Here is a 247,192-nt window from a genome sequence, read left to right on the forward strand (position 1 = left end):
CTCTATTACATTGTTGACAATAAATATCAAATATCAAAATGATATTGAAATGTTGAAATATCAAAAATCATACCTTTGTATTGTAGCAAAGTAAATCCCTTCTTTCCAGAGTGATTGTGAATTGTGACTCCAGGTTGACAAAAAAGTAAATGTAACACAAAATGTAAATATTAGCTCTTAATTATTTTAATTGTTTTAAGGGATAAAAAAATTAGCTTTCCAGAGATAAAGCTGCTTGGGGTATGTGTGCAGTGTTCATTTCCTGTTATCTATAAATGTATTTAAGTGTAAATACTCACAAAGAACATCTATTCATTCAATTAATATTTACTAATTTTCCACAATGTGTCAGGTACTGTTTTAGGTTTTGGAACATTTGAGGATCCTTAAAGGGGAGATGACTCCCAATGTGGCCATAGAGACACTGTTAGCTCAGCTATTGTTAGAAAGTGACAGCATACTGATTATGCCTCTTAATAAAGGATTTTATGTGTCACTAAACCCTGGAACATGCTGTTTCTTTCAGTTCTCTTTCTCTACTATTGCGCAACTTATGTCTAATAAATATCAATTTAGACACCAATCTGCCGAGTGCTTTTTGAACAGAAATACCGTATCTCAAGAAATTCTATAGAGAACAAAGAAAACAAACAGGAGGAACTTATCAAATAAATAAACCAAGAAGATATCCTAGAACCAAAGGTCACAAGTCCCCTGATAAAGGACTGAGTGGCCAGCAGATTAAACAAGAAAAAGGCCTACAACACACAGTGTCATGCATGGGGGAAGGGAGGAGAGAAAACTCTAAGAACTTTCAGAGAAAAAAAATAGAAGGTCAAAAATTAAAATCACATCTCACTTCTTGAGACTAACACTGGAAGCTAGAAGACAGTGTGGCATGATGTGTTAAAAATCCTCAAGGAAAATATTTCTAATCTAGAGTTCTATACATAGTCATACTATCAATGAAGCATCCAGTTGAGACTAAAGACAATTTCAGACATATAAAATGTCTGAAATCTGAAAAACTTTGCATTCTTTCTCAGGAGGCTACCACCAAAAAAGAGAGAATAAGGGGGGGGGGGATACTCATTGATAAAGAGAAAAGCAAAAAGAAGACAAAGGGCCTAGGAACTAGGAGATCCACCGTAGGAGAGAGGTGAATGCAATTTTCAAATTGATAATGAAGACAACTGCATGATGACAGCTGTACAGGAGGACAACAATACAAAAGGTAAACAGATGGGGGATTCCAAGAGGCACAAAAATGGGAAATCATAGCTTTTCTGATGGGTTTGAACATTTTAAGATAGCCATTCACAATAAATATTATTAAGTGACCAGCTTGAGCCACAAACTATTCTCATTGAGCTTTCATTCTAGCGGAGGGCATACGATAATAAGCATAATAAACAAATAAGTTCTATATTAGAAGGCAATAAAAGCTATATAAAAAAGAAAAAGTAAAGCATGGTAAGGAGGGTTAAAATTGCTCTAGGTAGGGAGGGGGATAAGATGTGCATTATGATATAAAACAGGGTGGTGAGGACAGACTTCATTGGAAAGTGATATTTTACCCAAGACCCGGGGAAATTAGGGAATTAGTCATGTGGCTATCTGGCAGAAGAAATTTCCAGGCAGAGGGAATAGTCAGTGGGGTGGAGAAATGTGAGAGGGAGAGATGCAGGAGCAGCAGTAGAAAATGACCTGTATCAGAGAGATACTGGTTGGGGCACATGTCACGCAGGGCCTTGCAGATCACTGTAATAACTGTCTTTCTTTGAGGAAAATAGGGACCCACTGGAGGAGTGAAATGATTGCTTTACATTTTTTAAATTTATTTTTAAGGTAGACGTGGAACTTTTTTATTTTTATTTTTTGTCTTTTCACATCTTTATTTGTAATTTCCTCAAGCATGACATCTCTTACTACAGTGTTTATTTTAAATTTTATTTTTCAATTAAAGGTGGCATTCAATATTATTTTAAATTAGTTTCAGATGTACAGCATAGTGGTTAGACATTTATATAATTTATGAAGTGATCCCCCTGATAATACTAGTACCCATCTGGCACCATAACATCATTATTACAATATTACTGACTATGTTCCCTAAGCTGTACTTTACATCCATGACTATTTTGTAATTAGATTGGTTTATATATTTGTAAATTAACATTTATTGGGGTGACATTTTAAAAGGATAACTCTGGCTGCCATATAAAGAGACTATTGGCAGATAAGGATAGAAATAGGGAGATAACAAGGAGGCAACTAGATTGCCTAGTAATTGCATAATAAGGAGACACTTATCCCAATTATTCAGGCAAGGATGTTGGCAGTATAAACTACAGAGGTACATCTGTTGAAAGGTTGAAAGAGGAATCAGTAACAGACACATAGAAAACCAAGTAAAGTTTTAAAATGAGCCAGTTATTAACTATAGGAAAAACAGAAATGGTATAAGAAAGAAACGGTACTTATAGTAGTTCATGTGGTTCAGTTGTGAATGTTTCTATAGTCATAATCATGTAAACGCAAAATGTTAACTTACCCAAATATCATCCTTTGGCTGTATTGGGAGGGTGTGTGATGAGAGTATGGCTAATTTCCCTAACATCGAGAGTTCCTACATCATTTTTTTAAAAATCAACCCAATAAGAAAATGTGCAAAGGATATAAACAGTTGAACAGAAAAAGGGGGAAAAAGGAGAAATGGGTCTTAAATTTGTAAAAACAAGTTCAACTTTCCTCAAAAAGAAGACTGAAAAATGAAATAAAGGAAAATTGAAACTACACTGAGATGTCACGTTTCTCCTAATCTGAGTGGCTAAGACGCAGATATCCCTCTTCGAAGGTCTTGTTGTCCCCGCTGTCCCAGCTGCTGGAAGCTCTGTCAGCCAACAATCTTCAACAGTCAGCCCTTCCAAGTTTTGCCTCAACTGCAGAGTTGCCTCACCTAGGGTCAATGTCTTCCTGGGGCTGCCCACATCCAGTGACTGATGGAGGAGGGGTATAAAGGCCCAGCCATTTCCACCCAATGTGGGCTGATTCTGATGGGTCATTTAAGCTCCACAGCTTCCCTATTGGGTTAGCTGAGGCGGCAAGGGGCTCCTCAAAGCTCAGCTTCTCCTTCTGCTCCATCCCACTTCCTTCTTTCCACAGCTGTTGAACCCAAGGGCAGGACCTAATAAACATCCTGAACTCCAAATTTCTGTCCCTGAATCTGCTCCCCAGAAAACCTATCCTATGAAACTTCTGACCCACAACTTCATTTCTAGGAATTCACTCCACAGATTACTCACACAAGCAAAATGATGTGTATTCATAGCAGATTATTTGCAAAAGCAAAAATTGGAAACAGCCTAAATGTCTGATTAATTAGGTATTCCATGGTATAGACATGCCCAATTAAATACAGGCATGGCTATACCATGGAATACCATGAAGTTATATAAAATATTAAGGAAGCCCTTTATTTAATTACATGAAATATCTTCAAAGTGTGTGTGTATTTGTATATTATGAAGGATACATAAAAACTATATTAATGTCATTTGTTGCCTTGTGATTTGGGTGTCTCAGAGGCAGAGGTAGAAAGGAGATTTTTTTATAGTATAAATCTTTGTGCTTTTTCCATTTTAAACCACATGGATGTGTTACATAATGATTAGAAACAATTTTTATTTGTTGAATTACTTGACTTTTAAAACTGCATATAAAAAAAACTATATATGCACAACTTTGGTAAAATAAAAATTAAATTTAAAAAGACTTACCTGTTAAGTAAGAAATAAAAGAACAAATTGTGCAGAATGATTCCCATTTTTTAAAAGCTGTACACACATACAGATAGACACATTGGTACGGCATGGAAAAAAGTCTAGAAGGACACAAAAATTTAACAGTAGTTATCTTTGTGGGTAACATTAGAGTGGAGAGGAGAACTTATTTTTTTATTTCACGTTTCTCAATTGTTTGAATTTAAGGGCACGCATACGTTTGTAATTAGAAAATAATGTTTAAAAATTGTGAGACATACTAAAACAATAAAAAAACCCACCTCGGGCTTAACCAATTATTTTAGAGGAAAGTTTAGATGATGCTTATGGGAAATAGAAAAGCTAATTATCTAAAATAATTTGAGGAAATGAGTAAGTCTACTCACTTTGCTTTTTCTCCTTCATTTAACCTTGATGCATCTGAATAACTGGATCAATTAATCAATTTCTTAAAACATCTAGAATGGGATAGTGGGAAAAGATCGAAAGCAGTAAACAGGATTTTGTGTTAATCCAGGAGAAAGACAGCACCAGTAGTAGAGAAGTGAGATTGAAATAAATGGATAATTTTTAAAATTTAGGAAGAAATAATCAACAGAACTTCCTTATTTCATGGTGTGAATGGTTATTAGGAAGGGACAAGAGTCAGATGACCCTCAAGTTTCCAGCTTGTAGGGCTGACTGAACTGTGATGTTATTCCCTGAGAGAAGGAGAGGAACCTTGTGTTACCTTGTCAGTTATGCTAAAACAGTGGTTCTACACACAGGGGGAGAAAAAAATCTAGAATCAGAGTTTAGTTGCAAATATAAAAAATTCCTGCAACTGGAGTTAGGAAATTTTTTGGCCTTTTGTAAATCCAGCTGCTTTTCTTGATAGCATACAATAAACTAAAATCATAAAAGATACCATCTGACTAATAATAATAGAGGAAATAAAATGACTAAATAAATTAAAAGGTTCTTGATGAATGTTCTAGCCCATTTTGGAATGAAGTCTGAGAGACAGAAATTGGAGAGCCCTTCACTTAAAAAAAAAAAAAAAAAAGAATTATAGAAGAATTGAAAGACCATGATAGAAAACTCCTGAATATTATTTATGCAAGTTCGCCTATTTTTAACATTTTGCTGCATTTGCTTTATCATTCTCTCCCTAGATACTTTTATTTACTTTTCTGAACCATTTCAGAATAGATTGCATACATTATGTCCCTTTAGTTTTTCATACATTAGTGTGTATTTACTAAGAAAAAAAATATTCCTTTATTTTTAAATCTCATCATTCTCTGGGTAGAACATTCTCTTTTTTTATCTGATTTTGAGAGAGAGAGAAAGAGAGAGAGAAACGTCAATTTGTTGTTCCACTTATTTATGCATCATTGGTTGATTCTTGTATGTGCCCTGATGGGACTGAACCCTCAACCTCGGCATATCAGGACAATGCGCTAATCAACTGAGCTACCCAGCCAAGGAAAAGAGATTCCTTTATATAATCATCACACAGTTATCAAATGTGGGAGCTATTTTATCTAACCTATGGTCCATATTCCAATTTTGTCAATTGTTCCAACGAATCTCTTAAAGCAACCCCCCCATACAAGTTCCAGTTTATGATCATGTATCAACTGCAGTTGTCAAGTCTCTTTAGTCTTTTTTAATATGGAACTGTTACTTCCTCAGCTTTTTGTTGTTGTTGTCTTTCATGTCTGTTAGTTAATAGACTGTTCCTCAATGTGGGTTTGGTTGATATTTCTTCATGATTTAATCCCAGTGATATTACATTCTTCTTGGGGGACTACATCAGGAACACACGATCGCTGATCAAAGTGTTCCTAGTTTCTCCACCACATGGTTACTATTTTCCTCTTCCAACAAATAGTACACAATCTATGGGGAGATACTTTGAAAACATGAAAATATGCCGCTTCTCATCAATATCCCCCCCTAGATTTATAATCTCATCTTTTCCATAAGAGTTGAAAATGTTTTTCCAACTCCACCACTCTGTATTTACCTATCAGTGGGCTATCTCTTTTAAGGAATAGCTTTCCCTTTCCTCCCGTACCTCTCTCTTTTTTTAAAATATATCTTTATTGATTTCAGAGAGAGGAAAGGAGAGGGAGAGTGAGAGACAGAAACATCAATGATGAGAGAGTCATTGATTGAGCCCACAACCTGGGCATGTGCCCTGACCGGGAATCGAACCCCGATCGCCTGGATCCCAGGTCGACGCTCAACCACTGAGCCACACCCGGCCAGGCCCTCTCTTTCTTTAGTACAGAATAATGGTTTCTTATTTTATTCAATGAATGCTAATCCATTAGTGTTCTTATTTTGATACTCTGGCTATCCCAGATATGGCTAATGAGAGACCCTTCAAGCTGACTCCAGTTGACATGCCTCCATTTCATTTTCTGAGCGCTTCCTTATTTCTGGCACGACAAGGTGGGCCAGGTCATCTTGCATCCTCCTGCTCTAGTCCTGAAATCAGCTTTTTCCCCAATAAGCCCAGATTCCTTTTCATGGGGAAAGGTATTTAGAAATCAAGATCTGGGCAGGGAGTCTTTAATTTTGAAGCTACATTCAATCACAAAATCAAGAGAAATGAATATACACCAATTTTAAAAATCATCATATTTATGGCTGATTTAGCTCTTCCCCCCTTTTCCCTTATGGTAAGAAGAAAGGAAACTTTAAGCTTGTTTTTTTCTTTTCTTATTTACTTGAATATAATGAATAATGGCTACAATTATTAGCAAAGAACACCCACTGCAACACCCACTGGATCATAAGTCTCTAGGTTGCTACTCATCATATAATACATCCTCAAAAGAAATTTGTGATGGAAGATTCCACAGGTTTGGAAATACTATAACATAATCTGTGGAACCCTGAAGATAAATATAATGAAACACAGGGCATCTCATTGAATTCATTGTAAAGAAATTGAATCAAAGCTCTACAAAATAACACTTCTTGCAGTCATATGCTTGTTGAAAAGATGTCTTGTTTTTTCCAGTGGTGTAGTGTATTGGAAACTGCTGTGGTAACATCTCACATTATTATTTTTATGTGATAAGGGCAGATGTACTATAAAATGTTTGAAATAAGTACATCCATTTCTATTTTAACTGAATGAAATTAAATATGTACTCTTTCTCCTGATAACACAGATCTTTCAACAATGATATACGTTTGGAATACTGAAGATGAAATAAAGAAATATTTTACGTGTGATAGTACTAGGGGCAAAGACCAAATCCATTTCTTTGTTCCATGTGGTTAATATTCATTCCCAAATCCATTATTACATGGGAATCACCTGGGTCACTTTTTAAAATCCAAATCAAATGTCTGAGCACCACCCTGGTCCTCTTAAACAGTATATCTCACAGTCTAGGGATCTGTATTTTTAAAATCTCCCCAGATAATTCTGAAACATTGGGTCATCAAACTAATTTGGGAATTATTGAACATGGCAAAAAATACATTTATATAAGTCTCTTTATATATATAAGTTGCTCAAGGGCAGGAATTGTACTTAAAATTTTTATAAGCCCAGGACCTATTATGAGCCTTGCACATATATATAATAGGCATTGAATATATACATACTTATGAAAAGAATTTTGACTTCAAATTTAATTGGAGCCTTCATACTAGTTTGTACAGGGGATATAAGCCCACTTTAGTGTTATTATATATTCATGTGACAGGATCCACCTTGTACAGCAGCCTGAAAGACAAAAGTAATTGAATTGGTAGACTGATTTCTAATGCAGAATGTAGTTGTGTTTAGTTATGACCCTGAATTCTGCTAACTTACTCTATGCTCCTGAAATATAAAGAATACTCACATTTATAAGATCGGTCTAGTCTATAAATTGTCTCTGTCTTGTTCCACTTTCTACTAAATGTTCTACTTGATGCCAAAATGGTTAGACAAAAAGTCCCATAGTGGGTAACATTTGTATGGTTTAAGGCAGTGGTTCTTAACGTGTGGTCCAAGGACTCCTGGGGGTTCCTGAAACCCTTTCCAGTGATGCAAAGGTCAAGACTGTTTTCTAAACAAGAATAAGCTGTTATTTGCCTTTACCACTCCCATTCTCTGAGTGTACAGTGGAGTTTTCCAAGGCTACCTGATGGGTGATACTAGAACAAATTAATGAAGAAAAGATATAATAGACATTACAGAAATTTATAAGCATGTAAAACCATGCTGTTCTTTTATTTTTTGGAAACTATAGTTATTATTCATAAAAATATGTTATTTATGTCAACATAATGGATTCATTATTTTTTTAATGGCTAAATAAATTTAAAAATTTTATTAAACAATTTCAGTTTTGCCAGGCCGGGCGTAGTTCAGAGGTTGAGAACTGACCTAGGATCCAGGAGATCACGGTTCGATTTCCGGTCAGGGCACATGCCTGGGTTGTGGGCTCGATCCCCAGTCCAGGGCGTGCAGGAGGCAGCCGATCAATGACTCTCTCATCATTAATGTTTCTATCCCTCTCTCCCTCTCTTTTCCTCTCTCTGAAATCAATAAAGATATATTTAAAAAACAAAACAATTTCAGTTTTAGTTTGTAAGTATTTATAGGTATAGCACACATAAACAAAAGTTGTTTGGAATAGTCCTTGATAGTTTTTAAAGGGTTCCTGAGACCAGAAAGTTTGAGAACCAGTGATTTATGTTTTTACATGTTATTTAATAATTAGCTCAAATGGTTATTTAGTTTTAGACAGACAAATATTGCCTAAAATCAGGGTTGAATTTCACCAATTCTTAAAAATTGATTTTTCTCCAGACTTCTATATTGATAATTTAACTTTGTTCCTTGTTTTGAGAAACAGTTGACTCAGCCACTACTTCAGGTTCCATGAGTCTCCAAAGTGTTCCATAATAACCTATGACACAATTTAAAATTTCCGTCATCAGAGTTAATGAACATGCTGCCTGGGAAGGATACCATGCTAAGTGCCTACTAATAAATGGGGAAGGATTGAACAGATTTCTCATTTAACACAGAACAGGCTCTCAATGGAAAGAGACACAGAAAAGGTATATTTTGATAGCTGAGAAGCAAATCAGCCGAAATTTCTAACTCCCAAAGCAGGCAGATCCAGGGGACAATGGATGGAAGAATCCTGCTTAAGAGTGCGGACCTTGGTGTCCTTCAGGTCAGGCGTGTCCCAGCCACATCCAGCATTTACTGCATTCCTGGGGGCTTAGCCTGCTTCCCCGCCTCATGCAATTAAATAAAAACAGTACCCACACATAGGGTGGTTGTAAGCAACAGGGGGTTGGATGTAAAGGGCTAGCACAGGGACACAATTTGTTGTTCTTAGAGGGGAGGGGCGGCCCTCTGAGAAGAAATGGAGAGAACAGTTGTTTTGCTTACTTCCCGATTTGCCTCATAGTTCTGTCTGTCTTCTTCCGTTTCCATAGTTGTAGCCTTTTCTACAGCTCTGCTAAGGAAATTCTTCAGGATTTTTAAATTTGAAAGTCCTCTCTTAATAAAAATATTTTCATTATATTTCCACAGCGAGAGGATCCTTCTCCATCCTCACTTCTCATAGCCACTTTGGAGAAAAACATATCAGTAGCTTAGAGGCTAAGCTCTCCAATATATCAGTTTGCAAAGAGAACACCTGAAAAGCCCATACAGTAGAGGAAACGGTGAGGCTTCTAAATTGAAAAATACTTCAAGGTCAGGAAATACGGAAATCTTTACCAGAAGCCTAAACGCAGTTCAAAAGAGACAATTCTCAACTCACTGTGGTCAGTTTTTTCTTTTCACTGACTCCTTTTTGCTTAGCCAACACGTAAACGGGTCCCGAGGCGCTGGCAGGGGACACTGTACCCCGACCGCTTAGACTCCTGTCAACTCGCGTTTGGGTGGCAGGGGCGACTCTGGAGAAAAGCCGCGGAGCCTTCCCGCCCAAACACTGAGGGGGTGGGGCCGGGGCCGGGGCCGGGGCGGGGCCAGACTGGGCGGGGCGGGGCGGGGCCTCGGGGGCTGGCGGGTTGTTTCCCTGTCCCCCGCCCCAACCACGCCCCTCTCCGTGCCCCGCCCACACGCATTTCGCCACGATCCCGGCAGGCCCAGCGGCTAGGGGAGTCACCTGAAGGTGGGCGGCGGTGTGGCTCGTCTCCGCTGTTTCTCCGTCTCTATGGTTTTCAGCCGAGGGAGGTTTTGACGCAGAGGCGGCTGGCGCTTCAGCGCGGACCGACGGGTGAGTGCTGCGCTCTGAAGGGTGCGAAGAGACAGCCATTATTTACGGGAGGCAAAATGGAAGGGGGTGCAAAACAGCTTTAGGGACCTGATTTCCGGGGCGGCCGTTTGTCTGGCGACTCCTGGGATCAGGCGACTTCTCTGGTCTTGGGGCGGGGGATAGCTGTCCCTGCTGCGCCCCGCTTAGGGGCTTGAGAGGAGTCCGCAGTCTTTCCTGCGTCCAGTCCTCCGCTTTTCTTCACTTCACCCCGTCCCTTCTCCCCGTCCCGGGAGAACTTCTCCCGGTGCCGAGGTCCGAGCCGCTGGCTTCTCTTGGGCGCCGACGTTGGTCTCGCCGCGCGCGCGCGAGCGACCCGGGGACCCGGGGAGACCCGAGTGGTTCCGCTGGCGTCTGTGGGTGTGGTTGGAAGTTTACAGTTAGATCTCTGGTGAGGAGAAGGCTCGGTCACCGAAACGAAGCAAGTGGAAAGCCAGTGGGGACCCGAAGGAGCAAAGCAAAGTGCCGGCTCCTTGGGCTGTTGGGCGGTGACCTCCCCCTGCGCCTTCCCGTTCACCGGCCGCCGCCAGCGCGCTTCGCACCCTCCCACCCTCGGCCCCCGACGGTGGGAGTTTCCGGAGCGAGCCGGGGGTCCGCGGCTCCGAGCGTGTTGGCGGGAGAGCTGAAAACGGGCTGTCCGTTAAGTTGCCGTCTCTGGGACCTTCACGCTTACGGTTTCTTTGCCTTCTCTTTTAGATGCCTGCTCTGTGTTGTAGGTATTTGAACTGTAAGTAGAGGGAGCGTTTTATAGCTAAGGGACTAGAGTAAAAAGTTTCTCTCTGCCTGCGGTACCTGGACAGACCCGTCTCCTTTCTGATGTTTTATAAGTGGATGTGTTCTGTCACGGTGTTTTTGGGTGGACTCTTGGGTGTACCTTCAGTTTGTGTTAAAGCGCCCCTTTGGGTCCTGTGTGCCAGGGATCTCGCAGTGGAAGAAAGGAGTTTGCAGATAAAGTGGAACAGTTTGGAGCGGGTAACTGTAGGAGAGTTTAGGTTTCATTCAACCACGTGACAAATTAGTGACCTGTCGGCATCTTGGGAGGATGATGGGCCTGCTGTCTTTCTGGTGTTGGACAAGGGAATGAGCTTGTTGATGACCGTCTTAACTTTTTAGAACCTACTGTGTGAACCCACTTGTGGGAGGGAAGGTGGCTCTGGCCTCCAGCGACTCTTTGTTGTCACCCTTCATAGGTCCCTGATTACCGCCTTCCACTTAAGAACCACTCTGGCTACCTAATTATGGCAAGAAAGTGTCACGACGCCTTGTAAGTGCCAGTAATTACTGAGGATTATAAAACATAGAGTAATACTGGCAAAAACAAAGGGTCGGGAGTGGGCTGTGTGCCTGGAGAGAAAGGGGAAGAAAGAGGGAGAGAAACTAATAAAAACTAATAAGCAAGAGGACAAAAGTGTGTATTGCTACCTTCCTTTATAATCTATTGAACATTTACTATATTCAGTAGGTAGACTTTTTACATGCCCAAGGGGAGCATCTTGAGACTGACTTTTGTATAGTGTTTAAGAATAAAACAATAGTAATTTCTCCCATAATGCCGTATTATGTAAAAATAATTATAACTGGAAGATTTAACTGACCCTTCGGACCTTATGTTATTTAATTGATAGTTATCAAACCTAATTTGGCCACTTTTAATGTTTAGTTTTACCTCTTGAGCAACTTTTACAGAGGCTACAGCACTTGTTGAATGTTAACCATTTTTACCCCCATATAGAGTTGGTTATTATATCCCTTTTTAAAAGAGAATCAGTTTTTTAAAAAGTTTACTTACAACTTTTCCCCCCAACTCAAAATAAAAATAGTTTACTTTTGTGCCAAGAGGAAAAGTTAATTTTGGGGGGGCATTTTTTTGTATTATTATTCAGAATATTACAGATGTTCCCTTTTCTCCCCATTGACCCCTTCCACCCCACACCCACCCTCCTCCCCAGACCCTCTCCACACTATCTTCGATGTCCTTGGGTTGTGCATATGTGCATATAAATTCTTTGGTTAATCTCTTCCTACCCACCCTCCCTCTGACATTCATCAGTCTGATCTATGGTTCCATGTCCCTGAATCTATTTTGTTCATCAGTTTATTAGGTTCTTTAGATTCCACATATGAGTGAGATCATGTGATATTTGTCTTTCTCTGCCTGGATTATTTCACTTAGCATATTATTCTCCAAATCTTTCCATATTGTCCCAAAGGGTAGGAGATCCTTCTTCTTTACAGCTGCGTAGTATTCCATGGTGTAAATGTCCCACAGCTTTTTTATCCACTCATCTCCTGATGGGCACTTGGGCTGTTTCCAGATCTTAGCTATTGTGAATTACACTGCTATGAACATAGGGGTGCATATATTCTTTCTGATGAGTGTTTCAAGATTCTTAGGATATATTCCTGGAAGTGGGATCACTGGGTCAAATGGCAGGTGAATTTTTAGTTGTTTGAGGAACCTCCACACTGTTTTCCATAGTGGCTGCACCAGTCTGCATTCCCACCAGCAGTATACCAGGAAAAAAGTTAATTCTTTTAAAATAGATGTTCTGTACACTTTGGTAAATTATGAGAAAATTGTTAATGCTTTAAGACATTAAATATTGATATCTGAGCATATTTGAGAGGAAAACACAAGAGCAGTATTTTTTAAATTTTTTAAAAATTTTTATTAAATTTTAAAAATATCCAAGGATATTTTTTTCATTGCTTTTCTGAGAGAATGAGAGTGAGAGAGAGAAACATCGATGTGAGAAAGACACATTGATTGGTTGCCTGCCGAACACAGCCCCAGAGTTGGAACTAGAGCCTGCACCCGAGGTACATGCCCCTGGCCGGAATGGAACCCGGGACCCTTCAATCTGCTGGCTGATACTCTAACCTCTGAGCCAAACTGGCTAGGACACAGGGGCAGTATTTTTAAATGTGTTATATTTCCTATTTTAAAGGTAATAGGTGTTTATTTTGGAAAAATATATATAGAAAATAAAACATTGAAAGTTAAAATCCTAATTTATCTTTTCCCCTGCCACCAGGTAAGTACTAGTTTCCTTGCATGTTTGGGAATCAGCGTGGAAAAGTAGAGTCTGAAGTCACATTCCATGGGAAAGATGGTACTAATAGCACTAGGCTTACATCCTACAACCGTAGAAACTCAGAAGAGAGAGAACTTTTGTTTCTCTGTGATTCCAGCAAACTACTGTATGTGGGTCTCATTGGCCTCGCTTGGGTCATTGCCCATCCTAGAGGCAATCTCTGTGGCTAGAGCGATGGAATGCCTTGTGTGGCCAGGATTGGCTCTTGTTCCTACCCTGGAGTGGGGTGCAAGGAGTATACAGTTTCAAGCCACATGAATTAAGGGTAGGAGGCATATAGTTCCTAAAGGAAAATGGAAGTGTTATTTCCGAGAGAAGGGAGACTGGTTGCTCGACAGGCAAAAAAAACAGATGTTCACTTAAATAGTTTTTATATATTTGTTTTTTAATTAAAAGAACTTACTTTCCTTTACCAGTATAAATTAATTATATTTTATAGTTTATATGTTGATTTTTCTTTTTTTTAATCCTCACCTGAGGATATGTTTTTATTGATTTTTAGGGAGTGGAAAGGAGAGGGAGAGAGAGAAACATCTATTGGTTGCCTCCTATATGTGCCCTGACTGGAGATTAAACCCATAACCTAGGTATATGCCCTGACTGGGAATTGAACCTGCAACCTTTTTGGTGTATGGGAGGATGTTCCAACTAACTGAGCCACCCCTCCAAGGCAATTTTTCCTTTTTCAATGTCTGTTATTTTATTAACTTGTAGAAATTAAATTTAAACTCTTCAAGCTCCTGTAGTTGTACTGTTATTACATGTATAGTACCCTTAATCTAGAGTATTCAGATTTTTTTAACTTTAAATATTATGTATATTTGGCCAGTTGTTAAAACTGGTTTTTGATAAATATTTTTATTACTGTGGGTGAACTTGGGTAAATAACAATGTTCTAAGTATTTAAGTGTATGTAGGTAATATGATTAAATGCTTGATTCTTTTAATTATTTCATGTTTAAAAATCTATTAGCGTAGAAACCACTTCATTTTGTGCATTATATGAAAAATATATCACTATAATTGTCACTAATGGCTGTCCTTGGGTGTTAATTTCAAAACTAGTTAAGCCCTGGCCAGTGCGGGTCGGTTGGTTGGAGCATCTTCCATACACCAAAGTGTGGCAGGTTCAGTTCCAGGTCAGGGCACATACCCAGGTTGTGGGTTCAGTCCCCTGTCGGGACACATATGGGAGGCAACCAATCAATGTTTGTCTCTCACATCTATGTTTCTCTCTCTCTCAAATCTATTTTCTAAAAACTATAGTTAACATTAATGTCTGGTTTTGTATCTGTATGTATTATTCTGATGATACGTTCATTGTATTTTTAGAGAAAATATAATTGAAGCAACATTGTTTATTCCACTCTCTTCTCTTCCTTTAAAAGAAATGTTAACAGCTCAGTTCAATGGACATTGGAACTTTCATTGCTGACATTGGCAGTACATGCTTTAGTTTAGACAGATCTATATTCTAAAACCCAACTCCATCACTTCTGGATGTTGAGCAAGTTACTTTAATTTCTCTGAACTTGAGTTTATTCTATTTGCAAAATGGAAATAATACCTATCTCATGGGGATATTGCAAGGACTAACTTAATGTATGCCAAGAATCTTGGATATAGTAGGTTCTCATTATTAACATTAACAAAAAATAATGTCTAACAATATTTTATTTTCCCAGTTTCAGAATGTTTAACTGTGGGGAGAGTAAAACATACAGGTATCTGAGGAATTAACTACATTCTTCATTCAGTTTGTCTTGATTTTAGTAGGTTTTTAAATTCCATATTGCATATATAGCAATAAACTAGAAAACTTTGTTTAAACAAAGTAATTATTAGTGGACTGCCAAAGTATTTGAAGATTGCCTAATTTAAATATGATAACTGTCATGCTAGGGGAATGTATTGAGAGAATTTTACACAAACTGAACTAAGTGAAGTTTAATATTAAGTGGAAGGTATACTATACTAGGGGAGCTAGGTATTGCACACCTTGGAAATTCAGATTAGAATTTATGGTGACTTTTGGTAATAGAAATTATAAAAAAGGATTTGTTTTTATTTTTAAGGATAAGTTCAGGGTTAAACTCCTGTGAAGAAGCAATGCTTTGAGAATATGATATGCTAGATACCTGCAGGTGGAAGAGATAACAGTTTAGAATGTTTCTTGAAAAAACAAAAAACACAACTGTGTAATTGAACAGCTTGTGAGAAGTGATTGACATTAAATATAATTAATGATCTGGCATGGGGAAGTAAAATATTGCTGCATTAGGAGGAGAGGTGTTTTAGCCCTGTTTATGAGAAAATAAATAGCTAGAAATGGGTTAGTCTTTATTTCCCCAAACTAAGAGCAACCAGTTTTTTTGCAAATTGTAAATATTTCCTAGGCTAACTAATAATAAATTCAAAGTGGGTTTTACTGACTATGAGGAAATTGAAATTTTAGTGGAATCTTTGAGAAATAGATCCTCATCATTCCTGTCAGCTATACAAATAATAGTTGCATTTCTCTTCAAAGTGATTTAATGTTGGTTATTTAAACTTAAAATGCCTATCCTAATAACATTGCCTGTTCAGACTTGAACAGTTACTTGATTTCCATTTGTAAGCACCAACTTCTTTTTTTTGTTTGTTTTTTTGTTTAAAACATTACAGATGTCCCTTGTAAGCACCAACTTCTAAAGTATAATTTAAGTTTTGCTTTTTATAGTTTGTTTCTTGAGTATTGGAATTAAATTGGCAAGCTTTTTTTTTTTTCTTTTTAAAAAATGAACATCAGTCTACTATCCTGTTAGGAATAAGCGAACATTCTCTACCATGGCACATAAAGGACATTAGAATCTAAGCTCTAACACATCTCTCTAGTTTAGCTGTTAGGGCTCTTCCTTCCCTTCGTATACCTTCCCGCTTGTTCTAGTCACAGTGATCTACTTTTTGCTCCCCTGCAAGCCATGTCTTTTTGTGTCTTTTTACCTTTGCATAGGCTACTTGCTGTATCTCGAATGCCTCTTCACCATCCTGCCATCCTCCAAATGGCGAGCTACTGTTCATCCTTAGGCTAAGTTAATGAGTTCTTCATAAAACTGCCCTACACTATCAAGTGGTTATTTTCCTTTGTGGTTTCCGTAATAATTACTTTTCCCTTTAAAAACTATTCTTATTTTGTGGAGCAGTTGTATGTATTGTCTCTGAGACAGTGTTTCTTGATTCCAGGAACAAGTCTTACTCACCGTCATATTCTGAGCACCTGTCGTATAGACAAGCTTAGGACATGTTTGGTGAATAAGTTAGTAAGATATTTCATCTGCTTTAAAATCAGAATAGAAACAAGATACGATCCAATAGATTGAGACTGTACTCTGCAACCTTTATCAGTCTGATACATTTAGAGAATTCACTTGGGCACCTCTAGAAAATTCCATGTACACATTCTTCCACACATCAATAAATACGTTTCATCTGTCTAATATGTATCAAGGCACTGGCTCGAGAGGAACATCATGTTCCATTCCTTAAGGTGCTCGTGGTCACATGGTGGACACAGACAGACAAATTGATAATTACAATTAAACTTATGCTAATTAAAACTTAAAATTTAGTGATAAAGTTTCACTAGACACATTCCAGGTGCTCAGTAGCCACATACGGCTAGTGGTCACTGTACTGAACAGTGAAGATATAAAACCTGCTCTCATTGCAGCACATTCTATTCAACAGAGCTGTTGTAGATCATTGTAAATAGACTTGAATATGCATTCTGTAGTTTCCCATGATTGTTAATTTTCATTTCAATCACGTTCCTTTCTTGTTAAAATAAAACTTGCTTTCAGATTTGGAAATTGTATTTTTTAAAATTATTGGGTAGAGCCCTAGCCGGTTTGGCTCCGTGGTTAGAGCGTCGGCCCTCCACCTGAAGGGTTCAGCTTGACCAAGGGCACGTGCCTCAGTTGCAGACTCGATCCCCAGCCCTGGTTGGGACTAGGGGACAACCAATCCATGTGTCTCTCTCACATCGATGTTTCTTCTCTCCCTCTCCCTCTCCCTCCCCCTCTCTCTCTTTCCCTCTCCCCCTCTCTCTCTTTCCCCCCTCTCCCTCCCTCCCTTCCACTCTCTCTGAAAAGCAATGGAAAAAATATCCTTGGGCACCTTACTCTCAGTACTTTATTTTTTTATTAAATTTATTGGGGTGACATTGCTTAATAAAATTATATAGGTTTCAAGTGTACATTTCTGTGTACATGATCTGTATATTGCATTGTGTGCCTACCACCCAAAGTCAAATCTTCTGTTACATATTCGGCCCCCTTTATGCTTTACTGTCCCCCACCTCCCTTCTCTCTCGTAACCACTATACTGTCGTCTCTGTCTATGAGTTTTTGTTTGTTTGTTTTTCTTGTTTGTTCATTTGTTACTTTTCACTCGTATCCCACATATGAGTGAAATCATGTGGTTCTTAACCTTTTCAGACTGACTTATTTCGCTTAGCATGATATTCTCAGCATCCATCTAAGTTGTCACAAATGGCAGCATTTCCTCCTTTCTTACGGCTGAGTAGTGCTCCGTTGTATACATGTACCACATCTTTATCCAGTCATCTATCGAAGAACACCTCAGTTGTTTTTGTCTTGGATACCATGAATAAAGCTGCAATGAACATAGGGGTGCATATATCTTTGTAAATAAATGTTTTCAAATTTTTCGGGTAGATACCGAGAAGATGGGTTGCTGGGTCATATGGTAGGTAACTCTATTCTTAATTATTTTAGGAATTTCCATACTGGCTGTATCAGTTTACATCCCTACCAGCAGTGAATTTCCTTTTTAAGGCTGAATAATATTTCATTATATGTATGCACACATTTTGTTTATCTACTTTTCTTTTGATGGACATTTCGGCTGTTTCTACCTTTTGGCCATTGTGATTAATGCTGCTATGAACCCTGGTATACAGGCATCTGCTTGAGTCCCTGGTTTTAATGCTTTTGGATATATAACTAGGAGTGGAATTGCTGGATCATACAGTGATTCTTTGTTTAACTGTTTTCCTTAGGGGCTGCACTATTTTGCATTCCCACCAGCTGTGCACAAGGGTCCATTATCTCCACATTTTCTCCAACACTAGTTATTTTCTGCCTTTTTTTTTTTTAATTAATAGCCATCCAAATGGGCGCTAAATGATATCTCATTGTGATTTTGATTTGCATTCCCTAGTGTTAAGCATCTTTTCATGTGCTTATTTGTATATCTTTCTTGGAGAAATGTCTATTCAAGCCTTTTGCCCATTTTTTAATTGAATTTTTTGTTGTTGGACTAGATAGCTTTTAAATCAAAATATAAGATTTCTTAAAAATGGCAAATTGATTCCATAGCTTTGAAATTCTATTTAGGTTAGAGGAAAAGGAACAAAAATGTCCATTTCCTTGATTAGAATAGCAAGGATAGATAATGGATAAGTTTATGATTAGAATCTTACTTTGCATTTTAGTTAAATGCATTAAAAGGAAGCATTTAAACATTATATATTTATGTAATATTTTAGTGAAATTTATATTACATAATACAGTTTTTATTCGAATTATCACCATCAGCAGCATCCTCTTATATTGCCTTCCAAGCAGACATTTATTTATAATTTACTGTGTGTAGGAACTGTGCTCAGCATTTTACAAGCATTTTCATATTTAATTCTCTTTATAGTAATTTGCATTGTGTTGTTATTCCTGTTTTACGGAAGCACTAAGTTGCCAAGTCTGGCATCACAGGTTTGACTTACTTCAAAATTAATAACCAGTAAGGCCAAGTTAGTGAGGACTGGTATCTAGGATTAATTAACAGAGTACCTTGAATAAGACACTTAGCTTTCTGGGCCTCAGTTTAATAAAACTAAACAAAATGTACAACAACAATATAAACTTACCTACATGTTCAGTAGCACTTTAATTTGTAATGTTCTAATTCTGGCTTTAATTAAATCCTAAAGTTTAAAATATCTTTATGTAAGCAGGGGAAAATCTTATTTAAGTGGGACATCTGTAATACTTTCAATAATAAAGATGAATTTTTTTTAAAAGTACCTGGATAAATGGATAGAGAACAGACAGACAGCTGTCAGAGGGGAGGGGATTTGGGGGGCTGGGTGAAAAAGATGAAGGGATTAAGCAAAAATAAAGAAATACACAACAAACTCATATGGTGATTACCAGAGGGAAAGGGGGGTGGGGCATGTAGAAGAGGGTATAGGGGGGATAATGGTGATGGAGGGAGACCTGACTTGGGGTGGTGAGCACACAATACAATATACAGATGATGTGTTATAGAATTGTACACCTGAAACCTATATAATCTTATTAACCAATGTCACCCCAATAAAAATAAATAAATAATAAATAAATAAATAAAGTAATTAAGTAAGTACCTGGGTAAACAGAAGTTGGAATAAAGGTTAAAAAGGAAGTAAAATTTCCTATGAAATACCTACTATTTCTGTCAACCTAGCAGGTTTGTTTCTAGAGAAAACATAAATAAAGACAGATTGTTATAAAAGAGTATCTATAAAGATGTCTGTTGCCATGAATGCTAAAAATTATTCCACTGAAATTGTTATTTATGCAGAAAGAGACTTCATTTGGCAGAAATATATAAGTACTCTTCTTACAGATTGGCCCGTGGTGCTAATCAATTCTTCGCTGTTAAAGGAGACTGAGTAACATGTCATAAACACTTGAGTTCTGACATGGAATTGTTATTATATTTTAATATAGGTGTCCAATTTTCTGCATCTGGAAATTGAATGTAATGCAAATGAGCATTGGAGCACTGAATTCTTATAAAATACAGAATTCTCTGCAAATGCAAAGTGACATTCTTATTAAATATTGATTCCTTCATTCTGTCTTCACGTATCATTTCTGTATCACAGTAGGATTTAGAGGTTTTAATTTAATAGGGAAGCCCATAAAGTATTCTGTGTTCTACAGTACATATAATGCATTGTTGTTGATCAGTATTTTACATTTGTTCCTTTTACACTGCAGTATTTTTTTTTAATTTGCTTTTTCTAGCCCTGGCTGGTGTGGCTCAGTGGTTGAACATCATCCCATGCACCAAGTAGTTACTGGTTTCAATTCCCGGTCAGGGCACATGCCAGGATTGCGGGCTCGTTCCCTGTGGCGGTTGTGCAGGAGGCAGCCGATCGATGTTCCACTCTCACATCAATGTCTCTCTTTCTCTCTCTCTCAAACTCAATAAAAATATATTTTTTTAATTATAAAATTTACTCTTTCTCGGGTTATTTTCAGCCTTTTGTAGAGTTAGGCTAGGTTAACCAGTACTTTTGCTATACATTTTCATGTTCAAGCTTTATGAACAAAGCAAACAGACTTAGCAATGGCTGAATTAGCTGATTAGCAAGTTACAAGTGAAGATATGGTTGTAGGTTTACATAGGCCACTTAGGTTTATTCTGTTGTATAATATATGTCATACATAGATATAGCATATATAAAGAAGGCTACATGGGGTATATGTACACTTTAAAGAATAATAATAAAAGTGAACCATGTAGGTAGCCATTACCCAGGATAAAAAAGAACATTTCATCACCCCAGAGCCTCCCAGTTTCGCCTCCCTGATCATAGCCATCTTCAACCTCAGGAGATAAAGTAGCATCTGAAATTTTGCTGATAATCATCATTCAGAGTATCACTAAACAATTTGTTTTTGTTTGGTTTTGAGCTTTATATAGATGAAGTCTAACCATATTTTTTTTTATGATTTGCCTCTTCATTCAACATTATATTTGTGAGACTTACTGTGTGTTACTTTTAAAGCATTTTGGGGGCTGTAAATATTTCTGAAATTTGTTTTATAATGTTCCTATCTTTTTTTTAAGTTGTTTAATTTGAAGTAAAAATGTATTTAAAATGTCCGCTTTAAAGAATAATTATAAAGTGAATCCCTGTTTATTCATTATCCAGTTTAGGAATTTGGACATTGCTAGCCCCAGACCCTTCCACCACCCACACTCCCATGTGTTATGTTCCTGTGACAGTTCTCTCTCCCTTTCTTCAGAGATAACCCCTATTGTGACTTTTATGATGATGAATTTCTTGGTTTTCCTTTATTTTAACATCTCTAAACAATATGGTTGAATATTGTGTTTTTGAACATCATAAAAATGGAATACAACTGTATGTTTTCTTTTTTGTCTTATTCTTCAATTTTATTACTATTATGTGTAAGATTTATCCTTGTTGTGTGTAGTGTAGTTCATTTGCTTTTGTTACCATATTGTATTATAATATGTTAATTACTGTTGTTTTTATCTATTTAAATATTGAAGGACATTTGGGTGGTTACTATAGTTTTTTATTATTAAACAAATAATGTTGTTTCGAACACTCCTGTACATATCTTTTAGAATATGTTTGAATTTTTCTACAGTGAAATCACAGGGTTAAAGGTATTTATGTCTTTATTTATCAAGATAATGTCAGACTTTTCTAAAATGATTGAGACAATTTACTCTCCCAACATCAAGTATGAGAGTTGTCATTGTTCCACATCTTTGCCAATGCATGGTATTGTTGGCCTATTTAATTTTACCAGTCTGTAAAGTGTGAAATGGTATTTAATACAAATTTTAACTTGTATTATCTTGAGAATACTGTTAAACATCTTTTCATGTTTAATGGCCATTTGGATTTCTCTTTTGCCCATTTTTCCTTTTGATTTTTTTTTCTTTTTTAGGAACTAATAATATAGTCTGGCTGTTAGTCCTTTGATGGTAATATGAGTAGCAACTATTTTGAACCTCTCTGGACTTTACTTTCCACTTTCTTGTAGGGTCTTTTAATGTTGCCTTTATAATGTCTTCTATGGTATCTTTTACTATGAATTTTACATCTTTTACCATCGTTTTTAATATAATGTCTTTTATATTTAATGTTTTTTGGTATTATTAAAAATTTCTTCCCCTACTCTGATATCATAAAAATATTCTCTTATATCATCAGCTTTACATTTTTCCCGTTTTCACCAAAGTATTTAATCGTGCAATTGGCATATGTGTATTGTGAATCCATTTTAATTCTATCTTTATGCATACCGATGTCCCAGCTCCATTTATTGAGAAATCTTATTTTTCCTACTGATCTGCTATTCCCACCTCTATCATACTTGAAGTATCTGTATTTATGTGGATCTGTCTTGGGCCTTTTAAATTTTTTCCATTGTTTTATTTGTACCTCTGTGCCAATAGCACATTGTTGTAAGTACTGAGATTTGTAGTGAGTTTTAATGTTATAGCAGGTTCTATTACCTTGTTTTTTTGGCTTTTTTTTTTTTTTACACATGTCTTGGCTTTTCTTGGCCCTTTGTACTTCTGATTTATTTTAGGGCCCATTTGTCAAGGTCCACTGAAATTCCATTGGGATTTTCATTGTTGTTTAGTTTGGAGGAAAATTGCCATCTCTGCAAATTTCCCCCCAGTTTATTAACATGGTATATCTATACACTTATTTAGATCTCAGATCTTTAAAGAAGTCTTTCGATGAAGTCTTGTGATGTTCTCTATAACTTTTTGCACATCTTTTTTTAGACTCATTCCTACGTCCTTTGTATTTCTGTTTTTTATTTCTTCTATTTTTATTTTGTTTTTCTTTTAATTGTTGAGATAGATACTTTATTTTGTTCTTTCTTTTCTAATAAATGTATTTAAAACTAAGCATTTTCCTTTTTTTTAATATATCTTTATTGATTTCAGAGAGAGGAAGGGAGAGGGAGAGAGAGAGATAGAATCATCAATGATGAGAGAGTCATTGATACGCTGCCTCCTGCACACCCCCGACTGAGGATCAAGCTGGCAACCCCGCCGGAATGTGCCCTGACCGGGAATCCAACAGTGATCTACTGGATCCTAGGTCGATGCTCAACCGCTGAGCCACGCCCCGCCGGGCAGCATTTTCTTTTAAATAGTGCGCCCCACAAGTATTTTTATAAACACAGTCGTATATTCACCACAATAATCAAGATGTAGAACAGTTAGTTCCATGACCCCCAGAAGAAATTGCCACATGCCCCTTTGAGTCAACTGCTTCCCCTTACCCCTAATCTCTGGCAACCATTGATCTGTTTTCTGTTGCTATGGTTTTGCCTTTTCTGCAATGTCATATAAATGGAATCATACAGTATATAGCCTAGCTTTTAAAATTGCTTTACATTTATCATGTAGTAAAGTTGACTTTTTTTCTCTTGGTTTACAGTTCTATGATATTTAATACATGAATTTTAATAATATAGACTCAATTTACTACCACCTTGATCAGGATACAGAAAAGTTCCCCCAAACGCATTCATGCTATCCCTTTATAGTCACACCCTCCTCTACCTCTATTTCCTGGCAACCACTGATAAGTTCTCCATCACTAGTATAAATAGATGGTGTGTAACCTTTGAGACTGGCTTTTTTCACTCTGTATAATGCCTTGAAATTCATCCAAGTTATTGCATGTACCAGCAGTTTATTCCTTTTTATTGTGGTTGCATTTCATGTAAGGGTATGCCACAGTTTGTTCATCCATTCGACTGTTGAAAGACAGTTCTTGGCAATTATAGAGATTCTGTAACATTCATGTACAGGTTTTATGCGAACATAAGTTTTTATTTCTCCAGGGCAAATACTCAGGAGTGGATAATGTTGGGTCATATGATAAATGCTTGTTAAATTTTATGAGAAAATGTCAAACTGTTTTCCACAGTGACTGTACCATTTTGAATTCCTACCAGAACTATATAAAAGTTTCACTTGTTTTGCATCCTTGCTACACTTAGTATCATCAGTCATTTTTTCTTTTAGCCAAATATGTGTGTAGTGGTATCTCATTGTGGTTTTAATTTGCATTTTGCTAATGGCTAATCATATTAAACACCTTTTTATGTGCTTATTTTTATGAATAGAGGTGCTGTGAACATTCATTTACAGGTTTTTGTGTGAACATGTTTTCATTTCTCTATGATAATTACCTAAAATTCAGCTAAAATTTTTCATAAATTGCTAAAGACCAGTATAAGGTAGTGTTAGAGTATAGAATCTTTGCAAACCATAGACACAAGGAGAGTTCACACCCACTCACAGGATCTTCTCAGTGGGTATCAACCAGAAGCTCATCAACAAGATTGGAGGAAAGGGCAAGAGGCAGAGAAAGCTCCTCCCCAGGTCTCAGCCCATAGTAGGGGAGCATCCAGCACAATGAGAAAAGCAGAAAGTCCTTTTCAGACTCTTTTCCCCCCTAAGTAACGAAAGCCTTAGGGCACTGGGAAAGGATAGCAAACCCTGTCACCTCAGAGTACAGGTGAAAATTTTGAGTTTAAGGGAAGGAAAAGAAAAACAAATCCTCAATCTGTGGGGGGAGGGGCAGAAAACTGTCAGAAACCTAGATCATCAGAAGCCCACACATGAGGAGAGACAGGGCCACTGAGAAAGCCCCATGCTGACCGAGTGACAAGATCTCTGCTGAAAACTGTGGCTATACCTGGATAGCAGAGAACCCATCACTACAAGGCTAGCACGCACCAAGTAACATGCGCTCAGAGGAAAAATAATACATACAAAGGAACCAAAGGTAAAAATAACGGCAAACTCCTCAGAAATGATGAAAGCCAATTTCTGTTGCTGTTCCTTCACTCCTGAATTTCCAAGTTACCCTCTATTATTGTTTTGTTTTATCTGAAAAACTTTTAGTAGTTTTTTAGAGCAGGTCTGCAGGCAAAGAATTCACCTGGACTATCATGTTTTGGCACTACAGATTTTATTTAAATTGTATGAAGAGTCCTGGATATTTTTGCTTTAGCAGGTATTTGGCCCAGTTAGGTTCAGATTGCAGATCCTGCCTTTTGTGGGTTGTAGTTTCAACGTCAGTTTAGTTTTCATAGCCTTTGAAGTACTGTTCAGATTTGTCCGATGTGTTCACCACACAGTGGTCAGTCTTGGACCTTGATGGTGGTTTACCCCATATTTTAGTTCACAGATTCTTTGATACGCTGCTTGGGCTAAGACCCATATGTGTGCACCTTGCAGGTGAGCTCAGGAAATCGTACTGAACCTTCTGCTTTCACTTGATTAAGCTCCTCTTCTATGTGATACTCCATCACTTACTTGCTTCCAAGGAGCCCTCGTCTTTTGACTCAATCCTGGAATTTTCTTTTCTCTGTCACATAATTCGACTACATCAGCCTTCTGGGTACAGTGACCACAGGATAGAGAAATAAGCAAAAGTGATCCCTCCAGTGCCCTTAGAGCACAGTTCCTCTGGTTAGAGAATGTTTTCCTTCTTCTGATTTTAGATGCCTTCCCAGCTGCTGGTTCCTGTGCACTGCTGTAGAAGCGCATTGTAGCGGGGGTGGTTGAAAACACGCGTGCGCGCGCACACACATACACACTCCAGGGAATTTCTTGGACTCTCTCTCACTCAGAAAACCCCTTTCCCACACATCAAACTATAAATAAATGGCACTTCTTGGAGATCTGTGTGCATCCAGTGTACACACCTGGTGTCAGGCTAACTTTGAATTCTGGCATGGAGAGATCAGAGGAAAATATTGGGCAACTCACTGCCATTTCAGTGCTCCCTTGAGATTTATTACCTTTTCCATTCTGCCTGCTAACATTTACTTTTCAGAGTCCTCAGATAGGTACTCTATCCAGGACTTTCATTGCATTCAGCGGGAAAGACAGGAAGCAGTATACTTGCTTCATCGTAACTGGAACCAGAATCTTCTGTAGTCAAGTTTCAAATATTTTTTTATTTTTTTTTAAATATATCTTTATTGATTTCAGAGAGAGGAAAGGAGAGGGAGAGAGAGAGATGGAAACATCAATGATGAGAGAGTCATTGATCGAGCCCGCAACCTGAGCATGTGCCCTGACCGGGAATCGAACCCAGATCGCCTGGATCCTAGGTCAATGCTCAACCGCTGAGCCACGCCCGGCCAGGCGAGTTTCAAATATTTTTATTATGAAAATTTCAGACATACACAAAACTCACATGTACCCATTATCTAGCTTCACCATTTATCAACATTTGGCCGACGTTATTTCCTCTGTAACTTCCTATTCTCATCATCACTTGACTTTTACATACAAAACTCAGATGGCACTTCATTTTGTTTTATGTGCCTCATTTCTATAATTTTTGTGTGTATAATATGCAGTTGCTCAGTGTTCTATATGTGTCCATTATATTAAGTTGTTGATAAAAATATTTCATGTCCTTACTGGTTTTAAAAATATCCTTACTCATACATTTTCTTATCCTGCACAATCCTTTCTGTAGTCTAAGCTCTGTAAAGTAATAATATATGATTGTGTTATTCCATATGTAGCATTTGTATTACAGGGCACTAAAGGTAGTTTTCTTTTTTGTGTGACCTTGAACTCTATTTGTCCAAATTCTTTTAAGCTGTTATAGAAATTAATATTCAAGAGCTTTAGGACCACATATGATGTTTATGTAATATATTGTTACCATGCCAGTACATTACATATTTGAATTCTAGCTTGAAAATCTTAGAGGCTGGAGAAGGTACCTTTTCACTTTTGATAGTGTGAAGTATCTCATTGTGGTTTCGTTTTGCCTTTCCCCAAGGACTAATGATGCTGAGCATGTTTTCATGCACTTATTAGCCATTTGTGTATCTTCCTTGGAGAAATGTCTATCCAAGTCCTTTGCCCATTTTTAAATTGGATTGTCCTTTTTGGTTGAGATGTAGAAGTTTTTAGTATACCTGGTATATGATTTGCAAATATTTTCTCCCCTTCTGTGGGTTGTCTTTTCATTCTCCTGATACTGTCCTTTGTTGCACAAAAGTTTTTATTTTCATTAAGTCAATTCATTTTTCTTTCTCGTTGCCTGTGGATTTGGTGTCCATTGCCAAATCCAGTGTCATAAAGATTTCCCCATATGTTTTCTTCTAAGAGTTTTATAGTTTTAGCTCATATGTTTAGGTCTATGATCAATTTTGAGTTAATTTTTATATATAGTATAAGGTAAGAGTCCAATTTCATTCTTTTCCATGTGGACATACAGTTTTCCCAGCACCATTTGTGGAACAGAAGTCCTTTCACCATTGAATGGTCTTGGCACCCGAGCTGAAAATCATTTGACCACACATATGAAGGTTTATTTCCAGGCTCTGTATTTTATTCCATTGGACCATATGTGTCTTTATGCTAGTACCACACTGTTTTGATTGCTGTTTTTTGTAATAAGTTTTGAAATCAGCAAGTGGGTTTTTTTTCAATATTGTTTTGGCTATTTGGGGTCCCTTGAGATTTGGTATGAATTTTTAAAAAATACTTTATTTTTTAAAGGGCTGTTTTATGTTCACTACAAAATTTAAGGGAAGGTACAGAGATTTCCCATATACCCTCTGCATTTGTACATGCATAGCCTCCCTTATTAAGCCAAACTTGACAGAGATTAGAAAAATAAGACTACAATCTATAGTAAATATAGGTGCAGAAATCTTTAAAAATAATTTTTTTAATTGACTTTTAGAGAGAGGAAGAGAGAGAGAGAGAGAGAAAGGGAGGGGGAGAGGAGAGGAGAGATTTATGTGAGAAACATCAATCGGTTGCCTCCCGCATGCTCCCTGACCAGGGATCAAACCCAAAACCTAGGTATGTGCCCTGACCGGAAACAAACCCACTACCTTTTGGTGTATGGGTGATGCTCCAACTAGCTGAGCCACACTGGCCAGGGCTAGCTGCATAAATCTTAAATGAAATAGTCAGAATCTTAAACTCATGTTTTAAAAAATTTATTTACAATAAAATTGACTATTTTTTTGCTGTGCATTTCTGTGAGTTTTAACACTTGTATAGATTTGTGTGGCCATCATCATAGTCTGGATACAAAGTATGTAGTTCCTTCGTAGTCAAACCCTCTACCTACTGGTAATCTCTGATAATATGATCTTTTCTCCATCACTATAGTTTTACTTTTCCAGAATGCCATATAAAAGTAGATAACCTTTTGAAACTGGCTTCTTTCATCATCATCATCATCATCATCATCATCATCATACCTTTGAGGTTCTTGTTGAGCATGTCAATAATTAATGATTGATTGATTGACTGATTGCTGCATGGTGTTCCATTATATGGATGTACTAGAGTTTGTTTATCCATTCAACTGTTGAAAATTATTTATTTCCAGTTTTGATGATTATGAATAAAACTGCTGTAAACATTCAAGAACAGGATTTGTGTGAACATAAGCTTTAATTTCTAAGGTAAATAACTAGGAGTGTACCATCTTGCCTTCCCACCAACCATGTATGAGTGTTACAGTTGCTCTGTATCTTTGATATTATCAGGTATTGTTGGTTTTAGTATTGTGTTTGTTTTTGTTTTTTAGACATTGTAATAGATATATAGTGGTATCTAATCGTCTTTTCATTTTCAGTTCTCTAATAGCTAATGATGTTAAGCATCTTTTCATGTGTTTATTTACCATTTACATATCTTCTTTGATGAGGTGTGTATTTAGATCTTCTGTCCATTTTTTAATTGATTTGTTTGTATATACTCTATTGTGATTATAGAAAATTCTAAAAAATGCAAACTCATCTCCAGGGCAGTGGTAGTACTGGCGCCATGCAGGCACTTAAAAAGTCCAAGAAAGGGGAACTTTTCTTTCTGACCAAGCAACTGTGGTCCCAAGATTTTGCCCCCACCTTCACCCCCGTGGAATATTTGGCAATGTATGGAGACATTTTTGGGAGAGGAAACTTTGGGTTAGAGGAGAAAAGAGAAGTCAATGTAGGAGATCTGAAGGGCTTTGAGGGTTTTTGGCTTCTATGTTTTGGGAGGTGAAGTGATATTTCTGTGAACATTTGACCTTTCCATCACAGAATCACAGCATGTCAGATAGAAAAGATTCTGGGAGACCATGTAACCCGACTCCCCTAATTTTATAGATAAGAACACTTGAGATCAGATAGTATCCAGAGCTTAAATTTGACTGTCTGGGATAAGACTTCTCAGTCCAAGGTACTTTGCTTTTTTACACATCATTGCTTCCGTCTCTCTTTTTGTGTTTAGGAATACTTTCTGTTTACAAGAAGGCCAGGTGAGAGCCTCGTCCTAGGGAAAGATGAAGGGAGGCATTTGGATTACCATCTAGGTCGACTTCCCGTCAAGCAGCAGCTTGGTGTGGGGATAAACATTGGGCATTTGTGCTTGTTTGTGCTCTTAGAAACTGGCCATGGATGATGGAACAGGAAACCCAGTTCTTAGGATGTATTAATAGCTCTCTTAGTCCTGAGAGCTGTCAGGCTAAAAGTGCCTTGGAATGACTTGCAAGTTTAAGGTGTGAATAGAAGAGAGAAAGGAAAGAAAAGCAGTAAGAGAAGAGAAACAGGGAATAAGGTTGCATTTCATGGGGCTGGTAGAATGCTCTGGAACTGCTCTTTCAGGTCCTAACTACTTACAATAAAGTTCAAGGTAGTAGTATTTTAGTATTTCATTTTTTAGGAGCTTCCTGTTTTCAAATCTGGTCAGAATAATCCCCGTCTTTTCTCATACCTCTGTCAGGATTTTAGTATACTCATTTTCTCTTGTGATGATTATATACCTATCAGAAAAATATTGATGGTTACCTCTGTTTGTAGATACATTTGATTGATCTGTAGAGCTTAGCAGAGTCAGCTTAATATATTTTGAAAGATGAAGTTAAAGTAGTTTCTTTACAGATCTTATCCAGTGTTATATATATGTTTTTATTTTGTTAGTTCCTCTTTTGTTTGTACAAAACAGGGATTTGATAACTATTAGTATTAGCTGCTCTTAATGCTGTAAGTTAGTTCTGGTTAGTTTTCCATATCTAACATCTTTCTCAACCAGGGTCCCTCATCTGAACCACAGAACAACAGCAGCAAAATTTCAGTGATTACTTTTCAATTTCCTCCTATTGGCACAAAACTACTACCATTCTAGAGGTGTAGGAGAACTGTTAGTTCACTGTCCAATGGATGTCTGCACTCTCTCCTGGAGCACCTGCTGAGAAAGGCTGCAAGAGTCCAGTAACTATGTTTTGTCATTAACTCCCCACAATTGCTACATAGGCAAAAAGTAGGTTGCAACTGGTGAAAGAGTGAAAGTAAGAAGGACTATGGGGTTTTTTATCTGTTTTATCCTGTTTGGAGGAATATTGTGCAGTCATAAGTGTAATTGAGTAATTTCTCAAAGAATATGGAACATGTATAGTTATTGTGAGTGAATCTAGGCAAATGGTATTTACAAATGGAAAATGCCTTATAGTAGGAAATACTTTTTAAATTCATAGTCGCTTTTCTTAGCAGTTTTAGGTTCAAAGAAAAGAAATGAGTGAGAAATACGGAGTTCCCATGTACCCCTTCACTTTGTCCCCCAGTTTCCCCTTTTTAATACCTTGCTTTAGTGTGATACACTTGTTACAAGAGATGAACCAGTATTGATATATTATTAAGTAAAGTGCATAGTTTACATTCGGGTTTATGCTTTGTGTTGTACATTCTATAGTGGTTTTTTAATTGTGGTAAAAAACACATTAAATTTATCATCTTAACCATTCTTAAAGTGTGCAGTTCAGTAGTGTTAAGTATATTCACGTTGTTGTATACAAATCTCTCGAACATCTTCATCAGAAAATAACTTTCTAAAGTGTGTCACGGGTCTAATATCTAAGAGGCTGGTAAACTATGGATCTATGTCCTTTTCATTTTTCAAACTTTCTATAACATTGAAAGAAAAAGCCTCTGTAAGAAAGAGCTGATCAGTGGCCTGCCTGGGAGCCAAGATGCTGCCCTGGGCTGCGACGTTCCGGGCTTTGAAGCCCCAGCATCACCCATTGCAAACATGCCTCTTAACTTCAGACCTGGAGGCCTCATCTTCCCCGGGATGAAGTGTTGTCCTCATTGGCCAGCTCAGGTGGGTGAAGCTCCTCATGGAGCTATAAGACCACCCACAAACAAACTACCCGTTTTCTTTTTTGGAACTCACGAGACTGCTTTTTTAGGACCAAAGGATATATTTCCTTACTCAAAAAATAAGGAAAAGTATGGAAAACCAAATAAATGAGAGGTTTTAATGAAAGTTTATGGGAGATAGATAACAATTCGAAAATGAAATTTTCAAGTCAACAGGCATCAGCTGAACAATCAAAGGTGTCATCTGATGTGGAAAAAAGAAACTAGTGTTTCAAAGGAGGATACTGACCATGAAAAAAAGCCAGCAGTGAGGACGTGACTAAAGCACTTGACATAACCGCTCCAAAAGCTACCAGAGAGGAAGGGAGAGAGACGCAGAAGTGCAAGTGGAAACCTAGGAGGCAGGAGTAGTGAGAACACCAACAGCATCTGTTAATCTAAAAGTGAGTCCTAAAAGAGGACAACCTGTGGCTACAGACAGTCCTAATTGATACAAGTATTAAGTTCTGTGCATTTTCCTCTGACCACTGTTTCACATGTATCAAGTGGATCCTGATAGTGTATTCATTATCATTTTAAAAGTAAATTCTATTTAAAATAAGGATATAATTGACATAACATTACATTCACTTCAGGTGTAATTTACTAATGATGTGATATTTGTATGTATTGCAAAATGATCACCACAATAAGTCTAGTTAACATCCATCAGCACACATAGTTACAAGTTTTTTTGTTGTGATGAGAACTTCTAAGATAGAATCTCTTAGCAAATCTATTTCAAATATGCAATACAGTATTAATATATGTACATTATATCTCCAGGACTTGCTTATTTTAAAACTGAAAGTTTGCATCTTTTGATCACCTTCACCCATTTTGCTCACACCTTACCTCCCACCTCTGGCAACCACCAATCTGTTCTCTGAGCTTTCTTTTTTTTCTTTTGATTTTATATAAAAGTGAATCTTACACTGTATGATATTTGTCTTTCTCTGTGTGACTTAATTCAGTTAGCATAATGCCCTCAATGTCTATCCATGTTGTTGCAAATGGCAAGATTCCCTTCTTTTTTATGGCCAGTTATGTTCAATTGTAGATACCAATGAAAAGCAGCCCACGGTGTCCTATCTGTTCAGCTGTTGCTGATGGACACTGAGGTTACTGACATGACTTAACTATTGTAAATAATGCTGCTGTGAACATGGAGGGGCCAATATCTCTTCGATAAATAACCAGAAGTGAAATTGCTGATCTCAACACATTAGCTCATCCTAGAGGTTTTACAAAATTTATATTAGTCATCGTTGTTTCTGTAGTTTCCTGGGTGGTTCGTTTGTTTTTGTTTAAAATAGGCTATTTCTTTGGCTGATGTTTTTCCTTCTCCACACTTTGTTTTTCAGTGCAGTTGTTCAGAAAAGGAAATTGCCACTCTTTGCTTCTTCCTTCACCAGCCATACGTTTCAGGTTTTATTATTGCAGTAAAAAAGGCTCTGTGGTGTGTGTATGTGCATCTATTTTGAGAAGTTGAACTGTGGAGGTATCTGGAAGGCGAGTCCTATAGCATATTGACCTTTTCCCTAGCATCTTCATTTAGCGTGAATATGTACAAAAGTCGGTGTCAAACCTAACATTTCTGTGAGATGATTCTTGTTCCTACAGTAATTTTTTTACTGTTAGTGACTTGTATGACTTAAATTAACTTTGCATTCTCACCCAGATTATTTAAAATAGTTCTGAAGAGAGTTAGCTGAAGTGTGAGTTTTCCTCGTTTATTCCGTCAGTAATGTCACTTTGAGGTATGAAAATGCATCTTTTCTAGATGTGAACATTAATCTTTACTGTATCTTGGCAGTCATCCTGGTGCCTTTAATGCAGAACTTTCAATCTGATTAATTTCATCTAAAATAAATGTATGGGGAGGTTTTAAAAATTATTTGGCATAATTAAAGCCTAAGATATTTCCAGTAGCTTATTTCACTCCTCAGGTAAAATGACAAAGCAAAAAAAAATGACGAAGTCTTCTAAGATAATGCATCCAGCCAAACTCATTTGTAAAGAATGCTTAGCTTTTTTATACCCTAAGTAAATCTTCCTCGGTGTCTTTCTTGAGCCCTTTCCAACTTTCTAAGCTAATGTAATATTTCCTTTCTTTGAATCCCTGTTATGTTCTTGTGGCTCTTATCTTTTTTTCCTGCCTTGCCTTACTGTTATTTCAATAGTTGTTTTATGTCCACTACCAAGTAATAAGGTGTTTGTAGGTCTGTGTCTTGCTCATTTTTGTCCTCTTGCTGTGCCCACACAATGCTCAATAAATAGCTCATTAATGACTTGAATGAAATAATGGCAGTTGGATATTTTGGAGTATGTGAAATTTGCTTAAACCAGTGAGGCTAATAATGTAGGATGCCCTCTCATTAATAACCATTCAGGATGATTTTCTTCTAACAATAAATGCGAAATACTTTTACCTTTTGTTTTTCTGAAATGAACTCTTAAAGCCAGAAAGTACTTAGACATAAGTACCACCCATACTTTGTATCTCCCAGAATAGTCTTGGGTAAGGCTTTTACTAATTACATTGTTGGCTAGTAGTAGAGCTAGAAAGAGAACCTAAGTCTTTTGATACCTGCTCTAGTGTAATTGAACAGTAATATGTTGTTATTGCTGTTAGTAATAACTTCCGATTCATTAATTGGCACTGAAGAGACTACAAAGCCTAAAACACTTCTTATCTTTCGATTTGTGATCTCCTTGGCAAGTTGACGGGTATACATTAAAATGACTTAATAAAAAGGTACCATAATAGTGATACAGAATGTTAATTCTATAGGAATTCAGACGAAGAAGTCAAGAGTGATGATGATTTTACCTAACTCTTAAGGATGAGGTGAAATTTCACTTGAGCCTTAAGGAAAAGTTGGTTCCAGGAATAGTACAGAAATTGTCTGTCATGCTAAGACACTTAGAAACAATGATAAAACCAAGACAGAAACTTGACTAAGTTCATTTCTAGTCTAATAGGTTATCTGTTATACAGTCAACATATTTATAATTATTTAGCATTATTCAACATGACATTTCTATTTAAATCAATAAACACTTGAATGTGTTTAATGCCCAAAGTATTGTGTTAGGCTTTTTATATTGTATTAGACTCAGTACTCATGTTCTAGCTTTCAGGCAGCTACATAAGCCCAGTTTAGTGAGCTCTATGGGTTTAAAACTGTGAATATGAACCCTATTATGACAATGTGTTAATTATAATAATTCTTAGTGTCTGCAGAAGGCATAACTTATCTGGCTAATCTGAAGCTACTTAAACCTGCTCTCAGAAGTCCATACATCTTAAATACAGCAATAGCAGATGCTCATTTTTTTCTATTCTCCTGTTCCTGGAAACTATTGTTTTCATACATTACACATCTTTTGGGGATAACACACACCCTTTGCAAAGAAGCATGGCTGTATCTATGAAAGTTAAAATGATCACACTACTTTTAACCCAGCAGTTTCATTTCTAGATATTCACTCCATAGATAGACTTGAATAAAAATAAATGCACAGGAAAAAAGTCTCCGTAGCTATGTTTGTAAACTGCGCTGTTATGAACATATTCTTTCTGATTGGTGTTTCTGGCTTCTTAGGAAATATTCCTAGAAGTGGGATCACTGGGTCACAAGGCCAGCTCCATTTTTAATTTTTTGATGAACCTCCACACTGTTTTCCATAGTGGCTGCATCAGTCTGCATTCCCACCAGCAGTGTACCAGGGTTCCTCTTTGTCCACACCCTCGCCAGCACGTGTCATTTGTTGATTTGTTGATGGAGCCATTCTGACAGGTGTGAAGTGATACCTCATTGTGGTTTCAATTTGCATCTCTCTGATGATTAACAGTGTTGAGCATTTTTTCATCTCTTGGCCATCTGTATGTCCTCTTTGGAGAAGTGTCTATTCAAGTCTGCTGCCCATTTTTTTGATTGGATTGTTTGTCTTCCTTTCGTTGAGTTGTATGAGTTCTTACATATTTTGGAAATTAACCCCTTAATCAGATATATCATTGGCAAATATGTTCCCCCATACAGTGGGTTCCCTTTTCATTTTGATGCTGGTTTCTTTTTCTGTGCAGAAGCTTTTTATTTTGATGTAGTCCCTTTTGTTAATTTTTTCTTTTGTTTCTCTTGCCCTAGGCAATGAATCAGTGAAAATTTTCCTCCTGAGATGCCTGATATTTTGCTGCCTATATTTTCTTTTAGGATTTTGATGGTTTCATGACTTACATTTAAGTCTTTTATCCATTTTGAGTTTAATCTTGTGTATGGTGTAAGTTGGTAGTCTATATGTATTTTACCTTTAAACTTCAACAAAATGCTTATAAGAAATACTATATATTTACATGGATAAATGCATAAGCGTAGTTTTAAAGCTAAAATAGTATAGTATAAAAATTTTGTCTCTTATCTCACTCATCTCCCATCCCAACCAGCACCATTGCGGTTACATTTTTTTATGGCCTCGCACAGTTACTTAATAAGAACATGCAAATATGCATTCTTACTCTCCCTTTTTACATAAAAGGTAGTGTGCCATATGTGCTATTCCATACCTTGCTACATTTAGATAATAGTGTCTCTTGAAACTCTTTTCAAATCTATATATCGTATTGCTACATGGTATTGCCTTGTATGTATTTATCATAGTTTAATCAGTCCTATCTTGATGAACATTGGGGCTGTGGGTGTTTCCTAGATTTTTGCTGTTACAAACCATGATGCAATGAATAACTGGTACATGTATGATTTCACAGGTGTGTAAGTATATCAGTAGGGTATTTTAATAGGAGTGAATTTGCTGCGTCAATGTATACAGTTTTTATATGGATGATTTTGGTGGATGTCACCAACTTGCCCACCATAAATTGTACCAATTTACACATTTTTCAGCCGTGGCATTTCTATAGCGTTGCCAACAAGTACGTTTTCAAACTTCAGGATTTTTGCCAGCTCGACGAGTGGAAAGCAGTATATCCGTATTTATTCTCTTATTATGAGTTAGATTAAGTATCTTTTTATAGTTTTCAGAGCCATTCTTACTTATTTTTCCAACTTTTTATATCTTTATGCTACCTTTCTGTTTGTGAAATAATATTTTAACAATATTTTATGATTATCATTTTTAATATTTATATTACATTGGATTACATTATTATACCATTGTTTATCTTTCTATAGTTGGCATTTTATCTCCTTTTGGAGTGTGTCTATTTATTTTGCTGAGACTGGCAAAAATCCAGTCCCCTTTAGATTATTTTTTGGGAATCAGGAGTTCTAAGATCGATTGTAGGTTTTTTAATTAATTAGCTATGAGTCAACCACATAACTTATCTGGATCTCAGTTCCTTCATCTGTAAAATAAGGATATTGAATTAAATGATTTCCTGGTTCTGTGACCCTTTGAAATTTACCAAAAGCAATACATCAAATTTAATAGTCTTGAAATAAATAGATACAGAAACATGGCAATGATGTACTGTTGCAGGTTTAAAAAACTTGTTCTGTTTCTTCTTGGATATATAATGCTTTTCTTTGGTAACAAAATTATCTTTCACTTGCCTCCCTTGACATATCTTGGTTAGAAATACCTCTTCATCATTTTTCAATTCACATCATAGCTACTTTTAAGAGGCATCCGTGTGTGTGTGTGTGTGTGTGTGTGTGTGTGTGTGTGTGTGTGTGGTTGGGGCTGTTGGGGAAGAAAAATGCACTGCTTTTGATTTAATTTAATCTACGTCATAAATGTGCATGTTAATCTTCATTACTGTATAACTGCTGCCAATTCTCCCATTCAATTTTCTAGATTTAGTTGGAAAGCCAATCTTAAATCTGCTTAAATTGTCTCATAAAAAATGAACACATTCAACTAGTTACACTATTTCTTCACTACAAAGCCAGGGATTAAATTTAAGAGAATCTGTTCTCAGAGGGGTTTTTTCTCTCTGTTTACCTGGCATCTATAAAAATGGCACTAGAGAAGATGAATAAAAATATCTTTTCTTGTGTACTTTGGGGAATGAGATTAGGACTATTGGAAAAATGAGATGGAGACAGTAACACCTGAATTACAATATCAAAGTGTAAGTGGAATGTTAGTAAAATTCAGAACTTCCACATTTAAAATATTCTAGATTATACAGACATAGATTCTCAAGATTGATAAATCTTGAATATATGATATGACCTTAGTCCCTCCCTTCAAGTGAAATAGATTAAATTTTGTCACCAGAGATATGAGAGCATTAAAGAGAAAAAAGAAACACTAAAGCAGATCTAGGCATTTCTCTCATTTTTCCCCCTACTGTTTTTTATCATTAAGTTTAATTATGGTTCAGAAAAAAAATTGAGTGAATAACTTTCTTTCAAAAAATATATTGACTCTATAGATTGCAGCTATAGGAGGCTAGTAGGTTAAATTACCCTATTTTCTATTCTGAAAATGACAAAAAGTCCCATTTCCAATTTGATTGTAGCATGTGCCCGAAATGGCTGAGAATAAATACCACAAGAAAGGCAAAAGCTGTAAAGCTAGGGCATGCTATATAGGCTGTAAGAGAAAGTCTCAGAAATACCCAAACTTACAGTTTTTTAATTGAATTTACCTGGGTGACATTGGTTAAGAAAATTATATAAGTTTCAGATGTACAGTTCTATAATATATCACCTGTATATTGTATTGTGTGCTCACCGCCCCAAGACCAGTCTCCTTCCATCACCATTTATCCCCCCTATACCCTCTTCTACCTTGCTCCACCCCCCTTTACCTCTAGTAATCACCATACTATTGTCGATGAGTTTTTTGTTTTGCTTTGTTTTGTTTCTTGCTTAATCCCTTCACCTTTTTCACCCAGCCCTCCAACACCCCACGCCCTGACAGTGGTCAGTCTGTTCTCAGTATTTGTGTCTTCTCATTTTGTTTATGGTTCCCCTTGCTGTGCCATTTGGTAGGTTGGCTCTGCTAAGCTGGCTCAGCTGGTCTTGTCAGTGCTTTCCTCCATGCTGAGATCTCTCTGTTATGGAACCAAGGTTGAATGATCATGTCTACCTGAGCATGATCTCTTGGTTGAGCATAGGAGCACAAGAGGGCTAACAGCAATAGCTCTTAAAAGAACTTCATGGAAGTGGGCCACATTTCATTGGTCAAAGCAAAGCATTGGGCAAGGTACACACCAAAATGAAAAGGGTGGGAAAATATTATTTTCCTACAGGGTGTGAGATGGGAGCATGGATGTTTATTGAACAGTATGACCTAATACAGATGTTTCTAAATTAAAACAAAAATTTAAAGGAACAGGTGAAGTTATAAGTATGAAACAAAAGAATCTAGTGGAAAGGAGGGCTTCTGTGAGCCTAGGAGGGAGAAGACATTTAATTGAAACAAACTATTTTAACAAAAGCAGAGTAGGGGGCAGCAAAGTGTCCTAGTTAAAAACCAGGCTCTGGAGTCAGTCTACTCTTGGTTCAGACTCTGGATCTATCACTTCTAGCTGTACAGTCTCCAGAAAGTCACTGTATATCAGTATCCACCTCTGTATAATGGATGTGCCACTTATCAGACAGTTGTGTTTCAGCTATAAATCCATCTTTCATTGTCTTATTTGCGATATTGTAAATTTCTTCCTTGCCCGCTTTTGTTAAACTTTGTCAGTAGAGGGTCTAGAACGAGACTGGAGAAGGAAAGGGTGTTACTTCCTGAATCTAGTGTGTTCTTTATGGCATGCAGTGGCCAGCAGCATGTGGGACACCCAGCAGCACTCAGCTGGTAGGGAGTTTTCATGGCAACACTCCTACATGTAGTTTCCTTGATCTTTTCTTTTTTGATATTTAAAAAAAATATATGTCTTTATCAATTTCAGAGAAGGGAGGGGAGGAGAGAGAGATAGAAACATCAATGATGAGAGAGTCATTGATCAGCTGCCTCCTGGACACCCCACACTGGGGATCGGACCTGCAATCCGGGCATATGCCCTGACTGGGAATTGAACTGCAGTCTCCTGTATCAGAGGCTGCTGATCGGGCCTACTACATATAGTTTCCAAATGAGTTTCATACTATGGCATCTCCTATTTATGGGCACCTTCCCAAGTTCTACTGGCATGAGCTCTTCTAATAGATGGCTTTACCATGAGTTCTGTTAGTGTGATACTTTAGTAAATTTTTCAGACATCTTTGGCTAGGTCCTCACCACAGGGTCTGTATTTCAGCCCTGTTGGGAGTAGCCCCTTTATAGATTTCTTTTCTTTTCAAATTTATCTTTATTGTTGAAAGTATTACAGATATCTCCCCTTTTTCCCCCCATTTATCCCCTCAACCCCATAGCCTCCCCCCCCCCCGGCTTTCACCACACTATTGTCAGTGTCCATGGGTTATGCATATAAGTTCTTTGATTAATCTCCCCCGCCCCCTCCCCCACCCCCACCTTCCCACTGATATTCATCAGTCTGTTCCATTCTTCTATGTCTCAGGATCTATTTTGTTCTTCAGTCTATTTTGTTTATATATTCCACATATGGGTGAGATCATGTAAAACTGAATCAGGAATCAGAAAACCTTTGAATAGGCTAATAACAGCTGATGAAACTGAAGCAGTAATAAAAAAAACAAAAAACTCCCAGCAACAAAAGACCTGGTGCAGACAGTTTCACAGGGGAGCTTTCTAATTCTATTAAGTTGTAGGGTTAGATAGTTTACTAAAAATTTTTCTTGCTTTTTTGAGGTAGGTCTGCAGTGCTATGAACTTCCCTCTTAGAACTGCTTTTGCTGTGTCCCATAGATTTTGGGTTGTTGTGTGTTCATTTTCATTTGTTTCCAGGAGGCTTGTTATTTCTTTCTTGATCATATTGGTAACCTATTCATTGTTGAATAACATGTTATTTAGCCTCCATGTGTTTGAATGTTTTTGAGTGTTTTTACTGTAGTTGATTTCTAATTTTATGCCCTTGTGATCTGAGATGCTTGATATGATTTCAGTCTTCTTGAACTTGTAGAGACTGGTTTTATGTCCTAACATGTGGTCTATCTTTGAGCATGACCCATGTGCACTTGAGAGGAATGTATATTCTGCAGCTTTGGGGTGAAATGTTCTGTAAATATTAATTAAATCCATCTGATCTAGTGCACCATTTAGTCACTATTTCCATGTTGGATTTTTGTCTGGAAGATCTATCCAGTGAAGTCAGTGGGGTGTTAAAGTCAACGACTATGACTGTATTGCTGTTGATCTCTCCCTTAAAGTCCTTAAGGTTATTATTGATAGGTCCTTATTTATTGCCATTTTAATTCTTTATGCTTATGTTTCTCTATTTCTTCTTATTATTACAGCAGTCCCTTTAACATTCCTGCAATGCTGGTTTGGTGGTGATAAACTCCTTTAGCCTTTTTTTGTCTGGGAAGCTCTTTATTTCACCACCTATTTTGAATGATAGCCTTGTTGGATACAGTAGTTTTGGTTTCAGATCCTTGTTTTGCATTGTCTTGAATACTTCATGTCATTCCCTTCTGGCCTATAGAGTTTCTGATGAGAATCAGCTGACAGCTTTATGGGAGCTCCTTTATAGGTAACAGATTGCTTTTCTTTTGCTGTCTTTAATATTCTCTCTTTGTTTTGAATTTTTGGCATTTTAATTATGATGTGTTTGGGTGTCGCCTCTTTCTGTTCTTCTTGCTTCGGACTCTCTGTGCCTCCTAGACCTGTGTTACTTTTTCCTGCACCAGGTTAGGGAAGTTTTCTGCCATTATTTCTTCAAATAGGGTCTCTAACCCTTGTTTACTTTCAACCTCCTCTGGCACTCCTATGATATGAATACTGTTACATTTCATGTTGTCCCACAGCATCCTTAGACTGTCCTCCTGTTTTTTAATTGTTTTTTCTTTTTGCGTGTCTGATTGATTTTTTTCTACCTTGTCTTCTAATTTTCTGATCTGATCCCCAGCTTCCTCTAATCTGCTGTTTATTCCTTCCAGTGTATTCCTTATTTCTGCTATGTCATTCTTAATTTCCTTCACAGTTTCCATATCTTTTTTCATGCTGTTGAGCATCCTTACAACCAGTATTCTGAACTCTAAATGTGATAGATTGCTTATCTCCATTTCATTTAGCTCTTTTTCTGGAGACTTCTCTTGTTCTTTCATTTGGGGCTTGTTTTTTTGTCTCCCCATTTTGGCTGCCTATTTGAGTTTGTTTCTATGTTAGGTAGGCCTGCTAGGACTCTCAGTCTTTTTGGATGGTCTCTGGTGCAGGCCAATGTCAGACACTGTTTGTGACTGGCCTTGAGTACCCTGTTTGGAGCTATCGACAACCCACAGCTTAAGGTCCCCTCTGTTGGGGCTGGATGCATTTGGAGAGGACCAAGATGCACACCAAAGTCTGCTTTTCCAAGGCCCAGGTCCAGAAGCAGATCAGGCAAAGACTCAAAGCACTCTAAAGTCTGCCTCTGCCTGCAGACTGATTGATCTGATTCTCTTAATGAGCTTCAGGCTGTAGAAACTCCGCGGGATAGGGTGAGAAGTTTTCCAGCAGGGTGGAGCAATTGCTTCCCCCTCAGGCAAAAGCTGCTTGAAAGGTAAATGTCTGCCTCTGCAGTATGGGGGAATGACTCAGCACAGGAATCCAGAGGGTTGCCCTCTGAGCTCTATCTCCAGAGCCCACAACCTTAGATTCTCCTTACACAGCTCCAGTCTACTCTGCCCTCCCTCTGCTGGAGCCCAAGGTGGATGGCTGCACACGAAACTTTGTGTGTTGGCTCTTTAAGAGAGTGCCTGCATTTCCAGCCGTCTCTCCCTAGCAGACAGAAACCCGGCTGCTTTTCACAGCCAGATGTTATATGGGCACCTTCTCAGTTCTGGTGCTCTTGGGGGTTTAGGCCCCAGAGTCCTCAGTGAGAAGCCCCTCCCCCGGCTGAGATATCCCTCTGGACCTTCATCTGCTGCTTGTGGGAGCCCAACCAACCCTCTCACACCTCCACACTTCCACCTTGGTTATGAGAGTGCTCTCCAGCTCCTCTTCAGTTGCAGTTGATTATTCAGGATGTTGTTTCTGTATCTTAGTTGTAATTCCAGATTGGTCCCAGGAGAGTGTCAGTACAGCTTCCACTCAGTCCACTGCCATCTTTAGTCTCTAGATTTATTTTCTTGTTGGTCTGCGACAGCCCTTGAAGTAGTGGCTATTCCCTATTATCTGCTGTCTCTTTACCCTTTACTACTTAGGCCCCTGTTGTAATTAAAAATACTTTATATTAAATTTTTCTTTTCAAGTTACCATGTAGTTTCTTGTCTTTTAATTGTACGTTGACTGACATATCAGGTTTATAAGTCGTACTTTTTTCATACGATTGTTCTGAGGATTAAATGGGATAATACGTGGTATCTTTAGAATACTGTCTGCCACTGAGTGTGTACTTATATTTGTTGATGAAGTTGATTCAGTCATCATCACTGTCGCTACCACTAGTTAGGAGTAACTTTTCCACTTTTTGTTCACAGGATGTTTCGTCTTAAATCACTTTCTGCATTGGCAGAACTGGCCCTGGGCTCTCGATGGTACCATGGAGGATCACAGTCCACCCAGGTCAGGCGGCGACTAATGGTAGTGGCTTTCCTGGGAGCATCTGCAGTAACTGCAAGTACTGGTCTTTTGTGGAAGAGGTGAGTGTTACGTGAGCATCATGTTCTTACGTGTACTTTGATTCTTCCAGTTGTTTCTGTTATCTAAAAGGAATTGATTTCTGGCTTACCTTTATATCAAAATTTCTTGCCCAAGTCATTTGGTATGGATGATATTTATCTATGAAATAAGATGTTTCAGAGAATTCAGCTATCATTTCAAAGCAACCAATAGGAAGTATTCTGCTTCATGATCTCTGTCTCCTTTGCTAAACATTTTAACTTATTTACCAATTTAATATTTTTAATACATTTATAATAAATAATTAATATAACAAATTTAATAATTTAACATGTAAAATTCAGTAGTTTTAAATATATTCCCAAAGCTGTGCAGTCATCACCACTATCTAATTCCAAAAATTTTCATCACTTCATAGGAAATTCTATATCATTTAGCAGTCACCTTCCACTTTCTCTGTATTCCCTGGCCCCAGGCAACCCCTCATCTACTTTCTGTCTTTAGATTTGCCTATTCTGGGCATTTCATATGTCTGGAATCTTATACTATGTGGTCTTTTATGATAGGTTTCACTCACTTAGCATAATGTTTTCAGGGTTCATCTATGTGGTACCATGAATCACTACTTCATTTCTTTTTATGGCCAAATTATATTCTGTTGTATGGAGTGTGTACCACATTTTATTTGTGCACTTCTCTGTTGATGGCTATTTAGATTGTTTCACATTTTTGGCTATTATGAGTAATACTGCTGTGAACATTTGTGTACAGTTTTTGGGGTAGAATATGTTTACATTTCTCTTACCTAGGAGTGAAATTTCTGGATCATATGGTAACTCTGTTTAGCTATTTGAAGAACGGATGGACTTTTTTCTAGTCTCACTAGTGATGCATGAGTGTGAATAAAGTCATTATGAACATTTATGTACAAATACCTCTTCAAGTCTCTGCTTTCACTTCGTCTATGTATCTAACCAGAAATAGAATTGCTGGATCATGTCTTCAGTTTTTGTTTTTTTTATAAAAAGTCAATGGTAATTCCTATCTTTGTTTTTAATGTATGAACTATATCTTTTTCCTTGACTTTTATGATATTTCTTTTATCACTTATTTTTAACAACTTGATTATGATGTGTTTTGGTGCTGTTTACTTTGTGTTTATTCTGTTTAGTGTTCATTGATTTTCTTGGACTTTGAGTTGATAGTTTTCATGAACTGTGAACAGCTTTTGCCCATTACTTCTTCATCAGATATTTTTGTCTCCACTGCCCCCCCCCACACACACACACACTTTCTGGGTCTTCATTAACACACGTACTAGACCATCTGATCTTATCCCATGTATCACTAAGGTAATGTTTATATTTTGTACAGCCCTTTGTCTCTCTGTGCTTTAGTTTTGGAAGTTTTTATTGTTGTATCTTCAAGGTCATTGATTTCTTTTTCTGAAGTATCTCTTCTGCTAAGTCTACCTAGTGATTTTTAAAATATTTTACACATCGTGTGTTTTTTTAATTTTTATTTATTTTATTATTATTTTTAAATATGTCTTTATTGATTTCAGAGAGAGGAAGGGAAAGGTGTAGAGAGAGAGAGAGAAACATCAATGATGAGAGAGTCATTGACTAGCAGCCTCCTCCACGCCCCTGACTGGGGGTCAAGCCTGCAACCCGGGCATTTGCCCCAACCCCGCATCAAACCATGATCTCCTGGATCATAGGTCTACGCTCAACCGCTGAGCCATGCCAGCTGGGCACACACATTGTATTTTTAATCTCTAGAAGTGCCATTTTAAAAATAACATTTAATTTTTTCTTCATGTCCATGTTTTTCTTTAAATGCTTTAACATTTATAATAATCTTTTAAAAGTCCTTTTCTGTTTAATCTATTATTTCTGAGTCTGTTTATGATTCTGGGTCTTGTTTGCCTGTCTCTCTTTTTTAATCTAATACTTTTTAAGAGGCTATTGCTTTTTTATTGTGGTAAAAAATTTGTAAAATGAAATTTACCACCTTAAGTGTACACTTCAGTGATTTTAAGTACATTCACATTGTGCAGCCATTACCACTCTCTATCTGCAGAACTTTTTCATCTTTCCAAATTTAAACTCTATACCCATTTAAAAAATACACAAAAAAACCCTTCCTATTCCTCTCTCCTCCTGTACTCTGGTTACCATCTATTCTTTGTCTCTATGAATTTGACTACTCTATGTACCTCATATAAGTGGAATCATACATTGTCCTTTTATATTTTGCCAGTTTCACTTAGTAAAATGTCTTCAAGGTTCAACCATATTGTGGCACGTGTCAGAATTTTCTTTTTATATTGTGTGTCCAGTAACTTATTTTTGTAGTTAAAGTTCTTTTTATACTTGGTCTTTTAACTTCTGTTACAGAATTTAAAGTGATTTACACATCACCATTATAGTATAACAGTATTCTGTATTTGCCTGCTTATTTACCTTCACCAGTAAGCTTTATAAACTTTCACCTGTTTTCATATTGCAGTGTAATTTTTTGTTTGTTTGTTTGTTTGTTTAGCATTTTTTGTAATATAGGTTTAGTGGTGATGAACTCCCTCAGCTTTTGTTTGTCTGGGAATGTCTTTATTTCTCCTTGATTTCTAAAGGATAGTATAGTATCTTTGGTTGGCAGTTTTTTCTCTGGGCACTTTCTATATGTCCTGCTATTCCTTTATTGACCAGTAAGGTTTCTAATGCAAAATCTGATTATAATCGTATGGAGTCCTTTTGTACATGATGAGTCGCTTTTTTTCTGCTGCTTTAAAAATTCTCCCTTTGTCTTTGACTTTTCACAATTTGATTATAATGTTTGGGTTTCTGCTATTGGGAATCATTTGGCCTTCTTCAGTCTGGATGTCTGTTAACTTCCCAAATTCAGGAAGTTTGTGGACATAATTTCTTTAAATAAACTTTACACCCCTTTATCTCTATCCCTTCTTTTTCTGGAAGTCCCACAGTATATGTATTGGTCCTTTTGACTTGGCCCATAAACCCCTTAGGCTTTCTTCAATTTCTTTTGTATTTGTTCCTCTGGTAATATCAAATGATCTCTTTTCGCTTTCATCAATTCTTTCTTCTGCTTGATCAAGTCTGCTATTGAAAACCTCTAGTCAGTTTTTCAAGTCAGTAATTGTATTATTCAGTGCCAGAATTCTGTATGCTTTTTTATATTTTTGTCTCTCTTAATACTCATTTTTTTAATGCATTGTTTTCTTGAATTTGTAGAGAATCTTTATGATGGGTATTTTGAATTATTTTTCAGGTAATTAATATTCCTGGTTTTTTAGGATCAGTTCCTGGAGATTTATTTTGTTCTTCTGTTTAGGCTGCAATTCTTTGTTTTTTTGTGTTGTGTCTTTTAACTTTATGTTGAGGTCTGTGTTTTTGAAGAATCAACTACATTTCCCAGTCTTTACAGACTGGCTTTTATACAGGGGAAGACCCTCAGCAATCAGCTAAACTGTAGGTTCTGGGTACCTCTGAGACTTTTTTAGGGAAGATACAGCTTCTCTGGTTTGGGTGGGCAATTTCTCAATTAGAGAGGCTTGCCACTTTCTTGTTCAGGAGTTTGTAATCTTTTGCTCTCTCTGGTGTTTGTCTGAGGCACTGCAGGTTCTCTGGTCTATAGCAGAAGCATCCTTCTCTCTGTCTTCTCATTAGCCATGAAGCATTCAACATATGCCAGCTACCCATCAGCACCCAGAGTCGGGTGAGATACATACCAATCCTTCAGAGTGCCCCCCGAAGAGCTAGAATGCAAGACACACATTCCACTTCTTTCCCTCCCATCTGAGGGAGAAGCCTCAAATGATGTGCCTTTTCCCAGTTACTCAAGCTGTGCCAGCTGCAGCAAGCCACCTCCTGCTCTTCTTTGTTCTCAGTGGCCCCCAGGCATGCAAACTGTGCCACTTCCATCAGTGCTTATAAGTGAGGTGAGCAGAAACCAGTCCCTTGGGCAGTCTCTGAATAGACAGAATGTTGGATACCCATTCCATTCTTCTCTTTCCTCCCTGTGGAAGAAGTTGCTAGCTGGGCTGTTCACTCTCAGTGCTGAGCTGTGCCTGCTTGGGGGTAGGGCTGACATAAGTAAAGTACAATTACTTTTCTTTCTCATTTCAGTGTTTCTGTTCTTGACATTGTTGTTGCCTGGTGCACTGCAACTTCTTAACTGGGAAATTTCATAAAGGTATTTTGATGTGTATGTCAATGTTAAATCAGTGATTTAACAAAGATTGGGATTTTCTGTTATACCATCTTGCTGACATCTAATTATTATTTTATTGGATATTTTTACATTGTGAATGTTACATTGTTGGGTGTCTGGATTTTGTTGTTTTCCTTTAAAAGTATTGATTTTCATATTGGCAGACAGTTAATTTATTGAAAAACCTGCCTGATCTTATAAAGTTTTTTTAAGTTTTTTTTAAAACACTGTTTAGAGTACTTTTTGCTTTAGGGCTAGTTTAGCTCCATTAATAAAACATGACCTGCCATGGCGTGTGTGACTTGGTTGATTGGAGCGTTGTCCCATATGCCAGAAGGTTGCAGGTTCGATTCCTGGTCAGGGCACTTATCTGGGTTGCAGGTGCAGTCCCTGGTTGGGGCACATATGGGAGACATCTCATCAATGTTTCTCTCTTACATCGATGTTTCTCTCTCTCTCTCCCTCTCTCTCCCTCTCTCTCTTTCTGACCCTTCCTCTCTCTAAAATGAATGAAAAGCATACCCTTGAGTAAGGAGGGGGAAAAAATGAACCTCCTACAGAGTTTACTAAATGTCTTAGGTGTTCAATAATTTGTCATAACTTACACATTTCCCACTTGTGAGTTCTAGAAATTATTTGGCCTACAACTCCTTGGTAATTGTTATTTGTGCAATTTTGGATAGTGTAATCCTAAGAATGTACTACTTAATGTTTAACTCAAGGAGACCCCATATAGATTTATGGAACTTTTTCTTTGGTAACTTCCTTTCTCATCCTTTTCCCCACCAATTCCAGTCACCTCAGACTCTCCAAACTTTGATCTGTCTTCTCAACTTAGCACGATACTATATTTTGCTTGGGATCCTGCTCATGATCTGGAAATGTCTCCAAACAAAGCTTCATGGCAGTTGCATGCCTCACTTTTCTCAGAGAGTTCCTATTTATTGTCCAGTATTTGAAGGTGTTTGTTCCAAATATTTGGTTCAGTTTTCTGTATTTTTTCCCTCTGTGGAAATGCAAGCCTAGTGCAGTTACTCCATTGTGGTTAAAATGTTACAGTATTTGTCTTTTTGTGGCTGGCTCATGTCACTTAGCATAGTGTCCTCAAAGTTAATCCATGCTGTAGTATGTGACAGGGTTTCCTTTCCCTTTTTGTATTTTTCAGATTTTCCTTTCAAAAAAATTTTTTATATTAAAAAAGTACATAATTAATACTTACAACTTGATGACTTGGAGATAAGTATACACCTGTGACCCCTCACCACATTCTATGTTATAAAAATCTCCCATGACTTCCAAAAGCTTCCCCTCTCCTACCTCCTGGAAACCACCATTGCCTTCTCTGCCTCTGTGAGTTTGACTGTTTTACATTCATTATATAAGCAGTATAATGTAATATTTGTCTTTCTGTGTCTGGCTTATTTTACTTAGCATAGTGTTCTCTAGGTTCATCAATGTTGTCACAAATGGCAGGATTTCCTTCCTTTTTTTAAAGCAGAATAATATTCCATTGTTTATATATCACATTTTCTTTATCTATTTGTCGATTGATAGACTCGTCTTGGCTACTGGGAATAATGCTGCAGTGATCATGAGAATGTAGATCTCTTTGTGATCCTGATTTCAGTCTATTTGGGTATATGCCTGGAAGTGGGATTGCCGAATCATATGGTAGTTCTGTTGTTAGCTTTGAGGATCTTCCATATTGTTTTCCATAATTTACATTTCCACCTACAGTATACCAAGGATCCCTTTTCTCTACATTTTCACCTACATGTGTTATCTGTGGGGGGTTTTTTATATAAAAGTTATCCTACAAGGTGTGAGGTAATACCTTGTTGCAGTTCTGCTTTGTATTTCCCTGATGATTATTGATGTTGGCCAATTGTGTATCTTCTTTGGAGAAATGTCTATTCATTTCCTTTGCCCATTTTTTAATGGGTTATTTGTTTTTTTGTTATTGTATTATGAAAGTTCCCTATACATTTTTAATATTAACCCTTTATTAAATATATGTTTTGCAAATATTTTCTTCCATCCCGTGTGTTGCCTTTTCATTTTGTTGATTGTTTCCTTTGCTGTGCTGAAGCTTTTTAGTTTCACGTAGTCCTGCTTGTTTATTTTTGCTTTTGTTGCCTGTGCTTTTGGTGTCATATCCTTTACTTTTAAAGCTGAATATTATATGTATATACCACATTTTCTTTGTCCACTCACCTGTCAGTGAACATTTGGGTTGCTTCCACGTTTTAGGTGTTGTGAATCATCCTTCTATTAACATGAGTGTGCAAACTCTCCTTATTACCCTGCTTTCAGCTCTGTTGGATATAGAACCAGAATTGAGATCTCTGGGTCATGTGGTAGTTCTGTTTTTAATTTTTTGAGGAATCTCTTCATGTAGAACTTTCTACAAATTTAATTGCTGTTGCTCCTGCCGTATCTATTAATATGATGGACCTTCATGATTAATATAGCTTTTTTTTTTTAAAAATATCTAGAGCCCTCGCAGAATCTCCACCATCTGTAAACAACCTAAAGAGTGAACTTGGTGATAAAGGAAAGAATAAAGATGAAGGGGAAGTTTGTAATCATGACAAAAAGGCTGAAGATATTTGTCCTGAGCCTCATCCAGAAGAGAAAAAGAAGAAACGTTCTGGATTCAGAGACAGAAAAGTACGGAACACAGTTTTATAAGTTAATCAGAACTATAGTTAATACAAAATTAGAATAATGCAGATGAGCCTCTTTTATGATAATATTTGAGATGGTTCATATTCAGTTTGAAGTTATTCATCTTTCTGCTATTTTTCCTGTTGTTTTTAAATTTATCTTTATTATTGACAGTATTGCAGGTGTCCTCCTTTTTCCCCCACTGCCCCCCTCCGACCTGCACCTGCCCGCACCCCAGGCCTTTACCACATTATTGTCTGTGTCCACAGTAATGTTTTTATTGATTTTAGAGACAGAGGAAGGGAGAGGGGGAGAGAGAGAGAAACATTGATTGGCTGCCTCCTGCACGCCCCCTGCTGGGGATCAAGACTGCAACCTGGGCATGTGCCCCAGCCAAGAATGGACCCGGTGACCTCTTGGAGCATGGGTCAGGGCTCCACCACTGAGTCACACAGGTTGGGCTCCTCCTCCATGTATCCATCCTGTTCTAAGGCAGACATACTCTTGGAATGTGAAGTTAATGGGATTAGGAAAAGGACCCAAGATTGGTAATCAGGATTAGCATATATTTTTTTCATTCTTTCAATTCAGCTACCTAACATTGATTCTTGCTTTCTGGATCTTTCTGATGTTGAACAGTAATTGAGTCTATGTGGTAATCAGGTTTATGATGCCAGGTTGTAAAGGCAGAATAAAATCTCGGGAAATATACAAATATATTTCCAGAAAATCAATTAATTTTGAGTACAGCATAAACTTCAAGTGACTTCAGCATTCTGTATCTTTAACACGACCTGCTGTTGTATGGCTTTACCTCAGAAAAGCTTCAGTTTCAGTATAACAGTGTCTGTGTTGTTGGGCATTTGAATTCATCAGACACAAGGAATGAAAAGTCAAAAGGGTAAATTGATTAGATATTTTGCATGTTAACATTAAAATTCAGGGAGTTGCCTTCACTTGCTAAAATATAGCTAATCCATGCAAGAGGATAACTAGAGTTATTTTTGCTTTGTGTGTGTTTGTGGTACATACTTACAAGAAGAATTTCTTTGAGAAATTTGGATTTTGTTTGTCTGTTTGGATGAAGTTATTAAATTAGTCATCTCATTTCCTAAATTCATTTCCTACTGAGGTGAATTTGAATGAAAGTTATGTATCACAGGTTAATTGTCAACTATCCCAGTGTTTCCATGATACATTTATTTAAATCTTTTGCCCTAAGTGAATTCAAGGAAAGTTCAAATTTATCTTGCTCCAGCAGTTTCATTTAGAGTTAAAGTTTTACGAAGTTAAACTATTACAAATGACCCAAATAAACATTATTTTTGAACCTTCCATTTTCTAACCCTGCTGTGCTCAGCAGATGACCATATCTCACCCATCAGAAAAAATGAAAGCTGTCAGTGCAATTAATTTGTAACTCCCATAGCTATAAAACCTTTCTGGTCTATGTTTGAAATAATTCTCATTTCTTGCAAACTGATTATTTTTTGTTGTTATTCAGAAGTACAAGCATATAGAGGGCCTAAAGAAAGTTGTTTATTTTGTAACCAGTTTTATGCAGCAGATAGTTGTAGTATAATATAAAATGCCTTTGATTTAAGACTTTTGGCTAAGTCTCAAGGCCACTAAAGGATTGAAAAGCTCCTTAGTATGTTGGCTACATGCCAAATCTTTTGATAAAATCTCTGAAATCAGTATTCAGATTTTAATGAAAATTAGCATTAGAAAAATTGTCATGTATACTTGCAAATTAGCAGACCTTTCTTAATTGCTGAAAGCATATCTGGCAGTGGAAGTAAGACCATTGTTAAACAGCTGCTGCCAGTGACCTCAAAGTGACCACCTAGCCAAGACTGACAGTTACAGTAATAGCTATGTAAGTGTGGCAAATTAAAAACATTAGGTGTTTTTCTTTTTTTTTTTTTTTAATATGTTTTTATTGATTTCAGAGAAAGGAAGTGGGGGGGGAGAGAGAGAGAGAAACTCCAATAATGAGAGAGAGTCACCAATCTGCCTCCTGCATGCCCCCCACTGGGGATCAAGCCCTCAACCTGAGCATGTGCCCTGACAAGGGATCGAACCGTGACCTGGTTCATAAGTTGACGCTCAACCACTAAGCCACGCCAGCCAGGCAAATGTTTTTCTTAATATTGTATTGCTTTATAGACATTGTACTGATGGGATTTTTAAATCATTTTGCCTTGACACATTTTCTAACTGGTTATTTATAAGATACTATTTATTGTTGACCGTCTCAACATATAAAATTCAGCTATGAGAAAAATCTCTTCACCAGAGTACTATGTATTTGGTATTTTGATGAAAAAAGATTTCTCTCATACCTGTCTTTGTAAAAGAATGCTATGCAGAAGATACGGTATTTTGTGTGTTCCGTGCACAGAAGGGGGGCAGGGACCCCAGATAAGGAAACGGGCTTTCCTGTGACAGTCCACTCTCTCAGCTAGATGTGCACCATGTTTAGTTTTCCTCCTATTAACATATTCTCTTGTGCTCTTCCCAACTCGGTGCTTTTCTAACTATGCTGTAAATACAGGATCTCTGGCAGTTCGCTTAATTTTATAGAAAAAGTGGAAGTCTTATTGTTTGAGACCTGTTAATAATTGAGTTTCCATGGTATGTAATTATATTTTTTAATGCTATCATTTTTGTGCTTTGTATTTGAAGACTATTAGCTATTCAAACCCATGAAGTCCCAAGTCTGTTTTGCTTTAGGATTCAGGAAATTTCATAAAAGTAAAAACTGTAAAGTCAATTCCTTTTTAAAGACTTGGTATTTAAGAACCTGTAGGCTACCATATATATTGCATTATACCCTGTTACTGAGATGTTTTGAATTCTTGTATGACATTTTTCAATTTTGCTAGCTTTCAATGATTTAAAAAATAAGATTCTTCAAAAGAAATTCTAAAACAAAAGTTACACAAGTATTGCCTCAAATGGAGCATGAAAGACATTGGAAAGAAAAGGTTCAAGAGTTCTTGCAATTCAAGTTTAATTTTTTCTAATATAAAAAATATCTAGGGAGAGAAACAAGATGGCAGCTCAGGTAACAGCTATACCGCTGCCTCCCGCAACCACATCAGAATTACAGCTAAAATACAGAACCACCATCACTCAGAACCTCCTGAGATATGGCCAAACAGAAGCCCTACAACCAGGGAACTGAAGAAGCACCGAGACTGGTAGGACGGGCGGACAGGGGGCCGGATCGGGGCTGAATCACGGAGACACTGCCACAGGCCCACACCTGGTGCTGCGGGTTAAACCCGGGAGGGCATCTTGGGGCGGAGGTTTCCCAGGAGTGAGGGGTCCCAGCCCCACATCAGGCCCCCAGCCCAGGGCTCCAGGGCCAGGAAGAAAAGTCCCCCAGCTTTGGGCTGTGAAACCAGCAGGGACTGTTACTGAGGGTTGTGGAGGCTGCGGGAGCCCCAGTAGCTCCTCTTAAAGGCCTGCGCACGGACTCACTCAGACGCGTTCCCCCTGAGCCCCAGAACCAGGCAGCAGTTTGAAAGGAACCTGGGACACTTGGGGAGGAACTAACCTGCCTGAAATCTGGGTGAGAGGTGGAGGGGCAGCTTCCTCCAAGGCAGAAGAGCTGGCAGAGGCCATTGCTCCTTTGTAGAGCCCTCGCCCCACAGCAGTGTGCCCCATATGTCTTGATAAGTGGCCCCAGGCCTGGCACTAGCGGCAGCCTGCATTGGTCCATAGCTTGGCCTCTCCTGGACACACCAAGCCCAGCAGAAGTAGCAGCCAACTACGGTTTGCTGTGTAGCTCATGCTGGGTCGCCCTGGGCAAGGCACTGGCACAGGCTGACTTTGCACCTCCCAGGAGGGCCCAGAGACAGTGCACCTGATGGTCAGGCTCGACCACGCTGGATTACAACCCTACCACAGCCACAGTGACACACTCAAGGGGCACACTTGTTGAACACCAAAGCTCCACTGAAATAAATTCTGCTCCATAGGGGTGTCTCCAGCACAGAAGCTCTTTGGCTATAGTTGCAGCTGGTCCTTACAGCCAACTGGCCTGGGGGACAGTTCCTCCCAATGACGCCAACAGCAAGCAAGGCTCAACTACAACAGGACAGTGCACACAGCCCACACAGGGAAGCACCTAGAAGGCCCAGCTCAGGTGACTGGGGAGGCTGAGCCACTGGACCCTACAGGACACCTACTACACAAAGCCACTCTACAAATTCCAAGAGACATAGCAGCTCTACCTAATACATAGAAACAAATACCTGGAAGCAGCCAAAATGTAGAGGCAAAGAAACATGTCACAAAGGAAAGAACAGAAGAAATCTCTAGAAGAGGAACTAAATGAAATAGATCCAAGCAAGCTAACAGATACAGAGTTCAGAATTTTGTTTATAAGGATGTTTAAGCATACTATTAGGGAAATAACTGAGAAAATCGAAAACATAATAAAGTACCAATTTGAAATGAAGGCTACACGAACTGAAATGAAGAATAATTTACAGGGAGTCAATAGTAGAGCAGAGGACGCTGAGAATCAAATCAGCAATTTGGAACATGAGGAAAGAAAAAACACCCAACCAGAAGAGCAAAAAGGAAAAAAGAATCCAGAAATATGAAAATAGTATAAGGAGCCTCTGGGAGAACTTCAAGAGGCCCAACATTCGTATTACTGGAGTACCAGAAGGAGAAGAAAGAGAGCAAGAAATAGAAAACCTATTTGAAAAAATAATGACAGAAAACTTCCCCTACCTGGGGAAAGAATTAGACTTACAAGTTCAGGAAGCACAGAGGGTCTCAAACAAGAGGAACCCAAAGAGACCCACAGCAAGACACATCATAATTAAAATGCCAAAGGTTAAAGACAAAGAGAGAATCTTAAAAGCAGCAAGAGAAAAGCAGTTAGTTACCTACAAGGGAGCACCCACCCATATGACTGTCAGGCCAGAAGGGAGTGGCAAGAAATATTCAAAGTGATGAAAAACATGGAACTACAACCAAGATTGCTCTACCCAGCAAAGCTGTCATTTAGAATTGAAGGTCAGATAAAGAGCTTCACAGATAAGGACAAGCTAAAGGAGTTCATCACCACCAAACCAGCACTACAGGAAATGTTGAAAGGTCTTCTTTAAGAAGAAGCTAATGAACAGAAGAATCTGAGGAACTAAATAGATCCAGAGACATTGATGCATGCAACAGACAATCATATTTCAGAGGAAAGAGGGAAAGGGGGTGGAGGGTGAGAAGAGATTAACCAAAGAAGTCATATGCATATATGCATAACCCATGGACACAGTCGATAACGGGGTGAAGGCCTGGGGAGGGGGTGGGAGCAAAGTGGGGGGGGAAATGGAACACCTGTAATACTCTGAACAATTAAGATAAATTTAAAATAAATTATAATGACAACAATATAAAAAAAATCTAGTAATAGGAAAAAAAGCGACATAATCAAATTTCCCCAAAAAATAAGATATAAAATGTATGAAAATGAGAATTGCTTAATAGTAACACTCTGGGTTTCCAATTTTAGGTAATGGAATATGAGAATAGGATTAGAGCATATTCCACACCAGACAAAATCTTCCGATATTTTGCTACCTTGAAAGTAATCAGTGAGCATGGTGAATCTGAAGTGTTTATGACTCCACAAGATTTTGTGCGATCCATAACACCCAATGAGAAACAACCAGAACGTAAGTTGCTAATGTGAAAAATAAGATTGTGATATTTCTTTTGTTATATGCTACTTTGTTTCTTTCTATGTATTGCCTAAGTTTTATCGATCCATGCAATAATTATATTCACTGTATAGCTACTATATGTCAGGCATTATGCTAGGCTTTAGGAGTACAAAAGAGGAGCCCACAGTCTAATGTGGCAGTCCTCGGCCAGGTTAGAGGATTGAGGACAGTGGACTCCTCCGGCTGAGGTTCATTGCCTGTGATGAGAACGTTCCTGAAGGCAGCGCATTACGTATGTGACTGCCACCAAGTTGCTCTTTAGTGAGGAGGACAGACAGTAGTGGGTAATTTCAGGAAGGTAGTGACTTGTTAAAGAAAGGTGGTGCTGTCGCAGTATAAAGAAGGGCACTTAGCTAAATCTGAAAGTTGGGAGAATGGTTTCTGGAGAATGCATCCAAGTTTGGATGAAAGCCTATCTAGGCATTGTACTTACTTCACAAAGACATTAAATCGACTATCTTAAATATGCTTCAAGAATAGTGGAAAGGATGTCTCATATAGAGGAAACAACCTGAACAAACACGGCTTGACGAAAGACAATAAATAGCTTAACATTTTAAGTTAAATGTAACAATTTACAAATGTCTATGGGAGGCACGATGGGGAAAATGACGGAGTAGAGAGCTCTAAGAATTAATCCTTCCGCTGAAGCAACCATTAAGCTGCCAAAAATGGGCAGAAACAACTTTATTGGACCTCTGGAATCTAATAAAAAAACCTTACAGCACCAGGGAGTACTTAATAAAGAAAGAGGCTGCTAAATTTTAGTAAGAAAGTTTTCTGGCCTTTTGCTGACCTGCCAACGATGCCCTGTTTCCCAGCTCAGCAGCCACATTCCTATTGTGGCTTACAGGTAATGGGGAGTTCATTGGGGTAACACAGACTTTATTCTCAAAAAAAAATTGTGGTTGTGCATTTTTACTTGTTTGGCAGCTCCCTGAGGAACCAGCCCAAAGGCTTTTCCTTTTCTTTCACCCACCCAAGCTGGAGTAGTTTCCCAGATGTCACCTACTGAAAAAATGTAAGGCATATACTACCTGTAGCTCCCAGGCTAAGAGAGGGCAGATGGGACAAGCAGCAGACAGACTGAAGAGCCTAGAAAGGAGGACACTGAGGAGAAAGACATTTCCCAGGGGATAAGAGCTTTGAAGGGCTACTGCATATCCAGGGGAATCCAGAGTGCAATGTGTGTTCTCAGGGCTTGGAAAGAAGGTGAAAGTTAAGGCAGAGTTGTAGAAAGTCTAACTTGGGTGGGGAACCATTTTTCTGCCAAGGGCCATTTGGATATTTACAATATCATTCGCAGGCCGTACAAAATTATCAACTTAAAATTAGCCTGCTATATTTGGTCAAACATTTAATTAACTCACCCCTAATGTGATATCTGGAACTGCTTCTCTTTGGTGAGGCCTTGGCAGGGCTGGACCAAATGATTTTGCAGGCTTTATATGGCCCGCAGGCCAGACATTCACCCCTGGTCTAGCTAAACACCAAAGAAGAACCCCAGCTCAGAGCCAGTCTGCATATAGTAGGAGAGTTAGGGGTGCTTTTGTTTTGTTTTTTAATTCTTTTTGCCTCTAACATTTAAGGAAACCTCTATTGTGTCACTTACTGTTTAGATAATAGAAAAGAAACTTAAATGATGGCATATGACAAGGAATACAATCTTTGCAAAGATAATTTGGAAAAAAAATCACTAAACAAATATGTCTTTCTAACTAAATTGTGATTCTTCAAGGCAGGGATTGTATCTAATTCATTTTTTAATAGACATTTATTACGCACTATTCCTGGGATAAAGCAGTAGGCAAACACAAAGAAAAAAATCCCTGCCCTCAAGTGCTCTTGATATATTTACTTGTATCTTTCACAGTGCTTAGAATTCAATGCTAAGTATTCCCAAGGTAAATATTTATTATTTAACCCAATTATTAAAGGCAATAGTAAGATGGTCTATTTGTATCAGTTTAAATGTGTTACAAAAAATTCTTCTGTTATCAAACTCATCTTTCTTTAACTTCAACAAAAAATTATTACGTATTCAGATTAAACAAATGTCCCTCAGTTTATTTAGAGGTAATTAGCACCTTGATGTAATGAAAAGAGCACCACCCAGGAAGCGTCCAGGACTCTAATTTAGCTCTGCTGTGGAGTAGGTTTGCACATGAGCTTTCATCCCCTTTCATCCCCTTTGTCTTCTTAGAGCCTCACTTCTCATATGTAAAGTAAAACATTGGTATCTTTTAGCACTTGCACTTGACTCTGAAAGTGGGACAAAAGTTTTATTCTTGTGACCTTGGAATAACGTTGTGGCTAAACCATCTAGTACATTTAATTGAATGATTGAAAACAAAACTGAGAGCTGTCATTTCATGTTTCATTTGAGTTATAATCAGTGACTAAATTTTTTTGCTCTTTTACAGACTTGGGCCTGGATCAATATATAATAAAACGCTTTGATGGAAAGGTGAGCAACTATGACACATTTATATCCTGTTTGCTAAGAAGATTTTAAAGTTCCTCTAAAATTATTTGTCAGAGATTTCTGAATTTATCCTATCAAAAAAGCATGTTGCTTAGGTTGGGAGGCCTGTAAGTGCCTTCAGATGCTTCTACAGAAACAGTCAAGCAAAAGTTTCTTCTATATTTATCCATACAAGGTAACATTCATGGATTGCCTGCTGTTTATTTAATATATAGGGCTAATTCAGTGTATGTTGACATTTGAGTTTTAATTCAAAAACCACAGAAGCTTGGCCAGGCGTGGCTCAGCGGCTGAGCGTCGACCTAGGATCCAGGCGATCGGGGTTCGACTCCCAGTCAGGGCACATGCCCAGGTTGCGGGCTCGATCAATGACTGTCTCATCATTGATGTTTCTATCTCTCTCTCTCCCTCTCCTTCCCTCTCTCTGAAATCAATAAAGATATATTTAAAAACAAAAAACAAAAAAAACCACAGAAGTTAACAAGCCCCCCAATATTGCATTTGTTTTAAAAACACTCATCTGATTTGACCTTTCTCCACCTGTGATAGTATCTAGCAGTTACCTTAACTAGAAAATTAGGGAAGTCCTACTGGAGCTTTTATAATAATTATGAAGACCACCCCAGATTTACATATGTTTGCATTATATTTACTTTCAGTTCTTTATTTTATGCCTGAATAAATCATATAATAAATCATTCTTAAGTACAGAAAATGAAACTTTCAATTTTATTATCTCAAAGCAGTTAGTTAAACATGTTTTTCCCTTTCAGGCTGAATTCACCAAAAAGAGAAAGAACGTATTGCACAGGGTCAGAAAGAAAAGTAAAATGTTAATTTTAAAGAGGAGGAAGAAAGAAGAGCGAGCCAGGAATGGTTCTACAAATCCTAAAGTGAAAGAAGTCAGAAGGAAAATCATGCAGTGGCTGAAAAAGGCAGGATCACAGACAGGGCCTAGATGGGTAGATGTCAGGGTTAGAAACTGATCTTACAGGAATGTGTCCATCCAGCATTGTTTTGTAAACTCCATTTACTGGTAAGGTGAAGATTTAAGTGCTGAGGTCTTTTGTGCAAGTGGAAAGAATGAGTGGCTGTCCTAGGAGCTGAAAGGTCTCAGCCAAAGCTTCCAGCCTAAAAATTACCTTTCCCATTCAGGTGGCATAAGTGCCTCCATCTGTGAGTATCCTCTTTTTAAAGTCACAAAATCTAAAAGAAACAATGATAAAAAAGAAAAGATGTTGAACTTGATGTTAGGAGACCGAGGTTCAGGGTCCTGGCTCTGCTTTGGGGCAGCCACATCTTCCCTCTGATCCTGGGTGTCTCTGCTTTATGTATGATAGATAAGTGCCATATCCATGTTAGGGGTTATTTTCAGACACTGATGTGAGGGTCTGACTTCAGAGTCTCTGGCAAGTCGGGCCCCTGGCTTTTCTGTTGGACTCAGAGTCCAACATGTGCCTCGAACACAGGTGGTGACCAGTAAATATTTGATGACTTGGGAAAAAAATCAACTAGTCAGTCCCATATTCCTTGGAGGTATGACTCACTAAGTCAGTGATATCTTATAGCAAAAACATTTTAACAAATCACTTTTTTTGGTCATTGAAAGAATCCATAACAGCATGAGAATTCAGTTCTCTGTTGTTGCATATATGTAAACCTGGCCCGGCCAGGCGTGGCTCAGCGGTTGAGCGTCGACCTAGGATCCAGGCGATCGGGGTTCGATTCCTGGTCAGGGCACATGCCTGGGTTGCGGGCTTGATCTATGACTCTCTCGTCATTGATGTTTCTATCTCTCTCCCTCTCCTTTCCTCTCTCTGAAATCAATAAAGATATATTTAAAAAAAAAAAACACAACAAAAACCCTGAAAACATAAAGAAGTTGAATATGTGCAACTTGTAAATGTACATGTTATAAGGGGAATTTCCATTTTTACAGATCCCCAGATATAAAATCCCTAATGATAACTCATGTTTCATACATGCTTTTTAATTTTTTCCTGTTTCGGCCAGTAACTATCCACCTGATGCTAAAAATTTGCCGTTTTTGGCAAGACTGACAAGCTCCCCTTTGTTTCAATTGTATTAAATTTTTGAGCTCTACATTTCTTATCATTGGTGTCACTTGCATTTTTCTGATGTCCACTTATTTTTATAAAATAGCAAGAGTAAAATGCAATAAAACATTCAAGTATTTGAGTCCCCACCTTGATGTGGAGACTTAAATGGCAGTGATTCTGACTTTGAAAGGCAGACTTACCAGATTACAATTGCAGATGTCTGTGCACTAGAGCATAAAATCTGAAATCAAAGTAGGAAAGGCAAGGTTTAGGTATATTAATGTACAGCGTTTGAAAGTATGATTTGTATGAAAGAGAATAGAGGAATGAGGGACTCATACAAGGAGGTATAGAATTGAGCCAGTGACCCTGAGTAACCAGCTTGTCCCCTACCAAAGTGCACACAGATTTCCCATTCATCCATGGTATGATATACATATTTAATGCCTTTGCCAGACTCTTTGTTTAAATCTTATTTTGATTTCCATCAAATATATTCTTAAGGTCTTGTTTGCTTCTTAAATAGGATGTTTAAACCGAGTTCACCTCTAGTTTGTCTATTCTTTCAGATGAAGCTTAAGAAAGTAGTTTTGGTACTGTTTTTAAGCCTTAATATAATGAAGAGTCTAAAACTCATTGTGTTTAATCAGTTTAGAAGTTTTTCCAGGGATTTTTGCCATGTGTGATAGCCTTTACCTCATAACTATACGGATCAACACTTATTCAACTATCAATCTTACTATTTTCCTTTGCATCTTCATGGCTCCTTTGTTGTCTCAATCAGGAAATCGTAATTCTTAAGCAGCAGTAGAGTATATAAATTCTAAAACAGTTATTGAATTGTTGAAAAAAACAGATTTGTGTGGTATTTATAGTAAATTTCATACATTATGGCCAGAAATTTAGTAGAAATCTAGCATCCTAGAGGAATTTCCTTTTAAACTTGCTTTGATTTTTAAATGGATAATTTTCTCTCTCTTTTTTTTCCAACTTGGGAGATAAAGTAGTTATAAACAGCTTAGAGAAAAAATATCGACCCTCATTCTCTTATCCCCCATTGTTTTAACTTTTAACACACCACTTAATAAAGTCTATCATTTGACCAGTAAGAAACACTAACTGATTTTATTGCCTTCTAATTGAACTGCACTTTAGACTTTTTGTCATTGAAAGCAAGAACAAATGTAGAAATAGTGTTATTTTCCTGGGGTCTTTTCTCATTTATACTTGAATTTCATATAATCTTCAAAAGCAAAGTCAGAAAGAATAGTCTGATATTGACAGATAATTCTAATTGGATAGTTATTTCTTGCTTTGACCCCTTCCTCTTTTCTCCTGTTCTGTTTGACTAGAAAATGCCCTTAAGAAATAAATGAAACATTCTAGTTTCAACTGATAGTCATTGAAACCAAATTTGATTAAGTGGCTTTTGAATTTTGGGGAGGATCTTTTTCCAGAGCCCATCACTTACCTTATGTTAATAATGCACCCTTACTCTAAGGATACTGGCAATTTCCTTTGTACAGAAGTAATGAAATAACATTATTATTGGCACTTGCATCATTTTTGCATTTCAAAACTATCAACTATCTACTAACACAGGCCATGTATAAAGAAGCTATAGTCAGTGGCCTTTGGTTTTAAGAATATATTTTGTAGATCAGCGATATTTTAAAAAATATTCAGACTAGGTCTAAAAGTTTAAAAATCTCAAAATGGGAAAGAGTTCAGATTTTGTTAAAGGATATTTGAAAATCATTAACTATTATACAGATGGTAGTATAAAATATGGCCTGGTGTTTGTTTTGTTTAGATTTTAAAAAGCAACCCCTTCTCCCCCAGCAGTGCTCAATGTCCATGCATTTCCCTTTTCACTTGTTCATGCAGTTATTTCATGAATATTGGATCATTTCTTTAATGAAAGCTATATTTTTTCTGGGTTTAATTTTTTATCACCTAATTGATCTATGAAATAAAGTATACTTTCTAACTAGACCCTTTATGTTACATAATTGTCAAATATTTCTCTCATTTAATCATTTAGTTGCTATCTTTTATTGGTGTGGTTTATACCCTTTCTTTCCCAGGTTCTCTTACCTCTGCTTTCTTTCTCAGTATATCAAAGATAGAAATTACGTTTTTATTTTCTGTTTCTATTGCATGTAATAGACGATACTCTCCATGTCAGATACCACAGTGTTGCGTTTTTTCTTAAGTTATAGTAGAAAACTTCACAATTGAAGTAAAATTCGTTTCTTAAGCTAAGAATACCAATATTTCAGAGCTTTGATGTAATCCACTTCTCCTAAAAACTTTGACATTCACACTTTTTTTCAGGTAACAAGTAATTGCTCATTGAAACTAGCTGTCCATTATTATTGTTCCACCACGTATTTCTTTTTCAGAAAGTAGATTTTTTATTCTTTCCTCCTTATCAAGTTCCCCTTTCCCCCAAGCTTTCTTGCACATTTCAGAAATGATGCCTCCAGATTGAGTTTATTCAATATTCGTAAGTACAGCCCCCTTAGAATCTGTCCAGTTTGGAAGAAAGAATTAGCGAGTGTTTTATTTCCATCTCTTTTATGATGCATACCAGAATATTTGTTCGCATGAAACAGAAAAACACTTTATATCAATTAAAATGAAAATTGTCCACATTTAGGTAAAAGGAATAAAAGTATGGTTAAAGGCTAGAAAGGGATCCCGATTATAGTATTTGTAACAGAAAACTTAATCAGCAGAAAAAAAGATGGGAGGCATAGTTAAAAACCAAAGTGTTAATATAACGGAATGTTTTTAATTGCTTACTAGGTGAAAGCTATTTTTAAAATGTTAATAAATGAACTTTAAAATGCCAGTCCCGTTAGGGCTAAGTCTTGGTTCCCTGAGGGGAGGGCGGGCAGGCGTTTTCCTCTTGGCTCTCGGTTCAAGTTACGATTGTTTGCTTTACGCCACAGAAAAGCCTCTTGTTTGCTTTACGCCACAGAAAAGCCTCGTCTAGAGTAAGGCCGAGGGTAGTATTACTCCTTGTCATACACAGTAATAATGTGTGGGAGTGCCTGTCTTTTAAGAGTGGAATGTATTGCAAATCAAGAAAATGTAAATGAGCCCAGCCGGTTTGGCTCAGTGGGTAGAGCGTCGGCCCTCGGACTGAAGGGTCCCGGGTTCGGTTCCGGCCAAGGGCACGTACCTCGGTTGCAGGTTCCATCCCTGGCCAGGTTGGCGCGAGAGCGGGGAGGCAGCCCATCGGTGTGCCTTTTTCATGTCGATGTTTCTCTCTCCCCCCCACTCTCTGAAAAGCAAAGGAAAAAATATCCTTGGGTGAGGGTTAAAGGAAAAAGGAAAAGCAAAGAAAGTGTGTCTCAGGAGACGTGGACAGGAATTCTCTTGGGACAGAGTTTGATAAACCTTTACATTTATTTGACCTGCTTTAATTCTGCTCAAATTTATGTAGTTGCTTATAATAAAGTGTTAATTAGGTGCATCTCTCCCTCTTTCTGTCCCTCTCTCCTTTAGCTTCCAGAGACTTGAAACCAGTCAAGTCTAAATTCTTGATGAATTGATATATTTATTCAGGTTTTTGTATTGATCATTGTGAATATGTAGGCAGAACTTTATTGTTTTTGCTCCCTGCTTTTTTGACCCATGTTTTTATTTGCCGTATTAATCCCACTCTGCTTGTGTTCTCTTTCTTTTATAATAGGGAAATTCTTGCCTTAAAAAAACTATCACAGATTTCAAGAGAATGCATGAAGTATTTCACTTCCTTGAAGCCTAAAGTTCTCCACAATTATTTCATAGTCACACATGATTTTAGGGGTAATGATTTGGCCCTTCTTTACAAAACCCATTAACATCTTCACTCGTCAGTGTTTTATTTTTCCAGTTTAAAGTAAAATCACTAAATGACAAATGCTTGATTTCCCTTTTGAGAGTCTCAACTATATGTAAATGATTGATAGATGTTACAGTATGCTGAATTGAGGATGAAAAATACATATGGATTGCTGAACTTCTTAGTGTATAATAAATGGTACAACATGAAAAGAGTGTGACTTTGGATGTAGACCATCCTGTGTTCAAATATGGACTCTGGCACATACTTGATGGGTAACCTTCACGAGAGACCACTTAACCTCTCTCAGTGTCAGTTTACCTTCTCAGTAAAATCAAGACAATAGGTAAAGTACCTGGCTGTACAAATTATAGCTATTTTGCATGACTTTGGAGTTAACATAGATATTATCTTTCTTGGTTTGTATGAAATGCTGTAGAATAGCACACCCTGTGCATAATTACTCTCTTGGTTCTTTCCTTCCCAGTTAGATCGGATATAAAAAATCTACTTGTGCTATCTCTGTAATGAGCAATCGGATGGATTAACTAGCTGGGCCGTGAACTAAGAGAGGTCTCTAGTTTGGTTTCTCATATCTGAGTTGCCCTGTGTTCACAATGATTTGTCTCAGCTCTGTCACATCAAACCTAACCTTAGACTTATAAATTGCTAAAAGCAAATAATTTTTTAGTCAGGAATTTTTATCATGCTACTAAGCTTGGTTTGAGAAGTATGATAAGTTCAGGTTAAATTTTATTTCACAGCCAGTGAAGTTTATTTATTGAAAAAAAATCTTTAAAATTATTTGATATTTGAAGATATTTTGGAGTGGTATTCAGCTAAATTAGCAAACCTGAACTGCTTCATCACATCTCCAAGATGGCATATGAATAGTACGCTATTTAATGCAACATAATTTGCAGGACACCTGAACTCGTCTTTAGAGTAATTACTAATCCTCTGAACCCATTTGAGTTTGGCTGCCTATATGTTAACATGAGTGGTAAAGCAATGAATTTGCCGTGAATGTATTATATCCATAAGGTGATAGTAAGACATCCTAATGGAAAAGAAATGCTTTGACTACCCATGAAAAAAATGAAGTGTTTGCTTTCCCTTTTCTTTAAGATACAGGTAATTATTTGGGTGTTTTCTTTTTATAGTAATATGAAGTTTTTCTACAATTGTATGTTTCATTTGGGGGAGGTTAGATTAAGGGACTGGGGTTTTGGTTTTGCTTTATTGTTTAGCAGATAATATATAAAACATATCTATTTAGTCTTCATTTTCTATTTCCAGGTGTTCAGTGATTGTATTACAGGTCTTTATTGGTCCTTTATATGTTATATTTTGTGATATTTATATAATCAATTTGGGAGTTTGCTTATATAATCAAACAATGTCCATTTTTTCCCTTTTTCTCATCTTCTGATCAGGATTTCTGGCAGGTACTGACAGCATGTGCTTTAGCTTAGTTAATGTTCCAAAATCCGTAGTAATGCTTCAGGACAAAGGTTCATTTATTTCAGTGCATGCTCATGTCCTTCCCCTGCTCCCTTCAGAGAATGATTTCAGTGCTGTCACTTTAAATTAATGTGCTCCATCTTTAATATGATAATTCAAGCACTGCACAAGTCCTTGAGAATATAGTACCTAGCATAATTTAAAAGGAAGGGTTTTATTTATTTATTGTGTTCTTTATAAAATTGTTTACATTTATTGTAATAAACTTTATAAGGTTCATTCCACAGTATGAACTTACAACCATGAAAACTATAACATCATTCAGAATATTCACAACTCCTACTCATAAGAAAACCAGGACAGGAAAATTTGGCTAATCCATTTTAAAAGGAAGTTTTAACATTATGTGACACAAAAGTTCAACAAACTGTTACTATATTGCATAAGGGATATTCAGTTTATTGGGTCATTTAAATAGTCTTACTTGGGATGCCTTGTTCCTAATTGAACTTCAATAGTAACTTCAAGTGAAAAATTAAGTGTTTTTTTTCTTTTGAAATTTCTTATGTAATAAATACAGAGAAGCAGTTGCTTAGTTGCACTTTACTCAAAATGGTTTAAGAGGAAGCAGAACATTTAGGAAAACATCATTTTTGAGATAATCAACAACTTTAACTTAGAAAAGCTAGCAAATATATGGAGAAAACCATGAAAAAAGAATATATAGATTGTGGACTTACAGAAGAGAATTTCAGGTACTTGCATAAGAAGTACTTTTTAAATTGATCTTTGAAGACTCTTTAATTATAGCTTATAAATTATTAAAATTTCATTTTTTAAAAACATTACTCTTGCATTTCTTAATAAAAATATAAACTAAACTGAATTGGAACATCTTTTGGTTTAAAATAATTAATGATGATCACAGGGTGCTCTTTATTTTTATAGAACATTTTTTATGTGCTTCCTTGTTCTTAAAATGGGATATATTTTTAGTAGTTTCATTACCAAACACCAAACCAATCTCCATATTATTAGTGCATAGATTGTCTTATCTTTGCCTTTAACTGCATTGTGAAACAAACCAACAAATACTTAAATAATTATGTGAAGATAATTTGTTGATAACCCCATTATCAATGTTTCTAACCCCAGAGATTCTACTTTAGAATAGCTGTAGCCCAACCATAGTGCTAAGGAGCGTAAATCAGATGAAATGTTAACACTTGTGATTCAGGAAAGTGACTTTCTCTTCTCTAATTCAGCAGAACAGTTTGTAGGAGCAGCTAAAAACTTGATAATTGTATGGTTTAAGGGTTTAAGGTTAAAAATGACTTGCTTCAGATAGGTGTCCCTCCTAGAAAGTGAGAAGAGAAAAGAGGTAGGAATTGGTAAGTTTGGAAGTCTCTGGAATCTGCAGCATTAAGTAGTCATTCATGATAGTTGACAAAAGAGCACCAGTCATCTTTAAACTTTGACTATTGAAAATAATATTCTTTGATCAAGGACTCAAAATCAAGTTTTACTGTATTCTTAAGGATCTTTTATTAATAAGCTTTATGTATTAAAAATAATGAACTCTTTTACTTAGAATAGGTAGTGGGGGGAATTGTTTATTTCTGTTGGGTCCTATCGATATCACTCATTTTGGTGACACTGGTATGAAGAGGGCTTTCTTGCTTGCTTCCTTATAGGGATTCGTCCTTTGCATGATAAGTTCCTATTGCCTGTGGGGAGGCTGGATTCATTTGGTTTTTCTGTTAGCATAGTCATCTTCTGATGCAGCTTATGAATGATGTCAAATACTTAACTGTATTGCTGCAAGGAGTATGCATAATGTCTCTTTCCAGTCTCTGAGTTCCACCACTAACTTAAAATCTGTTGTTTAACCCCTGTGTTTGGTTATTGAGGTTGAAAAAAGAAAAAATATAATCATTAAGAGCTCCCAAGAAGGGTATAATTTACTTGGTTGTCCCAAATATTCAGACTTCTTTTACGATGTTTTTAATTACATTTTAATTTTATACTCTGTTGTGTTTGAATTTGGGGTTAACTGAACCCATCTGACTTATCATTGTTGATTTGAAAGCATGAACATAACTAACCATTACATTTCTAACACCTTCATGTTTAGCTATTTGTCATGAAACAAGATTTGAAATTCACTTTGTCATGAGAGGACTTGGTTCCAAACTGACTACTTTTTCTTATTATTTTAGCAGAAACACTCTAGCATGTTTTAAGGTTACACAAATAAAGTTCTGTGAAAGCTACTCAGAGCAATTCATTTCTCCTATTCTGGTAAAAATGGGTTCTCAGCCTAAACATCTACTGATGTGCTTTGGTTGCAGAGAATGTGTGAGGAGAGTTCTTGCTTTGTATATTTGTCTTTGCTGTGATGCATTTTTAAAAGTTTTAAATTTAAATAAAAAGCTTCTCCTATACAGATTAAGATTTGTTAATTAAGAGTATAAAGAGCCATTACATTCTTAAGCTGATACTCATTTTGAAAATGATTATAATATACATTTGAACAAGTCAGGGCGTAAAAACATGATGTGTGCCTGCATCATTAGCTAGACTTTCTCTTCAAGATAACCGAGCCTGATACAAGCTAAGCCCCAAGGTTAATATTTTACAATAGCGAACTACGTTTTGCTCCAAAAATATTCAGTCCCCATTAACAATTTCAGAAATTGCAAACAATGTAGATACCTGATTTATTTCTGTACATTGGATACACTATGGTTCATGGCATGGGTTCTGCAGTCAGACCATGACCTGGCCTGTCACTTTATAACATTGTCACCTTGGGCTACTTATTTAACTTCTCTAAACCTCCGTTTTCTCATCTATAAAGTGCTGATAGTAGTGTCACATAGCTCACAGAATTGCAGTGAGGACTGAGAGAGATCATGCAAGTGCTTAGCACAGTGCCTGGCATAGAAATGCAAACTATAATTTTTAAATTCTTGGTATGTCTTAATGGTCAGTGGTGTTCAAGGGTTACCTTTAAATGTTTGATTTCAAAATGATTTAAAAATCTTCATCCAGAGGGCTTCATGGGGACAGTAGTTACTAGAACAGTGTAAATCAAGGATGTGAGTGGTGGTCCTCAGAATGAAACTTTTTTATTTTTATTCTTACGTGCACTTTTTTCCAAACGGGAGAAGGTGAAATACTATATTAGCATATTTTTCAAAGTTGGTACTGAGGTTGTTTTTCATGAAGTGACAGGGAAGCCTTTTATAAACCATGGGACTAAAACCAAGGCTGCTGCTGAGTTCAGGACAGTTCAGCACTGACTGATTTGAGTGGCCAAAGTTCAAGTTAATTTTTAGATTTAGGTAGCAGGTAATCAATAATGGTAAAATATCAATTCTGTCACCCAGAGAAAGAATATGCACACTTTGAAGCAAGTGTGCAGGCTTCATGTGGTAGAACTGCTGATTCTTCCCTTCTAGGGTTTTAATACCTTATCAGATACTGAGAACTGAAATAAATCACTTCAATAAAGTATCGTTTCCTTGAAGTTAATGCTGTACCAGTAGACTTTTGAATTTTTATCATTTCTTTAATCAAATCCTCTGCCACTGTTTTTTTTTTTTAAAGCATCTTCATTTGTATCCATTTTCTCTATAGCCACGTAGTTAATGAAATAGACATTTGCGTTCTAGGTATTTGGAATAGTTCTCAGAGCTATTAGAGTGGTTAGAATTGGGACTGAAAAGAGAATGGCTTTCTGGCAGAGTCAAGTTTACAGTATCTTAAGCATTCACCTTCCACCCTTTGTTGCACAGTAACTTATGTTTGTCGCTAAAGCAATATTACCTCTGAAAAAATTGGAAACTGAGTCAGGAGAAGAAATTATCAACTACTCCAAATTAGAAATATCTCACTTTAACTTTTATATGACATATCCCCAAATTTTACCTCCCTGCAAATTCACGTATGTGAGGGGGAAGAAGAATGACCCATTTTAACTGTGCAGCATTTTCGATTTGGAATAGTGTGATTGTTTAAGATCGATGTCTCAGTAAGGCTTTGGCATCTATGTACCAAGTAAATGATGTATGAGCATTAATTGCATGGGAAAACTGCTGGATTTTCTCTTTCTGTTTAATACTCTAGCCCTCCCTGCCCCAACCCCAACCTTAGGTAGAAATGCTGTTTATTATTTGGAAATGATATGCCAAAGTTGTATATTCTGGAAGAAGCATATTATCATTAATTTGTCTTTGAAGTACAACTTCAACTATTTCTTGGGGGATTTAGACAGACTTTGAAATGTATTTCAGCAATATAGAGAAATGCTAATATTGAAGCAATCTGATTATTTCAGTCTCATAAAGAATGACCTCATAATTTAAATAGTAGAGGGGTGTTCTTTATCAGATTTTCTCTATACCAGGGAGGTTTTGAGGTTCTAGATTATATGGTAACACCTGTTTTACTGTCATAACCCATCGACTTCTATTTGATAGAAAAAGTTTATTTTGAACTGTAGAACTTGAAAAGTGGGTCTTGTGTAGAATAAATAATGAGATTAAGCTCCCAGATATGACTTTTCTCTGTGGCTTCATCCGGTCCAATCCTACAAGACAAAATTATTGCCTCTGTTTTGATAACCTTGTAACAGGATTCACTGTTTGAGCACGGTGAGTAATAAGGAGTGTGAATCGGATCTGTAAATCCCAGTCCCAGAGCTCCTGGTGGCATCTGCAACTTTAGCCAGGTGTCTTACAAGTTTATGTGATTGGTCAGAACCCAAGTGTGGGTGCTTTCGCAGCAAATCATCCTGGTTAAACAGTCCCGGGTATAGACTCACTGAGAAGTGGAGCAGTCACACACGTACGTATAGAGTATGATTTGCTCTAAGTTTACTCTTGTCCTTCTGCTTATCTAAAAAATAAAAAGATTCAGAATATGGTGCAGTTAAGATCAATACCAGCACCCCTATGAGATTGTTTATTCGTCTGTCTTTTCTTGAGGTCAATAATTTGAATGTTCTAGTGATATTAAGCCTATAGCTATGTTTTAAATTTTGAAACAAATAAAATCAAAGACTAAATTAAAGACGAAACAAATAAGATCAAATTACTAGATGAATAGTAAAATAGCTTAACGTCAGTTTATTTAAAGCAGCGAGCACACTGCTCCCAACTGTTTTGCATAATGTTGTCCTCCAAGAGGGGTGACATTTGTCAGCAAATTGAACAGAAATAGTATTCCGATCAGTTAGCCTGCATTCTGCTTTCACAGCCTTAATTTCAGAGATTTGAGTGACGAGCAGAGTTTGATATGTAACTTCTAAGGTGCATTAAAAAAGATACCTCTGTAAGTTATTTTTAATTACAGTCTCTTTTTAAAATACCCAGTTCTGTTTGATTTTCAGCATCTCCACTGGCGTATTGTTTGAATCTTACCTCAGGAACTTTATTGTGAAACAAGTTTCTCATAGACCCTTACTATTTTTTTTTTTTACTGACCTGGTATCTTAATATATTATGTAATGTGACATTACATGCCCTTACCATAGAATTGGAATGTCTTTCTTTTTACTTTTATGTACAGAAATTTCTTCCTTTTAGTTTGTCTATTATATTTGTTTATATTGAATTTATTATGTATATTGAATTAAAAACTAATCCTTATGATAGGTGTTCCTAGTAATAATGCATATTAAAATAAGTGTTCATTATTAACAAAACAAAACAAAATAACCACCTCTGAGACAGAGAAAATGAGCATTATTACCAATCTGTTCCAGAATATTGTGCTCCTCGGACAGTGCCTTCATATGTCCTCTGAAGTGCATAGATGGTAGGCTTGGGGAAAAAGGACTTAAAGGTTAAACATTATCCAAAAGATTAAGCAAAAGAACATTTTACTTCACATTCTCAATTTGCAAAATTAAACATTGCTGAGACTTGGGAGTAAGAAAAACCCAAAACCTTCCCTCTACTTTTCCTAACTTGAATCTTGATTTTCCATTTTTATCATACTTTGGAACTTTAAAAAAGTTATTCATTATCAAACTCAAGTATCAAAATTTTTACAGATTCCCTGTGTGTCATGGCTAGTTGTTCTGAGGGTATAATTTATGGTATGGCCAGGCCTTCGATTTTAAAGGACCAGCTAAGAAGTAGCCATATAACACAAAATAGTCTAAAAATTGGTCTTCTAGTAACCCATTTCCTCCCAAGTATTGACATATTTATTTGTCATATTCCCCCTAGCTTTAAATAATTTGAGGGGTCAAATTTGATGGTTTTATGACAGTTTTGGTGTTTGTAATTAATATGTCATGAGTTTTGTTAAGCATTATATTTGGAGTTTTGGATACTCTGCAGCTCACTTATAAATTCTTAGTAAAGTAGATGTACAGCAGTTAGCAAAATTAGGTTTACAGTTGTGAGTATGCATATCACAGAGTTTATTTTTACATTATTCTTTATTTATTATTGTATTATTTTTATTAGTAGTAACCTACTCTTGCCCACCCCTGTTTAAATCTAAATCTATCTGAGCCACTCTTTGGCAAATGGGTACCTTGGAAAGCATCCACGTAACTGCTCTCTCTCCTTTACCCCAACTCCAAAAGCATGAAAGAGCATACAGACCTTTCCTCTAGAGAGTTAGAAGGTCAGACTGCGCCGGGCACGTTGCAGAGTATGGCTCATCTTTAAATCCTGTGTAAGCATGTTCCTCATTTTTAAGGAGCTGCTGCAGAGCACACACCTTCCCTGTTCTTTCCCTCCAACATGTGCACACGCTTTCTCTTTCCTCAATTTTCCCGAAACTCGGTACTTTCTGTTCCTCTCCCGTTCAGTTTCTAGGGTCCTCCTTTCTTCTGTTTCTTTCCGGCTAGCTGTCTTCCTCAGTTTTCCCTGTGTACAGCACTTTGGCATTCTTTGGGCCTCTCTTGCTCCCTGTCACTCTCAGGTCAGCAGAGGTCTCAGGGATAGCCTCGCAGACAGAAGTATTTTCTCTAAGGCCTTAGAGGACTGAGGCTTGCCAACCTGGACATACCCCACTTAGTGCAGTAGAGGAGGCGACGCTTCCTGAGTGAGCATTGTCAAGTGTCGTTACAGTATAGCCCCTACGGATGTGCTCCAACGGTAACTCAATTAATATGCAGTTGAAGGTCTGTTCAGTGACATCTTCATTGTCTCTGCAGACTTGGTAATTGTCCTAATGGTGAGGGTGGCTAGGCCTGAACCATGACCCCAGTGCATCTCATGCAGAGTCTCTCAAGCTGCCTTTTTAAAAACCATTTGAATAATCCCATAGTTATTTATACTTTGAAAAACAATCATACATGTTGCTAGTAATCAAAAGACCTTCCAAAGGAAATGGACTACTCATATCAGAAAACATCATAGTAGAGTAGATCCATACCTACATGGTCAATTGATTTTTACCAAATCATTTAGAAACAACTGTATGTCCATATCTTTAAAAAATAAACCTTACCTCTTATGTCACTGTAGACAGGATTGACTTGAGATGGATCACAGACCTAAATGTAAAATCTATAACTATAAGACTTCTAGAAGAAAATATAATATTTTTATGGACTGGAGATAGGCAAAAGTTTATTAGCCAGCATATAGAAAGCAAAAACCATAAAGGGAAAACTTGATATATTTGACTTCATGAAAATTTAAAGCTTGATAGTCAAAATAGAAATAAGCCACCAACTAGCAGAAATATTTTTAATAAATATATTTGACTATATTAGTTTTTTTATTGCTGAGTAACAAATCCAAAGCTTAGTGGCTTATTGCTGAGTAACAAATCCAAAGCAATAATCACTTCTTGTCTCTTGCGCGTTCTGTGAATAGAAATTTGGGGGGAATTTGGTGAGATGGTTCTGGCTCAGGCTTCTTCATGAGGCTGCAGTGGAATGTTGGCTGGGACTTCAGTCATCTAGCCCGTCTGGGAGTGCACGGCTCATTTCTAAGTTACAAACCCAAAATAACTGAAAGCAGAGAGTCAAACATGAATGTGCATTGTAGCTCTAGGTAGAAACACGCCAAATAGCCTTCGTTGGATGAATGGGTAAACAAATGTGGTACATGTACAATGGAATATTATTTGGCAATAAAAAGGAATACTGACTGATGCTACAATATGGATGAACCTTCAAAATATGATATTTGAAAGAAGCCACACCATCTTGTACAGTTAAAATGGTAAATTTTATCACAATCAAAAATAAACCTCCAAAGGAAAAAAGAAGGAAAGAAAAAGAAAGCTGTTCTGGATTAATGGATATTAAAGAGCCATGACAACTAAATGCCATTTATGATTGTGTATTACATCCTGGACTGGGGGGGAAATAGCCATAAAGGAAATTATTGGGAGAGATGACTAAGTTTGAAAGTAGACTGTGGATTATATAATAGTATGTATTAATATTAAGTATCCTGGTTTTATTAAATTTATACTGCGATATGTAAGAGAATGTCTTTGTAGGAAATATATACTGAAGCATTTAAGTGTAAAATGTAAAATATCTTCTACTTTCAAAATAGTGCAAAAGAAAATATGTATCTATATAAAGTGATAAAACAAATAGGGTAATGGGTAAGCTATGGGGGAATCTGAGTAAAAAGCATACAAGAGTTCCTACATGGATCTTTCCACTTTCCTGAGTTGAAATTATATCAAAATTAAAAGTTACTGATGAAACTAGATTTGTCTTTTTGTTGTCTTCTAAGTAGCATTGTCCAGATGATTATTTGAAAAATAATGTTAGATATGCTTCTTTGGCTTAGCTGCCTCTGTCCTTAGATTTTTGTCTGTTTCTCACCTTCTGGATCCCAGTATATTATTTATTTTTATTTACTTATAGCTTTCTCTCCTTAAGATTATTACATAATTAATATGAAGTACTCAGCTTCTGTACCCATTTATTGTTCTGGCTAGTAATGGTATACCTTTGGAAACCGATTCTCGTTTTGCATATTTTTTTTTATTCACATGCTTTACTTTTGCCTTATCTTGGATATTGTAAAAAAATGTAACTATTTGCTTCTTTTGTTTTTGAGAAATTAAAATACTTCCTTCCCAGTGAAAGGCTTTGCCGCTCCTGTTTTCATCCAACTGTGTTTTTTTACCTGAAATTTGTGTTTAATCTCTTTGTAGAAGATCCAGTGTGGTATGAGATCTAATCTTAATTTGAATTTATCAGGCTCTGTGTTCATCTTTTTTGTTGGCTCAACGAAGTAATCTCTAAATGCTGTCAAGAGAAGCCCTTTCCTAAGTAGGATCTGCCATCAAAACCTGGTACCGCTTGTTGACATTCAGCTGTGGGTTTTGACCTGTCCGTGGTTACTGTTTCATATGAGCAAACAAATATTCAGTAAAGGCTGTCGGGGGGTTGCCTAGAAGATCATGGTAATTCACTTGGTACTTGTGTTTTCCGTTGGTTAACTGGTTTTCTTTCCTTTGTGGTGTATGATGGGATCTTCACTAGACAGAGGTAACCTATGGGAGAGTGTCCTGGATGCCGGTGTGGTGCTTGTCGGTTTAGCTTCCGTGAGATTTCCCCCGGGTTATGTTTGCAGGGCTGCCTATTATTTTGCGCTTGCATGACATTATTACTTCGATCGCGCTTTGTTGCTTTGGGTTCTTGAAACCTCATATTTCTTTTTTTGGTACCCAGAATAATTCCTTGAATATCTTTGGTTGGCCCAGAACTTACGATTCTAACACTTTGGTGGATCCTTTTCAGTTTTTGAAAATATCTTCAATGTCACCACTATGTTTATAATTCGGCTAGGAATTCAGAAAACAGGGTAGGTTTGCTTAAACACCCAGAAGAGACCACTTGCCACTCACCATCACTGAAGCTGATGATTTAACTCTCTTTGGGAACTGTATAGATTAAAGAAAAGGAGTTTATACTTAGAGTAACAGCTGAGTTTTAGGAGAGTTTCATCAAATAACTGAAATTTAGGAGCGTCCACCAAGATAACAGTGAATATAATGAAATAAAACCATGTCTGAAGCTTGGTGTGCGTGTCTGATTGGTCATTATATTTTAGAGACGCTGTTTGCTCTGCAAGCTCGTTTACATTCCAAAACTGAGATTGTTGGTGATCATAAGGAAAAATTAAAATTAGTATTTCAGAAATTAGTTTTCTGAGCATTTGTGTGGGCCTTGGAAATAGTGGTTTACCCCTTCGTTTCTAATCACTAGTAGTATAGTTTTCTTGGTCAATTGGAACCGACTTCATTTTAATTTATTTGTTTGTTTTTATTTTTTTCTACCTTATATACTTCTGTAGAAGAAGATAGATTGTTTTAAAAACTAAGAAACAAAACTAGCCCTGAATCAGGTCTGTATATGTTAAATGGAAGGAGTTAATAAAATTGAAATTATTTTCCATTGTTCATATTAAGCCAGTGTTGAAACAAAATTTTTTTTTTTTTCTTATAATATTAATCATCTTGAAAACTGTAAAGGATCCATTAATTTGGAATGGCCATCAGAGAAATGCTTATGATAAATACCATAAAGCTGTCAGATAAATGGTGATCCGTCTTTAACTATTTATGTTCTCATTCAGCTGTATTTTCTTTTTATCTTTTGGTGGGACCCATATATTTAATAGAAAATTGCCCAGGAACGAGAAAAGTTTGCTGATGAAGGCAGTATATTTTACACCCTTGGAGAATGTGGACTCATATCCTTTTCAGACTACATTTTCCTTACAACTGTTCTTTCTAGTAAGTATAAACTTATCTTTCTTTTTCTTTTCTTTTTTGCTTTTTTTTCTTCCCCTGTTTGTTTATGGGGAGTATACAGGACTATAAAAGAAGTTAAGTTGATTGGAGGAGGAAGCAAGGCATGTTCATAGAGTTAATTGGTTATGTTACATAAAATTTCATTTATCTTGAATTCTCTATTACTCGTGTATAGAACCACTTGAGAAAGAAGAAAATGAACGTATCCAGGTAAAGTTAAAAAAAAAAAAAGGCAACTATGAAGCTACATCTACCTTTAACTATCTGAAGTTCTATTCTGTTGAGATAAATTATGTATTGCCTGCTCCTGAATAGCCTTCGTTAATGTTTCAGCTTCCCCAGTAAAACACATATTGATCTATTATTTCTCCCACTAAAGATGAAAATTGGTTCAGTTGTTCTAATTGTGTTTAATATTCATTTTTGAATCTTGGAGGATTACTATGTAAGACACAAAACTCAAATTTGACTCATTTAGAGCACTGATGAATTTCTGATTTTTTTAAGCTAAACAATTTTGTTGATTAGTATGCTAATCTAAGTATTTCTTAATTTTATACCCCTTTAGTGTGATTTTTTTTAACTATTGAGAAAAACAAAACAAAATGTATATTTCTAGAACTCTATGCACACTCTAATAAAATCTGCCTAAAATTGAAATTATTTCCCAATGTTCATATTAAGCCGGTATTGAAACAAACAAACAAACAAACCTAAATAGAACCAAAGAGATCTGGTTTGTGTGTTTGAAAGAGATGATCCCCAGTTTTTTGCCTCTGGGACATATCAAACAAAAATAACCATCTCTTCTAAGCTCGTCATCTATAAAGATAAAACTGTAAGACAGTTTTTAATAAATGGTGTATATGACTCAAGTCATGGCTGTGACCATTTTCACCCTTCTTCCCTCCGATTGACAGGAAAGTGAAGGAATGCAGGCTAGGATGCCTCACCACACCTGCCTGTGGGGTACCAAAGTGTCCAAATGAATTCATGTGGGAGACCAGGGCTCTAGCGGTGTAAATGTACATTGATTTGTTACGAAGACCCAAAATAGTAAACTAATTAAAAGCACACACATGCTCTTAAATTGCGTAGTGTTAGTTATTATTTTAAGGGCATGGGTTTTCAAAGCAGGCTTCAGTTCAGATCCTGGCTTCACCACTTCTTAGCTTTGTGATTTGGGGGCAAGTCAGTGAACTTGTTCATCTGTTTTGTCTGTAAAATGAAGAAGGCAGTAATACCAAACCCAAATTATTTATTTGAGGATTATGAGATCATGAATATAAATAGTACCTAGTTCAGTGCATAGTATTTAGTATGTATGCAATCTGTCTGAATTTTTTTTTCATTTTTGCGATGGTGGAGGTTATTCTTGATATCCTGTCACAACATGTTATTTTATATCTATTTTTATTTTATTCCTTTTTTATTGAATTTATTGGGATGACACTGGTTAACAAAATTATACAGGTTTCAGATGCACAATTCTATAACACATCATCTGTGCACTGTATTGTGTGTTCACCCCAAGTCAAGTCTCCTTCCATAACCATTTATCCCCCCTGTACCCTCCTCCACCTCCCGACACCCCTCCCCCAGGCAATCACCACCCTGTTGTTTGTGTCCATGAGTATTTTCTCTCTTTTTTTCTTTTTTGTTCAATCCCTCCAACTCCCCCCAAACCCCTCCCTGAACAGCTATCTATGAATCTGTCTCTGTTTTGCTTATTAGTTCATTTTGTTCATTAGATTCCACATATGAGTGAAATCATGTGGTACTTGCCTTTCTCTGACTGGCTTTTTTTCACTTAGCATAATGCTCTCCAGGTCCATCCCTGCTGTTGCAAAGGGTAAGATTTCCTTCTTTATGGCTGAGCAATGTTCCATTGTGTAAATGTATCACGGCTTTAAAAGATTTATAAATCTTGTCATTAAAAAAACCTAGCAGAGCCCTGGGTGGTGTAGCTCAATTGGTTGGAGCATTGTCTCATACACCAAAAGGTCAAAGGTTCAATTCCTGGTCAGGGCACATACCCAGGTTTCGGGCTCAATTCAATCAATTTTTCACTCTCACATCGACGTTTCACTGTCCCTCCCTCTCCCTTCCTCTCTTTCTAAAATCAATAAAAGTATGTCCTCAGGTGAGGATTAAAAAAAACCTAGCAGAATTGGTGGGGATTTTTAAAACATTTTTTGTGACTTAAGACAGAATTTACATTAAATAGACGTGATGTGGTAGAAAGCATACTACATTAAATGAAGAGACTAACTTGGAGAACTTGATGTGTAATACGTGCTACGGAACTAGTCCTTGTAAAGGTTTGTTGTGCTGAAATGAGATTTTAACGTGTATCCACTGCTTAGTTCTATTACCTTTATATCGTTCTAAAGTGTCAGAAGGATCACAAAGCAGAACCTTTAGAAAACCTGGTACGTTTTGTATCTCCCTTAATTCAACATTTAAAAGCTGATTAAAAAAAAAAAAAAAGTCACATTGACCTTGAGTTTTGGACACCTTACTTTCTGGTTTTTAGCTCCTGGCTTAAACATGGTGAGTGACTTATAAAAAGTGCTGAGTATTATGATGTCGTGTACTTTCTGTTTTTGTCAGGGATGAGAAAATATAATAAGGATATGATTTTAAGATTTTCTTTTATCACCAGTTTTAAGCATTTTAATTATATGCCTTTAGTGTTTCTCAACGTTAGCACCGTTGATGTTTTGGGCAGGATGATTCATTGTTGTGAGAACTGTCGTGTATATTGTAGCATGTTGAGCAACATTCCTGACCTGTCCCCACTAGATGCCAGTAGCACACCCTCTCCCTTCTCCCAGGTGTGACAACCAAAATGTCTTCAGGATTTGCCAAATGAGCCCCAGGGGGTGGAGGTAGGAGGAATGATCCCTTGTAGAAAACAACTGATGTAGTTTTTGGCAGGTTGGGGGGTTTTTTGTTTTGTTTTTTACTATGTGCCTTGTCGTGTTCTTCATGTTTCTTGTCTTGAAGTTATTTGAACTTTTGGAATCCATTGGTTTATAATTTCCATCTAATTTGTAAAAATTTCAGCCATTATGTCTTCAAATACTTCTTTGCTTTTCCTTCCTCTCCTTTGGGGACTCGAAGCACACATATATTTTCCTCACATCAACCCCAGAATGTTTATACTATTGTTGCCTTCATTTTACAGATGAGGAAATTGGGACATACAGAGGTTTCTACAGATAAAGAACTTGCCCTGAGTCCCACAGTTAGGTGATGCAGGGTTTGAACCCAGACCGACCACAGCATCCAGGCTCCTATTGCTTGGTTTTACTGCTGTGGTCACATTTTCATCACTCATTAGCCATAACTTAGCATAGTGCCTCTTCTTTGTCTAAGGCTGGACTGTGGAGAGGCAAGGCATTAACTCTTCTGTAGATAATGGGCACACTGAATATTGTGAACTGCATTGTCCACTTTCTCTAACAAGCCCTGCGGGGGGGGGAGGATGTGCCGCCAAAACTGCATGGAGATCAATTCTTTCCCATGTCCAAATTGCTGCTAGGATGGTAGGAAATGAAGCCCTCAGTGGCTCAACTTCCTTGTGGATAACAAGGGATCATTACAGTCTAGATGCACTAAATGGTTTCCAGGTCATCCTGCAAGAGAGAATGCAATTATTTAAACACCTAAAGCTTTACTAAGGAGTGGCTTGGGACTAGGGAGGGTGCATTGATGTATTCAATAATCTGTTACCATGGTGGAGAGAGAGAGAAACATTGATGTGAGAAAGAAACATTGACCAGTTGCCTCCCTCACGCACCCATCTGGGGATCAAACCCATAACCTGGGTATGTGCCCTGACCAGGAATCGAACCTGCCACCTTTTGGTGTACGGGATGGCACTCCAACAACTGAGCCACACCAGCCAGGGCAGGACTGTCATATTTCTGATTAGCTGTTTTTTCCAAAATTAATGGACTCAATGTTCAAGAAATTGCCATCGTATTGAAGAATGTGAACACTCTGCCCAAATGGATTGACATTTGGAAACTCATAGTACTTTCAAAACTATACTATGTTGTCTAAAGTAAAATTTGACAACTGCATATAGTATATCTTTAAATTTCTTTCTTGATTTATAATTACCTCTCCAAAAAATAAAATTAACAAAGCTGCTTTTCTAAAACATATTATGTAACATAATTACCCCCATTAAAAAGAGTTAATTCTTCTCATTTACACTTTTTAGAAGTTTGATTTTTAGTTAAACAAAAGTTTCTTGGACATACACCAAGAAAAACAATCAACTTGGCATCACTATCTTATGCTTAAAATAAATAAGCAGTGAGTGGCATATCAGGTCACTCTTCTCTGTGTGCTCTGGATAACTGGAGCCTTCTTTGAACCTAAAGTTTTAAACACACGCACACACACACACACACACACACACACACTCACTTATACATACATACCTCCTAAAGCCCTTTCCTGCTTTGTTTTTTCTCCTTGGCAATTATACTGTTTAACATTCTGCATCATTGATTGATTGACCGTGTTTACTACCTAGAATGTAAACTGCATGACAGTGATCACAGGTTTGTAATGATAGGCACTACTAACATATCTGGTGTATGTAAAATATTGTGGCAAGGGAACAAAGCAAGAATATAACTTTTTTTCAATTTTCTCCAGAAGGAATTTTAGCAAACTTAAGACTTGATTTTGCTCCTTATATCCCAAATTGAGAACAGTCCTTGTAGCTTTTTTTTTTTAATCCTCACCCGAGGATATTTTTTCCATTGTTGTTCAGAGAGAGAGAGGGAGAGAGAGAAACATGATGTGAGAGAGACACATTGATTGGCTGCCTCCTGCACGCGCCTCAACTGGGGCCGGGGATCGAGCCTGCAGCCGAGGTGCGTGTCCTTCAGTCTGAAGGCCGACGCTCTAACCACTGAGCAAACCAGCCAGGGCTCCTTGTAGCTTTGATGTCTTCAATCTGCAGCCAGTGGAATGAAAGAAATGTGTTTTTAAATTAATGTATTTTCAAACAAGCTCACCTCGATGTTTCTCTCTTTCCCTTCCACTCTCTCTGAAAAAGCAATGGAAAAAATATCCTCAGGTGAAGATTTAAAAAAAAAAAGCTTGGTTTCTTATTATTCAGAATTCATATATTCATATCCACCCCTTATTTTTAAGTCAGAAGTTATATTGCTTTATACCCCAGTTTCTTGATCTCTCTGATCAAGTTTGATGGAATAACTTGAAGAATTTTCAACATTGGCCATAGCACCTGTATCAAACAGAATACTAAGTATGTACTAAATAAGTACTCATTAATAAAATAAATTCAGATTTATTCTAGGCAAGATCAAGAAACTATTAATATATAGTCTCTGATTTGAGTGAGAATACAGAAACATGGTTATTAATGGCTTAATTCTTGGCACTAACCAACTGCAACATTAGCTGATGTTCTTAAATCTTAAAATAGAAGTCAGAGATATTTCCGCATAACTTGGTACAGAGAAGCGTCATCAAGATTTTTCTAGAATGCCACATATCATTTATTGATTTGTATTATTTTTGCTAATGTTTGGTTATGCTTAGGCTTCATAATGTGTTGTTTACCTGTTCCTGGAACAACTTTTGAAAATTCTTATGTGTTGTGCTAGGGAATTTGAGGTTGCTAAAAGGACATCAAGGCAAAAAACAGTGGTTTTTGATGGAATGGTTTGCCTAATCACTGCCCCTTCTAGAGAATATACCCAGCGCAGTATCTGGCACATAAGTATTCCATGTATATTTGTTTGCTAAATAAATACCCAAGAATTTTTCTGAATAGTTATTTTAGTATACATACTAAAATTTTATATTGCTCCAAATACCCTTTGCCTCCTGCCTATTATTTAAAACAGTTTTAGAGTAGTATTCTCTATGTATATATACATGGTGATCATGAGAGATAGAAAATTATTACAATAGCTGAATTTTTCTATTTGAACACTAAACTGAAAAACCAAATAGATTTTGGGTGAATGCCAAACCTAGTAACATGTAAAGAGGGTCCTTTAATTTAGTGTAGATTAAATAACAAATATCCAAGCTCTGTGTTAAAGCGGCTAATTCTAAGTATCTATGCAGTAAGTTGTATCTTGGCATAAGCTGTCACTTGGGCTACTATTGAGCGCGTGGAATGGAATGAAACCACATAGACTGAAGCGAAATTCAAGCAGGGGATTATTGCTTTAGATCTGGGAAGATAGAGGTGAGGTCTCTCACAGGTATATGTCATCACTGGGTATAAAAAATAGTAACATGCATTTGAAGAAAATTTATTCCTAAAGTAGAACGTAACCTTAACGCAAGGGCAAAGTGCTGGCATTCCTTTTAGAATCTCTCTCCTGGGAACTCTTGGGGAATCTAAGCTTTTTGACATCTCTGGCATTGAATGCTCTTCCTGTAGCACAGCCGTCAGCAGTGTAGGGAGAAGCAATTTAGATGAAAGACTGCTCCTGGCAGCTCTCTGAGGTCATCAGTAGCTGAGGATGAGACAGCTCAGAGACGGCCTGTGCACTACGAACTAGAAACATCAGCTCTTTCTATTGCTTTTCTTCAGGTGTGAAATTATAAATCTTTTTTTTTCCTTTTTTTTGAGAGTCAGGACTGAAATGTATTTTCTGGAAAAATGTGAATAAACAGCAGCACCTAGAAAAAATGGTGTACGGCGGAACCTTGCTAAAGGAATTCAGAAAAAGTCCAGTCTTGTGAAGTATTTTAACTCAGGTTCTTGCCATGTAGTGCTTTATATTATTTAGAAAACTTTGCCAACTCACATTAAATAAATAAATCACACTGGCAACAATAAAACATGGAGCCCTCTTTGTAGCCATCGTAGAGTATCTGTAATGATAATAAGCACATAGTGACTGTCTCGTGTAGTTTCTCTCACTGTCATAAGATTTTCAAGTAAAAGCAAGACTAAGTCACTCTGAACTTTAAGTTTGTTGTAAGAATATACATTTAATTTCTCAGTGTTATCTTCTCATGGTCAGAATTTGGTAGAGTAGAAACATGGGTCTTCTAACCAGATCCTTCCGATAAGTGCTGTTAGGAATAGCAGCTTAACTCCTTATTTCCCACCCTGTCCTGATTTAATGGGGTCCTGGCTACCCTGCGACTGACCAGTAAATCCCAGGTTATGGGTTCGTCTAGGAGCTATACTAAGTGTAGGCATCATAGCTGTACCTTGCATCTTGGGCAGCTTTACCCACTAGGTCTGCTGACTTAGCTGCAGTTAAACTTAGGCTTAGTCCTCAAAACTACATGAGACGAATGAGGTCTTTTCTTAACTTAGGTCACTTTCAAAAGTCTGAAGGACTCCAATAAACTGGGATAATGGTTGGAGTCGATTACCTCTTTTAAAAGGGCAATTGGTTTTTTCTTCTCTCATTTGACTACCAAATCCATAGTGTACCTAAAACCATTTGTGCATCAGAATTAACTATTGGAATGACACACATTTAATTGCCTAGAATGTGTTGGTGAGGGCATAATTTATTGGCATACCTTTTAGAATCTTGACAGTGATTATCAGACTTTCATAAGTGTTTACCCTTTGGCTCAGCAATTCCATTTCTACAAGTTTAGGTTAATAAAATGATTGTATGTATAATGATGCTGGTGGTCAAAAAATAAATTGGAAAGAACTCAAAAATCAAACACATGGCTGAACAAATTACAATAAGTCTATGCAGTGAGATTCAGTATAGCACCTAATGTATGTAGGGCGGAGATTCATTAGCATAGAAAAATGTTCTCATATATTGATGAGTCAAAGCATACCTATTATATTATTTCATTTTGGGAAAAGAAAAAGTGTATGTGTTGGCATGTGTATGTGTATTTTAAAAAATAGTCTGTATATTTGTATTTCTGGTCTGTCTGCGGACCCTGGCACCCTACCTTGAAGTGACTCAGACACCACCATTTTCACTCCCCCACTGCTACTACCCCTATTTGGGAAAAACTCATATCTGTCTCAGATTATTTCAATGCCCTCCTAATTGGTCACCCTTCTTTCACACTTCTCTATTGTGATCTTGTTAAATTTAAGTAAGATCATTCCTTTCCTCTGCTCAGAATCCACTGAAGACTTCCAGTGTCTCTCAGAGTAAAAGCCAAATTCTTTTTTTTTTCTTTAAAGTATATTTTTATTGATTTCAGAGAGAGGAAGGGAGAGGGAGATAGAAACATCAATGATGAGAGAGTCATTGATTGGCTGCAGAACCCCCACTGGGGATCGATTGAGCCCACAAACCAGGCATGTGCCCTGATTGGGAATCAAACCGCGATCTCCTGGATCCTAGGTCGATGCTTAACCGCTGAGCCACACCAGCCAGGCAAGGCACATTCTTTACAGTAGCCTACAAGGCCCTGTGTGCTCTCCTCTCCCCCCACCGTCCCTTTCAAGGAAAATATGAATATCATTTGGCACTAGAATTCTCTACACTTACTGTTGTTATTTTTAGCCACAGTGGGAAAAAGGATAGCTACTCTAATTATTGCTAATTAACAATGATAGTTAAGGATGTTTGGGCTGGTAGGCATAGTTTGTTAAACTTCTCTAAGGGTTTTGAAACTTTTTCTTTTTTATACCTCACAAAATTAATTACTTTTAGTGTTTGCAAAGCCTGTCAGTCACATCTATGTTGACTGGCGCTATAGAATTCTAAAGGTTCATTTGACTGACACCTTAGTGTACAGAAATTTTAAAAAAAGATTTTAGATTCTTAATGAAAAACATAAAGGACTTGTTGCACTGTCACCCCAGCAAACCTGCAACAGACAGAGACAGCGAGGAATAAAGCAGAGTAGCAGGGGTTACCAGTATCAGCCAACAGTGGGAGCAACGGAGATTCCCAGTGACCTGCCCCGGACAAGACCCCAGCAGCTTTTACCACTGAAGGAACCAAAGGCCAACACAGCTACCGCAGACCCCCTGCAAATTTCACCCATTTTTGCCCAAGATATTTGTCTTCAGTGAATCCTCCCCACCCTGCTGGAGCCTGAAACCCAAACCAGGAGCCAGCCCAGTCCTCTGAGGCTGAATGAATGCAAGACTCCAGCCCAGACCCTGGCAGCTGACTCCCACTGCTGTGTCAGCTCAGGGCTAACCCTCTAGCTGTGCTCTTTCATGCCACCGCCAGGATGCCTGTCACTGGCCCCCATTGCTGTGTGCTCACCCGTGGCAAGGTCCTGTAGCCATGGAGTGCATGCCAGTAGCCAAGGCCCCCACACCTGCTTGTGGGCCCAGATTCGTCCCTATCTCCTGTCACTGGCTTGCACTACTGGCACCCGCAGCTGCGCTCCCCAGCTGTCCGCCTGCATGCCGCTGGCCTGACCACCATCCCCAGCCTCCACTACCATGTGCACACCTGTGCGGAGACTGTGTAGCCACAGCAGGACAAAGCCCGATAGGGATACTGCAAGAAAAGCCAATGTCCCTGATGAATATATTTGCAAAAATTCTCAACAAAATACTAGCAAAACAATTCTACAGCACATTAAAAGGATCACACACCATGATCAAGAGGGATTTATCCCTGGGATGCCAGGATGGTTCAATATATGCAAATCAGTGTGATTCACCACATTAATAGAATGAAAGACAAAAGTCATGATCATCTCCATAGATGCTGTAAAACTATTTGACAAGAGTCAGCACCCTTCTGTGATAAAAATGCAACAAATTTGGGGTAGAGGGAACACAGCTCAACATGATAAAGGCCATCTATGACAAGCCCACAGCTAACATTCTAACCTTGAAAGGTTAGAAGCTTTCCCCGAAGGTCAGGAACAAGACAAGGGTGCCCACTCTCGCCACTCTTATTCAGCACAGCACTGAAAATCCTAACCAGAGCAATGAAGTATTATTTACATAAAGATTTGTATTTTCCTATGGTTCTTTCATCTACACCTTGGTCAGCGAGTTAAAACACATATACATGCACGCGTATATGCAGAGCGGCTACAGTCTAGGTCGATGAAAAGAAAATCGATCTCATTACATGTGTTTAAAATAATTCTTATATTTTCACTTTGCGTAGCTCCCTTCCTCTGAACTTAAGTCATCCCAAGGAAATGCTACAGCACAGCTACAGCACTTCATGCCATAGGAACTTTTCCTTGGAGGAAAATGTCTGCACTTAGAAAGCTTCCCTGGTTTCAAAAAGCCCATAACATTTATTTCTACTTTTGGTTTACAGGATCGTACATAAAAAATACCGTCCTGTTTTATTGGTCCAATAATCGTGTTGTGGCTGCACTGCCAGTACTAAGCCTTCTTGCTTCCGTAGCCAAGCTCGTAAGGGCACAGGGGGTGAGGTAGATGGGTCAGCCTGGACCAGATGTCTCTGGGCATTTCGGACAGGACCAAATGCCTGCTAACGGAACCTGTGTCCTCCGCTCTATGAAGTGCAGGAAGATTTCTTCCAGACCGTGCCTAGCCGTCACACTTTGAAGAATTGAGGGAGGGGCACTTTTTTGAAATCTAATCTTTCAAGTTTTCTCTCTCCCTTTCTCTAGGCCTAATGTTATGTAGAAAGCAATATACTAAAGGCCTCATATAATAATGCTACTACATTAGTCTGCAAAGACACAGTCCTGTTATTTCTAGAAAGGATAATTCGTTCCAGGAGTCACTATATTTAGTATACTGTATCTATGGTAGGCATTGACTATCTGCACTACCCCGGGGAGGGCTCAGGACGTTCACGTTCTGGAAGTAAGCTCTGAGAAACCTTTACAGAGACATGAGAATATGTTTTTTATGTATTTAGAGGGCTGTCAAATAAGTGAGGAAGCAGAAATATTTTTTATTTCTCTAGAAAATTATACCATGACAATTTATAAGAGCTGCACAGGATTAGATTTGTGATTAATAATCCCAACCATGGTTAGACTTCAGAAGTGGTGACCTTCCTCTCAGAAATAATCGAAGGCTATGTTATCATCCTTACAAAAGCAGTGGTGCGGTTGATCGTTGAATAGAAGTTAATTATGTTCTAAAGTATTGTCCTAACTTGGAGTTCTCAGATATTGAAAACTTACATTTGTCCTTACAGCATTATTTTAAAACAGGAATGGTGTAGGCAGGAATTATGTGATGGGAGCATCTAACCAACAGAAAATAAGAATCTAACCTATTCTTTTTTTTTAAATCCTAGCCAGAGGACATTTTTATTGATTTTTTAGAGAGAGGGGGAGGGAGAGTGTGTGAGAGAGAGAAACATCAATGTGACAGAGAAACATCAATTGGCTGCCTCCCACTGGCACCCCCATCTGGGGCAGGGAATTGAACCCCCAGCCTAGGTATGTGCCCTGATAGGGAATCGAACCCATGACCTTTCGGTGTATGGGACAACACCCCTACCAACTGAGCCATACCAGCCAGAGCTAACCTATTCATTTTTGTTCATTCCATCAGTACTACCAAAAAAGAATTTAAAACATAATGACTCATTATATTGTTGGAAGAGCCAGAATTAGAGCCCTACTGTGTGCAGTTTCTATTAAAGAGCAGTCACTGAAACAGCCATGAAATCTTGGGGCAGCTGGTGGTGTTGCTACTACACATAGAAAAAGGTGCCTTTTTTCTTTTTCTAAAGCAAAGTAGAAAAATCGGTGCTTCAAAAACAGTCTAGAGTTATTGTTATTATTATTAATGGTATAATAATATGAAAATGTATATTTAACTAGAACAGACCCTAATGTATCTCCATTTCCTAGTAGCACAGAGTGTCATGGAATTCTGAATAAAAGCTGTATAGTAATGAACTTTGTATAGAATTTTACTGTTTTAATCAATTCTAACAAGGTAATTTTGGAAATCATAAAGAAGTGGATTATGCTGTTAACTTGGGGAGGGGAAAGCTTCACTGTTCATTCTATAAGTAGCCTGGGATTGAAAAGAATTCCTTTCTCAGTACCTTTCTAAGAGAATTAGATTATGAGTTAGCGTAAACACGAGACATCATAAAGCTTTCCAGAGCAGCTGGATTTCAGAATTATCCTGAAGCCTACATTTAAGAGGAGATGGAATTTCAAGAGAATTGCCTAACGGCGTATTCCTGTGTAGCATATTTCACTTAAAGCAAGCTGGGTTTTTGCTTGTCTGTCTTAAATACTTTGACAGGATCAGTAGGTGAAGACTGAATAGGTGAGAGAACTACACTGGAAGAGGGACCTTCCCAGTGGGCTGGGAAAGCCTAAATGACAGTGCCAAGGTCGCTGCCTTGACTTGCCTTATCAGTGACCAGCGCATGTGGGCTCAGCCTCTGGAATGTCAGCGCAGGTACTTTAATAAACACTCCGAGTAGCTGCACATACAGCACAAGCTCTGTTTGAAAGCAGCTAGGCCAGGATACAAGGACAGAGAAGCCTTAAGCAGTACAGGGTGTGCTTTATTTGGTAAACTGAATTATGTCTTAGTTGTAAGAGGACATATGAACTATGATTTGCTAGAGGAGCTCATGCAGTCATTTAAATGATATGGCCACATGACGTCACAGCCCTAACACGATTGTAAGAATAAATGATTGGATGAAGCTGAAATTTGAAGCACTGTGTAACCTGTGTTATCAGGGAAGATAGGAATGGAAACGCTGCTTTAATTCATACGTGGCAGCGCATTGACTGGCTCTTGCCAGATTTCCCGTTTCTGTTCATTTGGACTGCACGCCTCCTGCTGTTGTGACGCCACCTCCTCCGTCATGCTTCCTCTCGGGTTTCTTTCAGCTGCATCCTACCCTTTCTTCAGCCTTCTCCTCAACCCTCGGCCCTCCTTGGGCAACTTCACTTCAAGCTCTTTGCAGCTCATCACGCTTACACTGAAGACTCTCAGCTTTAACCCCTCTCTTCTAAGTTTAAATCCATATTTCTAGCTATATCCTGAACATTTTCATCCGAATATGCTGTTGACCCCTTGAATTCAGCAGATCTGATCTGAACTCATTTCATTTCTCAAACCTTTTACATCGATTGTATATCGTGGTTAATGACGTGCAAGCTGCCCGGTAGCCTAAGCAGTTATGCTAATTAATCATTAAGTTGTATAATTTCTGCCTTCTTATTTCAGATTTGTTTTCTCCTCTCCATTACCACTGCCATCATCATCTCAGTTCATATTTTTAACATTTATAAGACCTTGTGGTCTTCTCTGCAGCTAGTTCTTGTTTCCCAACTCATCCTTCACACTGTAGCCAGAGAAGTCCTTCATAAATGCCTGTTTGATTGTGTGACTTCTCTGCCTCGAACTTGCAGTGGCTTCAAATTGTTTGCAGTTGTTACAGTCTCAAGTATCTGCAAGGAATCAGCAAACAATGTCTATGAGTGAAGCGGCTGAGTGTGGGACCGTTGGGGGAGAATGGAGAGTGTCCTCTCTAAAGACATTCATATTCAGGGTTTTTAAAAACACTCGACAAACCTGTCTGAGAACCTAATGTTGTCACTAGGTCCCCAGTTAGTGCAGCCAAGTCTAAACTGCTGAGCGTGGCACATGCAGTATTTCTTTGACATCAGGTGCGTCTTTGAGATGAACAACTTAGAACTCAGCTGTTGCAGAGACTGATGTGACCAGTGAGTCATGTTTGTTGTTTCGTGTCTAGGTTAGAGCATATCAGGATAAAGAGTATGTGTTTATTCTTACAAATGCCACTTCATATTGGAGGCCATGGAGCATCAGGGAAAGTTTGCAGGCTTCGGAGCAGGCCTTGGCCTCAGCTCACTTGCCAGTTCAGCCACCTACTCGCTGGGTGGCTTTGAGCTAGCCATTCACGGGCCTGGAGCCCCAGTTTCCTCCTCTGATTCAGAAATAAAGAAATAAAGACTTTCGGGACAGAGTACAGTATCAGATGAGCAACAGCTTTAAATTTTCCAGCTCAGTGTTTGGCACATAGTAAAAGGTAACATCTAGACAGAAAAATGTAAGAGGTAGCAATAACTAATACGAAAATCGAATTCCCCCAGCTGCTTCCTTCTTAGCAATTGTGCTTGTGGCCTAAAGAAGAGCAGACCAGTTGGAGGCCATTAGCCAGTGAGGCAGGCAGTTGGAAGCAGACAGGTACATCATTTATCCCTGCAACTAAAAACCAGGAGCTTACCAGCCTAGCTGCCTCTTGAGCTGAAACTGGAATTTAACCCTAGAAGTTCAATTTGTTATTGACAAATTCCTGAGCAAGATGGGAATATGGACTTTCTATAACTGTGCATAATGTGCTAAGCCCCTTTTTTACGTTTTTTGTCTACATGTAATCTTTAAAATTTTTTAATAAAAGTTATATTAGCTAAAAATGTAATTCATTAGTGTGAGGATATTTTATTTTAGTTCTATACAGCCATATAAATTTGAAGCACCAACGAAATGAAGTAAACTACTTAGTTTTCTTTATCAGAACACTTAGCATGGTAAGGAAGGAAGGCTGTTATATTTACATATCCTAATGCAGAAGTATATTAATTATGTTTTCATTGATCTAGGAACAATAAGTCTTAAAGAGCTTTCATCATTCACTTAAAGGAAAGAAAATATACCATCTTCTCAGGCTCTGCATTTCTTATCTTGTTTTTTAAACTTCAGCTTAAATTTAACATTTAAGTATACTTTACTCAGTAATTTGTATACCCACCTGACATGGTTGAAATAGGGGGCTGGACAGCTAACAGTATGCTTTCCTGCCCTGCTGCAGAGCTGTCATAATCATGAGTAAACTAGTATAGAGAGCAACCTGTTGGCAGAATGACATCCACTGAACTCCTGATTGTACTTAAAATGGAGAGATTAGAAAGTAGAAAGCTAGCTTGTTTTTAAAAAGCAAGACAAGACTTAGAGTTTCAACTTCTTTGCAGTATGTCTCACCCCGGACAGACTCTCATGCCCAGGTAAATGATATTATATTTAAGTAACAGAGCAACAACCTTAGTATTACACATCTAAGAGGATGGTGTCTAAGAAAGCAAAGCAGAAGTATTTAAGAGAGTATTGTGGGGGGCGGTTAGGGCCTAATATATGATGGTGGAAGACGATTTGACTTTGGGTGGTGGGCACACAGTGCAATATAAGGATCTTGTAACATAGAAATCCACACCTGAAACCTATATGCTCCTGTTAACCAATGTCATCCCAATAAATTTAATTTTTAAAAAAAGAGAGAGTATTGAAACACAAGGACAGGCAAATGCTACCTTTACTGGCCATGGTAAAATTCTCTCTTGATTTTTAAGGAGTATGACAAAAAAGTTGATCTAGATAAATACAGTGGTTATTCTGTGACTTGATGTTACATTTTATTGTTTATCTGTTTTTCTTAAAGGACTGTTTTGTTTTTTGTCAATGCCATCTAAATATTTTTCTTTTTCCTCTCTCTCTCTTCTTCCTTCCCTCCTATCCTTTCTTTCTTCCTTTGTACTTGCAGCTCCTCAGAGAAATTTTGAAATTGCCTTCAAGATGTTCGACTTGAATGGAGATGGAGAAGTAGACATGGAGGAATTTGAACAGGCAAGTTGCCTTGGAGAGTTCCTTTAAATACATTACTATTTAACTCATTTTCATGTGCCTTGGAGTTACTTTGGCCTTGGTCAGTAGACACAGATGCTATCCAACTCTTTAAGTACCTAATGTATCGTTCACTTTTAATATGTTGGTTTTCTTGTTTTAACTCTAAACATAAGCAATTACTTGAGCATACGATTAAGGTCAAGATTGCTCTGATTTCCCAATCTGAATTAAACTATAATGCTGAGAGGCTAAGTCATGGATATTCAATCATATATTCAGGCCGCATTTATCAGACAGCTCCTTCATTCCAGGCAGTTTCAGAATACAAGGATGAGTGGCAAGTGAGAAACACGCAGAGATAAATATTTCAGAATATCTAGAGACACTTACTCAGATTTTCACCATGTCCATCATACATTCTTAAATATACAGTCTACTTAGAATTGGTGTTATGCTAGTTTACATAAAATATACAGACTTGGCAACGTATCATTTACCCCCTTCTCCATTCTTTGTGCTGCAGCTGCCCTATGCATTACATCTGCGTGGAACAGTCCTCCCTTCTCGGGGGAGAACCGTTCTAAGACCCCCTGTGCATACCTGATACTGTGGATGGTACCAAACTAAATATATACTGTGATTTTTTTCTAAACATACATACACTTTGTGGCTTCTCGTTGGCATATCCAAATTGTCCACATGACTACTCTTGTGCTTTGGGGCCATTATTAAGTAAAATAAGGCCTACCTGAGCACAACACTGTGATAGATACCATGACAGTCTGGCCGACAGCTGAGATGGCTACAGGTAGCTAACGGGTAGGTATCCGACAGAGCGTGGGTGCGCCGGCCAGAGGGATGAGTCACATCCCAGGTGGGATGGAGCCGGACAGTGAGAGATTTCATCACTACCCAGAATGGTGTACAGTTTAAAACTTATGAATTGCTTATTTCTGGAATTTTTCACTTAATATTTTTGGCCCATGATTGACTGAGGGAAACTAAAACCATGGAAAGCAAAACCACAGAAAAGGGGGGACTACTGTACATTGTAAACCCCATAATACATTATAATTTTTGTTTTAATAGTCATGTTTTTCAAAGAAAGCAAGAGAAAAAATACTCTGTTATGTTTACTCACGTACTTACCATTTCTGATGCCTTTCATTCCTTCCTGAATATCCTTGTTTCCATCTGGTATCATTTTTCTTCCATTGGAAAAACTTTCTGTAGCATTTCTTCTAGTGCACATTTGTTGGTTAATTAATTTATATCATCATTACTGTTGGAAGGAAATTCTAGCATAGAGTTCTAGATATTGATGTAAAAGTCTCCGTTATTGTTTCATGACCTGACTCCCTCTGATGAATAGTCACTGGTTATGCGGAATCATTGTTCCCCTGTATATAATATGTTGTTTTTCTCTCTGCTCTCCGGATTTTTTTCCTTATCTTTGTTTTCTAGAAATTTGATTATGATGTATTTCAGAGTGTTTTTCTTTGTATTTATCCTTCTTGGTATTTGATGAGCTACTTGTATGTATAAATTTGTGGTTTTTATCAAATTTGAGAAGTTTCTGGCCACTATTTCTTTAAATTTTTTTCTTTAGCCTCATTTTTTCTCACCTCTCTTTCTGGGACTCCAGTAACACAAATGTTAGACCACTGCCTGACAAATCTTTGAAGCTCTCTGTTTTTTGTTTTTTTTTTTCAATCTTTTCTCTCTACTTACCAGACTGGGTAATTTCTATTGATTTATCTTCATTTTAGCTGACTCTTGAGTTACAGCGTCTCTGCTGTTAAACAATCCAGTAAATTGTTATTTCAGATGTTGCATTTTTCTGTTCTGGAACTCCCATTTCATTTTTTATATAGTTTTCTTTCTTATCTGAAATGTCCCACCTTTGCTTATTACAAGAATATTTTATACTTAAGCACTGTTATAATAACTGCTTTAAAATCCTTGTTGGCTAATTTCCAACGTCTGTGTCATCTAGAGAATGATCTCCATTGATTGCCTTTTATCTCGAGAATGAGCCAAATTTTCCCATATCCTAATATGTCAAGTAATTTTGGGTTGTAGTCTGGATATTATGAATGCCATGTCACAGAATCTGGATTTGGTTATATTTATCTAAAGAGCGTTAATGTTTTGCTTTGTCGTAGCAGGCTCTTGGATTAACTGGATTTGGCTGGAATTTATTTATAGAATTTGGGGCTCTTCTCTTTGGATTTCTTCTTTCTAGGATTTCCCCTCACTTTCCAATGGTTATAGTTGCTCCAAAGTCTGTCCTCTGGTTTTTCAAGCCAGAAAAACTAAGGATACCAATCCTCCTCATACAGACTGGGACTACCTTTAGGCTGAAAGTGCTAGCCTCTCTCCTCTAATACCTGCTCATGATCACTCTCTAGTGCCTTCGGTTAGTTGTTTGGTGTATTTTGTCCATAGTTTATAATTGTCATCTGAGGAAGGATTAGCCTGAAAGGAGCTACTCACCCATTACCAGAAGTAGGTTGAGACCTGTTTAGTATCAAATGCCAAGAGAGGGCTTCAGGCAGGCCTAAGAAGCAGGAAGGAGAGAAATAAAAGTGGGAGAGGGGAGAGGGAAGGGATGGAGAGAAAAAAAATATAGAAAGAACAAATGTGGTTTTGAAATAGCCTAAGAAATTACTTAGGGTGCCCCTCAGTAGCAACATTGCCATGACTTCCCTACTCCTATTATACACACTAAACTTTAGATTTGAATTTAGGTCACATGGTCTTATTTTTGGCATTGCTGCTGACATGCTGAATATCTTGGAGCAGTCACTTCACCATTCTGTTCACTTGTCAGAGAAGGGAATGGTAATTCCATCTAATGTGATAACTGGCCTTGTTAACCTGATGAAACTTATGTATAATATCGATCACATGAAACCTGATGTAAAAACTCTTTAGAAGAAAATCAAAAGGTAATTGTAAGGCGGCTCAGGAGTGAATGGCAATCAGAAGTTTCTCTCCTTCATCTTTCTACATTTTACTTTCTTGGGAAATATAATTTATTAAGTTGAAAGTACACCAGGCTTTCAAACATTCAAACTTTGCTCCAATTTCCCAGGTAAACATGTATTTACTTGACAAGCTTATAAAAAAGTTAAACAGAACCAGTTGAGGACATCTTACATTTCATCATCATGTGTCTTCAGAGTTAATGTTGCATGAGCAAACTATTACTCTTACATTCATCTTTTTCCAAAATCACTTTGATCATGACTAAGCACAAATTACTAAAAAGCATTTATCAACTGTAAGTGTGATTTTCACTGACCTTGCTATCACACAGATTTTTTTTAACCCATTTTATAACAAATCATAAAGTAGAACTAACCTAGCAAAAGATGTTAACTGTTTGTGCTACATTCACCCAAGCCATGACAGAAATTTTTTTTAGTATGAAAGTAGGAGAAGTGATAGCTAGGAGTTGTGAAACAGAAGAAAAGGAATGAGATTTTATTTCAGAGACCATGTTTTATATTTCTCCTGATTTTTCTGCACAGCGTATAGCATATAGTAAGCATTCACATGATGGTTGAATAGATATGTTTTGGGGTTTTTTTAATGTCTTTATTGATTTCAGAGAGAAGAAGGGAGAGGTAGAGAGAGAGAGAGAAATATCAATAATGAGTCATTGATCAGCTGCCTCCTGCACGCCCCCTACTGGGGATCGAGCCCATAACCTAGGCATGTGCCCTGACCGGGAATCCAACCATGATCTCCTGGATCATAAGTGGATGCTCAACTGCTGAGCCACGCCGGCCGGGCAAATAGATATGTTTTGATTGGTTCTCATGTTGTGCCATTAACAAGTTATCTAAATAAAAATATTTGAAGAAAATATTTCCCAAGTGAGAAATACAATCAATCTCTGTCTCTCTCTTCCTCTCTTTCTCTCTCTCTCTCTCTCTCAAACACACACACGCACACACACACGAAATCTAGTGATACGGGGTTTTTTTTTTTAAGTTTTTAATGAAAGAACACTAATAGATAGTAATAGTTTGCACCTAAGTGCTACGGTATTTGTACTGTGCTATTATTAATCATTAATGAAGATGTTATAGCATTAGTTAATTTTCCCTGAAAGCAATTTTTTCCTCAATCACTTGCACAGATACTCTCAGCATCACACCTTTGAAGTTAACATACAGTTTCTACAATAGCAGGGCTATAAAAGCTATAATATTTATAGACACAGGCAAAATCTAAATCATGGTAGGTCCTGATGCTGATGCTCAATACTGGTTCACTGCTATTGGAAAATTCTTCAGTTCTCACACTTAGATAAAATGAATTATGTATTGCCTTCAAATATAAGGAACATTTTTCTGAATATCCTGTATTTCAATTTAAAGTCTAAAAACATCAACTTAAATAATTTTAAAATCTATTGTTTACCCGGCTTTCAAGTCTCTACATGCCTGAGAAACAAATGTCAACCAATCTTGGCCCTGGCAGGGTGTCCCAGTTGGTTAGATCATTGTCTTGACACACCAACATTGTGGGTGTAATCCCCAGTCAGGTCACGTAGGAGAATCAACCAATGAATGCATAAATAAGTGGAATAACAAATTGATGTTTATCTCTCCCCCCTCTCCCTCCCTCTCTCTCTCTCCCCCTCTCTCCCTCCCTCCCTCCTTCATTAAAATCAATCAATAAAAATGTCAACCAGTCATACTTACATGATAAATAAAACATGAACCTAGAAAAAAAGTCATATTCAAAAGCATTTATGGCCTGGCCGGGTGTGGCTCAGCGGTTGAGCGTCAACCTAGGATTCGATTGCCGGTCAAGGCACATGCCTGGGTTTCGGGCTCAATCAATGACTCACTCATCATTGATGTTTCTATCTCTCTCTCTCCCTCTCCTTTCCTCTCTTTGAAATCAATAAAGATATATATATTAAAAAAATTTTTTAAAAAGCATGATATTAACCTAGTTATAAGGAGACTTAGCGATAATGTACTCTGTGAACTTTTCCAATGAGAAGAGTAAAGCTCAGAGAGGTTAAATGACTTGCATAAATTCTGCTCTCACTGCAGAGCAGCAGAATCAGACCCTGTGTCTCCTCACTCCCCATCTAGTATCTTTCCATTATACTGTTCCACTCTTTATAGAGCCAGAGACTTTTAAATTGTCTTAAATATTTTTATGATTAGAGATAATAAGTAAAATAAAATTTTAAAAACATTTAACTAAGGTATATTCATTGTTACAAATCTTAAGTTTCTAAGTATTTTGCTTTTCTTATTTGGCAATTTAAATATCAAGGCTATCTGTATTATTTGCCCTTACAAATCCAATTTTAATTATTCTGAATAACTGGCGCTTTTAGCTTGTAGAGAGGTAGAAAAGACTGCAGGAACTAGTGAAAAAAAAGCTATAGTAATTATCAGCTTGCCTCAGAAACGCTCTTTATATGTATAATTAGGCCATAGTTGTAGTCCCAAAAGTTATCCTTTCTCAAAAAGCACATCTAAAACTTCTCAGATATTGAACTAATTTCCCATGTTTTCTTGGAGAATTATTTCATACCAATTTTGTATTTCATGTATAAATTCTAATAAATGTTATCTGTCTTGCATGTTACATATTTAAGTGCAGATAGCTGTGCTGTCTCTCATCATAACTATAGAGTCAGTAATGAAAATTGTGAAATTTTTAAAGTTCTCCTGAGTTATGGAACTTAATAATTATGTGAGGCTGATAATTATTTACAGTAAGAGAGGTTTTGAGCCTCAAAACAAATGCATACCCTTTCCTGAAGAGAGATTTTTAGGAGGGTCCCAATTATAAAGGGATCAGGCATGTGTGTTAGAATCCTGGTTCTGCTGCTTGCTAGCTACTTGACCTTGAGCAAGTTACTTAACTCTGTGTGCCTCAGACTTCTCACCTGTGAGATAAGAATAATCATAGGCTTCTCTCGTAGGATTGTTGTGAGCATTAAAGGAAAGAACTGTAGCACAGTGTAGGCAAACAGGAAATAATCAATAGGCACTTATGTTTCTTTTCTCTGTTTTCCCACTTTGTAACGTTTTTCTGGATGGGGTTTGCTTCTCTTAGGTTCAGAGCATCATTCGCTCCCAAACCAGCATGGGTATGCGTCACAGGGACCGTCCCACCACTGGCAACACCCTCAAGTCGGGCTTGTGTTCAGCCCTCACAACCTACTTTTTTGGAGCTGATCTCAAAGGGAAGCTGACGATCAAAAACTTCCTGGAATTTCAGCGCAAACTTCAGCATGATGTTCTGAAGCTCGAGGTAGGTATTCCTTGGGCTCCAGGGGATCACGGGACTGTCCATCACAGGTACTCACCGAGCCTCTGGGTTGGGAGGGCCTGCATTGGCACTCTTTCAGTATACCTCCAGCTGTGAGAACTGCAGCTGTGAACCTGTCAGTGATTTACCATCGGACAGCAGGCAGGAAATAATGTGTACTGTGAGAATGTCTTGGAGTGAGGTGGTCCTGGGCCTGAAAGCAAAAATGTCTAAATTGAAAATCTGAGTTGTCTTTGGATACCCAGCTTGAGGAAAAAGAAATGCAGGAGTCAGAGCTATTCTCAACCTGAGCACGTATCCCCAGTTTTATGTTATTGTGTAGAAGGCACCAGCTGGTGGAGATGAGAGGGGATCCCGCTCAACTCAACTGAGACGGCTTGAAAAATCACAACTGAATTCCCATTATTAATAATACATTTTTAAAATACATTTTAAAAAGAACACTCTTAATTATTCATGCTGTAGAAGAGAAGCAGAAGTAGGATAATACTAAAAATCAGATCAGACTTTGAAATGTGCTTTTGTACGTGTTTTCTGAAAATGGTGTAATTGGTATTTAAAGAATTTACCTCAAAAAAACGCAAAGTAATGCATCCCTGTAATTCATGCTCCTTGGGAGGCTCTGGTGGCCCCTGTAATAAGCGATGTGTATCAGATTTTTACACGTATGCAGGCACCCCGTAGGGTAATGGAGGCCCAGAGAAGTGGCCTGCGTGCTCACAGCCCAGGGTAACGAAAGGCAGCCTGCCTGTATGAGGTTTGCATTCTTACCCAAGGAGGAGGTGAGAAACCTATAAAACAGGGCTTGTCAAAATGATTCTTACCGTCCTTTAGTCTCCCCATATGTGTTCGTCACTTTTCCACAGTTGGCTTTCTTTGTTTCTTTCCTGCTGGTAGAGGGAGGACATCTTTCACACATGAGCTTTATTTCCTGCTTTCAGGAGTCCAACAGTTTTGGTATAAGAGTTGGTGTGTATTAGGATTCTAGACATATGCCTTGTGCATACCTGAAGTGGAAACATTATAACATAATCTGGGAATGTAAATTATTTAACTTACTAATTATATAATTACAATTTAACACAGAATATAGATCCAGAAAATGTAGAGAATAAAGCACAAATTAGAATAGTACTTTTACCAAACTTTAAATAATAATACAGTTCATTCAGAGCATGAAGCAGGTGCCAGTTCCACAAGCTAGCCTAATACTAATTCCTAGACATATAAGTGGGAGTCTCAAGAGACAGAGCCACGGGGCTTTTGCCTTTCATCCTGAGATGCTATCCAGCTGAAAGCCCACTGATATATTGTATAGATTGCCAGTGAGGTGGAATATTATAAAGCAGATCAGGGGTTTCATACCTGTGTACCTACACAGAGCCTACACCCAGATGCAGAAGAAAGGAGATCTACTAGACAGTCGTATCTAAGATACTTATTCTAGAAAGCCCCCTTGTACTTGACATTGACTTAGGGTCATCTGTAGGCTTTGGGCCAAGACATACTAAGACTGTTACTGTTTGCCAATCAGCAATTACTTCCTCATGTAAGGGAACCAATTGACTCTTGTGAAAGAACTCAGCCTAACATGAAATAAATATTCTATAAATGTTTATTAATCCTGAGTTCGTTCTTTCCATATAACATAGCACAAGTCCAGCGAATAAGTGGCTCCTTCTCAAAAACACCCATATTTAAAGTTTTATGAATCGGTATTATGTCTTCCCAACTAGATTTGTAATTCTTTGAGAAGGTGTGAATATCAGAAAGAGCATAGGTTTTGGTGTTCTTATAAGGAGATCTTGGGTAAAATTTTATTTCCACCACTCACTGGCTATTTGACATTTGATGAGTTATTTATTCTCTTAGAGCCTAAGGGCATTGTTTAAGTGAGATGATGTTTCTTAAGGGCTGAATTATGTTACCCTAGAATTCCTATGTTGAAGCCCTAACTCCCAGCACCTCAGAATGTAACCATATTTTGAGATAGGGCCTTTAAATGAGGTGATTGAATTAACACAAGACTGTTAGGGTGGGCCCTAATCCAGTCCTACTGGTGTGCTTATAAGAAGAGGAGATTTGGACACACAGGGAGACTCTGGGGCTTTGCGTGCACAAAGGGAGAACCATGTGAGGAGACAGCAAGAAGGCAGCCAACTGCAAGCCAAGGAAAGAGGCCTCAGGAAACCAACCCTGCTGGCACCTTGATCTTAGACTTCCAGCCTCCAGAACTGTGAAAAAAATAAATTTCTGTTGTTTAAGTCACCCATTTGGTAGTATTTTGTTATGGCAGCCCTAGCAAACTAATATACCACCTGGCATGTACTATGCCTTTAATAAGCGTTCTTTCACTTTCTTTTGTATACCCTCTGCCACTTAGTATGGTGGTTGGCATATAGTAGGCATTTAAACAGTTCTTCTCAGATAAATGACCAAAAGGCTTTACTTTGATTTTGAAAATAGTTTTCTCATAAAACATCTGGAAATGGAGCAATTTTTGTTTTTATGACACACTTTTAATTTTACTTTTCAAAGTTGGGTAATTTCTCCCCTCATTAAATATGAAATATGTCATCATCACAGCCAAAAGGAAAATGGAAATGATCAATAGTAACTTTCATATGGATTTTATAATTTCATCATTCTTTCTATTTCTAACCAGCTTTATTTCTTTACTTTAAAATTTTAGACCAAGGAGATTTATAGTTTCATTTAGTTATTTCTTCTTCTTTTTCCCTCACCACAGTAGCTTTGATAGTAAAAAGAACACAATTTATCTGTCAAGTTTAATTTCCATAGAGGTCAGGAAGGAGGGAAATGCCCATGAACATTTTTTGAGTGCCTGCTATGAGCCAGGCAATTTGCATGTGTTACCTGCTTCCTTTGTTTTGATTCCCACCAACCCTATTGGTTTTAGTGGTGTTATGCCCGTGTCACAGATGTAGAAACTGAAACTCAGAAAGGTAAAGTCGCAGAGCTATTAAATGGTTGAGTCAGGATTCCAACTCAGTCTTTCAGAATGAACTATTTTCTATTCTTTATCTAATTATTATTTTTAGTCTGAGATGAGATTTCTGTGTGTGACTTATTTGGAGCTCTAAACAAAAACAAAATGTTCTGTAGTTTAGGAACAGAAAAAGACCAAATTTCTTGAATATCTATAGACTTCTTCAGCACCATCTTTTCCTAGTTTCTTTGCCCCTTGAATGTAGCGTTATGACTAAAAAGAAATACACTGTTCTTTTGTGTTTAGAAGATAACTAAACCGACCACTTAATTTCTTTTCATAAGAATCATTAGCTTGTTATATTTTGTAAAAATGTTTTAACACTCTTAATTCTGGTCAGATTTGTTTTATTCTACCCTTAATTCTCTATTTGGGAACTCAAAAAACATAGGTTTGAAGGAATGACTTAAGAATACACAGTTGTTTTTTAAAAAAATATCTTCTGAAGTTATTAAAAATTCCATCTAAGGCTACCAAGAACTTGAGCCGAGTTCCTTGGAGACAGGTGCCAAGTCTAATTCCAGCTAATACATTCATTGATTTCTTGAGGACTATGGCAAGTAAGATGTCAGTCAAAAATGAAAGGTAATTGAGAACTCTTTGAAAGATTATGATTAATTTTAATTTGGGGGAGGGGGAAATGACATAAAAATGTCATTATGTCAAAGAAAAGCAAAAACTAATTTACACAAGAATAAAGAAGCCAACTCTAGAATGTAAAACAAGGAATCTGAAATAGTATCATCTAACAGAATTCCAGTCTATAGCATGATTTTTTTAATAAGTTTTTGGGTTCATATGCTTATTGCATAACCAATCAGATTATCATATTTTAAAATGGCATGACTATCAATTATGTGAAGACAAATTAGATACAGTTCAAAGGATAACAGTGATTGTCTTATCTTCTCAGTCTTCAAGAAAAAAAAATATTGAAGTTAAATAGATTTACTCAGTCAGGAAGAAAGGTAAAATGGAGACAAAGAACTATGCTAATTCTCATCTGTCAATAAGAGTAAAACAAAAAATAAAAGGATTAATTTAAGTTAAATACTAAAGCACTTTAAAAATATTGTGACCACAACTACATGATTAAAAGTGCCTGTGGAAATTCCAGAATCACCTACCATTTGCACCCTCAAGCTGCCTCTTTGTACCCATTCACCCCTTTGAAGTGCTGGAGAGAATTAAGTCTTGTCCCGGTGCAGAGGACCGTAGTGAAAGACAACCTCGGCTCTTCCCGGCCCAAAGATTGTGGGAAAGGAGACCCGAAGGCAAGAAGACTTCCAGTCAGACACTTTCCGGGACGAGAACACTCTTGGCAAAACAGATTTCTTTTTATTTTAATAGCCAGTTTGACTGTTTTGAACTGGGAAACTGACTCATGTAAACTTAAAAGTGAGAGTTGACTTTTTTTTCTTTTTCTTTTTTAATTTTATTATTGTTTAAAATATTACAGATGTCCCTTTTTCTCCCCAATGACCCATTCCACCCCGTTCCTTCCCCCTCCCCAGTCCCTCTCCCCACCATTGTCCATGTCCTTGGGTTGTGCATATATGCATATAAATTCTTTGGTTACTCTCTCCCCCTCCACCCACCCGCCCTCCTCCATCCCTCTGACATTCGTCAGTCTCATCTATGCTTCCATGTCACTGAATCTATTCTGTTCATCAGTTTATTAAGTTCTTTAGATTCCACGTATAAGCGAGATCATGTGATATTTGTCTTTCACTGCCTGGCTTATTTCACTTAGCATAATATTCTCCAGGTCCATCTTGATTTAATTAAATCTGAGAATCGAAATCGAATGTGTTCAGTGGGGTTGCCTTTTGTTTTACTCCACTTTTGCCTCTACAAAGCAGAATGTGTATAGTGACAAATCTATAGTTTCTTATTCCATCTTTCGATGTTTTCAGCTTGAATTTCCAAAAATCGTTAAAAGGGTTACCAAAGAATACTTGTCTCTTTTAAGTATTTATAACTTTAAGGAGCCAAGTATATATTTAAAGGTGTAGAAGAAAACCCTTTTAAGATAACAGTCCTCACTGTAGAAAAATCGTAACTTTAATATTCGGTTACAATAATAAAATTCTTTAATGAGTTCATTCTTTTCCTCAAAAAATTTCAAGTCTGTAGTCAATATGAACTGTTTTATTCTTATAAAATTCTGACAAGAAAAGGCCTAATAAGTGTTATTTTTCCTAATGTAAGAGAAAGAAAAAGGAAAAAAGAAAGTATTACTTCCATCATATAAAATGCTTTTATTTCTTGCTTCTTTCAAGTTATTTTTTTGATCCCTTTACTTATTTCTTAAATCCAGATATCTGTTTATCCGATAAAAATTAACTGATTGGATCAGTAACATGATCCATCCAGCCTAGTAGTCTTTCTTTGCCTGGGATACCGGATACCAAGGGATGTTTTAGGAAATAATCACCTACTTTAAAAAATAGAAATATATAAAAATAATAGAATAAAAATTTTAATTTCTGTAACAATTGTTTGTAAGTCAGTCACCCATGACTTGATGTCAGTATTTTTACAGCTACTTTTATTTTCTCTCTGTACCACACATTGTGAGTTAGGTCTAATATCTTGCCCTGATAAGACTAAGTTAGCTCTCAGGATACGTTAGTTTAACAAGGAGATATGTAAAAGACAAACTCTGATTTAATTTCTTGCAAATCCTTTTATACTCTCTAGCTCAAGTTTGCTATAACTTGAGGCTTAAAGGGTCTCTGGCTGTAGAATCAGACTGAAAGTACTGTATATGGTAGAATTTCCATGGTGATACAAAGCTCCTTTGGTGTTGTAAATGCAGCCTTGGTAATGATTCTGTAAAAAGTGTACAAAACAGTGCTTTTTTGTTTCATATATTTTGGAGAATGAGGGGAAAAATTTTGAGTGATACATTGTTGCTCAGAATATTGATTTAGGCATGATTTTTATTTTTATTTTTTTATTATTATTTTTCAAAGAATAGTTTATTGATTTTTAGAGAGGAAGGGAGAAGAGAGTAGCATTGATGTGAGAGCACAACATCAATTGGCTGCCTCCTGCAGGCCCCTTATTGAGGATCAAGCCCCCAACCGAGCCATGTGCCCTGGCTGGGAATCGAACCAGCAACCTCTCAGCACATGGGATGACGTTCAACCAACTGAGCCACACCAGCCAGGACTAGGCATGGTTTTTAAAAGCCATCAGTCAGCACTTCTGAATCTGACCTTCCAGATCGGTCATGAAAGTACAGAAAACTGTTAAAGACTGATATTTTTCTTCGATTTCCTGATGGCTTTGCAACTCTAAAATCAATGACATGTTAGTGATACCTTTGAAATACTTGGCCATCTCCAGAATTTTCCTATCATCAGGTATCTTTAACTTTACATTCTAAGTTAATTTTAAACTGGCCACAAGAAAAGGAAATCATAAATAAATCATGAAGATTTGATCTTTCCCCAGTGGAAATTTTTCCTCGATCTGTCATTCTTACAGTCTTATCAACCATTCTTTAGTCAAACACAGGTGCTTCTCAACTTATGAATGACCTGTGTACCAATGTATCAAAAATTCATAGATCAGTTATTTGGAATTCAAAATGCAGCAATAATTTTTTACTCAAACACATACCAGAATATTTAACTTAGAAATAGTTGAATGCAATACAGTAAAATGAAAAGTATTGTGGAGAAGATAATTGTGGATTTATAGTTCGGTGTTTACTTTCTACCTACTCTTTAGCTGCAGCAGCCTGTGAATGTAGACCTCTAGTAGTATCAAGTGTTTCAACAAATGCCAAGTACATACTACATACTAGTCAACATTTCTTTCAAGTTTACCAGGAGCCAGACACTATTCTAAGTACTTTACGTACATTATTTCATTTAATCTTCACAATGCTAGAGGTTGGTGTTATAATTACCCACAGTTAACAGATGAGGGAACCGAGGCACAGAGAGGTTAAGTAACTTGCCTGTGGTCTCACACATAATAAAAGAGGGGCTGAGATTTGATTCTGGGCAGGCTGCCTCTGGATTCTACTCTTAACTATTAACTTACACTGACTTTCCAAGAGTTGTGCTAAATGCTTAAGGTACAAAAATGAACAAAACATTGTCCCTGCTTCCAGGAAGCTTATAAAAGTGAGTTGAATGAACCAGAAATTCTTGTACAGTGTTCTAAGTACATTACTAGAGATATTTGGATGGTGCAGTGAGACTATAAAGGGGGGCATGTAAATCAGTCTGTGAAGTAGAGGGCAAGAGACTGCTCAGGGAAATTCTCCGAGAGGTGGCAATATTTGAGTCAGCTCTAACTCTGATATTCATTCTATCTAATGAATGGTTGGTTAATTTTCCTTTGCTATTTGTTCTAGTTGTAGGACAGATGAGAAGAGACAAGGGAGCAGTAACACTGGGACTAGAACCAGGAGAGGGTGACAGATAAAATGACTTTTCTTATCAAGTATGTCCCATGCCAGGCTTAAGTTAATGTGTCTCCTAGGTGTTTTCATATCATTCTCAATTATGGGCCTGTGGAGATCATTAAGAAACAGATGGAGAGCAGAGGGCAGGAATAGAGAAGATAAACTTTCCCCAGATTTCTCTAAGAGCTAGCTGGGCCTATAGGCAGACAGATTTGGCCTCTAAAATCAGACTTAGAATAAAGGTTAATAAATAAATGATATGTAGGCTATCTGAATAGGTCTTTTAATTTTTATCCCTCTTACAGCCACCTTGAGCTGCAGATGCCTTTCAGAATTACGGTCTTTGGAGTTTGTGGATGTTTTACAATAAAGAAAGGAGCTTTAAAGAATGACAGTTGTGCTAATGAGTGGAAGGAAGCTTGTTTGTTCTTTTTTCCATTCTTTTAACTAATTTAGCCTCAACTAATTCTGGTGGATCTAATTTTGTTTCTTTCTTTCTTAGAGAAAAAGAGTTTTAGAAAATAGCTTTAGCCTCGAGCCTGCCATACAGTTTTAGGAGCCTAGGGAATCTAGACAGTGTCTTAGGAACCAGATCCAGCTTTGCACTACTTTGTGAATAAATAATGCATTACAGCCTGTTGAATTCAGACTGGGAAGATGCTACTTTAGAAGGTCATATATTATATCAAGTTATTATGCTGTGAATTCAGTTAACGGCACATTAATGATTTTTTGTCAAGTCTCTTTCACTTCTTATTTTTCTTATTATGATAGGATGCCTTTTCTCCCTCCCACCCACACTCTCACTGTTTTGTATTAGTTTGCCACAACATTAGCATCAAAGTCTTTTCTTATTTAAGCTCTTTGGACTACAGAAATATAAACTACTTCAATGAATTGTTAGCATGTTTAAAAAGCATCTTTAAATAAAGTGATGCCAAAAAAATTTGGAGGATGGGGGTGCCCCTTTTCTTCATCAGTCTCCTTGAGATCTGGTAGCCTAGCTCCTTAGCAGAAAAATAAACAAAACCCCAAAAATGTAAAACTTAGTTACTTTTTCGACTAATAAATTAAACTTATGGAGTGGAGTTTTTAGGTATGTGTCATGCATTGTGTTAGATACTGAATATATACAAACGCAAGTAGACCCTGGCTCCTGAATTTAAAGAGTCGTGCTCAGACTGGGAAGTCAGACAGTTATTGCAGTACAGAAAGAAAAGCTCAGTGATGGCAGTGTGCACGGAATAGCTACGCAGCAAATATTGTCAAAAGAACAGTCAGTATACAGTACTGTTATTTGAATTTCTTTAAAAATCTATCTGAATTTTAATTTTACTTCTTTGACCCTGGGAGCCTTAATTTCCTCCTGTGTACAACCGAGATGATATCTGCCTCACTGAGCTGTAGGGAGGACTTCCTGAGGTGAGAAAGCTCGGTGCCTGGCACCCGTCACGCACTCTGGGAGGGTCTGTTCCTTTTGTCACTCACGATCACCCTTTTGTGTTTTGGGCTCTCAGCCCTGGATGCTCCACAGAGCACCCTCCCAGAGGCTGCGCTTGTTTCGCTGTCAGAGAGGAAGTAAGGGGAGAATCGGGGATCTGTGCCTCCTGACATCTCTGTCCAGTGGCCCACCTTGATGCTTTTTGTAGCTCTGTAGCCTTTAATGTTTGAAAGGACTGCAGAGTATTGCCAGCCTTACAGTCATTATGTTGAGCAGCTTTTTAATCCCAAATCAGTGATTTCTAGTATATCCAACTAGAAGAGTAAGGGAGGCGTATTGAATTCACTGTGCTAGACAGTATCACTCAGTAAAATGTTTGATAATATTTTTCAAATTCCCGTGTAGATGCATCTGTGGAGCATGATGCCAGAAATTAAGGAACTGACATAGTTCCCTTGACTGTAGGATTAGCCACTTTCTCTTTATTGGACATCATCTATAGAACAATTAATAAAAATGTATTGCTGTCATAATTGCTAAGAATATTAATATACTATTATTTTACTTCTAATATAGAAATTTTTTCACGGATTTTCTGTGCTATTAAGGTTGGCAGAGTGCAAGCTGAGAAATTCTGGAAGCATCTCATTTGCTGTGGTGGAATTACTTTGCCTTCTGGTGGTTTTTATTGTTGTGGTGGTAATTGTTTCTGTCTCTCTCTAACAAAATGACATTTGGGATAAATCACTATTAATAGGAGTAATTTAACAATTACTCTTGTCCAAGTTAACATGCCTTATGCTCTGGCTTCAGCTTTGGTGTTGGTGTTGCCACCACTGCCAGTAAGATTCCTGCTCAGACTCTAGTGGTTCTTCAAAGTAGCAGGACAGTTTCTAACCCATTCCCTTCACACTTGGAGCATTACAACTCTGTATTAGTGAGCTATTATTGCATAAGAAATTACCCCAAAATTTAGCAGCTTAAAACAACAAGCATTTCTTACAGCACACAGTTTCTAAGGGACGAGTCCAGGAGCAGCCTTGCTGGGTGGCTGTGGCTCTCTCGTGAGGCTGTAGTCGCGCTGCCAGCCAGCACTGCAGTCCCCTAATCTAAGCCTCACTGAGCTGGAGGACCCTCTTCACAGCTCCCTCACATGACTGTGGGCAGGAGGGTTAGGTCCCTACTCTGTGCACTGCTTCACAGGACTCCTTCCTGCACAGCAAGTGACCCAAGAGAGACAGTGTGACCAGTGTGGAAACCACACTGTCTTATAACCTAACCTCGGAAGTGACATACCATCACTTCTGCCGTATTCTCCTGGGCCGTTGTGGGAGGGACTGCACATGAGTGTGAATATTAGATTGGGGGCCGTCTGTGTACAGGCTACCGCATGTACACACTCACCGCCTTCGCCAGGGCTGTCATCTCTGGAGGGCTGTGTCAGGAATAGTTCCAGTGACTTGTTATCTCCAGTAGTGCAGTCTCGTGGACCAGCACCATCCTTCCCTTTCCCAGAAACTGTCACTGCAGCAGCCATCCCACCACTTTGTGGGATGATTTTTTCCCAGATGCCTCATTGCCTTTTTTATCACCCGGCACTGCTTAGAGTCCCCACGGCCCTCCCCACGTTTCATTAGCCTCCCGTCTAGTGAACGGAGAGTGGCAGCCTCCTTCCCAGAAGACTCTTGCTTCCTAATGGTATTCAAGCCCCGCATGGCAGCGGTTTCTCTCCGCCTTCCCCGACACCCAGCTGCATGCCGTATGGTTCAAACTGTGTGGTCCATTTCCTCTCCAGAGAAATGGGCCCGACTCTGCGGCTTTTAACTGATGAGGAAAGCCCTGCTGAACCTCTAGGTGCGGGGCAGACGGGGTCAGTGGGGGAAAAGACATCTGTAATACTCTCAACAATAAAGATAAATTTTTTTTTTTTTTAATATCTTTATTGATTTCAAAGAGAGGAAAGGAGAGGGAGAGAGAGAGAGAAACATCAATGGGAGAGTCATTGATCGGCTGCAGCCCGCAACCCAGGCATGTGCCCTGACCAGGAATCGAACCCCGATTGCCTGGATCCTAGGTCAACGCTCAACCGCTGAGCCACGCCTGGCCAGGCAAGGTAAATTTTTAAAAAGATATAAATAACACAACTAACAGATGGATACCAAATGAAATACAGTCATGATTACTAAAAAAATAAAAGTAAAAAAATAAATCTCTAAGAGTCGATTTTTTTTTTTGAGGAGTAGGCCTTAGCCCCTTTTCTGCTATATATAATGGTTTATTGCTCCCAGTAGCGACAGAAGTACTGAACATTTTAAACAGATGTCGTGTGATCCGGCCGGTGTGGCTCAGTGGATTGAGTGTTGTCCCATGCACCAAGAAGTCACTGGTTCAATTCCCAGTCAGGGCACGTGCCCAGGTTGCGCACTTGATCCCTAGTGTGGGGCGTGCAGGAGGCAGCTAATCCATGTTTCTCTCATCAATGTTTCTATCTCTCTCTCCCTCTCCCTTCCTCTCTCTAAAATCAATAAAGAAAAATTAAAAAATAAACATTTTATGTTACAGTCAAAACAATGTGGTGTGTCTTAGTTTCTAAACTTATAATTTGTTCTATCAATTTAAGGGAAATGTTTGTTACGATCACTTTGAAATTCAGTATCCATTATGAGAGTAGTTTGTAGGTTTTTATCTGTGATATTTTATAATCAACTTGGGAAATTCCCACTGTGACATAACAATAGTGTGTTAAAAATTTAACAGATTACTTTTTTACTTAAGATTTATAGACTTCACTCTCACAGATGCATAGACTATGTAACACTTGGACAGTATATCCAAGTGATGCCTTTTGGGTGTTTGAAATTTTTTATTTCTTTGATCTAATGAATTTTGAACTTTTAAGCAGAAAGTAGTTACTATTTGCTTATCCTCTTACATAATTTCCAATTATTCACTTAGGTGTGAACTTTTATCTTACCCATCTGTGAGATTAACTAAAGAAATGGGATTAAACTCTGCTGTCCATCAGGAATTTGCATATTAGCTTAAATAAAAATAGACTTTTCAGAGAACCAGCATTTCTTGTTAAGTAAATGTGTATCACATTGAATTTGATTGAGACTAATTTTTAAATTTGCATCTAAATTGATGCTGGGATTTTTAATATAGGTTGGCTTACTGATTTTTGTCTTATTTTGGCTTCAAAGGAGACTTTTTCTCTGCTCTACCAGGAAAAGTTAATTAAAACTCTCCTGGTATAAGATCCCAACAGATTGTCTTAAAGAATATTGTCGTATATTCTTGTGCTAACTGTGGATTTGAATTAAGTTTTATAGTTTACTTTTAATATGTATCTTTATTCTCTGACAGGGTTATGGTAGCTTGGGGGACAATCTCTTTGGTTTTTCTCACTTGTGAGTATGAATAACCTCAAATGTGATGTTAATGTGGTTTTGCATTCAATATATGCCAAAAATAATAATAAGTTGTGCAGTTGGTTGATCCGGTGAGTATACTAAGTCCATTTATTTATAACATGCAATCATTAGCTCACCAAAGCTAATCAGATTTTATAAATACTTTGTCAATTGTGCCCAGGAGCCTGTTCTGCCTAGTGAACATAGTTAACTTCCAACTGGCATAATGGGGCATACATAGCCTTCCAGTCCTTTCTCAACCCAAGTTGTAGAGGTCATCCAAAAAGACTCCCTTTCCCCCTCAGGTTTTTCAGAGGTCACCACATCTGTCTGCCAGAGGGTTCAACAGACCAGATCACCAGAGCAAAGGAAAAGGAATGTGATTGTAGTGAATGAACAGTGCTAGGCTGTAATTAGTATGTGTCAACCCTAGTTACTAGATAGCTTCAGGTATTTGAAATACCTGGCCTCTATCTGCCAGTATTGGCTGGTAAATATGTGACAGAAGTATGTGCAATTTTCCTCATTATGTTAACCATGGTGGCATAATTTTAGTGTATTCAGTTGGTTGGCTGTGATCTATAATATTGATTCACTTCTCTTTGCCTCCATGCTGGAAATGGGATAATTTGACCTTGTGTTTATGTGGATGTCTTCCCTGGTATCGCAAAGGCATGGACAGCATATGTCCTCCCTAGATAATTTGAGGCTATTGTTGCCTCTGAGCCAGAGGGGAAGAGGTGGGTATTTGGGTTGTAGTAAAGGGATAGAAATGAAAGTGAACAATTAATATTAATGTATTTGTCTTCTGTGTTACATCTAGCTCTTTAAATCAAATACCCTTAAAAGTAGGGGATATGTACTGTCTTTGGGAGCTACAGGAGATTTATAAGAGCAGCTTCCTTAATAGTTGCCACTGCCTCATTGCCTTGTATTGGCCTTTCACATTGATGTGATCATTAGCTCACCAAAGCTAATCAGATTTTATAAATACTTTGTCAACTGTGCCCAGGAGCCTATTCTGCCTAGTGAACATAATTAACTTCCAGGTGTTGCAAGTCTACCAGGACCCCAAGAAGTGAAAATATTAAAAGCAATTTAAAGATTTAAGGAAGTATAATTTCAAACATAAAAGCATTTTGCTAGCACCAGCAAGACAAAGATCTGCCAGGCAGAAATGAGTTTCATTTAATTTAGGGTTAGCAGTGCGAAAGCCCAGCAGCCACAGGCTTTGCTAGTAGCTAGGGTCACATTTGGAGAACTGTGTGTAAAGCAGAAAAGAACCTGTTAGGCACAGATGTCTTCATCGTACCCATTCCCACAGTCATTGTCAGTAACATTTCATCTGGCCACTTCTTTCCATCTCTGTCACTATTCGTCTAAACTAGTTATCATTTGCCAGGATCACTTCACTTGCCTCCTAACTAGTCTCACTATAACCACTCTTGCCCACCTACCTCATTGTTCTTAAAGACTTGATTAAACTCGTGCTCATAGGCTCTGTATAATTCCCCCTCTGCCTCCTCCTCCAGGTTCACCTCCTACCAGTCACTCTACCCCCTTGGAGCCTCTGCACTGTTGTTCCTTTGCCTGGACACTCTTCCTCTTTTCTCTCCCCTAGTTACCTCCTTCATCTCCCTCAGTGCTCAGGTAAACTTCACTCAGTCAAGGAAGCCTTCTCTGCTTTGCTGTCTTCCCACCACAAATGAGACCACATTGTAATGTAACAGATTTCCGAAGTACTCTGTACTTTTCCTTCAAATCACTTAACTACATAACCATTGGATTGCTTGTTAAATACCTGTCTCCAAACACTCCTTCAGAACTTTGAGAGCGTATGTTGGGCTCATCATTTTTTCCTTAGTGCCTGGCACAATACCTGACACAAAACAGGTGCTCAGGAAATAGTGTGGAATTAGTAACTTTCATCAGCTGTAAACAAAGCCTGATAAAGGCACACACCCTCTCCTAAGTGGCATCATTACGGGTTAGTGTTTAGGCACCTCTTGGGATATCTGCTCAACTTCCAACCATTCCCTCTTCTCCAGGATTTGTCCCACACTACCTCTCAAACACAGGTGTGGGCTTCTGGAAGCCATTCTTGTACTTTGTGCCTCTCCCTTGCTTTTCTTCCCATCACCTTTCCCTTCCCCTCCATTAGCTAATTGGATCAGGAGTGGACACCCAGCCCAGGATGGACCAATCAGACGTTGAAATTTGGACTAGGGACAGTTGGCCTCTTCTGGTAGTTGAACTATAGCATGTGAACTCCAGAGCCCTGCTGAAGCAAGCCCTACTCCATGGGGTCAGCCACTGCACAGCAGATGTTCCATGGTGGTTGCTGCCAGTCCTCACAGTCAAACAGCCTGGGGATAAATCCTTCCCATTGACATGTCAACAACAATAAAAGCTCAACTACAACAGGAGGATGCACACAGCCCACATGGGGTGTGACATGTACTGGGGGTACCCAGATTGGGTGACTAGGGAGGCTGTGCCACTGGGCTCCACTGGACACTTACTAAATAAGGCCACTCTACCAAGACTGGGATATGTAGTGGCTCTACCTAATGCATACAGACAAACACAAGGAAGCAGCCATGATGAGGAGACAAAGAATTGTGTCCCAAATGAAAAAACAGAACAATACTCCAGAGAAAAAAAACCAACAAAATAGAGACAAGCAAACTACCTGATGCAGAGTTTAAAACACTGGTTATAAGAATGCTCCATGAACTTAGGGGAAGAGTAGTTGAACTTAGAACTTCAACAAAGAGATAGGAAACGGCAATATGGAGATGGAAAACATAAAAAATAACCAATCAGAAATGAGGAATACAGTAACTAAAATGAAGACTGTATTACTGGCAATCAACAGTAGACCACTGTAGATGAAGCTGAGAGTCAAATCAGCAATTTGGAAGATAAGGAAGCAGGAAACGCCCAATTGGAACAGCAAAAAGAAAAAAAGAATCCAAAAAACTGAGGATTGTGTGAGAGCCTCTGGGACAACTTCAAGTGTACTAACATTCTCATCATAGGGGTACTGGAAGGTGAAGGGACAAAGCAAGGAATTGAAAACCTATTTGAAAAAATGACAGAAAACTTCTCTAGCCTGTTGAAGGAAGTAAACTTACAAGTCCAGGAAGTGAAGAGAGTCCCAAGCAAGATGAACCCAAAGAGGCCCACACCAAGACTCATCAGAAGTTAAATGCCAAAGGTTAAGACAAAGAGATAATCTTAAAAGCAGCAAGAGATAGAAGATAAGTGAATTAAAAAGCTGTGGTACACTTACACAATGGAATACTATGTGGCTGTAAAAAAGAAGGAACTCTTACCCTTTGCAACAGCATGGATGGGTCTGGATATTATTGTGCTAAGCGAAATAAGCCAGTCAGAGAAAGACAAGCATCATATGATCTCACTCATATGTGGAATCTAATGAACAAAATAAACTAATGAACAAAATAGAACCAGAGGCATAGATATATGGAACAGACTGACAGATGTCAGAGGGGAGCGGGGTGGGGCAACTTGGTAAAGGAAGGACAAGAGATTAAAGAACATATATGCATAGCCCATGGACATAGACAATTGTGTGGTGAGGGCCAAGGGAGTGGGATCAGGGACTGGGTAGAGGTTTCCAAGGGGTGGGGGGACATCAGCAATAGTGTAAACAATAAAAAAATTTTAATTAAAAAAAAGCAAGAGAAAAGCAGTTAGTTTATCTACAGGGGAGGTCCCATAAGGCTATCAGCTGATTTCTCAACAGAAACTTTGTAGGCCAGAAGGCATTGGCAAGAAATATTCAAAATGATGAAAATCACGGACCTACAACCAAGATGACTCTACCCCAGCAAAGCTATCATTTAGAATCTAGGGATAAAGAGCTTCCCAGATAAGAAAAAGCTAAACTAGTTCATCACCACCAAACCAGTATTATCTGAAATGTTAAATGGTCTTTTTTAAGGAGGGGAAAAAAAGATAAAAAATATGAACAATAAAATGGTAATATATACATATCTATTAACAATTGAATCTTAAAAACAAAATAAACGAACAAGCAGAACAAGAACACACTCACAGATACAGAGAACATTTTGGCAGTTGCCAGATGGGAGAGTGGTGTGCAGGGAACAGTGAAAAAGGTAAAGGGATTAAGAATTGCAGATTGGTTGTTACAGAACAGTCCTGGTGATTTAAAGTACAGCACAGAAAATACAGTCAGTAATATTCTAATAACTGTGTATGGTGTCAGATGGGTGGAAAATTTATTGGGATAATCACTTAGTAAGTTATGTAATATCTAATCACTGGGTGTACACCTGAAACTAATATAATGTATGTCAACTGTAATTGAAAAATGACCCTGGCCAGGTGTGGCTCAGCGGTTGAGCATCAACCTAGGATCCAGGCGATCGGGGTTCGATTCCCGGTCAGGGCACATGCCCGGGTTGTGAGCTCGATCCCCAGTAGGGGGGCATGCAGGATGCAGCCGATCAGTGACTCTCTCATCATTGATGTTTCTCTCTCTTCCTCCCCCTCTCCCTTCCTTTCTCTGAAATCAATAAAGATACATTAAAAATAAAAATTTTTAAAAATAAAAATTGAAATTGAAGTAATGGGAACTCCTATACATAGCTGATAGAAATATTAGTGTGATTCTTGTGGAAAGTAATTGGGTACTGTCTCAGTAAGCCAGCAGCTCCACTTCTAGACTTTTGCTCCTGTTTCACCAGGACACTAATCCAAGAGTGTTCACAATAGCATTGTTCATAATAACAAAAAGCTGACAGTAGCTCAAATATTTATTTATAGGAGAACTGATAAGTAGTGACATTTTCAAACAACAGAAATCTTCAACAGAGTAAAATTGAAAGAAACATGCTTAAATGTATCAACATGGATGAATCTTAGAAATACAAGGTTGATTGGAAAAAGCAAATTGCAGAATATATCCAGTATGATACTATTTTATAAAGTTCAAAAGCAAATGGAGATAAACAGTATATTGCTTTGGGACCCAAACATGCGTTTTAAACTAATAATAAACAAGTCAATAGAAAAAGAAATCCAGGCGGTGGTTACCTCTTAGGGGAAGGGGGGGGGGGTGAGCTTCAGCCACTGTGCTAATGTTTCCTCTCTCAGGTTAAGTGATAGGTTCATGGTGTCATTTTTTTTATGCTTCATAACTTGTCTATTGTGTATATTATTTTTGTGTATTTCAAATATTTCATAATAATATTAAAGAGCCTATGGGTTTTTATTTCAGAATTTTATTTTTAGAGATCAATCCAAAAATAATGATGAAAAAATAAGTACGGCCCCGGTCAGTGTGGCTCAGGTGGTGGAGCATCATCCGATGCACCAAAAGATCTCTGGTTTCACTCCCGCTCGGGGACATGCCCGGGTTGTGGGCTCAGTCCTCAGTGGAGGGCATGCAGGAGGCAGCCTATTGATGTTTCCCTCATATCGATGTTACCCTCTCTCCCCTTCCCCTCCTCTCTCTAAAAATCAATAAAAACATTTAAAAAAAAAAAAGTACAGAAAAAGATTATCCCAGTGGTAGTATTTATTTATTTATTTATTTATTTATTTATTTATTTATTTTTAAACTTGTTTATTTGAGAGAGAGACAGAGAAAGAGAAACATCGATTTGTTATTCCACTTAGTTGTGCAGTCATTGGTTGCTTCTTGTACGTGCCCTGACTGGGGATCGAACCTGCAACCTTGGCATATCGGGCATGGTAGTATTCATTATAACCAAAAATTGAAACAACCTAGATTAACCATTTTAACCTAGATTAACCTAGATTTAAAACAACCATCTTTTAAATATCCTGCTTAGTTCAAGAAAGGATTTAAGAACCCCTTAAAAAATATATTCAGTGAGACAAAAGTAAATTAAAACTTACTGAGAAATTAAAGTTAAGGAAGAAGGTAAAGAAAGCCAGGAGTGAGGTGGTTATGAAAAATTTAAATCATAAAGCCTTCTGTTCTTTTTTTTTTAAGTGTTAAATTTTATTGCAGAGCACATTAATAAATAATCACACATAAAACCACCTAATTATTTACAAAGATAAAGTCTTCTGTTCTTATTAGAGGTAGAACACACTTGCCTCTAAGCTTCCAGTAACCAGGATTAAAAAGGGAAACATGATCCATGGGACCTTCAGGGGAAGAGCAGTCAACTGTTTGGATTGATACCAGAGAGAAATTTCTCCCCAGATTAGCTGTCTGGGCAACTTATTTAACTTCTCTTTGCCTGTTTTCTTGCCTATAAAATGGAATAATAATGGTGCCTGTTGTAGAGCCTTGTGAGAATTCAATAAAATAAGTTCCTAGGACAGTGTCCGGCAGGTAGTAAGCACTCAAATAGGTTACTGATGAGCCGTAATGAATGACATTCTTTTTTTTCTTTTTTTTTAAATGTATCTTTATTGATTTCAGAGAAAGGGAACGAGAGGAAGAGAGAGAAACATCAATGATGAGAGAGTCATTAATAGGCCGCCTCCTGCATGCCCCCGACTAAGGATTGAGCCCGCAACCCGGGCATGTGCCCTGACCGGGAATCGAGCCCCGATCGCCTGGATCCTAGGTCCACTCTCAACCTCTGAGCCACGCCCAGCTGGGCGACATTCTTAAGAGTATCCTTGCAGAAATCAGGATCGTAGAAGCAGATATTAAGGAAGAAATGGAAAGGTAGTTCTTGCCTTGGTAGAAAAGCCTCTCAACAAAGGACAGAGCGTTGTGAATTAGTTTTCTAGTGTCTCCCCTGTGTTCAGTCAGTCCATATTTATTGAGCACCTCCTTGATGCAGGTTTTGTGTCTGATAATAATACATGGCCGGGATGCAGGACTTACGAAGTTGGTATTCTGCTCCAGCCAACTCTTAAGTAGTTTAATCTTGAAATTACTCTGTGTTGAATAATCAATAAAATTAGTTGCATTTCCTTTTTTCTGCTCTTCGAATGTGAAAGTAGTATTCTGCGCACAAAGACTTGGCAAGAGCAGTGATGAAAAGGAGTGAGAAGTAGTAACCGAACTTAATTAAGACCCACTCAGAACAGAATAATCAGCTGAGGCGTTTGGCTTCCTAGGAAGCAATAACATGTTGGTAAAAATATTAATTGCTACATGTAACTACGCACAAAACTGTGCTAATTTCTTTACATATATATTCTCTCATTTACTCCTTACCACACTTTGAGATTGGGAATATCATCTTCAGTCTTTTGTGGGAAGATTTTGAAGCCTTGGAGTGAGTGAGCCACTTGCCTAGTCAGAGCCGCATGTGTAGGGTCAAGCCAGACTTCAGACCCAGGCCTTGCTGATTCTAAAGCCCATATTGTTGATCACTTTAATGTGTTACCTCTCATGGGAAAAAAACAAAACTGATCAAACCTTGAAACCCTTTGTTCCAGTTCTAAAATGTTTTCCCCTGCCCTGCCAGGCGTGGCTCAGCGGTTGAGCGTCGACCTAGGATCCCGGCGATTGGGGTTCAATTCCCAGTCAGGGCACATGCCCCGGTTGCGGACTCGATCCCCAGTTGGGGGGGCGTGCAGGAAGCAGCCGATCAATGACTCTCTCATCACTGATGTTTCTATCTCTCTCTCCCTCTCCTTTCCTCTCTCTGAAATCAATAAAGATATATTTTTTAAAAGATAAAATTAATTAATTAATTAAATTAAATGTTTTCCCCTGACACCCTCAGTCAGACGTACCCTGGTTTGTGTTATCTATAGTGTAACAAGTTTAGTCAGTCTTGTTAGCTTCCTGGTTTTGACTCTCAGACTGAGAAGTTAGCCTTTTCCTGGCCTAACTAACTAGGTGATTGGTAGTCATGTCATTTAGTAACTTGGTTTGATCATCAGCGTGAACTTTCTTATAAACAATTTTTAAATGGAAAGTGTCCTTGGATTTGAAGTAGAAAAGTCTGGCAGCTTAGTTTGGTCACCTATAGTCTTATGGTCCCAGACTCTAATGGATCGTTTTGTCCCAAAGTGAGGACACTGAACCATGCTTTCTCAATTCCAAATTACGAGCCTTTTTCCTTGGCTCATCAGCCAGCCAAAAGACAACCTTTTTAGTGTTGACAGTGAAGATACATCATTTATTTAGAGATCAAGAAAATTCAGGCTCCATGCAATTTGGCCTGGTGCTCTCCGACGTCCCCTGCCCATTGAAGACATATCTTCATATTCAAACGATGGTGTGTATGTCATGCTCACTGGATGGGCTTGTGTAGAGAACTTCGCCTGTAATCGTTTCTTTTTGATGGACAGAACAGAGGTTGCTCTGAGACTCCTGGTAATAGCAGCAGCGGCATGGTTAAGATCTCAAAAGCCAAATACTGTCAGGTTGAAAAGTAAAGATGTATTCAGCACCTCTAATCTCAGGCTTGAGGTTACTATGTGTTACTTGAATTGCACAGTTCAGAAACTAGAAAAAGCCTGTCAGGAAAATTATTATTCTGAAATGCTTGTAAGAGGGCAGGATTTACTCCGGGGGATAGACAAAGTCTCCCCCAAATTTTACATTTGTTGGAATGTATTAACCTCAAAAGTCTTTAATAAATCAAGACCCACTTGCAGACACTGATTTCTTTTTCCTTTTACTATTTTTCTAATCTCGTGTTGGCCTTTGCCCATAATTCATGTTTTCTCCACTTCCTGGCCTCCCATCTTCCTTAAATCATTTCACTAGGTCAGCCATGTTCTACTTTTTCCATCTCATGGCACACAAACTAATTACTAAAACTCTGCGGTGCACCAAAAATTATGTTTTGCCAATCTGACCAAAAAATAGGTGTAACTTTGATTCATTCGCACCGGATGGCTATTGTTGTTGGCTGCTGTCATTGTTTTGGGTGACACTCTATGGGAAAAGAGGTCAGAGCCCCTGGCTAGTCAGGTACTGCATGTTTTAAACATTCTTTCAGCACACCCGTTGAAAAACGCTGATCTAGATAGATGCAGACCATCTGTCCTCCCAAAAGGCTGTTTCTTCTCTCAACAAGGGGTGGGGGTGGGAGCAAGAGGCAAAGCTCGGACAGAAGGCCAGGAAAAATCTTGCGGGCAGTTTTTTGGCTCCTCTTTGGCCCCCTGTGCCTGCCCTGCAGTCCCCTGGGGAACGACAGAGAGACAGCAGCTTGTATCCATCTGAGAAAGCAGCAGGGCTGCAGGAGAGAAAATGCTGGGTTTCTCCTCTTAGACACAGAAAAGCCATGCAGTGGTTAGTGGTGCTCTAGAACCGGGAGTGTTTGTGCCCTAGTGTCAGATAGAATGGAATCTTTCATTGTAGTCGAAGTGGAACATAAAGAGGCTTTATCAGTGTTTGACTATGCAAAATACAAGCCAGTCATTTGAACAGCTTCCAAATGTATAATTAGAAGCTTTCTACATTGTGGTAATTTTGTAATAACCTTTGTCTTTTCCCAAAGACCCTCTCAAGACCGTGGGGATTACATGCATATGGTGCTCCAGGAATACACCCACAGGATTGTGTAGGCTTAAGATACACCCTCCGTCTCTAGGGCCACATGATGCCTAGCTGTTGCCCTTGAAAATTTAGCCCTAATGAAGGCCTTTGAGAAACTACCCTTGAATCTGCCTAGCCTTAGTGTAGTAGGTCTTCAGTTAACAAATGTTGAATGAATAGCACAGTAGTTCAAATCAGGAGAGAAAGAGTTCTCCCCTGCCTCCTCCAGCCATGTTTAAGACCTCAGAAATAAGGCAGCCTTGCCTCAAAAGAGCCTAAAGTCCTAAAAGGGGAGGTGTTGCCCAAAATCAAATTACAGAGGAGGTAGTAAACTTTGAAGTGAGCCATACTATAAGGAGCTGAATTTTATAGTCTTTTTTAAGTGAGGAGAAAGTGAGAGAGAGAAACATCGATTTGTTGTCCCACTCATTTATGCATCCATTGGTTGGTTCTTGTATGTGTCCTGACCAGAGATCAAACCCACAACCTTGGCGTATGGGGACGATGCTCTAACCAACTGAGCTAACTGACCAGGGCTGAAGTTTATAGTCTTTAAGCCCTTTCAGGTTCCAACCACATCCAAATAATAACAACTAACTCTAATAGAAAAAGACAAGTCTCAGTTTTCAGTGAACATTAGTAAAAAAGCTAACTTGAGTATGGCATTATTACATGGGGGTCTCCACTGCAAATTATCTTTTCTGTCTTTGAAACATAACAGGTGAGACTTTATGCCCATATGGAGAACAGACAAATACGGGCCTTTCATAAGCCTTGAGCAAGCTGCTACTGCTGCTGCTGCTGCTGCCAATGTTATAAACAAGAAACATTTCAACCTTGAATCTGTCTTGTGGGATAAAGCTTAAAACGCATCTAATTCAAATATATGAGATTTCTCCTCAGCGGTGACATCTCCCAGATAAGGTTGAAATGAGTGCCCTCAATTGTTGAAGCCTGGCCTGGAGAGCAGAACCACAGCCTTGTTCCACTTGCCTTAAAGAAGCCCATAGAAGAACTGTGCCTCTCCAGCTTGTGCCCAAGTATCACATTTCACTGATACCTGATTCAAACATTGCACAACGTATGCCCATTAGCACAGAAATGTTCAGGCCCCCATTTTGTTTTAAGGTGGTAAATTGAATTATAAATCAAACTTAAACTGAATCCTGAAAACTTCTGGTGTTGTCAGAAGTTAATCAGCTCTGCAGAAGTGATGGTATGACAAACTTAAAATACTGAGTGGCTGAGTTAAAAAAGAGGCTTTCACTTGATATTGATGGTGTTGATCTCTTTGGAAATTGTTTTGCCTCTCACTTTAAATATGACTAAGCCCCATGGCAGTGTCAGTCTTTCCAAAACAACATAGTGCTGTTCTATAGGATGAATATGTGCCACTGCTTAGAAGGATGAAACAGTGTGATACTGAGATACAGTCCTTGGTTCCAGACAGAGCTGAGTTAGCATCCCAGCTCTGCCACATGTAATTTCATGTTGCCTCAGTTTTCTCATCTGTAAAATGGAGCTGATAGTATCTACTCCTTAGAGTTGTTATAGTGACTAAGTGAAAAAACATACGGGTGAAGAACCTGGCCCATAGTAGATGCTTAGTAAATGGCTGCTGTTGTTAAAATGCAGTTCTTGTGTATTGCTCACTGACAGTCTCACCAGTGAGGAAACAACTTACAAGCTAACTGAGGAAATGAGAATCGAAAGAGAATTTCACTCTTGACTACATACTTCCTTATTTTGTGTCTCATGTGTAAGTCTTATCTCCCGACTAGATGGTGAAGGCCCTAAGGACAGAAACTAAATCATCTTTCCTGTACCCTGCAAGACTAACACAGTGCTAGACAACTAGTAGACAGGAAATGTTTGTTGATATGACCTTACTAGCAATGTCTTATGTCTGTGTATACATACCCCTCTTAGGAGAACAGGATCATGTCTCACCACATAGAAATCTGAAAGTTTCCTGGTAACTGTTATTTTCCAGTAAAACCATGGGGAAATTTTACCATCTTCAAATCATTGTGCTTTCTAATTTGTTTCTGGGTCCAGTTTATTATCTATGCATTTATAAGTATTATTAACACTACAGCTGGCATTGAGATGACTTTCTGATCTCCATTTTTATATTAAAATCTTAATTTTCTAATATTACTAAGATTAGCTAGAGGTCCTTTATACTTAACCTTTTCATCTGCATATTTAAATATATTTAATGATTTTTCAGTAGCTTTATGGTAAGCATGTCTAATTAAGATATTCTATACTCTACATTTTTTTCAAGTTCTACTGATGTCCTAGCATTTCATTACCATTGGGGGAAAACCTGAAATCCTTAAAGGCCTGAGTGTATAACAATATTAAGTACAGACTGAAGAACTGATATGACTTTATATATGTATAATTAATTAAACATATAATAGATTTTATGTGTTCTCTGAGTAGCAGGGATATAGATGGCCCAAAGATTACTTATTACCAATAATATTACTCATGAATTAGAATGGAGTTTTAACATTGTTTTGATCCCTGCAAAGACGCTCCTGATCTGTAAGGTATATGAGATGTTACTGCAGCTATGCTTTATCTATGAGGAAATTGAGGCCCAAAGTATTTGGGTTACGCTCCTGATTACATAAACATTTAGTGGCAGAGCTGGAGAAGGGCCCACATCTTCTCTTTCTGATTAATTTTTTCAAACCTCAGTGAGAATTGTAGTTCAGAAATAGTCCTGGCCATCAACTATTTTCTGCCATCCAACACAGTTGATCACCCCACATTCCATGTCAAAATACTTCCATTTGACCCCAAGAACACTCTTTCTGCTTCCCTCTCAGTTTGAACGCAATGACCCTGTGGACGGGAGAATTACTGAGAGGCAGTTTGGGGGCATGCTGCTCGCCTACAGCGGGGTGCAGTCCAAGAAGCTGATGGCCATGCAGAAGCAGCTCAAGAAGCACTTCAAAGAGGGAAAGGTAAGTATCGTTGCCCAGGGGAAGGAAAAGAACCAAACCATGGAAACTACCATGGCATCACCCAAAGATTACAACTAATTCATCTCTGGTACCTGAAAAAATGAGCAGTGGAAGAGGAGGAGTGGGGAGCCCAGAATGGTTCTAGTTTTCCTAGTTGGGCAAAGGGTGACACCATGAACTGAGACTGAGAATTTAAAAAGAGAGGCTGGTTTATAGGGAAGGTAAAGAGTTCCGTTGTAGATATCTTGAGTTTAAGATGCCTGTGGCCATCCAAGTAGCAGGCATTTGGATATTTAAGTATTTTAGGGGATGAGATAGATTTGGGAATCGTCAACACCCAGTAAGAAGTAAAACAAGGGGAATGGCATGGATTACCCAGGGAGAGCATAATATAGCAAAGAACTGTGGCCCAAGGCAAAGTCCAGTGGAGCACTAACATTTAAGCACCTGGGGAAGGAAATCTTGAAACATATTTAGAGAGATACCTGGAGAAAGTAGTGAAATAGAAGCCAAGGAAGTAGAGGATTCAGGAACTGAGGTCTACAGCGTTGCATGTGACGGAGATGGCCTAGCAATGTGAGATGGTAAACATCCAGTAATGTAAGGTGGTTTTGGTTAAACAGTAGTCGTTGGTGACCTGTGGAGAGCTGTTTCATTAGAGTGGCCCGATGGAGGGCGTATTAAACGAGAAGTAAGGAAGCAGAGAGAGGAGGAGGAAAGGAAGAGGGCGGGAGCCCCAGAAGGGAAACAGCACATGTTGGAAACCCTCATGAGCTATGTAAGCCTGCCTGGGCTGCTGCAACAAAATACCACAGGCTAGGTGGCTTAAACGACAGAAATTAATTTTTCTCACAGTTCTGGAGGCTAGAAGTCCATGATCAAGATACTGGCAAATTAGGTTTGTAATGAGGGCTCTCCCTGGCCTGTAGACTCTGTCCTCCTGCTGTGTCCTCACATGGCCTTTCCTTGGCATCTGCACAGAGAGGCAAGGAGGAGGGAGAGTGCCCACACTGGCTCTCTGATGTGTCTTCTTATAAGAACACTAATCATATCAGACCAGGGCTCCCACCCCTAGGACCTTATTTAACCTTAATTATTTACTTAGAGCCCTCTCTCCTAATAAAACCACTAGGAGGTAGGACTTCAGTGTATAAGTTTTGGGGGGGACACAAACATTCATTCCATAACAGGAAGGAAAGAAATGTGGCATGTGTGAGGAACCGAAGAGGACTGTTGAGATTGGAACATACTAGCAAGGAGAATGGACAGCAACAAGGTCAGAGGGGGACGTGAGGGCCAGGACATGCAGGACCTTGTAGGCAGGGAATGAGTTTGGATTTTATTCACAGTGGAATGGGAAGCTATTAAAGGGTTGTGAGCAGTGAAATGGTATGGTTGTACATATATTTAAAGAGATGACTCTGGCTACTTTATGAAAAATATTTTGGAAGGGAGTGAGCATAGAAGCAGAAAGACTGATACTAAGGTTGAGAATTCAGGAAGAAATGATTGAGCATCTTTTGAGCAACATTGAGATTGGAGGCCATGGATTTGTAGTGGCACTAATCAACCCTACTCTAATGCCTTTCGACACTGGCTACACCTGGTGCAAGAAGAGGCAGATGGTAGAACTGAGTCAGCATCTGGGAGTTTGCCAGGGAGTAGGAAGGACACAATGAAGCAGAAATTAATTAGGAGGCCAGACCTCTTAAAGATCTCAGACATACACACACACACGCACACACACAGAGCAATGCCACCAAAGCCATATCATCTCATTCTCAGCCCAATACTCTTTCCACTGGACAATGATTACCAATTTGGCCATGATCAGGAAAGTGACCTGGCACCAAAAATGTTCCATGGGAGATTGCCAAGTTAGTGTGGTATGGGAGACATGGAGCTAGAAGACTTGGATTCAAGTCCTGCCTCAGAGGTTTCCTTGGACATTAGACAAATTGTTTAACCTTATTGGCCTCATGAATTGAGAAGCTTGTCCTACATGTGCATTATAAGGGCTCTGTGGCTTTAAAGATTCAATAACTGAAAATAAGAAATAGGATTGCTAGTACTGTACTTGTCTGTTTCCTTAGCTATTGGTCTTTGTGCAGGAAATCTTGCATGAACAGCATTGCCCCAAGTTGGGTGGAAAGCAATTCTTATCACCCAGACTTTTTCCTCCTTGTCTTGGATGTCAGGAAGCTGAAAGGACCTCAGAACCAGGCTGTGAACTGCAACTGAGGGCAGGCTGAGCTCTGAGAGAAAGTGTCAGCTTCTCTGAATTCAGTCCAGCCTGTCCCTAGAGCAGGTGTTCCCTTGGCTGTGAGGGAAGGCCTTGTTATTAATGGAAAGTGACAAGAGAACAATACTTATACACTACCCAGTACCAGCTCAGATCTGTTGGAAATTATAATTTCAGAAAATAGATTGCAAATGTTTAGGTGGATTTTTTAGTGCTGATGCTGGAAGCATAGTGTTTGCATTAGGAAACACTCCTTTCTTTTAACCAGATTTTTTTTAAATATGTCTTCATTGATTTCAGAGAGAAGGGAGAGGGAGAGAGAGATAGAAACATCAATGATGAGAGGGTCATTGATCGGGTGCTTCCTGCACATCCCCCACTGGGGATCAAGCCTGCAACCCGGCATGTGCCCTGACCAGGAATCAAACCACGATCTCCTGCATCCTAGGTCAACGCTCAACCGCTGAGCCACACCAGCCGGGCAACCAGACTTATTTTTAAAGTTTGGCTCAGACATTGATTTGACCTTAAAATAATTATCTATCATGATAGGCTAATTCATGTTTTATTATGAATTTATATTTAAGAGCAATAAATTGGATGTTGGAGACATCTCCCTTGAAGGAATAGAGTATTTTAGCTTTGGCAGGAGTTAATTTAGGACCTGAAGACCTTTCAAAAGAGCTTTGAAGTAAAAGGACAAATTTGTCAGATGATGAAAATCTGGGGTACTGAATTACTTCTGGCCCAGAATTTCTGGCCTGCTTTAGCAAGGAGAATGAGATTGATTGTCCTCTCATGTTGGTTAAATAGTTTGTGAACATAGTAATTAGGTAAAATGAGAGTGAATGAAGGACCTTTGCTCCTGTAGTTACCAGTCCATCTCTCTAGGACCGTTTCCTATTAGAGGGGAATCACCATCTTTTCTAATTGCTTCTTTATTTCACTTTGGATTAATTGTTAGCATGAAAATGTAAGTTTTCATTTGGCTCATGTTAAACACTTTATTTGTGGGGTTCTGTACAAAATATCCAACCAGACCTACAAGATTGAAAGTCCTAGTGGTGTATTAAATAAATACCTGTAGAATACTTAGTGACCATGCAGTGCCTCACAGGCATTTTTCTTTTTCTGTGTTTCTAACAGCCTTGTTAGATCTCATGTTGCGTTGGAAAATATAGAGACATAGAGAAAGAGACATTGATGACCCACCCAGAGTCCGGACTGAAATCCAGCACTTCCTATTCCAGACCTTGTCCTTCCCATGGCAAAGCTCTGTTTCTCCTGACCGCACTCTTCCCCTAAAGCAGGCTGGTTGCCCAGTAGGCTCACTTGGGGAACTTTTCAGAAATGTAGCTGTTGGAGCCCTCTTCAGACTAATTAAATCAGAAGCTCAGTGGGTGGGTCCAGGCATCAGTGTTTCCTAAAAGGCTTCCAGGTGGTTCTGATGTGAAATTGGGCTTGTGAGCCACTGCTCTGGAGTGGCGCTGGCTCTCTTGTCCCTGGGTAATGGCCTGAAGAATTGGGGAGCCTGCCGTTCCTGGGAAATTTCCTCTGTTCATACCCTGAGTAACCACCATGTTTCTTACTTAACAGTTTTCTTTTTTTCCTTTTCTTTTTATGAGAGAACATGTTTTGTTTGAGCTTGTTTTAAAGGTTAATCCCTGTCCTCTACTAGATTTTTCCTGTTCCCCTCACTATTCTTTTTCCTGTGAATTCTTCCAGGCCAAACCTCTAAGTTGTTGTCTTCTCCTCACTAAAAGAAAGACAGAGTTCCCTGGGATTTCATAAATTTCATTCATTGTGGTAGTTTTCTATGCTCAAGAGGGCAGAAGCTGCAAACTTTGGTATTTTAGCAAATCCCCCTGGCCAGTGTGGCTCAGCTGCCTGAGCGCCGTTCCATGCACCGCAGGGTCGCCAGTTCAGCTCCCGGTCAGCGCACATGCCCGGGCTTGGTCCCCAGTAGGGGTGCGTGCGGGAGGCAGCCAGTCGATGTTTCTCTCTCACATCCATCACAGAATAAAATAACTCTTCCTTCTTCCACTTCCCCCCAGCTAGGCAAGAAAATTCCTTTGATGCCAAGCCTAAAAGGATATTTCCTTTTGACCACCATGACTGTAGTTTAAGTCCCCTGCCAATAGATTGTGCCTAAATTATGGGCTTCTAACCTGAACAGCTCAACCTGAGAAAGCATATCCTTTCACTTTCCATCCACAAACCTCACATTACAGTTTTATTCTAATAACTCTCTGAGTTTTTACTGGGACAGTTACCAAGAAATAAGAATTTCATGCAGCCCTGGATGGGTAGCTCAGTTAATAAGAGCATCGTCCCGATATACCAAGGTTGTAGGTTCAATCCCAGTCTGGGCATATACAAGAGTCAGCCAATGAGTGGGTAAGTGGAACAACAAATCGATGTTTCTCTCTCTTTCTTCCTCTCTCTTTCCCCCTTCCCCCTGCCTCTCTCTAAAATCAATAAAAAATAAAAATTTCATGACTGGCATGATCTCTTCTCTGAGGAGATCAATCTAAATTTTAAGCCCTATAGAACCAAGCCAATGCAATTTTATTTCCCTCACTATTTCTGGCATAGTGCTCAATGGTTAGTAAGTGCTCAATAAATATTTTTTATTTTACCTATATAATAAAAAACAAAATGTTACATTTTTAAAAATTTCTTTTAATCCTCACCTGATGATATGTTTATTGATTTGAGAGAGAGAGGAAGAGAGAGAGAAACATTGATGTGAAAGAGAAAAATCCATCGGTTGCCTCCTGCATGCACCTCAACTGGGGATCGAACCCCCTACGTGGGTGTGTGCCCTGACCGGGAAACAAACCAGCGACCTTTCAGTGCATGGGACACTAAACAACCTGAGCCACCCGGCCAGACCTGTGCCTTTCTATATAGTCATCATATTCCACAAGAAAAAGTTTAATTTCTTTAATTCTTGGGGAATAAACTATAAAAGATCGTGTGATGTAATTATACATGCAGTATTTTAGCTCTTCGTTTGATTGATAAAATAAGAAAGGCACCACTGACCCAGTTTGGAGAATGCCAGGAAAGTACTATAGTCTCTCTTGAGGTTTCCTTATTACTGAGTTCCCATTGTGGACTCCTGGGCTCTGTAGTTAGTAGAAATGGAAATTGGAAGAGCAGCATCACTAAGTGGGAACCAGTCAGCATCGCAGTCCATTAAGGGCCTGATTTTTCATTAAAAGGCATTAACCTCAGTGTGTCTGCAGTGTTATTTACTTCTTAGAAATTGTATTCATTTCCATCACAGCATGATGTGTGAGAAGTGGGAAGTAGGCAAATAGGACAACCTTCCTCCCTGTAAGGGAGTTCCCTGTAGCCCCTATTTATGTAACTACACTCTCTCGAGCCTTCATAGAAACTAAAATTTGAGGTCAGCAAACCTTTGACTAGCCTTTGAAAAGAATTTCTTTTTTTTTCTTTTTTTAAAATGTATCTTTATTGATTTCAGAGAGAGGAAAGGAGAGGGAGAGAGAGAGAGATAGAAACATCAGTGACGAGAGAGTCATTGATCGAGCCCGCAACCCAGGCATGTGCCCTGACGGGGAATCGAACCCCGATCACCTGGATCCTAGGTCAACGCTCAACCGCTGAGCCACACCCGGCTGGGCTGAAAAGAATTTCTTTATTCACAGAATTTCATCAGATTAAAATTAAGTGGCAAATTGCTTTATCAATAGCTCTTAAATTGTGATAATGAACAGCTTCCCAAGGCCTTGGGTTTCTGCTACATTCTGAAACCTTTCCCATGTATATCACTGACTTTGGTGATTCTTTAATTAGCTTAAGCTTCAAAAAGCTTAGTTGGCCTGTGAGTAGATTATTTAAGCAGAAGTCCTAACTCTGGTCTTACTTGTTAAAGTATATGACAGAACAAGTGGCTACAGCTCATTTAGGAAATGTCAAAATAGATAATTGTGACTAATTGGAAGGCATAGTTAGAAATATTTTCATTAAAGATATCCAGCCACCACTGTACCAACTTTATGTCATACATATTTTTTACGTGTGAGAGGACAGCAATTAGCCAGCTTGCCTTTCTCAGGGTAAAATTCTAGAGTTTTGTTCCCCTGTTGTGTACAAATTTGACATTCCACGACTAATTTATTCAATCTCTGTTCTAGACATAGCATAAATTTCTGATTGATAGACATAATAACAGCCTAGTTTTCTGCATTTATGCAGCTTTTTGCCAGAAGTTCCTGTCTTACTCTGCTGTCTCTCTTCTTTCAGGGTCTGACTTTTCAGGAAGTTGAGAACTTCTTTACTTTCCTAAAGAATATTAATGATGTGGACACTGCACTGAGCTTTTACCATATGGCTGGGGCATCTCTTGATAAAGGTAATGAAACCCAAAAGTTTTTTCCTGAAGGTATAAGCATTGAATCTGTCTATAATCTATTAGGTGACTACCCCCCATTAACTGTCTGTCATATGATTTCCCTGACATTGTTTTTCAGTTCGGTTTGGTTTGTTTTCATTGCATGATCCTTGAGTTTCACCTTAAGAGGCCAAGCTCAGCAAATATGTTTTCTTTTGCTAAACACTATAGTCAAGGCAATGTAGGAGGGATAAATGGTGATGGAAGGAGACTTGACTTGGGGTGAACACACAGAGCACAGATGATGTGTTGTGGAATTGTGCACCTGAAACCTGTTATAATTTTGTTAACCACTGTCACCCCAGTAAATTCATTGAAAGTGGGGTGGCGTAGAGTTACATTAAAAATAAACTATAGTCAAGGCAGATGCCCATCTTTAAATGATTAGCTTTGGAAATAGGCATCTAAGCTGAGGCAAAGTGCATGAAACTTCTAAACTCCATTGGAGCCAGAGTCATTACATATATAATGTGAAGCTAAAATCACTCTGCATTTTAATTCATTCTTTGGTGAGAAGGAATGGGCTTGGTTTATTTCTTGTATTAAAGTCTGTTGGGGTTTTTTAAAGATAAAATTATGACTCTGAAAATAGCGCCTCCTGTTGGCTTACTTCATACAAATTCAGTTCCAGTTTGTACAGGCAATGTGAGAGAGCTGAGGAGCTGAAAACACAATTTTCCCCCAGCATTTTATTACAAAAAATTTCAAACATTTAGAACAGCTGAAATAATTATTCAAAGAACATTCATATATATGGCTCAATTAACATTTTGCTATGTTTCCCTGATAGTATATCTATGCATATCTTTATCCCTCTATCAACCTTTTATTTTTTGATGCAAAGTAAGTTACAGACTTAAGTGCATTAGCTCCTAATACTTCACCATAAGCACTAACTCAAGTTCAATGTTTGTTTAAAGTTACCTTGTTCCCCTTCATAGTCAGCTTCTGCTCCACCCACCAAGAGACAATCTTAATTCTGTGTATTTCTCCACCATAGTTTAATTTTGTTTGTTCTAGAGCCTCATAAAAATGGGATTATACAACGTACACTCTTTATAATGTTTTTCTCAGCCTATTTTTGAGATCCATTCATATTGTTGCATGTACAGTAGTTTGTTCCTTTTTATGAATAGTAATCCATTTTATGACTACTCCACAATTCATCTTCTGTTGGACACATTGGCTATTTCCAGTTACTGCCCATCTTTAATAAAGCTGTTATGAACAGTCTTCGGTTAGTTTTTTGAGGACATGTATTTTCACTTCTCTTGGATAAATACCTATGGAATGAATTGCTGGGTCCAGGGGAAGGTGAGTATTTCTTTATAAAAAACTGTCAGACTTTTTTTCACACTGTATCTTTTACACTCTCACCAGCAATGGCAGCAATTTAAGTAGTTCCATGTTCTTATTAACAATTGGTTAACAACAGTCTTTTTTAATTTAAGCAATTCTGGAGTGTGTATAAAGGTGTCTCACTGTGTTTTAATTTGTATTTCCCTGACAGCTTCCGCTGTTGAGCAGCTTTTTGGGCTAGTATTCATATATCTTTTTTGGTGAAGTGTCTGTTCAAATCTTTTGCCCAGTTTTAGGGTTGCTTGTCTTACTGTTGAATTATGGAAGATCTTGATATATCCTAGATACAAGTCCTGTGTCAGATATATATTTTGTGAATATTTTTCTAGCCTGTAACTTGCCTATTCATTTTCTGAATGGTGTCTTTTGATTGACAGAAGTGGATTTTTTTATTTTGATAAAGTGTAATTCACCCAATTTAATTTTTTGGTTATTACTTTCTGGTCCTAATAAACCTTTACCACCAAACTATGAAGATACTCTCCTGTATTTTTCTCCTAGAAACATTAGTGTTTTAGCTCTTATATTTTATATATGATCCACCTCTGATTTCTATATATTGTGTGAAGTTGAAGTCAAGATTTTTTTTAAATATGGATATCCAGTTGTACCAGCATTATTTGTTGAAAAGGCCTTCCATTGGTTTGCCCTGGGACCTTTATAAAGAAATCAAATAATCTTTTAAGTGTAGATCTGTTTCTTAGCTCTCTATTCCGTTCCATTTTTCCATGTCTTTCTTCATGCCCATGGTCACCGTCTTGGTTACTGCAGCTTTACAGAAAGTCTTGAAGTAGAAGAGGTTATAAATTCTCCCAACCTGACTCTTCTTCTCCAAGACTGCTCTGGATGTTTTAGGTCCCTCGTATTTCTATACAAATATTAGGATCAGCTTGTCGCTTTCTTTAGGTTTTCTTGGATTTCTCTCAGCAGTGGTTTTTTGTTTTTGTTTTTGTTTAATTTATCTTTATTGTTGAAAGTATTACAGATGTCCCCTTTCTTCCCCCATTGATCCCTCCACCGTGCACCCCTCCTCCAGGCCATCACTACACTATTGTCTGTGTGCAGGGGTTATGCATATATTCCTATAAATTCTTAGGCTATTCTCTCACCCTCCCACCCCTGCCTTCCCTCTGAGATCCCTCAGTCTGTTCCATGCTTCTGTCTCTGGATCTGTTTTGTTCATCAGTTTATTTTGTTCATTAGATTCCACATATGAGTGAGATCATGTGATACTTGTCTTTCTCTGGCTGGCTTATTTCGCTTAGCATAAGACTCTCCAGGTTCATCCATACTGTCCCAAAGGGTAGGGTATCCTTCGTTTTTATAGCTGCGTAGTATTCCATGTGTAAATGGCCAAGATGATGCTTGATATGATTTCAGTGTTCTTGAACTTGTAGATACTTGTTTTGTGTCCTAACATGTGGTCTGTCTTTGAGACTGTCCCATGGGCACTTGAGGAGAATGCCTATCCTGCAGCTTTGGGGTGAAATGATCTGTAAATGTCAATTAAATCCATCTCTCAGTAGTTTTTTAAGTATACAGGTCTTGCACATATTTTTTAAAGTTTATTATAAATATCTTATGTTTTTGATGCTATTATAAATGAAATTTTTGTTTTCCAATTTTTTGCTGCTGCTATTAAAATACAATTGATTTTTGCCCTAGTCGGCTTAGCTCAGTGGTTAGAGCGTCGGCCCACAGACTGAAGGGTCCGGGGTTCGATTCCAGCCAAGGGCACCTACCTCAGTCCTGGCAGACAACCCATCAATGTGTCTCTCTCACATCAATGTTTCTCTCTCCCCCTCTCAGCCCCTCCCTTCCCTCTGCTCTTTCTAAAAAAGAAATCAATGGAAAAAACATCCTTGGTGAAGATTAACAAAACAAAGCAAAAAAGGATTATAATGCTCTTCTGATGGATCGGCCCTTGTATCCTTAAGGAACGTCCCCCCTTCATCTTCAGTAATAAGCCTTTTTTGAAACCTGTTTTGCCCGGTGTTGATGTAACACTGCAGCTGCTTTCGTGCTTGTTGTTGGCGTGGTGTCTTTCTGTCCTTTTGTTCAGCCTACCTGTGTCTTTAAGGTGCATCTCTTCGAGACATATCGTTGGGTCTCCAGTGGCCTTTTAGCTATGTTGCTTTGCAGTTTTTACATTAGCGGTTTCTCTGGAGATTACAACTTTTCATGATTTAGTTAAAGTTAATACTGTACCACTTCCAGTGACACATAAGAACCTTACAGTCCTATAGTTTCGTTTACCAGCACTCCATCCTTTATACTGTATTGTCATTTATATTTCATCTGTGTATGTTATAATTCCTGTAGTACAATGTTAGAATTTCAACTTTCAACAGTTGTATCTTTAAGAAATTAAGAGAAAAAGTAATCTTTTATACTTACCCATATTCATTGTTTACTCATCTTTTCCATCTTTACATTTATTCCTGAATATCTAAATTTTATCTGGGCTCACTTTCCCTAAAATCAGCCTGAAGAACTTCCTTTATCATTCCTTGTGGTACAGATCTGCTAGCAATGACTTCTCTTCATTTGGGGGGGGGTGACCATGCCCGTATTTCCCTTTTGTGTTCTGCCCTGTGATTTCCGAAGCACTGACTGAGGTTTACACTGTTCGGTGGATTCCATAAGGTTTTCTAATATGAAATTATGCCATCTGCAAATAGAGATTATTTTAACTTCTTTCTTTCCAAATGGGATGCCTTTTATTTCATTTTCTTAATCTATACGACTTTTAAAAAAGCTGATGCTCTCGCTAATTTGCACCGTGATTGCGAGGGTCCAGTTTATGGGCCTGAGAGTTGGTCGCGGAGAGGCAGTCAGGATGTGAGGACTATTATCTGTTCATTCAGCGAGGTCTTTTAGATTTTTGGGGGGGTTTCCCATAAACTAGTTTCCTATTATCAGCGTAGAACAGAGGAAGAAACTTTTCCAAGTTGATTTTCCTGTTTTAACTCTGAAGTGGGCAAATAATTCAGGATTGCGAGGTGTTTTATGGTCAAGTAATGAAAAAACCATGACTTCAGGGAGGCAGTTTGCTTCCATTTTAAAATTAGCTTAAGATACGGAGAAAATACGAGGTTATGTTTTCAGTCCAGAATCTCTTCACTCAGTTTTCATCACATGTATGTATACAAAGTCATAGGCATACTCTCTCCGCTGTCTAGGAGGCAGAGCAGGGAAAAAAACTCTTTAATTCCTTATGCCTTTTCTTTAAGGAGGGGTCTGAATGGTAGACCCAATTTATATAGAATATGCAATGTAACCACTTCCGCAACCAGCTACTTTAGAGAACCTGGGAAAGTTTTCACCTACTCCTTTTTTAATTTGGGTAAAGAATTAACCTTTCAGTTATAGCCAAGTTTCAGCCATAACATATTTCTGTCATATGTATTCATACCTCTACATGTACATCTTTATTTACATCAGTATGTATACACCAAGTGTTTTATTATGTATCTTTTTAAAAAAAAGCCATCTCCAAAACATAATTTCAAAGAGCATGATAGCTTGCTACCCTAGTCATGATGCATCGTAGTGTAACAGTTGCTCTCTTTTAGACCATTACATTTTCCCATTGTTGATATAAGCAAGGCTGCAGTGTAGCTTTGGGTGTAGTTTTTCACTGTCTTATCAATGTAATTAAGTATATCTTACAACAGCCTATTAAGACTAAAATACCTCATTAAAATATAAAAAAAATAGTTTACTTGTTTAAAGTAATACCACCTCTGACCTTTGTAGAATCCTTAGGAAAAATCAGTGATGATATAGAGGTTATGTATGTGTGTGGAGCACCGCAGGGTCATTTCTCCAGAATAGCTTTGGTTATATTGCTCTATTTCACAAAACAAATTTGATAGTATCTGCAGATCCAAAGATATCAAACTTTAAGTCATCACTTATTGTAAAAATAAAAGTAATAAGCCTGGCCAGTGTGGCTCAGTTGGTTGAGTGTCGTCCCATGAACCAAGAGGTCACAAGTTTAATACCCAGTCAGGGCACATGCCCAGATTGCAGGCTTGATCCCCAGTGGGGGACGTGCAGGAGGCAACTGATGGATGTTTCTTTCTCATTGATGTTTCTGTCTCTCCCTTTCCCTTCCTCTGCCCCTAAAGTCAATTTTAAAAAAATTTAACATTTTAAAAATTATAATAAATAAAATTAATAAGCTCCTCTTTATATGTGCATATCTTTGTTTGGAAAGCCCAACTAAAGACAATAGAATTGCTTTAAAGAACAGTTATATAGGATGACTCACTGTCCGTGTTAAACTTATGGGATATCCAAAATAGAATGACTCAGGGTAGTGGTGGCAAAGGAAAGTGCAACCAGGTGATTAATAAAAAAAGACAAAGTGTTGTTTTCTAGTAACGCCAGGCCGTTCCCTGGGATGTTCAGTGTCCATGTCGCCCATGCCCCAGTACCCGTGCTGACAGAGGCCATGGTACAGACCCTGCAGTCACAGCTGGTACCCAGAAGGGTGTTCGACATTCGTTTTGACTTCTCAGCTTGCTTTCTCTGTATAACTTTGGATTCCGAGTGTAAAATGATAGCTGTCTAGGGGAAGCCGGTCCAGCTTCATGCTCAGTAACAGGGAGAAGCCAAGTGTATTCATTTCCTAGGGCTACTGTGACAAATTACACAAACTTGCTGATTTAAAACAACAGGAATTTATTCTTTCATAGCTCTAAAGGCCGCAAATTCAATATCAAGGTATTGGCAGGGCCGTGCTCCCTCTCAAGGCTCTAAGGAAGATTCCTCCTTTGCCTCTTTCAGCTTCGGTGGCTCTAGTCGTTCCTTGGCTCGTGGCTGCATAACTCCCGTCACTGCTTCTGGCTTCACATGGCCTCCCCCCCTTCTCCCTATATGTCCTTTATGTCGCTTATAAGGACTCTTGTCATTGGATTTAGGTCCCAACTGGGTAATTCTTAGCCCAGATCTCATCTCAAGATCCTTACCTTGATTACATCTGCAAGGACCCTTCTTCCAAACAGTCACGCTCACAAGTTCCAGGCGCTGAGATGTGGGCATATCTTTTGGGCGGCCACCCTTTAACCCACCATAGCAACCAAGAACTAAGTCTCACTCATACACAGTCCACAAAGAAAGGCAAAAATAAAAACAAAGTGAATTTAATTTACTGTGAGAATATTTGTATTGTCTGTTTAAAAACTTTTTTTTAGAAACCTAATTATACTCTTTACCTGGTAATTTCTATTTATCTTTCAGGTCTCAATTCAAATGTCATTCCTCAGAGAGGCCTCTAGCGCATGTTCCGCTCTCCTTTCCAAGTCCCTTCACTCCGCCAGATGTGCTGTCTTTCGCAGGCTCTCCTCGCCTTCTCCCCTTTGCTTTTAAACCCTCCTGACCCTGACCGTCCTGCTAGTGATTTTCCCATTGGTTTGAGTCCTATACAAATTCTTCCTCCACCGAATCATGGAATTTTGCTGCTGCAATGAATCTTACAAGAGAGGGAGAAAAGTACATTGGTTAAGAACCCAGGTTCTGAGGTCATATTGTCCGGATTTGAACCTTGGCTCCATCATTTACTAGCTGAGTAGCTTTGGGCAACTTCTGAATTTAGTTTCTATGTTTTTAAAATCAGGGCAATAATACCCACATCATAGGGCATTAACCTTGTGCCTGCCATGTGGTGAATGTTTCATAAATGTCGATAAACTAGATTTAGTGCTGTTCGTCCATTAATTCGGCCAGCGGTACAAGCACTGTGTCATAGCAGCTGGGCACACGGTGCTGCCCTGCGGGCGCTCGCAGTCTGTGAGGGGAGAAAGATCGGTATACAAGCTGGTCAAGTGCCCTTTGGATGAGATTAAAAGTGGAGCCTCAGACCCATACTGGGGGCGGGGGGCCAGGGGTAGGGACAGGAGTACTTTTGTCTGCCTTCTGCTCTCAGTCTCAGCTGTCTTTATTTTTTCCCCAAAAGTTTAGGACCTTCAGAAATTGGCACCTTTGTAGTGGCCCTGGCACTGTTTCTTCCTTGGCTGTTTTGGAGCTTGCAAATAGACATAATTCAGCATAGAATTTCCCAGACAGCATCGTGAAGAACACTGTACACTGCAATATGTTAATGGTTCTGCAGGTTTAAAAAAAAAGTGTTCCGTGGTTCAAATAAGTTTGGAAAATGCCAGGTTATACAGAATTTCTTCCTGCAGCACTACCTCTGCCAACTTCTTAATATGCTAATGTGCATTATTAAGCTCCAAGGAAGCGATGTAGTTCCCAAACTTGATTCGCCCTAAATGTCTTTTAACAACGTACAGAGGTGATGTTCCTCAGAATAGTTTGAGAACCCAGGCAGCCAGCAGCTGCGGATTTGCCATATTACAGCGAGATGCAGTCCCTCCAGAACAAAATGCCAGATTTCCTTGAGGCTCACTCTTTAGTTCCGCATGGGCCAGGAGAGGATGACAACTCTCAGGCAAGAGCAAGAGGTCCTTGTTAAATTACGACCATTTGAAGAAAAAACCTTCTCCATGGAACACTGTAGGTTGTCTCTTGTTTAGCACTTAAGAGAAATTGGTTCTGCTGCTTATTTGTGTATACACTAAGCATAAAATTAGATATATACCTTCTTGGGGGCTGTCTGAATGATTTACCTAGTTTGCTGAAGAAAGTAATAGAAAATTGAACATGACTCCTTTCCCAGTGGCATCCTGCGGTGGAAATTATTTGAGTTGGAGCTCTAGAATGAGCTGTGGCCTGTGTAACTTGGAGTATCGTCGTCTCTGCCAAGAAAATGAAAGGTTTCCAGGTGTGATAAAGCCCCCATTATAAAGGTCATGCTGTTATAGATTTGGCAAACTCGTATGTCCAGTGTGTCCTCCATAGGCTTGGAACTACAATACAGGAAAAGAGTTACACAAATAGGGCCTCTAGTCCTCATGGCCCAGCACAGGCCTACTGAGATTGAAAATCGTAATTCGTGACGTGGTTTGGCCTTCTTTTTTTTTTTTTTTAATATATCTTTATTGATCTCAGAGAGAGGAAAGGAGAGGGAGAGAGAGAGACAGAAACATCAATGAGAGAGTCATTGATCGGCTGCCTCCTGCACGCCCCCAACTGGGGATTGAGCCCGCAACCCAGGCATGTGCCCTGACCGGGAATTGAACCCCGAGCGCCTGGATCCTGGGTCGACGCTCAACCACTGAGCCACGCCCGGCCAGGCTGGCCTTAATTCTTTATAGTCATTATATGTATACAGTTTGCCTTATGGTCAGACAAGCCAAGAGAATAAATAGTACACCTGTGGCATAACTCCCACAGGATGCTCTCTGCAACCCCACGTACTTTTTCTGAAGTACCAGTCACACTATCAGATGATCTCAGGTTCCTTGTTCTCTGAAGTGGCTCAGATGACCTCTAAGAACCTTTGTGGTTTTCAAGTTCTTTGAGTCTAATAATTTTAAATGAGTCAAGCATCTCAGTCTTTTGTTATTTAGGTCCCTATTGGGTTTTGGGGGGAGTCAGAAATCAGTGATGGAGTCGTTTCTAGCGCACAAAAACTTTTGTATTCTGAACAATCATCTTTGACAGACAAGCTGCCACCCTCTCCTGCGCCCTCGGCGTCCTGGAGCTTTGCCCTTTGGAGGACTGTGAGGCCGTCACACATCTGAACACTAATAGCAGCTATCACTTCCTAGAAGCCTCTGTATGCCAGGCATAACACCGAGGGCTTTATGCACATTCTCTTTCTTAATCCTTAAAACCTGAGAAGTATTATCCCGTTTTAGGGATGAGGGAATATAAAATGAAGCAGCTTGCTCGTGGTCACCCAGCTAAGCAGTGGGAGAGCCAGGATTCAGGCTCAGGTCTCTTTTATCCCAAAGTCCATATTCTTTCCACATCATGTTGCCTCTCAGTAGATCCCGAAATGCTGCTGGAGTTTGAAAATCTTTGCTGAAATACAATCCAGGAGGCTACGCAGGTTTGCCATTTTGAACCATGCTTCTCAGTAGTTTAAGAAAGACAGGCTCTTGCCCTGGCCAGTGTGGCTCAGTTGGTTGGGGTGTAGTCCTGTGCAGCAGAAGGTCACAGGTTCGGTGCCCAGTCAGGGCACATGCCTAGGGTGCAGGTTCCATCCCCAGGGTACGTGAGAGAGGCAGGTGATCAGTGTATCCCTCTCTCTCTGTCTCTCACATCCCTCTCTCCCTCCCTCCCCCTCGACCCTCCCCTTCACCCTCACCGCCCCCTCCCTCCCCCTCCCCCTCTCCCTCTGCCCCTCCCTTCCCCTCTCCCTGTCCCTCTTTCTCTCAGAGGGAAGGGGAAGGGGAAGGAAGACAGGTTCTAGGCTGTTTATTCCCAGTTCCCTTTGGCTAAGAGTTGACCATTCTTGGGGGAGACTGATATTTTAGAGCTAGTGCCCTTCTCTTGAATATAAAATATGTGACATTTTCCCCCCGACAGTTGTCTCCTGTTGAGGACCAGGTTCTGCAGACTTTCTGACGTCTGTACTGCACATCTTACTGACCCAGACTCTTGGGGCCGTTGTCTAGTCTACCTTCTCATTCCGCATGGGAACGCCTCTGTAGGCACATTGTGTTCTTCGCCTTTCTGAACATACTACTCTGCAGTGAAGAAATTAGTACACAAGATCCCAAAGTAACTTAAATAAGGTCACGTAGCTCGGGAAGTTGATATCCCTTTAAAAGACACTGCAGAACAGGAAACGGTGTGTGTACATACAGAGCTGTCATTTTCTCCACATTGAAACGTACAGATAGCAGCTACGCAGCTCCGGCCATCAGGGTCTCACCACCTCTGCTCAGTGGTGTGGCAAGGATTTGATACGCTTTTAAATACTGCCTGACATCTAGCATTTATTGAGTGTTAACTATATGCAAGAAATTTCTATGTGTAAAATTTGGGTTTAAACTCAAACGTGAGTTTGAGTACCTGCTACTCACCAGCTTCACGCCCTTTCTTCTGCTTGCTTATCTTGTTAAAGAGCCAGCAGGCTGGGCGCGGCCTATCCCAATATGAAAACTCTGCAAAAAGGGATTTAAAAAATTAAAAATTACCCTAGGAGCTGATGAGGCTTACTTTTGTTCTCTTAGGAAGTAGTAGCATCTTCTGTTCTTTTCATTCACTTTCGAGATTCGAATGATTTCAGAAGTTATAAGCTGTGTACTTATTAATGAGGAGCATCGGAGCTTTTAGCTTTTTCTCAGTTTCATCATTCATCCAAAAATTCTTGGAGCCCTGGCCGGTGAGCTCCGTTGGTTGGAGCGTCGTCCCGATACGCCAGGGTTGTGGGTTCCACCCCGGTCAGGGCACGTACAGGAATCAACCGGTGATGGTAAATAAGTGGAGCAGCAAATCAGTGTCTCTCTCTCCCCCTTCCTTTCTCTCTCTAAAATCAATAAGTAAAAAATGTTTTTAAAAGAATAAGTAACAAAAAATAAAATAAGGAATTAACTTTTTACAAAACTCTTGGAGTCATTGCTTTCAGGAGACATCATCATTTAAGTCCTCTGTTCCCAGGACTCTCTAACCCCTGTAGTATCTCTAACATCCTCAGCATTCGGGGGGGTTTTCTACTAGACTGTAAGCTCGAGGACATGAACCACGTGTTCCACATCTTTGTATTCTTCTCTGACCTAGAACAGTTCTGCAGGTACAGTAGCTTTGCAGTTAATGTTGAATAAATGAGTGAATTAATTATAAATATGATCGGATCCTGGAAAGATGGTGAAATGCTCTAAAGTAAAGGCCTAGGGTGAGGACCATGATACCTTCCCATGTCATTAATTTTTTTGACACCAAGGGCAAGTCACAACTTCTCTGACCCTTAGGTTAGAGTTATATTAAATATCTCCAAGGGTTCTTCCACATTTGAAATTCTATGACTCTTAACTAAATCAGCTTTTTATGGAATGCAGTAATGTTTTAAGGGACATGTTATACCCTAAAGTTATATCCAAATCTGTGTGAAGATGAAGTAACGTAATTATCAGATACACTTGAAATCAGAGCAAAGCTGTTGAATTCCCAAAAGAAGGATGGAAGTTTTAATTTATTTTCTTTTTCAGAAATTTAAAACTTAATTAGACCTTGGTTAGTTCCTCTATAAGATCTAATTAATGGAGTTTGGTTTAGTAGTTGCAGAAGAGTGACAATTCTATAAAGTGTACCTAAAATGAGCACAGCTATATATAGAGTATGCTTTGAGGAAACTCCAAAGGACATAACCAACCATAAATACCTTCCCCACTTAGCTTTCTTGCTGCATAACAGATTACTACAAATTTAGCAGCTTAAAACAACACCTATTTATTATCTCAGTTTCTATAAGTCAAAGTCTGGGCACAGCATAGCTGGGTTCTCTGCTGAGTCTTAACAAGGCCGAAATCAAGGTGTCAGAATGGCTGCATCACCTGGAGTTTAGGGTCCCCTTCCAAGTGCACTTGGGTTCTTGGCAGAACTTAGTTCCTTTCAGTTGTAGGACTGAGGTTCCCTTTTTCTTGCTGACTGTAGACTAGGGATCACTCTCAGAAGGCCACCATGGTTCTTTGCCATGTAGCCCTCTCACAACGTCGCAACTCACTTCTTCAAAGCCAGCAGGAGAATCTCTTTCCCTAGTGTGCTGAGGTAGATTCTTATGTATATAATCACAATCATGGGGGTGATCTCCCATTACCTTCTCCGTATAAAGTAACCTAAATCACAGGAGCATCCCATCTATTCACAGTTTCTGCCCACACTCAGGGAGAGGAGGGAGTACAGGATGTGTCTACCAGAGGGGGAAATGTTGGGGACCGTCTCGGAGTTCTGCCCACCACACCAGCCATAATTCCAGAAATTCCCACCTTTAAATTTTCTTTGAGGACTTCTCAAGATATGGACATTTTAACTGATTTAAGCCATATTATCTAAAAATAACAACATGGCAGTCATGAAATGTAAGGCCGGAATGGAGCTTAGAAATCATAAACCCTTTATCGTTCTTAACCTCTTCATTTGCATGTGAAGGAAATTACTTGCTCAGTTCGCAGCTAATATGATGCAACATAGGCTGGAGACAGGCTCCCTGACTTCGTACCACTGTTCTCTTTGGTACGGGGCACCTCCTGCTAGAAAGACCCAGGAAATGGCATAGGGGACTCAGTGCTTATGTGTGAGGGCAGAAATAGGGGAGATTCACAGTAAGAATGTGGGAGAGCACCCCCCAGGCAGCCACAGCATGAAGGCAGGAGGCAGGAATGTCACAAGGGTGTGTGGGGAAGAGGTTATGGGGGACAGAGTTCCCACTTTATCAGTTCTTTTAGTTGTGGGAGGCAAACCCCAGTGCTTCAGTTCAGCATTTCATCTTGTAAAAACATTTACATGTGAAGAGGAGTGTTGGCCAGGATTCCATTCATTTAAGACGAAGTCATCCATTTTTAAAGTAAAATTATTCATGATGTAGACGGGGAAGCTCAAATTCTGAAAGAAATGTTTACTTCATGAGGCACTTTCTCGGTAGAGACCTGGTTTATTTCCCCAGATTTAAAGTCACTGAGCAATTCTAAAGATTTATTCTGACTTAACTACATTGCTCTGAATATATTGTGTTTTAGTAAAACGTTATGAGTGACCTAGGAGAGAGCGAGCTGCTTTAGGGATTCGTGATTGCCAGTGGGAGAGGGAGGAGGGTGAGGGTGGGGTAGCTGTCAAAACATCCACATAACTAGATAAGCAGGGACAAAAGCGCCAACATCACATCCTACAGAGAAAATGATCAGAGAGGAATTACAGCTGCTGGGGAAGTGCAGTGAGTTAGTATTTATTGCAAGCACTGCTTCTTTGGGGACTTCAAGGTTTACTACCCTTCAAAGGTTCTGAAGCTTTCACAAGACACTTAGGAATGGGAAGAGTATGTAGCCTTCATATAACTTCAGCAAATATGTCAGTTCTCACTGTGGCTGTCGGAGAGTCAGACAGTGTTGAAGCTGACAGCTGTGGACCATGAAGGAAGTAATCTTGTAAAGGAGGGGAAGGTCCTTCCTCCCAAAGATGGAGGTTAGAATAAAATAGGAATCGGTAAAATAAATAATGATATTCCCTGTCAGTGAAATACTTTGCAGGTGCTAAAAAGGAACTGTTTGTGAACTGGTATGGAATTATTTCTAAGATACGCTGTTAAATGAGTAAAGCAGCAAAACTGCATATTTTGGTGTACTACCATTTTTGTGAGAGGAAATGAAGAATAAATCTTTCATTTTATATTCATAAGCTATTTCTGGGGAAACTGGAGATACTGGTTGCCTCTGGATGACCAGGTGACAACTGGAGTGTAAGGTGGGAAGACTTTAATCCTTTTGTGCCGTTTGAATTTTGAAACGGGAATGTATTAACTAATGAAAAATAACTTTTTTCAATTAAAAGAATGAAATTTTAAAGAGTCTAAGAGGGAAAACAAGTTAATATGGTAAATTGATCTCCAAACAAGACCTAGCTTTGTTACGAAAATTTCCTTGCAAGAAGACTTGACCAGCCCTCTAAAATCTATTCCGATGGCCCGTGTCCCCTCTCCCCACCCCCGCCCTGCCTTGGGCACCTCCTGTTCGGGCTCTAGCCAGGCCTTACCTCCCTTCCAGCTTTCGGAACTGTATTCAAGCCCATCCCCCGTCCCCACCCCACATCACCTGCTACCCCTGGAGCAGTCTGTCTCTTTAGTCCTTAGAATTCAGATCCCAAATGTACCTCCTACCCAATACAGGCCATCCCACTGTGACTCAGACGTGTCTGTTAGTATGTCTGACATTTCTCCTGTGTACTTCTCAGTCTTAATGGTGCATATGATTTCCCCACTAAATTGTGATTGCCCGCTTGATCTTGGTGTCAGCTGGAATCACTGACCACCTAATGGTGCTGGTGGAAATATTTGCCCTTTGTTGACAAAATGTAATGAGGCTTTTTAGTGAAGCCAGATACAATACTGGATGATGGCAGCAAGCCTTACTGTAAGTCAGTTTGCACTAGATTAAGCATGTAAGCCATTGAAGCATCGTGTCACAGGGATGATGTTCTGAGGGTCAGAACATGACTGCAGGCTTCCTCCGTGGCATGTACAGTATTCAGGCGCCAGGACACCATCAGCTCTGGCAGACCTGGGCACACAGAGGGGGTCAACCTGCCTGTGGCTCCAACGCACCGTGCAGACAGAAATTGTTATAATTGTCATTAGTACACTGTATTGCCCTTGGCTTCTTAAATCGCTAGTTCTCCTAAATGCTACCTCTACCCCACCCCTAGATCAGGTTGAAATGTGTGTGTTGTGTTAGCCAGAGTATCTTGGAAGAAGATTAAAAAAAGTACCCTTTACGTGAAAATCCTTCCCCGGCCCCGCGCCTCCCCCAGAAGCCATCTAGGGATGGACTGAAGACACTGAGGCATCCGCATCACAAGGCTTCCCCGGCTGAAGCAGCAATGTCTCCCCTCATGTAACCTTGGCAGTCACAAGCCAGCTTTGACTCTCCCCACTGCAGTCCGGGAAGGCAGGGAAAATCACATGGCCACACAGCCAGCGACTGCCAGCCCAACTTGGCATGTCACCTTTCCAAACACCTTTGCATTGCGAGGAGACAGGCAGCTCCTAACTGGGCCATTGCTGTCCGGAGCTGCATCGGAGGCAGCTGTGCGGAAAAGCTCCCAGGGCCGCCTTTATGTCATATGCTTTTCGCTGGGTTGCAGTTTAATAAACCTTTTAAATTGTCCCTGAAATTGTAAGTTACAAGGGAATGCTTATGTCTTCACTGTATAGATCTGTGGTCAAACTGTAATGCTGGCTCCTCACAACCCCAAGCTGTTCCTTCTCCTCACTAGCCCTGAGTATTTCCCAGTTTGGCTTTTCTTTCATCTGAGCTCTTTCTCTTGTTTAGGGTGATAGTCACTGAGGAGAATAGTATTGTTCACATAAGGGATCAAGTGGACGCAGTGTGTATAGGGAAAAGATCAGTGGGCTGGATGTCAGGAGACCTAGACTCTAGACCCAGCTGCTACCAGCTAGCTTTGTGACCCTGGGCAAGTACTTTAACTTCTCTGGATTTCACATTTCCTCTGAGATCTCTTCCAGGTCTAAGATTCTGTGATTCCATGTGGATGTTTAGGCCCTTGTCATGTCAGAACTCTCCTTTCTTCTGTTTGGCTAGTGTGATAAATAGATAATTTTATGTATTATAACTTCTGACATTATAGTCACACAAACTCAGCATGTGTTCCTCTCTGCTGTTGAATTGTCCAGTCATGGGCCATGCCAGAGAGTAAATTGGGAACCTGGCACAACTCACATTCTGCTTGGACTCTTCAAAAGACCAGATGGCACCATAGTTTTGAGCCAACCGAGCCCGCTGCTTCAGATTCTTCCCCATCTCATGTCCATCTATTAATTCAGGCAGCTGGACCAGAGTTGTACAAAAAGATTACATAGGCCTGGGGAGCCTAGGTCTTCTCCAGGGTGATTCCACGCTCCATGTAGACATCTTTCAGATTAGAAACTAGAATTTCAGCCATCAGTCAAATTCCAGTACCAACAACTGGTCTGCATGGGGAAGTCGACATCTGCAGGGGGGAGGAGGAGAGTTCTGCTTACTGTGATTTAATTATAACTTAGTGATTGATTCAGGGATGTGGAAGCAAATATGAATGAGCCAACTCTCAGGACCAGCTGTCGAGCACTTGGCTTGTGATCTGCTGTCATCCCACTTGTCCCGAGCACTCCCGGCTTGCCAGCTCCCCAGCTCACCAGCTCACCAGCTCGTTAAATGTTTGTTTCCGCCTCTGCTCTGACTCATATCCTAGGGGCCCCGGGTCTTGGACTGCGGAAGGGCACCCCCACTCGGCTACAGTGGTTTGAGTTACGATGACTTAGCAGCCCTGGTTTTTCCTCCTATAGTACAAATGGTGTTGGAGCCCTCCACACGAGATGGAAATTATCTGTAACTTCTGTCACAATGTGGCATCTGTAGTGAGGCATTCCTGCTGGTGGCCTCCAGAGGTCCCTGTTCCACAACCACTTAATACTACTTTTGTAAGTTTCCACTAACAGTTCTCAAGAGCTCTTGCTGACACCCTTGGATATTGTTTTAGTTAATGGTTTATTTAGAGGAAAGGGCCCATCTTCGTGGGGAGGAGGGGCACTCGGAACGTCAAGAGGAATTGGCAGTAGGCGCTCTGTCCTGAGCGAGGGAAGAGCTGGGCAAGAGAAAAAGAGGATCCTTATCAGTTAAGGCAAGTGTGAGGTTGACGTGAAATGTGGAACAAAGGAACAGTTAACAAAAAGCATACATGTTTATCTAATACACAAATACAGAAGTTTTGATCTACCTCTCAGAACACATTTCTGTAGCCACCGAGGTCAGTTCTGTGGGCGATCACAGCTTGAGAGCATCCAGTGTCCTCTGATCCGATTCAGCTTTCAGTGAGCAGTCTTCTGAAATGAATTTTGTTTCCTTAGTATATTTTCCAACTGAGAGGTATAATAACCAGCTGTTGCCATTTTAGTTCTCTAAATAGTTACTATTCTCATTACTGTTCTTGTAAATGCCCTTCTGATTTCTGCTCCTTCCCTGGGCAGTTTAGTTACCAGGAATCAGTTCTTCCTGGGCCAGCTGAGAAAATCAAGTGTCTAGACCTACAAGGCCACGTTTCTAAACCCTGGAACTTCTATAGTCGTGTAGGTGCCCCAGCTCCCCTTTCAGCAGTTAACCACATCTCATGAACACCCACCACAATAGTATTTTCTGCTTAAGTCTTTTATTTCCAGGGGATATTGATTCCTTCTTCACCCTAACTCACCCCTGGGAGGAAGGGCACTGTGAACAGTAACCCAAAGCTTCGGGAAAAGGGAACTGGATCTTCCCACCCTCCTGAGCAGCCTCGCGCCCCTCAAGCCAGAGTCTTTGAACACTAAGGTGCAGCCCAGCTTGCGGCCAGTATTACCTTTCCTCTACCCTTTGCCATACAAGATCCTCAGCTATTTCTGTATACCCCCACCCCCACCCCCAGAGTCTAGAAAACACCAATACACTGTTTTCTGCACCACTAAACCACCTCAGCAATTATCTTGAATGAGAAATTTAAATCAAATTAAATCTAAAGAGATCAAGCTACTCCTTCAGGTTCACACTGAATGTTGGTGGTGGAGCGAGGACTGGAGCTCAGGTCTGTGACTTCAAGCCCAGTTTCCCTCCTGCATCGCCTTGCGCCTCTGCATGGTTCTGGCATTTATATCGCTAACCTTGGGGGCACTGAATAAATGGAGGTGACAGGTGAAGCGAAAGAGCAAATGTAGAATAAATGACAAGAAAGAACTGAAGTTACAGGAATTAAGTAAGCAGAAAGGCACACTGACTCCAGTTTAAGTTCTCATTGCTTCTGGGTAGAAATTAATCCTTCTGTCTCCTCCGAGTTGTACCTCTTAAGAGTGTGTCTAGAAGCAATAGCATAATTTGTAATTTTATATACAGGGTGTCCCAAAAAATGTATACACACTCTGAATAATTATTAATTCTAATGGGTTAAATCTGAAAAAGAAACATCAGTTGAGCTGTTACGTGTGTATATATAAAATTTATAGATGTAGGTAGATCACGGTAAACGGGAGGAAAGGCAGTGGAAATCGCCTAGTCCTTCCTGGCTTATTTTGCGTGAGGACCCACTTCTCACATGATTGCTAGTGTTTAACAGTAAATGTCAGAAAATGAGAAAATGGCAAGAGAGAAGAGATTTTCTGCTGAGGTCGGGAAGAGACAGACAAAAAAGCCTGCATCCTGAACTAGGGAGACGGTGGGGAGGGGGAGGCCTGCTGCTCACCCCAAGGGGCAGAGTTAGAAGGACAGGCTGGTGGGGCGCAGGTAGGGGGAGGGTCAAGGAGCTCGTCCCTGGTCCCTGCAGGGGCTTCGCTGCCCGTCAGCAACCGCAACCGAAGGGCGAAGGGCGAAGGGCGAAGCCTCGTTGTCCTGAGAGGCGCCTCCTGCTCCTTTTGCTGGCTGGGGGTTCCCTTACTTTTGGTTTTCATGTTCTTTCCAGTGGGTTAGGGATTAAAAACCAAAATACCCTTTTCTTAAATATGACTTAAATACAGTTGAAAACTCTTCATTGTGACTGAGCAGTTTTATCCCTCCGCGCACCACCACCGTGTAGCGAGCAAAAGGCAAGCGCGTGCGCTGCGCTGATTCCGCGTCTTTCCTTCTTCCTCAGCGACCATGCAGCAGGTGGCCAGGACCGTGGCGAAAGTGGAACTGTCGGACCACGTGTGCGACGTGGTGTTCGCGCTCTTCGACTGCGATGGTGAGCGGGGCCCCGAGTCAGGCGGGAAACCCAGCCTGCCGCGCTGGCGGCGGCCCTTTCGGTGGCGCCCCGCCCCCCAGCCTGCCCCCCCCGGCCCGCCCCCCCGGCCCGCGCCCCCGGCCCGCCCCCCCAGCCTGCCCCCGGCCCGCCCCCCCAGCCCGCCCCCCCAGCCCGCCCCCGCCCCGCATCGGCGCGCAGCCCTCAGCGTCAGGATCTGAGACATGCCACCGGGGCCCGACTCGTGTTTTCCATTTCTTTCCGTAATTCCAAATTGCTTCTAGGTCTAAATTAATGCCTGACCATAAGGACCTTAAAAATGGAAACAATTCAACTATAGCAGTGTTTTAAAAGTCAAATAAACTCAAATATAAAAGCTTAAAAAAATAGAAACAAGAATATGGGCCCCAGCTTGCTGCTTAGTAGACTGGGAGCCCTCGAGGGCCTGGATGCGCCGGGGAGAAGGCGCCGCGCCGCCCGCACCTCCCAGGGCCCGCCTCGGTCGCGCTCCGCCCGGGCTGCTCCGCGCCCGCGTCGTCTCCCAGCCCCGTGGGCTGCCGTGACGCTGACGCCCATGTCCACGCTTCTCGGTGCTCACTGCCGAGCGGCTCACTTAGTCCTCCGGCCCCGGAGTTGTTCTTAGCCACATTTACAGATCAGGAAGCTGGGACTCGGGGTCGCAACGGCAGCAGTGGGTGGCACAGCCAGGATTCGAGGCCACGCTGTGCTGCCTGCCTGCCTCTGTGCCCTGTCGCCCCATTGCCTGCCCACCGTCAGGGCTCCTCGCTCATCTTCCCCCCGAGCGAGGCGAATGGGGTTCAAGGAGCAGCTCAAAAGCTGCTGCCCGCAGGGAACCTTCCGGCCTGGGCCCAGCATGATGTGTCACTCTGGGCCTGTCCTTCCTTAACTTGGTTCAGTTTGTCCACATTACTGCACGTTACACTCTGTCTGGCCCAACTTCCCTACTAAATTGTGAGCTTTTTAAAGAGTAGTTACAAGTCCTCTTCACCTTTGGACAACCCCCCCACCCCCACATAGGACCTCCGATAGTACTTTGCACATAACAGGTGTTTATTAACTTAAGGTACTTGTTATTAAGTTAAGCTCGAGTTATTTAAATCTGCCACCTGCACCCACAACTGAGGTCTGCATGAAAGGCAGCCCCACAGCTAGGACAAGGAAATGGCCCGCCCTCGGGTAGCAGTGGCTTGTTTGCTAGGCTGCCCCATCCAGTGTGATACCATTAGTTTCATGTGGCTATTTAAATTAAAATAAATTAAAATTAAATACACTTTAAAACTCAGTTCTTTGGTCCCTTTAGCCACATTTTAAGTGCTCAGTAACCGCAGGTGCCTCAATAGCACAGACTGAACAAGCATTTCCCTCATAGGAGAGGTTCTGAGGAAGAGCACTGCTGTAGAGAGGTTAATGTTCCCCTGACTTTTTTTTATGATTTTTGTTTTAGAGAGAGGAAGAGAGAGAGAAACAGAAACATCAGCGTGGGAAGCAAACATTGACCGGTTGCCTCACACAGGCATCCTGACCTGGGATCAAACCCCCACCTTTTCATGTATGGACAAGGCTCCAGCTGACAGCCACGCTGGCCAGGGCCCATCCCCAGATATTCTTACTCTAATCACATTTAGGTGGTTTTAGTTTTTTGAAAAAACATTTATTTTTATAATTTTTGAAGCCAGTATCTTAGAGCTGGTCTGTGAATATGGGAATAAAGGCAGCCACCCTCACAGTTCTGTTCTCCTAGGAGGGCCTGGGAAATTACTTTTGATTTTCTAGCGTTTTAGAAGCAGGCTCTGTCAATATCTACTTGAATCACCTTTAGAAAATCATTTAACACCTCCAGGGCTTACTTCCTTAATCTACAGAATAAGAAAGTATATATTAAATTAGAAAGCTGTTATTGTTACAAATTGGTAATTACAAAATAGTCATGGGGAGGTATTGTGTAGCACAGGGAATGCAGTCAATAATATTGTAATAACTATGTGTAGTGCCAGGTGGGCACTAGAATTATCGAGGGATCACTTCGTAAATTATGTAATTGTCTAACCACTATGCATACCCCCAAAACTAATATAAAACCACCACTGAGCCACGCCCAGCTGGGCAAAGCCATTGTTATTTCTACCAGTGCAAGGTCTTAGGTCAGTGTGAGAGGACAGAGGATTTGTTCGGCACAGAATTTAGTTACACTCATAGGTCACACATGCACCCAGATGACACTCAGTCATACACCTGGTTCAGAGGTAACAGCCATCCAGACTGGTCGGCTCCAGCCTCAGGGAAGCAGGAAATAAATCCCACAGTAGTTTGAATGAAATGGCATCAGATTTTTTCATCTAAAGGTTCTTTTTATATACAAAATATTAAGAATCTTGTCTAGACATTTTTGTCCTTTTAATTACATTCTTAGTAAGCCATATTATTGATAGCTTCAGCCCAGCCAGGCTACTTTGAAATTTTTTATATTGAAGTATAATATACATACAGAAAAGTGCAAATATCATAAGTGTACAGACTGATGAATTTTTTAAAACTGAACATACCTGTGTAATCACCATTATCCAGAAACATCACATTACCTGGACCACAGAGGCCCCCTGGCGCTGCCTTCTGGTCACTTCCACTCCCAAGGGTGGCCACTTTCCTGACTTCAGTACATGGTTTTGTTTGTTTAATCTTGCTGTGAGTTATCTCTGAGGCGGCCCATGCTCTCTTCAGCCAAAAAATGTGGACCAGTTTAGGTTTTCAGGTACTCTCTACAAAATTAAACCATTTATTCCCTCTTTCCACTCTCTTCCCAGACTGACCATTAGTAGAGAGGTCTGTTTGCTGGTGTCCTGTTGCCTTGTCACCACCAGTAATGGCTGCCGTTCTTTCAATCAGCAGACATTTAGTCCTGGGCATCTAGTCAAAGGGTGACTGCTTTCTACTATTGCAGTCGTTACTGTTCCATGTGACTTGAGAGGTGCTATTCAAGTTCTTTTCCAGACCTGAGAGTCTGTCACAGAAGAGGGTGGAATGGGAATCCTTGAGAAAATGGGCTCAATCCAAAGCCAGATTGTAGTTCTGATTTTCACCGTGAAAAGCCCTCATCTCTCACCTGGACTATTGTAACAGTGTCCCAACTGGCTCCCATACTCCACTTGTGCCACTCTCTGGTCCCTTCCCCATATATCCAGCCAAAGAAATCTATCCAAATGGGAATCTAACTACACTTCACCCCCTGCTTGCCGCCCTTTCCTGGCGCTCCACCACCTAGAAGGTGAAGTGCAAACCCTTTAACGGAAACTGTCTCCCGCCTCCTTAGTTTACTGGCCATGCTCCCCCAGCTCTGTGGTCCAGCAGCACCTACTCTAGTTGTCCGTCAGCCGCGCTGCTCCCGGCTCTGCCTGGAACACCTTCCATCTCACTCTCCTTTACTTGGCCAGGTCCTGTTCATCCTCTGGGATTCAACTTAAGAGTCAGCTCCAGGACGGCTTTATTGGAGCTGTGCCACCTCCAGCTCGGGTTAGACATCCTTCCTCTGCGCCCCAATAGCATCCTTTGTTTACCCCATTATGGCATTTACCACACTGTTGAGATAACGCATTTGTCTCTCCCACAACCTGGGAATATTTTCAGGGGACAAAGTCTTACCTCTTTATCCACAACACCTAGCACAGGACCTGACAAAATATATTCTCATTTAACTTTTGTCACACTAAACTGTCCCAGTTGCATGCAGCCAGAAACATGCAGAGCAAGCCAGTTCATTTAGGTCAAGAGAACTGAATTTGGTGGGAGAGAGCGGGGCTTACACCCCACATTGTGTGAACAACGGAATTTTCTGTCTTTGTTCCAAGGCCCCCGCTGATCCTGTGTTTGCCTCTTCCTCTAGGCAATGGGGAGCTGAGCAATAAAGAGTTTGTTTCCATCATGAAGCAACGGCTGATGAGAGGCCTGGAGAAGCCGAAAGACATGGGCTTCACCCGCCTCATGCAGGCCATGTGGAAATGTGCACAGGATACTGCCTGGGACTTCGCTTTGCCCAAACAGTAACCCAGAACAGCAAGAGGGGTCACCTTCTCCACCCCACCACCCTGCCGCTGGAGCGGAGCCTTGGTACAGCCCTTCCCGCTGCTGCTTCTGGAAGCAGTGACCCTTCCTTTGAGGAATGACTTCAGATTCAGCCAGTTTCCCTCTCCATCCTTCCCGTCCCGTGTTCTGCTGGGCTCTGATTCTGCCCAGTGACTGTCCCCATAGGTTCTCAAAAACATGAGGAAGTCCTACACACTCAGACTGTTGGCACCTCCAACAGCACCAGCACTTCAGCACCCTGTGGATGAAGATTACCCACCAACCCTGGGGAACACCCAGTTCTCGACTCCTTTTTGCTGTGGATTTATATTAACAAGAACATTCCTTGCTTTTTCTCCTGCTGGTGCTTTGAAGCTCCAAATTGGGAAACCTCTGGCAGGCAAAAGGAAGTCTGTGATGAAGGACAGTGAGGATGACTGGCCCGCCCTGAGCTGGCAGGAAGCCTGGGCCAGAGGAAGGGTCTGTCGGTCCCCGGCGTGGCTCTGAGGCCTGCTCCAGGAAGGTGATGTGCACCGTGGGAATGGAGCAAGATGTAGAGTTTAAAGCAGCTGTTTACTGGCTCTCTCCACTCCCTTCTTTTGCTCTCAGGCTCCCTAAGAAGACTCCACCACAACTCTGGGCTTAATGAGTAGCAGTGATCGAGTTCATACCCCCTGCAAGTGCCATTTCCCTCCAGGAATGTGCCTCTGAAGCTGAGGCCTGCTCAGAGCCCGTTTGCCCTGTGTCTTGAACACTTGTAAAATATCACTTTAATTATAACAGTTGGCAATAAACCCCCAAAGGCTGTTGTCTCCTTTACTTTAGGATTCTCTGGGGCCCTCTTCATTTCACTTTTCCACTGGGTTTGCTATCCCGCTGGCAGACCTGTTTTCTTTCCACCAAAGTCTGGTTCTTCCTGTTGAAAGGCCACTTTAGGCACAAACAAGAGGTGAGGGCATTTGGAGGTTATTGGTGGTGTCAGCGGCAAAAACGGCACCAGGTGTTAGACCTCAATTCAGCAAACTCAGTACCCAAGTTCTAGCTGAGAAAGCATTCAGAGCCAAGACTCTAAGAGAAAGTTTATTTAGAAAGTCACTGAGGTAGAAGGAATGAGCCACAGAAGAAGTGGGCTCAGGAAACAAGGCAAAAGAAAGGCCCTTTGAGCTTAGGGGAGAGAGGTAAGGAAAAGGAGCCTGGAGTAAGGGGGTGGGGAAAGGTGCAGCGTGCTCCATAGAGAGCCGAAGCTGGGTCCTCTACCCTAAGGGCTTTTAAGGGTGGGATCTCAATAGGATATACATCGGCTTTCCAGGTGTGTCCTTTCAGGACCGTGGTCTCCGCTGATTGGCCAGTACTAGGGGTCATTAGTCAGTGCAGCTGGTCCTGAGGTCAGCCATGGCATTGCTTATCTGGTTTTGCTGCTTTTCTAGGCCTGCAGCTGAAACACAAATGAGGCCTAGATGTATTTGATGCGGGTCAGAACCTCATTGTCCAGGGGACTTAATGCTTAAGGGCTATTCTCTGGCCCCCTTGTTCGTTCCTCCTCAAAGGGAGTCTAACCCCCATGACTAGCAACAAGCCAGGAGAGGAATAGTCAGGGGAGGGTCCAAACCTCATGACCAGCGATATGCTGGGGGAGGAAAGGTTACCCTGGGGGCGAGGTCCTTGTTTTCCCAGATTTTTCTGTTGCTAGGCACCCAGAGCTTTCTGCCCGTGACCTTCTGTACCTGGCCTGCAGTCCTTGCTCTGCTCATGTCTGCCTAACTGCCTACCACAGTGGCATTGTCCCAGCATAGCTTGGACAGCTCATCCTGGGCAAACATACATGTCCTTGATTACTCATACCCCACAATAAGGAACTAGGATGGGGTGGTGGAGTATATGAGAAATCATCTGGAATGGTTTTAATAACCATAGCAACCAGTGTTTTATATGGACTCAACTCTGCCACTAACTCAGTGTGGCCTTGAGGAAGCAAGTAATTTCCCATCTGTTTCCTCCACTGTAAAATGACAGATAGGGTTGAGCTCAGTAGGCTCTAAGGTTTCTTCCAGGTCTCAAAGCCTCTCGTTTTCCTCCAGAATTCCTGCAGTTTCCAGAACCTCCAGGTAGTGCCTCCTGGCGTAATTGTCTCGAGTCCAGTGTAACAGAACTCACCACACCAAAAACCCAGTGCCTCCTGCAAGGCCTGGAAGTTGGTAGGGAGTGCTTATCAGGCAAAAAGAGCAGAGGCCTAGGTCTGCACCTGTGGCTCCAGGATAGTACCAACCCCAGCATTTTCTCCAGGGCTACTGAACAACCTTACTTCTAACATCCTTTCTGGGAGCAGATTAGATTCTCTCTCAAAGGAGTTTGCCACTCATCTACTTCATCTGTCCTCCGCTCTTTCTTTTCTTGGGGTATGTATTCCTGATACCCAAGTGTAGCCTTTGCCTTGCTCATTGCCCCAGGGCTGAGGCATCAGCAAAATGTGAACTTTTCTTCAAATTGTCCCAGAATCCCAAAATCACTCTTTCCCAGATCCTTGTTTCCACTTGGAAGAGAAGTTCAATGCACACACTCTATGGGACATTTATTCCCCTACGAGAAGAGATCTGCTGAGTGGCCTGGGTTCACTGAAGCTGGAAGCCGGAGCACAGCAGGAGAGGGCAAGGATCTCACCTGTAACATCTTGGAACCCAGGGGCAAGGGCACCTATCACAGGCACATGCAATTCCACCTGAACTCCATTAGCTCCTAGGAGCACCTGAAGAAGCGAGGAGGTCCAGGTGCTCAAGAAGACAGGGCGGCCGCACTTTGGCACAACAGGGTAAACGTGCAGATGACAGGTACAAGCCAAGTCACCCAGAAGAGGCCAGGGTCCTTCAAGGAAGTCCTTGAACGAGGCAGCATGAGTAAGCTGAGAGGATTCTGGTAGGCAGAGTTTGGGGGTAGGCTAGAAGCATTTGGAAATACAAAAGGCTGACTAGTGCTGCTCTTTTTATTCAAATTTTTTTTTCTACCTAAATGACCTTCCCCTCCACCTTCAAGAGGCTCAAACTGTCCCCTCCAGAAGCCCTCCTTGGCCCTCTTCGCACATGACTCGAAGCCCCTCCTTTGCTTCCCAAGGATCACTTGCCCATCCACAACAACACTGCTGTAATTCTATGTAATCCTTGTGAGACTGTCACCACAGAGCTCAGACCCAAAGCAGTAACACAATCAAACAGTGTAAAAGCTCATTTAAAAATAACTCTGACAGTGTTAAAGTGATACTAGCAGTGCCTCAATGCGTTCCTCCCACACACCCGCAGCCATTCTCTACTTTTGTTCTCTAATTTCTTTTAAAAAACAGTTCTAGCCCATAGGCTTTGGGGAGGGAAGGACTCAGGGTACCCAGGCTGCTGGGCTTCCTTGACCTTGGACTCAGCATCATCCACAAGGACAAGCAGGAAGAATATGGAGAGAGTCACTCAGGGCAACGGGCTTAAGAACATGCACGCTCTTAAAAATCATTTTAGTAGCTTTTAGTGTCCCCCTTCGTTTTAGCTCTAGCTATGCACTTCAACCAATTAAGAGTCTAAGACAGAGGAGAAGTCCAGGCAACGGCTGCTACCAGACAGGCAAGAAGGAACTGAGTGGCATGGGCCCAAGAGCCAGCCTGACCAGAGCATCCTCTGAAGCCGCTCAGAAAAGGAAGGAGGGAGCAGGCAGTGTTCAGCTCTCAGGCTTCAGGTGCCACCTACTGGCAAGAAGGCTTAGTGCAGGGGCTCACTGGTCAAGCAGGGGAAGGTGGCAGCCTAGTCCCAGCTCTGCCCCTAGGAATAGGCCTCCCAGGGAACTGGTGGCATGGGGCCGGGTGGGGTGATCATCCACAGATGGACCATAATCGTGAAGAGCGACTCCATGGATACCATTATCACTGAGGTGAAGAAAGGAGTCTGGTATTGTTCTTGGTGACTCTAGAATGGGAACTTTTACCAGCACACGAAAGGGTATGAGTCACTATTCATTCTATAACTTTTTACTAATCACCTACTATGTGCCAGGCAATCAACAAGGTCTTCAAGGAGTTTGCATTCTAGTGAAGGAAACAGAGAAAAGAATAAGGCTTAGTTCTTTCAACAATAAAGATAAATTTTAAAAAAAAAAAAGCAATAAAGCTAAGTACAGGCTGCTGTGAGAGCACTTGGAGAAGCAGAAGGGCCATGTAATCCAGATTTCGGAGTTCAAGGCAGGCTTGCAGAGGAAAGGCTTGTTTTTAACTTAAAAAAAAAATTTAAAAAAAGGAGACCTGAGTGTTAAGAAGGAGTTAACACTGGGGAGGAGTTACAGAGGGTACAGAGTGTACAAAGTCCAAAGGCAAAAATGAGTGTTTCTGGGAACAGAAGTTCTAGGGAGTGTCCAGTACAGGTTGGGGTGATTTTTGGAACCCAAGGATTAAGATGGTGCCTCTGTTAACAAATTTGTCTGGAATACAATGTTGGTTAGACTCAGTCCAAAGGTTATTTTGCCCAGATCTAACATTCCAAAGGTTTGAGGAGTAAGACATGCAAGGCACTTCTTTTCAGATAGCAGCTCCAACTTCATTGTGATGTGGTTTGGTTTATGTTGTTTTACACACCTTTTTGGGTTTTATCTGTGAGGTTCATATACTTACTTATTTACATAGGGCTTTTGGAATATTATGTATTGAAAAAAATTATCACAACATCTGGAGGTCATAAACCCCTATTAGGGTATGTTTCCAGAAAGATGTTCTAATCATGCCTAGGTCATCCTGTCCCTTTGGCCACGATGGTCAAGGAGGAAGTAGACATTTTCACAGGTAGGAATAATCGAATTATCAGTGAAAATATAAACCAATAGGTTCTAGGTCATTTGGGGCTGGTCTCTTGAGCATGCAAGTCAGTTAGGGCAAAAGAGTACCCAAATTCCATTTGCACTGTGATTTGAGGAGTGAAAGGCACCACACAGGGAGAGGAGTAAAGAGCAGAGGTGAGAAAAAGAAATTCCTGGAGCTTTCCCTTTGGTCTTCAGTGCCTTTCTGAAGGCTACACCTGCCCTTAGGATCCAAAAGTACCCTCACTGGAAAACAGTGTGCAGTTTCAGAAGCTGTATATTTATGTAACATAAACTTTTTCATTTATTTATTGTCTTTTTGTTTTTAGAATGTAAAATTAATGTTGAATCAGAATAAAGGTAAGGGAGAGACTATATGTATGATCCATGCATCTATGCAAGGAAAGTTATTTTAAAGTGAAGTTATTTTTTAACTCTCACCCAAGGACATGCTTAAGAGAGACAGAGAAACATTAATCTATTGCCTTCAGCATGTGGCCGACTGGGGATCAAACCCTCAACCTAGGTATGTGCCCTGACCAGGAATTGAACTGGCAACCTTTTGGTGCACAGGATGACACTCAACCAACTGAGCCATTCCAGCCAAAGAAATGTATTTTATTAATAAAACCAGCACTGGCTACATCATGTGCTACCTTAATAATTACTTTAAATAAAAATCAAGATATACTCAACTATTACTATATTAAAATAGTCTCTCAATAGAAAAAAAAGAATTAAGATGGTGGTGATTCACACACACACACACACAAATATGTGTGTGTGTGTGTGTGTGTGTGTGTGTGTGTGTGTGTGTGTGTATAAAAATAAGTAAATATAATACATATGGGCGCCCTAGCCAGTTTTGCTTAGTGGTTAGAGGGTCAGCCTGCAGACTAAAGAGTCCAGGGTTCGATTCTGGCCAAGGGCACATACCTCGGTTGCAGGCTCAATCCCTGGCCCCGGTCAGGGTGCATGCAGGAGGCAACCAGTTGATGTGTCTCTCTCACATTGATATTTCTCTCTCTCTCCCCCACCTTCCACTCTCTCTGAAAACCAATGGAAGAAATATCCTCAGGTGAGGATTAAAAAAAAATACATATGGGCATTTTAAAACACTTAAAACTCATAGGTTATAGAAAAATATGATGGGAATTTTAAAATGCTTAGAACTGAATATGGTAATGAAAATTATAGATATTAAAACTTGTAGGACATAGATAAAGGGAAAACTATAAACTTATTAACAAGTTCCATACTATTTACAGGAGATGGGCTGACAATTAATAAGCTAAGTATTTGCCTCAAGAAATTGGAAAAAGAACATATTAAAACCCAAACCAAAAAAAGCAAAAATAAGTAATATAAATTTTTAAATGCATATAACTAGTTACAAAAGCAGTTTAAAAATAATATTGGGAACAGTATTATGCCAATTAATTTGAAATGGATAGTTTCCTAGAAAATATAATTTGCCAAACAGACACAAGAGAAAATTAAAAACCTGAATAGACTATAACTATAATAAATTGAATCGGTAGTTAAAAATCTACTTATAACAAAAAAAACACCAAACCCAGATGGCTTTATCTGAAAGTGAAAAAAAACAAAAACAGTAGAACCAGAGCCTGTAGGACCCTCTAAGCCCCAATAAAGAGTTTGGATTTTTATCTTAATGATAATTAGGAACCATTAAAGGATTTTAAGCAGGAATATGACATATGAGCTTTGCATCTTTGAATGAAGACTTTGCCTGCAATGCCACAGGTCGACTGGCATGGGATCAAGGTTGAAGACTGCTATAATAATCCAGTTAAGAGATGCTAGAAGCCCTAGATGGTGTGGCTCAATTGGTTGGAGCGTCTTCCCATACATGGACAGGTTGCAGGTTCTATTCCCAGTCAGGGTACATACCCAGGTTGCAGGTTTGATCCCCGGTTAGGGTGCATATGGACTGATGTTTCTGTCTCACATCAATATTTCTCTCTCTTTAAAACAAAAAACAAAACAAAACAAAAATCAAAAGAGATGCTTGGGGTGGGGGGCAAGGGTAGTTTAACCAAAGAATTTATATGCATATATGCATAACCAATGGACACAGACAAAAGTACAGTGAATGGCTGGGGGACAGGTGCAGGGTAGAGGGGGTCGGGGGGGGGGGGGGGAGACTTCTGTGATACTTTCAACAATAAAGATAATTTTTAAAAAGAGGGAGAGATGCTAGAAGCCTGGAGTAAGGAGATGGCTGCAGAGTTGGACAGCTGGTAACAGATTTGGGAGATGTTTAGGTCAGGCTTAGGGGTAGGGATGGGAACATATAAATTGGAGGATGCAGGTTTGGGTCGAGGAGGATGAGGCCCCTGAGACACATCCTGGTATAACTATCTAGTGGGTAGTTAGACATAAGAATCTGGACCCAGGAAGGGGGTTAGAGGGAAGATATGGTTTGGGAATCCTGGAAACCTGGGTTCTCCCAATTTCAACACCAACTAACCATGAACACATAAAGTCTGAGTCAGTTTCCCGACTGTAAAATACTAATACCAGCTCCATCTCTTCCCCATGGGAGGCTGAGAATAGACACCATCGAAGTGAACAGACTTTGAATCAAAAAAACCTACACATGGTGGGATATCCATGAGGCAGACAAGTTTGGGAGAAAGGGCTGCAAGTACCCTATGCTCTATCTCTCCAGTTTCCAGCCTCTGGCCCTCCCTCGGTGTCCAGAGCGCCTTCTCTAGGGAGAAAGAGAGCAAAGGACTAAAATGAAGATCCAAAGATGCTATGGGGAAATATTCATGTGTTCATTCAAAAAATAATTTATTGAAGCTCAAATTGAAAAGTGAATTACTTATCAGTCATTTACACTCTTCAGTGTTTAGTTTTTTGTTTTGTTTTTTAGCCTCACCTAAGGATATTTTATCCATTGCTTTTGAGAGAGTGGAAGGGTGAGAGAAAGAGGGTGGCAGACATCAATGTGAGAGAGACACATCGACTGGTTGCCTCCCACACATGTCCCAACCAGGGCCAGGGATCAAGCCTGCAACACAGGTACATGCTCTTGGCTGGAATCGAACCCAGGACCCTTCCATCCATGGGGCGACACTCTAACCACTGAGCAACCGGCTAGTGAGAGATTTAGGTTTTCTTTTTTTTTTTTTACAGGTAAACATTCACATGGTTCCAAAATCAAGCTCACATGAAAAGGCACACAGCTCCCACAGCTGCACATAGTCCACTGTTCACCACAGTTTAACCAGTAAGGGCAGTTTCTTCAGGGGGAGATTCTGAAGCCTGGAGCTCTCTGAAAGGAAGACCTTGGTGGGTCACATTTGGAGGCACCAAGGGACACTGGGGAGCCAAAGAGCAAAAGAGCAAAGGACAAGTGGGGGATACTCCACTGACTTGGCCATTCTATCTGAAGCCTTAGAAAGGAACATATCCCTCAGGCTAGCTCAGGAAAACTCCAGATACTGTTTGGGGAGGAAAACCCGTCTCTGGGATTCATTTATTCAACAAATATGTATTGAGCCCATATTAGGTACCAGGGCCTGTGCTCAGGCCACAGGGACCATGAAGGCAAGATCTCCATTTTGGTTTAGCTGGAGACAGGTGTGCCCACTGTGTAGGGCAGTGAAGGCGGGTGTCCATGGAGGAGCCAGGCTTAAGTGCTATGGGGAAATCAAAGCAGGGAGAGTTCACGGAGGAGGAGACCCTTTCTCAGGCTCAGACCTTGGCTCAGGTGTAAACCCCCCCCAGAGCTTTTCTAACCCTACAGGCCCAACTAGCAGCTCCCTCTTCTGAGCCTCCTCTGGTTACACACAATCCCACTGTGGTACTTACCACACTGTCCTCCAATTCTCTCACTGTCTATCTCCCTTACCAGACTGTGAGCTCCCTGATGTCAGTTCTGTCCTTTGTGGTGGTATCTCTGAATCCCTAAAGCTCTGCACAGGGCCTGGCTTTCAGGACAGAGTATCGAATGGATTCTACCTCTTCATAGGGAAGAAGAAACGTAAACTGAGCCCAGAGGAACAAGTTAGACTTGGACACATGGAAAAGATCATGAAGGAGGGCAGGCAGGCAGGCAGGCAGACAGGGGTGGGTGAAGTGTCTTAGTAGAGATGGGAAGGGACAATAGCAGATTCAAGCATGTTAAGGTCAGACTGTGAATTCCTGGTGTCTCCAGAAGAGAGAAATGTGGAAGCCAGTGGTCACCTAATACAAGAGTGGTTTCACCTCTGGGAGCAAAATGAGGAGATACTGAGTTTCACAGGAAGATTCATTTTCCCAGTGACTTCTCCTGGGCACCTGTGGCTGGAATTAAGAATTTTGTCTCTTTTTGAGCCTCACCCTCCCACAAATAACATGACCCCAGCCAGTCAAATGAGAAGTTTCCAATATTTTCCTTAGATCAAAATCATGACATCTCGTCCTGGCCAGTGTGGCTCAGTTGGTTGGAGTGTCGTCGCAGTCAGGGCACATCCTCAGGTTGTGGGTTCCATCCCCAGTCCCGGCATGTGCAGGAGGCAACCGATCGATGTCATCAGATGACATCAATGTTTCTCTCTCTCTCCCTTCCTCTCTCTAAAATCAATTTTAAAAAATGAAATAAAAATCATGACATCTCAACTTCAAGAACTATCAAGGAGAAACTGTAATTTCAGATTATCCCTGACATACCTGTCCCATTATTAAGCAAAATTTATAGACCAAGGACCATAATGTTTAACATAAACTGAGCAGGAGTGTGGCTCTCTTCCTGGCCTTTGGACTGAGAGGGACCCACAGAAAATAAGATTGCTTCAGGACAAAAACAATATACCCAGTTTGACTAAGATCTATAAGAAAGGTAGGCCCTGGGAGTGTGGCTCAGTTGGTGGACGTACACCAAAAGGTTGCGGGTTCAATCCCGGTCAGGGAGCAACCAATCAATGTTTCTCACATCAATATGTGTATGTGTCTCTCTCTTCCTCTCTCTCTAAAATCAATAAACATAGCCTCCAGTAAGCATTAAAAAAAAGAGAGAAAGAAAGAAAAGAAAAGTAGGGAGTAATAACATGGAGGTTGGTCGGACCAGCATTATAATCCCTCCTAAAACAACAAAGAGTTGTTTAGAAATAGTTTAGAGACCCAGCTCAGTAGCAGAGAGGAGGGAAGGCGAAAACAGGCATAAACAGGCTACCACACACACTCAGTCTGCCTCTCCAGATCCTTTAGTGCTCCAGACCCTGCCAGCCAAGTCAAGTTACTAATCACAGACTCAAAATTTAAATAAGATTTTGTCACTTGTATGCATTGAGGGAAAAGAAAGGAGGGCTTACCAGCCAGTAGCAGGGCAATCACAGTCCAATTCCTTAACACAATGAAATTACAGGCCTCCTTTACACGAGTGCCTTCTTCACAAAGTAAAGAACCTCTAGTCAGCCAGAGAAGAGGGGCCTCATAATACTCAGAAAATGGAAGAGACCTCACAATACTTAGCAGTATGGACAAAAAAGGGGCACTATAATAAATCTATAAACTCCTAACTAGGCAGGTCATGGTGGGTGGCCTCAGGCCCCAAACTTCAATAGTAAAAGGTTATCTTTGCTCTAAGCAAGCCCTGTCCATTGTTTTTGTGCGCCTAGGTTTACATACCTTTAATACGCCTTTTTCAGACCTCTAGGAAGCTAACCACCCTTAAGAGCTCATAGTCTTGTTAACTATCCAGCAATCCAATCCTTGCCTTGCTTTCTCCACCTTCATATAATCTTCCTTATGTTCCCTCCTTAATTCCAAATGCATAAAAGAAACTGCAAAACTGTCCTCCGGAACATCTAAGATCCTGCTTCCCGGCAATGTTATCAGTTTGGCTCAAATAAACTCTCATAAAAATCCTCTACAGTTTTGGACGTCTCTTACATCAACAGCACAAAAGAGTTGCAGTCCTAAGTCAACAAACCTCAGAGAGGCTATCTTGAAACGAGTCCCAGTGTTTATTCATTAAGGACCTATCAATTTTTAAAGAGTTTAACTTTCTCTAAGTGTAAGGCTCTCTCGGTAAGGAGGGGCTGATTTCTTCACCAGGATACTGTGTCAGGCCTGCGTGGAGTCGTAAGAGTTTGCATTGGGAAAGGAACAGTGGGAATGGAAAGGAAGGTTGGATGTAAAGAAATTTCCAAGGAGTAGCATGTGTAGCCAAGGAGGCCATGGCCTTGCTTCTTAGTACACTGAGAAAATAAAAACTACCCGAAAAGAATTTCCTCGTGTTCCTACTTGCAAACTTACCAGCTGGCCTGCCTGTACCTAGCCATACTCTTCCCTCCTAAAAATCAATGAGTTGTCCACACAGCTAACTAAGACCATCCCCTCACTTGTGCCCCAGATCCCATCTCTGTCTACTCCTATAATTGTCTGCTTTCTTTACTGCATTCCCATTCAAATAATTCCTATCACAGAGTGCTATAATATATCCCATCTTAAAAAAAGAAAACAAACTTCCCTACATTCCTCTCTACTACCAATCCATTTCCCCCTCACTCTCTTGAATCCATTCCCATGGGGTTTTTTTAATATAGTATATTTATTTTTATTGATTTTTAGAAAGAAAGGGAGGGGGGAGAAACATCGATGTGAAAGCGTAACATCGACAGACTGCCTCCTGCAAGGCCCCCTACTAGGGACTGAGCCCGAAACCATGGTATGTGCCCTGACAGGGAGTCGAACCGGCAACCTCTTAGTGTATGGGTTGACGCCCAACCAACTGAATCACACTGGCCAGGGCCACTCCTGCTGGATATTCACCTCTACCATCCATTGAGAGAAATCTTATCAAGGTCACCACTGACCTCCACCTTGTCAAATCCACTGGTCATTTCTCAGTCCTCATAATGCTTGGCCTCTTTGCATGGTTTGCCAAAGTTTGACCCCTCCCTCCCTCTTGAAACATTTGTTTCACTTGGCTTCTGAAATAACTAATTTTCTTACCTGGCAGAGCTGCTGCTTCATTCTCCTCTCCTGGATTCTCCTCTTCTTCTAGATCTCTAAACAGTGAGTGTCACAGGGCTCAGTAACCAGACTTCCACTCTATCTACACTCACTTCTTTGGTGCATTTAGTCCTATAGCTTTAAATACCATTTTATATACAATGATAATTTCCAAAATTATATTTCCAGCCCCATCTTCTTCCCTAAACCATACATATGTACAACTCTCTACTCTACATTTTCACTTGATTCTAAAAGGCATCACAAACTAAATCAAGCATTTCGTATTCTCCCTACCAAGGTGCTGCTCTGTCTTCCCTCAATCTTGGCAAATGGAAACTCTGTTCTTCCATTTACCAAAAATCTTGGAACCATCCTGACTCCTTTCTTTCCCTCATATCCCACATCCAATCCATTAGCAAAATCATTTTGATTGTGTCTACAAAATATATCCAGAATTTGGCTACTTCTTACCACCTCCACCCTCGCTCTGTCCAAGTTACCACTAATTCTCACCTGGATTATAGCAGCAGCCTCTTCTCACCTCTAGTGGCCTCTCTTACCAAAGCCTGCTTGAGAGGCCAAACAATAAAGGACTGAGAAATAACCAAGGGATTAGGCAATGTGGGTCATTGGTGACTTGCCTTCACTGGGATGGTAGGCATGAAAGCCCGATAGCTGAACTGAATTCCACTCTATAGTGAAATCCTACATGCCCCCTTTAGTGAGTTCTCCTTGCTGATCCTGTAATAACTTGGCAAGTAAAGTTCCTGGCTCAGAGCCTTTTGTATTTGTTCTTCCTTCTGCCTGGACCACCCTTCCTCCAGAATTCAGGTTTCTATTAAAACAACGGTTCTGAGAGATTCCATCGGGCCATTTTAAATAGTACCTTCTACTCTCTATCCCTTTACTTTTTCTTCATACATTTACCACTATCCGAATATATCCATTCCTTGGATGTCTCCCCATCCTCCTACACACACGGGAACGGAAGCTCCGTGAGGGCAGGGCCTTTGTTTGGTGCCCTGCTGTATACCCGCCACGGCGCACAGCGGGCTCTCCATAAATACCTGTTGAATGAGTAAAAGACCTTCGCCCGAAACGCAGTTACTGCCAAGAACTTGCAGCCCACCCAACTTTAAGACCTCTGCCTACAACCCTTCGGCCTCCAGAAACGTGGGCACGCAGCCTCAACACCTCTCCCGGACGTCGCCCTCTCAGAAGAGGTACTGCAGCGCTTCCGCCCTCGCTCAAATCCCGGAGAAGGCGGGGCGGAGGGTTGATGTCATCATCCCGCGCCCTCCTGCCCAGCGACGCGCCGGCGGCTGGCGCAGCCCTTCGCTCGCCCGGCCTCCCCCTCCCTGGTTCCGCGCTCTGGTTCCGCCATGGAATCTAACAAGGATGAAGCCGAGCGCTGTATTAGCATCGCCCTCAAGGCCATCCAGAGCAACCAGCCCGACCGGGCGCTCCGCTTCCTCGAGAAGGCGCAGCGGCTGTACCCGACGCCGCGTGTTCGCGGTGAGTGTGAGGTGCCGGCGAGACAGAGGGGACATTAGAACTAATGCGGGGAATACGGGAACGGACCGACGGGAGCAGTTGGAGGAGGGGGAGGGGTGGCGAGGCGAGGCTACGCCTGCGCACTGGGACGCGCGGTGGGTGCTGGGAAGTGTAGTCTTTCGATCGCGCGCCTCTCCGGGATGCTGCACACCTGCTGACAGGGGCGACCGCGACTTCAGCTTTCCGGGTGCTTGCAGAACCCTCTGAAATTTGGAGTTCCCAAGAATGAGAGGCGCTGGCAGCCCGGGCGAAGGGAACTTAGCTCAAAGCGAAATCGAACTACTTTTCCCAAGGGGCCATTCGGTGGCCCAGGGCCAGTTGCCGCCCTAGGAAATATAGTTTAATAAACATTACTCTGACGGCGAGAATGGGTTCCAAAGAGAGAAATAAGACTTACGGTCTTCGTACTGCCTGCAAAAGCGTCTTCGTATCTTCGCTCCCTTGCACGTTTCCGGTTGAAGGCCAAGGACCAGCCTCCCAAAACTAGAGCCTGCCTTCTCTGCCCCTTCCCCCACCCTCGCCCCCACCCTACCCCACCCCAGGGCTCCACACTAGCACCTTGGACTGTCTGTCCAGAGACCGGGGTTCTCACTCCCTCCTGGAGCCTCTTCATTGGTTTGTGACATCAGGACCGAACTCTCTTGGAGACGCTGGCCCTAGCCACCCCCACCCCCAGCCCCCTCCCCCCAAGAGTCCCAGTGGCTGGCCGTGTGGACAGCTGGACAGCACCAGGCTGTCCTCTTATACAGCGCAGGACTGAATGAAGCCTTCCGAACCAGGGAGGGAAAAGTAAGGTTGTCTCAACTACTCAGCATGTCGCTGTACCTGGGAACCCTTTTTTCTTTAACTTAAGTCTTCAAAGAAGTTTTTCTTCATATAAGCTGGAAGAGAGAAATAGGTAGTCTGTTAAAGATACAGGGTTTGTGCCTGCAGTTACCACTTATTAAACAGTCTGGCATATAACAGGTTCTCAGAATCAGAAGACCTAAGTTATCCTGACTGCTGCCATGTGATTTTTCTGAGCTTGTGTTTACTTACCTAGAAAACTAAGGGGTTGGGACGGATAATAAGAATAACAGTAATACCCGTAGGGCTTTTCAGTTTAGAAAGTCTTGGAATGCATCTTCTCATTTGAGCATGCCCTATCAGGGAGGCAGAGCAGAGATCATTAACTTTGTTGTATAGGTGAAGACATATCTTAGTGGCAAGGAACTTGCCCAATATTACCCAGCTAGAAATTGGAAAGTTCTGTGACTCTAAATATTTACTAAAGGAATAAAATGAAACGAGAGCAGCAGTCAGCCTCCTAATCATCCTTGCCCACATTATGAAATTTAGAAAGGGGAACACTAGCAGAAGAGGTGGCCTGGAATGCCTGCATTTGCCAGGACTCCTGCGGTAACCCCCTCGAGGAGCTTCCCTGTGAAATAAATCATGCTGTATGAGAGGAGAGCGGGATGGGGTAGTCATAGTTCTATCTCACTCTGATGCCTCTGCGGTTCAGGAGCAGGCAGCCAAGAATGGATGGTAACAATATAGCTTGTGGAGATCTTCCTGTCAGCAGTTCAGGGGCTTTGAGGGATGTCCTTCCTGAGGCTCTAGCACTGGAATTTGCTCAGGCCGGAGAGTCACCTACTGCATATTTGTAATATTTATGATATTCTGGAAATAGCATATGCCTCGTGCTTCTCTGTAAACATCTTGTGTCCATGGCCCTGCACTGGGCTGACAAGGACCTGGGGGTTAATTTTGGCCTAGGATAGGGAAATATTGGTTAGAAAAATACTAGGTAGTATTGTCCACACTCAGTATGTGAGGTTTGAACTCATTCCTGGTGTTCATTTAATGCAGCCAATGTTTTTGTTTTGTTTGCAAAGTCCTCTGCTTGGTGCTAAGTGGTATAGCAGGATTGGTAAAACATGAGCCTTTGCCTCAAGGAGCATATGATCTAGTGAGGGAGATAGATTACAGAAAAGGTAATATTGTAAGCCATAAAACAATAACTGTAATTAAACAAAAATTAAGCACCCTGTCAGATACTGAGGGCTTAAGGAGAGACATGAAAAATCCAGTCCCTGCCTTCCATGGATTCACAGTCTGGTGAGGTAGAGGGAAGTCCTCAGGGTGAGGGGCATGGAGGACAATCTCCTGAACTTAAATTACAAGTGCTGTAGCAAGGACATAAAAATAATGGTAGATCTCAGTGAGGAAAGAGTTCAGGGAGACAGCATTGGAACTGTACTTTGGAGGAGAGTAGGAGACTTGGAGAAGAGAGTACTGGAAGAAAGACATGGAGGCTGGAAGTTGTAAGAGGTCTGGAGGAAGAGATTGAATGTGGCAAGATTTGGAGGCTGTGGAGGTGGTAATTTGAGCATAGAGAGGATTAAGTTTGGAAAGTAGAACGGGGCCAGATTGTGGAAATCCTGCCCTGCCAGGCTGGGATGTTCACTTTATTCTGTAGTTAGTGAGAAAAACCATTGAGGTTTTAGATGGCAGGAAGAAGATAAGGGTATTTTTCTTAAGAGAGAGCAATATGAAGTATCAATAAGAGGAAAGAGAGACTCAAGGCAGAAACTAGGTGGGAGACAGTTGCGCTGAGTAGGTGGGGAGCTCTGAGAGCCTGAGATAAAGGCAGCCTGGAGGAGGAGGTCATTGGAGGGAGCTACCAAACCTTGCGTGAGAGAGGGATGCTAAGGAGAAATGGGTGTTCAGAATCCAAGCCTGTGTGACTGGGAAGAAAGCAAGGCCGAGGAACACGGATGGGAAGAGATGGGGAGAGTGCGAGGTGCCGGTGGGTTGTTGCTGGTGGGTTGGGTTGTTCCAAAGAAGCCGTCAGCCTGGAACTTAGGAGAGCGAGCTTCAGGTTCTAGCTAAAAACCTCGTCTCAGTGTGATGGAGCTCACTGGAGCTGTGTCTGGCTGAAGTCACTGTGGGAAAGTGGGACATGTAGAGGAGGTTGCTGCCGGCACACCCTTAGCCGTAGAGTGAGATGGAGCAACAGGGAGAGGCGGTCCCAGGAGAGAGCAGCTGCCAGGGAGCCAGGGAGCATTGTGTTGACGAGGTGAGCAGCACTCGGGTGCTGCAGGGGCCCTGGGGACAGGACAAGTTGAGAAATGAAAGGGGAGGATCAAGAGCATGAGAGAAGTGGAAGGACAGACGGAGGGAAGGGTGAGGCCTCCTCAGAGCAATCCTGAAGGGTTGAAGGACCTCACAGTGAAAAGATATGAGGGGCCCTGGCCCGTGCGGCTCAGTTAGTTGGAGCGTCGTTCTGTGCACTGAAGGGTCGCAGATTTGATTCCTGGTCAGGGCATGTACCCAGATTTCAGGTTTGATTCCCAGGTGGGGCGCATGCCGGAGGCAACCCATCAATGTTTGTCTCTCACATCGGTGTTTCTCTATATTCCTCTCCCTTCCTCTATCTAAAATTAATAAAAAACATATCCTTGGGTGAGGGTTTAGAAGAAAAAATAAGGGGAGACCTGAAACTCATGCTGTAGGAAGTGAGGTGGGGAGGCACCAGCAGCTGGACAGTCATATCATGGAGCAGTAATCAGGCCCTAAGCTGGGATGCCACAGGGCAGGGCTAGTGGAGCTAGTCAGTCCCTTTCTGGGAGTTTCTATCCAGTGCCTGGCAACCTATTAGACATTGACTTTGCCTGAAGCTTAACAACCATGATGGAAGGTACCAAGTTTGCCAGGAAGCTGATGAGAACATCTGTAGGCCTCAGTTTCCCCGGCATACAAAGAAAGGGCTGACCTGAATGATCTTGCAGCTCAGGCTGCCTGAACTTGTATGAGATGGCTGGCTCTGCGTCCAGGCTAAGTCGGGAAGGCCAGGGTGGGAAGACCAGTGCAGGGGGACAGGAGGATTTGTTGCCGGGAGATTTTGGCATTCAGGGTCTAGGACTGAGGGATGTTCTAGTACTGGTGAGGTCTAAGGTGGGGTTGTGCATTCAAGTCAGTCAGCCTTCACAAGCCTCACTGTGTGCTCAACCCTTCTGTTCACCTGATTTCACTGAGTCTTTTTGACCCCTCAGCAACCCTGTGAAGGCAGAGATCATATCTTCACTGAGGTATTAGATAACTTGACAAGGCTACATGATAATTAGCGAAATAACCAGACTGTCTAGCTCCACTCCCAGACTCTCCCTGCTCTGGCTTCCGTTTTCCGGCTCACCTTGCACACTATGGGTGCATAGAGAGGGCCTGGAAAGAAAAGTAAGAGATAACACTTAATATTTACTGGAACTTGTGCTAAATTCTTTATATGCGTTTACTCATTTACTCCTCCAGCTCTCTCGAGGGAGATGCAGTTTTACATGGAGAAGCACACTTAACTTGTTTGAGATGACCCTGCTAGCAAGTGGCAGAGCCAAGTTTGAACCCAGACAGTCTGAGTCTGCAGTCTGGGGTTGAGGTGGGGCCACCCCTGGTGGCTTTGTCTATAGACCTGCTTTCACCTCTACCTCAGCTGCTCCCTCTCCGCCCCCCGCCCAGCTTTGGTTTCTTCTACTAGTTCCCTTCTTTTTAAATGTCTGCCAGCTTTACTGGGAAGGGGCAGAATGGGGATTTGAACCCAGCCATGTCTGTCTAACTCCAAAGTCACATCAAGCTGTTCTATCTCCTCTTTTGTGACCTTTGCCCATCAGCCACTGTGCCAGCAAGGGATGTAACAGTGAATCAGGAGGAGCCGGTCACATCCCACGGGCTGAGAGAGGGGGTATCTGGGCCACAAGAGAGGCCTGCTTGTCAGCAACCAGAAATCTGTCATTGCCAACTCAAGCAGAAACCTTCTGTCTGACCCAGAGCACACCTATTTCCCTTGGCTCTCTTTCTGTAGCTCAGGGAAATTTGAGTGGCTGACTCCATGTCACTGCCCTGAAAAGCTTCCAGAATCTTTCCTGAGAAGTACTGGAGAGAGTCTGTTCTATCTCCTGGCTGATGCTCTGTGACAATTGAATGATGGATCATATTGCCCTTAGGGTAAATCAGCTCAGCCTGGACCACTGGGGCTTCCAGAGAAATCGAAATAAGCAACTTCTTTAAAAGCCCTTAAAAAACAAAACCGTAGCAAACCAAGCTTCTCTTGATCAGCAGCTCTTCATTTGTTGGTTTGCTGCTTTGCATGCCTGGCATGGACCTGGCATCTGGGACAACCTGAAGTGTCAGGTGGGTCCAAAGCCTGCTGAGTGCTGAAACTTTGCTTCCTAAGCCTTGGAGCTCCGTAGTCCACCCACCTCGGGTCCCCTCATCTTCCTGGCCAACGAGTTCATCAGCCCGGGTCATAGTATTAGCAGCTACTCATTTTGAACTTTTGCTCTGTGTCAGTCTCCATGCTGTGTGCTTATACACATTATCTCATCTCATCCCCCCATTGTGAGGAAACAGAGTCAGAGAGGTTTCACAGGTCGACCAGGGTCATACTGTTAGGATTTAGCTGAGCTGAGGTTTGAAACCTGGGTCTTTCTGAATTTAACTTCTCTTCTGAATTTGGAATGACTGTGCTGGAAGGGGCCTCCTCTGCCAGACTTGTATGGTCAACAGCATAGTGAAGAGCAAGGTCCCATGAGCTGGACATCCTAGGGTTCAAGTGCTGCCTGCCCAGCCCTCGCAGCCATGGGCAAGTTGATAAGTAACAGCTCCTCCTTCTAATGGGGTGGTAGTAATAAGACCTACCTTTACAGCCATCATGAAGACTGAATAAGCTAATACTGTGCCCAGGCCTGCCTGACACACAGTGAGCACTCATTACTGTTGCTCCTCTCAGAGTGCCTGCTCAGTGTTTGCTATGGGAACCCCTCCACCTCCCTCCCATGGGCAAGCTGGTTGTCAGCTCCTGTGTGTAGATTTCCCAGCTGCTGACTTGGTGAGATCCCATGAGTTTGCTGCAGCTAAGACAGCAATGGCTTAGGGCACATTGGTTCGCTTGAGTCCCAGTGTCCTGCTCCCAGCAAGCCCTGCTCAGGCCCCTTGGGTGAGGCCCAGGTATGCCGAAGCACAGGGTGTCTGACACCCAGCACAGTGCTTTGAGCCCAGCAGGCACCTGGCACGTGTGAAGAATCTGGGGAGCAGTGGGCTGTGCTGCTGTCCTCCTCAGCACAGAGGTGTCCTGGGTCCCTGTGGTGGTGAGATGCCTGGTTTCCCAGGGCATGACGGGGGGGTTCAAAACTGGTTTTGTGCCTGAGATAAGTGGGCACAGGGGACTCTCCCAGAGACTTCAGCTTGTCTGTATTGAGTCAGCAAGAACCAAGGACTTGAGTATGAATAACCATGGTCCTGCCTGAGGGAGACATCTAATACCCTGTATAGACTCTGAACATTGAAGTAGGACATTTGAAATGTAAAAAATAGCAAGTAGTAAGCACATCAAATGTTTATCCTGAGTTTCACACCACCCCTGGCTCTCTGGGGCAGACTTATTGCCCCCACTCCTCATGGCTAAGCGAAGCCTCCGGGAAGTTTCTGACCAATCCCAGCTGGATCGGGTCCTAATGGGGTCCCCATTGCAGAGTGCTCTGTCCGTCTCGGCTCTTCACAAAGGGTGGCTGTTGAACACACTACTTTGGGATTTGAAAAATCTGAAGTATTAACAGTTTATTTTGGAGAACAGGAAAAAAGAAAAAAAATAGTTTGTTTTTTATGCTGAGTTTAAAATGACCTATATATACCCTGCCAACTTCTGAGGGCTGTGGATCCTAAGAGAGCAGTAGCTCCCCCCACCCCCAGCTTGAGTCAGGCAAGAAACGTGGCTTTGCTGGGAGAATAAGCTGGTGGGGTGGAGGGCCTGGTCTCTCAGGGCCAAGTGCCCCTTGGCCATGACATGTGACCTTGCTGGAGCAGGAGGCCTGAATGGTTTCCTTGCCTTGCACAGCCCTGATTGAGTCCCTCAACCAGAAACCACAGTCTGCTGGTGACCAACCCCAACCCACAGACACCACCCATGCGACCCATAGGAAAGCAGGTGGGTCCGACACCCCCTCGGCCAATGGCGAAGCCGGGGGAGGAGGAGAGACCACCAAAGGCTACACTTCGGAACAAGTAGCAGCTGTGAAAAGGTAGGAGGCTGCACCTGGCTGCAGGGGATGGGGCTGGAGGCGGTGGGAAGTTTTTAAGTCTAGAGAAGGCTTCCTGTGGGGTGTCCTCCACCTCACGTCTGCCTGTGGTCCGGATGGGCCCTGGGAGGGTCTTGAAGATGGAGGGAGTCCCGATGGTCAAGCTCACCAGGCCCACTCCTTATTCCCCACAAGGCCCTGGAATATAGTGTGGGAATCAGAACACTGTCCCCTCCTGCCAAGACAACCCACAGCAGAGTCTGGAAATGCTGACACCACCGGTTCTTCTACTGCCTGGCCTCTTTACACAGTTCTGTTTGTCAGAGATGAGGCCTGGTCTCTCCCCCTCCCCCCATCCTCCCCCAATGCACAACCCCGCCCCCAACAAAGACCCTTTCAGACCAGAGCCTGTGTGGGGTGAGTAGAGACAGGAGATGGTTATCCATCCCTCCAAGGCTTGGGCAGGCCCTGCTTGGAGCACCTCACTACCAGGCCGAGATGGCTCAGCCAGGGCTTCCCAGGCTTTCTTTTCTCCCCAGGCCTCCCTGCACTAGCTAGACTTGGGACCTCCGAGGTCATTCCCACGTGGTCCGGGCTGCTATGCTGGTGAAGACATCAGCAAACTTCAGGACTGGGTTCAGCCTGCGTGTGACCTAGCACGATTGTAGTTTGTCATAAAAACGTGCCAAATTTACATTTTTCTGACCAGACAAACCTATTGGTTGTAGGCAACAGAAACTTGATTGTGGGGAGTTAAGAGTGCCTGGAAAAGTTCGAGAAGCAGGGTCTCATCGGGGCCCTGAGATGGGGTGAACAGACACCTGCCATGGCCTTTATGTTGCCCATTCAAGACTCAAATTGCAAGGAGAGGAGATAGCTGGCCCAGCTTGGGCCACACCTGCCCTTGGGCAAAGGCCCCTGGTTGACAGTCCTTGTGAGGTCGCCTGCAGTGAGGGTGCTGTTAGCAAAGGTTCCTGGCCTGGCAAACGCAGCAGCTGCCCCTCTTAAACCCTATACGTATTCTTGGTATTTCCTCTGCGCCCTGCCCAGATCCCCATCACCACTGGAGCTTTCTGAGGCTCCCTTGTTCCCAAAGTCTGACAGCCTGTGGCCCTGAGGGTGCTCAGAGCTGTGTGCTCTCGCTGCTTGTCCTTGCCCACCTGACCTCATAGCTCTAGGCCCACATAGAGCTTCCTCCCCCTACCGGCTTGCTCTTCTCCCTCCCCCAGGGTCAAGCAGTGTAAAGATTACTATGAGATCCTGGGAGTGAGCAGAGGGGCCTCCGATGAGGACCTGAAGAAGGCCTACCGCAAACTGGCCCTCAAATTCCACCCAGACAAGAACCACGCACCGGGCGCCACTGAAGCTTTCAAAGGTACGCCAACCCTGGTGTCCTGCTATTTTGGTTTTTATCGCCTGTCCTTGGAAAGGAGTAAGGGGCTTTTCTAGGAAGCAGCCTTGAACCCAGGTCCTACTGGCTCGGGAACTGCTTCCTGGAAGAAGGTCTTAGGAGCCACCTCTGGCCACGCAGAGTCTGTCAGACCTCAGATTGCATCCTCCTGCCCCCCCTTCCTCTTCATTCCCTGGGGGGCTAAGGTAAAAGAGGACCAATGGCTCCTCCAGGCCATACAGTGATGGAGGGGCAGAAGCAGTCCACCTGATCCATCTCCATAACTGTTTCCTGTGCTGAGAAACTGGGCAGCCCCAGGTCAAGGGCCTCTGGCCTGGTGGCCTCCTCAGTGCCAGCAGCCATAGCCAGCCAACCCCCGACCCCCTCTACACATGCCTTCTGTGTCTGACACCACGTGCACCCTGGGGCCTGCAGGGGGGACGTGGCAGTCCCTCTGGCCTTGGCTTGTTGGTTCTGGGATGTGTTTCTGTTCTGGCTGAAATCATCAGCTACTCTCTAATCGGTTAGATTTTCATTTACCCTGCGTGTGGGTACAGACCCTGTGTTACTAGGCACTGCAGGTCCACATCGCCCAGATATCTCCTCTCTCATGCCCACCTGTCCCTCCTGGGACCTTCAGGATCTCAGGCTCACTTCCCTGGGGGAGAGAGCATGGTGACTAGCCTATCCTGGCCCAGGCAGGGTGCTGCATAGTACTAAGGCAGTGACCATAGCCAGGTGGGAATCCTGTGGCAGAGCAGACCCCAAGACCTGGTGTGCTGTCTCTGGAGCCCACCCCGGGTGCTGCTTGGGGTTGGTCATGGGACAGTCTGCAGGCATCACCCCCTGCTGCCTGTCAGCCAGCCCAGAGGATGAAGGAGAACAGAGTAGGGAAGCAAGGTGGCTGTGGTTAATGTTTCTCCAGCCCTGACCTCTGCCTGCAGCCTCCCCCAGCAGGCACTGAGAGGCCACACCTGGCTGTGAGCCTTGTGGGAATGGGAGGAGGAGGGGCATTCACCTCATTCTCAGGGGTTGCAGGGTCTGAAGCAGGTGCAGCTCTGACCCTCTCCTGTGAGAGAGTGGCCAATTGAGAGGGAGCAAGAGACTCAGGAGGCTGGAGCTGGGGACCTTTGAAGTCCAAGCTTCCCACCTGGCGAGCTCTACTGGGAAGGCCCCAGTGCAGAGGAACTGCACCTGGGACCTGGACCCCAGGGAAGAGAGGGCTCCTCGCCCAGGCCACACTACCAGCAGATAAGGAGCCTCGACTGGAACCAGGGATTTTTACTTGCCCTGCAGTTCCTGCTGCTTCCAGTTGACAACAGGACATCGTATATCTTTTTGGCCCTTAGGTCACACTGTGACCTCAAGATTACATAACCTCCAGAAAGAAATGCCCCATCCACTGGGTACCTCAAGAGAGAGGAATGGAGGTGGGGGGTGGATTCATGAAATCAGAGAGCAAACTTGAAGCAAGACCCCTGGGTCTGACTCCTGACTCCGCAACATCAGAGCTCTATGAGCTTACCCTTAACCTCTCTGAGCCTCTGTTTTCTTGTTAGTAAAATGGAGATGAGGTTGCTGTTAGGAGTAGCTAAGATAATGCCTATAAGGGCCTGGTGTGCAGAAAAAGTTGGACTCTCATCATGAGGTGGAGAGCGAGGAGCCTGCATGTTAATCCTCTGCCCAGCCCGGGCTTCCCAGGTTCACTTAGAGATATTCTCGCATGCCCCCCACACACACACTTGCTTAATAGCCGAACTTCCCACTGGCCCCATGGACTCCTGCTTCCTAAGCACCACCAAAGTACCTGAAGGAAGTGAGCTGCTGACTGCCGTAGGAGCCGTGTCACCCGCACCCCAGCGTCCCCAGATCTGACTTTTCTACCACCTTTCCAGCCATTGGCACAGCATATGCAGTACTTAGCAACCCAGAAAAGAGGAAGCAGTATGACCAGTTTGGTGATGACAAGAGCCAGGCAGCCCGGCATGGCCATGGGCATGGGGACTTCCACCGTGGCTTTGAGGCTGACATCTCCCCAGAAGACCTCTTCAACATGTTCTTTGGCGGTGGCTTCCCATCTAGTAAGTCCCCCCACCCTCCCCACAGCCAGGTCTCAGCAGGGTGAAGGTGGGAGACTGGATGCCAGCCTCTCCCTTCCCCAGCAGTCTCACTCCTGATTCAATCCCTCTTACCCACAGGTAACGTCCATGTCTACAGCAATGGCCGTATGCGCTATAACTACCAGCAAAGGCAGGATCGAAGGGACAACCAGGGTGACGTGAGTGAGGAAGGTGCTGGGGAGAGGAGGGGTGGGGCCTGGAGGGGTAGTGACATGCTCAGCTGTCTATTCTGGGATGGCAGCGTTCCCACAACTCTCAGCAAGGAGCCATCTTAGGCCTCCCTTGCCATTCTCCTGAGCGACACCAGAGGGAGCCCACTTCACATTGCCCACTAGGAGTGGGGTTTGATGGCCTGTTTTGGAGAATGTAATGCAGAATGTTTTCCACCTACAGACAGGTTCCAATGTGAACAGCCTTTGTTCATAAGGCCAACATTTTTCAAGCAATGGGAAGCTAAGCTTCATGAAAGAATTATAAAGGATGACAGTATAGGTGCTGACTCTTGTCTTTCCGGCACTCAAGAAATGTATGCAAAGCTATATCAAGACAGTGCTTCAAACACACTTTGAATGCTGCAAGAACAGCTACCTAACTAAAATTAAAACACTGAGGACAGTTGCAGAGCATTTAAAATTGTGGCAGGCAGAGGGGTTCCCTTTTGCTTTGACAGTGTAGCCTTATGGGTTTTTTATTTTAAAATTTTTATTTTGTATATATTTAACATACAGAAGAGTTTTAAAATTATAAATTACTGTACAGTGAACAAATTTATTTTTATAGTTTTTTAACTGGCAAATTTTAAATTGGTAATATATTTGTATGGTTTAAAATTGGAAAAGGTATATGTAGTGAAAGTCTCCCTCCAGCTCTGCCTCCCATTCTTCTGGAGGCAGCCACTTTTGCTCATTTTTTGGTATTTTCTCACTAATGCATATACCCACCTTCCTCCTGTATTTAGCACTAGTTTCTGGCAGGTGGCGGGGCCTGTTTGCACAGTGACTACCTCCCACTGCCTGGGCTAACTGTGCTGGGGGGAGCTGGTGGCAATGGTGGTGGGTGCACACTCCACTCGATCTGGCTTGGATGACTTTCGATCGGCTCTTCCCTCCAGGGCGGGCTGGGGGTATTTGTCCAACTGATGCCCATCCTCATCCTGATCCTCGTGTCAGCTCTGAGCCAGCTTATGGTCTCCAGTCCACCCTACAGCCTGAGCCCAAGGCCGTGAGTACCTGTACCTGGGAGGGGGAGGGGGGAGCAGGTGGGAACTTTGGAGTTTCATCCACCATCAGGAGCCTTGCTTCCCATCCTGCAGAGTTTTGATCATAATGCATAAAGCTGGCTTAGAAACAAGAAAATACACTTTCCCTATTAAGTAGAAGTTCTTGATCTTTTCAGGATCTCAGTTCCCTAAGAAAATGCAGATCTTTTTCTTAGAGCCCTGCACATAAGCACAATTTTGCATATGATTTCACAGGCTTTATGACACACACACCCCCCCCCCAATCTCCTGACCTTGAGATAAGAATCTCTGCTCTTATGTTAGGAGTGGGGGCCTTAGGGCCATGGAAAGAACAGGGGCTTTGGAGTCAGACAGAGCAAAGGTGGCTTTGAATTCCAGCTCCTCTACTAACTAAGCAGTTTTGTGACCCTGGACAAGTTACTTAACTTCTCTGAGCCTTGGTTTCCTCATCTATAAAATGGGAACAACAACATCTACCTGCTTGTGAAAATTAAATGAGTAAATAAAATGCCAGACTCATTGGAAATGCTCAACAGTATTTATTGAATGAATATGGACTCAATTGCCAACAGTGAACTTGGGCAAGTTATTTGACCATGTAAGGTGTCAGCTCCCCTCATTTATTTCTGGCACCTGACAGTATCTGATGAACAGGGGGTGCTCAGCTTCTATTGGTGGAGGCCCTCTACTCCCACCTAGCAGCTTGGCTCTGCCTGGGAGCCTGGCAGCATCCCTGTCAGCCAGCAGGGGGCAGAGTCGGTCCACTGGGCCCACACCAGCCCACACAGGCTCTTTGTGGCCTGATGGCAGCTTTTTCTCTGCAGCTGGAAAGATGACAGGCAGCAGTGGGCAAGTAGGTAGACTGTCCTCCCTGGAGCACTCACTCCTGTCTGCGTGTTGAGGCTCTTCCCACAACCTGTGAGCCTGCAGTTGGAGCTGGAACATAAAATCCAAGAGCTGGATCCTGTTTTGTTCCTAAGCCTCTTAACTGTAGGCTAGGAGCTCCTGAATAGCCAGGCAGGCCCTCAGCAAGAATTGTCTTAGGGGATGAATGAGAAAATGGAGGCACAAGGAGCTCAAGTCACACAGCTCATCAGAGAGGGAGCCCAGACTCACTCCAGGTTCCCTGGTTTCCTGACTGGGCCTCTCAGAAAGGGGCTTCTCACCAAAGTCCCCCGAGTCTACAGCATGGTAAGCACGGAGCCTGAGGAAGGCTGGCTCTGTCTATGGGAAGCACTCGCCGTTGGCTGGGCCCTTTGGACAGGAGGGACACCCTGCTTTTCTTCAGACCCTCACTCTGGGTAGTGTGCAAGTTCCTGCTGTAGTTTGGGAGGGAGGCAACTACCCCTGTGGCCTGTGTGACATCTCCTGTCAGGGGCCTTGTCATCCCCAGAGCTACCTTGGGCTTGGGGCCCATACTTACTTTGTGCCTGGTATATTTCTGGCCAGGTCGGTGGGCCACATTCATAAGAGAGTCACTGACCACCTGAACGTCGTCTACTACGTGGCAGACACCTTCTCTGAGGAGTACACAGGCTCCAGCCTAAAAACAGTGGAGCGGAACGTGGAAGATGATTATATTGCTAACCTCCGAAACAACTGCTGGAAGGAGAAGCAGCAAAGTGAGTGTGCATGTGCTGGGGCACAGGGCTTGAGAACAGGGAAGAAGAAAGCCCTACTTGCCCAGTGGTTTGTGAGCCCAGCACCTTGCACTGCCCTGCACCAACCACCTCTCAGTCTAGAGCTGGGCTCCACCCCTCTGTTTCCCTGGAGCCAAGAGCCACGGGCCACCTGGAGACTTCCTCCAGGTTCCTGTAAGTCACTGCAGTCAGCCTGTTGTTTGGCTGCCAGAGGCACGTATGTCGACAGAGATTGGAGCAGATCTCATGGGCACCCACTGATTGGACGTCTGGCTCTATCTGTGGGACCCTGGGGCAGACTGACCAGGATAACAGGTTCTTACCTTGGTTGGCCTCACCCCCACCCCAAGTTGGGACCATAGTCTTTCCTCCTTCAGGGTCCTCCTTTAAGGTCCTCTGCCCCAGCTCCTGGGCCTATAACAGCCTTCCTCCTGTCCCCACAGGCCAGACAGGTACCCTAGCGGGCTTCAGGAGGTACCGCGTGTGTTCTAACCCTGCCCCATTGCTTTGCAGAGGAAGGCTTGTTATACCGGGCCCGCTACTTTGGCGACACAGATATGTACCACAAAGCACAGAGGATGAGCACCCCAAGCTGTAACCGACTGTCAGAGGTGCAGGCCTCCCTGCATGGATAGTCCTGGGCCAGCCACGCTACTGAGGTCCAAGTATGAGCCAGGGCCGCCCCTGCCCTGCAACTTCCGGCAGCTCTGGCCCTGGTCATGAGGCAGAGGGGGGTGGGAGGGGGAGAGGGGGAGAGCCTGGTGATAATGGCACAGACTCCTTGTCCCCAGCCTGACCACCAGCTGCAGAGTTGGGGCAGCTCTGGGGTGTTTGGAAACAGGTCTGCTTCAGGCCTCTACTCTTTGCCCCACCCCCACCCTACTCCCTGGCTCGGCTCGAGCTGTGGAGTACCCCAGAGCCAAGCAGAAGGGGAGCCTGAGGCTGCTACTGAGAGCCACTTGTGCCTCCTTGGTCTGCTCCAGCCATCAGGTCACGACGGCCCTTTCCCAAGTGCAGCAGACTCTTCTCTGTACCCTGGTGTTTAAGGACCATGTGGGAACGGTTAGGCCAAGAGCCCTTCCTCTCCCTCTGCTCTTCTGAGCAGTAGGACATAGAACAAGATGGGAGCCTGACAAAGAGCAGGGGAGGGAGCCAACAGGCTGGAAACAGGAGAGGCCTGTGCACCCTGACCACTCCCTCTGGTTGGATCAGAGGCTGGCTCTGTCTGTGTCTCTGTCTCTCTCTAGTCTCTGTCCATCTCTCACTGTCTCTCTTGTCTTTTGTCTGTCACTGTGTCTCATGCTACTGCAGCTGCAGCCTGGAAGCCCCAGGTATCTGGCCTTCCCAGGCATCTCACCTGTGGTCTGAGGAAGGGAACAGAAGGTCATGAGTTCAGGGTAGAATGCAGAGCTCTTAGCACAGAGAGGGTGGGGGAAAACGAAAGTTGCTGGTATCAGGCAACCTGCCTCCTGTGTGGGTAGTGGGCTCTGCTTCCAGCATTTGCCAGAGGGTTCAACTTGGACCAACCCCAGAGGAGTGTGGGCAGGGCCAGTATAAGTTCTTTTTCCTGTTGGTACCTTGTCCATCCCTCTGCCTGGGTCCCCTCAGCAGGGATCCAGATACAGACTCGATACTTTGAGGCTGTTTGCTTGTGCCTCCAGGAGAGAGAGCAGACTGCAGGAGGGCATTTGGGCGCAGCTCAGGTGGGCAGGACAGTGACAAGAGGGTTGCTTGTTTGTGTAGGCTAAGCTAAAGACTGGACACGTGACTGCCAAGCTAACTGTTCCACTCTCCTCCCCAGACCATGAAATCCCTGGAGAATTTTTGGTGACATGCACTGAGCCAAGGTGACAGACTGTATATTTAAGGAAAGACATAAAAAGGAAAAAACAAAAAACATTAAAATGGATTGGAGGCCGAACGCCACACAACTGTCCTCTCTCTCACCCAGTAAATGCAGAAAGCTCTTAGGACAGACAGGAAAACCTGCCACGGGCCTGCTTCCCTTCCTCCCAGGGCTGGCAGAGGCTCAGGCTCCGAAGAGGCTCAGGCTCCACATCGGCTCTCTCCTAGGATACAGAAACCATGGCAACGAAAGCAGAATGTAAAACTTGTAGCAAATGTCTGTGGGAAGGGCTGGGGGAGGGGGCGCCCCACTGCCTTTCTTCCCCCTCCCAGGAGCCACCACCAGTCACCTCTCAGTGGAATCCAGTCAGAGGCGTAGGCAAAGGATAGAGGAGGAAAGAACTTTCCAGAGAATGTAATGTATAGATGCGTGTATATGTATATATATCTATTTATATGTAAATAGCATATATAAAGATATATATAGATATATAGTCTACTTTTCAAACTGCAGGGATTTGGTGAATTGTTTAGTTGATTTCTTCCCTGTTTTAGAAAACGGACTGTTTGGGGAAGGCAACCTGGTCCCTCACAGGCTAGACATGAGCCATAGCTGACAGCAGGAGAAAAGTCGGGTCAGCTCTTAACATTCCCCTCAGCCAGCCTGGTTTTAATGGCAGCAGCAATCATGATAGTGTAAATCTGTGGGAAGTTTTTGAAGGTTGCCAGATTTATGGTTAAGTTTGAGGGGAGAAAGTGCCCTTAGGGCCAGGTGCCAGGTCAGTATTGAGTCATGGTAGAGGCCCCAGATGGCCTGGGGTGAGGTCACCCACCTCAAGCTTTGGCCACCCAGGTGGGCTCTTTGTCCTGGTGCCCAGGAGCCCTCTGACCCCCTGCCAGAGAACAGCAAGGTTGTGGAGGGACCAGGTTCTGCCTAGCCACCTCGCCTCGCCCCCTTAGTCCCTGAGTGAGTCTTGCCTTATAGGTGCCACAGGGCGCACAGCTCCATGGTTGCCACTGGTTTTTCCTGAGTCGTGTACCAAGGACTCTAGAAGGCTCTTCCTCCAAGAGTCAGCCAGCTGGTACCAGGACCCCAGGGCAGCAGCTTACTCCTGAAGAAAGTCTGCCTGTGGGCACATCTGTCTCTGCCCTCCATGGACATGACGCCACCTGGCCTTCTCTTGCACTTTGGACAAAGGATGTATTTGAATCAGGAGGGTTTTCTTATCCTCACCTTCAAATGAGGATTTTTCTCAAAACAGCAGTTGCTGCCAGGGGAATGAAGGGAGGTTTTATTTATTCCCACAGTTTCAGCTGGGCCTTTTGGAATTACCATTTTTCCCCTGAATTTTCCTCTGGCGGTGGGTGTGTCTTTGAGCCTGCCATCTTCCAAAGCCTTACTTCCCCAAGCTGCCAGCCAGGAGGTGATACCCATCCTCCCAGAGTTTCTCCTGGCTCTTTTTAAAGTTCCCCAACAAACAGGTTCTTGGTGGGAAAGGAAGTTTGGTAAAGAAATGTCAAATCTGGTTTTTGAACAAGATCCTGCCCTGTGATGAAGTGGCCACCCCGGCCCAGAGAAATGTTAACTGGACATGGGCAACGGTGTCCCACCACAGTGGCCCTGGCACTCTGCCCCACCATCCCAACAGCTGGTCTTGGTAGCTGTCCCTAGACAGTCTGAGCCATGTGCAATAAGAACATAGATCCTAAAGGATCCCCTGAGAAGCTGTATTTCTTGAAATTAGAATTCTGAAATTGTACATCTATAAATATGTTTATTATGTGATTGGCTGTGGTGGGTCTGCTTTGAGCAAGGGGGCAAATAGGGGGGGGGCTCCCTACAAACCCCTGTTGCTACTGACATCCCACAAAGAGTTTTTGGGATGACTGAATGTCCCCCTCACCCCTTGCCCCAGCTGACAGCCACATAGGGCACCAATGTTCCAGGGCTGACTCCATCCAGGCAAAGGGTAAGGGACTCAAGCCAGGACCCTGGGATCCCCGGTACCAGTCCTGAGTTGGCAACTGGGATATTATCACAACCTCTGTTTTTCCTTGTTCCTGCTCCCCCCATTCCTTCGATTCCATCAGGCCTGCTGTGAGCAAAAAATGGTTCCAGACCTCCCTTCTCCCCAGCCTAGAGCTCTAGCCCACTCCGGGTGCAGGGCCAGGGGAAAAGTTCTCCGAGTTTCTTTTCATCTCTGGCTGCACAGTCTTCCCAGCCATCTTTCCCACACCGCCCCCACAGCCTGCCCTCCTCCCCTAGAAGGTTGGAAAAGTTAAAAATGAGGCAGCTCCAGTGGGGCTTCCCGTGAATGGAGCAGCAGATCTGCCCAGGGCCTCCCAGAAACAGGGCCCTGCAGCCCTTACTGGCGGCCCGAGGCCCCTCCCGCTGCCTCTCCAGCCAAAGACAGGCAGGCTGCCTAGTGGTGCCACCGCAGCCTGGGAGCTCATTGGCTGTCCCACTCAGGGTCACCGCAGCCTGCCCTGCCTGGTCTGCGAGCTGCCACTTGTTAACTGCAGTTGGCAGGGGCAGTCCCTGCCACCCCCATTTGCCCAACCCATCCCCCTGCCCTCAGCATGCAGCTCAGCGAGCCAGAAGGTGCTGGACAGACTCCAACTGTTTGCTGCAAAAAAGAGCCTTTGACAAGTGTCCCCACCCACTGTCAGGTGGCAAAACCTCTAGCCCATCCAAGCTCCTGGGATCTGCCAACTTATCTCCTCATCCCAGGCTGCCCCCAAGGAGCACACATCCCGGCCCAACTGTAACCTCATCCCCACCCTGGTTGCTGGGCAAAGTCACCTGGCTTTCTAGGGGAGACACACAAACAGCAGTGCCAAGACAGGTAAACAGACTGGGACACAGCCTCAGTTCTGGAGCAACTCAGAATGCTCACGAGATGTCACACCATGCGATTTGGGTGAGGCTGTTCCAGAGCAGGAAACAGGTTTGGGGGAGGGAAGGCCATGACCAAGATGACCAAGGATCTTCATGAAACTGTGTCTTGGGGGTGGGGGGGTGGGGAGTAAGCAAAGCAGTCATTCTGCAAATATTCGCTGAACCCAAACTCACTGTTCTCAAGAAAAAAAAAAACATTTGTGCCAAGTAGAGTGGTGGGAGCTGAGTTCCAAAGGGAAGAAAGGCCACACTAAGGAAAATTGGACTTAATCTAGGGGCTTGGGCTGGAGATGAGCTGCCCATAGAAGCAGGTGCACACTCTCTCCCGGCAATGGCAAAGGTGTCCACTCGTGTGCAGGGCAACTTCCCTCAGTTGGCATCGCCTCCAAAAGGCAGCATAGGAGATCGGTTGGGATTCAGTGTGGACTCCACAGCCCCACTGCCTGGGCTGGATCCATCTACTGGCTGGCCTTGGGCCTGTCACTTAACGTCCTTCTGCCTCAGTGTCCTCACCTTGTGAGGAGAGAAAGGGTTATCACATAGATAGCACACTACATGAAAAAGATTAACTGACCCACCAACTAAGTGTCAAGTCCCATTCCAGGCACTGAAACCACAAAGGTGACTGAGACGGGGCCTGCCCTGGAGGGGCTGTGGGCGGGGAAGGAGCCAGAGTTCAACAGACCCCAGGGCACAGAGGACTGATACAAACAAACCTGGGAGCCTGGCAGGCAGCAGGTGGGAGCAGCTCTGGCTGGGGCCTCTTGATAAAGGGACTGGCATCTGGGAAGGAGGTGGGAGTGAGGGCAGGGCTTGGGGTAGAGTGGGCACTCTGGCCAGAGGGGACAGTGTGAGCAAAGTCCTGGAGCTGGGAAAGTACGGAAGTGACCGCATTCGGGGAACTACACGGGCCAGGTCCCCAATCTATAGTTGTCACCTTGCCAGTCACACCCAGTGGCCATGGGCAGAGAAAGAATTTCACAGGGAATGAATGGACAAGAAACCCTGCACTCAGGGAGACTGACAGGAGCAAGCAATCCTTAAGGCTGGCCTTGAGGAGGTGGGGGATGGAGGCAGAGGGGACTGGCAAAGCTGGAGGCCTGTGTGGGTGGAGCATTCACACCGTCACACCATCACCCCCTCCCCCCAGTTTTGCATGGAGGGAGGTTTCGCCAGGAACAGGGCCCAGGCCTCCTGTTGCTTCCATAGCCCCAGAGCCATTTGAGTACGAAATAAAGGTCCAGGGACCATACAAGACAAGGGATATGGGGAAGGCACTCTCTAGGACCCCTGTGGCCAAGCAGTCCTCCCAGAGCCCAAGAGTTGGGGGTTTGCTTGGGAGGAGAGTGGGAGGTCTGACTGCCACACCTTGTCCCTCTTTCTTCACTTCCCCTTGGACAATTTGGTCTAAACAAAGTCCCAGGGAGATCAGGGCTACCTTTTCTAGCCCTGACTCGCTGGGCTTTTCCTGGGGGAGGGCAGGGTGCAGTTCCCCAGTAGAGTTGGTGCCAGTAAGGGCAAGCGGTCAGGCTCAGGGCCTTCAGGCCTCTGCAGCAGCTTGCCTTCCTTGAATGGATTGTTGCCATTTTTTCCAATGGACACAGTGAGGGGCCCAAGAGACAGAGCCTGAGCAGCACAGAAGTATATTGGCGATCTGTATTTACAGATGGGGAAAGTGGAGGCCAGAGTGGCACAGTGAGGTCCTTTTCCTGGTTCCAGGTGGCTGGCAGGGCTCTCATGCTCTGACCCCGATGCCCTCTGGAGCCACCTCCACCCACCCTCTCCTCACACGTTGCCCCAGTTCCTTCTGCCAGCAGCCTCCCTGCTGCTCCTCCACCCTGTCTCCTCCGGAAGGCCTGCCCTGTTCCCACAGCCTCGGCCTGGCCCCTCCTTGAACAGTGTGACACTGGAGTTGTTCCTGCAGTTCTTAGACGAAGGCCTCACCCCCCGGGAAGGCAAGGGCCTGTCTGGGGCCCACCTGTCTGTCCTGTTCAGTGCTGCAGCCACAGTGTCTAGACAAAGTGGGGCCTCCATGAACAGTGCTGAAGGAACAAAGGTGCCCACCCAGCCACCTTTCTGATAGCCACTTGTGGCTGTCCCTCTGAAGCTTTCTCCACCTCACCAACCCTGCCCAGGGTAGTCCTATAGCGAGTTTTGCAACTATAGACTCACAGGACCAGGGACACTTCTCCCAGACCTAAGAGGGCTCAAGTGAGCTGTACCCATCTGGGACAGAGGGCTGGACAGTGGGAGGTGGTGCAGTCTCTTGTGGGTAAGCACTGAGTGGCACCTTGTCCCTACCTCTTGGGGGAGGCAGAGTCCTGCTGAAAATGCCCATATCTCCTCTCCCTGAGTGAGGACAAGTGTACCAGGGGCTGGTGTGAGAATCATTAACAGTGCTCATCCTCAAAGGGACCTCTGATCCCTGTCCTGAAGCCGTCACCACCCTGATGAGTAGAAGAGGGTACTCTCTCCAGCACTCAGGCTTCTGCCAGGTGGCACCACCCACTCCTGGACTCAGACCCAGCTCTGTCCCTTGGCTGCCCCAGTGCTGCCCTGGCCACAGGCCTCAGGGTCATTGCTGTCAGGCTTTGCTACCTGTGGCCCTGGGTGCTGAGGATGGTATCCTGGACCATGCAGGTCAGACAACCTCCCACTGCCACCACTAGACTGATTGCAACTGTTTGGGTGGCAGTCAGGCTGTAAGCCCCAGGATTTGAGTGATTACAGGTAGTGCTCAGGGCCACTTCTCTCTGGACAGCTCTGGGCCTCAGATTCCCCTGGTCCCTGCTCAGCACTGAAGCACTGGCCACAAAATCCTGAGATCAGGCTTCAAGTCTCAGCTGTAAAGAACATTATCATTTCTTTTTGTTGTTGTTATAATTTTAAAATTATACATAAAGAAGTAATTTTCATTTATATCATTTAAAGTTTTTTATTACAATTATCATCATCCTACAGAACTCACCGATTTAGTCCTTAATGTGGCCTCTGTCAACTGTGGAGTCTATGGCTGCAAGCCTGACCAGGGTGGGCTTTGAACAAACAGGTCCCCCCCAGACCCAGCCTCACCCCCCAGGACCCCAGAACTGGAGCCCACCTCACTGCAGCCTGGGGTCATGGGGTCAGGCAGGATTCAGGCCAGGGGATGGAGTTGTGTGACCCACATCTGTTCATATTATTAGCTCCGGAGCTGGCAGGCCACAGGCTGTAACACAATTCAAGGAACTGTTGACTCTGCTCAGCTCATGTTTCCAGCCCAGTGACTGGGAGGGACGCAGGGAGGGGGGAGCAGAGGCCTCTGGCTCCTCCCCGCCCCCTCGCCTGTTGTTGTGAGAGCCAGAGAAGACTGTGTGAAGACAGCACGTCCCTTCAGGGCACTATGATGTCAATGCAGATGCTGGGGCCTCTGCTTGACCCGGGTCAGCTGCCTGGCCTATGGCATCCTCCCCTACCTGTTCCTGGGGTCCCAGCTACTGAGGACCTGCCCCTCCCTGCCCCCTCTAACTGAAGCAGGGATGGCGATGGGGTGGGGGTGGCTAGTTGGGAAGATACTGCCCTAGACCCCCAGGATGAGAAAGGAAGTTTTCCCTTTCCTGCCTTCCTCATAGACTCCCACCCCTTCTTTCTGCTGTTGGCGCCTGCAGATGACAGCACCCAGGGATAAGCTAGGGAAAGTCTGGGTCTTGGCCAGGGTTCCTGGCTATGTGCCCGGCTCTGTACCTACAGGTGGGGGAAGCCTGAGCCACTCTCCTAAACTCCCTGAGCCCCTTTTCTCATCTGTGAACTGAGATTCCAGACCTGCCCTGCAGGCTGCTGGGGAGATTGGAGTGGGTGGGGCATGAGACGAGGTATGTGGAAGTCCTTTACCAGCCCAGAAGTGCCCCACAAGGTTAGCTGTGGCACAGAATGTTTTGTTTCTGTAACTTCCCTGAGGAGGAACAAGGCTCTATGGCCCCACTGAACTCTGTAACAAGGGCTGAGACAGACGTCAGTGTCAGCAGGGACCAGGAGTTAGAGAATTTGAAGATTTCTATACTTGGTAGAAGGTGCCAGAAGGTGCTGGGCTTGGGGTCTAAATACTGGGCTGCCTGGAAAAGGCAACTAGGACATCCTTGCCTTTGAGTCACAAATAATAGTGTTAAGAGATGGCAGGCACCCTGAGGAGGGGCTCTAAAACTGTGTCCCCTTGGGCCCTTGGGCACTCTGGAGTGTGAGGGTTATCTCTTTTATTTAGTGTAATCAGAACTTTGACTAGAAAAGAAGTGCCACTACTAAAAGAAATACTTAAAAACCAGAGACCTAATCTAACCCCACAATTTTACCAATGAGGAAACTGAGGCCCAGAAAAGATAAGTGGCTTACCTGAGGCCACCCCGCTCAGTTGTGTCAGAGCTGCTGCCTGGCCACTAACCCCTGGTCCATGGGAAAAGAGCCAACACCTGGCCTGGCCAGGGTTGCTAAGTGGTTAGAGCATCGCCCGAGCACTGAAGGGTCACGAGTTCAATTCCCGGCCAAGGGCACATACCTGGGTGGTGAGTTTGCTCCCTGCCCCTGGTCGGTCGGGAGCTTGCAGGAGGCAACCGGTCATCTCTCCCTCTCTGCCTCTCTTCTCCCTCCCTCCTGCCCTTCCACACTCTGAGAAAGCAATGGAAAAAATATCCTCGGATGAGATTAATTTTTAAAAATTAAAAAAAAAAGAGCCAAAACCCTAAGGATGAGGAGGATAATGGAAAAGGAAGAGTGCCTCCCTCGGGGTCTGGGCCTCCCTCGGGGACAGGTCCCCTTATATGACCCCAGAGGTGACGCCTGGGGGCCAGGAGCCATATTGTCCCCAAGACAGCAGCCTCGGATGATGGGAATGGATGGACAGGAAGGCAAAGGCTCCTCTGCCCACTTCCCTGAGCAGCGAAGAGTTCGGGCCCAGCACAGCGTCTCCAACTAACAAACTACCCCAGCCCCCGCTGGCCATTTAGCCACCCACTGACCCCTTCTCTGAGGTTCCTCCTGCAAGCATCTGAGGCAGGCAAGCAGGTACCCTCTTCCCATTTTACAGCTGGAGACACTGAGGTACCAGCAGTAAGTGCGCCTGGAACCACGCTTCTCTGATACAAACCGCGTGCTCTCATTATCTCCTGCTATCCTGATGTCTCTCCCCAGCCCCTGCCGAGGGCAGGTAGCTGCCCTCTTTCCCCAGCACCAGCTCAGCCCTTGCACCCAATCCTATGCTGACCGGCCCACCCTTCCCCTCACTGGCTTTAGCAAGAAGAGCCACCCTGGCCAAGGTGCTTCGCGAGTCTTTCAACCAGCCCAGAGCCCCGGGCCTTTTGCATAGCCTAGGCCCAGTCCCTCTCCTGTGGAAGTGAACAGAACCAGCCCCTGACCACAGAGAGCTAGAACTAGGCCACATCTGTTCTTGCCCTAAGATATAGCCTATAACTCAGTGCCAGGGTGGACAACTGTTGTGGCTTGCCCAGGACTCTCTTGATTAGCACTGGAAGTCTCAGGTCCCAAGAAATTCCTTAGACCTAGGCAAACTGGGACAACTAGTCACCTTACTCAGCACCCACATACTTAGGGTCATCACACCTTTCCCTTCCCCCACTGATTAGGGTCATTTTTTCTGTAGCCGGCTCTCCACTGAGGCTAATGAATAGAATGAGTCAGTGCCCTTGACCTGTCTGGCCCCCTCAAACTGGATTGGGGCCTACTACAGGCCCATAGCAGTCAGAAGCTTGAGTCTGCTCTGACGTGAGCAGAGGGCCTCCAACCTGTTGGAGCTCTGGTTGTGCCCTAGGCACTGTGAGATAAATAGCAGATAGCAGAGAGTCCAAGAAAGTCCTAGTGAGATCCTGGGCCTTGCTCCCAACCCAGCTTTATCCTGAAGCTGGGAGGTAGGCCACTTTGGGGTGACCCCAGGTAGGGTAACCCTCAGGCTGGAGCCAGTCAGGGCCTGCCAAGGGCTCACTGAGGCTGCCTCTACCTGTCTGAGTTTGAGGTGAGTCATTTCCTTCCTCTGCTGGTATGAGGCTGGGAGGGGAAGGGAGGGGTGACATCTAAAAATAGCAGGGCTTCCAGACTTAGTGATACCCAAAGAGCTTCTCCTTGGGGGAGGGAGGAGCCAGCTTCTCATCCAAGCTAACATCAGCTGGAGACCCCAGACACCTACCTTCATTAGGCCGAGGAGGAAGATGACGCTGAGACACCCTCTCCCCGCCCCGTCCCTCCTCCTACCAGGCTTAGCATAGGGTGCTGAGATGTGGAGGAGGCATCTTGAAGGCTGAGACACAAGGAGCAGTGTTGGGGTGGGGTGGGGTAGGAATCTGAAGAGATGAGAGGCCTCCAGCAGACAGGGCCTGGGGAGGGGCAGGAGGGTATATAATGTGGAAGGCTTGGCCCTTGCTAAGGCTAGCAGGGGGGACAGGGGTTGGATCCCCTCCCACATAATCTCTACAGAACCACATATACTCCCCACCCCCACCCACACACAGAGACACACTTGGGGACACACAGACATGGCCTCACACTCAGCCTACCTGTGTGAATCATTTCCTCTTAATAGGATTCATCTCCCTCCTAAGTGGGACTCGATTTCCCTAGTCAGCAGCAGAGACTAAAGCCACACTGTGTGCTGGAGCCACACCCTGAAAGGCAAGGAAGCAATGATCATGACTGCCCCTGGCCTTGGGAACATCTTCAGAAGCCCACTCAGGAAAAGTCAAGACAAGACCCAGAAACACAAGCAGCAGGGAAGGCCCTGTGTGGTGGGACAGCATGGAATCTGGCAGACCTAGGCTTAAATACTTGCACTGCCACTTTCTGGCCATGTGACCTGAGGCAAATTATTTGGCCTCTCCCTGCCTCGGTTTCCGCATCTATATAATGGATGTCATATATGACCTTCATCATGTCAGAGACAATAACCTCCCAAAGCAAACAGAGACCTTTACCTGGAAGCTCATGGTATGAGGCTATCAACTTTTAACAAACAAAAGGACCCTGAAGATTTCAATACGCCTTTACTATTCCAAAGACCCAAGACAATAGTATTCTACTAGGCCCCCGCATGTGACAGGTAAAGGTGAGGGACAGTGGGGATAGGGGTTGCATTTTACAACAATGACACCTCTTACGAATATTTCATATTTCCCTCATTTTCTCTTATCCTCACAACAGCCTCATACAGCAAACATTATTATCCCCATTTTACGTGTGGAAAAATGGAGGCCAAAGACAATAAGTAACTCATGCAACATATAGCGAGCATGTGATAGAGACCAAATTTGGACCCAAGTCTGAGGCAAACTCCTGCGAATTATGGGGTGTAGGTGGTGGTCTGTATGTCTGAAGTTGGATGAGGGTACACTGAGCTCTGACTCTTTCAGGAGGGGGAGCCTTTGGAGACTAGCCAGGGGTGACAAGAATATGCCAAGCCTTTGACTTAGGGCTGCCTTCTTTCTGTCTCATCTCTCTCACCCTGAGCCCCTACCAGCCTTCACGGCCCCTCCTAGAAACACAGCATGTTCAACGCCCTCTTGTTTGGGGGGAGTGCCTTACAACAGCCCAGTGAGGGAAATGTCATCACCCCCACTTTACAGAAAAGACAAGTCAAAGGGATCACGAACGTGCTGGTGGTCATAGAGCAGGGGGAGGCAGACCCGGGACCAAGCCCTGGCCTCTTAGACTCCTAAGCCGAGGCCATGCCCCCACACCCCAGCTGTGTGGTGTGTCTGACGGGTGGGGGTGTCCTCTGCTCTCCCTGTCTAATCACATTTTCCCTGAGCCATCACCGCTCCCACTTGCTGGATTACACGAAAAACCCAAAACTTGCATCAGCCAGACCGGCCCTGGCTCTTCTAGTAAGAGCCTCTTTCTGCTTCCCTGGACTTTCCCCACCGTTATCTGACTCATACCTCTGCCAGTCCCAGGAGACTGGAGAGAGAGGCGGCCTCTTATCCCTATATACAGATGGAGAGACTGAGGCAGGAAGTGACTTGCTCCAATGACTCAGTAGCTAGAGGTCCAAGGGGTCCAGGCTGGGAGGTCATATGTGTAGCTGGCAGAGCCCGAGTAATGTTCCTGGGGTGCCACATACTCAGTAAAAGAGTTTTTAATACTACACAGTAGCCACTAATGTCCAGATTTGTGTTGAATGAATGAATGAATCAATCAATGTTGCAGGCCCTGAATGAAGAGATGAGGAACGATATTGCAGAAAAGATGAATATGATATAGGGAAGGGAAAAAAATACCAGAAGTCCAATCTTGCCCATCACAGACTCTCTCCCAGCCCTGCTGGGGCTTGTAGCTCACTGTTCCCCTATGGCTATCATTTATTGGGTGAGTCCTAATGACCTCTGGGGCTTAACACTTTATAGCCACTATCTTGTTTAATCCCTACTACAACCTAATGAGAGTAGTATGTATTATCAGCATCCCCGTTTAACAGAAGACTGATTTATCTGAGGCTCAGAGAGGTTAAGCAACTTCCTCCCAGGACACTCAGCTCAGCCCTTGTTCCAATAGACAAAGGACAACAAACCTGGGGGCTGACTTAGAAGAGCTCTGCAAACCCAGTGGGGCAGAAAAGGGGTCTGGCGCGTGTGGCACCCACGTGGGCTGCCCAGGTGTGTCTGCGGGTTGGCAACAGGAACTAGCGTGTCTGCCAGGGCCGCGTGGGGGTGGAGGGAGAGAGCAGAACAGAACACCAATCGCCCGGGGGGGAATGAGCCAGGGCGCCTGGGTGGCAGGGGGGCTCTGGGCAAGGGGAGCTGCTTGGGCAACGTACACACACGTGCCCACCGGTGTGCGCGGGGTACGAGGTCAGCTGCTGTGGGCAGCCCTGCCGGGGCCCCACCCCCACCCGCACCCGCACCCGCACCCGCAGGCGGCCGGCCGCAGCAGGTCGCCCTCCGTTGCCCCATCCCGCCGCATCCGCTCGCGCCGGCCGCTCGGCACGTTGCGCTCCCCGCGCCCCGGGGCGCGCCGCCCGGCCCCCCTGTGCCCTGGCCCGCAGCCCGGCCCGCGCCCGGGTCAGGCTGAGTCCCCAGCGGCCCGTCAGCCGGAGCCTCGTCCCAGACACCTCTGATGGCCGCCCTTTGCTCTCGCGGCTCAGAGCAGACAAATGAGGGAAATGGAGTGCGCCGGTGTAGCAAGGCAGGAAACTGCTGGCCATTTTGTTACGACTTTGCAGCAACTTTTGGAGGGGTGGGAGTGGGGGAGGGGGCTAAGGGGAATTGAGGCGGGAACTCCCGGGGGGAAGGGGGGGAGATTTCTGGAGTCGAGGGGTTTGGGGACGCATTCAGTTCTGGAGATCTTACTGGCCTCTATCTCCCAGGTCAGGCACAGTGCTTGACATTCCTTCCTGCTACGCAAATTCTTGTTAAAACGCATTTCCTCACCCCCCGCCTCCTTTTAGTGATTGCCAAAAAACTTCCGAGGTGAAAGGGGGGTGGGTTTAGCGCTGGAACTGAAGGCTGACGTTTGCGGCCTTAGCTTCTGCCTTTGGCATGAGTTTGCTGTTTCACTTGAGCAAATCCCCTGACGTCTCTGGGCTAAATTTCCGTAGGGGAATCAGTAATAAAGTAACCTCCTGGCCCTAAGGCTCAGGACAGGCTTTGAACTTCTAGCAAGCAGAAGAAAACGCCTTCCATTTGAAGCAGAGTTGCCTCCCAGATGTTAATTTTCTCCTGGGTCTTTCCAGGCTGGAGCCACAGTATTCTGTGTCTAGAATGAGTGTAATGAGTGGCTCTCTGTTGCCTATAGAATCAAATCCAAATTCTTTGGCTTGGCATTCGAGGCTTTCTGACATTGATTCTGCCCTCCCTCTTTAGCTTTACCCCCAAATATACCCCTACACTGTGGCCTTAGAAGGAGTCTTACCAAAACACACCACACAGTGTTCATACTTCTGTGTCCTGTTCATGCTGTTCCCTATGCCCAGAATGCTTTTCCCTACACTCCTCAAATGATTGGCTGGCTCCTTCTCATCTGGCTGTCCACTTAAATGTCACCACCAGCAACATTTAAAACCAGAGAGGTGTTTTCCAGGTACCCAGCCTCAAGCAGGGGCCCTTTCGGTCCCTCTCAGGGCTTCTTGTTCCTTCCCTCCTCCGCTCTTCCTGTGTCTTGGGGGAGGTTTGTCTCTCCCAGAACTGGAAGGCCTGAGGCAGAGACCATGTGCACTTTCTTCATCTCCATATACTCAGCACTTACCAAGGTGCCTGGCATATAAAAAGAGCTTAATAAATATTTATGGAAAGGAAGAAAGGATGGATGATTGATAGCAAACACTGAGAACAGCCTACGTGCCCATCAGTAGGGGACTGCTGCTGGGAATGATGGTGCAGCCAGACACTGGAATACTGTGCAGCCATTAGATTGATATACAGCCACATGGAAATGTGTTCCTGATACCTTGAGAAGTAAAGAAAGAAAGTCGGCCCCTTTCCAATTTAAAAAACAGGGGCTTGGGGTGGGCATGTGTATAGATAGATGAAGGCATAGACATGTCTGCAAACCTAAGAAAAACTCATGATGGTATACACCAGCCTAAACGCCCCTGAGGGGCAGGATACAGATGTTGTCACGGTTTGTCATATATCCAGAGCCTGGTTAGACTTCATCTCCTCCGAAGTCTCCTCTGAGCCTGCCCTTGTGTTGAGCCTCCTCTGAACCACGGCCCTCAGCTCCTTCCTCAGAGCCCGGTCCGAAGGCTGAGTGTGTGAGCTGAGGGCAGCCCGGACGATGACAGCAGCTCTTCTGGGTGTGTATTTGTCCGTTGTCCGCTCAGTGCAGGTAAAAACAGCTGGTGAGGACAATGATGACAGTGGGACTGACACCAGGCAGCCTGTCTCCACCTCCCAGGTGAAATTACTGCAGGTGGCCTTGGGCTATCAGCAGAGCCAAAATGTGACAGGAAGCCTGACCTTGGTGCAAAGTTGGGCCCAGCTGGCTCAGCTCCAGATTCAGGAGACTCAGCCTCCGCTGCCGGAAGCACTCAAGGCAGCTTCTTGTGCCCTCTGGATGCCTTGGAGTTGAGAAGGGTCAGATGCAACTTGGAGTAAGCAAAAGGCCTCCTGCCCGCCTACCCACTTGCCGTCTGTCCCACAACAGCTCCCATGAGACCTGGAACAACACAATTCAGACCAACTGGGCCAGGGGAGAGGAAGGAAGAGCGGCAAAGGGCTCAGGGTCGGATGTCTGAGCTTCCATTCCCACGGGGGCCTCTCATTATGCTTGTTAAGAACAGAAAAGAGTGCAAACTTCGCCCTCACTTTCATCTCACCCTGCTTTCTCTTCCCCTGTGTCTTCAAGCAGGTCCCCCATCTGGAAAATCATGGGGTGTTGCAGGGGTGGACCCTCCATTCTGGAGTCACCCAGTTGCCACTGGTTTCAGGTCCACACCTACCAGCCATGACCCTGGCCAACTGTCTTTGTCCCTCTGTGCCTCAGTTTCCCTGGTAAATTAGTTAATGCATGGCAAGTGTTTAGAAGCAGGCCTGAAATACTAAGTGCTCTGTTATCCGTGTGTGTTAGCTGTTATCTACATGGCAGGGATAAAACCAGTACCCACCTCATCCAGCTGCTGTCAGGATTGAATTAGCTAATGCATGTCCAGTGCTTGGCTGTGTGAAGTGTTTACTTGTCTTAGGAAAGATAATAGTATGGGAGTCCAGATCTTGGTCCCTGAGATGCCAGGAGATTAGCATGGTGGCTTCCTAGGCACGGAGTGCAGGGCCTTTGTGGCCATTACGGTGTTACTGTGCTGGGTGTTGCTGAGCTGTCTGGTTAGTCAACTGCCTGCTCCGTCAAACCCATTTAAACCAGCTCTGTCTGGCCTGGCTTTCTCAACACACCACTCTGGCAGCTGTCACGGGCTCAGAGCACTGGGCAAAGTGTCAGGCCTGCTGCAAAATACATTGGAACTTTATCTGACCCCTGGCTCCCGTCCCACCCAGAAATACATTGGCTGGAATTTGCAGCCAAGCTCGAACCAGCCTGGGGGATGGAGGAAGAAGGCAGCTTGGATCACAGACCAGATACTCTGCCCACGCCCTCCATCCTTTTGGCCCCCCCTCTTTCTTTGTACAATTCTAATAGATTATGCTGTTTCTAGTTATGAAGTGGTTTTAAAAAACTTGGGCTTAATCTGGATCCTGGATTTGCAGAGAAGGAAGAAAAAGAGAACCATTCCCCCCAACCTCAGTCAGGTTTCCTGCATAGCTTTCCTCTTTTCCTCCCCTCAGCGTTGCTCTGTGGCAGCCTTTTTGAAGGCCAGGACAATTCCTCGGTGTGGTGGCGCCGTCTGGAACGCCCCAGAAAATGCCCATGACAATGGCAGCAGAGGCGGCCACGCCAGGTTGGGATCTGGCCAGCTCTGGAGGGAGCCTTGCTCAGTCTGGGAGTCTCCCACCCAGTCAAGAGTGAGTCTCCCTCCCTGCCCTGCTCCCTTAGGTGGCTCCCACAGGGAGCCTAACAGGTCCCAGGCCAAACAGGTACCCCTCAAAAGGCCATTGTTTAAAATAAAAGGCATTCCAGGAGCACCCCACCCCAAGCACGCATTTGAGCTTGCTAGTTAAAAGAAACAAGGGAAAGAAACAATGTGTTCTCTCTGGCCTGAGAGAGCTTTAGTCATTAGGTTACATTTTTAAGAGCTCCAAAATTGCCCATTTCACGGGTAATATTGTCAAGACCCCTAAACCTCACAGATCGGGAATTCCTTAGATTAAGAATTTTTGAAAAGTCAGCCTGGTCACATTTGAGTATGGACTGGACATGAGATGATATTATGGAACTATTGTTAGCTTTCTCAGATGTGAGCATTACAATGTGATTATGTAGCAGAACAGCCTGTTCCTAGGAAGTTCATGTTGAAGTATTTGGGGGTGAAACATCATGATGCCAGCAACTTCTTTTCAAATGGTTCACACACACACACACACACACACACACACACACACACACACACACACACACACACAGGTTAACAATTGTTGAGCTAGGTGAAGAGGGTATCTAAGGGTTCACTGTGATATTCTTGCAACTTCTCTATATGTTTGAAGACTTTCTCTGTAAAACATTAAGGGGGAAACGTTTCAATAAAGTAAGCTATTCACATGCAAAACAAGGCAGCACACAATTGAGCTTGCTCTAGCCGAACCTCACCTCTTCCCTGACGCTAGACTAATGGAGACGAGATGGCCTCCAGGGCTGCTGAGTCAGCCAACCAAAGAGAACCATTTTTAAAGAGTTTATTAAAATGCTTGTCTGGAAACAATACTAATCATTAATCGTTCTAGTTCATGACCAGGAGAGGACTCATTGTGGAAACTGGGAGATTCCAGCCCTCTTAGCTGCTTGGAACCAGATTTAAAACAAGTCAAGAAACACATTTTTAAGACATACTATGAGCAAAGCCCTGAGACTTCACAAAAGGTGTTTTCCCCCTGCCTGTAATCTGATATTGAGTACAAGGTAGCCACAATTTTTTTCTTTACTGTGGTTATATGTTGAATTGTAATCCCCCCCCACACACACCATCTCATATATTGAACTCCTAAGCCCCAATACCTCAGAATGTGGCCTTATTTGGAAATAGGGTCATTGCAGGTGTAATTAGTGAAGATAAAGTCAGTAAGGCAGACCCTAATTCAATCTGACTGTTGTACTCATAAAAAGGGGAAATTTGGGCCCACAGAGAAACACATGTAGAAAGAACACCATGTGACGATAAAGGCAGAGTTTGGAGTGATGCTTCCACAAGCAGGAATGCTGAAAATTGCCATCAAACCATCAGAAGCTAGGAGAGAGGCCTGGAGTAGATTCTCCCTCACAACCCACGAAGGGACCAGCCCTATTGACCCCTTGATTTTGGAGTTGTAGCCTCCAGAACTGAGACAATAAATTTCTGTTGTTTAGGCCACCCAGTTTATGGCAATTAGTTATGGCAGCCCTAGCAAACTAGCACAGCAATAAAATATAGATGCTATAGAATGTACTGTTTTAATAATTTTTAAAGTGTATATAGTACACTGACGTTACGTGCATTCACGCTGTGCAACTATTTTTTATTTTTAGCTAGGGCATAACCCAGGAGGACTATGAGAAAATTGGAAGACCTAGTTCTATATCTATTTCTGCTTAGTTGAATGACCTGTGTTGTCATGTGTGCAGTGAAGAGACTGGGCACACAGCTTCCTACTCTGATGCTATCATTGCCCATGTGTGGAGAAATTATAATAGCATAATAGCTCACAATTTACTGAGCAATTATTATGTTCCAGGACCATGCTAAGGGCTTTACAAGGATTATCTCTTTTAATAATCATAATAACTTTATCAGGGAGGTATCATTAGGCCTATTTGACAGATGTGGAAATTGAGCCTCAAAGAGGCTCAATTTGCAGGTGTAATGATACGGCTTGGTTTTGGCAGCCTAGAAGGTGCAGGGCAGTGGAGGTCTTAACCATTGTTTAATGCTCTGCCTTCAATATCTTTTGGCCACACTGGCCTAGGAGAAAGTAAAAAGCATAAGATATTGATCAGGTTGAAAGATGTTTGTGCCAAATCAGCCAACTGCCCTAGGGCCCCCAATGCACATATTTTCATACCACCAGTCCCACTCTCCCATGTCCCCATGTCCTGGGGCGGACTCTGAAGAGTCCATGAATTCTAAATCCAAACTTGACTTTCCAGGTCATTTTGAAGGTGTATTTATGGAGGTAGGAAAATAAAACATTTTATTTGACAGCTTATTAGCTTGCTTTATACATGTTGAATGTTCAAACATGTGGTATATGGGTTTCCATTTGTGCTCCTGCCCAGTGCCCCAAAGGTTAGAGGCAGGCCATTTACCATGGTTTCTCTGAGCCAACAGATTGCCAGCGGCCTCTCAGAGCTTGAAAGTCTGGGAGTGAAAGGGAGGAATTTCACATATTTCCATCAAGGGGCAGGAAGTAAGTTGCAACAGTGGGGGAAGAAGTCCAGCTCCCCTAGGTGGTCTGACCTGATGGTCCACCAGCTGCAGAACCTGCTTCTCTAACTTGCACCTACCTGCTCAGCCCAGATTTTCCTCAATCCTCAGATTACATTTGTTTCCTTTCTCTTCTGTACACCTCTCTGTTTCTCAGAACAGAAAAGTCTAAAAGCAGGTTTGCTGCCCAAGGAGTAGGAAAAACAAGATTGAAGAGATAAGACAGAAAAGGGCTCCTGCTGGGCAGGGTCCTGGAGAAGATGCCCCGTGGAGGGGAACATGGGGAGAAGGGTAGGGACTCAACCTGGGGGGGGGGAAGGGAGGGGGCAGGAGCCCATGGGAAGCCAGAGGGCTCAGCACCGCACAGGGGTCCTGCTGGAAGGGCTGCTGTGTCTGATGGAAGGGGCAATGAGCTGGGCCAGGGCCCCAGGTGCAGCACAGGACCAGTGCAGCCTCTTGGACCGAAGCAGAAACACTGTGGCTGAGGGTTGACTGAGGAGATGAGGGAAGGTAGGAAAGTGGCTAAATATTTCTGCTGGCAGCAGAATGTTCTGGTCTGTATGGGCTGTTGGTCATTCACATCTCTTTGTTCCACAATGCCCCGCGGCTGTGACCGAGATTGTGGGGGGGGGAGGGGAAATTCCCTTACCCTTCCAGGGTCTTCTGGCTGCTAAGAATTAAACTGACATGAAACAGAAAATCAAATTTAATTTCATATTCACGTGGAGCCCAAGAGGCAGCCAGATTCATGAGCTGAGGAAAGGGGTAGGGGTCTGGGAATACAAAAGGGATTAGGGCCATTCACAGGAAGGCAGAGGAGACGTTTGGCCAACAAAAGGTTGCCCTCAGATAAGGCTGTTTCCCTTAAGAAAAAAAGGGATCTCAAGTAGTGGCTCTGTCCCTGCTACAGGCCCCTTTTCCACAGCAAATTTAGGCACTTGAAGGGGAGATAGAGAGCTTTTCCTGAATCTGCTGGGTTTGGGTTGCTTTTAGCTCAAAATAATCTTTATTCCAAAGTGGCACACCTCTGGGAGAGTTGTTCTGAACCCCTTCAACAGGCTTCCAAAGCACCGTGGTAAGCCCTCCCCTTGACCCTTGCAGCAGGCCTGGCGGGCTCAGCCAGGCAGTCGTTACACCCATGTCACCAGCGAGGACATGAAAAGCAAACAGGTGACTGCCTCGTTCAAGGTCACACAGGAAGGTGTGAATGTGAGGTGCAGACAACACCAGGCCTTGGGAAAGGAAAACCGATGGCCAGACTCCAGAGAGGGTACAGCAGTTCTCATCACGACTACCGTCAGAGTTCCTACTGATGCAGCACTTACTGGATGTTGCTAACCTCCTGAGCCTATGGGAAAGGCCTTAGGTCACTGTTATCCCCATTCTACAGATGAGGCATCTGATGTCCGAAGGGGTTAAGTCCATTGCCCAAGGTCACACAATAGCAAGATATGAGACTGACAGCCCAGGTCTGAGGGCAGAGCACATGCTGGCCTGGTCCCCACATCGGATCCTCTGCCGTGAGTACACATGTACGCTTAGAAAAACCCATAGAGAACACAGGTGTCGTGGGAGAAGGAGGGCCCGATTCCAAGCAGCGGGGACAGCTGTGTTGGCAGGAGCCGGGAGAATGTGTGACTGAGCGCAGCTTTACAGTGGCAAACAGCATGTGGGAGTGTGCTGACGGCAGGGTGTGGGATGGCAGTGCCATCTCCATGTGTGTTTCTGCTGGCAGCAGAATGTTCTGGTCTGTGTTGATAAACAACAGTTTGGGCAGGCTCGAGGCTGGAGCAGGGACAGAATCGAAGCACTGAGGGGAGGGGCGAAGGCAGGAAGGAGAGGACATGCCCAGGGCTGGTGGTGGCTGCAGCCGGCAGCTCCCACAATGAGGGGCAGCAGGGTGGCAGCTGTTGTTTTCTCAGCTGACCTCACTGGGTGCGTACGTCTGGGTGTGGATCACTGTACAAACCACCTGATGCCTACAAACATGAAAAACAGGAGCTGGGACACTCTGTGAGGAAGAGAGTGTTCTTCCTGGGGTGCTAGTTGCAGGATAGAGGTTTAATCAACAGCTGAAGCCAATGCAAACACATCTTGATTCCCACGGCCAGGCAGATTCCTCAAAAGCCAGCTTCTTGGAAGAGCTGCACCCCTGAGACCAGCCGGGCTCATGACTGTAATCCGATCCCCCCCATCTCACCCTCGCCTCTTGGCAGACGCAGATGCAAGCCTGCAAGGGCATCTCAACCTGGGAGTCACCTGGGAGAGACTTTCTGGGCCTGAGTCCCCACCTCATCCCTCCCCCAGCAAATCTGCCCACCAGAATACCTCCTCTATCTGCTCCCTCTCCATTAGCTGAACTCTGTGCTACCTCCAAGACCCTATATATTTCTCACCACCTCCTGGAAGCCTTGCAACCACCTTGGGAGGGCCTTAGAACTCCCTCCTTCAGAACTTCAGCTCCTCCTGTTGCCAGAGCCCCTCAACACAGGCCTCACCATGTGGCTGCTGCCTGAGCGTCTGCTCTGTGCAGGGCAGTAAATTGAGCAAAATGGGGAGCTACAAAGACCCCTGAAGACCAGTAGTTGCCCTCAAGGATCTTATGTTGGGGTGCACAGAGGGCAAAGACACGAACGAGGGTGTGTGATGAAGGCTGAGGGAGGGCTCATAATAAACGTGATGGGGCATCAGTGAGGAGAGCGATCACTTGGGTTTGGAAAGGAGGGGAGGTTAGCACACAGGACGGGGGGGGGGGGGCTGTCTAGTCAGTTTCAGCTCCTTGAGTTCAGGGATCTTTTGAAGCCAACACACGGTATCCGAAAATTTTCCAACCACCCTCTGAAATCCTTGGTTGGCGTCTGGAAGCTCCTCCTGCCCTCCATGGTTGACATATCGGCCTGGCCGAGCTGGTGGAGGAGGTTGGCGCGGCTCTTCCCTGCTCTGCTGCTGCGGCCTTCCTGCCAGGGGCCTGTTAGTCCCCAGGGTTGGCTGTCACTTTCCCGACTTGCTGCTGTGTCCTGGCCCTTCTTGTCCACCAGAGTCCTCAGCTCCTGCTCACCCCAAAGGCCAGGGCCCGAGAGAAACACCTCGGACTGATGCTCCCACCGGGATAAGCACAGACATATCCCCCGGGGAGGGCTGGCCTGTCGCCTTCCCTGGCCGAGAAGCTCAGCACAGAGATGCCCTCATGGGGCCCTGTCAAGAGACAGACCTTTTCCTTTGCGCACCGATATGGAGCTATTCTTAGTGTAATATTTTAGCAGGACCAACCTCACCACCCACACGGTGGCCACTGCCTCTGTGTTTCTATTTATACAACATCTTCTCCACTGGCATGTCTGAACTTGCACTGTTAGCCCGATTTCCAGGAGGCCTCATTAAAGTATGACTCACGTGCACTTAAAAATGGTTAAAATAATAAATTTTAGATTATATATATTTTACCATGAAAAAAATTTTTTGAAGGGTGTGTTCCAAGATTTCAATTAGAACTGTTTTTCTAGATACAGAAATTTGGGTAATTTTATACGTTTTTATATTATTTGATTTTTTAAAAAAAACAAATGGACATATATTATTTATATAATCAGAAAAGAAGGTAATGCTCTTTCTGCTTTAAGAAATAAACACTTTGGCTTTCCAAAAAAAATACAACTCATCCCCTGGACAGGCAACACCTCAAGTCAGTATGAGTCTAACTTCTTAGCTCAGGGAGTTTTGAAAATAATTCCCTAGAGAAGACTGAAGAAATGCAGGTGCCCCAGCCCAGGAGGCTGAGCAGCCCCAGTGCTTCTGAGGGCAGCCAGGCCTTCCAATTCCAGCCTTGGAGACCTGGGGTGGAGCTGCCAGAGCAGTGGGAAGGGAATGGGGTAGGGAAAAGCGCCTGCCTTCGCCTCCTGTTGCTGAGTGCTCCCTCCCAGGGCCAGGGGTCATGACAAGGTTTTCTTCAGTTCCCATAAGCTGGAGCTTTCACATGCCTCTCCTTGTTTAATAGATGTTTTGGGGGAAGTGACAAGGATGGCCACCTTGATGGCAGGGTGCACCCAATCTTTGGGGCTGGACAGGACCTGGAGAGGTCACTCAGTCCATTCCCCTGCCTTCAGGCAGCACTAGAATTACCCCAGCTGGGCAAGTCTTTATCTTGTTTTGAGGACCTCAGAAGCCGGGCACTCCACACCCTTCCTTGGTCAGTAATTCTCATGTCTATAAACATTTCTAGCCAGGAAGTCTTTCCTCATGTCTAATTCAATTCTCTGTGATATGAGTTTCCATCCTGTGGCACTTGTGGGTCTGGTTGGAGACAGGAAAATGCTTCCCTCTTCCCTGCCTTAATCCTATGTCAGAAGCCACCGGACCCTTAAATCAGGACCAAAGTTCTACCTTGCTGTGTGACCCCAGACAAGTTATTACTACTCTCTGAGCTTCAGTTGATCTTCAGCTTCATCCATAAAATGAGGCCAATGATGTCCACAGTGCAGGCACTGAGAATATCGAATAAGACTGAATATGAATGAGAGGAAGAGACAGGAAGCTCACTACTAACATGAGGCTTTAATTACTATTAATAAGGAACAACTACCCATCCTGGCTAAACCATTGTATAAGATGTTTTCCAAAGTGGTGGTACCCAGGACAATTTCAGGCGATCCAGGATTTGATTTTAAATCAAAATTTAATGTGTGTCAGAAAAAATAAAACTAGCACATCAAATCCAGGATTTCACAAGTATTATTGCCTAGAACAAATGCATGTCAAAACAACAGCAAAAACGTAACATTGTTTTAAAGAAAAAATATTGAGTAAATAATACTCTGGGTAGCACAAGGCTAGGGTAGAAATCATAAAGGTGGTTTACAAATGCTGGCTGAGTGGAGATGGCAATGGAAAAAAGGATGGTTCTTAAGAGAGGGCGAGAGTGGCTGAGTCAGGGGATGGGTGAGAAGTGAAGTCCCAGAGGACGGGAGGAGACAACTGTTGAACAGCTGTTGAGTGTCCTGCCCACAGATGCCCTCTTTGGGTTCTGGAACAGTCTGTCTCCCTCCAGAGCTGGGATGTTAGCAGCTCCAGTAAGAATGGTGGGCAGGCAGGGCTGGGATTTCCTGTCAATATTCATGGTCCCCAGAGCTCAGCTTTCCCCTACCAGGGGGAACTGAACAACTCTAACCCCACCTTGAACCCCTCCTGCAATGTTGCCCATTCATGGTTTGTGAGCCTGTGCTGTGGAACTCAGTGACAGGGAACTCACAACTGCCCAAACAGTTCCCCTCCTCTACTCCCAACATGGGATTGGGCAAAGAGGCCCTGGCAGAAAGGTCCTCTGAGACCCTCTGTGTGCTAGGCCCAGGGACACAGTGAGAGACTCTGCCCTCCAGGAGCTCACAGCTGAGCCAGGAGATCTCCCTCTCAGCTATGATGGAGCTTGGTCTAAGACACAGGGCATGTTGGAGGAAATGGTCCCCTCTCCCTGTGGGTCCTCAGCCTCCCAGGACCAGGCATTGTATTGGATAGAGGACATCACCTCCCTGTGCCCCGGGAAGAGGCTCCAGGCCCCTGTTGACCCTCCATCCCAAGTCCTAGCACTAAGCATTGCAATGTTTCCTCTTGAATCAGGGTTTCCCAAACCCTGGGTCTGTACAGGGGTTCTCTGGAGTCTGAGAGATCTCTGCAAGACTTTAAAATGTTTGTGTTGTCATTTTGGAATAATCTGAAAAAAGTCAACATCAACTTATTCTACATCATCTGGATGCTTGGCTTACAGCCTATTATGTAATCACAACATTTTAGTGTCTACATTTGCACTGATGTTTATGAAAAGCAGTTAATTTGGCCCTGGCCAGTGTGGCTCAATTGGTTGGAGTGACAACCCATGCACCACAGATCTCGGGTTGGATTCTGGGTCAGGGCACATACCCAGGTTGCAGGTTTGATCCTCAGTCTAGGGGCCTGTGGGAGGCAACCAATCGATGTTTCTCTCTCTCTCCCTCTCTCCCTCTCCCTTCCTCTCTCTCTCAAATTAATAAAAGCATATCCTCCGGTAAGGATTAAAAAAAAAAAAAGGCAGTTAACTTGTTTTAATTTAAGTAGAAGCTACATACAGAAGAGTACACAAACCTGAAGTATATAGCTGGATGAATTTTCACAAAGAGAACACATCTGGGAAAGCAACACTAAGATCAAGAAACAGAATATTATTAGTGTCCCCTTTCACCCCTCAGAGACCCTCGTCAAGACCTTCCATATCCCTAAAAGTGACCTCTATCCTGACTTCTCCCACCATAGATCAGTTTTGCCAGTTTTTGAACTTGATATAACTGGATCATATAGAATGACTTTTCAGTCCCTGGCCCCTTTATCTCAACATTATGCTCATGAGATTTACCCATGTTGTTGGTGTGTAGCTGAAAATGACAGTGGCTAGCTACTAATCCAGTACTTCTTAAAGTGGGATCCTCAGATATGGTTCTTGGGGCTCCATGAATGTACTAGTTGGAGAAAAACGCATGTGGGTGCCTGCTGGCTCAGAAGAGGACTGAAAGCAGCCATCTGTGGGCACAGTACTGTCCTGGGTGCTCACTGCACAGTCTAGGCCCTGCCACAGTCCCACTCTGGACTTGCAATTTCCCCAGTGTACCATGCTCAGCCAGGCCTTTAGGTCTTTGCAGATGTTGCTTCCCTTTGCCTGGGATGCCCTCCCCCTGCTTATCTGCCTAGCAAAGGCCTATGTGTCTTGTGTGCTCTGAAAGTCTGCCTCCTCTGTGAGGTCTCTGCTGGTTTCCCTGAGTGGACTCAGGCACCTCTTCTCTTGTGCTTCCACTCATGACACTGTGTGGTCTGTCTCCCTATTAGACTATGGGCTTTTGTGGCAGGGTGAGGGGATACTGGACTCATTCTCAGAGTGATGGAGGAGTCTTGCTGCACCTCCACCCAGGGCCATCAGAGGAAGGGACAGGGTTCTCTGTCTTGGCTCACCTGCCTCATTAAACATGGGGTTCAGTTGGCCCCAGCACCCCTGCACAATCAGCAAGGGTGGACAGCATCGGAAATGTGGCACAGTGCTTTCTTAGACAAGCCACCACACCAGGGAATTAAAGAGGGCCGTGCTTAGCCAGCCCGAGGGCCCAAGGGTGGGATACTTTACCAGGCAGGCATCAGTTTCCTGATCTGTGAAATGGAGACAATGAACCTGGTTACCTTCCTCTTTCCTGAGAAGAGTTCAAGGTTAATGAATGTCCAAGACAGGACATAACTATACCTAAGACTGAGCGCAAGCTGCCTTGAGGCAAGGGAATGGCCTTGGTGACCCTTGGTTGTCTCTTCCTGCCCAGGACTGCAGGACAGTGTGGCACCCACAATTCAGCTGTGGCTCCTCATCTTGGTCCCCCACCCTGCTCTGGGTGGGTCTTGTCTTGGAAACCCTAACCTGCTTACTCAGCACCCTAAGCAGCTACTCTACTCATTGCTCCCTAAATTTGCCCAAGCCTGTGCCTTGCCCTGCAAGTGCTATGTTCGCTCCATTGTAGTAAGTTGGGTTTCTGTGCCTCTATTCAGAGTGTCCCTCCTCTAGGCAGCCTTCTCTGAACAATGCTGGCATTTGTGAAGGGTTTGGGGGTTCTGGTTGTCCCCCAACTTCCCATCCCTACTCTATCCCGAGGAAGAACTGGGCAAGCAGAAGAGCGGGCTCCGCCCAGTGGGCAAAGCGTGCTGCGGCTCCCTGTTGCCATGGTAACCGGTCACTTCTTCATTGGCCGCTGCGATGGAGATCCCGCCTCGGCCGTCAGAAGGGACCAACTGGAGGCCGGCTGGCTGAGACCCCTTTGGGGGATCAGTGGGGTGCTGGGTCTCCATTCCCACCCTGCAGGGACACCCAAGGGCACATGATCGCATTTCTCATGGCAATCCCGGCAGTCAATGGGGTGAGATCATTTCGCAGAGTGTTTCCTAGGAGGAGCCGGGTAGTGAGCTGAGTGGATGGACCCGGGCAAGGCACCGGCTGAGCAAATGTAGGGAGCAATGAGTAGAAAGCTTAGGGTGCTTAGTAAGCAGGTTAGGGTTTCCAAGACAAGACCCACCCAGAGCCCTCCTCTGTCTGTTAGGCCGGGAGGGCTGGCTCCGTGGGGCTGCAGCCAGGTCCCCGAGGGCCACCAGGAGGGCCACCAGGTGGAGGCGGTGTTGGAGGCTCTGCTGGGCCTGGGAGGAAGCTGACGAGGAAAAGTATTCAGAAAGAGGGTGGGGAGGATCCCGCTGGCAAAAGAAGGCTGAAGCTCCTGGGGGTGGAAGTGGTCTGGACTTGCAGTCCTAAGACCCGCGTTCGAATCTCCACTCTGCCTTCGTCAGCGACCTGACCTTGCACACAAGTGCCCTCCTCTGTCTGTTTGGCGGAAGGGGTTACTTTGTGCCGACCCCTGTGCCGAACACCCTAGGAGTAATTCACTCCATAACGCCCTCAAAACGACCCTGAAACGTGGGAGCCACTTGATTTTTGTTATTTTTTTAACCTTCATCCGAGGATATATTTTTTCATTGATTCTAGGGAGAGAAGCTGGGAGAGGAAGAGAGAGGAACATCTATGTGAGTGAGAAACATCCATCTGTTGCCTCCCTAAGCACCCCAACCAGGGATCAAACCTGCAACCTGGGCGTGTGCCCTGACCACTAAGCTATACCAGCCAGGAATGTGGGAGCCACTTTACAGATGAGGAAACTGAGGCTCCAGGAGGCTACATGCGAAAAGCCCAAGGTGAGCTCAATTAGACGTGAGAATTATCTGGCCTGGTGGGTGGTTATCTGGGAGGAAATGGGAGGTGCCGTTCCCACCCCACCCCCACCACCAGGCAACCCGGCCTGTGCGGAAGGAAGGGTCTCGTGCCAAGCTGTGGGACTTGCGTGGTTTCCTTTAGCGAAACTGCGTCAGAGTCAGACTCTCTCTGGGGGGGTTAACCGTTGCTAACGGGTGACAGCGCTTGGACTACAGGAGATCAGAAAGGGGAAACCAAGACTTCTTCCTTTGTAGGAGACAGCAGATTAAAGAAGATAGAGCTCGCCCTCACGGGAAAGAGGGAGGGAGTGTTTGCAACTCCTTTTGCCCTTTTAACACCATCTAAGATTACTTACAGAAGCCTTCATTTAACTTAACAGACCAATTTAACTTCGCCTGGTTGTGATTGAGACCTGGCAAGGAGCAAGTCCCTGAAAACAGCACTGATGTGCTCCAAGGGAGGCGCTGAGCCAGCAGAGTGGGTGCTGAATTTAGCATTACCCTGGATCTAATCTCTGGGCCCCACATTCCTCATCTGTGAAATGGGCTTGATTAGACTACGAGAATGAGGAAAAATAATCATGACAACCACTAGAGCATTTCTTGGTGCCACCTGTTATCTGCATGGGTCAGACAGTCCTCTCTGCCCCAGAGTTTCCTGGGACCCTACAGTATCATGGAAAGAGACTTGCTTTTTTTTTTTTTTTTTTTTTCCGATGGCCCTTGCAGTTCACCTCCAGGGGCCAGAGTCATTAACAAACATTTATGGAACACCTAAAAGTTGATGTTTTCTGAGTGTCTAACATATGTTAGGCTCTGTGTTAAGTGTTGGACCCTGACCAACCCTTTTAATCATCCCAGAACAACTCTTCCTTTCTCCCGAGAAATACTGTTACCGTCATTCCCTATTTTGCGGATGAGGAAACTGACGTTTATAGACAGGTTAAGAAAGTTCACCATGTGAATTTCAGACTCTTTCTGATAAAAATGACAAAAATATGACTCAAACTGGTTTATGCTAAGAAGGGAATTTACTGGCTTTGGAAAGAGCAATCCAGGCATGACTTGATCTGGAGACTCAAAAACGTCATGAAGATTGAATCTCTCTACCCTGCCTTCACCATCTTGGTGTCATATTTGGACTCTGTGAGTTGTTCATATAATTCCAAGTTCTAGTTCAGTAGAAAAGAGAGTCTCATCTTGCTAACTGGGACACGAATTCCAAGGTTTACTCTAATTATACAGTTGGGGTCAAATGACCACTCTGATAAAAGGCACTGCCCAGGAAGATGCAGTGCTGATTGGCAGGTCTGGTGGCCTGATTGCAGGCCCCACACCTACAGCCTCACCTGTACCAATGGGCTGATAGGGAAGAAGGGAGGAATATTTCTCTAAAGGAGAAACAGAAGAGATGGGGAATGGGTGCCAGTAACTAACGCTACCTGTGGCCACAGGTCACACAATTGAGAAGACCAGAGGCCTGGATTGAGCCCTGGTAGTCTGACTCCAGAACCCACATTCTGAACTTCTCTGCAACTTCTATAGACTACAGGTGCCGGCCTGGTAAGCACTTAGAAGAGGAAACATAAATGTAGAAGGTGAGGCCCTGCCCTGGAAGAGAGTCCACCCTTTCCTTCCTGGTCTCAGGTCAGTCCTCATCACATCTGGTGCCCATCCCCACCTCCTGCCCTGGCTGCTGTTCCTGGAGGGTCCTTGGAGCCTTTCTGATGGCTGGGGCCTGGGCTATTGCCTGCCACGCTGCAGAAGGCCCTCCACATTTAGCTGGAGTTATGCACTCTCCTGGGGTCTAGTAGCTTCCTGTTTCTCCAAGCAGAGGAGAGGATCATTAAACATTGGGACTGTTCTCCTTTTCCCTGTGTGTGAGCCCTCTCTGCAACCAGGCAGGACTTGTGCATTAGATAGCAACTGTGATTTTTGAAGACCCTGGGAAGCCCTTCTCTACCCACTATGTATACCTTCTTTACTTTTACAATTCCATCACTAGATGGGATTTCATTCATTTAATTCCCACTAAGATTTAAATTCCCGCCCTGGCAGGGGCGGCTCAGTTGGTTGGGACATTGTCCTGTACACCAAAAGGTGTCAGGTTCGATTCCCGGTCAGGGCACATACCCAGGCTGTGGGTTACATCCCTGGTCGGGGCCCACATCGATGTTTCTATCTCTCTCCCTCTCTCTAAAACTCAATAGAAAAAAATGTAAAAAAATATTTAAATTCCCCTGAGAGAACACAGTAGGTCTTATCACTCATTCACATGTTAGTGAGAAGTAGTTCACAGCATCCTTTCTGAGGGCAGGCTTTTTTTTGAGTTCCTAGCACTTATTCAAAAGCTTCTCATTCATTATCTCATTTAATCCTCAAAATTCTGTCAGATGGGTACTATTCTTACCCCAGTTTTACAAATGAGGAAACTGAGGCTCAGGGTCTGCAAGCAGGGGAGCTGGGATTTGACCACATGAAGTCTGATTGCAGAGCCCTGTGAGGTCTCGAGGGACACTTGTTTTGGCCATTGCTTACCCACAGCCATCATCCTTAGTAGGTGCTCAGGTGGCTGAATGAGTGAGTGGGAGGAAGGAGAGAAAGGAGAGGAGGGTGGGAGGAGGAGAGGAAGATGCAGCAGATTTGTTCTGGGAGCTCCTAGCCTCCATGCCCACCACACTCTCTCTTTGTCCCCGGGACACCAGTGGGCTGACTCAGGCTTTGCCCACTGTGCGCTGCGTGGGGCCCTGGGAAACTGATCTCAGATGGGAATAAAGAGCCTAAACCCTGGAGCCACTCACCAGTAAACCGAACTCAGCCTCCTCAACATTCTCCTCTGTAAAATGAGGACGATCATACTATCAACCTTGCCGAATGGTAGGAAGGTCCCAAAGATGTACAAAAATACACTGAGTACATCTGTAAACTAAAGAGTAGTAGCGGTGGCTTCGGTGGGGTGATGGGTAGAACCAGCTCGATGCTTCATCCGCCCGCTTTCTGACCTGGTTTTTCCAGGATCTTCAGAGGGACTCTGTTTCCCTCTTTGTAGATGTGGAAACAAGGCTCAGAGAGGCTGACCCACAGTGTTAGACATGCAACGAGAACTCACTCAGGTGCTGAGACTCCTGCCTCAATGAGCATCTGCCAAACATTCAAATGGATGTGGGAATCTGAGCTCCGCCCAGGAGATGTAACAGTGAGCAAGACAGACTCGTCCTACCTTTAGGAGCACCAATTCCAGTAGGGGGTGACAGACAAGACAGAAAATGTTGAACTGTGAGCTGAATGGGGTGACAAGAGCTGAAATTCTTTTGGCAGGGCAGAGGACAGAGGTCTGCTCCAGGCTGTCTCAGCTCTGGCATTTGGGAAGACCCAGCAGAGCAAAGGTTTAGGGGCTGGGGAATTGAAGTTCGCAAGGCTGGGGGAAGGCTCACATGGGGTGTTAACTGGGAGAGGGAGTTGGAGCTGCCCCACCCTCAAAAATACCTGGCCCAAGCTAACTTTGGCCTCTGCCTGCTGCCTCTCAGGCTGTGTTCTTCCAGCCTGGAGTTTCCACCCCAACAGTTTCCTTGTCTTGGGTGGTTTCCAGCCCCACCTGCTTTTCTGGAGCCCAATTCATCCATCATTCCTGCCAGTCATATACCAGTGTCACTCTGAGTAACTCTAGGGACTCCGGGTAACCTCACCTGCTTCTAATTCAGCTTGACTCACCCTCCACGTTTCAGGAAGGTGTCTCTTGGCCTTTCTTATCTCATGTTCGGGCACCCAGGGCAGACTCCCGATGCTTAACCAGGACTGTGTATCATGCAGGGGAAGTGGGGGAGCCCTGAGGAGGGAACCCTTGTCCATCTGGATTAACTCCCTCCCTCTACAGCTCACTTGGGAAATCTTTCCAGTGATCATGAACATTCTCCAGTCTACTTAGGAAGAATAGCTTTTGTTAATCATTTACTATGAGTTGGGCACTCTACAGACATCATCAGTCTCACAACATTTTGTTATTGGTTTTCATTTTCAAGATGAGGGAACCGAAGCTCAGAGAGGGGATTCAACTTGTCTAAGGTCTAAGGTCACACAGCAAGGAATTTGGCTGAGGAGGAATTGAAAACCAGGTGTACTTGACTCCAGAGTTCTTTAACCAGAGCCACACAGCTGACCCCCTTCAGCTGCGCACAGGTAGGGATAAAAAGAGGGAGATCTTTCCACCCACCATGCCTGAGCCTGCTCAGATCCAGCCTCATGCACCCCCAGGATCCCTCGTGGCGGTTGGAGGGATAGCAACTCTGAGAGGAGCCACCCAGGAACCTGAGGGCCAGCACTTCCTTGGTGAGAGGAAGCCCAGACCCACAGAACGCCCATAAGAGGCACTCCCTTGTGAGTGGGCTGACCTGTGCTGCTTGGTGCGAGTCATGGCTGGTCATCCCACCTCATTTTTATGTGGGCCCAGGCCTGCCACCTCCATTTCCCCCACTTTTCCCTCCCACAACTGGTCCCCAGTCTTTTTCGGATCCCTCTTACTGGACCGCTCCCACCCATACGGCCTTCACAGCAGATGAACCTGTACAGCCCAGAGCTAAGCTATCCAACACAGTGGCCACTAGCCACAGGTGGCTGGTGAGCACTCGAAATGTAACTAATGCAGATGAGGAACGGAATTTTAAATTTTATTTAATTTTAATCAATTTACATTTAAGTTTTAAAACTGATAGTATTGTTATCGGAAAATGTTTAAATATGTGTGGGACAACTTGGGTATGTGAATCTACTTTTTCAACTGGAAATTTTATGAAATCTAAACACAGATAATTTTCTAATGAAAATTTAACAAGTGCTGTAAGTGTAAACTAGGCACTTAGTAAAATAAAATGTAAAACTATCATTAATATGTTTATATTGATTACATGTTGAAATGATATTTTTAATATATCAGATTAAATAAAATATATTAAAATTAATTTCACCTGCTTTATTTTAATATACAGGGTGTCCAAAAATATATATGTACACACTTTAACAGCTGATAGCTCAATTTTGAAAATGAAATGCATTTTAATAAACATGGACGGCCTTTATAATTATCAAATTGTATGTATACATTTTGGGGGAACACCCTATATAAGAAAGTTTATTGAGAAAGTTACAGAGGGAGTAGAAGTGAGCCAGCTGGGCCCCGTAGGCTCAGGAACAAGTTACAGAAGCAGAAGAAGGGCCTGTAGAGCTTAAGAGAGGGGAAGGCAAAGGTAACACACTTGGGGGGAAGGCGAGGAGGTGGCGGGTCTGTTCCTGAGAGGGAGAGCGCACCTCACCTGATTTTTTTTTAATGTAGTTACTTGAAAAATTTTTAATTACTTATGTGGTTCAGATTATATTTCTATCACCCAGTGCTAGCCTAGAGGTTAAATGTGTGATTTCAAATTCTGGCTCTGTGTGTCCTTGAGCAACTTAACCAACCTCTCTGGACCTCAGTTTTCTTACCTATTAGGCAGGGATAATAGTAGCATCTCCCTCCTAGGGGAATAAATGAGATAATGTTTGTAAAGCACTTACCACAGTGCCTGGCATATAATAGTGCTCAGGGAAAAAACAACAACATTATTTTAGGCTTCCTTTCATCACAACACTCCAAGTGCAGTTCAATTAAACTCAATATTTATTGAGGGCCTGCTATGTGCTGGGCTCTGAGGATTTGATAGAGACAAGCTGGACTACTTCCTCTGCTCTCATGGACCTCCCATCTGCAGGAGGGAGGCAGCCACTAAAAGAAACAGGATAAGTGCAGGTGGTGGTAAGTGCTGGCGAGAAAATGAAACGTGGATAATTACTAGAGAGTGGCTTGAGGCTGCTGCTTTAGCAGGAGTGGCCAGGGAAGGCTTTTGAGCTAAACCTGACCCATGCAGAACCAACCAGGTGAGGCTCTGAGGGAAGGGTGTTCCCAGCCGAGGGAACAACCAGTGCAGAGGCCAGAGCGCAAGCCCCTGCCTCGGCTGTCTGTATTGCACAATCTGCTTCACCAAATTTTCCACTTCTTACATCCAGCTGTCTCCTGGCCACTGCACTGCCCCTGCGTTCATGGCAGCCTGTGTAAAGCTGGTCCGCATTATCTCCCTTCTCATCTGTCCTGCGTGCTCCTGTCTGCCTGGGCACACCTCCTGTTCCACTGCCCCTCCAGCTCGGGCCTCCTGTTCTAGGAAGTTTCCCCTGATGGTTCCTGTCCCCGCTGGTCTCTCTCTGGGGCTCTTCCAGGCTGAATACTTTGTCCTACACCATCCTGGTTCCCACCCCCCCCACCCCCTTCATCTTTCTAGAGAAGTTGTGTCTTCCCAACACACCTGCCCTCTTCCCCAGGGCAGGAACCAGAACCAGAAGCAGGTCTTACACTCTTTTCAGCACGGAGCTGAACCGGTCAATAACTCCTATGGGTGGCCAGGTCCCTTGTCTGAGAGGCACGTCTGCCCAGGCAGAGTGGAAAATCCCTGGCTGAAGGAAGGGCCGTGGAAATTTCTTCTTAACGGTCCCTTTCCAGACTTGGACTCACCCCAGAAAGCAGTCAAGCATTTGCCCAGTGACCTGCAAGGCAGCTCTGTTCTTCCTCCACCCCACCCCACCCCTCAGGCTGGAACCCAGGGAGCAGCAATGAGGGGCTGGGCTGGGCAAAAGCCACGGTGGTAGCAGATGACAGCTGAGCTCTGCCTCAAAGAATCACTCTTGATGTCCTCTAGTCTCACCCCCTGAGTTAAAAGATGAAGAAACTTGGGTCAGTGGCAAAATCATAGCAGACTGCAGGTCTCCCCACTCCTAGTCCAACCTCCTACCACTGCTCCATGTACCTGTTTCCTCATCTGTAAAATGGGAATAATAATAATAGTACCTACTTCATAGGATTGGTGATATGTTAAATGAGTTAAAGATGTAAAGCATTCTATAAATATGAGCGCTGTGTCCTCTCCAGTCCTGAGCTTGCCCTTCCTCGCAGCCTCGTGGTGGAGTGTGCTGTTAGCATTCTGCAGTGGCTGACCTCTAGGCGGAGGGAGGAGGCTTGAGTGAGGGCTTGAAGTCGTCACCAGAGGCTGGCAGGTTCCAATGAGGCCTGCCCCTGTCTTGTCTGTAGACTGCATCCATCGCATGTCTGGCCCATATTTGTCCTGCTGCTTTTTAAATGTATGCAGATGCAATTACAGTAAATAAAATGCAAATTCATTTAACATTGTTACTGGAGTCACAGGTTTGTCATATATTAGCTCAATCAATGAAAGCTAAAGGAGGTTCAGAATGGATTGGGGGCCACTGGGATAGGTGCCTCAATCCTCAGTCCTTCTTCCCAGGGGGACCTGGGCTTCTCTCCTGTCCTCTGAGATGTACGAGCCCAAGTCAGCTCTACTACTCTCCCCAGCCTTCAGGCTACCCCCAGAGGGTCTCGGACAGGGAATCAGAATTCCTTGGGGGAGGTTCACGTGAATCAGGAGAGCTGCCCTCACATCTTTGGGGCTGAAGTTGCATCCTTTCTCCTCTTGGAACCTGTCCTCACTCTGTCTGTCTGATATCCCCCTGCAGATCCACAGCCCTCATCCGGCCCCTTACCATTTACCACCTTGTAGGCATGGGTGCGGTGGGATTTAACTGTTGGGGTAATTTGAACTTGGATGGGATGTGGAATGGCATAAAAGTGCTTGGAATTTGTGCACTGTTGGTAGGAATGTAAAATGGTGCAGCTGCTGTGGAAAAGAGTATCGTGGTTCCTCAAAAAATTAAAAATAGTTATTATATGATCCAGCAATTCCACTTCTGGGAATATACCCAAAAGAAGTTGAAGCAAGTCTCGAAAGTTATTTGTACACCCTGTTTATAACAGTATTGTGCACACTAGCCAAAAGAAGGAAGCAACTCAAGTATCTATTGATGGCTGAATGGATAACCAAAATGTGGTCTAGACATGCAGTGGACTGTTATTCAGCCTTAAAAAGAAAGGAAATTCTGCCCTAGCTGGAGGGTTTGGCTCAGTGGCTAGAGCGTCGGCCTGTGGACTGAAGGGTCCCGAGTTGGATCCTGGTCAAGGGCACGTACCTCGGTCACAAGCTCGATCCCCGGCCCTGGTTGAGGCGAGTGCAGGAGGCAACCAATCCAAGTGCCTCTGGCACATGGATGTTTCTCTCTCCCTTCCACTCTCTCTGAAAAGCAATGGAAAAAATAGCCTCGAGTAAGGATTAAAAAAAGAAAGAAAGGCAATTCTGACAGTTGCTACACCGTGGATGAACCTTGAAGACATTGTGCTAATAAAGTAAACCAGGCACAGTGAGGCAAGTCCTGTGTGATTCCACTTCTATCGGGTACCTAGAGCAGTGACATTTATAGAAACACAAAGTAAAATGGTGGTTGCCAAGGGCTGAGGCGAGGGGGAATGGGCAATTATTGTTTAATGAGTTTAAAGTTTCAGTTTTGCAGGATGAAAAGTTTTAGAGAAAGGCTGTACAATGAGAATATATTTAACACTAGTGAACTGTACACTTAAAATGGTAAGGATGGTAAATTTTATGTTGTGTACGTTACAACAATTTTTTAAAAAGTGTTTGGAAGTGGCCCAAATGGGCCTCCCCAGGAGATGGCAGGTTGGAGATGTCAGGGTCCTTTCCAGCCTTCCTTCCTTCTGCACATGCTCATTAGCTTTTTTTTTTTTTTTGAGGAATTAACACCAGGAGTCCAGTCTTGAGGACCCTGTGTATCTGTCAGTTTTCTTCTCCGCGGTCCTTCTGGCCTGTTTCCTCGACCTCACCAGCGGCTTTTCCTTCTGGTACTGGGCCCTGGCCCCCTGCCGCCTCCCCTCCAGGTGGTGGGGCTGCCTGGGACTTCCAGCCCCCTCGGGAGCCAGGCCCCGACGGGGGTGGGGGATTGAGAGGTGGGGGTGGGGAGATGAGGGGTGGGGGTGGAGGGATGAGGGGTGGGGCTCAGAAGTGGTAAGAGCAGAGGGATGGGTTGGTGTTCATCCCCTGGCCAGATACTTCAACTTGTTTCTAGTAGAAATTGCCAGAAATGTTAATGCCCTTGGAGGGCACCACCACCATCTTCCTGCCCCCAGTCCCTGCTTGGCCATGATGGCCACCAGGCACCCAGGAGATGGCCTCAGCCCTCCAGTAGCCTCCTTCTGCAGAGCCTGGGCTCAGTATATTCAATAGGCCAGGCTCTGTTCTAGACACAAAAAATGTGGGCTGACATTCTATTGGCAGAGACAGACAATGAATAAATTTGATCCAAAATACTCATGGCTTTACTTTTGTTTTCCTTTTCTTGCTGAAAAATTTACCATATTTACTTCCATATTTACATATGGTTTATAAATGACCATATTTAATTGTGGAGCCATAATTTATGTTTTAAAACCTCTGGAGCTCGTTTTATATATTTTGTGTATTAAAACATTTAAAAACTTAGTTATTTATTTCCTTTTTATTGAATTTATTGGGGTGACACTGGTCAACAAAATTGCACAGGTTTTAGGTGCACAATTCTACAACACATCATCTGCACACTGTATTGCATGTTCACCACCCCAAGTCAAATCTCTGTCCGTCACCACTTATCCCTCCTATACCCTCCTCCACCTCTCTCCATCCCCCTCCCCCCTTCCCCCTGCAATCACCCCACTGTTGTCTGTGCCCATGAGTTTTTTCTCTCTTTTTTTTTGATATTATGAATAATGCTGCCATGAACATTCATAGATAAGTTTTTGTATGAACATGTTTTTATTTCTCTTGGCTATGTACCTAGAAGTGAAATTGCTGAGTCAGATGGTAACTCTATGTTTAACATTATGAGGAATTGCCAAACTGTTTTCCAGGGTGGCTGCACCATTTTACAATTCCTCCAGCAACGTATGAGGGCTCCACTTTCTCCACATCCTTGCCAATACTTGACATTATCTGTCTTCTTGATGATAGCCATTCTGGTGATATGAAATGATATCTCATTGAAAGTGATTTACATTTCCTAATGACCAAGAATGTTAAACATCTTTTCATGAATGGCTTAAAGATCATTTGTACATCTTCTTGGGAGAAATGTCTATTCAGATCCTTCGCTCATTTTTAAATTGAGTTATAAGAGCTCTTTATACATTCTAGATGCAAATCTCTTACCAACATGTGATTTGCAACATATTTTCTCCCAGTCTGTGGGTCTCTTTTTACTCTCTCTTTTTTTAAAAAAATATATCTTCAGTGATTTTAGAGAGAGGAAGGGAGAGGGAGAGAGAGAAACATCAATGATGAGAAAGTCATTGATCGGCTGCCTCCTGCATGCCCCTCACTGGGGATCGAGCCTGTAAACGGGGTCTGTGCCCTGACAGGGAATCAAACTGCAATCTCTGGATCATAGGTCAATACTCAACCACTGAGCCATGCAGATTGGGCTCTTTTTACTCTCTTGATTGTGTCCTTTGAAATACAAATGTTTTAATTTGCCCAACTTGTTGATCTTCTCTTTTATCACTTGTACTTTTGCTGTCATAGGTAAGAAATATTGCCTAATCCAGGATCATGAAGATTTACTCCTATATTTTCTTCTAAGAGTTTTATACTTTAGCTCTTCCATTTAGGTTTATGATCCACTTTGAGTTACTTTGTGTGTGTGTGTGTGTGTGTGTGTGTGTGTGTGTGTGTGTGTGTGTATATATATATACATATATACCTTTTTCAAAAATTCATGCATTGGAGCATAATTTACATTCAATAAAATGTACCAATTTTAAGTATACAGTTTAATTAGTTTTATCTTATATATACTTAGTCATTCTATATTGTTGGACATTTTTTCCTGGGAAGTTAGGGATAGGAAAAATGGAGTGTGTACTCATTTCTCTCCTTATACCCCACAATTTTGCTTATAAATGTGAGAGAGTAGGGTGAGAGATAAAAAGAGAAAGAGAAAGAGTCAGCTCCTTAGGGGTTCCCACTTACTTTGGCTTTCTCTTGCAGCCCCATGGATCCATTTAATTATATATAGGTTGACTGAATGAATGCAGTAGTCAAGTGGCAGTTCATCAGTGTCTGCTTTCAGAGCCATCAGTACCACATGACCACAGACAGATATCACCATGGTTGAGATGGGGATGAAGACTCTTCAGCTGGGTCTCTGCATGGACATCTGGGTTTAATGGGCTGTTTTCTAATTTGTGATTCTTTCAAAAAGAGCCCCCCTTTTGGGATAACTGCAGAGTCCTGTAATAATCTATTAATTGGGCCTGGTTTCCGTAACCTTATGCTGAGCTGCCCCAGCAGCATTTGGCCACCTCCACCAGCAAAAGCAGGATATGGCTGACCCAGGCCGCCTGATCTGGAGATCCAGAGGGGCTCAGTGGGTTAAAGGAAAGACCAGGAGGTAGGAGGCCACACTTCCCATCTTAACCCTGCAGACCTGCTCACTGAGCCACTCTGGGCCTTTACATTTCCTTCTGAACCATTAGGTAAAACTAAAGGAACCTTTTTTTTCCCCTGGTGGTCAGACTGAGGATCGAACCTGCAACCTTGGAGTATTGGAACAACATTTCAACCGAGTTACCTGGCCAGGGCTTATGAAAGGAACCTTTTACAGGGTGCTTAATATATGCCAGACTTAGAAGAATACAGCTTAGAAGTAAATCTGTCTGAGCACATTACTCCAAAATGATGTTTTTCACAAGCCTTTATTAAGGTTATACGTTGACATGACTGTTGTTAAGATGGTGGCCTTTGAAAAGATGTTAGAGGAAAGCAGGACCAGAGGGGAAAGAAGCCAAAGGTGGTCCCTATTGTGCAGGGTGCTTGCTCTGTTGCCAGCTCACCAAGGCTCAGGTCCCCCATCTCTTGCCCAGCCACTGGCTTCCTCACTATCATCCCCACGTTACAGATGAGGAAACTGAAAATGAGTTGCTCAAGGTCATCAGCTTAGAAATGTCTGAGCCAGGATTCAAACCCAGATTTCACTGCCTCTGCTGCATGGTGGCCTTAGCCACAGGGACACTACCTCTCTTCCAGGATCTCAGCCTTTAATATTCCTTTACACTAGGTGACAGGCATAATGAAACAACAAAGCATCACTGCCCTGCCCTGCTCTTTCCGTAGCCTGAGAGTCTGAGGCTGGTGGGGCAATCTTGTGTTGTTTGAGCCAAGGGAGAGGGTGCTAATCAAGGGAGAGGGGTGTCCCACAAAGCCGGATGGATACTAAACAAGTGCATACAATGAGATCAGAAAACTGCTAAGCTTCCAACACTGCAATCATCAAGGGTGAGGTAAGGGGAGGGAGAGGGGAGTCATAAAAGGGCTAGAACTTGCTCTGGGCCTTAAAGGAAGGACAGGCTTTGCAGACAAGGCAAGGCCCACATCCCTGGTGGAATAGCAGAGTCTGGGGCTAGAAAAGGGGACAGGGCACACTGACCTATACCAGAAGAAGCAGAGTGGTAGGGAGTATCCCAGATAGGGTGACTAGAGCCCAATACCAAAGGTATTGAGAGGCAGACAGTAGAATCTGATGACTGGGAGCTATTGCAGGCTCTAGAGTAGTATCTGATAAAGTGGGAAACAGAAATAAGGGAGAGAATCCTATACAAAGGGATGTAATCAGTACAAATTTTATAGGCTTAATACAGTAATTTCTGAAAGCATTTTCCAAATTGGACTTCAGCCTTAGCAAAAAGGAGCCCTGCTTTGCCCAGCCGGGCATGGCTCAGCGGTTGAGCGTCTACCTGGGATCCAGGCGATCGGGGTTCGATTCCCGGTCAGGGCACATGCCCCGGTTGTGGGCTCGATCAATGACTCTCTCATCATTGATGTTTCTGTCTCTCTCTCTCCCTCTCCTTCCCTCTCTCTGAAATCAATAAAGATATATTAAAAACAAAAACAAAAAAAGGAACCTGCTTCATCTTCCCTCCAAAAGCCCAATGTCTGGGGCAAAGCTTCCTGCTGCATCTTAGGCAGCCTAGGAGCTCCCACCTAGGGAGCTGTCCTGCTTGTGGAGATTTTCAAGCCCTGTGAGGAGGAAGCTTCAGGAGAGAGTGTCTCAGGTGAGCTTTCTTGGGAACCCAAGCTTTCCTCTGGCCTCAGTCTAACCATCTAAGAAAAGCTGAGTGTGCTCGCTGCCTCCTAGTCCTGGAGAGGGGTTAATGCTCACTGTGCCATGCAGCCTCCATATACCGACAGACCTGTTCTGGAGCTATTCACAGTTGTTTTCCTTGCTCTTCCTTTGGGGCCAGGGAAGCACAGCCATGAGCACTGGCACTAATCTCAATTTATGGGAAGGTGACCCTCGGACACCACACAAATGTTGAACCTGCTTCTCTCCCAGCTCCCACCCTGAGGGGCTGAGTGGACAGGTCAGCCACGGTGAGAAGATAGCCATTCAAAGGCTTGGGCTCCTGTTTGCTAATCTGTACAACATTACAAACCCCCGCGGGACCCACACTTCACAGGGCGGCTATTAGGAGGATGTGCTCAGAAAACGAGTGTGAGGGCTCTCCTAAAACTGCTGTGGGTAACTTCTCACTTGCTCTCACCATTTTCAAATCTAGTTCTAACCCAAATTCACTCATTTTGGGAAACAAGTCACTCAGTTCCACCAAAGAGATGCAAGTCTTCTAAACCATCCCAAAGTTCAGGACCCTGTGGCAGAATCCCTGATGAAAATGCAGATTCCTGGGGCTCTTCTCCAGCTGCACTGGGTCAGAATCTCCACCAGTGTCCAGGGATCTGTGTTCTAACTGGGGGCCCAAGAGATCTGACTACACACTCAAGTGGAAGAACTGTTTTACAGTTGGGCAAACAAGGCCTATCTGGGACCAGGAAGAGAAACAAGGGAGATAACAACTCTCCAAAGGCCAGTGTGGGAGGACTGCCTGATAGTCACAGGGAATGAGAAGTGGAAAAGGCCTTGGCCTTCATCTGGCCCATCCCCAATTTTACTGATAAGGAAATTGAGGCCCAGAGAGTACAATGAGTCCAGGTCACCCAGGGCATTCATGAAGACAGGCTGCAATCCCCTTGTCTGTGTGTGTTGTGTGGTCTACACCTGCCTGGGCCACGCCTCCCAGTGGTAGGTCATGTCCCTCTCTGAGCCCTATTTTCCTTGTCTAGTTAAGAGGCTTGAAAGAAATAATTCTTTTTCAAAATCCACTTATTGATGTCTCTGCCCTATAGCCTTTTTATATCCAAAGATAAAATTTGTAATTTTCATGATTACAACACAGAACTTTTTTAACAGAAAAAGTCTCTTGCAGTCCTTTCATTACCTGTAAGGACCTTGGGCTTAGGGGGCCTTGTACCAGGGCCTCCTGCACCTTCCCCCCCCCCCCAGCCAGGTGAGCTCTGACTACAGGCCTCTGTGGGAGGTCTGACTCACTCCTTACCTTTTTGAGATTTTCCCTGGTAGCCTCAGTCAGCAGAGCCAGGGATCCAGAGTCCTTGGCACAGATGGCACCCAACCCACATACCTCCATTACCAGGCTGGCAGGCAGCCTCGGAAAGGTACAGAGAAACACGGGTGGACCCGAATCTGATGAGACCCACCTTTTAACAGCACCCATCCCACTCCTTTTTATTTCTTAGCACTAATAAGAGACTCAAGCAACTTTTAACAAACACTTTTTTATTAGAAAAGTAAAAAATATTGCATAGGTCTTAATACTTGAACATCAAGTGTATTCATGAACAGCGAGTATCTTCATGTAAACAGTTCTAGATGGAAGACCCAGATGGCACTCCTCTGGGGGAGGGGTTCCAGCCCCACCCCAATCAGCCCCACCCCTCACAGATACACTTTTCAGTACACATCAGGGGATGGGCCAAATGCAGCTCCCAGGTGTATTTTTTTCTCAAGTGTCAAAGATCCCCAAGTGATCCCAACACCCTCCCCTTTCTACTCTTACATTCATGCGTCTGTAAGATAGCTGCCTAGAACAGGTCAGTAGTGAAGCTCCCATCAAAAAAACAAAAGATGCAAAAACAAAGAACAACCACATTCGGCCCCTTCAGACCATGAGATACACAAAACACCTCGATGACTTCCCCCCTCCCACCAGGGCCAGCTACCTTGAGCACACACCCATTGCAATTACAGAGAGGCCAGTGCAGCCCAGCTGCTCTCCTGGCTTTCACACCACTGTTGTCTTAACTGTCAGTAACAATAAAAATAAGGTACATGCTACATACACATCCAGCCAGAAGCCTGGTTGGCCCCTAAACCTTTGTTTCATGCTACAGTACTGAGGGGCAAGCTGTACCCCCAATGAGAAGCCACCTACACACACCTCAGTGAGCTTCCCAGGAAACACTTTCCTCCACCTCACCTTCCTCCCCTCAGGTGGCTGTTGTCAGTTCTCTGACAGGCATCAGTTCCTAGCTCCTGCCTGCCAGTGTCCACCCCAAAAGTTCAGTTTTCTGCTGTAGGGGCAGTGTCAACCCCCCAGGCCCAAGTTCAACACTCCTCAATGAGCAGCTGTTCTGAGCTGTACAGCTTCTTCTTGATGACTCGGAAACCGGTGCTCAGCGTCAGGGACTGGCTGAAGCCAGGGACGAAGGGAGAGTTGGCGGAGCTAAACAGCCCCTGGATCTTGGGCCAGAGGCGAGAGTCCAGGCGCAGTACGAGGGTCAGCTGGAAGGTGGGTACCAGGCTAGGGTCGAGAGCCAGCTGGCCTATGCTGTGGCAGCTCTTGCCCTGTTCTACGCAGACGTCCAGCAGCGCCCCCCGCAGGCCGCACGGCTCACTGTAGGCTAGGCGCAGCAGTTCTTTGCCCACCTGGCTCACCAGCTGGCCGGGCATCAGCAGGCGCGCGGGGCGCCGCGAGCCCAGTCGTGCCTGGGCCAGGCTCTCCTGCAACAGCTGCATCAGGTTGGCACACAGGTGCTCGTCCTCAGGATCGCTGAGCAGCTCAAAGTCAGGCAGGGACACCCCATCCAGGTATGCCGAGTCTGAAAGGGAGAGCACACAGGGGAGGTTGTAAGAGCAACTCACTAGCGGGGAGATGCTGTCTCGCTGAGAAACCAGCACTTCTGCCCATTCCGTGCTCCATTTTCCACGCCACACTCGTGCTCTGCACTCCAACCCCTCTCCCACACTCCTGCATCCCTCTGCAGTCGGGGCTCTAATGGGACAGGAAGCCAAGGTGGGTTTGACTCTTTCCAGTGCGGCGCCCCTCTCACCTCCCCGACCCCCGAGTCGCGGCGGGCCCCTGCAAGGCTTACCTTCCTCCGGCCCAAAGCCACTGTTGCTGCTATCCAGAGACTCGCAGTCCGAGCTCTCCAGGCTCGCGCAGCGGCCGAGCCCCTCTTCTCGGGCCGCCGACACCCAGGCTGAGCGCGGCGGCTGATCTGGGGTGGGAGTTCGCGACAAGGACGAAGGCGATGAGGACGACGATGACGACGAGAAGCGATCCCAAAGGCTAGGCATGGTGAGGACTGACGCCAGGACGTTTGCCGATGAGCTCAGGGTACGGGAGCGCGGAAGACGCTGTAAGACAAGAGGGGCACGGACCTGGCGTCAGTCTGGGGGCTGGACCATTGGGCGAACGCTAGGACCCGCACGACTGAGGCCTCCCCGCGCAGGGATCGGCACATCGAGAAGGGACACTCACCAGCTAGCGCGGTCAGCGAGAGCTGCTGGAACAAGTGCCGCTTGAATGGGTGCGCGAACTGGTGCCAACCACCCAGCGCTGCCCAGACTTGTCCTTCCTATCCACTCTCACCTCCCCCGTGGCCTGCCGCGGTCCCTAGCACCAGCGCTCAGAGGCCTATAAGGACTAGCGCAGAGGAGCCACGCCCCCTCAGGGTTACAGCCCAATCCAGACCCGGGAGTGTGGCCCACCTCGGCCAATGGGCTCCGGGCGCACGTTCGCAACGTTCTCTCCTGCCCGGTGACAGCGGTCTGGCCCCGCCCCCGCTAAGCCCCAGCGCTAGCTCCACCGAACCCCGAGCCTTGGCCACGCCCCCTTTCTAGAAAGGCTCGGTGCAGCTGCCAAGGTCCCGGAGGGCGCTCGCGGCAGGGGAGGATCAAGGAAAGACTTGTTTATTATAGGGTCGTGCTGCTGGGGGATGGGGTAGCCCGTCCCCGAGCGGAGGGAGAGGCAGGGGAACTTGAAGGGGCGGCGGACAGGGAAAAACGGTTGCCCCGGAGTCTGGGACCCTGGAGCTAAGAGTACAGCTGGGCGCACGGGTGGATGCCCGCGCGACGGCGGCAGGGGAGCTGACTTTAACCCGGCCGGCCCTCGCGCACGTACCGCACGCTAGCCCTGCCCTGAGAATGATCGGGATATGGGGATAGGGTCCAAAGACTGGGCAGCTTCGGGCACCGAGCTCCCCCTACCCCGCGGACCACTTGCCCACCTACCCACCCGCCCATTACTCTACAGCCCCAGGGGATGGGTTAATGAGGGGGTCCGTAACCCCCACATGTGCCTAGCCCCCAAGCCGTGTTCTTTCCCACCTCCCAACTGCTCCCAAGGAGAGGGTTTGGGGAGGGTGGTTAAACGAATGTTGATGGGCTGGGGTTCCTAGCGCCTGGTCCTGGGGTTGAGAACTGGTGGGACCCATATCAGATGGACGCACTGACCCACCCTTGTCCCTAGAGATGTCTGCGATGCATAACTGACTCCCCGGCCCACTGCGGCCAGGAGCCCTCCGGCGTCCGTCGGGTCCTAGCGCCCCTTCTTCCAAAGCGCTTTGTGTAAAAGACCCGAATTGTTGCATCAGGACCGAGATCTAGATCTCTGGGAAAGCCCGGGAGTGCAATGGCCATCCCAAGTTTCATCATTCAGGCGGGGCCACAGGAAATCTGGCCTGGCGGCGGTGCTCTAAGTCACATAGTGATTGCTGAGGATGGGAATAGGTTCGGACGGTCTCGACCTTTACTTCTTTAAAGGTTTATCAATCTGGGACAAGGGGATCCTGATGGAAGAGGGAACCAAACTTACATCAGATGCTCCAGCTCCGGGGCAGGCGGGAGCTGAACCAGATCAGACAGGTGAGCCTCGCCTCAGGGCAGGGTTGCACGTGACTGCTGACTCCTGCTGGAGAGGTCTGGCCACTGCCAGTCCCACCCCATCCCCATTTAAAAATAAAAAAAGGCTGACTCAGGGTCCATCAGTGCAAATCAGGACTTAAAACTGGAAAGGATCGGAATTCAAGCCCTGCACCCCACGCTCAATTTCCAGATGGGAAACCACCTCTGGAAATAAATTTATGGATAAAAAATAAATTATGGGACTCAGATTAGGAGCTATCTTCAAGACTGCAGCAGAATAGAGTAGTCCCTTAGCCTCTGGAGCTTGCAAGGCCTAAACTCTGGCCCTTTCTCACTTATCCTTCAAACTGCTGCCACTTGCTGGGAACCTTAAAGACACCAACCAGGTCAGGGTAGTTATGCGAAGTGTTTGGAGGGCTAGGGGTAGATGACATCTTCTTGAAGTGGGAAGAAGAGAGTTGGGGGCTACCTGTATGGTTGTGTCTTTCTGTGGCTCAGGAGAGATGATCAGGGAATTAATTCATCAAAGGACCTTTACTCCTCTCTTTCACCAGACTGACTGGGCTGGGGACACTTGAGACAGCAGGAGATAGACTGAGGGTAATTCTTTTCTCTCTCTCTGGCAGAGGAAAAAAGGAGGGGGTATATTTCAGAAAACTGTGGAACACTAATCTAAGAAAAGCAGAGATATTTTTAAAAGTGGATCTTTATAAACAAAATAATTCAGAGCCAGTTTGGTAAATTTGGTTTACTAGGAATCATTCATTCACTCAATAAACACCATCATAGAAGCAGTGTGCTAAGCACCTTTATTCATTCCCTGTCTCATTCTGCTAATAAAACAGCTTTTCCCAAATGGGAAGGACTATGTTAATGGGAACTAAGTAATTTTGTTTCTTTTCAAAAGAAATCCATTAATGTTGTTGTCTCATTGTGTTTTTAAAAAGGACAGGCAGTCTTCACCCTGCAGCATTTTCCCAGAGTGTAAGGGAGTGGGATATGGGGTAAAAAAAACAAAAAAAACACCTTCGAAGAGGCCTGGCTGAGGCCTAGAAGGGGGAAGGGAAGAGAACTCCACGTGGCTTCCACGCTGATACTCTTCACTCTTGTAAAGGAGGGACAAAGCCTCATACCATTGTCTGCCAGGAGAACCATTGGACTTGAAAGGGAAATTTCCTGTTAGTCCCTCTGAGGAACCAGGGTGCAGGGTCTTGGTTCATCCTGTGAGGTGAAGGGTAGGATCCCTTCCTCCTAGCTGGAGATGAAAAGACTTTGTTATTACCTCGCACACCCTTCCCTGCATTGAAGCAGATGGGGTGGGGGAAACCCAAAAATGTGGCACTCCTGGGAGGAGGCATCTCCATCCTCTGACCTTTGAGCTAGACCTCATCAGAGCCCTCAAAGATCCTATAAAGCCTGTGTTTAGTGTGCTTCTCTCCCCCACTCCCCATCTTGGGCCTAGGCTTGCCTTAGAGACCCAGCTCTGACATCCTTTCCTCCAGGAAGCCTTTCCCAGTGCCCCCACTCCAAACCTCCATCCCTTAGGTGCCCCTCCTCAGGTCATCCTTACACCTTGTGTATAGCTCTGTTAATAATTGTTTCTACTTTTATCTTCCCACTGGACTATGAGCTTGTTGAGGGTGGTAGTCTACTCTTCTTAACTTCCAGTAGAAGCTCAATGAATATTCCCAAGGTGAATAAATGAATGAGTGGATAAATGGATGGCTAGATTAAGCAAGAAGGTGGGTTATCCCAGAATTGCAGGCCTACATCTGGATTCCCAGCATCTAGGTGGGCCTTTGGGATGGCCCTTCAGAAGACCGTGATGCTACTACCTTTCTATCCCCTTTCTGACAAGTGCTATCAGGAACCTTGGATGGATCTGAGCATTTCCCTTTCTCTTCAGCTCAGGTCTGGGAGTGGGGCTTCTAAGGTAACCTAGTTCTTATCATTGGAATATTGTCAGCAACCCCAGGAACCTGGGGAGAGAGGTGACATTGTACAGATGGCTGACTTGTTGTGGGGAATCTTTAAAGCAATTAGTACTTTACCTTCACGGGCCTCAAAATACTTTAAAAAACTTTTTTTGAGATGAAATTTACATATAGTAAAACTAACCATTTAAAAGTGAACAATTCAGTGGCATTTAGTGTATTCACAATGTTGTGCAACCACCACCTTTATCTAATTACAAAACATCTTTCCTTCCAAAGGAGACTCCCCAAACCATCAAGCAGTTACTCTTCTCAAAATACTTTCGAAGTTTTTATTCCTTTGTTGTAGGGAGTAAAGCTGTCCCTTTGCATAACTCCAGAGGGCACCGGTCCCATTAGAGTCTCTGCATTTACATATGCCTCCTGGGGAGTTGTGCTCCCAGGAGCACTGGACACATAGACACAATGTGCAACTCGAATCTGCATCAAGACAACCCTGATGGGGACACTGGCTGTGGGCTAGTGTCACGTCCTGGGTGACTCAGGCCCATGGAGTTAACCAGACCCCATGTCCCAGTCTCTGTGGCTAGAGGGCCGACCATGCAGACATTGTCTCCTCCTGGGCTCTGCTCCATTCCCGTGGGACCCGCTGCAGCCTGCAATTTAAAGTCAATGAGCACTCATGCCTGGCCACCTGCCCCTCCCTGTTCAGGCGGTTTCTGTCCTGCGCACCAGTTCCCAGGGCCTCAGTGTGGTAAGTTGCCCAAGTCGGGTTTGGGGAGTTGAACCAGATCTTGGGGTGGGGGTGTGATTCTGGGAACCTCAGAATGCAGGATGGGAACCCCTGAAGGCCAGCTAGCTTGCCTGCACAGCTCTGGCCCACAGCCCTTTGGAAACTTCTCCGGAAGGGAGTATAGGTGGCAGGCAGAGCCAGTGGGTCAGGAGGTGGTGTGGTGGTAGGAGACAGGACAGTGAAGCCAGCAAAAGTATTCCCAGCACTAATGTGCTTTTTTTACTTGAAAAACAATAGTCCAAATGGGAAGATTATAAGTGCACCTGGTTGACTTGGAGGGCTATGACAGCCTAGGGCTTCACCTAGGGTTTTCACAGTGCAATGGGAGGGAGAATTAAAAACTCCGTGGGGAGTCTTTTTGCAAACAAAGCTTTTTGTTTGTTTGTTTTTAATCCTCACCCGAGGATATTTTTCCCATTGCTTTTCAGAGAGTGTGGAAAGGGGAAAGGGAGAGAGAGAGAGAGATTGATTGGTTGCCTCCAGCATGCACCCCAGCAGGGGCCTGGGATCCAGCCTGCAACCTAGGTAACTTCCCTTGACCGGAATCAAACCCCAGACCCTTGAGACCCTTCAGTCTGTAGGGCTGACGCTCTAACCACTGAGCCAAACCATCTAGGGCAACAAAACTACTTTTTGAAATGGAAATACTAAAAATACATTGTATTGTGCAGCCCTTCAAAGAAGCTTTTAAAATGTATTACCTACTTAAACCTTGAGGAATGAATATAGTGCCATTCTACAGATGAGGAAACTGAGGCCCAGAGAGATTCTTTATTAATCAATGACTTTCAAGCCTGATGGATAATTGGAAACATCTGAGGATTTCCAATTATCCTAACTCCCATTCTGATTTGGAAGGTCTGGATGAGGCCCTTTTGTACAAAAGCTCTCCAGGCAGTCCAGATGTTCTCCTTTAGTTGGGTTGTCTGCTGCTGACCTCCCAGAAAGATAGGTCCAGGAAGGAACACTGGGTTGGCTCCCCAGACTGTCAAAGGGCCTCCCTGTGGGCTGGGGATGGGTTAGGGGCTGGTGAGGTGGCATGCAGCTATGGAGACTAGGCCCACACGCGAAAATGATGAGCTCACAGCCAGCCAGTTCTGCTGGGCTCCTAGGATTCACAATGAGGTAGGATAGCAAGTTAGGAAAATTTCCTGACCAGTGGAATGAGGGAAACTGAGACAAGATAGTTAAACAAGGCTGAGCAATTAACCGCCTGCTAATTAATCACAAGATCTTATCTTTCTAACCAAGGACACTTAGGAGCAGATGCTTTATACCTTTCCTCCCCAACCAGAGAGTGAGTAGTTTAAATCACCCTAGTCAGGGAGAGAGATAACAGACCGAAATGGATGAAGTCAGAGGAATAAATAACAACAACAAAAGAGCCCAATTAGAGCCAAACAAATCCAAGATAAAAGTAAGGCAGTGAAGCTGACCAGGGAATGATCCCAATCTCCCTAAAGGCTCATTTTGATGTATCAGCATATTAAAGAACATACCTGGAAAGCTGTTGAATATTCTTTTGAGACCCTTCCCTGAGACCTCCCCTAAAACTTCCACCTTTAGAGAACAGATAAAAACCCTCAACACAGAAGGGGTGGTGTGGCATGCCCCTCTTGTCTAGACAGAGGTCCAAGGTCAGGTGCAGAAAGCCTCTCATCCCTGAAAGGGGGCTGACTCCTTGCCTGTCATGGAACGTTTGTGGGGAACCTGATATTATATTGTTTAACAATCTAGTTTAAACCATTGTTTAACTTTTAAAGGTTTTTTTATTTACAAACCCTTGTGTGGAGGGCTGACTTTCAATAGATCACAGCAAGGGAGCTGCTCTGCTACATATGGAACCCGGACCCAGAATCAGATCAGCCTTGTTTGACTATCTTTAGACAACCTCCTTCTGGGTCGGGGTTTCATGTATAGCAGAGAAGCTCCCTCCCTGCGATCTATTGAAAGTCAGCCCTCCACACAAAAGTTTGTAAATAAAAAAACTTAAAAAACCCTCAAGACAAAAGACCCAGTGCACGCGCTCTCTCTCGAGGACTCCCGTATGCTTCCCTCCTCTCCTCAGGTGTGCACTTTTGCTTTCTTTCTCTTGATTTATAAAGGTCCTCACTAGACTAGCAACCAGGGGAGCAGCAGGAGGCAGCAGCTTGTCCTGGGCTAACCCCCTGAACCTGTCTCTAAGGACTCTCCTTTTGCCTCTGTAACTTCCTTTCCTGAATCCATGAAGCCCAGCATGGCTCACTTCTGTTACTGTGACTTCCTTTCCTGAGTCAAGGCAGCCCAGTCTAGGCTCACTCCTGTTGCTGTGATCTTGCCTCTTCTACCTTAAGCCCTTCCTTTGCTTTACTGTCCCCAGCTTTAACAAACATATTCTCAAAATCACCTGGACTTGTCTCGTGAAATCTTTCCTGCACAAAGTCAAGAACCCACATGTTCCAGACTGTGCCAGGACAGACCTGTGTTGGTCCTGGTCCCTTTCCAATGACAACAATAAGTTATTTCCTCTGGGAACAGGGCAAGGGCAGTGGGAACCACACAAAGGGATGGCTTAATAAGCCACCATGAAAAAGGATGGGGGCTTTGAGTACTAGGAGGGTAGTCTTAGGATCCTGACAGAACTCCATTAACCCCAGCCACTGTGGTGAAAAGCACAGAGGCCTACCAGACTTCCACTGCTTGCCACCTTGTTTCCCACACACCCAGAGTGGGCAAGTGAGTTGTCAAAGGGGCCCAGCCAGACTCCAGGGCACCATCTCTTTTCTCACTAACACACCCCACCACCTCTCAGAAAGGAATCCCATTGGCTCCAGGGCCAACTTTCAGCCAGGAAACCTCTCCCATCCTGGCTTCTGCACCCTTTTGAGGAAAGAAAATAGAAGTGGAAGGAGGGTGAGGCAACATCCCTCTTCAGTTAGTACCTGAAGCCTAAGCACAGTGGCTTTGAAGTAAGCCCAGGCCCTATGAGGGCCAGGAGTCACTGATCTAAGTTCAGGTCATTTGGCCACTAAGGATGAATAAGGTTCTGGGCTGTGGCCTGAAACAGCCTGTAGGAAACAGAACATATCTTTGAAGTTCAGTATTTTTATTACAAATAATACAACTTTGCATTCTATTTTTACATTTTGTCCTTGTTAATTTTAGTGGCAAACTTTAAAATTACTTACTAGTTAAATTATTTAGGTTAACTTAAATAAAAGTTAAGTTTTTCTTAAGTTAAATTTTTTTACTTAAAAAATTTTTTGAGCCCAGCCAGGCTGGGTGGCTCAGCTGACTGAGCATCATCCCAAAAAGGACTGCCGGTTCGAGCCCTAGTCGGGGCACCAACAAGAGGCAACTGATCCATGTTTCTCTCTCTCTCTCTCTCTCTAAAAAATCAATAAAAAACGCACCATCCTCAGGTTAGGATTAAAAATAAAATTTAAAAGCCATTTTAATAAAGAAAAGACGTACTGTGATTATCCTGTGGCTTCATGTAGTGTTGGGATTTTCAAACCCCAGGTTTGAAAACTCAGAACTAGACAATCTCAAAGGCCCCTTCAACGTCCATAAGAATCATACTAAAGGAAAGAAAAATCATGAGTTTCATGGAGCTGCTTTGCTAAAAATCCCAGGCCAGGCCTGTAAGGGTGTGGACCATCTGGAGGAGGCCTGCCAGAGAAGGTAGAAACAGACATTCCAGTTCCAGCCTTTTCAGTGTTCTTGCCTTTTGAGGGTTTCCAATTGCCATATATCAAAGGGGAGGGTGGGGTTAGGGTGGGCTTTGCTCATCAAGCTGGGGGTGGGAAGGGAAGGGGGATGGCAAGGATGATCAGGAGCTGCTACAGTGGGTAAGTCTGAATCCTGGCTCACTGCCTGCCTAGAGAGCCAAATGAGATCTCTTTTTTGGTTTTTCCAGAGCAGAAAGACCAGGAAGGCTGTCCAGCCTCTGGATACCCCAAGGAGCTGAGTGAGGTAAGTAAGGCTGGATTAGAATGCTCAGCAGAGAGAGGGGAATCAGCCCTCTTACTTGTCAGAATTCTTATCAGTGGAATGAACCTTAAATGTTAGGGCCTGTGGGTCCTGGGATAGCACCCCCTTGCTGCCTCCCTCCCCACTTTATGGACAGGAAACTTGCTGGAGGGGGGAACCTTAGGAGGCACCAATGATCTCTCACTCCCCTGGCAGTTAGTTAGGCCTCACTCAATCCCCAGAACTTATCTTTTCCCAGGCTTGCAAACATTCCCTTGCCCCTCTGCCAAGTCTCTAGCCTCATTCAGAAGTGTTTTTTGTTTTGTTTTGTTTTTTAATCTTCAATGCCTTTAGTAGCCAAAAGTTTGGGAAACTCAGGCTTATGCAAAAGGCAGCCATCCATGGTCTACAACCTGAGCCTTTTTCTGGAATTCTTTGGCTGGCAGGTGATGGAAGCTGCCAGTTCCACCTGGCAACTTTGCTACCTCTCACAAAGATCTTTAACCTTTCTGGAGCTCTTTATGGTTTAAAAAAACTTCCATATCCTTTAGTATTTTCATAACTCTGTCAGTAAAAATAACAACTAATATTTGTGTAGTGTAGGCAGGCCAGGCCTCAGCAGTGTCATTTTACAAGTAAGAAAACTGAGGCTCAGCCCTGGCTGGGTGGCTCAGTTGGTTGGCGTGTGGTCTGGTGCACCGAAAGGTTGCAGGTTCAATTCCCAGTCTGGGCACATACCTAGGTTTTGGGTTCCATCGCAGGTGTTGGTAGTGGGGTGGAGCGTACAGGAAGCAACCAATGTTTTTCCTTCCCTCCCTGTCTCTCTGAAAAATCAGTAAAAAAACCATATTTTCAAGTGAGGATTAAAACAAAAAAAGAAAACAGTCTCAGACAGGTGCAGTGACTTGCCAGTCAGCAGGCTGGAGCCCTGACTCTGGATATGGGCTCGTTTCCTTGATCCCAAACCACTCTTAGTTTTGAGCCTGTATGGGGACTGCTGGCTGGGAAGGGGGCCAGTACATGTTGGGGAGTGGTGGTGTAGAAGAGGTAGAGTGAACATCTGGAGTTGTTGACAAAAAACTTTCTCTCCTGGAATGGCCTTGTTTTATGTGATCAGGTTCTTCCTCCCCATACCGAATTAGGGAGCCCTCCTCTTCGCCCCACTAGGCCCAGTGCTGACTCAATGACAAGACAGACTGCTGCCCAAGGGGTTTCCCTTTGGCTAGACACCCACAGGCCCCAAAGTGACAGTTATTCTGTCACCACATCCCTCCAGGTATCCTTCCCAAGAGCTCTGGTCTCCTCTAGGAAGGCTAATTTGGGAAGTGGTGGGCCAAAAGAGGGACCTCTCCGCGTCCCTGTGTCCAGTTTGTATCCCACAAAGGACACACTTTGGCATAGGAATCTAGGAGCCACCGCTGAATCTTTTTGTACTTAAAGAACAAACGCAGAGAAAAACACAAAAATTCTAGATTTCTAGAGTCGGCTCTGGGAAGAGGGGCACACAGGAGCTTCCCCCACTTCCCCGCGGTCTGTAGCAGGGCCAGCCGGCGTGGGGGGAGGGAAGACCCCCTGCTCCCTACCCCTGCCCTTCCCACCCCCTGCCGAGTGAGCCCTTGGGGGAGCCCGACCTCTGAGGTGACAGATGCTGACCAGCTGACTCGGGGAGGGGGTGGGTCTGTCTCCGCGGACCCCCTCCAGGGGCCTGGGGGCGGGGAAAAGCGGGGACGTGACTCGGAGAACGTACGTCTGGGGGGATGGGAGAGGATGGGAGAGTGGCGCGGGGGAGGGGGCGGGTCTTCCCCGGCCCCGCCCGGCCCTGGGAAGGAGGAGGCTCCGCCCACCGCCGGGAAGAACGCCGCGTGCGCGGAGATGCTGAGCTCAGCGCTTTGGTCCGCGGCGGCTGGGTGGGGGCAGGGCGGAGGGGCCCCGGCCTTTCTGAAGAGGGCAGGAGAAGGGGGGGAGGCGGGGGAAGGGGGAGGCTGAGGAGGCCCTCACAGCCCTGAGGCTGTAACTCTCCTGGGACCCGGTCACTTAACAAAGCGGCCTCTGTTGGGGCGGGGGAGGTCTCCTGGGTGCAGGAAAACCCTTATGGGGGTGGGCTGCGGAGTGCCCGTGAGTCACCACCCTAAACCCCCCAACTCAGCCCCAAGAACCCACGTCAGAGAGGTCAAGCCCTTGCCCTCTGACCCCAGGATTTGTTTGGTGGAGGCAGTGCAGAGAGTAGTGCCTGCCCCTGTAGGGCTCCCTGCCAGAACTGCCCAGGCCACCTCCAGCTAGTTCAGGAAGGAACTTTTATTTAAGGCAAACTAGAAAAAAAGCTGGGAAGATCAGCTTGAGAGGAGATGGAAGAAACCCCTTTGTACCCACCTGGCACAAAGGGTTACTCAGGCCAAATGGGTGGGTGGCTATTTTTGAGTTGACCTACATACCTATTTGCCTCTCTATCTTTTTTATTATCACACATGGTTATTATGGGAGCTTTTCTTTAGCACTTGCTGCAGCTGCTGCATTTGCTGAGAGCTGCACAATGAAGCGTGTTGCCTCACTCTCCCAGGAAGTTTTAAGAGTCTCTTGCCCTGGAAAGAAAGACATCAATAGGCCAGCAGAAGCTTCACCAAGCTCTTTCCCCCAAAGAACAGGATCCTAATCCTGATGCACCAACTCCAGAGCTGGCCAGCCCCGGAGGCAAGGACTGACATTCAGATGTGATGACACTGTCATTGGGTTTTGCTGAGGCTGACCTGAAGCCCCCTGGGCTTCTGGGCCTCCTTGCTTGCCAAAGCTGACCTTGTGGTCCTGCAGCCCCACGCTGTGGCAGGCTTTCTTCTACAGATGGAGAAAGTGAGGCAGAGATAAGTTATGGACAAAACTGGTTTGGGATTTACTGGTCTGATTGTGGAGACAACAATTTTCTTAAGTAGAAACAAGGAGCGTCTGGAACTTTTTCTTTATTAGGCCTAGTGCAGCCTCATTAGGACTTCTCTCTGTGAACCTTTTAATAGCTCCCCATTATCTTTAACACAGATCTGGCTCCTTACTTTGGCCCACCAAGTCTCTAGGGCAGACCCTTGCCTATCTCTAGAGTCATCTTCCTTCCACAGCACAGGAGGGGAAAATCACATGTGGTTCTAATTACCTCTGAAATGCTCTTAAATTTTCCATAAAGTACAGTGTGCATAGCTTTGTGTATACAACTTTGCACGGTAATATGTATGTAGATGTGCAAAATATATACAGGCATGTACAGTGGATCATAAAGAGGACATCAACAAAGTATAAGCATATAATTTACAGTATTTTTAATCACGTTAAAGAGAAACAGACACATAGACCCACAAGTGAGACTGGCAGAGGTCACAGCAGATTTCTGTCTTCTCCCATCTGGTGCCCTCTCTGGGGCATGAAATCCGTGGCCAAGGGGAAGAGAATGGGGGATGCTTGCACTCCTTAAATTGCACTTTTTTTATTGGATTTTTTCCCCCAGCACTGGTGTAATTGACTTTACCCAGATTCCTTGTGACCTGTGGGATGCCTTTCCTCTATGGTCTTAAGAGTCTTCTCTTTCCACTTGCTCCCATCTTCACAGTGATTACTTTCCCCAGATCCCCTTCTAGCTCTGACTCACTCCAAGCTTGTCTGAAGCTCAGAGCCCTCCAGGAGCCCTCTTTCAACACACTTGGGAAGCTCCATGTTCCCCTGCCAGGTAGTACAGGGCAGAGAGTCCAGCCCAGACCTGCTTGACTTTGAAGCTAGAGCTCAGTTCACATAACCACTTCTCACTTGACACTCACTGTATATTGAAAAGATCCTATTCTGGGTCTGATGCCCCACTGGACTGTAAACTCCTTCAGAAGTCACATATTTTAAATCTTTAAGCATCCACCACTGCCACCACCACAACTCCCCCCATCACCCACACATACTCACACACACACCTTCTCTATGTTGATACATATGGTGTATGCACAATAAATATTTGGCCCAGAATTAAATGGAACTAGAGCCCACATATGAATCAAGGTCAGTGTAAAATCAGCAAGCAGTCTCCCTGACACCTCCCAGGCAGTGGGTAACTCTGCTTCCCTTGAACTCTAGTAGCATTTATTATTGTCACAGAAAGTTAAAACTGGGAAGGGGATTTCCCTTCTTGTCAGATGAGAAGACTAAAGGGGAAGTGTCCAGAGTAGCCTGGAATGGGAACCAGATCCTATGGTCTGTTGACTTGCACTGGCAGTCTCCATTGTACCTTATCACCTCTTCAGAGAGGCCCTCCCTGTTGGCCCATCCTTCCTTCTCTGTTGTTTCCTTTCAAAGCACTCATTCCATATGTAATTATACATGTGTTTATCTGTGTGGGTGTCCAATGCCTGCCTTTCCCACTGACTGTAAGCTCCAGGAGGCCAAGGTTGTATCTGTTTCATCCTGGAGCTCCAGTAAACTGTACAAAGTCAGGCCCACAAGAGTTCCCAATAAATATATGTGAAAACAAAGAATGAGTATCCATGTGGCCTGAGAACCTCCTTACATTTCCCTAGGGCAGCGCTGAGGTTGGCTCCAAAACTGCAGAGTTGACAGGTCTAGAGTGCTCCTTGCCAGGAGCTCCTAGGCAAACACCCTGTCTTGATGAGTTTAAGATCTAGAAGGGGAGATAAACACCTAGTGAATAACCTTTAGGCAAGGAAGGTGGTTGAGTTGGGTGTTAGCATTGGGCAGTGGTGTGGAGGGCAGACTGGAGGTTTGAGACCTGAGGCTGGGAACCAAGTAGACAGTGATTGCAAAAACTGAAAGCCACCTAGGTTCCTATGCCAGGGGAACAGTGAAATAAATTACAGTAGATCCAAATCATGGAATATTATGTGGGTGTTAAAAAGAGTAAGGTAGATTTTGGAAAGATGTTCAAGATATATTGCCAGGTAAAAAGAACAAGTTGCAGAATAACTTGTATGCTACAATCTCATTCTGATGAGAAAAGAGGACGCCCCCCGCAGACACACACTTAAGTGTGCAGAGGAAACATCTAGAAGGATACTGGAAAAACTGTTTACAGAGGTTATCTCTGTGGGACGGAGGGGAGGGGAGCTTTTCCTTTTTCATTTTCACCTTCTGCACTGTTGGGTTTTCACTATGAGCTCATATTACTTTCACAAGAGTTTTTGTTTTTGTTATTGCAGGATTGGGGGATGGGAAAAGAGGTGGGGTGGGGTGGGGTGGGGCTGGAGAAGTAGAGGCCCAATGGGAAGCACTGCAGAGTGAGTGGCAAGGACAGGACCTGGAAAGATGGAGGAAGGGTCTGAGGAGGCTCTGTGGTTCCCAAAGTGGGAAAGTGGAGATTATTGTGGAGACAGTGGCATCAAGTGGAGATGGAATGTGGGGAGCACAGTGCAGTGTAGGGAGACTCATTCAAGGCGACTGACCACAGTGCTGGTGACCCTGGGCAGGGGACAAGAAACCCAAGGCCAGGGACCCTGACTTATGGGAACAAGGGCAAAAAAAGGAATAGGTGGGCCTTTAGGACCCTACGGATTCCTTGGCCCGATCACCGTCCTTTGGGTACAGACTGTTCTGGCTGCAGCTTGGAAACAAATGAAGCAAGGAGGGGCCAAAGCCTAAGCCAGCAAAGGAGGTCTGCCTGCCTCTGGCCAGGGTGGTGGGCCCGCCTGGGGCTCTGTGCTCCTCCTGCTTGCTCTTCTGGGCTCTCATCCAGGCCTGAGGTGAAAGGCCGGGGCTACTGGCCCCTTCCAGAGGCGAAGCCCCTTCCCAGGACTGGGAGCAAAGGAAGTCAGCACAATGCTGCTCATGGAGATTGGGGGAGAGGGAGCCGAGTAGGGGCAGAAGTTTCTTGGCTCAGATAAGCCAGTAAAAGACTGGAGAAGGTCAAAGATGAGGAATGTTCTGTGATTTCTAAGACAGCAGCTCATTTATCTCAAAAACACTTGCTCTGAGCCCAAGTCCAGTGGTAATACTGCCCCCATGCAAGCTGGATTAGGACCCACTTCGAAGGGTCTCCAGGTCTCTTCATAAAAACCCTGATGAAAGGAAGAAAGCATTTGCCATGTGCCGTGGGCACTTTCACAGGTGTCCGTTTAGTCTGCACTACAACCTTCTAAAAGGAAGTATTTTTTTACAAAGTGGGAAACTGAGGCTGGGGAGGATGGTGCTTGCCCGTGACCACATGGTTAGGAAGCGTTAAAACTGAGATTCGAACCTGGGTGTGCCTGTGTCCGACTTATAATTTGGTTGCTTGGAGCTCAGAACACATTTTCCCATCAAAATAATGTTGTAAGTGGTGGTTTGGTTGCCATAATGGCCTAGCTCACCCAGGATATAGCCAGAATTAATTCTATGTTTCAGTGTGGTTGCGGATGAATCAGGCTTCTGCGGGCTGGCCTGGAAACCCACAGGAGAGGGAGAATGCATTTGAGGGTGTGCCCAAGCTGGGAACTCTTGCCCTTACTACAGTACCCGATTCAGGCCAAGCAGGGAATAAGGTGGCTCAGGGAGCGCTTGTCCATTTCCAGCCCTGGAGAGTTCTGGGAAGAGTGGCAGGCAGGGAGTGCTGCCTGAGGATGGGCGCTCATCTGCACTCTGCGCATCTTAGCTCCTTCTCTTTCTTCCTTACACTGCCCCTCAACTCTTACATCCCCTTTCTCTAGGATGGAGCACTCAAGGCAAGCTCTAAGTTCATTTTCACCGCTAAATCTGGTGTCTGTCTATGAAGTGGCTGGGTGATAATGACTGCACAGGGACAGGAGGGCTGCAGATCAAGGAAGGGTCCATAAAGCCTTTAGAATGACTTCAGGGAGAGCATTCATTCATTTATTCATTCACTTGTATACTCATTTATTCAGCACACATTTGTTGTGGGTGTGCTGGGTACTGTGCTCCTTCCTTCCATGGCACTTCTATTGCCAGAAGAATCCTGGGCAGGACTGACTGTGGGTCTTAGACCCAGAATCTTAGCATTGGAAGGAACAGATGGAAACTGCAGGCATTCATTAATTCAGGAAGGTCTGAGTGTCAGGCTAACTACTGAGAATATAGAAAGCATGAAACTTGAGGTCCAGAGAGAGGAGGAAAGTGCTTTGCCCAGTTTCTCAACCAAGGGTCCCAGTGACTGGACCAATACCTGCTCTTTCTAGCCATACCCATGGCCTTCCTCCTTCCTGACTCAAGATGGGTCCCAGTCATCTTTGAGGATTCCTCTGGTTTCCCCAGAAATGGAATCAAGGGCCTAGGGGCAGGACACAGAGAAGCAGTAGGATTCCTTTCTCACTGATAATAACAATGGCTGGGCTCTCCCTTGGAGTGAGAACTGGATTTCCTGTTGGTGGAGTTCAGGAAGACTTAGAAGACTTTTCTGTTCTTTCAATGAGCCACCTGCTTGTTAAAATCCAGGTCTTCACAAGCAACCGTCACCTCTGCCTGAACCTCCTTTTCCCAACCTCCTTTATCTGGGTAATTTCCATTGGGTCACAGCTTAAAGGTCTCTTCCTCAGGAATTTTGCTCACCCATAGCACCCTGGACTTCCCCTAGGATGACCGTGGACCTTGGGATTGCTCTTGCTTATTGAATGCCTTTCTTTCCCCTGGACCGTGATCTCTAGGAGGGTCTGTCACCATGACTGCCTTTCCTTTGTGCATTTGTTTTTAGCAATTGTGTGCTCATTATCTCAGGCAGTGCTTAGTATATAGTAGGTGCTCAATGCGCAGTTGTTGAATGACCTGTGATCCATAGCTAAAGTGAATAACTTTCATTCCGGTCATCCAGCAGCTGTCTATCGAGGACCAGTACACACACAAGATGTAAAGATAACTTGGAAAAAGAGGCTTACAGTCTAGCAGAGGAATTTATAATCCAGGACCCACTTTACAAACTGCAAAAATCTCTTCTAATCAGAGCCTCCATCCCCTCCATTGTCCTCTCTCCCTCACTGTTGGCTCACTGATTCTTGGCTACTTGAGCTGGGGCCTAGCATATACCTCTGAGTTCCGGGACCCTCCACAGGCACAGAATAAGCTGGGGCCCGGTGTGATGCTGCACAAAGGCTTCTGTGGCAGTTCCAGGGAGCTTGTGCACAGGACAGACACAATCACTAGGTCTTGCCATACTCTGGACAGGACAGGGTTCGGGCCATGACTCCTCTGGACAGTTCTGCACTGTGTGCCTGAGCTTTAGCTGTTTTGGAGAATTCATTAAGAAGACACCTTATTCTTGAAGTGCTATCTCAAAATCAGTTATCCCTAAAGTGTCAGGGGACCTAGGTCCAAAAACCTTGATACTGACCTTAATTATTTCTCCCAATGTCCCAGAGCCTCTGTTTGGTCATCTGAAGGATGTTTTTTTGTTGTTGGGGGACATGAGGTGCTACTGTGTGACAGTGCCAAGCACATTGAGGCTGCCTAGGAAATGCAGGATTAATCAGAAGGTGTGTGCTCACAGTCTGGTCACTGGGGGCCTCAGTAGAGGGGACACAGTGGCAATGGCCTCCTGGGGTCCTACAGTGGGCTTCGTGCAGGTGCAGGCAGCTAAGGCTGAGGGTGTGTGAGGGCAGCACTAGGACCCAGAGGCAGCCTCCAGAGCCGGCTCAGCTGGGTAAGTTCCCAGCCAGAACACAATGTTCTCAGTGTACCCACAGGAAACCCTAAAGAGGAGAACTGCACATGGCCCTCTGCTGGGTGTGTTCTGGTCCCAGCCTTTTATTCTTTTTCCTAACCTCAGTCCCCACTTTCACATCCTGTAACCTGCAGAGCTGCCTGTCCCACCCTGCTGGGCTGGTCCCAGGCCCTGGGAGAGCAATCAATGCAGGAAGCCCAAGGCCTCGCTGACCTTAACCATTTTCAAATAAGACCGTTTGCCTCTAACCTTGGCTTCCTGAATCGGCCCTTTGTGATGGAAACTTTTCACAGTGCAGAAGGCAGACTCAGGGGACAAAGCTGAGTTGCTAGCTGAGGCAGGGTCTTGGCTCAGAGAAGGGAAACAGCTGATGCCGCTGAACCATCTCCTCCCTTCCTCCCTGAAGGCCAGACCCCACCTGGGACAGGGCGAGGGCCTCCACTGCTGCTGCATAAATCAGAAGGAGCTGGGAGCTGCCTGGGGAACCAGGGCCAAGTTTGGAGCAGAACATCCTATGATGTGGTTCCGAGTTTTTATTTCCACGAATGCTAGAATACATTGTCCCACCAAGCTATTTTTATTGAATGAAATTTTTTTTTTTAAAAAAGCAAACCTCTGCAAAACCAACAGCCCTCTGTTACAGGGAAGGACAAGGTGAACTTTTCACTTCCTTCCTCACAGCCTATCAACTTATCTGTGGTTTGGTGTCACCCACACTTCTGTGCTATATTCAATCTCAATTTTTGCCTCCTTGTTTTTGAAGCTGCAAAAGCCAGGCTTTTAAACTCGTGTTGCTCCTACAAGTTGCATGAGGCCTTCAAAACAGCCTTCTTAGTGAGTTCTCAAAACAGATTGCAAAATGGAGGCCTACCAGCCTTCTGGCAGGTATGGAGGCCAGATGCCAGCCTCGAGGCAGAGGCTGGGAAGACAGAGAACAATGGGAGGGAGCTTGCGGGAAGCCACACCACCCAGCCCCATTCCGGCTGACTGCTCTGGTGGAGGGCTGCAAGTAAGGAGCCAAGTTCTGGCTGACACACTACACATCTGCCTCCTTAACAAGGGCTTGACCATGGAAAAGAAACCCCAGTGCTTATATTAAGCTCCATTAATAGGGCTCACTGCACTCTGGCATTTTAGAGTCTTTTTCCAAATATTGGCTTGTAAGAGAGTTTTAGGGTGTTCTCACCAGGCCTCCCAGACTTGTCCAGGCTTAGGGATCCCCTTCTCAGAGAAGGGGCTTCTAAAAGCAGGCAGTGCTGCTACTGGGGAAGTCCGCTCAAGGCTCAGGGTCCCTACAGACCTGGATTCTAGTCTTAGTTTTTTTAATTTGTTGTGTGACCCTGTGCAAATCACTTTCCTACTCGAGGCTTCAGTATCCTCATTAATCAAAGGAGAAAGTTTGGTTAGACATCGCTGTTGTAGGTGGAGTTATCCTTTCCCAAAGTTCATATGTTGAAGTACTAACCCCAGTACCTTAGAATGTTACCTTATTGGGGATAGATCTCGACAAAGGTAATCACATTAAAATGAGCTCAGCAGAGTGAGCCCTAATCCAATATGATGGTGTCCTTATAAAAAGGGGAAATTTGGACACAGAGACATACATAGAGAAGAAAGGATGTCAAGAGACGTTGGGAGACATCTACAAGCCAAGGAGAGAGGCCTGCAACAGATCCGTTTCCTTAGCCTCCAGGAGGAACCAACCATGTCAACAACATCTTTTTTTTTTAAATATATCTTTATTGATTTCAAAGAGAGGAAAGGAGAGGGAGAGAGAGAGAGATAGAAACATCAATGATGAGAGAGTCATTGATCGAGCCCACAACCCAGGTATGTGCCCTGACTGGGAATCGAACCCTGATCGCCTGGATCCTAGGTCGACGCTCAACTGCTGAGCCACGCCCGGCCGGGCTCAACAACATCTTGATCTTGGACTTCCAGCCTCCAGAACTGTGAGATAATTAAGTTTCTGTTGTTTAACCCACTCAGGCTGTGTGGTACTTTGTTATGGCAGCTCCAGTAGGCTGTTACAGCAGCCTTAGCCCAAACTAATACAGTTGTTAAGGCCTATAGGATTCTTCCCTGCCATCCCTTGGTGGCTTCTGTCCCACAGAACCTTTCTCTTTCCCTCTCCCATTGGGTAAATGACATCATGTGTGAAAAGTGCTTAGTACAATGCCCCACATATAGTAACTTCTGTTAACCATGATGAACATTATTAGGATTCTCAGTGCCTAGATACAACATGTACCTTCTGAGCCCAGGCCCTCATGAAGCTCAGGCCTTTGTTATTGAAGCCTGTTCCACCTCCCTCACAGCTTTCAAATCTAAGAGTGTTAAATTGGCATCTTCCAGGAGCCTAACTCTTTTTCATGGAAAGCTATTTGCCACAGAGCCAGTAGGGCTCAAAAGAGACTGCAGAGGCTCAGAATGGGAAATTATTTCTCTGTCCTTGGATTCGATGATCCCCAGGGTCATGCAGAGCTGCAGAACTCTAAGGCTAAGCCTCTGTTTTCCTGTTTGCCTAATGAGGACACCCCTTGGCTGGCAGTATACTGGACAAGGCTTAACTATAGGTGGGGTCAGGGCTTGTGCTTCTAGACAGCAAAGCGCTGCCTTCCTCCTTGATCCCCCCACCCCTCTTCTGCGTCTTTTCTAGCTCTGGGAATGAATCCTCCTCTGTACTGAGAGATGGCGTGGGGCCCATGCCCTGCTTTCTTCCTGACTCCTGAATCCATAGGTCTCTGAAGGTCATAGCACCTGGTACTCCACCTGCAATCTCGGGCTGGCCAGGACAGGCTGATTTTCCTTTTCATTATCGGGAGTGCTTTCAAAAAGCACTGTAGCCTTGAGCTTGTTGAAGCACGATCGCAGAATGAGCCTTGAGTCTTCTCTGGGTGATGACACTGGTCCAGAATAGCAAAGTCCTTTAGGCTGTCCTCCAGGCAGTATGTGTTTGTTTAAGAGCTAAATTGCCCTGACTTCACAGGATATCCCAGATTGACTATATTTTGGAGACTCTGCAGAAGTGGGTCGAGCCTGACTTTAACAGCCCCAAACCATGACCTTTGGGTTTGCTGAACAAATGAAGTGCCCGTGCTTGTGTGGTTTATCCTGAAATATATGCTGAAGATTTCTGAGAATAAGGAGGGGAGAGAGGGCGTGGGAGTCTACTTCAGGCTTTCAGGGCCAGGGAAAGGAGGAGAAACCATTTAGGGGGAAAACATCTTCCCACAACATCCATATATTTTACATTTGATCACTTTAAGCTGCCTCTTATTCTGGTTCTTGGCTCAGAGCCTAGAGGGGAGGCTCCTTCAATAATTCCATCTGAGCTTAGGACATCTGCCTTTCCCTCAGAGTAAGTAAATAAATATGAATCTGTAAATGCTTAGCTTCTAGTGAGAGCAAAAATACTGTTCACCACCTAGTGGCCTGCAAAGATCACATCTGCTGCATTATACCAGCCTATGGGGCTAACCCTTCCAGGCCCCGAGGAGCCTGCTTTCGAAGTTATTTACTGTGAAAATCAGCATTCTTGGCCTCTTTCTTAGGTGCACCCTGGCTATGGCAGACAAATGCTCTTTTGATGGAAAGTGGGGCACAGCAAATGAGGCTCAAAACAATCTGGTTCTCACTTCCTTCTGAGAGAGCTTACCACTCCCCTGTTTACACTCTTTGCTCCTGCCACACCAGATGACTTGGAGTTCCACAAATGCAGCCCTGCCTTTGCACATGCTGTTCCCTGTACTTGGAATGTGTATTTGGCACCTTCCCCTCTTTGCTCGGCTAACTGATTCACAGTCAGACTCAGGCACAGGTTCACCTTGTCTAGGAAAATTTCCTTGTCATCCCCTCTGCGTTCCCACCTCCAAGCCCTCTTGGCTTCCACAGCAGCCTGTATAGACCAGAGTCATGGGGTTATGACACTGTATGTATTCCATATGTTGGCTTAGTTGTCTGCTTTTCCCATTGGTCCAAGTGGTTTCCAAACCTGGCTACAGAAGAGTCTTATGAGCCCCCCAACCTGAGACCTATTTAACCCCAGGAATGAGGCCAGGAGTCTGTATTTTTATTAAGCTAGATTCTGAGGCACAGCCAGGTTTGGGAACTATTGCCCTATCTTCGTATTTCTGTTTCCCTACATATTACTAAAGACATAGTAGGCCCTCAATAAATGTTTGACCCTTCTAGCTTCTCTCATAACCTCTTCTTGTTTTCACTTCCTTCCCTTGCTTGCCCTAGACCAACAATTTGCTTATCCCCTTGCCCCTACCATGCAAAACTGTAACCACCAACTGTTCATTTTTTCCATTCCTACGGCCATGCTGCTAGGAGCTGCTGGTACACTTCCCCAGAGACTGGTGCCCTTGAAAGTTCGGGGGCTCTAACTGCAACTGGCCCCTGAACGTGCTTGGCAATCATCTGACCCTGGTCCGCCCTCTCTCATTCTTCACAGAGACTGTTCCCACCGCTGAGCCTCCGCTGCTCTCACCTCCTCCTGCCCCTTACCACAGGCGGCACACCAACTCGCTTTCTCCTTCACAGAGAAAACAGAAGCCACCTGCTGGGGACTCCTTCAACTTCCGCGGCCTCCCCTACACATTTACCCACATCAGCACCACCTTTTCGCCCTGCCTCCCTCTAAGAGCGATTCCTCCACCTGGGCTCTGGACCCCATCCCTCCCGCTTCACCTTCCACTCAGCTCCCACCCACGGCAGTCTGGCTTGGCCGCCACCACACCACTAAGACGGCTGCTCTTGAGACAAGGTCACCAACAATCTCCTTGGTAAAATCCAAACACCTTCTCCATCCCTTGTCTCATTTAATTTCTTGGCTACACCAGATACTGCTGTTTGCTGCCTCCTCACAGTGTCCTTTCCCCTTGGTTTCCCCGACGCCAGTTGCTTTCCTGGGCTCCTCCTCGTCTGCCTGTCCCTTGCATGTTAGGGTTCCTCAGGGATCCAATCCCTGCTTGGTCTAATTGTCTTGTCACTCTATGGGCTCTCTCCCTGGGCAATTCCAGCCATGCCTATTTTTGATTTAACAAACATCTCTAGGCTGGTGAGTCCCAAATCTAACTATAGCTCAGCTCGCTCCTGAACTACAGACCCACAGTCACCTGCTTATTGGACATCTCCTTGAGCCCACCCCTCTTCCTATACCTCTGTCTCAGTGAATAGTACCACCAGTCCCTCAGCTTTGACACATGGAACCGGGGTTTCCTCTGTGAGTTCTCCAAGTTTGATCAGTCATCAGGTCCTGTATATGACACTTCTTGAGTAACTTTCAGATCAAATCCATTCTCTGTCTCCACATCTTTACTTCAGGTTGCAGTTATCTCTCACCTGGATTTCCACAGCAGCTTTCTAAAGGATCTGGATCTTGCTGCCACTCATTTGTCACTATTCCCTCGAACTGAAATTTCTGAAGTGAAACCAGATTTTGTCATTCCCTTACTTCAAAACCATTGGTTTCCCAGTGTTCTCTGGTTGAAGTTCAAATTGCTTAGCAGAAGCCATGCGGTCCAGTCCTGTCTCATCTCTTGCCCTTACATGCTATAAACCAGCCATAACAAAGCACCTGCAGCCCCACGAAAGCATGATGCCCTTTCTCACCCTTGGACCTTTGCATATTTTATTCCTCCCACCTAGAAAGTCCTTCCTTCCCACCTTACTAACTTGCTCTTTGGGTTTCAGCCTCAACATCATCCTTCTAAGGAAGCCTTCCCTGGCTCAGCTGGATTAGCTGTCTCTGATTTTATATCATCTCATGCTTTCTCCTATCAGACAGTTTTTATACTTAAAATTACCCTTTTGTCTCTCAATATATTTATAAACTCGAGGTTGGTGACTGTGTCTTGCTTGACAGTATATCATCAAACAGAGCAGGGCATATAGTAAGTGTTCAGTAGTCTGCTGAATGAATATAAGACATTTAGAAAGGATCATCCCATTTTGTTGCTGGTAGTAAACTACATGTTGTTACATTACCTGCCCTAAAGAGCTTGTATTATAAAAATAAGCCAGTTTGGATCAGTAGTTAGAGCAATGACCCATGTACTGAAGGATCCCAGGTTCGATTCTAGCCAAGGGCATGTACCTCGGTTGCAGACTTGGCCTGGGTTAGGGCACATGCGGAAGGCAACAAATTGATGTGTCTCTCTCACATCGATGTTTCTCTCTCTCTCTTCCACTCTCTGAAAAAGCAATGGAAAAAATATCCTCAGGTGAGAATTAAAAAAATAAATAAGCTGATTGTGGAAAACGACTTCTCTAGGGAAACTTGACAGACTGGAGAAATTAATGTACCTTGAGAGGTGGAGAAGAGCTTGTAGATGCAGACACGTGGCATTACCACTGGGCACATGTGCAGGAGCCCACGAGGAGGGCAGGGAGCCACCAGCATCATTGGCCTTGGCTCCTCACATGGATGGGATCGTGTGAAACATGGCTGCTTTGGCACAGTTTCCATTTATTCCACAGCTTCTACCTGTCAGTGCAGCATTAGAGAGAGCTCTGGGCTGAGATCCGGGTTATAGTTTTGGCCCTGCCCACTACCTATCTCAATTACCTTAGGCATTACTCCACTTGGATATTGCACTGCAGATAG

General features: G+C 43.0%; 3 protein-coding genes, 1 long non-coding RNA gene and 1 pseudogene across 10 annotated transcripts; 3 read left to right on the forward strand and 2 right to left on the reverse strand.

The window, feature by feature from the left end:
• The first annotated feature begins 9,942 nt into the window (after positions 1–9,942).
• MICU1 (mitochondrial calcium uptake 1) lies at positions 9,943–152,872 on the forward strand. 3 transcript variants are annotated; one of them, XM_087824350.1, is made up of 13 exons: positions 9,943–10,018; positions 42,659–42,820; positions 49,526–49,700; positions 55,231–55,393; positions 57,865–57,908; positions 58,700–58,861; positions 75,911–76,025; positions 91,499–91,581; positions 97,681–97,878; positions 122,511–122,648; positions 129,166–129,274; positions 147,890–147,979; positions 151,875–152,872. In XM_087824350.1, the coding sequence occupies exons 2-13, from the start codon at positions 42,660–42,662 to the stop codon at positions 152,033–152,035; spliced, it is 1,599 nt and encodes a 532-aa protein (XP_087680476.1). In that variant the 5' UTR covers positions 9,943–10,018; position 42,659; the 3' UTR covers positions 152,036–152,872. The 3 variants fall into 3 exon arrangements, with proteins under 3 accessions (XP_087680476.1, XP_016079533.2, XP_016079539.1); XM_016224047.2 differs by lacking the exon at positions 58,700–58,861 and having other exon boundaries at positions 9,950–10,018; XM_016224053.2 differs by lacking the exons at positions 9,943–10,018; positions 42,659–42,820; positions 58,700–58,861 and adding an exon at positions 48,214–48,380.
• Positions 30,888–31,728, forward strand: LOC148091512 (PC4 and SFRS1-interacting protein pseudogene; annotated as a pseudogene).
• Positions 145,831–164,953, reverse strand: LOC107545821 (uncharacterized). Of its 2 annotated transcripts, none has more exons than XR_015715636.1 (3): positions 164,911–164,953; positions 146,015–146,120; positions 145,831–145,882 (listed from the first exon to the last, which is right to left on the reverse strand). It is a non-coding gene; the product is annotated as an uncharacterized LOC107545821 (long non-coding RNA). The 2 variants fall into 2 exon arrangements; XR_001604066.2 differs by lacking the exon at positions 164,911–164,953 and adding an exon at positions 163,841–164,167.
• Positions 164,954–165,201: 248 nt separating this feature from the next.
• On the forward strand, positions 165,202–182,470 carry DNAJB12 (DnaJ heat shock protein family (Hsp40) member B12). Of its 4 annotated transcripts, none has more exons than XM_087824352.1 (9): positions 165,202–165,358; positions 172,269–172,452; positions 173,679–173,824; positions 175,735–175,920; positions 176,038–176,117; positions 177,071–177,180; positions 178,649–178,821; positions 179,353–179,450; positions 180,641–182,470. In XM_087824352.1, the coding sequence occupies exons 1-9, from the start codon at positions 165,226–165,228 to the stop codon at positions 180,668–180,670; spliced, it is 1,140 nt and encodes a 379-aa protein (XP_087680478.1). In that variant the 5' UTR covers positions 165,202–165,225; the 3' UTR covers positions 180,671–182,470. The 4 variants fall into 4 exon arrangements, with proteins under 4 accessions (XP_087680478.1, XP_087680479.1, XP_016079593.2 ...); XM_016224107.2 differs by having other exon boundaries at positions 165,205–165,358; positions 179,353–179,504; XM_087824351.1 differs by having other exon boundaries at positions 165,205–165,358; positions 179,353–179,498.
• Positions 182,471–221,898: 39,428 nt separating this feature from the next.
• DDIT4 (DNA damage inducible transcript 4) lies at positions 221,899–224,001 on the reverse strand. Its single transcript, XM_016224006.2, has 3 exons — positions 223,900–224,001; positions 223,511–223,775; positions 221,899–223,237 (listed from the first exon to the last, which is right to left on the reverse strand). The coding sequence occupies exons 2-3, from the start codon at positions 223,713–223,715 to the stop codon at positions 222,744–222,746; spliced, it is 699 nt and encodes a 232-aa protein (XP_016079492.2). The 5' UTR covers positions 223,716–223,775; positions 223,900–224,001; the 3' UTR covers positions 221,899–222,743.
• Between the last annotated feature and the right edge of the window lie 23,191 nt (positions 224,002–247,192).

This window comes from Miniopterus natalensis, chromosome 14, assembly GCF_054644295.1.
Source record: "Miniopterus natalensis isolate mMinNat1 chromosome 14, mMinNat1.hap1, whole genome shotgun sequence".
Lineage (NCBI taxonomy): Eukaryota > Metazoa > Chordata > Mammalia > Chiroptera > Miniopteridae > Miniopterus > Miniopterus natalensis.

Coding starts and splice junctions, on each gene's coding strand:
- MICU1 (XM_087824350.1), top strand. CDS start 42,660: ATGTTTCGTCTTAAATCACTTTCTGCATTGGCAGAACTGGCCCTGGGC. Junction 58,862..75,910: donor TCATGCAGTGGCTGAAAAAG/GCAGGATCACAG, acceptor TATATTTAATAG/AAAATTGCCCAGGAACGAGA. Junction 97,879..122,510: donor ATGATGTTCTGAAGCTCGAG/GTAGGTATTCCT, acceptor CTTCCCTCTCAG/TTTGAACGCAATGACCCTGT.
- DNAJB12 (XM_087824352.1), top strand. CDS start 165,226: ATGGAATCTAACAAGGATGAAGCCGAGCGCTGTATTAGCATCGCCCTC. Junction 176,118..177,070: donor GAAGGGACAACCAGGGTGAC/GTGAGTGAGGAA, acceptor TCTTCCCTCCAG/GGCGGGCTGGGGGTATTTGT. Junction 178,822..179,352: donor CTGGAAGGAGAAGCAGCAAA/GTGAGTGTGCAT, acceptor ATTGCTTTGCAG/AGGAAGGCTTGTTATACCGG.
- DDIT4 (XM_016224006.2), bottom strand. CDS start 223,715: ATGCCTAGCCTTTGGGATCGCTTCTCGTCGTCATCGTCGTCCTCATCG. Junction 223,238..223,510: donor TGGCTTTGGGCCGGAGGAAG/GTAAGCCTTGCA, acceptor TCTCCCTTTCAG/ACTCGGCATACCTGGATGGG.